Below are 288,358 nucleotides of genomic sequence, written 5' to 3' on the forward strand. Positions count from 1 at the left end.
GCGCTACTCCCCTCATCGGGGAGGAGTACAGAAATTGATTTAAAGAGACCTCTATGTCGAACTAAATAGCTTTGTTGTGTGGACAGGTGCAGGGTTAATTCGATTTAACGCTGCTAAATTCAACATAACCTCCTAGTGTAGACCAGGCCTAAGACTCATCAATAAGGTTGGAAGGTATTATGCTCCAAGTTGTCAAACAGTTTACATATCTTGGCAGCATGTTGAACAACAAAGCTACAATCAACTACAAAGTGGATGTGAGAATTAAGAAAGCGAGTGCTGCATATTGTCTCCTCCATCATTGAACTTAGAAGTAATGTGGAATCTATCTGCAGACAAAAATCAAAGTCTACAACACCGTTTTCCTCAGGACATTGCTCTGTGGGTGTGAAACATGGTGCTTTTGATAAAAGGACATTGAAAAGCTTGACAGTTTCCATTTGCCACACCTGCTACAATTGCTGGGCATGAAATGGCAGGACCAGGTTTCCAACACGGAAATCCTGGTGAAAGCGGGTTCGGTCAGCATCAAGGTTCATTTGATCTGTGCCCAAATGAGACAGACTGGCTATGTAATTCATATGCCTGAGACCCATTTTTCAAAATGAGTCTTATATTCTGAATTAAGATCCAGCAATCATAAGCATGGGGGTCAGATGAAACACTTCAAAGACATCCTAAAACAAACTGCAAAACAAATATTTCTGACTCAACTTTTGAGCAACTGGCACAGAAAGAACATGCAGTTCAATCAACACAACTATATAAATGACTCTGTGGCCAGTGCAATAAACTTTTTTCTTCCCGAGTTGGTCTATGGAGTCACACAAAGACCCATTAGTACAAACTATGATTGTCGATGTTGTCCTTGAAATCAAGGTGACTAGCATCACTCTGTGAGTTGCTGTGAAGGCTCCTTGGAAGCCTCAAGAAGTTACATAGTCACTGTCTGCATTTTAACCATGACGGTCTGGCAAAAAACATATTACATCCGTGCTCCACATACCATACTGCCTGCCAGGCAGGTTTCTGGTCAAATTCAAGATGCTATCTATATACAGAGCCCTTAAGTGGTCTGGCCCAGCTTCCACAGAGACTGTCTTCCCCTCTGACCCACCACGTGAAATGTATTCACACAAAATGCTTAGGATAATTCCCCCAAGAGGGAAAGACACAGGTGGACGAGGCAAGCAGGTTGCTTTTTCCTCTACAGTTAGCTCTGACTGGAAGTTCAGCTAAGCTACTGCATGGTCATATTCAGGAAAGTTTGTAAGAGGAAACTCTTTTCTCCACGCTTTCCAATAACCATCAGCTCTAGAAACCCTAACATCCAGCCTACCAGTAGGTTGATTCTTATTTGTGTTCTTTAAAGTTGCAGTGTCAGAGGGCAGTCACGGACCATTTGCTCACTATGCCTAGGAAATGTTTACTAGGGAACAAGTAAGGGGCCCAAAGCTATTAACATTAGTTCTCCTGTTTATCCTAAGGGCTGAGGTAACTTTACAGGGAAAGTCAATATTGGGACTTTGACACTTATAGTCCTAACTTATTTCAACACATTGCAATATAAGACTGAAATTCTAGTTGCTGTGAACAACGGCTTAGAGTTAAATTTCATGACTCCAAATACAGTTAAGTCCTTATATTGTAGAATTGATCATGTACTACTGTAATATACCTATTTATATTTCTACTTTGGTTTTCTGTGTTGCAATGAGCTATCCATCTGTGATGTCTCTTTGTACTTTGTAAATAATTTAAGAAACTCCACTAAAAAGTCCAAGTTTAAAGAGTGAAGTTTGTCCCCTAAGTTATCAGCCGATCAATTTCGTATTTTCTCTCTTTTTAAACACTAATAAAAAAGTACTGTTATCCTGATCTGTCAGCCCAAAATATTTCATCTTCTCACTGGAAAAAAGTCATATCTTAGCTCTGCTTATTTGCCTCTGGTGTTAGATTTTACAAAGATGGATACATGCAAAATGAGTATAAAAGAAAAAGATTTAGTAAGAGCCATTTTCTCAAACTAAAAATGAATTATTTCTTTGTGGTAATCACCATGAAGTATATTACACAAAAAATCCTGCTTAGTTTGGTGCTTCTTTGTACATGATCAACAACAACCATCTGTCCAGGAAAGACAGATGTTCTGTGGTGTAATTCCTCTTGTAAAGTAATACAAAAGTTTATGCAGCCCACTTTATGTGTACAAGATGGGAAATAACACCCTCAATGCATCACAAGTACATCAACTAGCATCCCTGACCCAAAGTGGTAGATAGCATCATACACACCAAGCTTTTCACTTCTGTGACATGAACCAATTGTTATGAAAATAACCTGATCTTGAAATCTATCTTCAGGTCCCAATGATCTCAATATGAATTTTACACAAATATGAACAGACCTCAAGAGGTCTCTCTTCAAGAGAAGAGAATTTAAGAAACATCTCTCCTTCATACATTTTAAAGTTATATAATAGAGAATAATCTCCGTGTGTAGTAGTTGGTGAACAAGGGTGTATTGATGGGATTAAGGGAGGGGAGAGGCAGAAGGGAGAAAAGGTAGGGCAAATGCTAGATTTGAGCGGGGGGAATAGAAGAAAAGAGTAAGAGGGACTAAAGGGATAATACAGTTTTCCCCCCATCATGCCCGTTTCCTGTAAGGTGTCATAGTTTTTCATTCTGAAAGGAGGAGGGGGTGGGAAAAGTACTTCTCACTTCTCCCATCCCTGTAACAGCCCTGACCATTAGATGCAGTTTTCATTTTGAAAAACATGATCATTCTGCAGAGTGTAAAAAGTGGACGAGAAGTTTGGGGAAGTTTATTCCTTAAGTCTCACCAGTTATTTTGAATACTAGCCACCACTGATATGGGACAGGCATGGTATAAAAAACCTGTGTAGACATCTGAGTTCATCAGGAATGCTGGAGCTACCAGTCACTCCTGAGGGCCAGAGCTATGGGCCCCCTCTTCCACCAGTGGTCAGAATGAGCATGGATTTCATTTTCAGAACTGCATGAGACCACCTAGAGCAGTGGTCCCCAAACAGTGGAGCGCGCTCCCCTATGGGGGGTGCAGAGGAAAGTCCAGGAGAGGGAGATGGAGCACCACCCACCCCCAGTTCCCCTCTGGCCCCAGCCCCAGCCACGGCCCCAGCCACCCGGACACTAAACGTCTGGTTATCCACAGTAACTGGCCTCCACCACTGGTGGGCAGAAAGAGCAGCAGCTGCTGCTGGATCCTGGAGGAGCACTCAGGGATGGCTCCGGCGAGAGAGATACTGGCAGCTCCCCTGTCCTGCCCCGAGCGCAGCTCCCCCTCCCCTGCCCTGTCCCAATCATCCCTCCACCCCTGATGGCTGGCTCCACCTCTCCCGTCCTGCCCCACTCATCCTCACTCCCACCCCAGCTCCCAGGGAGGGGGGGGGACACAGACTGGGTAAGGGGGCAAGGCAATTGAAAAAGTTTGGAGACCACTGACCTAGAGTGTCAGTTGTTCAGGGCAAGGGCCATCTGTGTTATGTCTTTGCACCATACCTAGCACAACTAGGTCCTGGCCTCTAGTCTACCATGATATAAATACCCTCTTCACCAGAACACAGATACCCTCTTCACATGATAAATAGCACACAAAAATATATTGAGATTTTGCTTGCATGGCAAAACTCTTTTAGGTGACCTGTCCATTCTTTTCTCCCCTACTAAATACCCGTGGTTTGGATTATTTTCCCCGTAGATGAGTTAATCATTTTTCTAAGATGAAGACCCATGTTTGTGATCAGAGAAAATGGGGGATGCGGTTTGATTTTTAACTTTAGATAGAAAAAATCAGTCAATCAATTTGGTCATTACCACTTATTCAAGTATGGAAATACTTCCTTCTGTTTTAGGTAAGTTTTAACATATTCTATAAATTGGTTCAGGTGCCTACAGCTTTGTTTTAAACTTGATAGGCCAGATACTCGGCTGGTGTAAATCAGCATAGCTCCCCTATTGCTTCTACGTTCATTCTCTCTTTTTGTTGTTGTTGCCAGATGGCATTCAGGATCTTCACACAAAGATAGATAACCAGCCCCTCCGCTTATGAGAAATAGCTTGCCTCTCCTCTGTCTCACTTCTGTTTCTTCAGCCCCATTACTCTCAGACTGCTTCACTGGTCTCTTTTGCTCACTGAGAGGTTTTATCCTCCTGAAAAAATGGCTTCGCAAGTCTGAAGAACTATTGCTCATGTCTTCATTTCCTGGGTTGTGCCACCCAGTCCCTTTTACGTCACTAGAATCCTGCAAGCTAGGACCTCCTCTTTTATGGATTAAGCAGGAGATAGAGAGGGAAAACCACCTTCTGTGCTTCTGTCTTGCTGTGCTTCGGTAATCAGGTAGGGTGATGCTGAGGCAATATTGTACCACCCTTCTTCCCGCATCTCAGCTTAATTGGTTGCTGAAGCACAAGCCAGAGGTCTGTCTTTTCAAAAAGCAGTACACAGAGTTAAACCTCAGGGCTATGATATGTAGAATCCTAATACGTAGGTGTTAATAGTTCCCAGTCAGCTTCAAAGAAAGGGTAACATACAGTTTTAGTAAAGAAACATTTACTGCACACAGAAGACAGTGTATATAGTATTAGGCATTACTATGAACAACTATTAAACAAAAGCTGCTAGGCAGTAGTCTACTGATGTTCCTCATACTGACACCCCTCCTCCCCTCCCCATTGCTGTTACGTATTTAAATTCAAATGTGAGATTTCAACATAACATTCACACTGCTATACTGTAGCACACATGTAAAACATTCCCCTCGGACCTTCTTTTAGAGATGATTTCTCACTCTTTGTAGTGTGACAATAATATGTAACATGTGCCACCTGGACTCTTCAGAGCTTGAGAAGAATGGGAGCATCTCAGCTCCTTTCCAAACACTTCGGAACCCTGTCAGCAAACAGAGAGTCTGGGCTTCCGATAGCCAGCAGCATTCCAGCTCTTGGGTTAACAGAGGACTGGTAGTCAGGTGGTGGTGAAATAAATCTGTAGCCTGTACTCCTCAGTGACACAGGTATTGGGACCCAGCCCACAGCCCTTGATCCTGCATGAATCAGCTGCTGAGTCTAAAGGGTTGTCTGTAACTCCTCTCTTTGTAACCTTCCCCTCCTCCACACCCAAGTTCCAATTGTCTCAGCTCTCAGAGGGTGACTGATTGTGGATTGTTAGCCCTGCGCGGGTACAAAATTTATATCCACGGATGTGGATGTCCACAGATATAAAGCGGAGATCCACGGAGCTGCAGGGCTCTACCAGGAACTGCAGCAGTGAAAGCAGCAGCATGTCGAGCTGCCATTCACAGGAGTCAGTGCCCAGCCCAGGCAGCTCCTCCGGTGTGACTGTACTGCCCCCAGCTCTGCACACTGGAGTGGACACCAAGCTCACTGGCAGCTGTCCCTGGTCATGTTAGTGTGTGCAGGTGGCTTGCACGTTCCCGGACAGGAGTCCCTTCCACGCAGCAGTGTGCATTCTCTCCTGGAGTGTGTGAGCCACTTGCACACAGGGATAGCTGCCAGTGAGCCTCGTGCCCACCCTAGTGCGCAGGGCTGGACGCTGGCTCCTGTGAGTGGCGGCCCGACATGCTGCTGCTTTCACCACTGCAGTTCCTGGTAGAGCCCTGCAGCTCCGTGGATTTCCGCTTTATACCCATGGATATCCACATCTGCGCCTATAAATTTTGTATCCACGCCAGGCTCTATGGATTGTCCACAATGAAACTTCCTTTACATGTATTAAGCATGGCCAGTAACTGCCATACCCTATTCTGGACATTTCTGGGGCTGTCTTCTAGCTGCGTTGCGTTGCCCTACCCTACCCTACCCTGTACATGTGTGCAGAGAGAGTATCCAAGTAAAATCCATGCCTCCTCTCCACTGCTTCTCTTCCTTTCTTTGAGCCAAACAAAGTCAAATGCTGCCGTATAAACATCTGGATTACACTTTTTTTCCAGGTATATTATTTTCTCTACTTTGAAACTGCTATTTTTAGGGCGTCTTAATATTGCAGGATAATTGATGGCTTAGCTTTCTCTTTGGTCTTACAGTGTTGCCACCCTCCAGCTCAAGATTCTTTTGAGTTTCTTGTTCCTGGGACCTCTCGTTACATTGCTAGAGTTCTATGTCAAAATATACCCGCTAGATAGTATTGCGTGTAATGGCACATCTGCTTTGGGAAACACAGATATACAGTAAGCAGGGACTAGTGGAATGGCCATTGTGTGTAGTACATTGGGTCTTCCAAGGATCATCCCTTTTGGGGGGTAACTGTCCTGGGAAATCTGTAAGGGTGCTCAGTACACACTGCCAGCTGTCCAGTTTTATGGGCTCAGGATGATCTCAGATGTCCTGGTTTTTTTTGCAACAGAGTTTTTTTTTGTACCTCAGAGGTGGCAACTATAGTATGTAGAATTTACTCTCTGCTCACAGAGAGCTATGTTCACAGCACCTTTCGCTAAAAGATGAGTACATGAGGCAGGTTATTAAAGTGCTGTATGACAGCATGGCTAGGTACTTCCTAACTAGTCATCATCTTAAGGAATAGCCTTTGTTTTCAACCCAGATTTAACCTCAAGCAACAAAAAGAGTCTCTCCCAGTTGTAAATAATTTACATGAAAAGTGCTAAAACATGAAGAGGGAGCTATGCTACTTTCTTGTATGCTGTTTAGCTCATTCTGCCAACTTTTAAGGTTCTGTCTGTATTAGTTAAACTGCAGAAATTTGGTGTCATTATCCCATGAGTTTTGTTGACAGGGTGAGATGCACTGTGTGGATTGGTGGCCTTTTGAATAGCTAACAAGATTTCAACTCCAACCCCATTTGCTCTATCATCTGGACTACTGTGTGCAGCACTGATCACCCCAACTTAAATAAAGGATACTGCAGAATTGGAGAGGAGTCAGAGAGGGGTCAGGAGAATGAACAGGGACATGAAAAAAAACTCCTGACAAGATTGTGATCATTTACCTTAGAAAGGAGATATCATGAAAGCATAGAATATAATGAATGGTACAGAAAAGGTAGAGAGGGATAACAAAAGCTAGGAGTCTCGACACAAAAACAAGAGGACATTCAATCAAATTAAAATTATGGCAAATTCAAGAGAAGAAAATACTTTTTCACACAACACTGAGTTAGACTTTGGAATTCCTTGACATGGGATGTCATTGTGGCCAAGAACCCAAGCAAGATGCAAAAAAGGATTGGACATTTATGTGGATGAGAATAACCAGAGCTATAGTAGTTCATGTAATACATTTTGGAAGGGAGATTAAACTGCATGCATCAGGGTTTAAGCCAGTCTCTCACTACTAGGGATTAGGTGGTTCTTCTGAAAGATCTGGTGATGGCCACAGTCAGACACAAGGTAATGGACTAGGTGGTCTGAACCAGTAGCAACTCCTATGTTTCTATCCACTTGAAGAGTAGGAAATTGCAGCTATTAGGCTTAAGCATGGAATATCTGACCTTTGCCTTCTTAGGTACAGAACCAGTCAAGCTAGAAAAGGATTCACTGTTTCAACACATTCTTATCTCTATTAGCTAGCCTACCATCAGTAGAGTCAGGAATTGCATTTTTCCACTTAAATTACTATATCATTTCGATCATAAAGAAATGCAGTAGTGACAAAATTAAATAATTCAAGGTCAAAAATAGATTTAGCGTGCTGAAAAAGATGCATCACTACACCTGCTGAAACTAAACCAATTTTTCTCTCCAATTTTATAACTATGTCAGAGTCGTAATATTGTACTTTCATTAGGAATCTGAGAATGTATATGGGAATTAAAAGGGGTCATAAATGCAGTGTTCTTAAAATTAGATCTGGTTGGCTTGAGCAAATCAACCATTTGTTATCCATATTAAGAGCTGGAGGGACATCTAGTGGACTCAGTGACAGGCAGGCTGGCCCTTTGCTATCATTTTAATGCACTGTTTCATATCAGTGAATTTTGTTAATGTTAGTCTTTCTACTAAATTATGAGCATATAAGGTGCTGGGTGTGATCAAATGCACCCCTGATTCTGACCCCACACACTACTGTAATAATCTTTGTACAAAATATGACTTGTGAGGTATCATTTGAAAAATAACTCACTGGTCAATAACATCATGGTGAAATGTGTGTAGCAACATTATATGTAAAGTTTTGGCCATAAACACACTTCAGTCATGATTTCAGCTTATCAGCAACTCTGAGGAGGGGGTAAACCTGTTTCTCAAAGAAAAAATACAAGCTAATGCCTCTAGCGAGGTGTCATCAAAGCTGATAAGGAATCACATATAAAGTGGCCATTTGTGGGCAAGGAAGGGGAGCAGGCACAAACAGATCTGCATCTTAGCAAACAACTGCAAGCCCTTAGCAAACCTTTTCACCACCGAATCCTTGTCTCTGTTCTCATTGTGGGAATGAACTTTATCTAGGGATAACCCTCAGGAAAATGCATTTCAAAGAGTGATTGAACCATAAAAGAGAGGGGCAAAAACACCATCAGTTCTCGCTCCCTATCCATCTCTCTCTCTTTCATCTAAGAAAAAAAAAAACAACCTTTGGGAGCAGATCCTGGCCTCAGATTTTGGTCAGCAATGTTACTGGAACTGCGACCAATGGGAGCTGAGGGGGCAGTGCCTGCAGGCGTGAGGGCAATGCGTGGAGCCTCCCTGGCTGCCCATATGCCTAGGGGCCACAGAGACACACACCCCAACCCCTGCCCCAGCCCTGAACCCCCCTCCTACACCCCAGACCACTCACCCTCAGCCCCACCCAAGAGCCCACACCCCCAGCCAGAGTCCTCACCCCCCCACACACACCTCAACCCTACCCCAGCCCTGAGCCCCCTCCTGTGCCCCAAACCCCTCATGCCCACACACTCACAAACTAGACCACGACAACCATACAAAGCTGTAACAGCAGTTTATCTGGTCTGGCATCAGGATGCATCCTCTGCCTCAGTTCCCCTCCCTGCTCTCAGACAGCTAGGTGATTGTAACACTTGGCTGCAGAGCCAAAGCACTAAATCACAGCAAAGCAAGAGCCCGCCTCTTCCGGTTCAATCAAAATCCAAAATAGATCTAGCATATCCTTAGTCCTCCAGGGGCCGCAACCTTCACCCCTCGGCACCCAGCTCCACAAATTGACCATGGTGCTCCACAACGTAGTTCAGTATTTCTTTCACCATAGTACAGGGCTCTCCAAGCATTTCACCCTCAGTCACAGGGGTTTTTGCACCACCTCTCTAGGTGGCACTGTTGGGGGGGTCTGTACCTTCCCTTTACCATAAGGTCCCAGGGTTCAGACCATAACCAGAAAGGGGGCTGTCTACCCTCCACCTAAAACCCACAGCTTCCCCATTTCCAAGGGTCACTTCCTATGTTACTTGTCTCCCATCCCACCCCACCCCCACACCTTCCCAGACTGCTTTAGTGCAGCTCTCCTGGACTCCTTCCTGGAGTTCTCATCACCTAGGCCACTTCTCTGGACTCAAAAACAAACCCCTTCCAGGCCTTTTGTCCAGAACAATTTCTGACAATTGCCACTACAATTCCCTCCCCAGTTCTCTTAATGGAGAGAACTGCACACCAACTGTTGACTCAACTCTAATCTCCCAGACTGAGCACAGAGTTGCCTTACATTGTCCTGCCATCATTTCCCAGCAGAGCTTTCTTTCAGCTTGCTGTTGCACTATCTTTCTGGGGAACTACAAGTCCCAGAATGCCTAAGCTTAAAGGGCCAGAACTTGGATCAGGAATGGGCTGGACACAGATCTGCCCCTAAAGGGACAGCCTATTCTGTGACAAAGACAAAACATGAAGAAGATAGGAGGGGAAATTTATCAGAATAAACCTAATTTTACTTTAAGGTAGTAAAAATGCATTTGAGACCACTATTAGAATAATTCTCTGTCCCACAGCCCACGCCCAGTTCTTAACATTGCCTAGAGAAAAAAACATGGGATTACAGAGATTTCTTTTTTAGGATTATTAAGCATAGCTTCTAGGTGATAACTAAGTAAAAACCATCCTGATTAAAAGTCAAAAGTGAGAATATAAGGTTCTCATTTGAAAATGTTAGGTTATTTCATACTAAATACATCTGTGGCACAATTACATTGGCATACAGTGAGAATACATGTATTATTCATAGGAGGGGGGAAAAAATCTAATGTCAAAAGAGATACCTGCCTTAAAGAAAATACCAGCTTCAGATTGTATCTGGAGTACCTGGAGAAAAATGCTCACTTCATTTTAGTCTGCCATGCGTGAATAATAGACGTCCATAACCCAAATGCAGTCTACTTCTCATCCTCTCATAACCACTCCCTTCAGCAGATTCAGTGTAACAGAATGTTAAACTGTATTATACTATTCAGCCACTAGGTGGCACAGTGTGTAACATATTTTATGTAAGCTGGAAAAGCCATTCCAAAGAGAACCTACTATTTTAAACAATCACTAATCAAAATGAAATTTCATTTCTTTGGAACTCAGTCCTGAAGTCCTCCAAATACTTAAAACATACAACTAAAATGAACTTTTAAAAGGTGTCATGAACCAAAAATAAAGAGCAGTTACTCAAGTGGTAATGAGCTATCAGTGATTTGGACCAACCTAAAGGAGACCATAACCAAGCCAACTTCCAATATCACTGTAGAAGGAGCAAGATTAATTAGTACCAGAACACAACACAGTTCACATCAGTTTTAATCTTTAACAGGAATAACCCTTCCAGGGCTTGAGTTCAGATTATCTGGCTGATAAATGAAAGCATCACAACCCTGAGCTACATTTACCAGGTATTTCTCAGATGTATTCCCAAGTCAAATCAATAACAAACAAAGATAAACAAAACTCGTATTTGTTCAGCCTTTAGGAGTCAGCCAGCCAGGGAAACCTTTTCTCCAGTTACACTCTTTTCTTTCTTTTCCTTTTTAGAGGAGGCCAATTCTCTTGATTTAACTCCTCCTTTCCCAGGCTGTGTTCTGGTAAATGCCAGCTATTTCCCATTATCCCATCATTAGAGCAGAGGAAGGAAGCTAGCAATCCCCAGCTACAGACTTTTGTTTTCTGATACCTATGTGAGTTTGGTTATTTTGGTTTGAGAAATGGGGGCTGGGTGCTACTGGCCCACAATAGTTCTTCTTATGCGCGCCAACAGGCCTGCATAGCCTTTTACAGTAGAAGTGTAATTCTTCTGCCAAGTAGTGTCAGAAGCAACAAGGGCCAGGTTCAATATCTAGGGGATCCTCTTAGCATTACAAAACAGAGCCAGCTCAAAGTCCCATTCAGAAACATGGGAAAACTAAAAACCACCGTGGTGCCTCAAAGAGGCAATACTTTCCCATCCACTAGCACTGAGTCTGTGTATAACAAAAGAAAACTTTTATTCAGAGGGGAAGGAAACACAGCATTAATTTGAGAAAACACCACAATAACTCATAAGTAAACAATAAGTAAACACTCACCCTATAGTACCTTGGCAATAGTTCTTTGCATCAGTTTACCACCTTGAAACTCTTAAGTCCAATGGACAAATGTCTCTTTAAAACACCACTCCCCTTTCCCTCCACTGCACCCCACTCACAGTCTGTTGTCCAAGGTCAGCGAAGTCCCAGAGTTCAGGGGTGTATTCAGGTGGATTCACCTTCCATCCCGGGCAAGTGCAGGGAGATCAAGTGATGCTTCCATTTCTGCTCATCAGCATTGCTACTGTGTTCTGAGATTCCTCCCCGTGACCCAGTACTTAGTAAGTTCAGCAGATAGTGGAGAACCTCACAGCTACTACCTCCTCTACATTGTTTTCACCACCACATCTAAAGCTTAACGCCCTAGACCAGCTTATCAGGGATTTTAGCTTTAATAATCACTGACCAGAAACAAGGACTCTAACCTTCCCTTGGATCTGGCATCATTTCCCCTGCTCGGTGAGTGACATTATAGATTCAGTGCTCCTCCCTTGATTAGGGTATATTAAGTATAGTTCTGATGATCTTTGGTCATCCATTAAGAATAATAACATTTCATTTCTCCTTCATCCAAGACTTAAGTGAATTTTAACCTAAAACAGCCAAACTTGATTACTTTGGCAAAGCAAGTATGTCTGTTGATCACGTAGGCAAAGTAGGTGTGTCTCTGCAAATACGGTCTGCTCATAAGGCCTTTTCCTCAAGTTCATCAGTAGATGGCAGGGAAGAGCTCATTCAGATCATTGGCTTACAGAAGTAAGTCTACATAGTGATTACTAAATACATACCATCAATATGACATTCAGAACGGAGGATCCATGCTTCCAAACATGACCTCTTACAGAAATGTCCTACCGTACAGAGTGCCAGGGCTGGCTCCAGGCACCAGCGAAGGAAGCTGGTGCCTGGGGTGGCCAATAGAAAGAGGCAGCACTCCGTCCATTGTTCCGGCGGTACGTCCAGGTCAGCGGCAGCGGCACTGGCACTTTGGCGGCAGCTCGATCAGCCCGCTCCAGTATTTGGCGGCAATTCGGTGGCGGGTCCTTCACTCCCTGTCTTCTTCCTCGGCAGCACTTCGGCGGCAGCTCAATCGGGTTTTTCTTTTTTTTTCTTTTTTCTTTTTTTTCGTTGCTTGGGGTGGCAAAAAAGCTGGAGTCGGCCCTGCAGAGTGCAATAGAGTACCGATGTCATTCTAAGTTAGAGAGGAAAGATAGTCTGGCGGTTAGTGAGTCAGCCTGGGCTATAGGAATCCTACAGGAATACCCTGAGCTACCACAGACTTCCTGTGTGACCTTGAACAAATCTTTCTCAGTGGGATCTACGTAGGGGCTTAGGTGTTGCAATACTGAGGGCTTGTCACACTTACTGGGGGATCGACGCACGACGATCAATGCATCGGTGGTCCATTTAGCAGGTCTAGTGAAGACCCACTAAATCGACCGCTGATTGCTCTCCTGTCGACTCCTGTACTCCACCTGAGTGAGAAGCACAAGCGGAGTCTCCCATCGACATAGCATAGTGTGGACCCCGTGGTAAGTAGAACTAAATACATCAATTTCAGCTACATTATTCACATATCTGAAGTTGTGTAACTTAGATCGATCTCCCCCCATAGTGTAGAAAAGGCCTGGGTGTCACTGTACCTAGACAATCGGAGGAGCAACAGAGCAGTCCATTAAGCTGAATGTGATGCTTAGGCTTCCTATACAATTAATGGGGAGAGAATGCAATCCACAAAAGCCATTAAGCTAGGCAGGGAGCTACCTAAGCTAGCCAATGGGAGATGCTGATGGGAGGGTTTGTCTAAGCCCCACCCAAGTGCCTAAATCTAGGCTACAGGGATATGCACCTTGTGATCCACAAGAGGAACCCACTGACTAGAGTTACACATCAAAGCTTGTGCTGACGGGAATGAAATAGGCACCTGCCTCACTCCACACAAAATAGCAGGAAGGGGAGGTGCCTACCTTAGAACCTTTCATCCAGTGATTAGATGACTTGCCTGTGATGTAAGAGACCCAGGTTCAATTCCCCGCTCTCTGCCAGAGGGGGAGAAATGGTTTGAACCAGGCTCTCCCACTTCTCAGTACTCTAATCACTGAGCTAAGAGGTAGTCTGATATGGGATTCTCTCAGTCTCTCCTGTTGAAGCTGTTCCAGTATAGCTAAATAATGAAAGAGTGATTGGAGCAAGAGAACTAGACCCAGGGTCTCCCACCGCCAGGTTGGTGCCCTGACCACTGGACTACAGAATCATTCTCTCTCTCTCTCAGGCTCAATGACTAGTTAAGTCCTTCTCCTCCACCCCCCAGCAGATTTTGGATAGGTCCTGATCTGATAGGCGTCCTCAGAGGCTGCCTACTGGATCAGACCACATATGCGACTTAGGCAGCCAGATGCCTGTCTTCCCTGGGCTGATGAATGAATCACTCTGGGCTTTAGACAGGAGATAGGTGTGTGGATGCCAAAAGTAGGGCAGCAGCGCACATGCTCCAAAGTCTAAAACGTAGGTGCCTAGGGAACTTTTATAGCAGAAAGTCAGGCACAGAGTGAATTTAGGCACCTGTTGGGTTAGGCAGCAGCATAAGGAGAGTTTTCATGGACCACAGTGATGCCATACAAAGAGACATAGATACCTAACTCTGGAGTTTCAGTGTCTAGATTGCTTTGTGGATTGCACCCTTTGTGCCTCAGTTTTGCATCTGCAAAATGGGATAACAGTGCTTCCCTATCTCACAGGGATGTTTGTGAGATAAATACATTAAAGATTGTGAGGTGCTTAGATACTGCAGTAATGGGGGCCATATAGTCCATCGATAGGATATAATTCTCTATTAAATGATATAAGTGGTTCAAAAATCTATAGGAAAGATATGATATTCCTGCTAAGAATTCTGTTGGATGGTCTATAACAGGAGTTCTCAAACTTTTTTTGGTGGGTCCCCTTTGAAAATATTTCAGGCTGTGATGACCTCTCCCACCCCCGCAAAATATTGGCGACCCCTCCATACCAGGCCACCCTTACTTGTATGATGCTGCTGGCAGTGGCACTGCCTTTAGAACTGGGCAGCTGGCCAGCAGCCGCCACTCTCCATTCATCCAGCTCTGAAGGCAGTGCAGGAATAGGGGTGGCAATACCACAACCCCCTCTACAATACCCGTGCAACCCCCTTTTGGGTCAGGATCCCCAGTTTGCGAAACACCAGTCTATAATATAATCTATCAAAGATAAAATGCTCCACTAAATTCTGTAGGATTTTATTCATATAAAACACTATTGGTTAAATTCCTGTTAAATTACATGGGACTTTTCTATAAAGGAAGCTGCAAGATCAGAAATTCCCCAGTACAGGCAGCTGCTTTGTGCCACACCCCTGGCAGAATTGCGCAGTAAAGCCAATGGAACCAGCCCAGGCAGGATCATCCCAGTGCAAAGCTAATCCTCTAGTGGTATACATCTGACAAAGCAATTCTTACACCACTCCCCTTCTCTGCCACTTGCATAGCATTGAATGGAGGCATGGCCAGAGATTACCCTTGCAGCATAGCAGGTCCTGGCTGCAGTTTTGACCCCTTGCTTGCAGCTGACACAAAATCAAGCATCCCTCATGGTTGGGTTCACTAGTTCTTTGTAACTGGAAGTGGGACTCATGGCCATATTGGAAAATACCATGTGACTTGCCTGTTGTGACTTTTCCCTGCAAAGATAATTCAAAGTCAAGATTCACCAATGAACAGCAGCCTCACAATATTGGTGAATGTTCAAATAGAGGGGGGAAATCACAGAGACATCTCAACAAGTAGCTCATGATCATGAAGAAAGTTGTAACAAATCCCTGCTGGTTTGCAGGTCAGATTCAAAGTAAGGCTATTTTTTTAACAATTTTGTAGTCTGAGTGAAACATTTCACACCGTTATACCTGAGATTTGTTCCTATTTCTTCATACGCTGAGTCCGATTGTTGTATAACAGATGGGTCTGAATTGCTATGTGCACATGCTAGGTGGAATTAGCTAGTTTGCTGGAAACCATTCTGAGGGGGTTGGGTTGGCTGACTCTGCTGTCTTCCGGAGATTGCTGTAGTTAAATCATTTTCATTACTAACATCACTTATTACTTAAATTCTATACACTTAGAACTGCTAGTCATAACCAGGTATAATGAGGCCTGATCCTGACTGAACCTTCTGTATGCCAGTCTAATATAAATATTAATATTAATTAATTAAATAATTAATGATTATTATATTCTGAATAGTTTTAAAGGCATTCTTCTGTCTAACCACTAGATGGCAGGGCAGTGTTACTATACTGCATATCCCTGAGCAAACTGAAATTTCACCCAAAGGATGAGCTACTGTGATTTTGAAAACTTGGCTTGTAATTTCCCTATAACATATGGAAACAGACTTCCATTAACTTTAATAGGCTTTAGATCAGGCTTTATGACATAAATATTTATACTAAGGATTGTTTAATTTTACCAAATTAGCATATGTAACATTTCATACCATTACACTGGTTATTTTAACTGCAGACATGTCATCCATCATTCTTCAACTATTTGAACATGTTAATAATAAGGGGGGACTGTTTGGTATATTTAAAGAGGTCGATGGAGGGGAAGGAACAGCAGGGCAATGGTGGTGCTGAATAATATCATTGGCCCATTCAGTCTGGCCTTCAGTCCCTATACCATGCTGCTTCTCAGGGCTTTCTATTTCACAAACAGTTTCCCAGTGGCACTAAAGATAACAGGAGTGGCATTTTTAGCATGTGAAGCAGTAGTATATGTCAAGCTGCTAAGCTTCACTTGAGAATATAGGCCCACTCATCTGAGGTGCTGAGACACTCCTAGGAAATGTTAAGAACCATCAAATACCATTGGGAGTTGAAAAGTTCAGTGCCTCCAAGGAGACAATCATCATGTCTCAGGGCCAGAACTAGATGGTCTGCAGAATTTGCAAATATAAGCCTGATAACAGTTACTCTCTCTTTTTGTGATTTTTCCCTTTAAATTATGTTCAACAGAACTATGTATTGGGGGTGAGACTGCAGCAAATCTTACCAGAGATAGAAGGCAGAAATGTGTGACAAGATTTGTTCTAATACTACATGAAACACTGGAATAAAACCCATTTTCAAATTCCCTGGAAGAGGTCAGAGCAATCCCATTTAAGATACACCTGAATCAGAAGAACCTTCTAAGATTTGAAGGAGAGGCTCTAGGGAATAGGAAGTCTGCTGCTACTTGGTCAAGTTGTGAAGTGGAGTTAATGCAAGGAAATGGTGAGAGCAGGGAAGTCTGCTGCTACTTGGTCAAGTTGTGAAGTGGAGTTAATGCAAGGAAATGGTGAGAGCAGGGATCAACATATCAGGCTTGCGAGGATGTCAGAGACGTATTAATGGGATTGGCAAAGAATTTTCTTTGTGCATTTGCTATTAACAGGTCCTCCAGGCAGGGCCGTCTCCAGGCACCAGCGAAGGAAGCTTATGCACAAAAAAGAAGGCACAGGGTCAGATTCTGCCCTCCAGTGCCTGTGCACAATGAAACAAGCTGCATGTATGGCCCAACAGTATATCTAAGCCCTCAACCTGCTCACTTTCGGTTGGTTGCCTGATGCTTTCTAATTAGACATCCAAAGTCGATTTATAAATCTTTCAAAAGAAGCTTTTCATAAATGATTTGATCTTGATTACTGGATTAATGCTGATTCAGAAAGGATTTTATATAACTTCTCTAATGCAGTGGAAATAGCTGCCACTGTGGTGGCCCAATTCATAGTAATAGCTCTCTCTTCCCAAAAAAGGAGTATCTAAAAGGAGAATAGAAACTAGAGGAAGTTAGCTGGCTTCCTAATCTCTTGTGTTGATTCTTTTGGTTCAGACTTACTGGCAAGAGCAGATGAAATCCTAGAAGGCGTATACCATTTTATATTGCTGCCAAATGGTACTGAGCAAGTCAATATGTGGTCATGAGTCATGACAGCTGAGGATTATCTTTAATGTAAAACTCTGCAGAGGTTTGTAGGTTTTGGTAAACAGCAAATTTGATTATTTTTCCCCCAGTGCAACAGACTATTCATAGTATGGATAATTAATGAAGAAGATTTTATATTTCTTTTTAAACCAGCCTTCCTAGCAAGGACCCATTTACCACTTACAAATGGCTGTTTCATCCCTAGATTTCAAAGCAAAGGGTGGACAAGCATCTGCAGATGAGAAAACAAAGTCATAAAGAGGTTAAGTGACTTGCTCAAGGTCAGAGACTGAGTCATCGAAAGAGCAGGGAACAGAATCCAGGTCTCCTAATTCTATTTTTGGCCTTTAACCATCAGGCTACATTTACTGTATAATTCTATAAAAATCACATACTTGCTCATCATGCAATACAATGTATTTTAGACATTTTAAATGGTTCATGTGTTTGGCACTGACATTTTTGCCATTCAGAAGGAGAACAGAAAACAAAGCCATCATCAGTTTGAGGTATAGAGAGGGGCTGAAATCCTAGTCCCATTGAAGTCAGTGGCAAAACTCCCATTAATTCAATGAGCCAGGATTTCACACTGGGGATACAAAACTAGGAAAGTCAGGGGCTGAATCCCTCATTCTGTGCATAGACAAAAGTCCCACTGAAATAAGAGACTGAAGGATTGTGCCCAGTTCATTCTTTGTGCCTTTAGTCCTAGATTAGCTACTTCCTTTAGAGCTGTCACACCCTTGATCATGATCACACTCTTTTGTAGTCCTAAAGGTCACTTGTGCAGAGGGGTGTAAATCCTTCCACTATACGTACAGAAAAAAATAAACACAGCCCCCGTCCAGCCTTCCCCGGGGCTTCACTTTCAGGGACCCCATAAAAAAAGGAAGTCAATCAACAAGGAAACCTCTCCGTGCCTTACGTCAAACACGTTTCCCTAACAGGGAATATGATACCTGTTTCCCTAATTTAAAGGGAAGACAATGCTGACCTAACCAGATCCTTTACAACAGGACATAATCATTCATTGTTCTTTGATGAAATAGCCCCATGTTGTAATGTCACTTCCTATTTTTGTATTTACCAGTTCCTCAGAATTGTCCCAGGACAAAAATTGCACGTAGGGCTTCAGTGTTGACTTCCAATGCAGCTTGAGAAATACCAATTTTTCTATTAAAACTAGGGTGACCAGACAGCAAGTGTGAAAAATCCGGACAGGGGGTGGGGAGTAATAGGAGCCTATATAAGAAAAAGACCCAAAAATCAAGACTCTCCCTATAAAATCGGGACATCTGATCACCCTAATTAAAACTCAAGTGCTTCCAGTTAGACGACACCATTCCCGCTGTCAGCACTGCAGCATCTCACTGCAGGGCACAACAAGTGAGGAAGAATTATATGCTTGGAGCTAGATTCTGCCCTCAGGCACATGGATGCCATTCCCATTTACTGCAATGTCAATTGCACCAGTATCCCTCAGAGAAAGTGACCCACTGAGTGCAGTATAGAAAAATGTTGGGTAGGATGAATACTGTGCTCACTGTACTGTGCCACTAGATAGGAACATCATTTTGTGATCAGGTCATGGAGTAGCAGCTGATGTCAGTATGTTTGTTAAGGCAGGACACATTACATTGAAATAGATTTAACATCAGCTGAAGACAGTCCAGGGGATCTGCAGTGACACAGATCAGAGCAGAGGCCCTAGTACTCTATATAGTGTATATGAAGTGTCAGTGGCCATTCTTACAGCCTGTAAGCTGGGTAGTACATCAGAAGGGATCACTTTGCAACCACATGGCCTGTCCCAGGCTATTCCATCCCCCAGATTCCACTTAACATCCTGCACAAAGCATAACTAGTCAGGGAAAGTGAATTCACACCAAATATATACATACCACAATACATATATTATATACATAATTATATATGCCCTCTGGCTGTGCATGGGCAATCCCAGGTGAAGACAATGCAGTTGCACAGGTTTAACTGCAAGTTAAATTTGCCCCCAAAATGTTTATAACTGGTGATATGCAAGCCAGAAGATCATAGAATGCCCTTCCAATTGCAGATGGAGGCCACATGCTTATCAGGTAGAAAAGTCATCTTCTTACTTGAAAACTGAGTGAGCTGGATTTGAAAATCAGTGAGACACACACACAGGACCTTGCATTGCCACCATTAAAGTCAGTCCTTCACCTTAACCTTGCACATGTAGCCTTCATGTTTGCATTTCCTGACATTGGGGAGCTTAACTCTGCATCTTTAGCATTGCAATAACAGTTTGGGGGTTTTCTGCATAAAACAATTATTTTAAACTGCATAGGAAAGATGCCAAAAGAAACAGGGTTAACAAAAAATACTAGAAGTTCTGATAAGGTCTCTTGTAACCTCTGCCCTTCTGCTTATCACAGGTAACTCCCAATGACAAACTCCTCTGAAAATGTGTCCTTCCACTCATTATTTCCCTTTTACAGGAATTACACTGCTATGTTTTGATCAATAATTGTCACATTCACATTACACATTAGCATGTGTTTAAGCTTTTCTATTTTCTGCAGAGGGCACAATAAACATCCCACTTGTTATTTCATTATGATTGTGTCAAGGTATCTACTACAAGTTTGATTAAACATCCCTTCTGTTGCAGTTATATAATTTCTTTCTTACTGATAGCATAGACATTGACAAAAAAATACTTCAGGCTGGTTCTTCCATTTTTTCATTAGGTTAGCTGAACTATCAGACACGTCTTTTTCAATATTTTCCCATTAACTCCCATTTGGAATAGACTAAAATATCCTGCCTGAGCAAGGCTTTGGAGCGTTGGGGGGAATTAGCCTTTGTCCACTCTAATTATTACTATTTAGCAGACCAGTTAATGACTGTTCATACTGTGAAAGTGAAATCCTTGTCATTTATTCTCAAACTCTGAATAAGAGATTTTCACTGAGATTTATGCTATATGTGCTAATATACCCATAATTTTAAAGGAACTTGAATGCCCTTCCCTTCCATTACTGAAAACCAAGCAAAAACATTATCCCTACACTGGTCAGATGGCATAACAACATTTGGAAACTTTTAGCCATAGAAAAATGACTAGCCAGAAAGATCATACATATGACAAGTTCAACACACTTAGCTACCCTTCATCACTTGTACTGAAAGAAGAAGTTGGATCAGGAAGCTGGCTTATCGGTCAAACTTCTCTTTTTCTTAAGCTATATTGCTTTAGTATGATTATTCTGATTCATTTTTTCTCCTTTTTGTATAAAAATGATTAAAATGTTCTTGGTTTAACCCATGTGACTTACTCTGTATCTTGGTACCTAAAGTACTTATAAATGAAAAGGGTTTCTATCACTCACTTGTGACCAGCTTAGGGGAAAAACATTCTGATCACTTCTCTGTCAACTTTTAAAACTTTGTGTTTAGCTTTCCATAAAGAAGACATGTTTCCCTTAATTTTGGGGCCATGGCTCCATTCTTTCAGATAAATCAACTGAAATATGATGGCTACTGTGATTAGCTAAAGCATTCCTCTGCATTCTGCTTCTTCTGGTTTGGACTCTTGTGCTAGTGTTCCTATGTCTACTATAGTGTGATTCTCACTTCATTTTATATGTTCAGTTTTGCTTCTTTTAATATAAATTTAAAAGCTACTGTCATCACCAGTCTGAGGCTGCAAGTCGGAAATGAGACGACATAGTCATTTATTTCAAATCCAAGTAGAAAAATCTCATCAATAAATGACATGCATGAGGTCTAACTAGTTTGCAATCCAGAATAGCACTGTGTTAGTCCTCCACTAGCACTGCTTGTTGTTGCTGTTGAGCATTCAGTGTGACTGTAGTGGGGTGGTTACCCCGCTCCTGCCCTGAAGGGCTTAAAACAGCCCTGGGGAAAGGTTGTGGCTGGGGGTTGCTAAGCTGGGCTGATTGGGAAGTGGCTGCAGCTGGGCCACACCCCAATCAGGCCTCAGCTGGCCCTATATAAGAGGTTGGGAGCCAGGGGGCTCAAGAGTCTCTCTTTGCATTTAGAGAGAGAAGGGCCTGGCTGCAGGGAGTTCGAGACAGAGTACCTGAGTGGAACAGGGCTGGGGAAAGGCAGAAGAGCTGGGGAGTTCCAGCCTGGAAAGTCCCAGGCTGTGGCCTAGCATTGGGCCAACAGGTACTGATGGTTGCAGAGGGCAGCCCAGGGATAGGCAAAGGCAGCAGGTCCAAACCCAACCTTGTCTGTGATGAGTGGCTGATACTGCCATCTGCCCCAGGGAGTGGGGCTAGATGGTGACTGGCAGTAGCCTTACACTGAGGCGAGGTGGGATTAGCTGGTGGGGGTTCCCCTGGGAGGGGAGACCCAGCATGTGTGGGTACTGCCAAGGGGCAGCACCCAGAGAACGGGGCACCAGGGTCCTGGGAGGGACATGAGGCCAGTGACAAGGTAGATCACTGGCCTGCAGAGGGTGCTCCAGGCTGGAAATCGAGCTAATTCCCTGAGAGACCAGCAGGAGGTGCTGCAGGGGTGAGTCCGCTCCTCTACAGTGACTCTCCACAAACATGCTTTTTCCCAGGTCCTCCTTCAAACCACTGCACAATAGGCTGGAAAGCAGCTACATTTGGCCATTTACTTATCTCTGCCTGCTTTGCTGCATATACATCTGTGGGCTTGTTTGGTTTAAGTTTAGTGTGGAAAACCCCTGTTCTACCACTACAGTGCTGCAGGACAAGAACAATAGCCTGTATGATCCAGGTGGGCTGATCTGTGGTGCAATCCCAGAAAAGAGAAAAATGTAATACACCTCTACCCCGATATAACGCTGTCCTCGGGAGCCAAAAAATCTAACCGCGTTATAGGTGAAACTGTGTTATATCGAACTTGCTTCGATCCGCCGGAGTGCACAGCCCCGCCTGCCCAGAGCACTGCTTTACCGTGTTATATCCGAATTCGTGTTATATCGGGTCGCGTTATATCGGGGTTGAGGTGTACGAAGCCACCTTTACAGCTTCTCAGTCTTGGGCTGGCAGGCACCAGCACCAGCAGCAACCCCTGGCACAAAAAAGAGCAGCCTAAAGCTTCTCTTTCTTATACTGGCTACCATTCCTGCATCCGGGGCCATTCCTGCATCCAAGGCACAGTTTCCCCTGACAATGCCTTACATTAGGGGTAGGAAGAGTGTAAGAATTGCTATGCTGCCCCTGCATCACCAGGATATTTCCCACTTTGAGAGAATCCCCAACTAGCCCTTTAAGCCAGGTTTAAATCTGCTTGGCTGTACAACGCGAATGGAACAGGACCACGGATCTGGCACAGTATTTCCACCATTAGGAATATGTCCCAAAAGGCAGGTGGCCTGGTGGTTAAAAGCTCTGTGAAACATGCATGTGCAGTGTCATTTGTGGACCTGATGGTATTTCAGGGACAACCACTAATGTAGGACATTCTCCCCTTCCTCCTCACTGAATATCTGTGCTTTGCTTAGCCCCTCCTTCTTCCACATCTTCCCTCTGAATGGCAGCTCACTGCTTTTGGTCTGCTCAGCTCCTTCTCCACTACCACACAGAGGCAGCTCAGTTCCCACTCATGCCCTACTGCCAACTAGCTGGGTAAGCCGCTATGCCTGACACTCAGCCTGCTCCCAGCTTCCCCTAGTGTCTTTTTCTGGCAGCTAAGACAGCTGACGCTTTGACTTGCTCAGATAGCATTTCTGCTTGCGCCAGGATTCTGGGCAATAGGATATTCCCAGCCATTATGTGACCCTAATTAAAATATTATGAAATGCTTAGTATATATAGATATAATATGGCTGATATTTTAGTTAAGTGCCTTTTGTTTTGTTAATCAGTCCTAGTAAAACATCTCAAAATCTATACATCAAGTCTCCACCTTTGCCTCAGTCAAGTCACTACTAAGAATCGTACTGCTGCAGCATTGCCTGCGCACACAGTGTGCAAACCCTTACAAAAATAAACCTCTCATGACTGAAATGAGCTGCCACATTATCGTTTACCCATGTCCTCCCTTTCCCACACTGTGTATGTAATTTCCTCACTGCGCCATCATGCCCACGAATGTGTGTTTTCTGTGAAATATTTGGAACACACGTTCTGCTACAAAATAGTAATTAACAACACTTTCACAAGTTAATGTCCTTCTAAAAGACACAGAGTCAGGTTCCATTAGGAGGTCACTTGTTCCAAACCCAGTTCAGCCGCATATTTCTTGGTTATAGCTTAACATCATACATATAGATTCATCAGCTAAGGTGGAAGATTGGACCAGTAGACTACGTGACTCCTCATGTAGTGTGTACTGACAGTATGGTTTACAACTAAATTGCCAGTTTTAGTACAATATATGCCACTTAAACAGGACAAACTGAGTTGGAAAATTCAATTAATTGGGACATCTCCCAGGAAAGTGATTTCTTCATGATACTTGATAGCAATAATTGCTGCTTAATAAGGACTTAGGCTGTGAGTGTGTCAATCTCATGGTGTTCTGTTTGTGCCTCTAACATCAGATAACAGTCCTGTGGTATCTATGACACATGCAGACAGTTTACAAAAAGCTGCACATTGCTTATTCCTGTCTATCAGCTTGCACCTTCCACACCAACTGCACATGAAGGACTTTCGTGCTTAGGGACTCGTACATTACCCTGCCACTGGAGGCAATTGGCTTAGTCTATCTCCACGTAAGTAGCATTCGTGATCAACTCTATGGGCCCATCCAATAACACAATTGCCTCTGGAGCAGCCTGGAAAGCAGATGTATTAAAGCATTTGGGGTCAGTTCAATAAACCAAAATGAAGCATTTCAGTTCCAAGAATGTTAAAATGTTTCATTTCGATCAAAAATGTCAAAACAAAATAATTTTGACATTTCCAAATAGAATTTTTTTAGAATTTGCATTCTGTGAAAATTTTCAAAATTTTCTACTTTTTGTCCTAAGAGTAAATGTTGAAATGTTCAAATTTCCCATGGGACAGAAATTCTAAATTTCAGTCAGCTCTGCTAATAATGCAGGTCTCAAAACTACCCACGAAGGCATCCCAAAAGAGGCATCTACTGTATTCAAATGACTTTGTAGCTTTTTCATTGTGAACTGGCACTAGAGAGTCATGGCATTAACTGCAGCAAAAGATTTTGTGCTAATTGAAATACATTTAGAGATTCCCCAGAGTTTGGAGGTTCAGATCAAATGGACAGCTGGCTTTAGTTTTATGAAACCAAACCTTACAAATGAGGATTTGCAAAGCCAAAACAAAGCCTCTTCAGCTCATCTCTGCTTTTATTACCACTGATTTAAGGGGACTCTGAACATACAATTTGTGCAAAAATTGATAACTTAAAACCTTCAATGCTGCATCAGAAGCCATGCAATTTTGCCTAGGTTTACTGCTTTAACCTTTGAAACAACACTGTTGCAAGGTAAAAGGGAGCATTTGCAGATGAAATGACACCATCATCTTTATTACAACAGTGCCTAGTAAAAAGCCACTATAATAAAGGATTTATTAGTGTCTGCTCTCAAAACTCCTTATCTGGACCATAAAATTAATCCTCAGGCGCAAGCTTCAAAACAGCATTGCCACCCAGAAGCACGATTTTATATTTTTGGCAGGAGTTAAGGGAGTATATTTAAATTAATATTGATTTAACATATTTGGGTTAGTCATTTTTAAGTTGAGAGTTTCCACATGCAATATAGAATTTTTAGTTTTAGATTTTAAAAAAGAGTATTCAGAAAGGTCAGTATGTCAGAAAGTGTTTTTCTTAATGAAAGTTTTCTGGATCAGCAATGTGTGATATGGACCAGTGCCTCATGTCCAAATAGAAAGCATGTCATTTCCATTGTCTTTGCAGCAACACTACTTACTGTAACCATCACCCTTTTCAGAAGCCCAGGGCACAACTGCTACAGGGTTAGTAGCAGCAGCATTAGCCAATTACACCAATCATCTACTGGGAAACACCCTGCAGATGTCCATTTAATATAAAGTTCTCACATCGAGAACATATCAGATATTAAACTGATAAAAACAGATACTACGCTTGATCTTAGCTCATAGAGGTCGCTCACACAGCCTTTTATATGCCTCTATCACAGCCTGACTGTGTGGGTGACCATCTGCAGAGAAATATACTGGACAGAGATAAGTGATAAACTAATTCATTGTGTGTGATCATTTTATTTACTGCCTGATGAAATAGCGAATATAATGGCTGCACAGATTAATGTTGTTGCAGAAGCATTGGGCTCATGATATAAACAATAACTAATTTGGCAGAGCTAATGCTCAGTTATTAAAATAAAGGCGAAGAAGGCCAGTTTCTAGGAAGGATTCATATTTCAAAGAGATTGGAATTCAAGTCATCAAAATGAGTTTGGAGGGTGGTCACGGCCCTACTCAAGAGCTAATTGAAACTGGACTTGAAAAGCCAGCCAGTAGGAAAGTAAAGGGAGGTAACTCACATGAACTGTCTCTCACAGAGACACAGACATGAGCTGAGTGAGACCAAAAAGGAAGAATGTGGCTGACCACAGGATGTAAGTTTTTCTACTTACGTTGTATTGGTAATCCCCTCCGCCTTCCCATCGCCCACGTACACAGAAAACCTTTCCACCACAGGCTCCAATCAAGATATCTTTTGGATGAACCTGTGTGATTTACTTTAATTATCACTGACTCCCTCTATTTTCCATTGTTATTATTTAAGCTAAATCATAGTTATTGACTAGAGCTGGTTCAGTTTTTCTCCAATTTCAAAGTTTTCAATATGGAAATAGTTTTTTTGTTTTTTAAAAATTGTCATGGTTTCTGAAAAACAAAAATTGTTGGTTTTTGGACGGGAAAGGAAGTGAAAATAGCATGTCAGCCATCTTGCCTGAACCCCAGTAGAGGAGAATGGAAGGATCTCAGGGAGAGGAGGAAAAGGAGGACATCATAACCATGGGAGAGGAGAAAGGGGAAGATTTTCCCATACATACTGCATGCATACACAGTCTTTTCAACAAATAGTCATTCATGAGCAATTGCCAGCTGCAGTATAGTTCCTTGCTATTACCAGCTCCAGATAGAGACATGAACATAGGAATGTAGCAATTGTTTACCTGAGGCTAACTCACAGAATGAGACACATGGTTAAGGGAAGCAAAAGAAAGTGTTCCTCAAGAATGATAGCTACTTGTGATGACTGAGCACCTCAGACATGCTATAGTTCTAGATATAACTGCACTTTACAGAGTTTTTCTCCAGACATTTCTCTTTCACTTTACAATGTCTTTACTGATGACTTTTCTGGAATAGGTACATCTTTCCTGGTTACATGTAGGCACAAGCACAATTAATTATACAAATGCACACTCTTATTACTACTTAACTCTTTAAATACTAGGTAAATAATTTAGATATTAGCTCTTTTCTCTTTTTTTCTTAGTAATAGGCTCAGTGAAGCTGAACCTGGTCTCTCCAGAGTTCAGTGGTCCAATTTCTTTACGAACTAGTAATTTCTTATATTTAATCTTTTCTACATAACCCTGGTTATCAAACACTTACATAGACTAGGTGCTTACATTGGTCATAGAATGTGTGTGTGTGAAAATATATATATATTCTCCTAATTTTATTTTTCCTTTTTAATGTCTTTCACATTTGTTGAGCCTATATTAAAAATGGGGGAGGGGAGGAATCAGGAAAGGTCAGTGAGGGGAAAAAAAGAAATTCTCATCTCTTTCACAACAGCGTAAACAAAAGTTTCCAATTACATAGGAATTACCAGACTAGATCAGAGCCAAATTCCATCTAATCCACTATCCTGTGTCTGACAGTGACCAGGATCAGATGCTTCAGAGGAAGGTGCAAGAACCCCATAGTAGGCAGGTGTGGCATAATCCCCCTCAAAATCCATGCAAACAAGGGAAAATTTAACTGGGGGGGAAAACATTTTTGCATATTTTCCTCCAAAATTTGAATTTTTGATGAAATTTGTATGCTGTTTTGATTCGCTTTATAGTGGTTCAAAACACAGAAAAAAGGTCAACAACTTCACCAATGTTTTTCATCTAAATTTGGAATTTTGTCAAAAACTTGACTTTTAGAAAATTTAGGACATGTTTAACAAATTCTGTAGACCCTACTGGCAATTATTTTTTTGCAAAAGACATCACACAAGAAAGTAGTTGACTCAATTAGTGGATACTCTTTTAAACCCTAGGATTATAAAATCTGTTCAGTGAATATGTGAAAGCTGAAATGTTCACTGGAAAGAGGAAGTTACATTTCTTATCACCTTTGCTTTGCTTGTGCTAATCATGCTTCTGTATTAACAAAGAGTTTGTGTTAAGTATTTTCATAACTCAAGTCAGCGTATCATCACTTAGTAACCTGACACAAACTAGACTGCTGGGGAGTATTAAATTAACCACTAAAACATATAGAGCATAGCCATTCTGTAGTGGATAAAATTAGCATGAAGCTCTCTCCTTTTAAAGGGCATAGCTACAGAGCAAGTTACTGCATGGCACATCAGGGTATGAATCTACAGCGCACCAGTTTGCCGCACAGTATCTGGCCATGTGGACTCTGCTACAGCACAGTGAAAGTCCTAATGTGGCTTTGCATACTATATTTTAAGATCATGATAGTGCTCTCTCTTTCTCTCCTTGTTTTTATTACTATGTCTCATTAAAAACAAAAAGGGCCAGTTCATCCCTGCCACCCTCACATGCAATAGATATGAAAAGCCATTCAATGTAGGGTGTAGAATGGGTGCAGGGTGACTGCTAGCTCTGCGGCCTGATCCCAGCTCTCCGGCACTCCCATGGAAGCTTCTCTGGAGCTCTGTGATAGCAGAGTGTTATGGCACTGTGGGGGTAGCATGTAGGCGCAGTGTCTCCCCATGCCCTTGCTGAACTCATGGATATCCATTTGGAAATCCAAGTAGGCAGCAATGATGGCTGGTTCCCCAGTAGGGCTGCTATTGCACAGCCCTGGGGGAAATCTGCCAATTGTTGCATGGCTCCTGCAGAAGGCAGGCTGCTGGAGGGAACAGACCCCAGCAAACAGAGACTAGACTAGGATAAACTTGAGGCCTGTTTCCCCAGAAATCCCAGGGATCCATGGAGTTGGGTTTGCTTTACCTTCGCTGCAGGTAACATGAAGGAAGTTCTGCAAAGTAAATCTTGCAGTTTGCAGTACCCCATGGGGCCCGTCTGTGGATGTATCCACGGGAGGAAATGGTGTAACTGTGTTTTTACAATGTAAAGTAATTATTTAAGAGGCTGGGAGCAGGATACTAATGACCATGAGCAGCAACGTGACAGGTTTGCCCATTTAATACAACCTCTAGTACTATAGGGCTCTTCCATAGCTACACCTCTACCCCGATATAACACGACCCAATATAACACGAATTCGGATATAATGCGGTAAAGCAGCGCTCTGGGGGGGGCGGGGCTGCGCACTCTGGCGGATCAAAGCAAGTTCGATATAACGCGGTTTCACCTATAACACAGTAAGATTTTTTGGCTCCCAAGGACAGCGTTATATCGGGATAGAGGTGTATATGACTTTTAAATTATAAAACAAATTGGTTGAAAACATTCAGATGTGCTGTTGTAGCCTCTTACACCCAAGAATAATGAGAACTCCCTCAGCAAGCATGGAATTATACTGCAATTTGTTCAATATTATCTGCAGAGACTCTAAGGGCCTTTCTCAGAATAATTCTCATGTGTCCCAGACAACCCAAGACCCACTTGGAAGAGGAAGTCACACTTCCTCACACACCCACGTAGAAAATGACTGACATCAATGACATTTGTCAGATGGTTTGTGCTTTTATTTTAGTCACACTACGTTGCGTTGTGGTTCTGTTTTAAGCTGGCAGGTGTTCCCAGAATTGGCTGGCCTGCTTTTATGATTCATATATTATGGGAAGCACTTTCTGATGGGGGACAGATTAATTTACAGTGCCTTTTAGAGGAAACATTGTTACCTTTATTGGTCTGATGATCATACTTGTGAAATGGCTTTTCTTAACTTTGAACCAATCATCCAGACTGTATTCTACTTCACGGCAAATGAAGGCATAGCAGGTTTCTATTAAGTTTTCTTAAAGAGAACTGGAAATTGGCTGTGCTTTTGTCATTACATTATTAGCAGTTTTACTTTATATGAGCCATCATCTTCTGCAATGAAGCAGTGGCGTAGCTAGGAGTAGAAATTTGGGTGGGCCCCGACTTTCAGCTGGACCAGCAAGGACAGACTGTGCTACCTCAGCTTCTCCCCCAATGCCACACCCTCTTCCTAGCCCTGGTGCCCCCAAACACAGGGCTTCACCTGCCGAGCTGGGTACGCCCAAGCCTCCCCTTAGGCAATCACTGCCAGCAGCTCCTTCTCCACCAGGCTCAGCCACCTCTCCTGGGGGGTGCCATGGCACCTCCTCCTCGCCCCCACACTCGCAGATGTGGTGCTGCATGTTGTTGAACCCGGCAGGGACCCAACGCAGCACCCCCATGTACCCGCGACCCCCCTCCAGCGGCGGGGGGGAGACATGGCAGCCACCCCTCACGGGTTTGATTTCCCAGCACAAACAGCCCACACTGTGTTCTGCATGGGGGAGGTCCCAGGCCATGCACTCTGTGCATAGGATGGTGGTTCCCATCACCTCCTTTCCAATCCTTCTCCTTGCCCCGCATGCGTTAGCAGCCCAATGGTACAGCCGGGCCGGGGGAGGGGAGGCAGGATAGCAGAACAGCTGGGGCACTAATGTGTCTCTTCAGCATTGTCCTTCACCACTTCATTGTGTGTGGCTGCTGCATACCCCTGCTCAGATTTGGGTGGGCCTAGATGCTAAGTGGATGGGCTACAGCCCACCCAGGCCCACTTGTGGCTACACCCCTGAAATGAAGTAGAATACAAGTCAAAACGTAATGCCAGTGTGAGGGTCAAGTATAATCAACTTTGAAACTGTATGCATAAAAAACCCCTATATAGGTTAGCAGCAATGTTTTTGACCTCAGGACCTTCAGCTCCATGACACAGACCCCTACCACTTGAGCTAAGGAAGTAACTCCATAGTTGTTAATAGTAGTATGCTATTATCCTTTAGTAGATCAGCCATAGCAGGGAACATGACAAAGACATTGCTAGTATGAATTACATAGAAAGTATTTGACACAACTCTCTTGCCCCAAATAAACTATTTTGGAAGAGAGTTTGAAACCTAACAGACCATACCAATCATCCTCCTTATACATTTAACTATTTGACTTGGATTTCAAGACTTTCCATAGCTAAAAACAAAATCTCAGTCTAAGCTACAATTAATATAAAAGATAATTTGTGAGTCCTAGATTTTAAAGTAGTCTGTGAACTTAGCCTGAAGCTAACACAGTTACAGATGGTAATTACAACTTTATGGGGAGTTTTTGGATTGTGATGTGTGTGTTGAAAAGCAAAAATATAAAATAAGTAAAAAAAATAATAATATAAAAAAGAACTGAAACAACTTTTAGGATTCCAGAAAATTTTGAAGGTGCAGGATTAAAGGAAAGAAAATACAACTGATCAGGAATTTTTCAACAAAATGGTTTCTCATTAGAAACTTTTCACAAGAACATGGCAGTTTCAACGAAACTTTCATTGGCAAATGGTCCAGGTCCAAGATGGAATTTCTGGTCAAAATGAGATAGACACATGCCCTACCCAAGAATCAGGTGATTAGGGCACTCAGTTGGGATGTGTTAAAACCATGTTCAACCTGTTCTGGAGTAGGGACTTGAGGTGGGTCTCCTACATTCCAGGTGAGTGCCATAACCAATAGGCTATTAGTCACCCTGGGATGGATGGCATCTTGTTGTTTGTTTGTTTGTTTAATTTAAATGTCTCAGTTTCATCTCAATGAGGAATGGGAATATTTTTCAAAATCTCAAAAATTTTCATGGCACTGGAAACCATTTTCCTCCCAGCTCTAAAAGTGAAACAAAGTTATGCTGGTAGCAGGTTCTGCAACTTGGTTTACATTTTCATATTCCTCTCTGATTACAAAAGAGTGTTGCAAGACGACTTTGGATGAAATGAAGTCCACATTAAAGGCAAATATTGATATCAACATGCCCCTTAGATACAGTGTCACGTTATATTGACCAGGTTTCAGAAAAATGGAATACAGAGGGTGGGGGAAGTGACTAAAACTAAAATGTGATGATTTCTAAGAAAATAATGCAATAGCTACTTAATAAATGTTTATATTGTGCCATGACTTTGGTGCTCTACAGAAAGTTCCTTAACAGCCAGTTCCCACCCCAAAGTGTATACAATGTAAATCTTGAAAACTCTCAGACAAAAGAAGTGAGGAAAGGGTCAAGAGTCAGGCCCTGTCTACACTACGAGAGTAGTTCGATTTTACTTGCATCGAATTTTTGTAATCGATATTGCAAAGTCGAACGTGTGTGTCCACACTAAGGACAGTAATTCGACTTTGTGCATCCACACTAACGGTGAAAGCGTCGACATTCGAAGCGGTGCACTGTGGTCAGCTATCCCACAGTTCCCGCAGTCCCCTCTGCCCATTGGAATTCTGGGTGTAGCCGGCAATGCCTTCTGGGTAACAAAATGAGTCGAGGGTGCTTTTGGGAAACTGTCGTCATCCGTCCATCACTCCCGCCCTCCCTCCCTGAAAGCGCCGGCGGGAAATCAGTTCGCGCGCTTTTCCAGTCATTGACAGCGCGGACGCCACTGTACTCCGAGCATGGAGCCCGCTGCGACCATCGCTGCAGTTGTGGCCGCTCTCAACGCCTCGCAGCTTATCATAAAGGTTTCCCTGAGGCAGATGCAGAAAAGTCAGGCGAGGAGGCTACGGCACCGCGGTGATGTCCTGAAGTCTGAGAGTAGCACAGACCTGTCAGAAAGCAGGGGACCCAGCGCCGAGGACATCACAGTGGCAATGGGTCATGTTGATGCCGTGGAACGGCGATTCTGGGCACGGGAAACAAGCACTGAGTGGTGGGACCGCATAGTGCTGCAGGTCTGGGATGAATCCCAGTGGCTGCGAAACTTTCGCATGCGGAAGGGAACTTTCCTGGAACTTTGTGAGTTGCTGTCCCCTGCCCTGAAGCGCAGTGACACCCGGTTGCGAGCTGCACTGAGTGTACAGAAGCGAGTGGGCATAGCCCTCTGGAAGCTTGCAACGCCAGACAGCTACCGGTCAGTCGCGAACCAGTTTGGGGTGGGCAAATCTACCGTGGGGGTTGTTGTGATGCAAGTAGCGAAGGCAATCGTTGATGTACTGCTGCCAAAGGTAGTGACCCTGGGAAACGTGGAGGCGATCATAGATGGCTTCGCAGCGATGGGATTCCTAAACTGCGGTGGGGCCATAGATGGAACTCACATCCCTATCCTGGCACCGGACCACCAGGCCACCCAGTACATTAACCGAAAGGGCTACTTTTCCATGGTGCTGCAAGCACTGGTGGACCACAGGGGACGTTTTACCAACATCTACGTGGGATGGCCGGGCAAGGTTCATGACGCTCGTGTTTTCAGGAACTCTGGTCTGTTTAGACGGCTGCAACAAGGTATTTACTTCCCGGACCACAAAATAACTGTTGGGGATGTGGAGATGCCTATAGTCATCCTCGGGGACCCAGCCTACCCGCTAATGCCCTGGCTCATGAAGCCCTATACTGGCGCCCTGGACACTGAAAAAGAACTCTTCAACTACCGGCTGAGCAAGTGCAGAATGGTGGTGGAGTGTGCTTTTGGCCGTCTCAAGGGGAGATGGAGAAGCTTACTGACTCGCTGTGATCTCAGCGAAACCAATATCCCCATTGTTATAGCAGCTTGCTGTGTGCTCCACAATCTCTGTGAGAGCAAGGGGGAGACCTTTATGGCGGGGTGGGAGGTTGAGGAAAATAGCCTGGCTGGTGATTACTCACAGCCAGACAGCCGGGCGATTAGAAGAGACCAGCGGGAAGCGCTGTGCATCCGGGAGGCTTTGAAAGCAAAGTTCCTGAGTGAGCAGGGTAACCTGTGACTTTATAGTTTGTGTACTGAGAAGCTAAACCTGCCCCCGTTTCTTTACCCAGTTAATGTTGACTATCCTCTCCAGTTACATACCCCCTTCACCCCCCATCCAACACACGTGTCGAAATAAAAATAGTTCTACTTTGTTAAAGCACACCGTTTTCTTTAATACTGTTTTCGCGGGAATTTTTTAAAACTGGGACGCAGACTGTGGTGCGGAGCGGGTGTAGTGTTGTGACGCGAATGCAGCTTCTAAACTCAAGGATTGACAGGCTCCGCTGCGGTGGGATGCTTGTTTCAACGGAGCCTGTCACCCCTCCTGATCGGGACTGTGTGTATGGGGGGTCTATGTGACTTTGTGGCAGGGGGAGGACGGTTACAGATCCCATGCTGTGTGGCTCTGTGATCCTGCCTAAGGACCGGCGCTTAAGATCTGTAACTGCCCTCCCCCGCCACAAAGTCACAGAGCAACCCCCCCCCCCAACATAACATGAAAACAACCTCCCAGACTAACCGGGGTAACTAGTCACTGCATCACTGCACTGTGTATGTGCCCTGCTGCTGTGCCTGCCCCCGACTATGTACCCTGCCAAAGGAGACTGTCCTGTCCAATTACCAACCCCCTTTCCCCTCCTCCTCCAAAAGAACATGATTGAAACAGTAGTTAACAGAAACGAATTTTTTATTATCAACTACACATGGCATTGGGAGGTGAAACTTGGACGTGGGCTTGTGTCAGGCGGGAAGGAAAGAACTTTTCAAATTTTGGGAAATGAGAGCCTTCTGCTACTAGAGCTCTCTGCAGGGGTGGAGTGAGACTTAGCAGGGACTCTGCCGCCTCTCCTTCTTTGCACTTTGGGTGAGGTGGGTATGGGACTTGGTGGCGGGGGAGGGCGGTTAGAGATGGACTGCAGCGGGGCTCTGTCCTCCTGCCTCCGTTCCTGCAGAACATCCACAAGGCGCCGGAGCGTGTCCGTTTGCTCCCTCAGTAGTCCAAGCAGCGTTTGAGTCGCCTGCTGGTCTTCCTGCCGCCACCTCTCCTCCCGATCCATGTTGGCTTGGTGCATTCGGGTCAAGTTCTCCCGCCACTGGGTCTGCTGTGCTGCCTGGGCTTGGGAACAGGCCATAAGCTCAGAGAACATGTCCTCCCGTGTCCTCTTCTTCCTACGCCTAATCCGCGCTAGCCTCTGGGAGTGTGATTCCAGGCTAGGTTGTGAGACAGTCGCAGACGGGGCTGTGGAAATGGGAAAAAGGGAGTGAATTCCTCAGAAAGATAAATGTAGTTGTGAACAAAGAACATAGTCTTTCTCTGTGAACAAGACCATGCACAGCACCTTTCACATGCGCACTCAGCACAAGGTCGAATTCTCGGCCTTCGCATTCAGTGCCTGGGGTCTTGAACAGCACATTTGAGAAGCGAGGCAGCACAACGGAATTTCTGTTGCAGGCAGACATGGTAAGCCGTACACTTGTGGCAGTTTAAAACTTTTATATTACCACTGGCCTCATTTCACATTTAAAGCAATGTCAGTCCCTGCTGCCAGCAATCCAGCAAGCGGGAACTCTGCCCCTGTCCCACCCCCTCGCGGCTGTCCCCGGGAACGATCCCTTTCGGCTGCCCCTCTCCCGCCTCCACCGCGTGGCTGCAAACCAGCGGTTACAGTTCTGTAAAGGAACGGGAAAGCAGTCCCAACACTAACATTCCCCTACCTAATTAAAAGCAGGTCACCATGGCCGACATCACCCTGATGAGGATCTCCGAGAGCGACAAAGAGAGAATGCTCCGGGAAAGCCTCCAAAGACCAGGGCCGTATGCCGCCCTGCTGTGCAGAGCAATGATCCCCGAGTACTTGATAATCTCGTGGCGCGGCAACGTGTCGTACTTCGGAGGACCCAATAAGGCCGCTCTCCCCAAGAACCTCATGCAACGGCTTTCAAATTACCTCCAGGAGAGCTTCATCGAGATGTCCCAGGAGGATTACTGCTCTATCCCCGGACATATAGACCGCATTTTACTGTAGCTGCAGTAGCAGGGAATAAACAGTAGAGCGGCTTGTGCAGGACAATCACTGAAAACCGGACATTGCTAGATTTCTTTTCAAAACTTGCACTGCCCATTACTAAACCGTTAAGCGCCTAGGGCACACTAATCATGAACAACCCATTCTTTTAATTGTTAATATTCCTGTTTTGTTAAAAATAAATGTTTAGATGTTTACAACACTTACTGGCTGATCCTTCACCAGATTCTGTGTCCGGGGTAACGGCTGGGGACGCTTCGTAGGGGATCTCTGTAAGGGTGATGAAGAGATCCTGGCTGTCGGGGAAATCAGCGTTGTGAGAGCTGCCGACTGCCTCGCCCTCCTCATCTCCTTCCTCATCTTCCCCGTCCCCTAACATGTCCGAGGAACCGGCCGTGGACAGTATCCCATCCTCAGAGTCCACGGTCACTGGTGGGGTAGTGGTGGCGGCCGCACCAAGGATGGAATGCAGTGCCTCGTAGAAACGGGATGTCTGGGGATGGGATCCGGAGCGTCCGTTTGCCTCTTTGGTCTTCTGGTAGCCTTGTCTCAGCTCCTTGATTTTCACGCGGCACTGCGTTGCATCCCGGCTGTATCCTCTCTCTGCCATGTCTTTAGAGATCTTCTCGTAGATCTTTGCATTCCTTCTTTTGGATCGCAGCTCGGAAAGCACGGACTCATCGCCCCACACAGCGATGAGATCTAAGACTTCACGATCAGTCCATGCTGGGGCTCTCTTTCTATTCACAGACTGCACGGCCATCACTGCTGGAGAGCTCTGCATCGTTGCCAGTGCTGCTGTGCTCGCCACGATGTCCAGACAGGAAATGAGATTCAAACTGGCCAGACAGGAAAAGGAATTCAAATTCAAATTTTCCCGGGGCTTTTCCTGTGTGGCTGGTCAGAGCATCCGAGCTCGCACTGCTGTCCAGAGCGTCAACAGAGTGGTGCACTGTGGGATAGCTCCCGGAGCTATTAGCATCGATTTCCATCCACACCTAGCCTAATTCGACATGGCCATGTCGAATTTAGCGCTACTCCCCTCGTCGGGGAGGAGTACAGAAGTCGAATTAAAGAGACCTCTATGTCGAACTAAATAGCATCGCAGTGTGGACGGGTGCAGGGTTAATTCGATGTAACGGCGCTAACTTCGACATAAACGCCTAGTGTAGACCAGGCCTTAGAACAAACAATAATAGAGAGCAATCCAATGTAAATAATTCCTCATAGTGTCCATATGGAGTGAGACAGGAGAAAAGGGGAAGAATAAGCAGCACAGGACTGAAGTCAGTAGTATTAAACAAGGTGGATTTTGAGAGGAGTGAAGATGCTTGCCATAGAGTGGGGAGGATATAATTCCACCTTAGCTTTACTAAGGGTTCGTCTACACTGGCAATTTACAGGGCTGCAACTTTCTTGCTCAGGGGGGTGAAAAAACACGCCCCAGAGCACAGCAAGTTTCAGCGCTCTAAAGTGCCAGTGTAGACAGTGCACCAGCACTGGGAGTCATGCTCCCAGAGCTGGTAGCTACGCCTCTCGTGGAGGTGTTTTTTTTAGAGCTCACAAGGCACGTTAAAGCACTGCCAAGGTAGGCTAGCCCTAACAGTAGCTCATACAATCTCCCAGTGTTGCGCCACGACAACATAAGGCACGTGAAAGTGCTGTCACAGCAGCGCTTAGCGTTGCCAGTGTAGACTAGCCCTAACAGTAACTCATACAAGCCCCATTTTGCAGATGAAGAAACTGAGGCAGTAAAGTCAAGTGACTCTCAGAGCCAGGATTGAAATTCACACATTTCTGGCTCCTCAGATCATACCACCATTCTTTGGTCCTTAGCAGAGAACGGCCTTCAAGCAGCTATCTATATCCTGAACACGACCTCATATGAAAAACTAAGTTATAATGACAATGTTTAAAAACCTAGACTCCTCTGTTACCAGATTTGCCCGTTACTTGGGGGTATGCTCATTTATTAGGGTTACTCTTCTGAGGGGGAGGGGGTGTTTCTGTAATTCTATCAATGTACTGCTTGTGTCACTTGTGTTCTTATACAGAGCTCTACTTCTCCTTTCTGCAAGTTCCCTCCCAATGGAGCTATCCTGCAGGACCTAGATTCCCCTGGGCTGGGTTCCTCCAGCCCCAGAATCAGACGAAAACACACACACATAAACAGAGCCCTTCTGAGAGGACCTGGTTAATTAGCACTCCCAAGCTGACCCTTTATATGTCCCTGAACTCAGTAGCATTTCCAAGCTGTCACCCTCATAGGCCCTTGGATTCAGCAGGCTGGGTCGAGCAGCACCTCCAAGCTGTCACCCTCATATGCTATGGGCACTGCACCGGAATAGAGTACACCTGAGAAGGCTGGGTCGAGCAGCACTTTCAATCTGCCACCCTTATATGCCCCTGGACTTAACAGACTGGGTCGAACAGCACTTCCAAGCTGCCATCCTCATATGTCCCAGGTTCAGCACTCCCCTATCCCCACTTTCACGTTACAATTATTATGATAGTAACCCCCTTGATGAGCAAACCCCACAGGATTTTTGGGTGCTCCATGAAGTTTGAATCGATCGGGGGTCCCAGGTGGTGGTGGTAGCTGAGGGTCTGGAGTGCTGGAGACAGGCAGAGCCCCCAGCATGATCAGTCAGGAGAAGTTGAAGTCCCAATGGAACTGATGCAGATTTTGGATCCAGGCATCAGAACACTTACTTGAGCGTGGGTAGGGGTTTTTGTAGGGAAACAACAATGGTTCAAGGGAGAACACTAGATTTGTTTATGGATAAACTGATGGCTCAAGGGAATATATCAAAATTGTTTTGTTCAGACTAGGCAATAGGAACTGATCATTCCTGGCTATAGGTGGTATTCCTTGGAGGGAGCTCACAATGCAATTAGGGAGCTTCACTATTTTGGATACCAATAAAGGATTTATTGCTAGAATTGGTCAGATAACTACTGAGCTGGGTGTGTGCAGGTGTGGGTTCATTAACATCTGGAGCAGAGATTCCCCATCATGCAGTGCTTCCCTGCTTTTCTGGTCCCAGAGTTCCGTGCAGTTCTTGCCTTGGAATCTCTGCTCTCCATTCTGTATGCTAATGGAGATGCCTCCTTGTCCCATCTTTAATGCAAATGAGGCCAGGGGAGTTTCCTTAATCCTGTCACCCTTATCCCAGGGGTTTAGGTGTGTCTCCCACGGCCTTTTCATTGCTTTTTGTAAGTCTTTCTTCTGATTGGTTTTGGTTCAAGCAGAGGCTGGGGGAGGGGAAGATCTTCCATGAGTCAAACAGGCTGGCCACTGTGCCCTGGTTCCCCAAGAATACAGAGCTGATAAGTAACACCTCCTTTATATCAGCTAGAGACTAACTACACCAAATTAAGCATAGTCTGCACCTTCCTCCTCTTTCCTTACACTCTCTCTCTTATCCCTTGTTTTAGTTTACATTCTTTAGTCTCCACTTGAAACTAGGTAGAATTGTGATTTCATAGCAAGATGGCTAGTAAATTTGCATGCACTATCTCAATCTCCTCTTTCTGAAGTGGATGGATTTCCCTTGCAGTCTGTGTTCCCTATTGCTGCATTAAAAACAAACATAGGTTCATAAGTAAACTAAGTTAAAAGTTAATTACAAATTAAACAGGCTAATAAGTGAAGCACACAGTAACACTGGAGATTTTAAAAAATCCCCTATTAGTCAAGTCATAAATCCAGGTCCTTGGAAAGATGCACGACCATGAGGTTCTTTCCTCTCTAAAATATAAAGCTGGAGTAACTCCACTGACGTCAGAAAACGTGCACTGGTGTAAGAGTAGCATCAGGGCCCACCGCTATTATAATAATAAAAAATATAAAATAAATAGAATATATAGAGATATACCTATCTCATAGAACTGGAAGGGACTCCAAAAGGTCATCGAGTCCAGCCCCCTGCTTTCTGGTAGGACCAAGTACTGATTTTGCCCCAGATCCCTAAGTGGCCCCCTCAAGGATTGAACTTACAACCCTGGGTTTCAGCAGGCCAATGCTCAGGCCAATACTCAAACCACTGAGCTATCCCTCCCCCAAACATTTATAGACAAAACCACCTCTGCTTTTTGTGAAGACATTAATTAATTATGGGCAATGCATCTAATGTGAATACCTGCTAGCTTTAGTTAATCAGCAGCTAGTTCCATTTATCAAACTCTCATCTGGGAGTAAGAGGAACCAAGGTGAAGTGCTCCACCTTGGCCTTCTCCCTGGAAATGCTTATATTAATTGCTGTTGCATGAATGCATGGTTATTTCATGAGGTGCATGTTGCAACAAGAAGGTAAGGCCCTTCATTTATACCACCACCGGGCCTTCTCCCACACAGAGCAGAATTATTTAGAAACATGCTCCTGGAACACCTGGGGTTTTCTCAGCAGCATGCCCCAGATTACCCCATGGCTGGATTTTAATGACACACAGCATGTGGTAAGAATCTTCCTCTCCTCACCTGATTTGTCATTCACTCACCTGTAGATACTATTCTGTCTTGACAAATATGAGCACACAGTCAACTGCTCAGCTTCTGGCTGAGAGCAGACTTCTTTCCTCTGTGCATGCTGGTGCCATGCAAACCACAGGCTTTTCAGTTCAGAAAGGTGCTCATGAACTGAACCCTGCAGATCCATTTGCAGGGGATTGGCCACAGTCCACCCGCTTCAGAGTGGCTTTGAGCCTCAAGGCCTTCCGGTCTCCAAAGGGAATTCACATTACCACTGGCCACTCCTCATCAAATCCTAAGACTCCTTGTTTACATTTGCCAGGAAATTGGAGACCTCCTTCCTTCTCCTGCTCTCTAGTGGGCCCTTGCAGTGCTGTGGTGGGCTGCTCTCTAATCTATACTTGGGGAAGGAGCATTAGACCAGGTCACTTTTTCCCCTACAAGAAAGTGTTGTTAGGAAGCACCTAGTAGGCCAGGAGTAGAGGAAATTCCTCCTCTTGCTGTGTTTGGGTCTATTCCTCAGGATGCAGCTATGGCCTAATACTATAGCTTGGTAACTGCATGCTACCAATAATGGGACTTCACTTTCTAGCATAGAAGCTTCTAGAAAAACTCCACCACTCAAGACCTTACAATATACTACCAACCCCCAGTTCATAGCTTCCAGCTCAGTTCAGTTCATAGCTTCCAAGGCCAGAAGGGACCATTGTCATCATCTAGTCTGCCCTCCTATTACAGCAGGAGAGAGAGGGTTTCCCTGACCCTTCCTCTTCCACCACCCTGTCAATGGAAGGGTGGGTCAGGCTGCTTATGAGAGCCCCCACAAGAGCCTTAAGATTATGAAGGACAATAGCCAACCAAGAGGGATGTCTGAGTGGCCTGTCAGTGCCTCATGAAGACTCAGCAGGCAGTGGGGAGGTGGTGAGCTATAGGACAGTCCAGAAGATGGAATAAATAAATAAGGAAATAAGGAGTGTCAGGTCTTGGCCAGAGAAGCTGGCTTGGCAGCTGTGGGGAAAAATCTTTGAATGGGGAAGCAAATTTCATCACAGGGTGTAATTCCTCCTCTAAGGACCTGAAATGCAGCAAACCTTGAACACAGACTCAGTGTGTTTTTTGTTGGCTACTTTCCAAACATCTCCCACAGCTCTAGCTGGGTCTGGTTGCAGTATTAAATGTTTCATGTTTAATCAAATAAATGTTAAGCTCCCGCAGCTGTCAGGAAACACTTGATAGAAACTGCAATTGAAAAGGTGAAGGGGAATGATTCATCCAAAGAAAACAGTACTTTGCATAATTTAAGGAAATAATTATTGAGTGATATAATAAAGAATTAATGTTACTGAACACTTCCCTTTGGAGCACACTGTGAATGAGTGGCTGATTGAATTCAGTGACATATTCCAGCTCTTAGCTTTATTTAATGTCACCGGTTGTATTATTCAGCAATACATAGGGAGACAAGAATAATTACAGGTGCAGTAAGGTGTGGACAGGAAGGGGACATGGAGTCCAAGAAAATAACAATTTTGGTAAAATGTTATAAAAATAGGTACATTGCATTGATACAAATAAAGGGCTAGATTGTGCCACGGTGGACAGCCTTGTGTGGAGAGGTATGGGGTGTGGAAGAGCTCTGTTGGCAGTAGGGAGGTACCAGTGGAATTCGGCCTTCTGTACCTGGCAACCTTCTGTGGATGATGGGGGGGGAGGGGGCATGTAGGCTATAACCCAGCCCCTTTCAGATGGCTAGTGCTTCCTGGGAAGACAGCAGAGAGCCCATAGGCTTATAAAGCCTTATCTAAATTCTAGCATGTGTCTGACCTTTACCGGAGAGGATCCTTGAGTCCTCTCCCCATCTTGCACGCCTATAAAGGCAGTAGCACAACCTGGCTAAAACTTGGTCCTTATGTTGCATAGCCAAGGGAATACATGGCATTATAATTACTAGGAATTTGTCCTTTCAGGAAATAATTTGTGGTACTGCACGCATTGTCAAGTAAATTAGCATAAAAACACATTTAATTGCAATTACTGTGAACTACTAATTACTACTAATGAATTGCTGAATAGATATATTATTTTCCTGAGCCTAATGAGGTCTGGCCTCCTTCATGACATAATTTAGGGGGTAATGGAATATTCTCTCTAGCAGGTACATGGGCGGTTGATTTCAAGTTGCAGCTGATGAGGCAATGTCTACAAGACAGAATGTGTTTTGCTGAAATTTTTCTTTCACTCATGCAAACATGATCCAGACCCTCCCCCCACTCCTTAACTGTTATAATACTGGGGTGTGACGTTATCTGATAAAATATGACCGTCTAGATCATTGTTGCTACAACTGTTATATAATTGCAACAAATATTGTACAAAGTATGTCATGTAAAGTGTCTATGGAAGGGTTATGATTTGCTGAATATAATTATGCTATTTGTATGAATGTATCATTTTTGTATTTGAAGTTATGAGTATTGGCTCTATATCTGTATTTCAAATATATTGGCTCCTGTGGTAATGCCCACAAGGTATTTAGCTTGCACATCTTGAAGGGACTATTCAAGTTAAATGGCTCATTGAGGAACCCTTAACTCACAATGGGCCATAGAATATGCCTATCTACACTTAATGGACTTTCCTTTGGTGGCCTTTGCTATGACTAAGCAAAATCATGCATGTACAGGTGACTCCAAGCATCATCTTGTTACCTGTTATTTTCCACAGTGAGAACAATGGGTTTCTCTTCACTTGGCAGAAGCTATAAAAGGCCCTGGAAACAGCTCCATTTTCCCTCTTTCCTGCTCAAACCTCTGGACTATGAATTTATACTAATGGGAGAATTCTAACCAAGGGACTGAGGACTTCCAATGATTTGGAAGCAATCAGAGACTTAACAAGCCAGCTGTTTATTCCATCACTGTTATAAGCCTGAATTTGCAATTAGTGTATGTATTTGATTCCTTTAACCAATTTTAATGCTCACCTTTCTTTCTTTCTTTCTTTCTTTTAATAGATAAACTTTTAGATTTTAGATACTAAAGAATTAGCAACAGCATGATTATTGGGTAAGATCTGAGTTGCATATTGACCTGGGTGTGTGGCTGGTCCTTTGGGATCAGAAGAACCTTCTGTTTGATAAAATTGGTTTTAAAGAACCACTCATCTTTAAGTTTAGTGCCTGGGTGTTGAATACAGGACTGAAATGCCTAAGGAGACTGCTTTTCTGGCTTCTTGTTAGCCAGTGTGGTGAAACAGAAGTTTACTTTTGATGCTGGTTTGGTATAGGAGAATAACCACCAATTGGGGGGGTGGGTGTCTGCCCTATTTCTCATCAGTTTGTCCTGAATTTGGTATCCTCAGTGGTGACCCACACAGGCACGGTGACCCACACAGGCACGGTGACATGGGAATAAGGGAGAAACCCTGTGCACAACATTTTAGGCCCTCTCCAATTTTTGCAGCATTTTTGTAAGAGCTATCAATTCTAAACTTTCATTTTAAAAAATATCTCTGCAGCTATTACAATGAATGCTGCTGCCTTTTTAAGCCAGCCTTACAGAACTCTGTCTCCAGGAAAGGACAGCAGGAACAATGGGAACTGTCACAAGCCCATCAGCCCATCATTTGCCTTTCTGAGCAGGGAGGTAACAGAAGAGTGTGGGTGGGTTTTGTGAAGGACAAGCAGGGCCACTTCCCATATACTCTTGAGGATCCCATCCATCAATTGAGAAGAGTTCTGTTACGTTAAGCATCCAGAAATGTAGACGCAGATTCAGTTTAACCAAAACTTAAGTCCTGCAAGTGGTTGACCCTCTCCTACTGCAGTTACTATATCTTCCCTGCAGTGGACACCAACCGCTGCTGAGCATGGCTGGTGCTTTAGGGTCACTCTAATAGCCTTTCCCCGCTCCGGTAGCAGCATGACTGGTGCAATCATTTCCCACCAGGCATTATGAGCTTGTCTACATGGCCCCACAGTGCGGACTACGGGGGTGTGTGAACTGCAGTGCACACTGAGTGTAGAGCTATAACTGCCCCATGTAGACCCTCCTAGCACAAACTAAACGGTACCTAGTTTGTATTAACATAGTCCCATTTACAGTTTGTTCTAGCAGGGTCTAACACGGGGCAGTTATAGCTCAACACTTCAGTGGGCATTGCAGCTCACACCCCTGTAGTGCACACTGCAGGGCCATGTAGATAAGCCCTATGTCTCTACCAAGCATCCAAGATCAGCTGATAACAGGCTACTCGCAAAGTAAAATGCCAAACATTTACTAACCAAGGAAAATAATTAAATGGCCAAGAGCTTCATAGTTCCCCACGGCTTGAGAGCACATATAACATGGACTTTTAAACTAATCTTCTCCCAGTCTCAGTTCTAGTTCCCTGATCAGGTTTTTATAGCAACTGGAACATATTATCTAAGCATCTTGGGAGCGCTTGCCTCTCCACAGGATTCCTTAGCTCCAGCTGGTCCTAATTGAAAATGCAGCCTCCTCAGGCACTTCAGGTCTTGGGATACAGAAAAGAGGGTCTAAATGAACTCGAATGAACCAAAGAAATAAAGACAAAAGAAAAGGGAAGCGTCTGACTGTGTGCTGGTGTGAACGGGCAACAGAGAGAAAAGGAGAGAGATTCATTCCCACCTCGTTCATAGCAGAACAGATTCCCAAAGCAGACAAGGGGCCCATCCCCAGGCTACTGAAAAGAGAAAGGACTAGACTCTTGTCCTTCCCCCTTCTTTCAGAGTATTCAAGAAAGGGTGGTCTAGTAGTTGGGAACGACTATTGGGCAACACAGGTTCAGGTCCCTGCTTTGCCTCAGACTTTATGGATGATGTTGGGCAAAACATCTAGGGTCAGATTTTCAAAAGTATTTAGGTATTGAAAGAAGCAGACAGGCACCTAGTGTGGTTTTTCAAATGTGCCTAAAATTCATACTTCAGTTAAATGCAACCTGAATAGTCACATCTCTTTAGGCTGACCTCCCTGTCATACAGTGGTGGAAGCAAAGTCTTTGTGGAATGGGAGCCACAGCTATTCTTCAGGAGAGATATGTGCAGAAAAAGAAAAGCTGAAAGCTCTTCCCCAGAAGTAGTGGAATCAGCTACTGTAGATTTTTCCTAAATCCAGGATTTCTTTCGGGCTGGCCCTTGAGATGAACCCTCAGCAGCATGATGTGCCTCTGGAAATCCCCAGACTGCAAGAAGTCTTTCCTTTCTCACTGAAGCTGCTAATCGCACGTGGACAAAAAGCTCATATGCTTTAGGCACATCACCACAATTGGTACTGTGGGGCCCAACTCACTAGGGCAGGGGTAGGCAACCTATGGCACGCGTGCCGAAGGCAGCACGCAAGCTGATTTTCAGTGGCACTCACACTGCCCAGGTCCTGGCCACTGGTCTGGAGGCTCTGCATTTTAATTTAATTTTAAATTAAGCTTCTTAAACATTTTAAAAACCTTATTTACTTTACATACAACAATAGTTTAGTTATATATTATAGACTTATAGAAAGAGACCTTCTAAAAACATTAAAATGTATTACTGGCATGCGAAACCTTAAATTAGAGTGAATAAATGAAGACTCGGCATACCACTTCGGAGAGGTTGCCAACCCCTGCACTAGGGAAACCCCAAAGTGACATCAAAGTTCAAAGAAGCAATAATGGGACTTAGCAGACAGACTGCTAAATTTCACTGGCAGATCGTCAAAGGTGGTTGAGAAAGGCTGTTGTGGGGATGAAGGAGACAGGACAAGATTATCCATTTAAATTAGTTCCAGAAAAGGGTGTAGTTTTGAGCCAGTTCTTATTTTGCTTAAGCCATTTTATTAGCCAGTAAGGAGCTGTGTAGTGTCATCTGTTTAAGTCTCCTAAACCAGCCGTAACTGGTAGCAGTAGTAGATGTGACGCTCTGTACCTCGGGGGAACACCCTACACCCCCTATGTTCATCTTTATAAAATGACTGTGTGGTATCCAATGCAAAGTTTGTCATGTTGGGTGTCTCCGGAAGGCTCATAATGCACTGAGCATAGTTGTTATAGTAATTGTTACAGTAATGTTATAGGTTATACTTTATGTATATAGTTATAAGGCTGAAAATGTATCCTCATGGCTTAAAGCAAACCCATGCAAAAACTCTCCAAGAACAGAGAGGCAGTTCACACCTCCCAGGACAAACCCAGCCCAGCCTCACAGGAACAAAGGACGCTGGCCTAGGCAGCAACAAAAGAATCTGTTAGACCCTTGAGGGAGTCACCCCCTTCTTTGGTCAGTTTGGGACTGCCATGAGGTAATGCTCCCCTGACTCTGAAGGGGGGGGCAAAGCCAAGAGGAAAGAAAGGACATGATAAAAGGGAGGGACATTTTGCCATCTCTCTCTCTTGCACCTACATCTACAGACACCATCAAGCGACTGAAACACTGATCAAAGGGGAGAGCCTGGCTGAAAAGTAACCAGCCAGCCTGTGGTGAGAAGCACCTAAGTTTTTAAGGACATTGAAAGTGTTAAGATCAGCTTAGAATGCGTTTTGCTTTTATTTCATTTGACCAAATCTGACTTGTTTTGCTTTGACTTATAATCACTTAAAATCTATCTTTATAGCTAATAAATCTGTTTGTTTATTCTACCTGAAGCAGTGCGTTTGGTTTGAAGTGTGTCAGAGACTCCCCTTGGGATAACAAGCCTGGTACATATCAATTTGTTTGTTAAATTGACAAACTTACATAAGCTTGCAGCGTCCAGTGGGCGTAAGTGGACACTGCAAGACAGAGGTTCCTAGGGTTGTTTCTGGGACCAGAGATATTGGCTAGTGTCATTTGGTTGCAAGTAGCTGGGAGCAGCTTACATGCCAGAGGCTATGTGTGAGCAGCCCAGGAGTGGGGGTTCTCACAGTACAGCAGGGTAAGGCTGGCTCCCAAAGTCAAGGATTGGAGTGGCCTAGCAGATCACTGGTCCAGATAACACCAGAGGGGAATGTCACAGTAGGCTGTTATCCTTTATGTGGACCAGTTATTAAAAGGGGGTGGGAACATAGTTTTCCAGTGGGTCTCACAGCTATTTCCTAACAGCAAAGGAATGCTGAGACTCAGGACTCCTGGGTCCTATTCCAGGTTCTGGAGGAGAGTGGTTATAGACCCTTCTGGTTCTGTGTCCCCAGCCTGCCTCTGTCCCCTTCTGTTTCTATCCCACCCCTCCAGCTCCTGCCTGAATCCCTCTCTGCTCCTGTTCAATACTCCCACCCTCTCTCCCACTTCCTCCTTTGCTGCTATCCCCTTTCTTTTCTGCTCTTTCCCGTCCTCTGACTTCTGCAACCTCCTCCCCCAAGCCCTCATTTCCCACTACTCTGCATTCCAGCATGGCCACTGCCACTTTTTCCTTCTCCTCCCTGCTCTCACTTCCAGTACTTGCTGACACAGCAGACCCTGACTGCTGGGAGAAGCAATTTCAGGGGAAGTACTGCTCAGCTTCTTCAAAGAATTTAGCTGCTAAACTCTAACATCTCTAGTGAGCATGTACCAAGTGGAATTTTCCAAAGGCTCATAGCTTGGCCAATTTTGTGCAGCTTTTCATACAGATAGCAAAAGGCACATCCCTGACAGTAGGGATGGTTAAAGTTTGAAAAAGTTATAGGCAACTGAAAACAGGGTCTTAAATTGGGAAGTGTCGGGCAGCCTTAACTAGAGGCATAACCGTCAACTCTCAATCTCAGAAACTAGTAACTGGAGGCTACATGTTCGGTAGTTACACGCATGTAAATCCAGCTTAATTCCAGTAAGTTCAGTGCAGTTTTGCACAAGCATAACTGAGAGCAAAGGGGCAAAATTCCACCACATTTACTCATATTGAGAAACCCCAATGCAATTTCAATTTGAGCAAGGGTGAAAGAAGATAACCTCCAATCTGACCCTAAGATTTTATTGCAACAAAGCACATTAGACTCAGTCCTTCTGTCCTAGTGAACTTTGGGTAGTGGTTCTCTGCTGGGGACAGATGAAGAGAATACTAACCCCATATCTCCAGATTGTGACACACCACTTAGAAGTGGGAGGAGCCAGGATTTGGTCCAATATGAGCAAAGAACTGTAAAATATCAAGAGGGTACTATCTCCACTGTTCTGCATTGATTGTGATAGAAGTACATATATGGTTATAGGGAAAAAGAGATATGTAAATTAACCAGTGCTTCAATTAGCAATCCATTTCATGGTGTAAAGCTCCACACTTTCAGATAACTGAAGGGTTTAGAGAGGCGATCTGTGCTCCCCTGCTCCTTGGGCTTCAGTCCTGCATAAGGCAGGCCTTCCCCACCCCCAACCCCGCTTCCATCTCAGTAAAATGCACATTCAGTGTAATAGACTTTAACATCAAAGGAGCCGAGCATTATTTTTCCTCCCTCAGGCCCCTAACGAACCATATGTTTCAGCTCTGCAAACATGTCTTCAATTGACACACTGCTTTCTTTTCTTTTTTTAAATTGCCCCCCGAGGATCCTAAAGCAAAAAGGCATGCAGATGGAAAATATATTTTATTGATCAACCTCTTGTTCCGCTCTCTCCTTCCCTCCCCTGCTCCCAACCTCCTATAATCAATCCCACGTGGGTTTCAGGCATCACCATTGTTTATGTCTCAGTTAACGTCACTGCCTTATTACACAAAAGGAATTAAGAATGTTTGACAGGAGTTTGGAGAGTTTTAAAAGAAATAAATGACAAACACTAAACATTTTGTATAGTGTGTGGTATTATTTTCAGTTGCAAGTATAAATATTGGCATTATAATACAAGACAAAAACACTTCAATTCATTATGTTGACAAAATACTTTTCTTAAGAACTATATTTCATGTAAGAGTTTTAAACAACCAAGAAACCAGAAGCCTGATCTGCTTCTCTTTGAAGTCAATGGGGGTTTTCCCATTAACTTAATGGGAGGAGGATCTAGTTCCTTAGAGAGGAAATGTACATTGTCATTTTAATTATTTAACAAAGCTATGAAGATGTTTCCATTTTTTCCAGAAAATAAAACAAAAGGAAAAATGCCTTTGGCTCAAAGAAATACAATATATAAAATACTGAATGCAGTTATTAGATAGACCTGAGAAGAATTTCAGGGATACAAGTCTGTCTATGGCAAGATTTGCCACAATGCTCTAACATTATCAGAAAGGCTTCAGAAAATAAAGAAAGCTATGGTTCAGTTCACTAGAGGTTTATATAAAATCTCTTCCATTCCATACCTCTTAGTAATTCAGGTTTGTGGTTTTAAAAGGAAGATTTAAAAGGAAGAATGTGTAAATCTTGAAGTACCCATACTACAGCAACTGGGGTGCGAAACCTGCCCACTTCTGGCATCTTAAATAAACCATTCATTTCACAGGAAAATGTGGGCCAGATTCTCTACCCACATGATCTAACCAACCTTTTCTGTTCTTGAGATATAGGCAAACAGACTATGTGATACTCCCTCATTTGAAGAAGTTAAAATGTTACACTCTGAGCTTGTAAAGCCTTTTACACTTGTGAATAATCCTACCAAAGTCTGTTTGCATGAGAACGGACTACTCGTGTGTACAAGGGTTTGCAAGTAACATGTAAAGTCAACCTGATATTGAGAAGGATGTTGAGGATCTTGAAAGAGTTCTGCTAAATTCACCAGCCACCATCATCAATGCAAGGAAGAGGTACTCTTCACTCTAGTGGAAAAACTAAACAGGACAGGAGATTGGCATTTCCCCCTCATTTGGAACAGAGTCTATTGCAACAGTATAGCATTAGGATTTACACAGTTCTAAGCCCTTCTCAGCAACTCAGGGACTTGATCGCTTGAGTCCAAGCAGTGCACAGGTGTCCAAAATAAAGAAATGATTACACTTCATACTAAGTGGCATCACTTTCCTTGTGGAAAGGCAGCGATTGGCGTGGTGTAAGGATGGGAGCACCCTGTTAGCTGAGCAGTGATCCCTCCATATCAAGGTTAAAGTATATGTTTTCCCTTCCCTGACTGTTTCCCTCTCTCCCCCTGCCCTCCTTTGCCTCCCTCTTTGGGTTGGGCCTTTTCAGTTTGAGAGCTTGAGGTGCGCTCTCTCTCTCTCTCTCTCTGTTCATCTCGCCTCTTCTGGGGGCTGCTCCAGAGCTTCCTTCTACTCTTATTATGGAGACGTCTACCTTTCCCTCTTTCTCTTCCTGTATTCATTTATTCTCTCCTTTCCCAGTAATGGTACCCAGTCAGTTCTGACACCATGCGGTGCAGGCAGGAACCCAAAGAGAAACACGTGTTTCCAGAAGGGGCATGAATTTTATCAATGACAGAGAAAGTCAGGACCACTTCCAGGTGTAATGGGATCTACAATACTAATTCCAGTACAGATATTACAAAGCCATTGCCTCTGCTCTGTGGACAGAGGGTTTTACCAAGGCTTCTTCAGGGTTGTCAATCCCTCATCTCTCACAAACATTAAAAAACTGACATGCTGTACATTGAAGAGAATTGTTGACTACCTCTGCCTTATGATCTGTGCTGGACTTCTGCCTTCATGCTTCTTTCTGTGAAAAACTGAGAAATAAATCATAATGTAAGATGCCATTTTATTTTTACTTTAATTCATACATTTATTTTAGCAGTAGCTGATTGGAAATATTCATATCTCTTAAATTACAGGGGGAGGGGGAAGAAAACAGCGATCAAATGGAAAAGAAGGTATAAATTAGAGAAGTCTTGTGTCTTAGCCAATGCTTTTAAAAATGAGGGTATGACTGCCCAGTTCCTTAAGCTCTGTTGCTTCAGAGGGAAAGTCATGCTGAACGCAAATTTCAGTGACAGATGAAAAAAATATAATGTATTAAATATGCCAGTTGGAAACCTTGCCTTGAATTTGGAAGTAGATTAATCTTCATGAGCATGAACTAATTTTACCTCTGATATAAGGGTTTTTTAGTCATTGGATGCTGAATTTCTGGCAGCAAAATACATTGGAAATAACGTTAAACCATTTTGAGAAGACTGATGCTGGACGATGTTTTTACAGATGTACATGATAATTTTATTGTAAAGACACATGTGACGTATCTGGCATATAACTATAAAGATGATCTTTTTTTCTCAATCCCATGCCAGAGCAAACCATGAAAAATCATTTACAAATATTTGCCCAGTGATCTGATCGGGAAAGGGTTTGATAGTCACGCTAGCAACATGAGTCACAAATGAAAAATAGCACTGCCACTGACTGTTACCAGCTGGACAGGCGCAGTGTTAATGGGGGAGTTTGCGGTATCTACCATGAGTAAAGTTATTTATTTCTTTGTACGGTTTTGCACCCCTTACATAGCTCCAACCGTACTTATACCAATCATTACAACAGACACCCTCTGTATGAAAACCACACAGTTACAATGTAGGACAAATCCTGCTCTTACCCAGTAAAAAAGTGAGATGAAGTGTGAATGCTGAGGGCCAGATTTTGATACCTAAACTCATGCTCAAAGTGTTTTCTACAGTTTTGACTACACTTTCTCTGCCCTGTATTGACCGGCTGTTTTCTCCAACCCCGTCCTGCTTTCTCCTAGTCTCGTCATCTCTGCCTCATTCCTCCCCTGCCCCTCACACCCTTTTCTTTCTCTCTCTCTCTCTCTCTCTCTCCTCATTGTCTTTCCTGCCCTGTCCCCCTCAGTCACCTCTTCCTTTCACTGTCCCCTCTCCCTTCCCTTGTGCTGTTTGGCTAACTCCCTTCAACTAAACCCCATCCCCCACCCGTGAGAGAGAGAGAAATATTGTGGAACTAGCAGGCCATCACACTGATTACTCTATGTGTATGGTATTTCCCTTTCCCCTACCCTTTGTCTGTCTTATCTAGTTAGGCCATGTCTACACTAGCACTTATGTTGGCAAAACTTTGTCACTCAGGGGCATGAAAAAACACACACACACCCCCGAGCAACATAAGTTTTGCTGGCATAAGCGCTCGTGTGCACAGCACTATGTCTGCAGGAGACGCTCTCCCACCACTTGTTGAGCTGGTTTTATTATGTTGATGGGAGAGCTCACTCCCGTCGGCATAGAGTGGCTGCACGAGCACTCTTACAGCAGCACAGCCATATCGGAATAGCTGTGACGCTGTAAGCTTTTAAGTGTAGACATTGCCTTAGGGTATGTCTACACTAAGAAATTAGTTCGATTTTATACAGTCAATTGTGTATGTCCCCACTAAGCGCATTAAGTCGGCGGAGTGCGTTCTCAATACCATGGCTAGCATCGACTCACGGAGCAGTGCACTGTGGGTAGCTTTCCCACAGTTCCCACAGTCTCCGCTGCTCATTGGAATTCTGGGTTAAGCTCCCAATGCCTGATGGGGCAAAAACATTGTAGCAGGTGGTTTTGGGTACATGTCGTCAGTCTTCCCTCCCTTCCTTTCTCCCTCCCTCCGTGAAAGCAACGGCAGAGAATCATTTTGCGCCTTTTTTCCTGGGTTACCCAAGCAGAGCCCATAGCACGGCAAGCATGGAGCCCACTCAGTTTACCACTGCTGTAGTGAGCATTAAACACCTCGCGCATTATCCTGCAGTATGTGCAGAACCTGGCTAAGAGATGCCAGCACGAGGACAATTGTGAAGAGGACATGGACACAGACATTCCTGAAAGCATGGGCTGTGGCAACTGGGACATCATGGCGGCAGTGGGGCTGGTTGATACAGTGGAACGCTGATTCTGGGCCCAGCAGACAAGCACAGACTACAAGTTCTTTAGGGCAGGGATTGTCTATTACACCATATTTGTACCGTGCCTAGCACAATGGAGCCTAATATTGGTTGTTCCCTAGGCACTACCATAATAAATAATAATAAAATGCTGATTAGCATCTTGCTTCACAAATAGTACCATTGAAATCAATGGGTCAACTCTTGGAGTAAGGCACTATTCAAGGTGATTAAGGATATCAGAATCTGGCTTGGAGTAAATGAAGTCTAATTGACTTGATGTTTTGCAGACATATACTTCTTGGTACATACTTGGGAGCAAGTTTTGTTTAAGCTAGCTGCTTGAGAGACTGCCTCCCTCCCTGTGCAATACCCTGGCACTCATGACCATTGTGGAGACTTCAGCTAGCAGTCCCCTTGTTTAAGAAGAAAGGGGTTAGCAAGAGGACATTGTCAATTGCAGGCCCTGAGCTTTGGCATTAACTTCCTCTCCCTTAGTTCACCAGAGCCCAGATCTAGAGACCCTCAGCAGATGCTGCAAAACATGCCTCTTCTCCCAGGGTTTTATCTGGGACAGGAGTCCAGAGTACAGTGTGAATGATCCGGTGAGGTGTCGGGGCATGGATAATGAGAAAAAGTTCATTGTGGATGCTAGGGAAGGATTTTTACTATCCTTCCACTATATACCATTACTGTCTATTAGTTTTTAAATCTATATTCCAGATTGTCAAGAAAATATGGACTGATTCTCCAATTAACATTCCCTTGATTATGTACCTGTTAAAATTTTATGTCCAAGGAGAGCCATCATTGTCACCAGGATTAAAATTATTGCTGTCAGCAACATGATCCTTATGGAGTTTTCATCATCTTCTTGACTCCGGGAAGATAATGCTGGGAAAATGTATTTATTGTTATGTAAAATGCACATCTGAGAATAAAGAATTTCTAAATAGTGACTCTATTCACTAAAAACATAACACTTGCTGCAGACCACAAAGTGCATTTCTTGAGGCTTCCAAACAAATAGCTGGAACTAGGAACTGCCATACTGTCCATCAAGTCCAGTATCTTGCCTCTGAAGTAGCCAGTGTCAATTGCTTCAGAGGAAGGTATGTGAACACTGCAGTAGGCAAATGTGGGATAATCTGCATGAAACATTAGATCTCATCTTGATCTCTAATAGATAGAGATTGGCTTAAAACCTAAGGTTAAGTGTTTGACTTTATGTGGTATTGTATTTTTCAAAGAAAATGAATTACCAAGTCCCATACAAGCACTCCCTCAGAGCTCTGCTGCCAGAATACAATTACAGGCCCCAACGTTTTTAGAGTCAGGCTTCTTAAAGTGAACTGTGAAGTGCTTTTATGGTATAAGCAAAAATGTGCACTAGGAATTATATATCTAAAGCTATGTTTTCAAAGGGTCTTATGAGCAGGTGATTTTCCCATCTGCTTTTAACACTCCATAGGCCGTGTATGGTCTCAACCCTCACCCCCTTCCTGTGATATGATTTTATTACAGCAACTGAACAATAAGATGACAAAGTATAATTGGAGCCTTCTTCCCAGCTTGACTGCACTTAGAGTTCTCAGTTCAGCGCGTCTCCTGTTGTGCCTTGTGCCTTAGATCCAAAATCCCAGTCTCAGGGCTATCCCTCCTGTGAGCCCTGATCTGAACTCACTACTGCTTATTGCTAGGTCTTAAAGTTACACACAGTTGAGCCCATCATTGTATCTGAGAACTTTTCAAACCATTAATGAATTTATCCTTGCAACACCTCCATGAGGTAGGGAAGTGCTATTATCCCCTTTGTACAAATGAGGAACTGAGTCACAGAGGGATTAAATGACTTGCCCAGAGTCACACAGAAAGTCTTTGGCAGTGCTGGGAATTTATCCTTGAAGGTTTACTGAACTCCAATTCCGTGTCTTAGTCACAACATCACCCTTCCTCTTACTTACTGGGTAACGAGAGCAGGATTTGACCCTGAAATCTGCAGCCCAGAAGGATGGGGATTGTTGTGTCAGTCCCAGGAGACCCTGATTCTGCTGCCAAACCCATCTCATCTATTTCAATCTTTCTTGTGACACATTATTAGTACTTACTGCATTGGATATCACAGATTTGTAGTGGAACAGAATAATCTACATCTGTCCTCCAGCCCTTTTAAAAGAAAGAAAAAATGGTTATTTCCCTCTCAACAATATGGTTAATGATCATTTGTTTTGACAAAATAAACATTGGCTTGTTAGTTTACTGAAATGAATGCAGATGTTTTTTTAAAAATCTGTTTAATAGTTTAGCTTATACACCTCTACCCCGATATAACGCAGTCCTCGGGAGCCAAAAAATCTTACCGCGTTATAGGTGAAACCGCATTATATCGAACTTGCTTTGATCTGCCGGAGTGCGCAACCCCAACGCCCCGGAGCGCTGCTTTACTGTGTTATATCCGAATTAGTGTTATATCGGGTCGCGTTATATAGGGGTAGAGGTCTACTTGTGTCACTCTTAGTCACTTTCAGGGTTATAGAAGATATAGCTACTAGGGAATTTTCTGTTGGGATGATTGTCTGATGGAAAATAAAGGTTCCCTGGCTCACTTTCTAGATGGCCCTTGTCACTTTCACTTTCTGACTAAAGGCAGAAAGTGACAATAGCCTTCCAGGCCAGCTGCCAGAGGCAGAGCACCAGAAGAACTTTCTACCTCCCCCCACCCCCCAGGTCCAGCTGATTCCGGATGTTTGTTTTTCCAAAAAGTTTTTTTTTTACAGTGTGTCTAGCATACTTTTGGGTGCTATACAATAAGAATAAAAATATTTCTTAAGTTTCTGGTTCAGATACTCACAAAAAACAAATTTAACACTCACTTTCCACGTGGAATTAAACCTTTGAGTTTCAAATTCATTTTCTATTAACATATCTGTTAGTAAAACTCAGTTGTACAGATACATGCTGGCATTTTCGTACATTATTTGCCCCGCTCTGTTTCAATAATAGTCATTTAAATGTGTATCGGTGCACGTCTGCTGTATGCTGTATGTCTCCTTGTTTACTATTGTATACATATGCCTGAATGCACTAAAATCCTTAGACTTGTTTTTTAGAAAATTTTAATACATTTATTTGTTACTTCCCTCCGCCCCTCTGACTGTAATCTTTCCATCATAACAGGTAATATAGATGGAGGGGTTAATTTAACAGCCCTTCTTAATATTCCACTGTTTGCCATCTACAAAAATAAGAGATCAAGAATGGTCCTCTACCTTAAATAATGAATACAAGCTCGGCAAGGGACAATAGCAGCACATTCAAACTATTAATAATGCTCTTTGTAACCTACAACTGGGTCACGGCCAGATTTGGCTGGGAGGAGGCAGCTGCAACACTGCCCTTAGTTTCTTATTTCCACACCAGCTTGTTTATTTAGCGCATAGTATGTCTACAAATCAGCAGACCTACCTGAATGCAAACTTGTGAGCCACATATTTCACCTGAAATATTGACAGATGTGGGATGAGAGTCACCCTGATGAAAACAAAGTGGAAAGCTGTTAACTTCATAGTTCTTGGGCAATCAAAATGCATTGTCTCCCTCCAGCTCTTTGGTTTTTTTGTCAGTAATGTTACGTATTTGACCACCTTAAAATTTATGGCAGATTGTTTTCATTATTGAAGGCTCTTTTATTTTTAAGGACTTCCCTCCTCCATGGGTATGGAATGCCCTGAGCACAGTGCAGCCAGTTTGGTTCTGCTGCGTAGAAGGTGCAGGATTTGGGGAACCCATGAAGAGGGCCCATATCCCAGCACATTATGGAGCACAGTACTGTGTCTAAGTGCATAAGGTGGATTTGAGGGTGCACCAGGAAGGGAGACTGGGTAATGATCCACTTTCCATTTCCCCCACACGCCCAGAAGGGGAGAATGCCAGTCATAGAGCCTGCTAAAGATGGGAGGCTATGGCAGGAGCCATCAAAGACTTCTACTTGTACTCCGTTGCCTAGCTGGGCCAGAGGGGAGAATCCCGTGTGCTCCAGATCTCCCCATCCCACAGCCAGCTACTCAGGCTGTGCTCTGAGAACAGGATTACCCTGAGGGTAAAGTTGCCCTAAAAAATTGTTCTGCTGCTTAAAATATTGTTATTTGTGGCTTGTGCACAAAAAAGAAAATGACTAGTTCTCTGGAACGATGGGCCCTGCACTGCTTTTCCTTTCTCAGCAATACTCCTGTTGAAGACAGGGATAATTTAGGTAAATGTTGCCTTAACCCAACATTATTGTGAAGACATTAATATTGAGGCTAGGAACAATTGTTTATGGGAACAATGGCTCAGTGTTAAGTCATCATGAGACCCTGATGGAAATTGCTCATAGTCTTGGAGCGGGAACCATGTGGAATCTACGTGAGTTCCCATTGTATCGTCACTAAAGAGAACAGATCAATCTGTACCACAGGACTTGGAAACAATGGATATTTCTGAACAGACTGGCACTCTGTGTGATATGTCCAGTTTCACAATAATATCTGGCTCAGATCCAATCCTACTTAATCATTCCTCTTACCCATGAATTTTCAGTCATCTAAACTCAGGAGGCCATTAAAACCAGTAAGTCTGAATCTTGCTGTCCTTATTCAGGCAAAAATCCCACTGAAGTCAAGTGGTCTCCTATATGTAGTGCTTATTTATTCTTCTGCTTTACAAATCCCAGACTTCTGTTTTCCCTTTACAGCTATTCTGTTTAGCTCAAATGCATATGTAGCTATATTAGAAACAGCAACAAAAATACGTTCAAAGAACGCTGTTTTGGTTGCAAAGTCAAACACCAGAAAATTAGAAAAAGCCAGCTTTATGTTTGTCCACACAACCTTAATTCTGCCCCCTGTGTTTCCCATCCTGGGCACTGAATGAGTAAGGGATCATGTCAAAAAAACAGTACATCAGGATGTAATTATAGACTGTGTCATAAAATGCTTACGCACAAGGGGAATAAATTAAAGTTACACGCAACTGCCAATCGGATATTTCCCAACTTTCAAGTGCTTGACTTGACACGTGCAATCTAAATAATATTCTCTTAATCCACAATTTTAAAATAGAATTTGTTTTTACCTTGCCTTATCCTTTAGGAAACCCTAAAATTACATTAACAGAAAGCTGTTATACCAGAGGAGGGAATAGATTGCTGAGTTATGTGGTTGGTTAGAGGGGAAGGGAGGAACTTGGGCCAGTTCTCTTTACACATGCACACACACCCTTGGGAGTTGGGGGAGTTTCACCCCATGTGGTGCCCCAGAGGTGAGATGGGCCACTGGGCCCAGATACTGGGTTCAGGGCCTGGTTGGGGGAACCTGGTCTCACTCTCTTCTTCTCTCTCCTCCATCCTCCTGAGGAGTTGGGGGAGCTCAAGCCCTATGTGGGTTGCCAAAGGGGCAAAGATGGGCCTCTGGGTCCCAGGCAAGTCCAGCCTGATTCCTGCCCCATGTGGTGCCCCCAGAGAGGGTGCCCAGACTAGACCAGCTCTCTCCTCTCCCCCAGCCAGAACATCTGCTCTATGAGCTCCCAGGACAGTGTCTGCTGCTGACGCTGTGCTGGCAGCAACATGAATCCAGCCATAGAATGTTTGTGTATAATTACTATTTTGATATGCTGCCAAAACCTTCCTGAGGAATGTAATGGAGAGAGGAGAAATGGCAATTTTTAATCTCAGCAAAAGCTGATCAGAATGCCATGGGACAGGAAGAGGCACTTTGCTAGCCAAGGGCATTCTCCCTGCAGAATAACAAAGGCCTGCTAGAAAGGAAGGCGATGAGAGCTTCTCAAAAATGGTCGCAAGAATCCTTTACAATGGAAATTTAAATATAGGGATCACTACCAGCTTCCCCATACCAATGCAGAAATGAATACATATATGGCCAAATGCATCCGGGATCAATGCTTAGCTACCAAGATAGTGCCTTAGTAATGTAATAATAAAATAATGGACTTTAGATAACAGAAAATTCACTGATAAAGAGAATATTTTCCTACTTGAATATAGCCAGATACTAATGTGAAACTAGGCATTCCATAGAGAGCAGGTTTAGAAACACTCATTGAGTGCTCTAGTCTGGTAGGAATATGAGCAAACTATGTGGAGTGCCTGTCACAAGACCACGAGCATTTTCCCTATATCTGCTGATAAATTAACCACAAGCTATTATTTCCATAACCATAAACAATGGCTTGCCGCCACAATAACTGAGTGTACCATGTTAACAAATAGAGCTAGCCAGGAATTTTCCAACAAAATGTTTTTTCCACTGGAAAATGCCGATTCTTCAAAACCGAAATGTTTCGCAGAAACATTCTGGTTTCAATGAACTTCCGCCAACACCTGCCTGGTTTTCTGGTGAGCTGCTGCGGAGCTGGGACCCTGGAAGTCCTGGGAACCCTGGCTCTAGCAGGGTAGAGCCAGCTGCAGTGTAAATATACCCTTGGGTCTAGTCCTCTGCTCAAGCTGGAGCGCTCATGGCTTCTAGAATCTGCATTCCAGGAGTGAGGGGCAGCCCAGGGAATCCCCAGGAGTCGGGGGCAGCCCAGGGAGTCAGGGGCAGCCAGTTGCTCAGTTTTGTTTCAGAACAACTGAATGTTGTTTCTCACTGAAATTGTTCAGAATTTCCTTCCTGCAAGAAATTTCAAAATGTCTCATTTTCATTCCAAATCAGAACAAAACCTTTTTTCAAAATGTCAGAATTTCCCACAGAACAGAAATTCTGAGTTACAACCAACTCTATACAAATATTGTTGGCTTGAGGACAATCCCACAGTTCTCTCTCACTGTACTTGTATAACATGCAGTGCATGACTCTCAGTGACACTAAGGCATCTTTACACCAAACTGGCAGAGAAAGGGGCCTTAGCTAGGGTGTGGGTAGAATATATGTCCATTTTAACTTTCCTTTACACTGTTTAAAGGGGTCTTAGAGTAAGTGAGAATCAGGCCACAGTGCTTGCTAATTCTTCTAGAAAATAAGGCTCAAAAAGTCCCATGGTATCCATTATCTTTAGCTAGATATATGTCCAAATTCACATAGGGCTTGCATTGGTGTCAAACAGGGCAAGAACTTCCCCTTCCCTGGGGGATCTATGACTGTCCAACACTTCCCAAAAAATAGCCAACAGTGTCCATAGAGTTCAAGGATAGACTGTACAGTGGTTCTGCATCCACAAGGCAGTCTATTCCCCCAGGTGTCCTACGAAAAGCCCAGCAGAGCATAAAGCTGCCCTCCCTACCAGAAACCTCAAGGGAGATCAGATGTGAGATCCACTGTATGTCCCTGTCTTGTGTGAACCGCCTGCAGCACAGCAAATCAAGCTGGCACAGGGAGGTATAGCTCTGGAACATCCCTGCACCAGTGGAAATGAATTGGGCCTATGAAGTGCACATATTTATAACTAGTACAACAACAAAAAACTACATTAAAGAACATTCAAATTGCAAAGTCCAGCACTCAAAAGTCACTTCCGCTGGTGTGTAATTTCAGTGGAGTTACTCCTGATCAGGGTGAGATCAGAACTAAGACTAAATGCTTTAATTGTGGATATTGTTCCAAAGTGTGTGTGCCTGGCTTTTTGCTAGTTTTGTCCAGAGCCATGGATGGCAATAAATTCAAATTAAACATGCCGAAGCTGCCTTATTGATAGCAACTTCTGATCAATAACGCATACCAACCGCTGAGACTGAGTGGCGTATCCCAACAGAGTCACATGAAGACAGCTGTGCCTTGTTACACACCAGCACTGAAAATTGTGCTTTGGTTTGTGACATGAAGGAGACTTGTATCTGTTCTGCCCCGGCAGCAATTCTCATTTTCCAAGCTGAAAGTGGGGAGAAAGGCTGTTATTTTTAAATGTAATCACTCACATAATGAATGACGTATGAGAGACTATGGCACTAGCTACCATGCTGTGCTAAAATAAAACCATTTTTATCAGCTTGAATACCGTCAACTGTTATATCAATAGCTATCTTGATTTTAACAGGTTATTATCTATCTTTACAAATACTTGATTTACTGTGGGAGTTTACAAATGGAAAACCTGCACTGTTAAATATTATTGATGCAATTCAGAGGATATAACAAGACCAAAAAGCTTTACTCGATGAGAGAGGTTGTAGTCTAGTGGTTAATTTAATTTAATATAATTATTAATTTGTCATTTTAATTTAATAAAATAAGTTATTTACCTGGGAAATTCCCACGAGCAAATGGGCATCTAACCCAAGAGCCTTGCTTGGTTGTAAACTGAAAATAAAGAAAGCTGTTAGAAGAGAATTTTGCAGTTTGACTGGCTTTAGCTGGATCTGTAGGCACAAGTTCACTGAATTCCAGAAAGCAGCAAAAGAATTATTCACAGCTTACCTCCCATGTTATGCTCCAAGCTCTGATACTCACAAAGGCCCTAATTCTGCAAACATTTATGCACGTGTTTAACTTTACATTGCTATGCAGTCCCACTGACAAAAAAATCAGTTGCTTAAAAGCATTTTAAAAATAATAATAATGAGCCAAAAACTTACTTTATTGGCTATTTTGCCTGAATAACAACAGCACGATTTGGTCCAGGGATGCATAACACAAATATTCAAAGAATTTACCATTACTCAAGTGCATAAAGATAAGCACATGCTTAAGTGCTTGCAGCATGAGGGCATAAAATGTTCTATTCTGCTTTTTTTGCATTGTCAGTTTAAAGCTGTGCAGTAACCACTGCTATCTCTTAGGGAACAGTAACTGTCCTGATTTCTTCCCCTTAATGAATATTGTTTTGTTTTTATCTTGAGTCATATTTCTTTTATTGGCTGTTAGTTTTATTATTCTGTTTTATGGCCTTGATACTATATTTTCAAGTCTTCTGCATAATCATGTGACTATCATTAAAGCTGCATATGGTAAATGTTCGTGATGATACCGGAAACACATCCAACCACACCTCATTTTAGATTTCACTGCAAACTCAAAAGTCAGACCAGGTCCACGATAAGGTCTGTAAACTTTTCCTGTGCAGATATAGAATCCAACAAAGCCATACTTGGGTGTGGACTCAGGTGAACACTAGGCAAATAGTCATGTGATTTAATGTAATTTGGTTCAGCTTTTCCTATGAAATTCTTATGCGGGTTGGAGAGACACTGAGTCTGAAGTTTTGGTATTTTGAGTGTCTCAAGGGCTATTTCTCTCATCTGCAGTTGAACACTTGGAATACTGGCTTTGAGGGCCTGATTCTGACCTCACTTCCATTACTTTGATATTGGTGTATCTCCACTGATTCCCACAGAGTTACTGCCAATTTGCACCAGCATGAATGAGATGAGTCTTGAATTCTGTATGCCTGATTTTCCACTGCCTTCCACCTTGCCTAGCGATTTACATCTGTGCAAAGTCTGTGTAAAATACTACCCAAACAAAAGCACAGAGCTGCACACCCACTTTGCCCAGGTGTCCATGACTACACAAGGCAATGGAGAATCAGGCCCTGAATTTTATTTTCAGTTTTGGTGGCAGGAATAGGTACTGAAGTCCTTCTCCTTAGCAGCAAGGAAAACAGAGCAAATGAATGGTAATATACATTGCTTTTTATCTATGTCTTCTCATTCTCAAATTTGCCATATTGTGAAAGCACATCTCTATTAGCCATGTTATGCCATCAGCTTTAAAGCCCATTAAAATAAAAAAATTGATGCCATAATATGGTCCCATATGAGCCATTTTTCATATCTGACATTTTTATTGACTTCCATAACACATCCTCCTATTCTAATATTTCTAATATTAGATTTTAAATATTTCTAAATATTTCTAATATTCTAATATTTCTTATTCCTTTGTCTTTTCATGGGTTATAAGGTAAAGAGTATCCTTTTAAAGATTATTAGTGATGCATCTTTTGTAGTTGATACCTGCACAATGAGGAGGAATGGTGTAAATGGTTAATCTACAAAAAAAAGCAATTTACCTTCATGCAAAGTCTTGGATGAGTGTCTACGCGGGAATATTTTACCTGCTTGAAAAGAGAGTGCACAGAATTAGTCAGGTTTACGAACCAGTATCAACAGAAAGAACAAACCACTTGTACATATGATGCATTAGAAAAGGACCCGAAGGTGTTTTCTTTTTTTAAAATGTGTCAATCAGTTAATCACATAAAGTAATTTAATAATTATAATGGGCCAATCACTACCTTCAATAGGAGTTTTCACTGAATAAAGGTACCAGGATTTAATCTGGTAATACCTAGCACATGGTTAGCACTTCTCATTTTCAAAACACATTACAAACAATTAATTAATTTTGAAGTGAAATGTAGTTAATTTTTTTATAGTATGTTTTATACTATGGTCATACTCTACCCTCATAATTAAACAGGACTCCCTATGATGTCAATGGGAGATTGGTGCAAACAACAGGAGAATATGACCAATTAAATCTAAACCTAACTGATTTGGTAATGACTTGCTTTCTTTAATTCAATAACAAACCGATTACACAGCTCTTGTTGTTTCAGGCCTTGATTCAGCAGGCCATCCCTATTCAGCAAAACACTTACGCACATGTTTAAATGCTCTTCTGTATGGACCCTGTGTTTAAGCCCATCCTCATTCAAGAAAGCACATAATCATCTGTTGAACTTCAAGCATGTGATGAAGTCCCACTGACTTCAATTAGGACTTCAGCACATGATTAAAGTTCAGCATGTGCTTAAGTGCCCTTCCAGAAAAGGGATACTTTTCTGAATCAGGGCCTCAGTTATTTTTCAAGGGCCACATCCTTCAAAGACTCATTCAAGTGAGTGAGTGATCCTTACTCATGTGAGTAATCCTATTGAAACCAATGGAAGTGCTCATGTAGTAAGGGTTTTGTGCCCAAGTAACATAATAATAATAATAATAATGGAGATATCCCATCTCCTAGAACTGGAAGGGACCTTAAAAGGTCATTGAGTCCAGCCCCCTGTCTTCACTAGCAGGACCAAGTACTGATTTTGCCCCAGACCCCCAAGTGGCTCCCTCAAGGATTGAGCTCACAATCCTGGGTTTAGCAGGCCAATGCTCAAACCACTGAGCTATCTCTCCCCCCTGGCTTGCAGTTTATGACCTAAGTTTGGTTTCTATGCTGTAGACAGTTCGAGGACAATGTGAAGAATGTCATTGGCTGCACTTCTATACTCAGACCATGTCCACAACTCAGCTCAAATCCCTTTATAAAGAAAAGAGAAAGGAAAAAAGGGGGAAAATGAACCCTGCATTTGAACATTAAAATTAGCCCAATAGCAACAATGGGAAAAGAGTTAAGTGAAAATACAAAATTCACAAGGGCATTTTTATTTTAGTATTCATCTTCTGGTGGCAAATCCATTGTCTGTTTGAATGCTGGGTAATTTTACATGACAATTATCAAGAATAGCAAACTTAGGCCTTGATTCTGCAAAGACTTATGCATGTACTTAGTTGTAAGCACACAAGAAGTCCCACTTGGACTACTGACATGTGTGACATTAAGCATGCATGTGTTTGTGGATCAGGGCTTTATTAAAAGCTTGATATCAGGACAATGGTAAAGGCTGAGTAGTCACTAACCACCTGGCCAGGAGTTCAAATCCTTTCAGCCTTCCAGTTTCAGTATTGCCAACTCCAAATATTAAAAAATCATGAATTGGTCCCCAAATAATCATACAATTGGCTTAACAATTAGGAGACTTTTAAAAATTAAGAATTTGCAGTTCTTTTTATTTGCCTTCTGGTGTTACAGTCTTTGGGTGTCACATTTTCAAGCTTTTCTCCACAACCATCAGAGATAGAACCTTACTTTTTTAAAAAAATGAGATTCTCATCTAACCATATGAATCCAGAATCTGGGGCTTTAGGAAAAGCACTCACGATCACAAGACTCACTTAAAGCACAAGAGTTGGCAACACCTGCTGTGTTATAAATTATCTCTTAGTTCGGAAAATAACTTTTCAGAAAGGCTGACGCGGCCCACAATTTCAATACCCACAAAAACCAATGAGCCTGATTCTTGTTTACACTAAGGTGCTTTACACCAGTCTGGGAGTGGAACGGGACCTTAAAGTGGGGACAAATGTAATTGCACTAATGCTAAGGTGCCATGACACTGCCAGTGTGGTGTAAAGGGGCTTTACTGTACATGAAAATCAAGCCACAGTTATTTTAGGAAACAAAAAACTTGTTCTTTTAGCAAAAAATTCTAGGTTCACAAGAATTTCTACCATGAACCATTTTATCAACAGCATGTATTCAGTTCTCTGAATAACTCATGCTGTTATTTTACAATAACAAGCTGTGTGGTGTATAAGAACCTGTGTAGATAGGATAGAACAAAAACAAGTATTTGCAACTGCCCTTATTCCATATCCTAGCTACTTATGTTACGCATTGGATTTAGGATATTACCCTTAGTCTTACAGTCCTAAAGATACTATATAAAGCTTACTTTCTCTGGAGCTGTAGTTGATGAGTTTTGTAGATCTACACATTGGTCATTCGACTTTGTTAACCTGCACAGGTTAACAGTGACGTGCACAGGACAGGCTGGTTCCCAGGCTAGTGTTTGTGTGGCTGGATTATATACAATGTTATCCCACAGTGCCTTTGTATCTATGCACAAACAGTAGAAACATTATTTGAGGTTAATGAAATTAATCTAATTGATACTGAAACCAAAGATTCATGCATCAGCACTTAAAATAAAACCTAAGGGCCAGATTCTCTATTCCCCGGCCTCTTGGGTAATCATTTCCATCCATGCAACCTTGGCTCAATCAGAATGGTAGCATTTTTCACTGACTTTGTAACTGTAAGAGACTATGCGAGAGGGCATGGTAGTGGCAAATTAAACTCACTATATAGAGAGAGCAAATAAACTCAAACTAGGAGGTGGAGTTCTAGGGTTCTGAATAATTATTAGAACTAAGTGAATAATTCCCACAAGTAAACCGATCTGCATAATTAGCTTCTTTTTCTCTTCCCCGAACATCACAAGCGGACTGCAATTTCACAGATTTATTCAACTTATTTTTTGGTTTTGAGGTTTTTTTCTGTATTTTATGGTTTGCAAACGGTGTACTGAATACTCACTGTTGAAAACTGGAGCTGTCTTAATTAATTGTGATTGGTTTTGTTCCCTGTTTGGATGAATGTGGAAGAATTTCCAGCATGTAGATTTAAAATTGTAATTCTGCAAATACTCATGCAAGCAATTTGGAAATTCGGATTTGTCTAATACCTAATAATAAAAGGAAATTACTTTTCTGCAGGTAAGGTGCACCAGTAAAACTAAGTCATTTGAATGTTCACAAAAAGGTGAACACAAGTACTACCCAGCATCACTGGAGATGTAGTTTGGTTGAGAAGCCCAGCCTATAGGGGAGAATGGGGGCATGTGGTACCCAAACTACAACTTCCCATGAGGTGCAGCAGTGGCTGAGGTGCACACAGTTTAATGCTGAATTGACTTAGAACAAAACATTTTGATATTTCCTAATCAAAACCTTTCAGAACTATTTGTTCTGCCAAGAGTTTGTGTATTCTGACTTTTTGTCCTGGTTTGAGATGTTGAAGTATGAGAATTTTCCTGCAGGACAGAAACCCTTCACCACACAAAACACTGAAAACCTATTTCACTTTCAGTTGTTACCACTCCCCCAAGCCAGATTGTGACTTCAATGGAACTACCTGTGTGAGTAACTGCTCACCCAAGGAAGAGGTTTGTAATCAGGCTCACAGTCTGCAAATAATCTTACATTTATTATCGGCTTCCTATTTATTAATGCACCAGATTCAAGCTCCTTACTCTAACCTTTAAACCTCTACACGCTTTCCTTCATGTCATCTCCTACTCCCACTAAGGTTTCCTCTGATCCTCCCTATTAACCACTCCCACACTCAGTTCTTCCCCTTCCTTTATCCACCCTTTTCCTTTGGCAACAGCCTCCTCCTTCTTGTCTGCCAGACCCCTGCCTTCAAATACTTCCTTAAAGTCTACTTTCTTCATGAACCCTTCCCAAAGCTGAGCTCCAAGCTGTTGTTTCATTCTGGTCTCCTTGTGCTTGAATTAAGAAACAAAAATTATACTAATAGGGCCAATTTCTGCTCCCATTTACACCATTTGATATCAATAGAGTTACCTAGCATTTATATTGGTGTAAACTGAGAGTACAATTTGGCCTATTAGAAAAAAATCTGATGAAAAATATACATAGTAATACCTCATTTTAAGAATTATTTTCTGTATTACAAATAAAAACGGTCACTTCTTAAAATGCAGCAATCCAAGCAGTGTCATTTTATATACAAGCACATTTAAGGAGATGGTACATGTCAGGAACTGACTAATAAATACTCAGCCACGCAATAGTTACAATCTACTTGCCATTTTTAAAAGGGCAAAGTTGTGTCCTCCTTGCATCTGGGATCGCCGACCAACCCTGCAACCCAAAGAATTGCCATTAGCTAGTCAATTATATTCTCAAATCTGCTATTTTTGAGGCAGTTCAACCCACATATTCAAAGTCAGAACACATCCAAACAATCCAGCCACAGAGATGTGTCACAACAGCTGTTGGATTATTCTGGTTTTCTTTCAGATTTTCCATAATCGAATGTTTATGTTTGATTTTCATTTCATTTACTTGACATTCCAATTTAAGTTTTATTAGTGGCAAACTCTTTTAAATTCCTGAAATGACACAATATCATTTCTAATATGTAACACTGTTGATTTATACATTTTGGGCCCCAAACCTACTCAAGTTGAAGTCAATGGGTGTTTGGCCATTGACTTCAATGAGTTTAGGATAGACCCTAGACCTTTTTGCTGGTAACCAATTGAACACTTATATCCTGATCCTGCAAACACATATGCATGTGAGTAGTCCCACTGGCTTCATTATTTAAGCATGTGTGCAAATTGAAACTATACAATTGCAGACTGGGAATAAGGCACATATTTTTAACATGAGGATAATTAACCACTGGCCAATTTACCAAGAGTAGTGACGGATTCTTCAGCACTTGCAATTAAGATCGGATGTTTCTTCTAAAATATCTGCTATAGGAGTTATTTGGGGAAAGTTTTCTGGCCTGTGTTATACAGGAGGTCAGATGAGATGATCTCAGTAGTCCTTTCTGGCCTTGGAATCTATTAATATAAGTGTCTGCAGGCTCAGAGACATAGACTCCAATAGCCACAGTTGCTAAGCACCCACAACTCTCATTGATTTGCTTATCATGGCTCAGAATCTGGCCATTCATACTACAGAATTTGCTGTAAAGAGATTGGCAGGAATGATGCACTTTTAGTGATCTCCTTTATTTAAGGCTGGGATAGATGCTGAAGGTTATCAAAATATTTTACCTCAATGCAGAGACAAGGCAGTAACTGGGAATATTGCAAGGAAGTTGACTTCAAAGACTCCTTCCCTTTTATCTGAAATTAAATAGAAAATGGTGAGTCCAGTAATTCTATCCAGTAGCTGGCTTTCAATGAAACTACATATAAAAATATTAGGCCAGATCGTACAAATACATACATATGAGCAACATTACTCATGTGAGTAGTCCCACTAAATTCAAGAAGAAAATAGCCCCAGCCTGTAATAAATTCTTACTCACCAAAGCAAATGACCCCACGTCTTCACAGGTAAACCATTTGTGACATAAACGAACATAATAGTCTTGGTCTTGAAGAAAGTCTGATACATTCACAGATATGGTTTTCCTCGCCCTGTCCACATTATAATCCAACTTCCCAGCTGAGATAAGAAAAAATAAACACATTAAGTTATTATACATCAGTTCCTAGTTACATTGTCAATCAACACTGATTTTTTGTATGAGTATTCCCCCTCATATTGATACATATTCATTCAATATATATTTAGGTCCACATAAATATCCTCTTCTTTTATGCTACTTAATGATTTTCATGAGATTGAAATTCAGAGCCATCCAGTTTAATTTTTTTAACTGACATTAACAGTTATCAGGCCAAGATAGCAGTTAACTGTACCTTAACAGCATTTCCATCTGTAAATTCTAGAACTTGAAGAATCTAGTCATGTGTTGTTCCCCCTGCCTATCTCTCCTGAAACTGATTATGTGGCTAGAAAATATTAATTTTAAAAAAGACGTGCAGCTTTCTCTTAGGCCAAAAACATGTTTGACTCTCGGAACAAAATCTTTTATTGCCAAACCTCCACAGGACAGGAGAGCTGGCTGTTGGGAAGATTAATTTCAGTCTAGCTGTGTGGTCCTCTATGGTGGTCTAACTAGAAATCTTCCCTGCCCTTGCAACTATGGTCCAAGAGGCACAGAAGTCTGTTTTTTTAATGTATATTTGCGAATATTAGCATATGAGTGGGAGCATAGTGAGCAGAGTGGTGGCACAATGAACTTTTTCCGGATACTCAGTCTAAAATTTTCTTTGACTAACTCCTAAGTATACCCCTTGTGGTCTTTGTCAAAGCTGCACATTCCATTGAGAAAAGAAATATTTGTTGTAGCAGTATCAGTCTGCTACATGGCTTGTGGGATGATGATTTTGCACAATGGCTCAGTTCTGGCACTAGAATGTGTTACAGACTGTACTATCATCTAAGGAACCAAACAATCAACTGAAATAGGGCTTAGATTCCTCTGTAGAACCTTTGCAGCCTGTAGTTGGCACTAGAGCAGGTTGGGAATTTTCCATTAGAAAAATTAGGTAACAGAAAAATGCAGTTTTCACAAAATCCAAATTTTCCCATGAGAAAATTTTAATTAAAAAAAATTGTCAGGAAAATATAAATGAAATATTTTTATTTGGGTCAGTTTGACCCAAATCAGAATATTTTGTTTTGTTGAACTGATCTGAAACATTTAGTTTCAAATCAGTTCAACAAAACATTGAACTACATTTCCCTATCAGCACACTGCCTTATGAGAGTTATATTTCTGATCGCTATCTCTCTGATGGGCTGGGCTCCCCGGAGGATTTCATCTCCCATAATGCAATGCAGATTTCCCTCTGACTGAGCTGCCTGGTACATCAGAGGAGTCACATGACTCTAGGTGATCATGGGAGGGATGGCCAGGGAGCCTAGCCTATAGGAAAGAATGGGGCACCAGGCTCCCAAACAACAACTGCCATAAGGCAATGCGCCACTATGTGCTTCTTCAGTTCAATAAACTAAAACAAAACATTTCAATTTGGGGAATGTCAAAAATGTTTTCTTTTGATCAAAAATGTCAGAATGAAACAGTTTTGATACTTTCACAATTTGATACAGATCACAATTTTTCAGAATTTCTGTTCTGCAAAAAATTTCAAAATTTCTACTTTTTGTCACAAAGACGAAACCAAATGTTGACATGTCAGGCTTTCTGGATGGACAGACATTCCAAATTTCGCTTAGCTATAGTCGGGGCATAGGGACTTCGCTGTTGCATCAGGAACCAGTTATATTGGAATTTAACAAGGACACCCTGCCTGCTGCTTTTCATTATTCATTGTGTTACATTGTTCAGCATAAAGTTGTAGCTTTAGTCTTCCAATCATTTGTGTCCATTCATTCATTTGAGGAATAGCATTGATAAACTCCACACTATCCACCACATATTCTACAAGACGCTGACCACCTATTGAAAATAGTGAGAAGGAAGGACATGCAGTTTTTGGTGGTGGTGGGTGGTGGAGGGCTACGGAGGTGGAAATGAATAGACACACTTCAAAGGATAAAAATTTAAAAGCAGGTCTACCCTCAATAGGGTGTTTTTTAAGCCTATCAGCCTTGACACTGCCCCTTTAAGCTCTCTCTCTATAAAGTTACACTTTGAAGCAAATGGGCATTGTTGGCACATGTGGTTTTCATTCAACTTTATTCACTGTGCACATATGACTAACTTTCCATTGCCCTTTAAGGAGCAAGCATATGCTAAACTCTTGCCCCCCTTTTCGCTGGTAATGGCATTATATGGTAAGTTCTTTGTTTACATGATCATATAGCACTTGACACAGGGTTATGCCATGGGGGAAATAATTATTTTATAAACATGCATTAACCACACTGAAAGTATAGAACAATTTAATATACTAACTGTGGTAGATAAACATGCTAGAGATCCCTCGCCATGTGGATCTACCATAAGACTTTACAGGGAGTTGCGGGTGCTCATTTTAAAAATGTCTTTCTTTCCCCTGTTGCTGTGTGAAAGATCCACCCCAATAACAGGAGAAATTGACTAATTGACAATATAGAGGAAATTGTGAACCTAGCTGTATACAAAGTTCTGTCAAATGTTCAAACTGAAAAATCACAGAAAATGCTGGGTTTTTTCCTAATCTCTTCCAGTTATAACCATCCTAAGTGTTACTTGTAACAATAACAGGTAGAAAAATATTAAGCATGTTTTTTTTTTAAATTGGCTATATCCCTTTAAGTAGAAAGGGACCTTTCCTGTAGTCCGTACACATGTGCGTACTCCAGCAATAGTCACTATAAATGTAACTGATGTCAGTAGGAATACTCCCATGCTGGTTAAAGGCTGCAGCAGAGGTCTCTGAGTGTATACCTGGAGGCCAAACCTGTGTGTGTGAGAATGACAGAGTGTGTAAGATTTAATATTAAACAAAGTGTTAACCCCACTTTTTTATCTATCTACGGTTTCCAAATCAATATTCCCAAACCCTTACATTTGGCAGAATACCCCATGCTCTACCAGTTCTATAACTTTTGTTGATAACAGTTGGAAATGCAGAAGATATTATAGATATACAAGTATAGAAATATAACAGGGAATGGTCCATTGGAATACTTGGCAGCAGTAAAATATTTATCCATCTTGCATTGCTTGACTGTATGCAACTGTACAAGCACAATGACAATGTGATGCATGTCCAATGATGCTCAGCTCACCAAAACAGACTGGAATATGTTTTCCCACATCATTGTTCCTGCAATCTGCAAAATATAGAACAAGAGTTTTCAGCAGTGCTGAGATAACTATACATCTACAAGAAGCCTCTCTATCTGGGTATTTTATGTCTTTCATCACCATAGTTCTGCGCACCTCCTAAAAGGAAATTGCTCTAATACACTTGAGGCTCATCCTTGTTCTGTTCGTTGGTTTGTTTGTTTTTGAAGGAAGAACGTGTATGTCCAGTACAAAGTCATAAAAGATAATGGCACACAGAAAGTGCTTCCTTCCTTCTCACCCACTGATCACTTCACACTAGTATTAAGGAAGTTATCTTGCCAGTTTTGGCCTTTTCTCACTACAAATGTTCATGAGAACCTTAAACAAATTTGCAGTCTGGGCTATTACACCACATTTTTTTATCCATTGTTACCTGCAATTAATGTAAGTCATTCCTCCCTTGAAAAAAACACCAATAGTTTCCCAACATAATTTGTCTAATGTAAATATTTGTGAACATTTTTCATGCTGATTTCCTCTTAGGCTTATTGTTATAAGAAATACATTATTTATTTCCTAGGTAGTTTGCCCGACATAAAGGTCAGTTTAGACCCTGGCAGATAATATGCGGTCAGAAATTAGAGTCTTAAGGATAGATTTAAACATGCACTTAGCTAGCTTTATACATCTCCAAGGTTGCTTCCTAGACTTAGCTTTTTTGGCTAAATCAAAACTGGAGAAGTCTTTTGCTTTCTTTTTCTCATACAATGCCAGGAGCAATTTTCCAGTGTATATCTTTGTTCCTTCTTCCATGTAATGTGGTATCAAATAGGGCTATCTAATAACTGTTTTTCATTTATGTTCACACACTATATTTCTCATGCAATAAAAAGTGAGGTAATGTAACATGAAATTGAAATGTTTGCTAAACATCCCAAGGTTTTATATATATGGTAGAGCTGTCAAGCGATTAAAAAAATTAATTGTGATTAATAGCACGATTAATCGCACTGATAAACCATAATAGAATACCATTTATTTAAATATTTTTGGATGTTTTCTACATTTTCAAATATATTGATTTCAATTACAACACAGAATACAAAGTGTACAATGCTCACTTTATATTTATTTTTATTACAAATATTTGTGTTGTAAAAAACAAAAGAAATAGTATTTTTCAATTCACCTCATGCAAGTACTGTAGCTATCTTTAGAAATCTCACATTGGTACCTTCTTTGCATTTTGTCAAATCTGCAGTGAAAGTGTTCTTAAAACGAACAACATGTGCTGGGTCATCATCCGAGACTGCTCTAATATAAAATACATGGCAGAATGCTGGTAAAACACAGAGCAGGAGACATACTATTCTCCCCCAAGGTGTTCAGTCAACGCATTGTTTTTTTAACACGTGTCATCAGCATAGAAGCATATCCTCTGGAATGGTAGCTGAAGGCATGAAGGGGCATACAAATGTGTAGCATATCTGGCACATAAATTCCTTGCAATGCTGGATACAAAAGTGCCATGTGAACACCTGTTCTCACTTTCAGGTGATATTGTAAGTAAGACGCCGCAGCATTATCTCCCGTAAATGTAAACTAACTTGTTTGTCTTAGCGATTGCCTGAATAAGAAGTAGGACTGAGTGGACCTGTAGGCTCTAAAGTTTTACATTGTTTTGTTTTTGAGTGCAGTTATGTAACAAAAAAAATCTAGATTTGTAAATTGCATGTTCAGATAAAGAGATTGCATTATGGTACATGTATGAGGTACTTCTACTTGAATTGAAAAATACTATGTTTTTTATCATTTTTACAGTGCAAATATTTGTAATAAAAATAATATAAAGTGAGCAGTGTACATTTTGTATTCTGTGTTGTAATTTAAATCCATATATTTGAAAATGTAGAAAAACATCCAAAATAGTTAATACATTTCAATTGGTATTCTTTTGTTTAAGAGTGCGATTAAAACTGCGATTAATCGTGATTAGTATTTTTAATAGCGATTAATTTTTTTGAGTTAATCGCATGAGTTAACTGCGATTAATTGACAGACCTAATTTATGGCAACACATAACAGGATATAATAAAATCTGTGAAATGTCATCTGACCAGTTTTATAGACAAGTAGCATGCACTGTGCTTTAAATAGTTTGGAACTATTACTATCATACCTGTATATACAGAAACAAGTAGTAGATCAGAACATTAATTGAAAACAAAAAGCTTCCCTAGAAAGCCCTGTGCATTTCTTCTGAATTTCTACGTACAATCTCCCAAAAGGGCTTATTCTAATCTTTGAATATATTTTTTAATAAACTGTTTACATCCAATGTTAAAAATTACTCTTTGAGCCAAACTTTCAAAAGGTACCAGAGCCCCAGGTCAAGGGGCAGAGCAGTTGTGTAACAGCCCCCTCAGGACTGAACATGAAATAGGGTAACTGCACATTCAGTAGGGTGACCAGACAGCAAGTGTGAAAAATCGGGACTGGGGTTGGGGGTAAGAGGAGCCTATATAAGAAAAAGCTCCAAAAATCAGGACTGTCCCTATAAAATCAGGACATCTGGTCACCCTAACATTCAAAGACAATTTAACTAGCACAACTGCAGTTCTTGCAGATACTTTTGTGGTTGCAGTTTTGCAAACACACTTTTGTGTGTGAACCTTGAGACTCCATTTTGTGCACACCTAACAAAATCATTAAAATATAGGGCTGAATGGATGCTCAGCTGGTGTAAATCATCCCAGGCACACTGACTCAGATGGGACTAGGCAGATTTATACCAGCAGAAGATCTGGTATAAGTTATATAAGTGTTATTTTCTGAAACGTCACTTTAAAGATCATTTCCTACCTTCAACATAGTACTCCTGACTCAACTTGACTTCACAGTAATTTGGTATTGTTTTCATGGTCACATAGATGTGTTGTGCTACATTGACTTCAAAGCAATTAAACTGCACATGCACCTGTTTAAAACATGCATTTAAAATCAAGTTTTTCCATAACTTCCAGAACATATATGATACACGATATCACAGGTCTAAGCAATGAGTCACTTTTGTTCAAACTGGCTTCTGTTTACAACAACACTATACGTTCTTAGAGATCATATGATTGAGAATAATGTAAAAAAAAACCCAGACATTATTTTCAGAAGAGATTTCCAAGAGTGTCATAATTTCTGATCCAAACTGAGCTAGATTTTGACATTGGATACATACATCTGGTTAAGTCATTGCTGGCAGAACAAATTGTAGTGTGAAATCTGACCTTTCCTTCAGAGGCCTCTAAAAGGTCATTAGTAGTTTCTCAGATTTCAGACTCTCTTACATGTGTATTAGAGGTAAAAAATTACAATAATTACATTAATTTCATCCAGGAGTTATTTATTTTCAGTCTGTGGCATGGAATTGAGGGAAGTAAGGATCAATTGAGGTCTCCAGTTCTATTTACTGGATGTAAGCCAAGAAAAGCTGTTGGGAAGTGACAGAAAATTTACCTCAATTTCAATGTTATAGGCAGTTCCTGGCCAACTGAATGCTGCACTAAGGCGTGTTTGATCAGTGGATAATATTACAGTGAGAGAAGCGAAACACTATTTTGATGAAAGAGACCTCATTTCACTTATCATGAGGCAATATGGTCCTTTCACAGCATATACACATGCACAAGAAAGAACATGTTTGTGATATTAATAAAAAGCTATAAGCTACCAGTCATTAAAATAAAAAAATCATCTTATTTTCCACATAGTAGGTCAGATTTTTCAAAGATACTACTTCTGGATTCAGTCTGGCCCTGCAATTTATTTTGCAGTTGAAATTGATACCACCTGACCATTTTAAGGTAAATAACTAATACACACATACTTAGATGTCTAAGTGACGTGTTCCATAAGCAATTGCAGGTTCAAAATGGCACGCACTGGCACAAAATGAAAGCTCGTGTTGAGGCTGGTTTGAAAACCAGCCTCTGTAAAGCACACTACCTCTTGCAAAATGATAAATGAAGCAATTATTAAAGGTGGTAAAGAAGGGAGTCTATATGTTATAAAAAGTGTTGCAATTTGAGTCATACTCTCCAGTCAGTAGTTTTTAAGGTAACGTCATAGAAGTATAATCATCATGTACACAGTTTGGCAAAGTCAATTGTGGGATGAAGAAAAGAGAGGCATTGAATGTATTCTTGTTTTTTTTTCCTCCAAAGGCTCACAATATTTTTATGCTAAGCAAATCAAAAAGAGGGAGCCTACCTTCCTTCCAAGAAGCTTGTTGCTTGTTTTTCTAGAAAATCTCACATTCACACACTGAGAGTGCTGCATCTCCGCTGAGAGAGAACAGATTTCCAGACCACGAATATTTTCTGAAATTAATTTTTAAATATGTTTTAAAAGGCTGATGCTTCAACATCTTACCAAAACAAAAACTAAACTACAAAACTTGCAGTGCATTCATAGGGTTTCCTTCCATTTGCAAGATACAGAGCTTTAGCTGAATGTCAAAATAAGGTCATACATATATATGTCCTTATTTTCATAGGGGGTAACAATTGCTAGGGATTAAAGCACTGATCCTGCAAACCTTTATGCACATGCTTAACCTTAAGCACATGAGTAGTCCCATTAACTTTAAGTTAATCACAAGATTTTTCAGGAGTCGTACCTAAATAAATGCATTAATAAAAGAGGAGGGGAATTAGATTAATGATACCTCAAAATAGCTATGATACTGAATTCCTTTTTTATACCTGCTTCACTAAGAAAAATAAAGAAAAGACATCTCAGCAACTATGAACTGAGGAAAAACTTATCAGAATAGCTAGTGATAAAGAATAGGTTAGGGAATACTAAAAAAAATAACATATATGAATCTGCCAGACTTGACAATATACAGCCTGGAATATTAAGAGAATTAGCAAATTAATACATCATTGACAATTATTTTAATAGTCGTAAAAATAGGGCAGTATTGTCTTGGAGGACTGGAGAAAGTAAATTTACTTCAAAAAAGTAAAGAAGAGTGATCCTGGCAATTACTATCCCATACGTTTAACTCCCATCCTTAGCACAGAAAGGCCTGGGCCACAGAATTCAAATCCAAGGTCTTGACTCTGGAAAGTTACAGAGGTGCTTAAATTTACACACTTGACTTTAATCAGGCGACTCACAGTTTGCAAAGTTAAGCATGTGAATAAGTCTTTGTAAGGTCAGGGTCCATATCTGGATCTGAATGCACACCACTCCAAAGCTCAGAGGGCTTGGACCAATGTTCTGGTTGGAATGCATCCTTATCCATGGGGAAATAAAGGAGCAAGTCATGAGAGAAAAAAATCATGAAACATATAGAAGGTCAGAGAATTGTCCACATGAACAGCAAGGGCTTACAAAGAATAGCTCATGCCAAAAAGCTTGATTACTCTTATTTTATTTTTAGACAGAATTACAACTTTAGGCCCTAATATTATAGCTGCAGGCCAATGGGGGCTGCGGGAAGCGGCGTGGGCCAAGGGATGTGCTGGCCGCCGCTTCCCACAGCCCCCATTGGCCTGGAACGGCAAACCACAGCCAGTGGCAGCTGCGATCAGCCGAACCTGCGGATGCTGCAGGTAAACAAACCATCCCGGCCCGCCAGCAGATTTCTCTGACGCGTAGGTTGCCAATCCCTGCTTTAGTGGAAGAAGGGAAAGCATTAATTGTAATATACTTTGGGTGCAATCCTTGTTCCAATGAAGTCAATGGCAAAATTACCATTGACTTCCATAGGGCCAAGATTTCACTTTTGGATTTTAGTAAAGCAGTAAATACGCTGTTTCATAAAATCTTACTGATATAGTTAATTCAACTCAGCTTGGATATGAACACTGCAATATGGAACAAAATCTGGCTGAAGGACCATAAACAAACAGCAAAACAAACCCAAAAATGTTTTAGTAACAAATCTGCAGGCCTACCATCAAGATTCAGGGTCGCTTTAATGCTTAAGTGAAGAGAGCATTGGCTTCCCTGTACACACTTCATCGCTGTTGAGAGTTTCATGTTTTTCAATACGGTAGAAGATAAAGAGGCAGGAGCATCACGGCAGAAACTGTTAAAAATACCAGCTGTGAATGTTAAAAATACATATATATATAAATCCAACTGGCCATGTGGCATTAAAGAAGATCACAAACATGGCCAAAAAAATCCAAAGGTGAAATCCTGGGCCTACTGAAGTCAATGGAAAATTTTGTGGAGACTTCAATGGAGCCTGGATTTCACCCCAATGTTTCTATAAGAAGAATCATGAGTGAGACAGAAGATCAAAGGCCTGAATAGCAAAACATTTTAATTGGTTGTACATTTGAGTGGTGTCGCAGCTTCGGAAGGAAATATCCACCAGTCACAGTTCAGTGACAAATTGCCCAACTCAGGAGAGGAAAAGGAGTTCCTAGCCACAGTTGTAGTCACCAATCATGACTGCACTGTCAGTGCTTTTAGGCTTTCTCACAACCATTAAGTGTATTATTTTGTGATTAGAGGCACTCTTGGGTTTAGTATTTACTTCCATGGGGGCTGGTGGACTGTCTGGGCGGCTGCTAAATGTCATTTTTACACAAGGGGGCACCATTGCTTTCCTATTCATGGGCAAACATTTCATACCTATAGGATTTTCTCTGCCCTTCGGACCACGAAGCTCACAATCAGTGATAAGTGTGGGGCATATTTATCACGGCTGAGGTTTTGTTCATGATGTAGATAGTGGTACATTTCTACATCCAAGACATATTGACTATTTCTTCCTTTATTTTCTTTCTCAGAGTTGTGCATCTCCTACACATCACTGCTTGGGTCTCCTGACAATCCTATGTGAGACTATCATGGAAAGCCAAGAGGGGTTGAGTGGTGGTCGTGTGGCCCCAAAATCCCATGCAACTTGCTGGGCTTCAGCAGCTCTTTCCCACCTCTCCAACCCCCCTAGCCTCCACCACATAGAGCATGATTAGTCAGGATTTGTGCAGGCAGAGTTGATTTCACCCCTCATGTATTTGTTATGCTTTTCTGTCTAAAGGATGTTGTCTTGCAATCATGGGTGAAGAATATCTGATTAATCAGGCTTTGATATAGATCTGCAATTACGTGAGTAGTGTTCTGAAGTGAGGAATTTTAACACATACCCGCCTAGAGGTTGTTTGAATGAGTTGCTGGGCTGTATTTGCTGAAATCTCCATTGCAATACATTGGCTTTGCCACATATGCTGCAGCACCACTTCATTTTCGCTGTGTTCGTACATAACAATGCAATCATTAGTAATATTAATCATTTCTGCAGCACTATAGGAGTGCATGGCACCGGCCATACAAATAAAAGACAAGGTGCCTTCCCCAAAAAGTTTACAATCTAAGGGCTAAAATTTGCCCTTTGGGTATGTGGCCAAGAATAGCTTCCACACATGGATGTTTATTTGCTCACATGGAAGGTGAATGAACCATGTCCATAACACTGACCCTACAGAGGGAGGTGAGGGGTGGAGGGAGAAAGACATGGGCACGTCATCTTCCCACCAATGATGCAGAGAATCACTGATCTATTAATACTCAGAGGCATTATTATCTCTTGAGCACAGTCCCCACGAATCTGTGGGGTTCTCCCTTTAAGCGGGAGTTTCAGCAGCTGCTGTTGGCAGGGGAAGCCCATCATCATGGATCTACAAGACATGTGATGCAAATGTGTGCATCTCTGTTGATTTCAGTGGAGTCATACCCATTTACATTGGGTCTGAATTTGACCCCAAATAGAAGAGGACTATATATCAAATGCAACCACAATACATAACACTATGGCCCTGATTCTCCACTCCTTTACTCTGATTTTATGCACTTGGAACTCCACTGAACTCAATGGAGATACACTAATGTAAAACCAGTGGAAAATTAGGCCCTTTTACCCTAGTTCACATAATTTCAGAGCTACCTAATATTTAACTATATGAATCCTAGATGGCATTCAGCTTTAGTTGCCAGCTCTTCAATTAGAAAAATTTGCTGCAAAATCCAGAGATCTTTTCTTGGACAGCATCATCTGACATGTGATTGTTCATAATCTGTCATGCCAGCACAGAGTAACCAGGCTGCACTCTTTTCATATGAGCAAATTATTAAACAATGACTCAAATAATTAATTTGTAGGTTCCTGGAGGGTTATAAGTAAGGCTACAGTGTTATCACAGAGGTTGTGGAAGTCATGTGACTTCAGCCCTGGCAGCTGGGAGCTACAGGGTCCCTCCGCCTCCCGCAGTGACAGGGAGCTGTGACGTACCCTCGCCGCCTAATGCAGCAGGCCCCCAAGCTCTCGGATGCCATGGGCAGTGGGGGTACCTGCAGCTCCCAGCTGCTGCAGGCAGGGGGGGTACCCCACAGCTCCTAGCCACTGCCAGGGAAAAGGGGATCCCGCAGGTCCCCACCAGTAGAGGTGGCAGAGGGACCCCCGCAGCTTCCCGGCCACCGCTGTGGGGCAGGAGGACACTGGCAGCTCCCAGCCACTGCCACAGGATAGGTGGACCCGGACAGCTCCCCACCACCACCACAGGGCAGGGGGGCCCTGCCACTCCCTGCAGCACCCCACTGCTGTGGTGGGGCAGGGGGATCCCCGCAGCTCCCCAGATGATGATGCAGGGCCGGGGGACCCTGACAACTCCCCGCCACTGTGACAGGGCAGGGTGACCTCCACAGCTCCCCACTGCCACGGCGGAGCTGAGGGACCCCCGCAGCTCCCCACCATGGTGGCAGCAGGGGGACACTGCCAGCTCCCCTCTGCTGCCGTGGGGTAGAGGGACCCCCACAGATCCCTGCGGCTGCAGCAGGGCAGGGGGAGTCCCGTAGGGCCCCGCTGTCGCAGGGGGTCAGGGGGAAACCTGCAGCTCCCTGCTGCCATGGCAGGGCATGGGGACCGCCCCCCATGACCTGTCCGTGATTTTTACTAAAAATATCCATGACAAAATCTTAGCCTTAGTTATAAGGAATATCACCATGGATTGTCAAGAACAAATCATGCCAAACGAACTTCATTTCCTTCTTTGATAGGATTACTGCCCTAGTGTATAAGGGGAAAGCAGTAGGATGTGATATAACTTGATTTTTGTAAGGCTTTTGACATGGCTCCACAAGACATCCTCCTAAGCAAACTAGGGAAATGTGGTCTAGATTAATTTATTATAAGGTAGATGCACAACTGATTGAAAGACCATACTCATAGAGTAGTTTTCAATGGTTTGCTCTCAAATTGGGAGGGCATATCTAGTGGGGTTCCTGATTGGGAGTCAGTCCTGAGACCAGTACTAGTCAATATTTTCATTAATGCATAATGGAGTAGAGTGTTTGCTTATAAAATCTGAAGATGATACCAAGCTGGGAGGGCTTGCAAGCATTCAAAATGATCTTGACAAATTGGAGAATTCATCTGAATTCAACAAAAAGAAATCCAATAAAGACAAGTGCAAATTACGTCACTGAGGAAGGAAAAATCAAATGCACAACAACAAAATGGGGAATAACTGTCTAGGTGGTAGTACTGCTGAAAAGGATTTGGGGGTTATAGTGAACCACAAACAATATGAGTCCTCAATTTGATGCAGCTGCAAAAAAGGCTAATATGATTCCGGGGTATATTAACAGGAGTGTTATATGTAAAGACACAGAAGATAATTGTCCTGCTTTATGTGGCACTGGTGAGGCCCCTGCTGGAGTATTGTGTCCAGTTCTGGGCACCACAATTTAGGAAAGATGTGGCCAAATTGGAAAGAGCCCAGAGGAGAGCAACAAAAATTATAAAAGGTTTAGAAAACCTCAGCTATGAGGAAATGTTGAAAAAAACTGGACATATTTATTCTTGAGAAAAGAAGATTGAGGGGCAACCTGATAATAGTCTCCCAATATGTTCAGGGCTGTTATAAAGAGGACGGTGATCAATTGTTCTCCATGTCCACTGAAGGTAGAACAAGAAGTAAAGGGAGATTTAGATTAGATGTTAGGAAAAACTTTCTAACTATAAGGATAGTTAAACTCTGGAATAGGCTTCCAAGGGAGGTCATGGAGTCCCCGTCTTTGAAAGTTTTAAAAACAAGTTGGACAAACACCCATCAAGGATAGACTAGGTTTACTTGGTCCTGCCAGAGAGCCAGGGACTGAACTTGATGACATCTCAAAGACCCTTCCAGCCCTACATTTCTATGATTCTATGATTCTATGAATATAAATGGCAACCAGAAGCAATAACATCTGTTTTAAGTCTCCAGGAAATGCTACATGCTTGCTGTCCCATGTACAATATTGCTTTTTCTCATATTTTATTATAGTTAATTTTAGGGAATATCTATGCATAGTATATTAAATGAAACAAACTCAGAAGAATCTTTATCTTGAAAATTCATATGTCTTACAAATATTCCCTTTGGGTGGATTCAACAATATCTCCTTCTGAGTTTAATTTAATTTGGCCTTTTGCTATACCATCTTGAGGTTTGATATTATTAGACCCCAGAATTTAGATCCCAGGGTTAAAGGCCTATTCCACAGCTGAATGGGAGAATTTCAAGCAATGCATAGCTGATATGCATTCTTCTCTTTGGCTCAGCATTTGACAATTGCCCAAGAGTGGTTTTAGGGATCAATATTGCTGAAGATGTTCCTTCAGATCAGATCTAAAACTAAGCTCTTGACCATTAGTAGTCATTAAAGAGTCATATTTTATGGCTGTAAGGGAGATAACTGTAGTGTAGAGGCCAAAATCCAACTTTATTTTACAGTAAATTACCCCCACGATTACTCTCAGATCCCACTCCATTACAGCTGTCCCTAATAATGGCTATTACATTTATCCCAAGAAGTGGTAGGAAAAGCAAAATGCTGTGTAAAGAGAAGTGATCCCTTCACGTTAGTTTTTTTCAGTTCTTTAAGGCATTTTGAGGATATCATAAAACTGTTTGTAAACAAATAAATAATAATTTTAAATACTTCATAGCATGGATTTTGCATGACTACATATATTTTGTTTCAGAATAAATGGTCAGTAGAGGGAAGAAATGACTGAAGAAAAGTCAAATTCCCTTCCTGTAAATGTTCTCAGACACTCCTGATATCAAAACTATGAGACTGCAAGTATCTGCCCTATTTATTTCTGACTAATTCTTCAACATCATAAGCGTTATCTTTATAATCTCTATTATTTTCCCCTCATTAGACCAGGGTTTCTCAAACAGGGGTCGCCGCTTGTGTAGGGAAAGCCCCTGGTGGGCCGGGCCGGTTTGTTTACCTGCCCTGTCTGCAGGTCCGGCCGATCGCGGCTCCCACTGGCCGCGGTTCGCTGCTCCGTGCCAATGGGAGCTGCTGGAAGCAGCGGCCAGTAAGTCCCTCAGGCCGCGCCACTTCCAGCAGCTCCCATTGGCCCGGAGCAGCAAACCGCGGCCAGTGGGAGCTGCGATCGGCCGGACCTGCAGACGGGGCAGGTAAACAAACCGGCCCGGCCCACCATGGGCTTTCCCTAGACAAGCGGCAACCCCTGTTTGAGAAACCCTGCATTAGACAGTTACCTTTAGGGAGCACACACACTTCTTTACATTCCTAATTAGTAATTTGACCTACACTACAGGACAGCTGTAAGATATACTTTTCTCCACAGTGCAGGTGCGACCTACATTTGGCCTGAATATGAAATATAACTATAATTATGGTTATAATCCCTCTATCCTAGTGTTTTGTTAATAGAAATATTGCTAATTATGGACACTGGTAATTTGGTGGTCTGTCAAACATCTGCAAGGGCTTGCTTTTCAGCATGAACATAATTTCCATGTGGTTTTGCCACCAGCCCAGCCACAGCTGATTCTTTGTTATATGATGATGTAGCAAGCAAACAAGAAATGTCTGATATCTGGCAGCTTGGAACAACTCAACCCTTTGTAAATTTGGACTGAAGAAACTATGGTTGTGAGGTGAATAAGGAATGGACATATTATTTCAATCATTTAAAGCCTGGGGCAAGAAGCTCAAATTAGACAATAACCTTAATCAAAGGACATACAAGGTAAATGAATCACAGATACAATCTGACATCCTAGCATAGTTCTAATTATTTTTAACCTGAAATTTTGCCCTTATAAGTGTTCTAAAGTATTTAGTATACTTGCAGTATATCTCCGAATATACCTAAAGGTATACTAAAATTGCTTCACAGGCATATGAACCCATAAACCCATTTTGCATAGCACTTGTAAATTTACCCCAACATCTTCTGGATCAATTTATTATGATGATTCAACACACTTCCAAATCAACTTGTTATACTCCCACATGAAGACAATTGAAGTTCAACTTGTGGTTAATGAATAGTAAAACATACTTGCTACATACACCAGTTCTGAAGTTAACTAGATTTTCAAGTTGACAATGTCTGTTTAAAATAGATATCACTGTGTAGTAAATTCTGAAAATTTTGCACTTATGTTTTCATGGATTCATAGATTCCAAGGTTAGAAGGGACCATTGTGATCATCTAATCTGACCTCCTGTATAACACAGGCCTTAGAACTTCCCCAAAATAATAGAACATAGCTTTTAGAAAAACTTCCAATCTTGATGTCAAAATTGCCAGTGATGGAGAATCCTCCACAACCTTTGGGAAACTGTTCCAATGGTAATTAACCTCACAGTTAAAAAATTATGCCTTGTTTCCAGTCTGAATGTGTCTAGCTTCAATTTCCAGCTGATGGATCATGTTATACTTTTGTCTTCTATGTTGAAGAACCCATTATCAAATATTTGTTCCCCATATAAGTACTTATAGACTGTGATCAAGTCACCCCTTAACTGTTTTTTTGTTAAGATAAACAGATTGAGCTCCTTAAGTGTATCACTATAAGGCATGTTTCCTAATCTTTTAATCATTTATGTGGCTCTTCTTTGAACCCTCTCCAATTTACCTTTCTGAGTTGTGGACACCAGAATTGGGCACAGTATTTCAGTAGCTGCTGCATAGTGCCAAATACAGACATAAAATAATCTCTCTCCTCCTCCTTGAGAGTCCTCTCTTTATGTGTCTAAGCATTGCATTAGCCTTTTGGTCACAGTATTTCACTGGGAGTTCATGTTCAGCTGATCATCCACCATGACTCCCAAATCTTTGTCTCACTGCTTCCCAGGACAGAGTCTCTCATCCAGTAAGTATGGCTTACATTCTTTGTTCCTAGATGCATATATTCAAATTTAGCCAAAAAATGCATATTGGTTGCTTGTGCCCAGCATACAAAGAGATCCAGATTGCTCGCTCTACGTGACTTGTCCTCTTCATTATTTATCATCCCCCCGCCAATGTTCATGTCATCTGCAAACTTTATCAGTGATTGTTTTATGTTTTCTTCCAAATCAATGAAAAAAATGGTAAATGGCGTAGGACCAAGATATCACACCATTTTGAACGTTCCGGAATATTGGATTACATAGTGATGCACAGATGCCTAACCCTTTTTCTGACAAAAATCCAATTTTATAAGCATTGTTATTGAATTGACATCATCAAGTTGAAATCTAATCAGTTTTTAAAAAATGAATTAAAAGTAATTTCATCCATTACACTTGTTCCTAAGTCCTCTTGAGCCCCAATTTTTATGGGGATTTTACTATCACATTTTCTTATTTATAAACTATATTTTCTCTCTCGAGCTGCTGACAAAAGACCCACCCCAAAAAAAGAGGAAACCAAGACCTCAATCTTGAGAACATTTACACGTCTGCTTAATTTTACTCATGTGAGAAGTCCCACTGAAGATAATAGGATCTCTCACATACTTATAATTAAGTGCATGGTTGATTTTTTGCAAAATTGGTGCTCAAGATTGCAACCTCAGTGAGACAGAGCTCATCTTTTGGTTATTTATGAGTACAGTGTGTTGTACCTTAGAGCTCTAATACCTGATTGGGACCATTTTAGGTGCTTTTACAATATAAATAATATATAATAATAATAACTGATTGACTAGACAGGGGAACAGTGGAAATGACAGTACATAAAGTGCTGTCAGATGCACAAATGAAATACAATGAGGACAAAGAGAAGTTATTTTCTAATCTCTTTCACTTCTAGCCATCCTTGTGTGTCTTATAATAATGATAGTGGGTACAAATTTTCAGACAAAAGTGTGATATAGGCCCTGATCCGGCTACTGGCTCTGCTTGGCTGGACCCTCACATCCAAATGGAATTCCTTGCAGAACTGGGCCTTCAGATCAGGGACAGTATCTACCTCTGTGTTTGTATAGTATCTAGCACAATCCAGACCCAATTCTAATTCTGGGAACAAACAAACTAAATAAATGTTACAAGTGTCCTTCCCTTTAAGGCCAAAACATCATGCTAAAGGGCTTCCTCAGCCTGCCCAAAGAAAGGATAATATGGCTTTCTTTAGCCAAGGCAGAGTTCAGGGTCAAACCCCCCATTTCTTCTATCAGCTCCTGCACTTCCTTTTGTGAGGGCTACAGAATTCATTCTTCAGGGAATCAAATACCTAATCCCATAGGTGTTAGAACTAGGGTTTCTGGGGGTGCTACTGCACCCCCGGCTTGAAGTGGCTTTAGGGAAAGATTCTGTAAAACTGGTTTTAAATACCATGTCAAATGATCACACTGCCCTGATGTGGCCTTGGAGGGGATTTATTACTTGTAGAGACCTTTTTTTTTTTTTTGGTCCATAATTTAAGAATAACACAAACTGGAATTGCTTATACTTACTGGAAGGTTTGCTTTTACAATGAAAGCCCTGCAAATAAAAATAAGGATGATTAAAAATACTGTTTTGAAGAAAAAAGATGCTTTAGAGTTAGTGTACACATAAATATAAACATAGTTTAACAAATAGTCCCATATTCGCTCATTAGGTAAATCATTTTTAAAATTGAAGCATGACTTACCTTCAACAACACAACAATAGAAACATGCACAATGCTAAGGCCTGAGTCAACCCCCGCAGAGTCAATGAGGCCTATTTGATCAATTTACAATCTTTGTATTAAAGTTCTTTACAAGAACTATATTATAACAATTCCACCAAACTATATCCCTTCACATAACACAAGAACTCTAGGCCACCCAATAAATTAATAGGCAGCAGATTTAATAACAAAGAAAACAAAGTACTTCTTCATGCAACACATAGTTAACCTGTGGATGCTGGAAGGCCAAAAGTATAACTGGGTTCAAAAAAGAATTAGATGCGTTCATGGAGGCTAGGTCCATTGTGGTGAGATGAAGCAGCCTCATACCAACACAGAGAGAGTTAACTCACTTTGTTGGGCTCCCCTAACCCCCCCTTTCCCCTCACAGAGAGTGGCGGCAGGGCAGGAACTATAAGAACAGAGCTCTGCAGCCCAGTTGGAGCCAGATATCTTTCCCAGGAAGTTTAATTGCCCATGGAGCTCACAACCAGCTTGGCGGGTGACGACTCTCCTGAGCTAGCCTGGAGACAAGGCCAGCCACTACCCCGGAAGACTGAGGAACCCAAAGACGAAGCAGAGAATGAGCCACTCATCAGGGTCACTGGGAACCAGGCCACAGTGGCCACAGAGCAACCCAACCAGATGCCAGTAGGAAGCAGCCCAAGGGAATCAGACATTGGTCCTGTTGTGTTGCCGGGAGGCGAGGCAGCAATCTAACATTTCCAAGCCAACCTAGCGACAGAATCACCCATCCCTTTAAGGTCCCTGGGCTGGGACATGGTGGAGCAGGGTGGGCCCAGGTCCCCATATCTTGGGCCCCACACTCAGTGCTGGATGAGCGCTAACCCCCACATCCAAGAGGCCTGAACTATTGCTCATTTAGTTGCCCCGCCGCAAGCCATGATGCTCACAGATCTGGTGTGGGTGCTGAGTTCCCAGCACTACCAAAGGAGGTGCTCTGACCCTGAGACGCAGGAATCTTACATCCATCAATGGCTATTAGCCAAGATGGTCGGGGGCACAACCCCATGCTCCGGGTGTCCCTAACTCTCCAAATGCCAGAAGCTGTGACTGTACGATAAGAGATGGATCATTTGAAATTGCCCTGTTCTGTTCATTCCCCCTGAAGCACCTGGCACTGGCCACTGTCAGAAGACAGGATACTGGGCTAGATGGACCATTGATCTGACCACGATGGTCGTTCTTATGTTCTTATACAACTATGAGTTGATAAGTTGGCAATGATATTTACTGTGTCCAAAAGTGTATTAGACTGTTTGCATTTCCAATACAAGCTGATTGTGCAGGGATCTAATCCTATTTGTGCTAGCTACCTTCCATACACTTTTGGAGCTGTAGATATAATAATTGATAATATTAATATTAGTCAAATAATTTTTAAAGAGGACTTATGTATATGACAAGACAAACATTCAAATCAGTCACCTCCAAGTCAATAAGACTTGCTTTTTTATTTAAGAGTATTCAGGCCCCAGTCCCACAAATGGGATTACTCAAGTGGGTAAGTGTTTGCAGGATTTGGGTATAGAACAGTAGGGAGAGGGGGCCTGATTTTCCACTGCCTTCCTCCAGGTATAGTCATCTACTTCTGGGGAAAGCCAGTACAAAGAAGGTGTTAAATGCTACCACTGGTGTGAACAGAGAATTCTGATCTGATAGAATTTTACACCCACTTCACAGAAAAAAGAAAAAGCTTGAAACTAAATACATGCAAAAGTGGGTGGAAGTGATTCCAGAATTGCAGGATGAGATTTCCGAGCTCTGCTTGTAAATTTATTTAATGTTTTTTTTTAAAATACATGGCAAAGATAATTGAACAAATCTTCAGTTGGGATTATGGCTCCTGTCCTGCAAATCTATATGCATGCTTAACTTTATGCAGATAGTAGTCCATTGACCCTACTGACAACATTCATGTATCTAATGTTAAGCTCATGCATAAAAGTGTTTGCAGGACTGAGACTAAGAAAATAGCAAGTTTAATGCTCTAAAACAAAACCATTTTTAGTTATCTGAGCACCACTGAGGAGCATCTGAGAAACCTCTTTACAAGAGAAAACCAATACCCCAAAACAGCTTAAAAGATTTGTATGAAATTTAGAAGAAATCATTTGAGGAAGTTATAAGCACCTAAAAATAGGAGATTTGAATGGGAAATAATGCGGTGAGCAGGGCAGAATCTCTGAGCAAATGGGGGAATAGGAGGGGGAGGGAGGTGAGCTACTGAGCCCTGGAGGGAGGGAGGGAGGCTCCAGGCTGGGGAACAGAATCCCAGTAATTCCTACTGCTGCTTCTATGGCAGTTACTCTGTGGCTGGAGCCCAGTGTCCCCACCTCCCGAGTGCTGGTGCCCTATCCCGTCCCTTCCTATACACCATCCTGGCAGCCGGCACATGAGCTCCTGCCCCTCCCTGGGCCAGGTGTCTCCGCTGGGACCCACAATGACTGTAGGGTGGGACTGGGCTAGGCGGGGGAGTCCCACCTGCTCTCTGATGGTAGGATTGCCAACATCGTATTTCAAAAATAAGGGACTGTTTTGAAATAAGGGACTGTCTTAGCACCCCCACCTCCTGCCTCGTCCCAATATTATCATTATTATATCATCATCATTATTAATAATAACTAATTAATAATGAGCAATATGCGCCTACATTCGCCAGTTGTATTTCTTGCTGCTTTTTGCAGCACGATCTTGTTGTACAAAGATGAAGAAATCTTTGCAGGATAACTGGAAGTTTATGCAAATTTGGAGTTAGCGTTTAATTAAACCTACAATGCATCTGTTTTGTACGTCAGACCATTTATTCCCCATTAATGAAAAAATCCTCTCTACAAATGCAGTTGATTATGGCACACTAAGTACAAACAACACAATTTTGAACAAGTTTCCTTTTCCACACTTCTGAAACACATACACCCATTTTTCACTGATCAATTTGGAAATGTCATTTCTTGATGTTTCGATCACATCTCGACTAGTGCAGAGTTCCTCATAGCACTGGTCCATGTTTACAATTTCCCTCATTTTGATTGCGCCTGTTACATCCTCAAGATCTGAGAAACTAAACTTCTCGAAGAGGCTAATGGGTTTCAGCTTCATCACTGCATTGTCAGTAGAGAAATCAAACCATTTATCACTGTACAAAAGCACAGAGTCATAAAACTTAATGAAGTCTTCTTTAACTTTGCGTTTTGTTGTGGGAGTAGCTTTTTCATCAGTTGTTTGGTTTGGAATCCAAAAAAACCCAATCCTGTTTCAGACTTAGCATCTTCAACTTAAATTGGCACATCTCTGCGTATGTCAGTAATGCATAACTTTGATTCCTCCAACTTTCTCACATATACATCAAAGACACAAGCCGCGTTGTGGGAAAAACACTTGTACCTTTCCATATTACAGGTATACTCGCCATCTTCTGTGAAAATGTTCTTTAATGCTACTGGATAAGACTCCCCTAGTGACTTGAAGTAGGCTGTAATTGCTGGCCAGTTTCTCAAAAAATCGATCGACTGCTGAGTTAAGGAATAGCTGTCTTGTACTCACATGTTGCAGTACTTCTTTCTATTCGATGTCAACAAACTCAAAAAAGCTTCAGAGTTCTTTTCTGTGTATTGCGGACATAGAAAAACGGTTGTAAATTTTCAACACAATTGTTTCTATGTCAACTGACAGCTGATCACTCGCATGTTTGCAAGTATTGTGGACTATGTGTGCGGGGCATTTCGCCTTCAAAATGCAGTCATTTTCAGTACATAACAACTTATACACCGAACTGTGTTTGCATAGTTCACATTTGCATTATCAGCAGAGTATGCAGTAAGACAATTAACATTAAGATGGTGTTTCTCTGGGCAGTTCGTTATAGCATGATGAATGCCTTTTGCGGATTCATCACTGTCTTCATAAAAATCAAGCAGCTTGCACTGAATGCCATCTGATATGGTGAAATATTGTAGGCACATTGGAAACATCTTCCTGTTCCCCTTATTTGAAGCATCAGTCACTACAGAGAAATACACATGCTGTTCTAGTGGCGATGGTAATAAATCCCATAAACAACCCCCCACAGACTTTGGGGCCAAAATATTGGTCACTAATAGCTCTGCTTTGGTTCTTCCACAACACAATTGGTTTGCAATATTTGAATCACAAAACTTGATTTGAATCACTGGCAAGCTTATTATCACAGTCCCCTTGCTGTTGTAACATAGGCTGTGTTTAACTGTGTGGTGCAGTAAACTGTTGCAATTTCCCATGCTGCAATTCGACTTTCAGTGTTTGAAGAGAGCAAAGAATTTGCTAATATTTGTCATACCTTTGGCCTGTGTGTTTTTCTTATGTTCATTGGCTACTGTGTGCTGCTTCAGGTCAGTTTCACCTCCATGCCCGAGAGTGAATTCACACCAGCACAAAGTACAAAAGGCCCAGTTGTATTTTTCTTCCCACTGACTTTTATATCTACACAGTCTCTTCATTTTTTCTCTTTAAGTCTAAGAGAACTGTCCGGTGTTCCCACTACTTCACTCATAATTGCATCGAATGATTTCCTGACCATGTAAAAATGTGCTGCGGCTAATGTTAGCCACTAATAACACTGGTCTACAATTTTTGAGAAGTCGTCTGCTTCAGAGATAAAATGTGCTATTTATTATGTATTTTGATGTGCTGAATTCAAATATGACAATTAAAACAACTGATTGGCTACTGTTTCTAAGATATTTAAGTTTTTACATTTTATGTCTATGTATATTGTGTAGATTTAATCATAAATTGTAAACCTAGGTCTTTTCATGTGTTTATGGTTGCTTTACATGATAATATTTCACCTGTCCTGTTTATGTAACACTTTAAAAATCAGCAAATAAATAAAATTTATTATGAAACAAAAGGCAAAAAATCCCTGACAAGGTCATTCAGTTCACCTTGTGTTATGAGGTGTGGTTCAGAGGAGGAGGATGGGAGAAAATGTGGGTCCTGTGACATTGATGGTTTAGGACCAGAAGTTTCAGCCTCTTCCTCTTCCTCATCTGACTCAAGTGAGAATGATTCTGGTGCATCAGGAACCGGCAGTCCTTCTCCGTGGGGTACTGGGCGTATAGCTGATGGAATGTTTGGATAATGCACAGTCCACTTTTTCTTCTTTGACACACCTTTCCCAACTGGAGGCACCATGCAGAAGTAACAATTGCTGGTATGATCTGTTGGCTCTCTCCAAATCATTGGCACTGCAAAAGGCATAGATTTCCTTTTCCTGTTCAACCACTGGCGAAGATTTGTTGCACAAGTGTTGCAGCATATGTGTGGGGCTCACCTCTTGTCCTGATCTCCAATTTTGCAGCCAAAATAAAGGTGATAGGCTTTCTTAACCTTAGTGGTTATACTGCGCTTTTGTGATGCAAAAGTCACTTCACCACAAACATTGCAGAAGTTATCTGCCCTGTTCACACAAGTACGAGGCATCTCTGCTCACTTTGGCTAAACAGAAATGTGTCCCTTTGCAAAATCAAACACTGACAAATAAGAGAGCATAACACTGTATGATTTCTAGAGCTGATATAGGGCAATTTGTTCAGCAGAGTGATGTAAGCTTCGTTATGATTGCATCATCCATGACTTCTAGGAATAACATGATGCAATTCATATCATGTATGACGCAATACCAGCTTCAGATTGCATCATTCATTGTTTTGCCCAAAAAGCAAGTACTGTCCAAACCCAGTCATAGATTTATTCATAGATCCAGTCAAAGATGTATTTTAGTCATTTCTGGTTTAAATTGAGATCCCTTCCCTTTATAACTCACTTATCCCCCGCCATTCCCAAGTCAAGGGTCATATATACTGACACAATAGCATATCTTGAAAACTAGAGCCAATCAACAATTTTAAGCATCATTTTCGTTCTCAGTGACCCAGAATTAGTAAAGTTTGACTACATTTATTTCAGAAGCATTTTGGCTGTAGAGCAGTGTAATATGATTTCCAAATATTAGTTCCGCTATAGCCAGAGGTTCCCAAACTATGGGTTGTGGCCCCTGAGGGGGGCATGATACCGTTATCAGGGAGGCACAAAGACCTGATGGGGCCATGCTGAAAGGCTGGAGGAGGCTCTGTCCAGCAGGGGAAGTGGACAGGTCTCTGAAGAGGTGGTCTCAGCTGCAAGGACCAGGCTCCCTGCCCACCTCATTCCCCAACTGCTGCAGCTGCAGCAGTCAGCCACCAACCAGCAGTTATGCTCCTCTGCTGGGGATGTTGGCAGAGACTCTGCGAGTGGGGAGGCTACACCCCAGAAGTACTGACCCCCTGCCAGACAGAGCCCCTTTCTGACCCTGGCCCTTCAGCACAGCTCCAGGGCACACAGCCCTGACCGTGTGAGATCTTATGTACAAAACCATGTCTGCTGCCAGTAAAATCAGTAAAATCATTTCTACTTAGAAAGCATTTTTGCATAAGGAAAATGCTTAAACAATATCATCCAATTTCCTTATTTGTATTTCCCAGCACAGTATAATCAGTAGAAAGGAAACAATTACTTTCTCCGAAATAATGCAATGCAATAGTAAACTTTAAAAAAGCAGAAATGAAACAAGTCATCCTATATAAAGTTCACTCTCTAATTTTAGCTGCTGTTACATATATCTATTTTTAATCCATTTCTTTACTGGACTCTGCAGCTCTATGTAGAAGGACAAGTTTCACTAATTGAAGTTCTGGATGTACTTGAAGAATTGCAACTGACTACCTGCAAAATTGACTCAAGCCCGATAGGTGTAAAAATTAAGTGGATCAGCTGGGATGTTGGCTTCCTTGCTCAGAGTTCTCAGCAAGATGTTTAAGGCAACTGCTGTTCAAGGGCTGAGCAACTGCTCACTGGGGAAGCAATCTCTCTTGCTGCTGACAATCTTGCAAATTACCACCCTGTTTCTAACCTCCCATTTTAGGGTCAGGCTATTGACAAGGCTGTGGTTAAGCAGCTCTGGAGACTTCCCTGACACCTGTCAATATTGCCCAAGAAACCATCACTAAAATAGTTAACTATTATCCATGATTTATGCTTCCTTTTTCCGTGGGGGGGGGGGCAGGGTGTAAGATTATTGAGAAGGTTATAGTGCAAAATCTCCCCGGTGAAATCCTGGCTCCACTGAAGTCGATAGCAAAAATCCCATAGACTTCAGTGGGGCCAGATTTTCATCCTCAGAGTGGTTAGATGCCTCAGATCCCCTATGAATGGTACCTAGATCACACAAACCATACAGTCATGATTATGTTATGGCCTTGAACCTTTGATGAGAACTATGCAGGCAGATCCTTTCACCTGCACAGAGAACCATTGACTTCAATAGGGTTCCCTGCAGATGCAGAGCTCCTCAGACATGGAGCTCTTGCAGAAAATCCTTAGCTAATGACACATATTTTCACAAATATCAGACAGTTACAGTGAGCACTTGGCTGCAATTTCTTGTTTTCATACATGATTTTTTTTTCATTATATGGGAGCTGGTTTTTTTCCCCTTCATACTCATTTTGCCAAAGAGTCATAGAGACCATTTGCCAAAGAAGAACTCACATACATTAACAAAGTTCATCTTCCACTTTCTATGTCTTTGTTTTCAGGAAATATCTAAACTGAAGCCAATAAAAAAAACACATTAATCCAGGAATCTGAATTCTACTTCCTCTTTCAAAAGCACTTTCTGAAAAAGGAAGTACCTGTGCATTATAGTGTTCTTTTATCTATAAAATCACTGATTCATATTGCCTTGGCAAAAAGCCTAAGCAGAATATACTTACGCAATACAGAAACAGTTAGGGGGTTTCCTGGTTCTCTAGGGTTTCCCCCATTCATGCAATTGCCCTATTGTAGCTAGAGGTTATCTAAACAGATACATCCAAATCCAGGCTCCTGAATAGAGGGTGTGGGGCCAATAGACTCCTTTTTAGCTAACACAGCAGGTTCTCAGAGAACTGAGGCTATGTTGACAAGTGAAACACCCTTTAGTTTTGTTTGGGGTAGGGAGGAAGCACAGCCAACAAAGCGGGATCAGGAGGAGAATGCTTGCAATTTTTGGTGGTTTATTTTTGAATGAAACTTGCAGAGAAAAGGAGAGGCAGAAATGTCCCCTATTTCCCTGAACGACCAGAGGAATTTGTATTATATGCATATAATACAGTGTTAATGAATACGTGTATTACTAATAAATGTGGCGTTTTGTCTTATTCCCCCTGAAAAGATCCTGTGCAGTACTTTAAGTACAACATTTTGGTGGAGAATGCGAAAGGGGGAGCAAGCATAGAATCCACAGTTATTATAAAACTGGTGTGCACACCGCCAGCTTTAGCAAGCCTGGCACTAGAGGAAAAAGAGCGTAAACTTTCAGTTAATTAACCAAACTCTGAAGGATATAGGAGTTTAGGTTTAAATTGTGTTCATGACTGAGCTAAAGAGGAGAACTTAGTGTTTCTCACTCTGATCCGGGGAAGGATTAACCAAACTCTGAAGGATATAGGAGTTTAGGTTTAAATTGTGTTGTAGAGGTACATACACCCTCAGCCGTAGCAAGGCGGAGCTAAAGAGGAGAACTTAGTGTTTCTCACTCTGATCCGGGGAAGGATCTAATCCGGGGAAGGATTTGTATAATTGGTGTATGAACCCTTGGTGGTAGCAGACCGAGTAATACAGAGGGAAGCTTAGCGTCTCTCCCTCTGGCCCAGAGTGGGTTAAAAACATAAGATACAGATCTTGTTCTGTTAAACCAAACTCTGAAGGATATAGGAGTTTGGGCAGTGTAGTGTGGTTTATGTTTGTTTGTTTGTTTGTTTTGTAAGTAATATTGTGGTAATTTCACAATTTTAAAGAAAATGTTTAAGAAACGGAAACAGGAAGGGTGGGGGCTAGTTGAAAAGCCCACCCTCCTTGCTAAATTGGTAGTGGAACAAGGCTTGTGCCCATGTAAAGGAACTGTTTATTGGAAAAAGCAGGATCAGGCCCAGGCAAGCAACAGATAAAGAAACTGAAAAACAGGTTGGGTACAGAGAGTTAAAACAGCACTCTCAAATCTTACAGCAGCAGTAACATCAGGAGAAGAAACATTTAAGACCCCAGAAGGGGGCAGACCTTTGGGACCCCTCTGGAGATTGGGAAGGGGGATATTTGGGATATTTGGGTAAATTCCTCTTCCCAGGGCCAAAATGCCATTGAAACAGTTAACAACAGTGCCTGCTTCTGCCTCATGGCAAAATGGCTGGAGATTTTAAAACAATTTTTTTTTTCTAGATGAAGTGTTAACGCCCTTTTACTGAGAGAAAGGAAGTATTTACACTCACAAAAAGATGCACCGCTTAATTAGCATTTGTGCAGCCCCAAGTACCAAACACACTGTGGCAGGGACTAAGCAGATTCTGCCATGGTAAAAGCACTGTGCTAATTTGTTTCCAAGCTTCTATCTTTCAGGCTCTAAACCAGAACATCAGGAGAGCTGGTACCAGCTGAAGAGTTATAAAATACCATGGTTATAGTGTCATGACAAAGTCTGTGTTCAGTGTTCTGTGTTGCATGTTCTGTGTCTGTCTCTGGTGGTGTCCTGTGTTAGCATTGGGTCCAGAAAAAGAGGGGATACTACACTAGACAGGGCAAATGTCTTTTCCTCTCTCTACTTCCCCCATCTCCATCCAACTTATCAATCACCCCTTGTGTCCAAAAAACTTTGGTCCCCAGGGCATCAGGTTTATTTTTTGTTAGGTTCTCTAATAGTCATTTTGTTGTTGGTTTTTTGTTCTTGATACATTTGTATTGTTAGTTACATTTGCTTGTATTATTATTCATTCCACACTTTCCTCTATGCACTCTAATTCTATTTCCCCAAGCCCTGAAGGGTAGTTCTTGGGCCCCCATCACCTGTAAGACCTTGGCCCATAATTGTATGGCCCCATCTTTCATGTCCCTAGAAACCTCTGAGAACAACTGTTAAAAATAGGGAATTCTAAAACATTTTAGCAACTGAATGTTAGTTTAAGTCCAAATCAGCTTAACCTTGCATAACAACTGTGGTACTCCTACAAAATCTTATTTGTTGTGTGTGCTTAAGAATGTCCTGACCTCAGTGACTTTTATTGTTTGATGGCTATTGCAGCATCAAACTTGGGCCTCATTTTGTTTGTCAATGTACCCAATTATTGTAATGGTAATGGTTTTGTTGTATTTCCAATTATTATAATTATAATTGTTTGCATTTGTGTTTATGTTATATCTGGTGTTTAGTCAATTGTAATGGTTTTAGTTATATTCACCTGGTTATAATTGTTTGGTTTGTTTGCAACAAATACAAAAAATTTATATGGTGACCACTCAAGAATTGTTCTTGAGAGGTCAAAGGGGGGGGCAATGTAGATCAATCTCTAATAATTTTCATATGACTTTACATTGTGCCTCTTCATATAACCTTGTGGTGGGTCTACCCACGTGTGACCTCTGTTTTCATGGGACTTTGTATCAAAGCCTCATTTAGAAACTTTGCATTGCCCTTGGTATAATATTATAGCCCCTAAGGATAGAATAAGATAGAAGAAAATTTTCTTTTTGCTAGCAGTAGAACAAGAGCTCTCCCCCCCCCCCCACTCTTAATCGATTGCCCTGTTGAATGAATGAGGTGTGGATGAGCAAGGCATGAAAGGCAGCACCTCCAGACAGCCTCAACTGTTGGAGAGGGGCTGGGAGCCAGACCCAAGAACAATAAAACGTGTCAAGTGGGCTCATTAAAGACAAGCAGACATACTGACGGCCTCGGGGGTTAGAAGCAAGCACCTTCTTTTGGAAACACCCTCTTTGCAGCATTGGGACAACACTCAAAAAAAAGCAGCACAAAGAACCAATGAACACAGACACAGAGTTTGAATCTGGTATAGATTAGCATAAAAGAAAAGCTGCTATAAAAGTGAGGTGTCTTGCAGAGGACCCCGGGTCTCGTCTTGTCAACATGGGAGCATCGATCCAGATCGGCAGAAGCCCGGCTCCACCCCCTCCCCCATCTAGCTCACCTGGCCAGTGAAGTTAGAAAAGATCCTGTGCAGTACTTTAAGTACAACAAATTGGGGGCAAGAGAAGAAGAGTTGAGGCAGTAGAATGCGCCCTCTGACATGTGACAATGGCAAAGAGTCAAAGTAAGACTCAGGCTCAGATCCTCAAAGGTATTTAGGCTCCTATCTTCTATTGAAATCAATAGATGTCAGGAGCCTAAACACCTCTGAGGAGCTGGCCCTCAGTTTCATGTAACTTTGACCAGCTTTCTTTTGCCAGCAGGTGTGTCCAGGTGAAGGTGGCATACTAGAATTCTTAGCGATTTCAGATCAGTGGGATAGTTGTGTGTGTGTCAGAAGCAGACTTCAAAAATAATCATTTTTAAAAGATAACGGGCTTGATCTTGGGCCATTCTCTGGTCACTTTACATTGATCCATTAGTGTGGTGGCTTTCAACCTGTGGTCCACTGACCCTTGGAGGTCCACAGACTATATCTAAGGGGTCCACAAAAGGTTGTCATTACCATAGAACAATGGTTTTCAGCCTGTGGTCTACAGACCCCTGGGAGTCAGGAACTATGTCTAAGATTTCCAAAGGGGTCTGCACCTCCATTTGAAAATTTTTAGGGGTCTGCAAATGAAAGAAGGTTGAAAACCTGCACTGCACTGGTGCAAACAGCCCTAAAGTCAGGTGGTCTGGACATAGAAGTTCTTTCCTATATTGGCAGATCTTTGGGTGGAATAGAGCCACCATAGCAGTTATCACACTACTACCCCAATGCAGACTGTCAGTCCAGAAGGTGTGTCCAGAAAAAAAGGCTTCCCTCCATTCTGGCAATATCCAATTCCTATGACAGCCCTTTGGAGCAGCTTTATACAACCTTTGGGCTATTCTAAGTCTGCACATTGGCCAAGTGCAGTGGTCCCAGAATGTGTGGAGCACAAAGGACACCTTTAAGTTTTTCCTTCCTCCCCAGAGCTGCACCAAAAGCTTCTCAGCTACAATTGATCTTGTTCTTTATATAGTAACTAGGTCTGTCGATTAATTAAAATTAATCGCGATTAATCACAGTTTTAATCGTGCTGTTAAGCAAGAGAATACCAATTGAAATTTATTTACTATTTTTGGATGTTTTTCTACATTCTCAAATATATTGATTTAAATTACAATATAGAATACAAACTGTACAGTGCTCAGTTTATATTTACTTTTGATTACAAATATTTGCACTGTAAAAATGACAAACAAAAGAACTAGTATTTTTCAATTCACCTCATACAAGTACTGTAGTGCAATCTCTTTATCGTGAAAGTTCAACTTACAAAGGTAGATTTTTTTTTGTTACATAACTGCACTCAAAAACAAAACAATGTAAAACTTTAGAGCCTACAAGTCCACTCAGTCCTACTTCTTATTTTGCCAATCGCTAAGACAAACAAGTTTGTTTACATTTGCAGGAGATAATGGTGCCCGCTTCTTGTTTACAATGTCACCTGAAAGTGAGAACAGGCATTCACATGGCACTTTTGTAGCTGGCAGTGCAAGGTATTTACGTGCCAGATATGCTAAACATTCGTATACCCTTCAAGCTTCAGCCATCATTCCAGAGGACATGCTTCCATGCTGATGACACGTGTTAAAAAAATAATGCGTTAATTAAATTTTGACTGAACTCCTTGAGGGAGAATACTATGTCTCCTGCTCTGTTTTGCCCACATTCTGCCATGTATTTCATATTAGAGCAATCTCGGATGATGACCCAGCACATGTTGATCGTTTCAAGAACACTTTCACTGCAGATTTGACAAAATGCAAAGAAGGTACCAATGTGAGATTTCTAAAGATAGCTACAACACTTGACCCAAGGTTTAAGAATCTGAAGTGCCTTCCAAAATCTGAGAGGGACGAGGTGTGGAGCATGCTTTCAGAAGTCTTAAAAGAGCAACACTCTGAGGCAGAAACTACAGAAACTGAACAATCAAAAAAGAAAATCAACCTTTTGCTGGTGGCATCTGACTCAGATGATGAAAGTGAACATGTGTCAGTCTGCACTGCTTTGGATCGTTATCGAGCAGAACCCATCATCAGCATGGACGCATGTCCTCTGGAAGGGTGGTTGAAGATAAAGGGGTATACGATGAGACCAGTGCACTTTAATACAGCATTACTGGCTATTTCACTTTGCCACTTTCCACTATGAGTGACTGAAATTGTCTGATATGGAAGATATCTAGTACTCTGATGTTACAACCGTCTCTGTACCACACAAATGGGCGCCAAGCACTACTATACAGTACAATTTGGCCTTTGTAAAAACCAAACATCATGTTGTTTTCACTCATGCTTCTATAGATGATTAAGTGTTGAATCCAAAGACCACTGACATCAGTGGAATTCTTTCTTTGGATCAGGCCCCAAATGCAGAACTAGCTTTTTGCCTCTGTGACTGTAACTGACCTGTGAGAACACTGTTACCAATGGCATTTCCAAGGCAAATTCTGTATGTGCATTTAGTATTGCACCAGCAGTGGCTGGTAGATTGTGACATATTATTCGTAAAATCAAAGTTTGCAATCAGTTGTAAACTGAGATTAAATCAGCTCCAGGCCTTTAGACTATAGCCCGGAATGGAAAGCAAACTTTAATACTTTCCCTATATTTTTGTTAACCAAAGAACCTAAAACCTGTATTAAGACAAATTATTATTAAGTCAATTAAACAGTGGATGACTTCAGAGAGAAGAACATAGTAAATTCAGGAAGTTAGAGATGGTGAAATGGATCAGTGCTCTAGGCATTTATGTTTGGAGACCTAACTTCAAACCCTATTTTCACCAGGGAAAATGAATTTGCTGATCTCATCCCAACTCTGCTGGTGCTTATCACAAAACCACACCTAAATTTGGCAATTTCTCGACATAAATACCAGGGATGCTGCATGTCAGGGCTGAGATACGTTGGCGGAGCTATGCAGGGAAATTTGCACAGTACATCCATACGCTATTCATGGTTCAATATTATAGGTCTTCTGAGCCCTCAAACAGGGAAAAATATCACCTAAATTATATAACCTTTGAACCATCACTTACTACTACAATTCTTTCTACTAGGAACTGCATTAAGTATTGGATTTGTTTTTCCCCTGAAGTGCTTTTACAAACTAAACACTATTCAAGATTATTAAGGACAAGGTTGCCACTTCCTTTTACGTTGCTGCACAGGGAAATAGAAAGGGGATGTAAGCACATGGCTTGCCAGGAGCACTGATCCAGAAGTGGGGTTACACAGTAGGCTGAGCAGGACTGCTACTCCCCACCATGTGCAAATGGACAGAGAAGGGGTGGAGCCAGCATGATGGGAGACGTAATCTACATTCTGTGAAGACCTACAGTAAATTACTTCCACCCAGCAACAGGGAAGGAGGTGCAACTTTTTGAAGCACAGCTCCTTCCTGGGGCTGTTCCTAGGATGTCATAACAAAGAGTTGTCCCTTACACAACACACGAAGTAAAATCTCAGACTAACCCTACGAGCAAGATTCTGCCTCTCTTACTCACGTTGAGTGGTAATTTACTCTGCATTTAATCCCATTGGTTCTACTTGTGACTGCACTTTAAATCTATTGGGAAGCTAATGTTTGTGCAGAAGGTGACAGCCAACTTGTTAAACAAATGTCCTGCTAATAGCTTATTCAAACAGTGTTTCCTGCTCTGAACTGACTGCCTGTGGGTTTCCAGGTGAAGTATGATTTTGATCTCTAAAAACGATCTACAGAGGCAATTTGAGCTAGACCCATCTCAGTATGACAGGGTTTCTGCAGAATATTCTCCATATTGGTCTCTTTTGTTAGGAATGTACTCTCTCCTTGATCCACAATAACCTGCATTTGTTGACCTTCATGGCACACAGCAAGGCACTCTCTCCAAGAAAGCTCTTAAAGAAGTGAATATCATTTGAGGGACCGGCAGAGAGAAAGTGGAGAATTTGTCTTATATTTGTTTCATGGTTACTTGTTGATTAGCATTTTGTTTGTGGGGCTGCTGGTTATTTTTCTTTTTGACACATTCATCTTTTGTATTTTAATTCAGTGTCATAGGTGCCTTGAGCATTAAGATTGGTGCCTCATTGTTATTTTAAACATCTAGATAAATACACAACAGGCAACTGCTCAACATAAGGGAGGCCCTAACTATCAAGGTTGGGTGAATGCCCCACTATTCAGTTTTAGTGTATATGTGGAACACTGGCTCTACCCAATGGATGATATTTAGGACTACCGGAAAGATCTGTTGTGAAAATAATTGAGCTAAAAGCTGAAGAGACATAAGTCACATGAATTGGAGTCTAAATCTACCTATTGATTAGCTGGAATGTTTTAGTGACAATTTAAAACCTTCCTCTGTCTCCTACCTCTGAACACAAAGCTTGTGGCAACATATGCTCTTTTGAATATGCACATTTTCCCAGTTACTATTCAGAAATATTTTACAAAATACAGGGCACCTACTGCTTGGGTAAAACAAGGAAGCAATGAATGCACAGTAGGATATAATGAGAAATACTAAAACAAAGGCTATAAAATGCATAAAAGTTTCAAAACAGAGATGTTAAAATTAAAAACTGTTGCAAATAATTAATTGAGTCTGGAGAAAGACGTAACTGCAATAACAAGAGGGAGAACAGCAGATCAGGGAGGGGAAGAAGCTGGGGAAAAAATCAAGGAAGTTTGCATGTTTAGGGATGAAAGGGGAAAACAAAATTGAAGAGAGTATAAAGTATTTAGTGAAATAAATTCTACTTCCTCAATGTTTTTCCAAGAAAAGACAATGAATGTACAGAAAGTGCTGTGTAATATTGCCTGTGTGATTCATACTTTCTGGAAAAGGGAAGGCAAGTAGCGGCAACTCCGAATAATCAGTTTTCCTCAACTAGTTGAAGTTTATCACAGAGAGTTCAAGGCAACTAGGCAGAAACCTTTTCCTTCAAATTAGACAATTGCAGATCATTTGCAGAGTATGAATTAAGCTCTAGATGATTAAGGGGACTGAGAGGATTTTTTGTTGTTTTTAGCCATGCATATCTTGAGTGAGTATGTCTCCTACACAGCTCAAAAGGTGAGTACTATTACCTATATGCTGAAAGGTCAGACTATAGTCAGCCAGATCCTCAGCCCTCTTATGCCTGCCTTGAAATGTTCCAGCAGCATGAAGCAGACTTAAATATGTCTTGAATGACCGTTTCATCATTCTACTCTAAGGATACGCCCAGATGATCCCTGAAGATGACTTTCCAGTCCCTTTTAAATCCCTCTTCAGAGATGACTAGAGAATTTGGCCCAATGGATTCACACTGGTGTAAATCCAAGGTCAGAACCATAATCTCAATGAAGTGGTTAAATGGAATGTTCCAACACATATTATTGTATCAGTTCAGTGATCGGTTTTAGCCACAAAGTTCCAACCCAGTTTGGAACTTCCTCAGCATTCCAGGGCATATGTTTTAGCCATAACTTTATGTAAGTGCAATGTACTCGATTATGGAGAGACTACAGGGTTTTTTTCATATTTAAAGCCTTGATTCTGCAATTAGATACACACAAGCAGACAGCTGAGTCCACCCAGCAAAACTGAAGTTTCCATCACTGAAGAGGATCAAGGGCAAAAACATACAAATTTTCCAACAAGACAGTTTTCCAACAGAAAATCACACACACACATCCATGTTCATAAAAAAATTGGGGTTTCGTCAAGAATCAAAACCCTAAAACATTTTAAATTTTTTGACAAAAGCTGGGTAAATGCTGAGAAAAAAACAAAAAATGTTTCATGAGCAACACAATAATTTTCCATCCAGTTCTAATACTAAAAGATATTATCTTTCTCAAAGCTGATGTATAAAATTGTGTGCAGGCTCTTTTGACATGGACAGCTCTATGTGTGATTGCGTACAAGCCCTTAATTACAGGTACCTGGTCCTGCACTGCCTGGACCCTAGTAGCATGGCATCCTGGGACTTGTAGTTCCCAGAGATCAAGTGACTTTCAATGAAGAGATATCCCCCCCTTTGACTTCCCTATTGACATCAGGGATTGAATTTTGTCTTGATCCATTGAGGGCTGCCAGCCTCAACATTTAAAACTCATGAGTCAGACTTCACAAAATCTTGAGATTGGTCCCAAAATCAAGAGAGGTGTTTTTTGGCCTGTCTTATGATTTTTGAAACTCACTGCCCACCTCCAATGTGCATGTATGAAAGCATTACAGAGTTACTAATGCTTACAAATGTATAGAATCAAGCTATTCTGACCCCCATTGCAGCAGCTCCAGCTAGAAGACACAACTGAGATCGAATTACACCAATGTGTATAATGCTCAGCATTGTCAACCTCAAGAGATCAAAAACCATGAGTCCGAACCCCCAAAATTATGAGATTGGTCCTAAAAATCATGAACTTTTTTTTAAAAAAAGCTCCATTGTGAGGGTTTTTTGATCTGTCTTAAGATTTTTGAACTCCCCCTGCCCATCTTCAGTGTGTGTGTGCAACAGTTAGTGTCACCCACTATCCCAAAAGTATTAGGTAAGGTGATTTTTGCCCCTGCTGCAGGAGCTCTCACCCCCACATCTGCCCATTCCCTGACCAGCAATTAATCCTGTCCCCCAGGTTCCCCTTCAATTCTGTCCCCACCCAGCCTCCTCATCAGTTCAGCCTCTCCTGCCCCCATCAGCCCCACCCCCTGTCAGTCCAGCCTCCACCAGCAGCTCTACTCACAAGTCCCCATCCCCATCAGCTCAGTCCCCACCAGGCCCCACCATCAGTTCAGCACTCTCCCTTCCCCCGCCCGCACTTCCTCAATTCAGCCTCCATTTCAGTTCAGCTCTTCACTAAGGTTGGCAACATTGTATTTCAAAAATACTGGACAAGCCTCAGATGTCCCCAGTCTTGACTTGAGCCTTTGGGTACAAGTCCCTTCTTTGCCCCATCTCCCCTAGGGATTCTTTCTCCCCAGGTCTGGGTGCTGTGCCTGGCAGCCGCTGCAGCTCCTGTTTATGTTCCACGCAGATGCCAGGAGGGGAAGCTGGGTCAAATTTGAGTGGCATCGCAACCCTGTGCACCAGGTCACAATGCCATTCAAATTTGGCATCAGCAATGCCACTCAAATTTTGTCCAGCTGCCTCTCCATCTGGCATGGAGGGGTGGCCAGGCCAAATTTGAGTGGTGTTGGGACCCTGTGCACCAGGTTGAAATACAGGATAAAAGGCACCCCATACTGATTTAGCAAGGGGCAGACACTTTTGTATTTAAATAAGGGACATCCCTTATACCAAGGGACTGTTGGCAACCTTCCCTCCCATCTCCATCAGCCACCAGCCCACTCAGTTTGGCGTCACCACTGCTCCTCTTGGAGTTCTCCATCCCCCTCTCCCAGGCCTGGGGGTGCTGCAGCACAGTCACCTCTTCCTCTTTCCCAAGCTGGGGAGAGCAGCTCCAGGAGCTCTTCACCACGCTCTGGCCAGGGCGGGATTTAGGGGCAGGTGACCCGGCCGACCACCTGGGATGCTGGGCTTGGGGGGCACCAGGCTCAGGGTGCTGTTTTTGTTGTTAGCAACACTTCCTTAAGTGTGGATAGCTCTGAGGATCCTGCTCGTGCTGCTGGTCACAGTCACGAGTGGTGAGTGCAGCTTTTCAAAGCTCAGGCTCATGAAAACATCGACGACGGCCAACAACAGACTGACATTTTCTTGCTATTTTATCGCTTGAAAATGCCATTGGCCAATCTTTGGATCTCTCTGACGCTGAGCTTCAGCTCGTGAGGGCAAAGGCAAGAAAAACGACCTTTTGAACTACAGGACTAGGGTTAACATTCTAAGGCTGTCACCTACTGTAACACTATTTAATACCGGTCCAGCCAATGTTGGTGCACAGTTCAATTTCTTGATGTTAGTACATTTCAGTTATTCTTAAAATTAAAAAGTTTCTATGAGCTTAGTGGAAACATTTATTTTATTTGCTTATATATAGCATGAATACAGATTTACAGATCCTAGTGTGCAAATTTATCATCTTATATGACAGGGATGAATCATGCATGCAAATCATGCAGAAAAGTCATGAAATGGGCTACAAATGCAATAAAAATAAGATATTAAAAAGTTTAATAAATGGAGGAGGAGCGCCAAAGATGCTCCTCGCCTGGGGCAGCAAGCAGAAGAGAGAGATTTTTGTCAGCTTCCAGCAGGGCTGAACTTCACTAGGGGGCTGAAGCTTATGTCATCACGAGATGGGCTGCAGAACCCTCTGAAATCCCACCACTCCCGAAAACATCATGAGTTGGCAATGCTGCATGTCACCTGATGGGGCACAACTTCCAGCTTCGCCCAAAACCAACAAACAATTAATTCTGCCCCAACCCTGAGATGCCCAGCCCCAAGTCCCACATGAACTCTGCCCACCCATGCCCAGACATACATCAATTCTGTGCCCAGCCCCACATCTCCCTCTTGCCCCCAGTGCACCTCCTGCAGCTGTTGAGATTCGTCACCTCCAAAGTCTTCCCAGCTTCCAGGAACAGCTGCGGGGACAGCTCTTCTCCTCCTTCTCAGGTCGGAGAGGTTGCAAGATAAAGGACGGGCAGGGGGAGAAGCAGGGAACAGCTGACTCATTTTTCACAAGAGGGGCAAGAGCAACTGAGCAGCCCTCAGCTTCTGGGCTCTTTCTGCTCCTTCCTCTCCCCTACTGCAAAAATGGTATCAGCTGCTCTGTCTCCCTCTCCCTGCCCAAATACCTCTCTCAATTCCTGGGGATTAGGGGAGAGCTCTGCCTGTCTTCTGCAGCAGCTGTGATTGACTGTTTTTCACCAGGCAGCGGGAAAATGGGGAAGACAAGAAATCAGCGCTGCTGAGAAAGGCTGGAAATGTTGTGAAGTTTAGAGCTTCTTGTGTTGTCATCACCAGACTGGCTGCAGCAAAGGCCAAACTCCTGCTACTCGTGATGAAATTGGGAGAGCTGACAACAGCGCCTGTGGAAGAGGCAGGGATGTGGCTAGCCACGCATATGGCCAGAACTCAGAATCGGGCCTTCTGTCTGCTCACTGGGTTTTCTTGCATTCTGGTGGCTGGACCCCTGGAAGGAGTAGAGGCCCAGGTCAGTGCACAATGAGGCTGATCTATGTGGTTCAGTTAGGACAAAGATTGTTTCACTGGACTATCTTGGACCCTGGAAGGGGTGGATTTTATGACATGGCTGGAGAACCAAGTCACCTAAACCCACTAAACTTCAAAACACTGAGCTTCCAGACAGAAATGATGAGTCACCACAAGAAAGGAAACCGAGGAAACTAACACAAACCACCGAGGTAAGGTGTGTTTAGTACAATGACACATTTTGACTGAGCACCATATATATGAGTCTTTGGTCAGTGAATACTTGAATAATACTCAACACTTACTTAGCGCTTTTCAGCTGTACATCTCAAAGCAAGGTGCGTCAGCCATAATATCCTTTTATTACAAATGTGGACACTCAGCCCCCAAGAGGCACGGTGATTTGCCCACAGCCGCATAAGTTAGTAGCAGTGCTGGGAACTGATCCCAGGCCTCCGCACTCCTAATCCACTGTCCCATCTCCTGGACCATGCTGCATCCTGGCAGGTTTCACCAGAGAAAGTATTTTAAGTGAAATGACTCCTCCAAATATCAGACTCTACACACAAAAAAGTATGCACTAAATAGTCCCCATATTCCTTTCATTTCATGCTGCCATAAGTCTCTCCTCATAAAACCATGCCTCTGATTTCTGGTCTACATTTTTAATGTCTAAGATTAATTTTCAAAAGTGTAGATTTTTGTCAGAGAACAACTGAACTCTCAGGGAATGTAATCCTTTATGTACGTTACCCTCGCTTCTCATTTCCATTCCTTTTAATGGTTAGGGGGTTTAAAGGCTTTTTATTAAATGTTGATTACTTACTGTAGCAAACAATGGAGTTATTCCAATTTATACCATCTGAAGATCTGGCTCGAGGGCTGTATTATGGTATTTGTACAACACTGATTTGATTAGAGGGGCTGATCCATGGTTTTTCCAGGAAGGCACACAGTGTTACTAAAGTGAACTTTGCATGAGGTTAACAAGTTGTAGCAGTATCAGATAAATAAATAACTCCTGATTCATTGGCTATCACTTAACCTTTATCATTTCAGGGAAATCCCAGAGTGGAATTTAAAGCTTCCTCCTTTATCCCTTCTCCCTGTGAAGTTTGGACACATCACTGCAATTCACTTAAGACAACACGAACATGATTTCAAAATTTTCAGTTTTTAGTATCTTTTTAATGTAACGTTCCTGATTCTTACTAGCCGTGGAGCAGAATTTGGCAAAAGTCTAATTCTCTGTGTGCAGTTTACAGGCGGTGTCCATTGCAAGATTACTGAGGCGTGGACACAATTACAATCATAGTCTGGGATTCCCCTATGACTTTCACAGTTGAAGCATATTAGATAACAATATGAGCAATTATCATACACATGCAGGGCAAGGCCATCGTGTTTATCCTTTAAGTGCCAGAAAGTCATGTGAACTGAGAAGCCAAACTATTTTAAACAAGGGAGAAAAAATGAATCATAATATACTACAAAAGCCTATTTGTTCCTTTGTCCAGCACGAAGCCCACAGCTGAACATTTTCATGATGTTTTTTAAGAGTTCATGTAACTATAATTACTCTGCCAGGAGTAGGATGCCAGGAGTGTGCCAGGTTTTCTATGTCTCAGAGGCAAGCACTGTAGGTGCTTCAGCAGCTAGGCCTTGTAGGCGCTAGCCCTGGTGGGTCCCAATAACCACTCAGACACATGGCTAAGGGGAAGGACTGGCAGGAAAGGGGAAAGGCATAGGTGCTGGAACTCTGGATGCGGGGGGGTGCTGCAGCACCCCCTGGCTTGAAGTGGTTTCCATTATATCCAAAGTTTTCAGTTTGGTTCAATGGCTCTCAGCATCCCCACTATAAAAATTGTTCCAGCACCCCTGGGGAAAGGTTACAGATATTCCAGGAACACGGGCTTTAACAGTTACAGTTCAAAGTGAGCAATCGCAGTTCCTGTTTGGGTCCCTGGGTCCCTGCCCAGCCACTGCAGTTCCACCATAAGTCCCATATAGCGCTGCACCCAGCTGTGATGTCCGGCACTCATAGCCTGTTCCACATGCAGCTCTGTCCACAGTTCCTGGGACTTCTCTGCAGCTCCCTGTTGTCATCTGGCTCCCACTCCCAAACAGAACCTAGCCACTTCCCGCACAGGGACCTTTTCCCTTCCCTGGACAGGGAAAGGGGATGTGCTGTGGTGAAGGGGCTGATGGGAAACATGGTCCCTGCTTAGCCCAGAGAAAGGGGCTGTGCAGTGGGAAGGAGAGTACTGGGAGTTATAATCCCCTGCTGTGCAGATCTATCACATCACATTTGAAGAATATGTAATGTCCTTTTACATATATATTTCTGGGATCCAGATGGCATACAGCATTTTTAATATAACACAGTAATTATGAAACATGGAATATATCCAACAATGGGTGGTGCCTTATATCTATTGTAAATTAATAGTGATTAATTAAATGGTAATAAAATCAAAATCCTAAACTGCCATTATAGTGTATTTTCAGCATCACTTACCTCAAAACAGATAAATTGTCATATCCCTCTTAATAAGTAAAAACAATACTTTGCTCTTTTGCCACATCTCCCAAAGGATCTCAGAACAACTTAGAAATATTTCAAAGACATAGTCACACTAAAATCTAGTCAACTTCCAAAACTACTGAAAAGTAGTTTCAGGTCTCTGAATCCCCCTGCCAATTTTTGTGGTTTTGCAATTGCATTTTCTTATTTTTAAAATGCTTTTCACTTCCCTGTTGCTTGTGAAAGATCCACACAAACATCAGGGGAAGAAACTATCCATCCCAGGGAAACAGTGAAACTAATCATAATAAGTGGTGTCAAATGCACATAAGAAAAAACAATATTTTTCTGTCATCTTAGTTCTAGTCATCTTGGCGAATTGGTCAGTATTCAACAGGATGAACTTCAATAAAGACAAGAGCAAAGTACTTCACTTAGGAAGGAAAAATCAAATGCACATCTACAAAATGGGGAATAACTGGTTAGGTAATAGTACTGCTGAAAAATATCTGGGTGTTGTAGTGGATCACAAATTGAATATGAGTCAACAATATGATGCAGCTGCAAAAAAAGCTAATATCGTTTTAGGGTATTTTAATAGGAGTTTGGTATGTGACACACCGGAAGTAATTGTCCTGCTCTATGTGGCATTGGTGAGGCCTCAGCTGGAGTACTGCCTCCAGTTATGAGCACCACACTTTAGGAAATGTGGACAAATTAGAGAGTGTCCAGAGAGCAGAAAACCTGAACTATGAGAAAAGGTTAAACAAGCTGGGCAGGTTTAGTCTTGAGAATAAAAAACTGAAGGGAGATCTGATAACAATCTTCAGATATGTTAAATGCTCTTATAAAGAAGGATGGTGATCAATTGTTCTCCATGTCCATTGAAGGTAGGACAAGAAGTAACAGGCTTAATCTGCAGCAAGGGAGAATTAGGTTAGATATGAGAAAAAACTTTCTGACTATAAGGGTAGTTAAGCTCTGGAATAGGCTTCCAAGGGATGTCATGGAATCCTCATCTTTGAAGGTTTTTAAGAACAGGTTGGACAAACACCTATCAGGGATATTCTAGGTTTCCTTGGTCCAGCCTCAGCCCCAGGGCTGGACTTAATGACTTCTCAAAGTCCCTTCCAGCCCTGTATTTCCATGATTTTATGGATGCTACTTCTAACAATAGCAGATTAAAAAATGTTCAGACTGAAATGTGGATTTTTAATTGATGGTGTCTAATTAGGGGCCTGATCCTGCAAATTGCTAGCCTCAAAGGCCAAGTTCCACTAGTTTGTGGAATAATTAGCAGCACGGGTAGCAGGTATAATAGGCCATGGAAGGCCTTGCCTTCCCTGGCGCTGCCGCCGACCCACTGCCGGACACCTGGGCTGCGGTGGTTGAGGCCCTTCCCGGAGACCCCCACCGCCTCCTCCATTCCACACCACACCACACTCCCACCCCGTCCCTGCTGCTTGCCACATCCCTCCTCCTCGGGACGGGGGAGTGAGGAGGGACGCGAAGAGCCAGCAGCTGGCAGACTGAGCAGGCTTGACTGGGTGCTGGGGCCGGTGGCTTGGCGAGGGGGTGGGGCCTTCAGGGGCAGGAGGAGCTGGCGCTAGGAGGACAGCGTTTTGGCCTGGCCCAACTCTGGCGGGGGTACGGCGGCTTGGCCTTGCCCGGCACTGGGGGGTCAGCGTCTCAGCCTGGTGCTTGGGGTGGGAGTGGCGGCAGCAGTTCAGCCTGATGTGGCTGGGGCCGGCGGGCTGAGGTTCCTCCGGTCGTGGGGGGGCCCTCAGAGTCAGGGCTTCTCGTTTTACATGGTGGGAAGGGGGTTTCAAGGCTCCGGTGTGTGTCGGGGGGGGCAGGACCTTGGGCAGAAAGCATGGGGTCACCCGCCACCCATGATTAGCAGCCATGGAGGGAGGAGCTGTGCTGAACCTTGGGCCTGCTCATAGATTCAAGGGTGTATTCTATCCCCTGGTAAATGTCCCATGTAAAGCCAGTTTACTCAGGTTTCCACAGGAGGGAACTTGCTCCCATTTAAGGCAATGCCAGTGAAAGTGTGTTTGGGGCAGAAAAAACATTCAAATGAAAAGAGCAAGAGGATTTGGTCTAACAAGATGCTCAGGAAACTTTCCAACATCAGTGTGCATCCTCCAACAAAAACTCCCTGCAGCAGGTTGAAAATGCTACATAAGCTTTACACTGTAGAGGAAAGCCTGGGCCAATTTGTCCTATAATTTGGATAATTATCTTTCACAGAAAGAAAACATCTTTCTGTTGAAATTAATTGATGAATTCAGGATTCTACTAAATACAGCAGAAAAATTACATGCAGAACATGTACGCAGTCATATTTTTTAAGCATTTCAAGTTACTTTACAGTTGGTTCTGTTATATCAGAGGAAGCTATTTTAGTATGCATAATGAACAAAAGTATACTGTGTATTTTAAAAATTATCCTAGCCTTCAGAATTAGAAAACTTTTGGATGATATTTTGAAGACGAAGTGCTATTATTATTCTACACACCATGGCTCTGATTCTCATTTACACTGGGGCAGGGTAAAAGTCTTAAAGTGAGTGCAAAATACCAGTGTAATTTATACCCACTTTAAGGTATGTTTATTCTGCCAGAGAAGTGTAAACAACCCTTAGTGTAAAGGAAAATCATATGATTTTTAAAATATTTTTATAGGCTTTAAATATATAAAACTTCATGAACAAATGGACAAAATATAGCAAGGGGTTTTCTCTTTCCAGAACAATAAAACACAATGGTAAAATAATATTTAAGCACATAGAGATCATATATGATCTGAATTCATGAACACAAACACACACAAATGTAAATACACCCTAAGGGCTTCACAATCCCATGACATTCTCAAGCAGAACTCTGTACATATAGCCAAACTGTCATTTCATACCATCAGCTCCACTTCTTAACAGCAGCTAAATATTTCATGTCAAGCTTGTCTTCTATTAAGATTGAAAAATCACAGCATCCTTATTTTTTAATCTTTTTTTAGTTTAAACTTTAAATAATAAATTATTCAGTGATTTGTTTTATTATTTCTATTATTAGTTTTCAGGAATCATTATAAATGAGGACATCTCTATACTGCCCCCATGTGGAAATATATGAAAACAATACAAAATTCAATTCCCTTAAAGAAATGACATGGTACATTCTCTCTTCTGTGCACACATGTAGCTCATTAAAATTAGGAGTTACATTTGCACCTCCTAGCAAAAAGGTTTTACTCTTCATCTTCAAGCTTTCCAATTCAGTACAAGTTAATGGGATTTGTGCTCCTAAGATATTTTGACACTTGAAAATCGCACCACCCTCAGTTCTTATAAAACTTACACAGTTATAGTAAGAATTTAATCCCCAAAATAATGGCCACAAATAAAATACTTTTTATTTCTGACCTCCAAATACATAAGAGATAAAAAAATACCACCCTGGAAGTTGCTTTAAGATAAAGTTTCTTTCTGATGTATTCTTATATACTGTCATCTTTGTCATATTGTATTGTTTTACTCATACCAAAACTACAACAGTATAAAAGTGATGTCTAAGGAAGGCTTGAACATTTTAATTCCTGTTTTGATGCTATGAATACTCAAAGACAAACCACACAAATACAAATGTCATTTATAAATATTGTAGTGGCATATAAGTATTACATTCATAGATAGCAGCTACAAACAAATTATAGTTTACCTGAGAACATGAGAGTCCACATTTTTCAATCCTGGGGATTATCTGGCAATCAGAAGTCCCCAAAATTATTACAAGAAGAATCTGAAGATCAACTGCTAGCATCTTAAATTAAAAAAAAAAACCACCCCCACTCTTCGATTTATCCTTTAGAAATAGACCTTCAACTCTGACAACTCTTTCTCGCATGCCAAAACTTAAATACTGTGATATGAATGAGTCCTACCCACAGTACCTCTGAGCTAAACTCCGCCTCCTCCTACAAGTCAACATTTCAAAGTATTTCTAATGTAGTGAAATGTGCTGGTTGTCTATGAAGTAAGCTTTACTCACTTTACTCATTAGAAACTTATGTTCTTTGGTGAAAGCTAGTGAAATACACTTTCAGATCTGGATAATCACAGCAAACACCTTCCTTCTGGATTTCAGTATCTTACATTTGAATGGGTCTTGGCACATTTGTTCCTTGTAGAAATGTGTGTGTAAGTAAATATGATATTCATGAAAATTAAGGACTAACATCAGCTACTGACAGACAGATGTGGGATGACACTGTGCAAGGTCACTGTTAATGCAATGTCATCCTGACCTGCTACACCCTTTGCTATTCTATTCTTGAGTTTTCGATGAGCAGAGACTTCCAATGTGTAGAAATCAGAGAAAACAGGGTAGTTAGGCAATCCCTCCAATAGTCTGATTCCTCAAGTGATGTAGCACAATGGAGCAATAGCATCACAAGACTGACTTTTGCTTCCCTTCATTGGGAAAGACAAGACTTTTTTTTCCACCAAAGAAATGTGAGCTTTGAATTTATTGTAAGTACTATTTGCCCTTAGTAGAAACCTTTTGTTCTATGGTCTGTGTTCAACATTTCAGGTTTTACACAAAATTAGGAGGTGCACCCACTTTCCCAACTCTGAAAGCAGATCTTAGGTGAGTCATGATGCATAAATACTGCTTCAGTTTAACAAAGGGTTCAGGAACACCTTTCTAGGCACTGCCCTGCAGTGAGGGTAAGAAGCACCACTCTAGTGGGAGCTCGAGGAAGAATTGTGCCAAGGATTGGTGCAATGCCTCACTTGCACTCCTTGGTGCACAGGGAGGACACATCTGCTACTACCTGTAGATGGAGTACCACGTGTACACCCTTCCACAGCTCGTCAGCTCCATGGCAGCAGAATGATGTCAGTCACATCACATTCATTGCACCTCAATCTTGGAGTTGGGCTTGCTGTGCAGGAGTGTCAGATCTGCCTGCAGATGTCTTCTCAAGCTTCATAGGGCTTCATAGGGAATGCCTCCAGAGACTCCCATAGTCTGACAAAAGGCTGGCTTGGGGTACTCGAATGAGAAATCCTCAAAACATAAACCTGAGTCTGCTTTGATATCTGAGCACCAGGACACTGTACCAGCACCACCTCTATCTGTGCAGAACCATCTTCCCTCTACACTAAGTCAGGTAGCTTCATCACTGAGGTATCCTGTATTGCTCCCCAGAGACTGAGGGGCTCTGCTAAGGGCCAAGTCCCAGGTATACTCTAGAGACTGGTGAGTGAAGTCAGTAATACTGTGGTCTGAGTAACCAGATCATGTACTGCCTCTACAAGAGATGCACACATTGGCAGGAGGCACTGAGAGAGTACCTGCTGCCTTCCAACTCACCAGTGATGAACCCCCCAGCTCCAGGCTTACCTAAAAGGGAGCTGCAGGGCAGAACAGGATTAGTTTCTGCAGGGAATCCAAGAGAGAGGACTGCAAGAGGTCAATATCTTGGACAGAGTGGCTGCTAGCACGGACCGGGGGACCTAGAGAGCGCTTCTGGTTGGCTGCTGGATTTGCAGGCTTGAGGCCCTGAGAAAAGGGCAAAGAAGGTGCTGGGGCCATGGGGAAGTGGGCCAGGAATGTAAGCAGCAGAGACAGAGGTTAAAGGGGCACAGCAGGAGGTTGTGATCCGCAGGGTCCCTGGGCTGGGACCTCGAGTAGTAGGCAGGCCTGCGTCCCCCCCATTCACCACTTGGGGAAGTGGCTAGACTATAGAACTGAGATATTCCACCCCCGGAAGGGGGAAAACACAGATGGTGGCACAGCCAGAAGGTTGAGTCATGAAAAGGATGCTGCAGTTGGACCAAGGTGGGTCTGCAGATGGGTTGCCAACCCTCCTGGTTTCACCGGGAGTCTTCTGGAATCAGGCCCTATCTCCTGGAGTCTACTGACACCAAACCAGGAGATTTTAAGGTGCTAAAAGTCTGATGACGCAGCGGGGCTAAGGCAGACTCCCTGCCTGCCCTGACCTCACACCGCTCCCAGAAGTGGGGGAGGGACCTCCACTCACTGCCCCCGCCTCGAGTACCGACTCTGCAGCTCACATTGGCCAAGAACCACAGCCAATGGGAGCTGCAGGGGTGGAGCCTGCAGGCAGGGGCAGTGCACTGAGACCCCTGACCTCCCTGGCTAGGAACCACTGCTAGAGGGATGTGCCGGTCACTTTCGGGAGCCACCCGAGGTAAGCGCTGCCCCCCTCACCTCTTCCTGCATCCCAACCCCCTGCCCCAGCCCAGAGCCTGCATTCCACACCCAAACTCCTTCAGAGAGCCTGCAACCCCTCCTGCACCCCAACACCCTGCCTCAGGCTCAGCCCAGAGCCCCCTCCCACACTTTGAACCCCTCAACTCCACCCCCCAAGCCCAGAGCCTGCACCCCTTCCCACATCTCAACCCCTTGCCCCAACCTGGTGAAAGTGAGTGAGGGTGGGGGGAGAGCAAGTAACAGAGGGAAGGGACTGGAGTGAGCGGGAGGTGGGGCCTCGGAGAAGGAGCGTGGTTGCTCTCATGGGGTCAGGGGCAGGGCCTTGGAGAAGAGGCGGGACAGGGGGCGGGGAAATGGTGTTTGGGTTTGTGCGATTAGACAGTTGGTAATCCTCTTTGCAGATGCTGACGATGACAGGTGACGCACCACCAGGAGAGGGAGCACTGGCTGAGCAAGCTAATCCCCAAGACAACCAACAGGAGGCGCCACACTGGTGAGAGAATCACATGACAAGGCTGCTCCCCACTGAGACCTCTGGGGCTCCCTCTCCATCCTGGTTCAGAACAGAGAGACTTATCCAGAGACCATTCATAGTGGTGTGTCCTAGTCAGCTCCAAGGGTGTGGTAATATCTTTGATAATAACCACAGACCCTTGCATCAAAATCTGTGAGAGCAACCACAGACCTTTCTGTGCCAAGAAAGATGCCTGCTCCCCAGCATTTGGCATTTATGTCATGAGTTACTGGTCTCAACACTGATACCCTGACACCCTCCTCCCCTGTGTAGAAAGCTTCAGCACAACTTGTCAATGTCTTTCAAAACAAAATTGACTCATCATGTTCCCTCATCTGCTCAATCAGCTGAATGAAAGCAGGGTGAAGATCAGGATGACAGTGGCACTATTTGGAAAACTTTTCTGATGCTAAGTGTATCTTCACTACAGGGGAGCAGCAGGACAGCAACACCACATGCAAAAGATTCAATTTCCCTACAAAGCTGACTAAACTGGCAGATCTGAAGTTAATACCTGCCCACGTATCTACAAGGACCACAGCTGAGATGCCCCTGGATAAGGAAGCCTGTTCAATAGGGTTTCCAAGTCCTTGCATCCTGTTTTGGGCCACTGGTTAAGGTGCATAACACCTCAGGTCCCCCCCCCCCCACTATTGAGAGCACATATATCCTTCCTTATTTTCCTACCATGTGCCCCAATAGGAGAGCTTAGTGGTTGAGACGGCTGACATCCACCAACATTCAGGCTGAGCTTTAGAGCTGGGATTCATTTTGTCAGATTTACTAGTGCTCAGCTACAGCCATTCATGCTGTACATTACCAGTCCTTCATACCCAAAGGGGAGGTCGAGCTTTGAGAGAAAAAGCCTCTGTTCTAGTAAGATACCTATCCCAGCTCAAAAATATAGGGCATGACCAGCACTGGGTGTGGGATGGCCTTTGGTGCAAGTGATAAATAGTGAGGGATGCTTCCTCAGAGGAAGAATGGTCCAGTGGCACTAGCCTGGGAATTGGGAGACCTGGATTCAATTCCCTGCTCTGCTACAGACGTCCTGTGTGACCTTGGGGAAGTCAATTAGTCTCTCTGTGCCTCAGTTACCTATTTCTGAAAAAAAGAGGACTAATAGTACTACCCTACCTGACAGGGCTGTTGTGAGGATATGCACATTAAAGATTGAAAATGCTCAGATACTATGGTGATGAGTGCCAACAAGTACTTAAGATAGACAAATGTTGTCACTTGCAGGTCTGGTAGGCTGCAGGACTCTAGGTTTGACCAAGAAAAGCTCAAGGACAATTCCCGACACTGGGAAACCTCTTTGAGAAAAAGACAGTTACCTTTTCCGTAACTGGTGTTCTTCAAGATGTGTTGCTCATGGCTATTCCACAGTAGGTGTGTGTGCTCGCCATGTGCCCTGGTGCTGGAAGTTTTTCCCCTAGCAGTTCCCATAGGGGAGTGCCCCTAGTGATCCCTGGAGTGGTGCCTCCATGGCGCGGTATAAGGGGAGCTACACCCTCAGTTCCTTCTTGCCAGACAACTCCGACAGAGGGGAAGGAGGGCGGGATGTGGAATAGACATGAGCAACACATCTCGAAGAACACCAGTTACGGAAAAGGTAACTGTGGGGTTCCATGCGGAGCAGATAAAGCACACGACCACTGTGGTTGCAGTCTGAATCCAATGCTGTTTATTACAAGCTTTCTTTTATAGTTTTTCTCAACATTACATAACACAATTAGGCTATAATCACACATCTACCGATTGGACAAGAAGGAGAATCATGTGTTTATCACATGTATAGCCCCACACCGATTGGTTCAACCGTTCCTTACATAAGGCCATGATTTGTTTATCTCATCTTATATAATACTAGACCACCAGGGGGCCTTACATAAGGCCATGATTTATTACCTTGTTTACCTCATATAATTCCTAGACCACCAGGGGGCCTTACATAAGGCCATGATTTGTTTACCTGGCAAGTGTCCCATCGTGACCCTTACCTCCTCATGGAACTTTTCATTAGGTTGGTGTAGGGATGATACATCCCCACATCTCCCCCCTTTTTCTTAAATAAGGCCTATAGGAGGGTCCAACTAACATTAGGACAATTACTAGCCACCTGACTACTTTTTTTTTTTAACCTATAAAACTGATGACAGGTGACATTTAACAACTGGGAAATATATGGAGAACTATTAAAAAACATAAGATTACATAAATACCCACGAAAACCATTGGGGTGTAAATAAGGATAGCCAATAAGACATGTTCTAAAGGGATCCGATGGGGTGGCCATGGACAAGCAAAAAGGGCTTCTTGGCCAGTCTGGTTTGCCCAGGTGATTCAAACATTTTGTCGTGGGTTAACAAAAGGTACAGAGTTTGGACATACAAAGACCCCTGCTCCTATAATAAGGAGTTTGAACAAACAGAAGTACAGCATTATCAGGTGTTTAGGCTGTGACAAACAACAAGTGCAGGTCCGGTATCACTACTGGATAAGCCTCGGGCGCAAATTCCCCCTCTATATGGGCTTCCCTAATAAGTCCGTGCCAACGCCTTACGGGGTCCGGGGGGCCCGAGCCGCCCGGGATATTGTCCGAAGCATGTCGCAGGGTGGAAACATCGGATGAGTATGCCGGAGGCTTTGGAGCAAACAGGTTGGCGACATCCAGTGGCCGGTGCGTGGACACGTTATTTCGTCCAGTGCACCCAATTGCGCAGCCCCACAAACCACAACGAGGACAGGGGGTAGCTACATCATCCGTCGGAGGGATCTTATCCGGTGGTTTTTTCCTATATGTCCTTTCAAAGTTAGATAAGCCTGACTCCGCCATTCTTTCCAACCTATTCCGCAACTGCTTACCCTGCCCCGGGAACTCCGCCCGGAACTTTGGGGTACAAACATTATTGGTGACAGGAAAGCCGGGCTGGTTTAGCGCTCGCAATGTGTGGGACTGCGGGGGATGGCTCTTACCGGCCAAATGGGACAACTGATTCAGCATGTCCTGTAGCTGAAGGCCCTGTTTGTACATTCCCGCGTTTCTGCCCCCATTTCAACAAACGGGACAACGCGTCAGAGGGAAGCTTTTCTCCCCGCTTTTTAGCGATGCGTAATAAAAAATCATGCACTGTCTCCTCCTCTGCAGACAAAGCAGAGCCCATTTTAATAAAAGCAGCAGCTCACCTGTGAGCTCACGAACGTCTCTCTCGGACGACCAGGAGCCGGTATCCTCCGGTACCTCCTGCCGCGGCTGCCACCTCCGCCTTTTCTCACCGAACGCTTCAGTCGGCTGTGAGCTCACGAACGTCTCTCTCGGACGACCAGGAGCCGGTATCCTCCGGTACCTCCTGCCGCGGCTGCCACCTCCGCCTTTTCTCAAACCATGTTCAGTTTTTGGTCGTGCTCCAGTTGACACTGAGCTTGGCAAACCATCTAAATTTTGGTAGCCTGCCCTCTTATTTCCACAGATTCCCTTTCTTTGATGATCTCTGTGAAGAAGGCCTGTTTTCACCTTAACAGGGCATGGCTGTTTGCGCTTTTTGGTAGAAGGAGTGCTGGAAGGAGAAGAGCCAGCACTGAGAGCCTTTTCAATATCTAAATTCAATTGTTCCAGTTTCTTACATAGAGTCTGACCACTCAGATCCTTTTTTTGGTTGGATCTGCTTTTTCTTTGCTCAGCTTCTGAGACAACACCTGTTGGGTCTACTGTCTGAGAACATTGATCCCTGCTCCACTGGCGGCTGTGTCTAGTATGATCTCTGCTAGTCGCTCTGGGCAAAGTCCTGGCTGCCTTGATGTCCAAGCCGAATCACGTCGGGGTCACCATTTGTGGCGTCCCATGCGGAGCAGATAAAGCACACGACCACTGTGGTTGCAGGCTGAATCCAATGCTGTTTATTACAAGCTTTCTTTTATAGTTTTTCTCAACATTACATAACACAATTAGGCTATAATCACACATCTACCGATTGGACAAGAAGGAGAATCATGTGTTTATCACATGTATAGCCCCACACCGATTGGTTCAACCGTTCCTTACATAAGGCCATGATTTGTTTACCTCATCTTATATAATACTAGACCACCAGGGGGCCTTACATAAGGCCATGATTTATTACCTTGTTTACCTCATCTTATATAATTCCTAGACCACCAGGGGGCCTTACATAAGGCCATGATTTGTTTACCTGGCAAGTGTCCCATCGTGACCCTTACCTCCTCATGGAACTTTTCATTAGGTTGGTGTAGGGATGATACATCCCCACAGGTAACTGTCTTTTCTTCTTCAAATGATTGCTCATGTGTATTCCACAATAGGTGATTCCAAGCTATATCTGTTGGAGGTGGGTAGGAGTTCACAAATTCTCAGGACAGAGCACCGCCCTGCTGAACCCGGCGTCCTCCCTTGTTTGGGAGATGATCGCATAATGTGAGGTGAAAATGTGAACTGAAGACCACGTGGTGGCCCTACAAATGTCCTGAATGGGGACATGGGCCAAAAAGGCAGCAGACGAGGCCTGCGCCCTCGTGCGTGTGCCCTCACAATTGACGACAGAGCGATTCCTGCCAGGTCATAACAGGTCCGGATGCATGAAGTGATCCAGTTAGAAAGCCGCTGAATGAAGATCGGCCGACCTTTCATGTGTTCAGCCAAGGCGATGAACAGCTGTGAGGACTTTCTGAACGGTTTAGTCCACTACAGGTAAAAGGCCAGAGCCCGTCTCACATACAGCGTGTGGAGGCGGCACTCCTCACTGGACTCATGGGTCTTGGGGCAGAGGACCAGCAGGAAAATGTTCTGACCCATGTGGTAGTCAGAGACCACCTTCAGGAGGAATAAAGGATGTGGGCGGAGCTGAACCTTATCCTTATGGAATACCTTATACAGGGGCTCAGAGGTCAGGGCCCTGAGTTCCGAGACCCGCCTAGCCGACATGATCGCCACCAGGAAGGCTACCTTCCACGAGAGGTGCGACCAGGAGCGCGTAGCTAGCGGCTCAAACGGGGGGCCCATGAGGCGGGCCAGCACTAGGTTCAGGTCCCACTATGGGACTGGGGACCTGATGTACGGGAAGAGACAATCCAATCCCTTAAGGAATCAGCCAGTCATAGCATGGGAGAATACCATGGGACCCTGCACCAGTGGGTGGAATGCTGATATGGCCGCCAAGTGCACCTTGACAGACGAGGGCGCCAGGCTCTGGGCTCTAAGGTGAAGGAGGTAGTCCAAAATGAGCTGGATCGCGGCAGCCATGGGGGGAAAACGCTCATCCGCCCATCGGGAAAACCACGACCACTTTGCTAAGTAGGCTCGGCGCGTGGAGGGTCGTCTGCTTTCCAAGAGGACGCGCTGAACCCCTTCTGAGCACATCCTCTCCTCCCGGCCTAACCATTGAGCAGCCACTCAGTGAGGTGGAGTGCTGCTAGGTTGGGGTGGAGGAGGCAGCCCTGGTCCTGGGAGAGCAGGTCCAAGCAGGACAGCAACGGCCACGGCGGGGTGACCGCCAGGCTTCTTAGGGTCCCATACCAATGCTGCCTGGGCCACGCCTGGGCAATCAGGAGGACCCGGGCCCTGTCCGTCTTTATCTTTTCCAGGACCTTGCCTATCAGTGGGAATGGGCGGAAGGCATAGAGAAACCGGCCCAACCAGGACAGGAGGAAGGCATCGGAGATAGCGCACACACCCCCAGCCTCTTCCCCCCCCCCCCCCCCAGAGCAGAACCAGGGACAGCGATGGTTCTGCTGGGTGGCAAACAGGTCCACCTGGGGAGTTCCCCACTCTTGGAAAAGTCTGTACACCACCCCTGGGTGAAGAGACCACTCGTGCTGAGAGGAGAAGTCCCTGCTCAAGCGATCTGCCCGTGAGTTCCGAGCACCCGGTAGGTGGCAGGCCTGTGGGCAAATGTTGTGGGCTATACAGAAGTCCCACAGCCTGAGGGCTTCCTGGCAGAGGATTGGGCCCTGCCTTGCCTGTTGATGTAAAACATCGAGGCCATGTTGTCCGTGAGAACCCTGACCACCCGGCTCTCCAGGTGCGAACAGAAGCCCATGCACACCACCCGCAGCGCCCTGAGCTCCTTGACGTTTATGTGGAGGGACAGATTGTGCACAGACCACAGACCTTGGGTCTGAACATCCCACACATGGGCTCCCCACCCCAGGTCCAATGCACTGGACACCAGTTCCATCGACAGGGGTCTGCTTCTGAACGGGAGCCTGTGGAGCATGTTCCTGGGGGAGGACCACCATCGTAGGGAGGCAATCACCGGTTCGGGCACAGTGAAGACTTTGTCCCTCTTGTCTCTGGCCTGGTTAAACACCGAGGCCAACCAGAGCTGGAGGGGCTTCATCCTGAGGCTGGCATGGCGGACCACATATGTGCACGCCGACATGTGACCCAAGAGCTGGAGGCACGCTCTGGCTGTTGTCACTGGAAACCTTGTGACCGTGTCGATGAGCCCTTTCAGGGTCTCGAACCTGTCCAGTGGGAGGGAGGCTCTGGCCGACGTGGCGTCCAGGACCGCCCCGATAAACTCTATGCGTTGTGCCGGGACAAACATGGACTTGGTGTCGTTTATCAACAGACCCAAAGTGGCACTCATGGCCTGAAGGAGCACCACGTGATCCCGCACCTGCTACGGGGAGCTGCCCTTAACCAGCCAGTCATCCAGATAGGGGAAGATCTGGACCCTACGCTACCTGAGGTAGGCAGCCACCACCAACATACACTTTGTAAATACCTTGGGGGCAGGGGACAGGCCAAACGGGAGGACTGTGAATTGGTAGTGTTCCTAACCAACCATGAAACGGAGGAAGCATTTGTGCCCCTCTAATATATGGATGTGGAAGTACTCATCCTGCAGATCGAGGGCGGCGTACCGGTCCCCGGGATCCAGGGAAGGAATGACGGAGGCCAGGGAGACCATGTGGAACTTAAGCTTTACCATGTACTGGTTCAGGCCTCACAGGTTCAGGATGGGCCTGAGCCCCTGTAGTGAGTCGGTGTGGCTCCCCTCCTGCCCAGAAGAGGGAGCCCACGTGCAGACCCCAGAGTGGGTGGGACCACCACCGCCTGTCCACGCCCCCCAGAAGTCAAGGGGCGGGACAGGAAGTATAAAGGCCGGCCGCCAGAGCTCAGTCGGCGGCCAGCCACCACAGGGAGCAGACGTGCGGCCGGGAGCTCCCGGCCAGGAGACCGTCGAAGACCGAGGCCTGGACCCTAGCTGGCCTGAGCTACCCCGGGCCCGCTACGAGGAGGAGCCGCCGGAGCCCGTTCACGCCCGACACTGGGAGAATCCCTGGGAACCCCATCCCACCAACCCGGAGGGCGAGACTGCACCCGAACCCCTTCGCCCCTGCTGTTACCCAGAGGAGCCGCCCGAGGACCGTTGGCCTGACTTCCCGGCAGAGCTACCGGACCTGCCACCGAGCCCTGGCCGAGAGGAGCCCATGCAGATGGACTGGCCTGAACCCGGCGCGACGAACGAGGTAGGCTCTGAGGGGGATCACGGAAGTGGCCCGGGGGTAGCCGACCCCGGTCCGGCTGCAACTGAATGTGAGCCAATGTCAGTGTGTTGCGGTCTGGATACCCCACTGACCAGCAGCGGCAGTAACCGCTGCTAGGGCCCCGGGCTGGAACGCAGTGGAGTGGGTGGGCTCATGGGTGGCAGGCATCCCCCTCACCCAACACTCGGCTACAGAAAGCCTAGGCGTGCCTTGCCTGGGCTCTGAACTAGTTGCTCGCTCAGCCCCTGCAAACAAGGGCCTGAGCTTACCTGTGTTTGCCCCGCCCTGATCCAGGGCCTGGGCTTTGAACTATTTGCTCGCTCAGCTCCCTGCAAACAAGGGCCTGAGCCTAACTGTGTTTGCCCCGCCCTGATCCAGGGCCTGGGCTTTGAACTATTTGCTCGCTCAGCCCCCTGCAAACAAGCCTGATCCAGGGTGTGACAATGCGGTTCTGGCGGAACCCAACTGAGAGTGCCAACTCAGGACAAATTGCTAAAATAGGGCAGTTACAGCCCAAGGCCGGGGTTTTTCCACCTCTAAGGCAAACCAAACCAGCCAGACTAAGACTTCGGTCTCACCCCACTGGCTAACCGCAAGTCTCACAAGCAATCTCCTTAGACACTCCAGTTTCCCAGTATTACCACCAGTGCCACACGTTATGGGGACAAATGGTTATAAAAACCAATACCCCAGTAAAAGAAAAAGGTTCTCCTGATCCCAAAGGACCAAGCCCCAGACCCAGGTCAATATACAAGTCAGACCTTACCCACAAATCACGCTACTGCCAATCCTTTAGAATCTAAAATCTAAAGGTTTATTCATAAAAGGAAAAAGATAGAGATGAGAGTTAGAATTGGTTAAATGGAATCAATTACATACAGTAATGGCAAAGTTCTTGGTTCAGGCTTGCAGCAGCGATGGAATAAACTGCAGGTTCAAATCAAGTCTCTGGAATACATCCCCAGCTGGGATGGGTCATTCAGTCCTTTGTTCAGAGCTTCAGTTTGTAGCAAAGTCCCTCCAGAGGTAAGAAGCAGGATTGAAGACCAGATGGAGATCAGGCATCAGCCTTATATAGTCTTTTCCAGGTGTAAGAACACCTCTTTGTTCTTACTGTGGAAAATTACAGCAAAATGGAGTCTGGAGTCACATGGGCCAGTCCCTGCATACTTTGCTGAGGTACAAGGCGTATCTGCCTTCTCTCAATGGGTCCATTGTATAGCTGATGGTCCTTAATGGGCCATCAAGCAGGCTAGGCAGAGCTAATCTCAGCTTGTCTGGGATGTCACCCAGAAGCATAGCATAAGTTTGCCATACAGACAGTATAGAGCCAATATTCATAACTTCGACTACAAAACTGATACACACATATAGACAGCATAATCATAACCAGTAAACCATAACCTTGTCCTAGACACCCCATTTGACCCCCTTTATACAAGATTTGGGTGCCACTACAGGACCTTGGTTGCAACAATGATCTATATGGTCCCAGTTTATGTCAATAACGTCACACAGGGTCTGGGCTTCTGAACTGCTTGCTGACTCAGCTCCCTGCAAACAAGGGCCTGAGCTTAACTGTGTTTGCCCCGCCCTGATCTAGGGCCTGGGCTCTGAACTGTTTGCTCGCTCAACCCCTACAGTCAAGGGCCTGAGCTTTACTGTGTTTGCTCCGCCCCTGCAGTCCAGGGCCTGAGCTTTCACTGTGGTCGCTCCGGCCCTGCACCAAAGAGCCGGAGCTTCGGGACTAACTGACTGCTTGTTCCCACAGTAGTGAGTCGGTGTGGCTCCCCTCCTGCCGGAAGGGTCGAGCCCCGGCTAGGACCTATTACAGCCCCCCTTTGGCCTTTGGGATAAGGAAATAGCGGGAGCAGTACCCCTTGCGTTTGAACTCCGCTGGCATCATTTTCACCGCTCCTAGACCAAGGAGTCGCCCCACCTCCTGCAGAGCCTCATGAGAAGGGTCTCCCAGGAGAGACGGGGGCAGAGGGTGGTTGGGCGGGGTAGAGGTAAACTGGAGGGCGTAACCCATGGTGTTGCAGACCCATCGGTCCGAGGTCAGCTGCGACCACTCCAAGAGAAAAGCACACAACTGGTTGGAGAAGGGAAGCTTTATTGTGGGTGGATCCCTGATGAGAACTAGTAGGGCGCCCCCGGGCGTCCCGTCAAAACCACCGTTTCCCTGTCTGTTTGCCCTTGGAAGACCCAGGCTGAGGGGCAGGCAGAGATTGCCTCTGTGGGCGCTTCTTATAATCCCGTGACTTTTTATAAGGGGGCTCATATTTAGAGTGGGTGGCCTGGGCGGGAGCCTGCTGCGGCTTCAACTTAGGTCTAGCTGGAGCCGGAACATAGAGGCCCAGAGTCTGAAGCTTTGTGCGGGAGTCTTTCAGGCCACGCAGTTTTATATCCATCTGTTCCGCAAACAGAGCTTTGCCATCAAACGGGAGGCCCTGCAAGGAGGTCTGCGCCTCACTGGACAGCCCGGAGAGCAGGAGCCATGACACTCTTCTCATGGACACCAGAGAGGCCATGGACCGCACGGCCATGTCTGCTGCATCCGATGCTGCCTGCAGGTTTGCCCTGGCAGCTGCTATACCCTCCTCCACCAGTGCTTTGAACTCCTTCCTGTCACACTCCTTGAAGAAGTCCTCGAACCTGGGCAAAGAGCCCCACAGATTGAACTCATACCGGCCCAGGAGAGCCTGATGGTTCGCCACCCGTAACTGGAAGCTCGAGGATGAATAAATTTTCCTTCCAAATGAATCCAGCCTCCTTGAATCTTTATTTTTCTGAGTAGGGACTGGTTGGCCCTCCCGCTCCCTATGGTTGACCGACTCGACCACCAGGGAGTTAGGGGCAGAGTGGGTGTATAGGTATTCATGCCCCTTGGTGAGCACAAAATACTTGCGTTCCGCTTTCTTAGAGATGGGAGCCAATGAGGCTGGGATTTGCCACAGGGCATTTGAAATTTTCGCCACCCCTTCATGGAGAGGCAAGACCACCCTGCCCAGTGCCAAGGCGGACAGGATGTTAAACAGGCAGTCCGAGGGCTCCTCCACCTCCTCTGTCTGAAGGTTGAGGCTTGATGCCACCCTTTTCAATAGTTCTTGGTGGGCTTTAGAGTCCTCCTGTGGGACCGAGGGAAGAGGGGCCGTAATCGCCTCATCAGGGGAGGGTGAGGAGGCAGGCGCAGTACTTTGCATGTCCACCGGCACCAGAGGATCCATCACCTGATCGGTCTCCAGACACAGCGCCAAGGATGTACGTCCCACCAACTCCTTCCTTGGAAGCCAGGAGAGGGAGGCCAACGGGTGTTCTGAGGCTTCGGTCACCGAGCGAGCCCCCACCGGGGGCTGCGTCAGGGGCCATGGTACCCACTGGTACCATTGTGCCGGCCACGGGGCTTGGAGCCACTGCACCTGCTGTGGAACCGGCGGAGCAGGCTGTTCGGCCTGGCTGGCCTGACCCATCGATGGACGGCTATGAAGGGAGGCCGGGCTGATGTATGACCTTCCGCTGTCCCTGGACCAGGAGGAGCGGTGCCAACCTCTAGTCTGCAACCTCAACATGGAGGACCAGTACCGTCGGTAACAGCTGCTTGGCCATCGGCTCCGGCAGGCTGATCCATGACGGCAAATCACGGCAATCGACACCAGGGGCTGCAGGAGCGGTGCCGTGGTGGGTCCTGGAGCGAGACAACGAACGAGAATGGCGTCAAAGTTCATGTTGCATCGCGACTGGCTACAATAGCCCCTCCAAGACAAGGACCTATGGCAACGTCTGCCTCGGTCCCATCAGTGTTCGCTCCTCGAGGCAGAGCGGTGCCTGGAGTCTCTGTCAGACGGAACCCAACCAGACAACCTGGTGGGAGTCGACGGCGACCCACGTGGACTACGCACAGAATGGTTGCTGAGTGACGAACGGCGTCGGGAACATTCCCTTGACCAAGACCGGTACCATGTCGGGGGCAACTGCGGAGTTCCTAGCAGCAGCTTGCCTCTGGACCACGGGGCCAACATTAGTGGCGCTCCTGGTATCGGCATGGACATAACATCCCAGGCTGCCTGAGGACCTCCGGCGTGCAGGGCATCCGGGGAAGCCTGCTCCAAATGTGCCGGGTTACTCCGCTCGACTTGAGTCAGAGGCCTAGAGGCCGATGGGGATCGAGGACTGCCCAACATGGGTCTAGCCTCTGCCCCCGTTTTACTCCGGTGCCGCAGCAGAGGTCTCTTCTTAGCCTTCTTGGCGTGCCCCATGGATGGGTAGTGGTGCCAACTAGTAATGACGCCAAGGGGTCGCCGCACACTGACACCGCGATGCCCGGTGCCAACTCAGAGCGGCGTGCCAGAGTCGGGGTCAACGCCGACTCCATCAGGATAGCCCAGAGCCTAATGCCTCTCTCTTGGTTCGAGGCTTAAACAACTTCCAAATCTTTCAGTGATCGCTGAGATGGGTTTCCCCCAAACAGTGTAAACAGTCCGCGTGCAGATCACTCACTGGCATAGGTCGCCTACAAGTGTTGCACGACTTAAAACCCAGGGCATGGGGCATGCCCCAGCCTGGGCACACTAGCTAATCTAAACTAAACTAATCAAGCTAACTAACTACAGGTACCATACACTGAACGAACAAGAGTTCTGGGAATGAGCTACAGCAAAGCTGGAGCAGAGCAGTTCCGAAGCACCTTGACTAGTGGAAAGAAGGAACTGAGGGTGGGGGGAAGCGCGTAGTGCTCCTTATACCATGCCATGGAGGCGCCACTCCAGGGGTCGCTAGGGCACTCACCTATGAGTACTGCTAGGGGGAAAACTTCCAGCACCGGTGCATGTGGCAGGCACACACACCTATTGTGGAATACACATGAGCAATCATTCGAAGAATAAAGGCCTCTCTTTAAAGAAGGCGATGGAGACAGAGGCCACTTTGTGTTCTCTCAGGGCTAGTCTACTCTAAAGCTGTAAGTCGACCTAAGTTACGCTACTTCAGTTACATAGGTTATGTAACTGAAGCTGACATAACTTGGGTTGACTTACAGCAGTGTCTACACCATGCTATGTCGATGGGCGATGCTCTCCCACCGACTTACCTTAGGTTTCCGGGGAGGTGGAGTACAGAAGTCAACAGGAGAGCGCTCTGCCATCAACTTAGCTTGTCTTCACCAGATCACTAAAATCGACACGGCTGCATCAATTGCAGCAGTACCGATTTAGCCATAAGTATAGACAAGCCCTTAGTTCCCTTCCATAAGAGAAGAAAGGGAAAACTTCTGCTTCAGCAGCCAGGTTTCTCAATGATGGTTGGCTTCAAGAGAGCTCAGTACCTCCCTTGCACAGGGCACTTGACCTCTACAACATCAACAGAGGCTGAGGAGTTTTATGGCCCCATTCAACAAGCACCAAAAACTGAACCATCCCAATGCATTTAGTCAGCTAGCCACTTTCTGTAGCCTGCCCAAGGCAAGATTTAATTTTCCCCTCTGTACATAGGAGCAATCATGTATTGGTGCCAATGTGGACTCATGGCTCCTTCAGGAATGGGACCCATGTCACAGATCCAGTCAGGCATCCCCTGCTGGCCACCCATCAGACAACTGCTGTGAGAGGAATCCAAGCCTCAGTATCCCTAGATCCCCCAGAGGAGTTTATAGCCTTTGCAGCCTGAACAAAGCCCAGCCACTGCCCCATTGTTGGGGTCTCAAGGTGCAGACCTGCCATCTAACACTGCTTTCTGAGAGCTAGAATCCACTGTGCTGCTGCCAAGCCCCTGGGTGCAGTGGTGTCCCTGTAGATTTGCTCGCACTCAAACACACCTCTCCCAGAGTTCCACCCTAAGATGTAAGCTTTGTGGTTTACTGTTTAGCTCTCTTGGGAGGGCTGTGGTAATTCTGAAGCATATAAAACACTCACACACACTTCACACAGATTCTAACAACCTAATGCTCCTTTACTTAATCAAATGAAGCACAAGAGAGTACAGATAATTTAGAAAACAAACATTTTTGATGTAATGCCCCTCACTACCTTATTCTTCCCTTGGGAGACCATGTGTGTTCAGGAAAGCAGGTAAGGTCTCCTGCCTCATGAAGCTGCTACATGCTGGATTGCTGCTTCATCATGGAGACTTTTTACCCATCCTCTGTGACTGTCCTCTCACCTGCCCAATGTGGCTCTCCTTATTTATACACCCTCACTTCCAATACCTGGCACCACTGGTCCTGTCTTTTGGTAATTTTCCACCACTCTCCTCTTCCCCCACCGGCTCTCTTCAGACAGAGGAGAACATATTTTTTCCCTTCAGATCAGTGGTTCTTACACATAACCATTGGGGTCAAAGCACAATCATTAAATATTAAGTCCCTTCTCATTGTCCTCTGTCTGGAGCATACCTGCTGCATGTCCTGTCAGCAACACTGGATCTACATACATACAGGCATTTCATAACACAGTAATTGTATGTTGTATTACATATCATTCAGAATTCATAAGTTGTACAGACAGGGCCGGCTCTGGCTTTTTTGCCGCCCCAGACAAAAAAGCCTCCCGCCGCCCCCGGCTCCCCCCCGGCGGGGAGCGCGGCAGGGGAGGGTGCCGAGCCCGGCCGCGGGCCGCTCTCCCCGACCGGCCGGAGTGCTGGGAGGAGGGCAGAGAGCCCGGCCGGGGCTCCGCTCTCCCTAGCGGCCAGAGCGCCGGGGGGAGGGTGGCGAGCCCGCCGCGGCTCCGCTCTCCCCGGCGGCCAGAGCACTGCTCTCCCTGGCGGCCAGAGCGCTGGTGCCTGGAGCCGGCCCTGTGTACAGAGCCCCCAACTTGTCACAGCCCACAATAAACACAAATCAGGACTTACATGTGATATACATGATGCTCTACTGGTATAATACTGGCAATGTGCGTTTACTGGAATCCTTATGATCTGGGCAGTGGATTTTCATTACTGAGCGTGGGGAAACTGTCAGAGAGATCTGTTTCTGAACCAATCTTATGGATATGATCTTTCTTCCCTTTGTCTTGCTAATAGGCTTATCCTTTTGCATTTCCAAGTCTTCATATTTCAAATTAGACAACAGCATGTCCATCAATAAAAACACCATTGCAGAGATGACAGTACACCCGAAATATTCTGGGTGCAATGTACGACTTGCAGTCCAGAGGCAGGGGGCGCAAAGGTGGTTTTCAGCCACCTTTGTGCCCTCCCAATCCTGGACTGTTTTGTGGGATGGAGACCCCCCAGCATAACTTAAATAGTTCTAGGAGCCTGTCTAAATTACAGCAGCACCCCAAGGCTGTCCTATGATCCATTGCACTGCCTGGAACCTCTGCAGCACCATGTGCTGTGGCCCACCCCTGGCCCCTAAGCAAGGGTTGGCAAGTCAGAAGGCAGCCTTACACAGAGCTTGGGCAGGGGGAATCCTCCCTGGCTGGATATGTGGCTTTTAGGATCTCTTATGCCACTCCAGCCCTTTTACACAGTGTAAAAGGGGCCTGAGTGGGAGGTGATCATCTAACCTCAAATAAAAACATTGCATGCTATACAGCAGGTGGTTTTGGTGCACATGTCAATCCTAGTCAGCTCACCATATCTTGTACCATTCTTGTTGATCATTTACTTATTACAGTGTAGCGAGGAGCAAGCTGGGCCCCTTTGGTTTCAGCCCCTGCTGCCCTCTCCAACCAGTCAGGAACGCCTCAACTTGATGCAACACCAGTGTTCTTTATTTACAGTTCTTTTCCCACCACCACTTTCCACCTATGTACAGGTGCAAGTGCAACTTTGCCAAGTACAGGCCTGGCCAGCAACAGACCAGAAGGCTCTCACCTCCCTCTGTGCGTGCGTGCGTGCGTGCGTGCGTGCCTGCCTGGCCTCTCCCACCTTTCCCCTGGCTTCCTCCCAGCCTTTATAGCTCTGGCTAATGAGGCTGGCAGGTGCTGCCCATTACGAGGCAGACACCGGGCTATCCAACCAGTCCCAATCCATTCCCCTTGATTGGAGCTGGAGTGGCAGGAGCTGATTAAGTGCTTCTCACTCAGCACCTTGTCACATACAGCAGTGGTTCTCAACGCCGGTCCACCGCTTGTTCAGGGAAAGCCCCTAATGGGCCGGGCTGGTTTGTTTACCTGCCGTGTCCGCAGGTTCAGCCGATTGTGGCTCCCACTGGCCGCGGTTCGCTGCTCCAGGCCAATGGGAGCTGCAGGAAGCGGCCCGGGCCAAGGGATGTGCTGGCCACCCTTCCTGCAGCCCCCATTGGCCTGGAGCGGCGAACCACGGCCAGTGGGAGCCGTGATCGGCCGAACCTGTGGACGCGGCAGGTAAACAAACCGGCCCGGCCTGCCAGGGGCTTTCCCTGAACAAGCGGTGGAGCGGCTTTGAGAACCACTGACATACAGGATACTCTGTTTACTGGTATTCAAGATTACCATTCTCATATTTATTAATGCAGTCTGTTTGCATGGGTCTTCTGATATCAGGTGACCTTAAAAGATGTCTGTACTTGGTATAATAAGGATCATTCACATAGGCTCAAATTATGGTTCCCTGATGATTTGCTTGGTCTTGGACATTTTTATAGCATGTCTTATGCATAGGCTCTCTTTTTCCTGCAGTCCCACCCACCATCTGCTGCTTTTATGGCAAATACAAGTTGTTTTAATGAAAGAATAGGATTTAATTTATCATCTCCTATGCACTCCTGCTTGCTTTTTTGCATGAAAAGGGTGTATCTGGCACCTTCAATAGTTTGGGTAGGAAAAAAAAAATCTCTAGAGGAGGTCAGTATTTCACAACCTGGAATGTGTAACCACAATCAGATTGCCGGCATTTTTCCAGGGCCTTGTGAGCCTACCCCCACATTCTCTGTTTCAGACAGTTAACTGAAATAGATTTATTCAGCCACTTGCAACTTGATCCTAACTGTATGAGCGGCCACTAGAGTCAGAACGTGCTAACTTTCTGTAATGCTGGGCTATGTCACGACTGAAGCCAGTTGTTAAAGATCAGTCACACTCAAGTGTGATGTACCCTTGTCACTCAAACAAGGTGCCAGAACTATCACAAAAACCACTGAGTCTATTCTTGGGAGTAGTGGTGAAACCAACCCCTCCTGACTTTTGAAATAGATTGAACAAAAAGAAAATGTACTGGAATAAAAAACCCTGCAGTAGAAGTAAGATGAATTGATTGGTATAACAGGCAGTTTCTATCACTAGTGTGTTTTACATTTTGATTCTATGAAACTCTTTGTTCCTCTTGAGCTTTGGAGATGTAGAGGCTAATTCTGATTTTAAGCCCCGGGTTGTGGAATAACTTATTAGGAATTCTGCACTGGCTATTCCTGGCAAAATGGGAACTGGATTCTGACAGGTATTGTAAAGAAACTCCAATAAGCACCCTGAGGAATCCCCAAGACGCTCTAAATTAGGGTGGGTTCTTTCCTGACTGACAAATAGAACAGGCGTCTGTCAGCTAGACATCTTTAAAGGGTCCACAGCCCACCGTTGGAAGATAGGCTATTCCATGGATCACAGATGAGGTCAATTCCTTGGTCAATTCAGGAAGAAAAGCTAAGAATATAGAATTACTTTGACACTACTATCCTCATATTAATGGCGGGGAAATAAATGGCTGGTTTAACTGGTTCACCTTGTCTGACTTAATTGACATGTGGACCATGGAAGAGCAGTAAAGGACCATAGCCCAAAGTACGGGGGGATATCCCAAGAAGATATTTTGTAAAAAGGTACTGATCATAAGCAATCTTCCTTTCTTCCCCAGGTGTCTCCAAGAAAAAGATATCACAATGTGTTTTTTTTACACTACACTATGTGCCAGTGGACAGGTTGGCAAGCCCTTCCACTCCCATTCACTGACACTCAAGAGTTTTTACAGTTGATGAAACTCTTGTTTACAAGATGGCCATCATACAGGGGATTGCAGATGCAAAAATGGAGGGAGTATTGCATGACATAAAAAGAGAGCTCACTGTATTTCTTTGAACTTTCCACACAGTTGGGTCCAGCATATTGGCCACAGAGCTGCTGTAATAGTAAACTTTGTTAATTGGCTTCAATATAATCAGTTAGTCTCCGACACAGCCATGGTTTACAAAAATATCCAACTCTTGCAGCCCAAGACCTTTAAATATTATCTTTGAGTTGCTCATGGTAAATAATTTTTCTTCAACATCGGTTTATGCAAGGCTTGTACAGTTCTATTTTTGTTTCAAAAAACGCCTTTAAAAGACTGGAGTACTCAGAATGGACTCATATGTTTTCAGGGAAGACATTGCTATGAACAATTATCTTGTTGCTGGTCACCTTCTTTTCGGGGGTAGAACAATCATTCATAGGTAAATATGAACTTCCTTGCAGTACTGTTGCACAAAAGGAGCTGCAGTGTTTACAAGTTTTCTCCAACTGGAAAGTGTCTCCACAAACTAAGCATGGAATTTTCTTGTTGCTGTTCTGCAAACCTTCAAAAAAATAAAGCAGTAATTAATTAACCCACATTTCAACTGAAATCCATATTTTAAAAGTCCTTATTATGCAAAATCATAATAAACTCTTCAAAAACTGTGTTCAGTTATACTATATAGCACTTTTTCAATAGTAAAACAGGACTACATGGAAACTGTGAGCCTTAGATATTAATGCAAAATCTGTTAATACATGAAAAGGACTGTGTAGATACCACAAGCAGACCATTCTGTAAGTGTTGGATGTGTGTGTAAGCCTGTAGACAAGAGTTCAACTGACAGTGAAATATGCCTATTCATCCAACTCTTGGCAAACTGAACACCACATACCACATCCTTATGCTATGTTTTTAAAACACACTTGGCAGTATCAGTAGGAAGAGGATCCCTTTTAATGAATTTAGAACTTATGAAATGTTAGGGCTTATAGGCCTTTAAACTGAAATCCTCTTCTTATCCACAGAACAGGTACAGATGACAGCAGCTGCAGTTCCTGTTGCCCTGATGATGTTTCAAAACTGACCTGGAGAACTACTGAAGTTCAGTATCCATATTTGCTTAGTCTTTGACCTCTCTGCCCATTAGGTTCCAGTTTCTGCTAAAAGATGGTGATTTTGTAATGTGAATATCAGTCCACTGGAACTAGTGCATAGTCCCCACATATCCGGCAGCCACGACCAGCACCCACAAATTATGGTCACTACTGACCTGGATTACATGTGAACTAGTGATACAGAGGTGAAAGTCTCTGTACTCCAGTACCAATCCCTTGAGCCATCCAGAGATAATAGGAAGTTGAAAGAGACTAGCCAGCTATCACTAGCAGAAATAATAAGGACTTGTGACCTCTGCACAGAAGAAAAATGAGTTGGGCATTATTGTGGATAGCTTAATAAAAACTTGTGCTCAATAGGCAGCGGCAGTCCAAAAAACAAACAAGATGTATGCTGTATAAAAAATGCAATAGAAAATAATCTTCAAAATATAGTATGCCATTATATTATATATACAAATGGTATGCCCTCACCCAGAATACCGTGTCCCATTCTGATCACTCTCTCAAAAACAATACAGCAGAAATACAGGGGATTCAGAGGCAAGCAGCAAAACTTATTAGAGGCATGGAGAGATTTCCAAAGGAGAGACTGAAAAGTTTGGGGCTATTTCTATTAGAGAGACAAATAACTAGAATACGATTCTAGTATACAAATAACTAGCTAAGCAATCCAAAAACTTATGCTGTATACCTAATTTCTACTTTCCCTCTAAAATGTATTTTTATGTAATTTATAGTGAAATAATGCTAAACAGCAGATATTACCTGATATTTTGGAAGGCTGAAGTAAAGGCCAGTCCAAGGGATTCATATTTTGAAAGGTAGAGGCGGTCTGATTTACTCTGTGAAAGCTTGAATCTGTTATTCCTTTTGCCTTGTTTATATACTGCACATGTTTCGTCTCTGTGATGCTTTGTGTAGGTTGTAAAACTAAGCTGGGAAAATCTATGTGCCCAGTGGATTTCACATGTGCATCCCTTACTTTACAACTTTTCCCTGGTGGCCTCTTGAGAGGCTTAGGTAAAGTGCAAAAAGTAGCTTTTTCAATTTTAATTTTGATGTTTTGCTTGTTATTTACAGTTCCTATTGATTCTCCTTGTTTTTCATGATTGGGTGAGGCACACTCAGTTGTTTGTGGTATTCTTGCTAATGTGTCAAGAAAATTCAAATTAGTGATGGGAGCAGCTTTCTGCCTTGATCTCTTAATACCAACTCCTTCCACAAAAAGGTCTGTAACACTGAACGGCGGCAGATCCAAAAGAGGCTTGAGAGACACAAAAAAGAAATTAAATTTCTCAACAGAATCATGTACTACTAAATTATAAATGAAGACACTACTGTTTCATGGGTTACATCTATTTATAAAATGGGATCATACAGCACTTTGTGTGACAAAGGATTCCACACCACTGTGACCAAAACTGCATAATTTAGAACTTACTAAAGCTACTAGTTTCTACATGCTGTCTATTTTTCCACTTTATATAATGGGCCTAACACATTGGCCAAGGAAAATGAACAAAATAATAATGGAAAACTACTGAGACTTCTGCTTTTATACTAAACTCTGATTTATGGTTACTTCAGCCTATCAAACCCGTCACTCTTGTTTGTCTGTATCACCCAACTGTTGCACCCTGTCTGACACCTACACTGTAAACTTGCTGGGTGAGAGTCCCTCTTCTTTGATACTTGTCTCTGCGGTGCCTAGCACAACAGGGCCCTGACCCTTGATTGGGGCTCCTTGGTGCTACGGTATTGGAAATAATATATTACCACAACAATCATGATCAATAAGGTGAAAGAAACTTTTCAACACAATTAAAATCCTCCCCATTCAACCCACTGTTCAGAAAAAAATGGGGTAAAAGCATAAGCCTTACAGCATGCCTTGTAGGTTGAAATTAAGAATGACAGACCATCTCCAGGACTGGCCCCTGAGAATGCCTGCTCCAAACACAGTAACCGACTCTAGGGATTGTTAGCTTGAACATCCCAGCTGATCTCTACTTTCTGGGTAAAACACAGTCTCTAAATAAATAAAATATATGGAGATATACCTATCTCATAGAACTGGAAGGGACCTTGAAGGTCACTTCACTAGCAGGACCAAGTACTGTCCCTGACAGTTTTTTCCGCCCCCCCAGATCCCTAAATAGCCCCCTCAAGGATTGAACTCACAGGCCAATGCTCAAACCACTGAGCTATCCCTCTAAGAAACAAAAAACTTACAAAAGCCACAAAAGGAGCTTAACAGCTCAAAATCAATATCTTGAACTGTACCCAGAAACAAAGCCAGCACAGGTGTAATATACTTCCTGGAAAATAATGCTAAGAAAGCAGGTATTTATTAGAGCTGGCCAAAAATTTTAAAATAAAAATATGAGGGGAAAGTCAGCATATTCAAAAGGGTTTTAATTGCATTGCTTTTGTAACAGTCCTTTCTTTGTTTTCTGAATTCTGCCAGAATGTTTCTTTTAAACTCAATTTTTGGTGATGAAATCAGAATTTTTCTAAATTTAGGTTTTTTTTCTATTTCATAAAACGTTACCTTGTGACTAAACTGACCAATTAAAATTGGCAATACCAAAAACTGGATTTATGTGAGGTGAACAGAGGATGGCCTAAGAAGCCAGGGAATTAACTGATTCTGTACGTCTGCTGCAGCCTCCACTGCAACCAGCATAGATCAAAGCCATGATCCTGTGAACACTTATGCACGTGATTAACTTTATACACATGGGATTGCTCATATGCATAAGTGTTTGCAGGATCAGAGCCTGAAGTCATACCTGACTGGTTCAAGTCCCAGAGACAGCACACAGTAAAACTGCCATCTGTTCTCCCTCAAGTATGTTCCCCTCTGGGGCACAGCAAGTCAGAACTTGCATCATAATGACTCTTGGTGCTGCAAGCATCTTATTTAATTTGTTTTAACTGAATAACTAATTTATTGTGCTCTGTTTTTCTTCACTTTAGATATATCAATCAGTATAAAAAAAGAACACTAAAATAATTTACTAATTAACATGAAGATTAACATTGGCCTCAGTCAGTTGCAATGACTCTAGAATACAGCATCCTGTTCCTTCCACTGTAAGAACTCTGAACCAGATTAGCACACTGTTTAGTTACCAACTAACCCATCAGTTTGAAGCAATAAAGTTATAGCCATTACTCATTAAAGGTGGCTAACATTGAGAAAAGGAAGTGTTTTGTTTAAATGACCTCAAACACACAAAGGCCAAAATTCAATGGTGAGATAAATGAGCCCTGCAAATATCCAACATTGAGACATAACTTAAGAATGCTATTGCACTCTTGTAGAATGAGCTCACACCCATAAAGGGGGCATAGCCGAAGCCACTTCATATGCAGTCTTGATGCAGGAAGTTATCCACTTATAGATCGTCTGTGAAGAGATTGCCTGTCCCTTCATATGGTCTGCATATGACACAAACAAACAAGAGGAAGCCTGAAAGGGTTTAGTCCTGTCCAGCCATCGTCTGACATCCAATGTGTGAAGATGATGCTCCTCTGGCAATGAATGCAGTTTAGGAAAAAACACAGGCAAATATGTCGCCTGGTTTAAATGAAACTGAAAGACCACTTTCGACAAAAATTTCGGGTGCAGTTGCAATGTCACTTTGTTTTTGGAGAACTGTGTGTACAGAGGCTCTGCCATCAAACACTCTCTTCGCAGATGTTATCGCCACGAGGAATGCAGTTTTTTGACATGAGAGGAAAGGAGCAGGATGCCAGAGGCTCAAACGAAGGTCCCATGAGAGCCACTCTGACTATGTTAAGGTGTCACAAAGAAGCCAGTTCATCATGGGCAGATGAAGACAAAGGATTTCTTTCAAGAACCTCGCCACCATCTTCCAAGAATGGGAGCATGAAAAGCTAAGATTGCCACCAGGCGCACCCTTAAAGAGCTAAGCATTAAGGTACGATGATTGAAGATGCAGCAAATACTCCAAGATGTCTTGGATACTAGCCAGCATTGGCTGAACTCCAAAGATGACTTGCAGAACACTGGGCTTCAGCGACCACTCATGGTTCAGGGAAAAATTCCTGCTGAGATGGTCTGCAAGATGATTCTAGATCCGTGACAGCAGTCCTGGTTGGTAAGGGCCAGATCAAGGAAATGCCTTGACATCATTCCCCTGAACCATCCACCACTGCAAGGAATCCAGGATTGACTGAGGGAGGAGCACTAACCTGTCCAGGGGTGAAGGGATGGAAGGAAAACAGTTCTGAGCCTGTATTGGCACAACCTTGTGAATTGAACCACCTGTATACATGCAGACATGTGGCCTAAGAGCTTCAGGCACATGTGAACTGTCATGGAAGGCTGGGACTGCAGACTGAGAGAAAGGCTACAAATTGTCTAGAAACGGTTGATGGGCAGGAATACCCTTGAACTCGTAGAGTCTATTAGGGCCCCAATGAAATTGATTTTCTGAGTGGGGACCATTGTTGACTTTCCTGTGTTTATGATGAGACCCAGGCAGTCGAGTAGGTGCAGTGTGATGCCCAGGGAAAGACTGTACTGAAAATGGTGGTTCACCACAACAAAGCAGAGAAATCTTCTGTGGCTCAGGAGAATCGCCACATGGATGTAAGTATCCTGAAGGTCCAGAGCAGCAAGCCAGTTGTTCTGAGTCAATGTGGGGAGGATAGTTGAAAGGGCAACCATATGGAACCTCAAGTATCTGATATATTTGTTGAGGTTGCAGAAGTCGAGAATAGGTTTTACTCCTCCCTTGGATTTGGAAACCAGGAGGTACCAGGAATAGAAGCTCTGACCCTGGTGTTCCAGAGGAACTTCCAGCAGCACTCCCATAGCCAGTAAAGAGAAGACTGCTTGAGGAGCAGTATCTCATAAGAGGGGGCCCTGAAGAGGGGTGGGAAGGGCAGATGGGGGTGGGGGAGGAGTGGAGAGGAACTGAATAGCTTAGCTCAATTTGATGATGCTAGGACCCATCTTGTAATCTAGCCCCAAACACCGTAAAAGCGAGCTAGCCTGTCCCCAAACAGAGGCAGAGTAAAGGGAGTAATGACTGGACCTCTGCTCTGCTCCAAGGAGTCAAAATGGGCGCTTGGGGAGTGCCAAGGGAGGGTGTGTTGACTGGTCGAAACCCAGACTCAAATGCCTCCTCCTCTGGGATCTATGCCCCTTTCTGGGGTAATCCAACTGTCTTGAGAGAAAAAAGGCTGCCAAAAGGTGCATTGTGAACAGTACTGTTGCTGTCTGCACTGATGGTGTATACACCCCCAAGGAACATAGGGTGGCCCTATAATCCTTGAAGGAGTGCAGGGACTTGTCCATGTTGTCTGAAAACAACACCCAGCACAGAAGGGCAAATCCTCTATAGTTTGCTGCACATCAGAAGCAATGCCCAAATTCTGCAGCCAGGACGCCCTTCTCATGGTCACCGGAGAGGACAAAACTCTGCCCAAAGTATTCACAATGTTCAATACAGACTGCAAACGACATCTTGGCCACTAAACAGCCTTCGCTGACAAACTCCCAAAATTGCTCTCTGAAGGTTTCAGGCAGCTGGCCCACTAACTTAGACATATCTGTCCAATTTACAAAGTCATACTTGGACAATGTCTGTTGGTTCGTGATCTGCATTTGCAGGGTGGAGATCTTCCTGCACCTTAAATCCATCTCTTTGGAGTCCTTGTCCTTAAGAGTGAACTTAAACCTGCTCTGCTGGGCTCTGTCATTCACTCCAGCTACGACTAGGGAGTTTGAGGCCACATGGGAGTACAAACCCTCAAATCCCTGCACCAGGATGAAACAGCATTTCACCGTGCACTTTGCAGTAGGCAGTATTGAAGCCAGTGTGCTCCATGGGACTTGTGTAAGCTCTAGGAATGCATCATTAGTAGGGAGGGCTACTCTCCCAGGAGCAGATGGCTGCAGGATATCCACTAACTTATGGGAGTTCTCCGCAGAAATCCTGTCCAAATGCCCAGGGAAGGAGCCACGCACCGCAAAAGGTCCTGAGAGGCCTTGAAATCCTCTGGTATTGGAGGAGAGGAAGAACCAGGCACTGATGAATCATCTGGGGACGAAGAAGAGGTGGTTAACTGCATCAAGGCTAGCTCCCATTCCTGGACTGGCAGAGCTGGAAGGGACAGCTCCATGGGCTCTGCACAGGAAAGACTCACTGGTGCCTGAACCTGCCACTGATTTGCCTGGCAACCTTGCCTTAGAGCAAGCTGAGGAGTGCAACCTCTGCAACTGAGGAGCATGCCATGGATTACATGGAAGCTACTGAAAAGGGTCGGGCATTAGTGGCCAGTAGAAGCCCCATACCAACCGCTCCATGAATGGTCCCCAATGTAGGTTGGGTGATGGAAACCGGGAGGAGGAAGATCCCGACCTCGATGCCAAGGAACCTTGGATTTCCAGGGATAAAGGAGGAGACAGTCTGAGGGAGCAAGTAACTGGTCTGACTCCTCCGTTGCCCAAAATAAGTCAGAGACCAGTGTGAATGATGGAAGAGGTATCACCAGCAGCGAGTACACTGGTGCCAGAAATGGTGTTGACCTTGAAGTCAGCAGCAGTACAAAACAGCTGACAGTGCCAAAGTGAAGGGCAGTGAAAGCTGCCACGGTAACATCCACGGTGCCAACTGCAATGGAGTTTCCTGGTGCTGAGGTCCCAGGTACCAAGCCCAGTATTGGCTCTGCTTCCACAGAGTGAGGAAGGGTGAACCCAAGGGTTCAGCAATCCCTCCAGCCAATGGGGCTATAAATGACGCAACACTGACCAAGTCCTGGGCCAAAGGAGAGGTCATGATGGAAAGTTGGAGGAGATCTGTATCCACATAGCATGCTGCCGATGTCAAAACAGTTGGTGCTGGGGTCACCCTCATTGGTACCGGACTCAACGAATGCCGTGGGGCCAGAATTGGAATTGATGGTACAGGGTCTATAGCCACCGTACTCGATACTGGGGAGTGGTTAGAGGCACCCGCGTCATCCTGCATACCGGCACTAACCCTATGCCGGTCCACGCTCTTCTTGAGAGAGATGGGAGAGTCCACATGAGACCAGGAGCAGTCTCGATTGGTCTTATGAGACCTTTTCCTCAGCACGCTACATGGGGAACAGCTCCTCAGTCTCTTTGGAGAGGTGCCTGCTCCAGAGTGCAAGGCAGAAGGATTCTTGGAACCTGAGGGTGACCCCTGACCAATGAGGACCTTGGTGCTGAAACAGGCCACATGGCTTGTTCAAGCAGGTGCTGTTTTAGGCAACGGTTGCTTGCAACTTGAGTCAATTTAATAAACGATCCACTGACTGAATACCATTTCTTGACATGAGCCTCATCCAAGCACAACAAGCACCACATGTGGGAATCGTGTAGGGATATTAAAGAAGGTACTAACAGTGATTCCCCCAAGAGACAGTGACCCCCTCATAATTTGGCCCCCACACTTTAAAAATCCAACAGTTTCACCAAGTACAAAAATCTCTTGGGTCTTCTGTTAAAACTTGTAAGCTACTGTCTGTAGAAACCATTGATTATATCTATCCTGTGACTACTATGTAAAACTTACAAACAAGTTAACTGACTTTGTTATACAATGTAAACAAACACTATAAGCTGTTAAGTGTCTTTCACTTCATTCAACTGCTCCTAGGACAGACCCCCACCCTCTGTGATTAAAGGGCCGGGAGTCTCAAATGAATTAGCACACACTCTGAAAGTGGTGGAGACAGTAAATTAAAATATGGTTAAGGGATGGAATGTATGCTGATGAATGCTTGATATACATGGATGGTTAGGGAGGTGCCAGCCTAGAAAAGGAGTATCCATCGGCCAAAGAATGTGTCGAGTGGATGACCAGAAACCCCCGGAGGGTAAACTGGGACCCACCCCATCACCTGGAAGGATGAGAAACACAAACTTTGGACAGTGTGGAGCCACCAGGAATGTGCCACTTTGGACAGGAATGTGCCATCTGCTGATTGAGTCAGCAACAGCAGGATGAAACAGCTCCCATAGACTAACATAGGAATTAATTCCTATAAGAAGGGACTCTAAAGACTGATGACTTTGAGTCTCTGGTTCTGCTGCCAACCTCCAGGAGCATCAGGTGCACCTGACACAGACTCGGCTCCATCCTCATGACCAAGATACCTGGCCAGTAACTTGGCATGAGCAACTTCTAGGCTGGTAACTATAACACCTATACAGAACTTGAATGAATGATTGTGTGAATGAATCTCTCTCTCTCTCTCTATATATATATATATATGTGTGCGTGTATATAAGGAATAAGTAGTGATAGGAATAAGTAGTCAAACAACGTTGTTTACTTTTATCTTTTGCTTTATCAGTATATTTACAATAAATGTGGCATCTTTGCCTTATCCCTCTTAATAAGATCCTGCTGGTTTTTATTCTATTGGTATAACATTTGCTCTTAGGGACTGTTCCCCCACATGACGGACAATGTTTAAACAATGGTGAGGGCATCACAGGAGAATACTTCACTAAACATAAGTAGCACTAAGGGTATTACAAAGTATACACAGCTAGAAAAAACACTAAACTAGTGACAGAATGTGAATTTAAGACCACACAGAGCTCTGACTCCCGCCATAGGCGGTAAGAAGGAACTGAGGGGGTTCGGGGTGGTGCTGCCTCATGTAGCCAAGGGAGGGGCTATGGCCACAAAGTGCAAGTGCCACTCCTCTACAGGTACTGCTAGGCAAAATTCTCCAGCTACTTCTCCACACACCTAAGTTAATTAGATTTTAAAACAATCACCAAACTAAATTCCATCTGATTAGTGAATGATGTAGAATTATTCGTACCTGCCTCCAGAGAAGTTCGAATTTTCCAGTGTCCCAGATTTTGTCACGTTTCTTCTCAGTAACTAACTTAATTGTGTCTTCTTGTACCTGCGCACACAGCTCTGCTGTGACGGGTGTAGAAGGGAACATTGTTGGGCTAGTATTGATTTCAATCAACCATGGTTTAAAGTCTTCTCCAAGAATAAAGTCTGCCCCATATAGCTCAAAACTGCTCTTCCGGGCTTCAACGCTCTCTTGAGCCATCCTCATTGTGTAGGTAATGGCTTTTTTCATGGACGGATAGATAACATTTCGCCACATATTGCCTCGACCTCTCTTTTGTAAGTACTCCTGAAATTTGGTGCTTGTCCACATATTGTGCCATGGCAATAGAGGATTCCGGTCTGCAGCATTTTTGTAATGTTTCTGGATTGAATTATTGCAAAGATGAATGGAGCTGTGAAGAGAGGACACCACAATTATAGCAGGCAGCTGAAAAAATGCAAGAAACATATTACATTAGAACAAATTATCTTCATATTAAAATCTCAGGGTTTTGATTATTAAACCTATTTTCAGTTTCCTTCATTAATTCCCCTCTAATGTAAGACAAAGGATGGTCTTGTGGTTAAAACACTGGCCTGGGCCTCAGGAAAACTGGGTTCAGGTCTCAGCTCTGTCACACTCTCTTTTCGTGTCTTGGGGGCAAGTCACTTAAGTTCTCCATGCCCCAGTTCCCTGTCTATAAAATGGGGATAATAATGCTACCCTATCTCAAAGGAGTGTTGTGAAGATACATTTGTTAATGGTCATTAGGCATTGTGATGGGTGCCATGTAAGTATTCTGATAGAGCATCTACAAGGGATTAATTTACCAGATATCCTGCCACTCCCAATCTCTGGTATGGCCCTTGCTAAAAATATGTCCCCATGGAGATATTTAACACTTGTTCAATTTTAATAAGTTGTATAGAATTTCCCCCAAAAACTCCCACAGTGTGCCTATCGCTTTTCTTGAATATTTGATAAACAGACTACAGCATACATAAAAGAACAAACATCCCCTAATATTCTAAAATGCTCTAAAATTATGTTTTCTATAATATTCATATGGATGAGGGCACAGTAAGAATCACTATTTTAAGTTATGACAACTGCTGACTGACACTAAGAGTCTAATTAAAGCATATCACCATGACCCCTGTTTACACACTGTAACTAAATGCAACTTCAGAAAATCATCAGAAAGTCAAAGCATTAGCATAGACTGGTTTTATGAAATTTTAACACTACCATAATTCCATGGTCAAAATTCAGGGACCTGACATACTGCAGAATTTTTCAGCCTGTTCATTCACTATTCTGTATAGCAAAATATTTGTTTATACTTCCTTGGTTACCTGTCTAGATTGTCTAAGGAGAAACGTTGTGTAGAAAATCTCAGATAGCTTTCTTTATAGAACCATATAGTCAGAGGGTTCCAGTCAGTGACAAGAAACCACTGTCTAATATCAAATTTAGTATCATAAATTAGCAATGGTGTCTCAATGTACTTCTGTACCACCCACTTGTGGTCCTTTACTGGAAATTGATCTGTTGCTTCTACTAGCTTCAGAATATCATCCAGTCTATTTTTGCACACTATTTCTGGAAGAGAAAAAAATTAAAATAATATGCATGTTAATGTCTAATAATAATGTATGTAGCTGACAGTGTACGAAAATGAGAGATTACACATGAAAGAGAATTTCCATTTATCCTACTTATGCATGCAGGAACAACAGTGGAGTATTGATAGATCATCAGGAAAAGACCTGTTATGGTAGAATTAAACAAAAACAAACAAATAAACCCCCCCCAGTTTGCCTGCATTAATTATGTTTTTTAAACCTTCATCGTTCAGACAAACAAAGATATATATTTTACCTGACCCCTGAAAGATTTACCTGTAACCTAGCGATTATGGGCCCAATCCAGCAAAGCATTTAAGCATGTTCTCAACTTTAAGCATGTGAGTAGTTCCACTGACCTTAACTGAAAGGACTTTCATTGAAGACAACAAGACTACTCACATGCTTGCACTTCAGCACATACTTAAAGTTCTTTGCAGGATTTGACAAGTTTCCCTTCTGCTATTCCTTCCCCAAGATACACAAAGTAATAGAGGTAAGATGTTAAAAACCATGTAAAAATGACTCTTGCATAGAAAATGGGAAAGGTTCTGATTGGAAATGTTTATGCAGTTATGAATGGCCTGGTGGAACAAACTGCAGATGTACACAGTACATTTACAAGTTGCCTCTCCAGATGATATCCTACAACTTTGGGTAATAATAAACACTTTAAATTAAAAAAAAACCAAAAGAAGCTCTTACCTCTGCCACGAGATTTTGCTCCTGGTTTAATAATCCAGATATTGTGGTTACCGTCTATGTCTTGCTGTGGGTTTGTAGACATGATTTTGCTCAGAATCTTTTGACATTGTGTAATGTAATTATGTGCACTACAAATGACAGCACCTTCACTACAAACAAACAAAATTTTAAAAGGTAATACTTTATGCATAACTATTTTAGAAGAAGCATTTTATGAACTTAGCTTATATAGTTGTCAATATTGTTTTTCTAAAGTACAGTATGAAGTGTTTCTTGCTACAGTGATAGAAATTATTAGATTATGGATTTACAGAAATAAGTCTCACAGGTTACTGAGCTCATTTATTTTGGGTATTGTCTCTTCTCCTCCTCCCACCCCCAGGCTATGAGAGCAATTGTGTGGAAGTCCGTATAACAAGATACAGATTTATTGTACAGTCAAATAGCAATATGACTACATCATACATTTCCTTTATTTATATTGTGCTATTATGTTGCTATTATGCTATTTCTATTGCTATTATGTTCTGAATATCAGCCTAAGATTACTTTCAAAGTCAATTAGAACCTTAGTGTCAGGAAAGTTCTGTTATTAAGGAAATAATCTGCTTATAAAAACTTGCAATAATGGGGTAACGTGAACTATGAAAAGCACAGGAGTGAGGTTAATTGCAGGCTGAAAGAAGGGGGAATTCTTTCTTTAAATAACATATAGAGGGGTTAGATCCAACATGTAGACAGCCCTGGACAGGCAGGACAGCATGAGAAGAGCTGGCACCCAGTATCTGAACACTGGGAAAGTCAAGGCTAGTCTCACCTTTCTTTTCTAGACCTTTTAATTGCATAGACAGCATAAAACAAAGGAATATAGGTCTTCACAAACTGTGTCTCGTCAAAATCATAGAATATGAACTCTTCGAGGCAGGGACCGTGTCTTTGTTGTGCATGTGTATGGTACCCAGCACACTTTTGGATGGTCAATGAATAAATAGTAATACTGTTGTTTATTATCGATATTGTGGTAGTGCTTTGGGAGCCCAATCATAAACCAAGAACCCTCTGTACTAGATATAAAGACAGAACAAAAAGAGTCCCTGAGAATGCAGTCTATGTAATCCTTGGCCCATGTGCATGTGCATTGAGTTATCTGAGCTCCTTCTCCCTGTAAAACTTCTGGTCCTGTATGCTCTTCTGATCCTGCCAGGTGCTGAGTGCCTTCTGAACGGTGCTCACTCCACTCAACTCATGCTTAAATCAAATGTGACTTGAGGAAGGGTGGATGCTTCTCGAGAGGTGTCAGCATCTTGCAGGATCAGAATCTACATTTATTAATTGCTTAGTTATCAAGATGATGGCATGGGTAAGATCATAGCTGCTGTATACAAACGTATAAAAACATCAAATCTTACAAATACAAGTAAGTTGTGGTTTCAGCCTCTTGAGAATATTAGCCTTCACATTCTGGGTGAGAGGAGGAAAAGGTGGTAAATAATCTTTATGTCTGGCAACCGGCTTTGTGCCACTCTGTGAACCTGTCATACCTCATCTACCTCAGCAGGGTCAGGCTCAATCAGTACTTAGATGGTAGGCCTTCAGACCCCTCGATACTGTTGGAAGAAGAGGTTGTACGGATACCCCTCCAAACCAGTACTAAAACAATGCACCCAATATGATTTAGGAAGTATTGTGTTGCTGGAAGTATCATCTAATAGATGAGATTTAAAATCAAGATGTCAGTCTCCTGGACAGTAATGATCACATCATCAAGGCAGTGGTCAGAGACCTTCCATTGTTCAGACAACAAGAAAGACCAATTATCCTGATCCGACCACGATGACTTATAGACTCCAATGAATTTTGAAGTCTGCTAAAAGACCCAACCCACAGAATGAGAAGTCAAGGACCTGGTGAATCATTACCATTCTATACTGGCTGCAGCCATTAATATGCTGCCCCCCAAACAGTCCCTTTCTCCCCATCAACACACAGTCCTCCTTGGTTTTCTGACACCCTGTGCTGGATGAAGACAAGAGTGGAAAACTGAGTGCCAATGGAAGAAAACAAAGGCTGATTCAGACAGGGTGACACATAATGAATTCCTCAAAGCCTATGCTGAGCTGTATTACAGACCAAGAGAACCTTCCTATCAGCCTCCACTGAGGCTGCCAAATCCCACCCCAAGGAGCTATCCAGGGTGATAAACTGCCACATCAATCCTGAATGCCTGCAACCTTTATCAGAGCCAAGTACCAAGCACTCTAAGAACTATCATCCTACTTCACTGAAAATATCACACCCATTCGAGAAGTCTTCTCAAACAGGATGGATCTGCTCTACTTCCACCAACCAAGAGCTCACTTGCGTTCCCAGCATTCAGGACATTCACTCAGCAGGAAGTTCTGGACACCCTAAAGGAGTCTTGACCCAAGACTTGTGAATCTGACCCATGCCCTTCATGGCTTGTGAAAGAGAGTCATGAACAACTGGTGCCACTCCAACTGAATGAACCAATGCCTCATTCAGAGAAGGAATCTTTCCTTCCTCCTTCAAACATGGAATAGTCCAATCTACACTGAAGAAACCCACCTCGCATAGTTTAGTTCTAGCCAACTACCACCCATCATCAATCCACCCATTCCTGAGCAGTTCATAAAGAAGCTACCAAAAGGCCCACAATGAGCTCCTTTAATTGAAGGTAACATTCTAGACCTGGATCAATCTGGATTCAGGCCAGGACACAGAACTGAACCCACTTTTGTGGCACTCATGGGTGAAATGTCAATGGATAGAGGACAGACATCTATTCTCATTCTCCTGGGCCTCTGTGCAGCATTCAACACTGCTGACCATGAGATTCCACTATCTTGCCTGAGACAGGTGGCAGGGATCCATGGTAATATGCTAAAATGGTTTGAGTCCTTCCTGAAAGTAGTGATGGGAAACTGCACCTCCACAACTAGACCCCTGACTTGTGGGGTTTCACGGGGATCAATTCTCTCTCTGATCTTTTTCAAAATCTATATGCAAGCACTAGGTGAACTGGTCAGATGACACAGACTCATGTGCCGGCAATATGTAGATGATATAGAGCTCTTCCGATGACTCACCACATCGCTACCACTAGAGCTTGATTGAGTTCAGCTCTTGGATGAAGCTGAACGTAAGACAGACAGAGGTGTTGCTGGTGGGCAGAGGAAAGCCTTTTAGAACATAAGACAAACATAATAACGGCCTTACTGAGTCAGACCAAAGTTCCATCTAGCCCAGTATCCTGTCTTCCAACAGCAGCCAATGCCAGGTGTCTCAGAGGGAATGAACAGAACAAGTAATCATCAAGTGATCCATCCCCTGTCACCCATTCCCAGCTTCTGGAAACAGAGGCTAGGAACTTCATCCCTGACCATCCTGGCTAATAGCCATTGATGGACGTATCCTCCATGAATTTATCTAGTTTTTCTTAACCCTATTATAGTCTTGGCCTCCACAACATCCTCTGGCAAAGAGTTCCACAGGTTGACTGTGCGTTGTGTGAAGAAATACTTCCTTTTGTTTGTTTTAAACCTGCTGCCTATTAATTTTATTTGGTGACCCCCTAGTTCTTGTGTTATGAGAAGGAGTAAATAACACTGACTTATTTACTTTCTCCAAACCATGATTTTATACACCTCTATCATATCCCCCCTTAGTTGTCTCTTTTCCAAGATGAAAAGTCCCAGTCTTATTAACCTCTCCTCATATGGAAGCTGTTCCATGCCCCTAATCATTTTGTTGCCCTTTTCTGAACCTTTTCCAATTCCAATGTATCTGTTTTGAATGGGGCGACCACATCTGCATGCAGTATTCAAGATGTGGGCGTACCATGGATTTATATAGCGGCAAGATGATATTTTCTGTCTTATTATCTATCCCTTTCTTAATGATTCCCAACATTCTGTTAGCTTTGAAGATCTTACAGCCACAGTGCAGTCCACATTGGTTGAAGATACACTCCCACAATTGGTCAATTCAGCCTGTACGCTTGGATGCCTTGCTGACCCAGAGCTCTCACGTAGCAGTATCCACTAGTAACACTTTCTACCATCTTTTGCTTGGCTAGGAAACACTGTCCCATCCTGGTGGGCAAAGACCTGCCTCAGTTATTCAGCCTTCATCATCTCTTGGCTGGATTACAGCAATGCAATATATCTGGGCACAAAGACATCAGTATTTAGGAAACTAGTACAGAATGCCACAGCATTTATCCTCAGCAACACAGGCTACTGGGAACATATCAAACCTGTCCTCCACTCCCTATACTGGCGTCCAATAATGAATCAGGTTCAAGGTCCTGGACCTTATTCCATGCCCAGGATATCTAAAAGACCATTTAAAACTTCAGGATGAATACTGTGGTCCACAACTACGCTCCTCTGGAACAATGGAATTCTCAACAGTAAAACTTGTCTGTGTGGGAGACAGAACTTTCCCTGGGGACTGTCCAAGAATGTGGTATGAACTCCCCCAGGCACTAAGATCTATCATAAACCTTTCCACTTTCTGCTCTAAATCAAATCAAAGGCACAGTTCATTGACCTTGCCTTCTCTAATATGAACACATAGCAACAGGCATATTTATTTAAAAAAAATAAAAAGACACACACTATCAAAACAAGGCACTCTGCTGTGCACACTTTTCCCTCTGGGAGTGGATGAGAGAACAAACATCACATGACAGATGTATAATCATCTAGTTTACTGGAAGGCACTCAGATACTATGGTATAAGCACCGCATAAAAACCTGAATAGAATAATCCCATTGCACTTTTTGTAAAAATAGGCATGATAAAACCCTACTATCCTGGCCAGAGTGCACCTCAGATAATTCCATGTTGCCTACATAAGTTCTCGCTGTAGTTTCAAATGTAAACAGTGTCCTGTCCTTCCATCCTGAACGGTTGTGTAGTACGGCTGTGCACTGCTAAGCCATGTGCTATGGTAGGCCTTCCACGTGCTAAGTTTAGTAATTCCATTAAAATCAGTATACACTGATTTACACCAGCTGATGATCTGACCCTATATATCTGTATAATGCTTGAGTTCCTTTGATGAATAGAACTAAAGATCAGAGGGGTAGCCATGTTAGTCTGTATCCACAAAAACAACGAGATGTCCCGTGGCACCTTAAATCCTGGCATAGATATACTGGCACACGAAAAGAAGGGAGTTACCTTACAAGTGGAGAACTAGTGTTGACAAGGCCAATTCAATGAGGGTGGATGTGGTCCACTCCCAATAATTGACGAGGAGGTGTCAATATCAAGAGAGGGAAAATTGCTTTTGTAGTGAGCCAGCCACTCATCTCAGGCATTGGCACTCTTACAGCAGGATTATCCGGCTATTTGGACTCTCTCCTCAGACCCTACGCTACCAGCACTCCTAGCTATCTTCGAGAACCACCGACTTCCTGAGGAAACTACAATGCATTTGTGATCTTCCTGAAAACACCATCCTGGCCACCATGGATGTAGAAGCTCTTTACACCAATATTCCACACAAGAATAGACTACAAACTGTCAGGAACAGTATCCCTGATGAGGCCATGGCACACCCGGTGGCTGAGCTTTGTGACTTTGTCCTCACCCACAACCATTTCAGATTTGGGGACAACTTATACCTTCAAGTCAGTGGCACTGCTATGGGTATCTGCATGGCCCCACAGTATGCCAACATTTCCATGGCTGACTTAGAACAATGCTTCCTCAGCTCTCGTCCCCTACCACCTCTCCTCTACTTGCTCTACATTCATGACATCTTCATCATATGGACCCATGTGAAGGAGGATTTTACAGCCAAGCCCTAAGATACAACCGCATTTGCTCCAATCCCTCAGACAGAGACAAACACCTACAAGATCTTTATCAAGCATTCTTAAAACTACAATACCCACCTGGCAAAGTGAGGAAACAGATTGACAGAGCGAGACGGGTACCCAGAAGTCACCTACTACAGGACAGGCCCAACAAAGAAAACAACAGAACACTACGGGCCATCACATACAGCCCCCAGCTAAAACCTCTCCAGCACATCATCAACCATCTACAAACTATCCTGGAACATGATCCCTCACTCTCACAGACCTTGGGAGGTAGGCCAGTACTCGCTTACAGACAGCCTCCCAACCTGAAGCAAATACTCACCAGCAACTACACACCACACCACAGAAACACTAACCCAGGAATCAATCCGTGTAACAAACCCCGTTGCCTACTCTGTCCCCACAGTCACACCATCAGGGGCTCATTCACCTGCACATCTACTAATGTGATATATGCCATCATGGGCCAGCAATGCCCCTCTGCTATGTACATTGGCCAAACCAGACAGTCTCTACGTAAAAGAAAAAATGGACACAAATCAGACATCAGCAATGGTAACATACAAAAGCCAGTAGGAGAACACTTCAATCTCCCTGGACATTCAATAACAGATTTAAAAGTAGTCATCCTTCAACAAAAAAACTTCAAAAACAGACTTCAAAGAGAAACTGCAGAGCTACAATTTATTTGCAAACTTAACACCATTAATTTGGGCTTGAACAGGGACTGGGAGTGGCTGGCTCACTACAAAGCAATTTTCCCTCTCTTGATATTGACACCTCCTCGTCAATTATTGGGAGTGGACCACATCCACCCTCACTGAATTGGCCTTGTTATCACTGTTTCTCCACTTGTAAGGTAATTCCCTCCTCTTCATGTGCCAGTACATCTATGCCTGTATCTGTAATTTTCACTCCATGCATCTGAAGAAGTGGGTTTTTACCCATGAAAGCTTATGCCCAAATAAATCGGTTAGTTTTTAAGGTGCCACCGGACTCCTTGTTGTTTTTGTGGATACAGACTAACACGGCTACCCCTCTGATACTTGACAACATATTGGGGGTTGGACGGGATGACCTCCTGAGGTCTCTTCCAACCCTAATCTTCTATGAGTCTATGATTATAGTATTTCTTATTGGAATTAAGGGTCTATTTCTAATCTGAATTTACATTTAGGGCCAAAATGTGATACATTTACTCACAATGAAGATTATCTTACACCCCTTACAATGGGGCTATTTGTGGGGTAAAGTACTACTCATTATGAGTAAGGGAATTATAACCTAACCCTTAATCAGGTCTTTAATTCAAAACAGTTGGAGTTGTGAAATCTTACTGAATGAGACAGTAGTACTGTTCAATTAAGTCTTTCCATTCCTCCTCACTAAGAACTGCAGAAGCATCCATTGCTGTGTCAATGTCCTCGTGTTCCATCTGCCCAAGGTAGGTTTCACAAACCTGGCAAGCCATGTCTATTAGTTTTCCAGGAAGTTGCTTGATTTCCTTTTCATCAGAATCTACAGGATCTAAAAAAAGCAGATGATTTAGGACATGTCAGTGAGGTAAGTACATTTCTGGAACATACGTACAATGAGAGAAGCAAGTCTTCCCCAACGTATGGGGAATCTCTCACATTTGATGGCTTTCTTCTGGCTGCAATAGATTTCTTTTTTCAGTTTGAGAGTTTTTATTGTTTTGTACAACAGAAACAAAATGAGAAAGGAAAAATGAATACGTTACAAAGGTGTTTGCAATGACTCCCTAGTTGAAGTTACATTGAGACTGCCACTTAAAGCAGGACTAAAAGCCCAGTGTGAGGGTGACAGGACCCCTGCCAAGAAGAGACAGTGGTGCTCTAGTCTAGTCCATCATGATTACTCCTGAGGGCATTCTGCACCAAAAAATTAAAAATTCTGTGGACAGTATTTTAAAATTCTGCAAGTTTTATTTGTCAATAAATAAATGCAGAGACTCTAGCATGGCAGTGGGGAGCACAGGCCACTGGCTGCACTAATGTAGGAGATCACCTTGCAGCCTCCCCATCCCCCACCCCGGGGACACGGAATCAGTGGTCAGGTTACACCCAACCCTGACACAGGACAAGGCCTGGGCCTGCCCCAGAAACACCCTGGGCCCTGCCCCTCTGTGTGAGGCACACCAGGTGTGGGGCAGGCAGACTCAACCAGGCAAGATCGAAGTGTGGAGGGGCATAGGGGATCCAGGTGTGGGATGAGAGGATTCTGTGTGGGACAATCTGGGTGCGGGCAGCTCAGTGGCAGGTCTAGGTGTGGGGGGATCTGGATGCACAGAGGCTCTTTGGGGGGGTTCCAGGTGCAGAGGCAATGGGACTCTGCAGGGGCTGCTAGGTGAAAGTGGTTGGGGCTCAATGGGGGGGTCTGGGTGCTGGGGGAGTGGGGCTTGGTGGGGTGGGAGTCTGGGTGCAGCTAATTGGGGGTCAGTGGTGTGGAGGTCTGGATGTGGGGGCCCAGGGTGGTACAGGGGGGTGGAGCTCATCAGGCTGGGGGTTTGACTGCAGGGAGCTCAGTGGGGGGGGGGGGTGATCTGGGTACAGGGGTGGGGGTCTGGAGGCAGGGGGCTCCAGATGCAGGGGTTGAGATTCAATGGGGTGGGGTTGGTATGGAGGGCTGGGCGGTTCTGGGTGTATGGAGTCAGGCTTGGTGGGGGTGTCTAGATATGGGAGGTCCAGATGCACGGGGTTGGTTGGATGGGGGAGCAGATCCCCATACAGTGATCCCTACCCCCACAGCTGAGGAGCAATGGGGGCAGGAAGCAGGGGAGGATGCTGAGCTTCCTGCAGCTGGGGGAGATTTCCGGGGGTGGGTCTGACACAGCCTCAGCCACTCCTTGCAGGGGAAGGGAAAGTCCTGTCCTCTCCTGCCTCCAGCCCAGCCAGTACTGGCAGCTGATCCTGGCTCAGGGTAGAAGCCACTGGCTGAGATGTCCCCAGCCCTGAGGTGATTTACTTCTCAGCCGACTGCTCCAGGTGTCTGAAAGGATGTACCAGCAAAGTTAAGGAACGGTGCGTGACTTCTCTTGCAGCTTTCCTTTACTTCCCTGTCAGAAAGTCATTTTTCTGTGGGGAAGCAAAGAAATCTGTGGGGGACATGAATTCTGCGCACACACAGTGGAGCACAATTCCCCTAGGAGTAATCATGCAAGAAAGTTACCCAGGAGATAGGGCAACTTGATATCACTCATAAGCTATATGTGCAAGGGCTGTATCTTATTGCACTGTTTTATTGCTAGCAACTTACAAATGTATCTCTCCCATCTGCTATTCCTGATGCCTCCACTCAATGACTGGCTCAATGACTATTAGTGGAGTGTATCAGATGTGCAACTTACTGAGTATTCATATTTTCAACTCCACAGGTGAAAGACAGCATTTACAGCTGTCAATCCTCTTTTCCATTTCCAGTGTAAGGCAGAAGCCTTGCAATATGAACAGGATGACATGGATGTTTAGCCTCATGACTAGGTCCCAAGCAGTCTGTTTGTGTGTACTTAATGTATGACAGGGCTGGGACTGTGTCTAGTTTTCTCATATTTTTCTTCTGTCTGTACTTCCTCCTTACACTTTTATTAGATAAACAGCACTTTAGATTTCCACACTTTTATCTGATTTCCCATAGATTTTTTTTTAACATGGCGATATACCTATCTCATAGAACTGGAAGGGACCTTGAAAGATCATCGAGTCCTGTCTCCTGCCTTCACAGCAGGACCAAGTACAGTCCCTGACAGATTTTTGCCCAGATCCCTAAATGGCCCCCTCAAGGATTGAACTCACAACCCTGGGTTTAGCAGGCCAATGCTCAAACCACTGTATGTATTTTTTGCAGTTTCCCACACTTAGCCTCTGCAGCACTGACCGGCACTAAGGAGCAACCCAGGCCAGTGTCCACCCACGCATAGCCTGGGATGGCTGACTTTTCAGCTCCAGCCCCACCATTGTGGAAATCTTTGTATGGCATTTAATTCCTAGCCTTTCCAAAAATGCTCCCAAATGTTTAACTTCCCCCAAAGTGCACAGCCACCTTACAGCAGGCTCAGCTGCCTTTATGAAAGTTCCATAGGCACACTTAGTAACCATGCACATCTGGTTAGATGCATAACTCCATAGTTACATGTCTATTCAACCCTGAAAGCCCAGCCATCACACCTGATCTAACTCACTGAAGTCAATGGCAAAAACCTCCCACTGACATCAGATGGACCAGGATCGAGCCCCAGACTATTCGTACAAAACCTTATTAATAACTTTGCTTAATTACAACCTATTTTCAGTGCATAGGCTTTGGAGGAAATTTAGCTATATATAAAAATTGAAGGGGAATTTACAAGCTACTTTTGAGGGACACAAAGAAGCATTAGGCAAAAATAAAATGTTCCTGCACTCTCAGATGCATAAAGTTTTAATATATGGCTCGATCCCAGTAGAGAACAAGTCCTTTTAAAACTGTCTTTTAACAGATCCTATCCATCACAGATCTACAGATGTCAGAAATTAATATGGTCTGTCAAATACCACTGGGATAACTATTGATAAAAATTGACTTTTTAAATGGTGGCCACTGTAGTTATTACAGGAAAAAGCTAATATTTGTCCTCTAAAAATATGCAGTTTAATTACAGATGAACAAGATATTCCTCGGCCCTTTTTCGACACCAATAATTGTAATGTTAACACTGATATTTAAGAAATACCTTTCTTCTGGCCTACATCTTCTTTATTAATTTTTCCTTTAGACTTCTGTGTTTTTTTATCACAGGCATTAAGACTGATGACCCATTTGAGTATGCTACACGCTGCTGTATTCCTGAAGTCCTCTAAAACACATAACATATTATTTTAGATTCTGATCCACTAAACAGAATGCCCACAAAGGGATAATCCTGTTAAAAGAATGTGGTTTTCATAAGAACTGTATGAAAAACATTACTAAGCATAAATACTATTTTCCACGCCACACATCAGTCTTTTATAAAAAGTAGAAAACCTAGCTCAGGGCCGGGGGTTGGGGCATAGGCTCTGGGAGAGAGTTTTGGTGCAGGAGGGGGCTCGGGGCAGGGGCACGGGAGGGGTTTTGGGGAGCTGAATCCGGGTGGCGCTCACCTTGGGCGGCTCCTCACAAGTGGCGACATGTCCCGGCTGCTCCTAGTCGGAGGCGCGGCACCTGACAGCTCTGTGTGCTGCCTCTGCCCGCAGGCGCTACCCCTGCAGCTCCCATTGGCCGCAGTTCCTGGGAGGCCAATGGTAGGCCAATGGGAGCTGCGGAGCCAGCACTCGGGGCGGGGGCAGTGCATGGAGCCCCCATAGCCATTCCTCCATCTAGGAGCAGCAGGGACATGTCGCCGCTTCTGGGGAGCCTCGCGGAGCCAGGTAGGGAGCCTGCCGGCCCTGCACCAACTAGACTTTTAATGGATATCAGAAATGCCAGTTTCTAGAGCTTTCCAGTTGGTAAAGTGCCAGATAACACAGCTTTTACTGTAATAAGGTGATAAGTAACAGTCAGCAAGGATTTGTCAAGAACAAATCACGTCAAACCAACCTGACAGCTTTCTTTGACAGGCAACAAGCCTTGTGGATAAGGGGAAGTGGTAGATGTGGTATATCTGGACTTAAGTAAAGCTTTTGATATTGTCTCACAGGACCTTCTCATAAACAAATAAGGAAAACACAACCTAGATGGAGCTACTATAAGGTGGATGCATAACTGGTTGGAAAACCGTTCCCAGAGAGTAGTTATCAGTGGTTCACAGTCAAGCTGAAAGGGCATAACAAGTGGGGTCCTGCAGGGATCAATTCTGGATCCAATTCTATTCAATATCTTCATCAATGATTTAGATAATGGCATAGAGAGTTCACTTATAAAGTTTGTAGACAATACCAAGCTGGGAGGAGTTGCAAGTGCTTTGGAGGATAGGATTAAAATTCAAAATGTTTGAGTCAAACTGGACAAATGGTCTGAAGTAAACAGGATGAAATTCAATAAGGACAAATGTGAAGTACTCCACTTAGGAAAGAACAATCAGTTGCACACAAACAAAATGGGAAATGACTGCCTAGGAAGGAGTACTGCGGAAAAGGATCTGGTGATCATAGTGGATCACTTGCTAAATATGAGTCGACAATGTAACCGTGCTGCAAAAAACAGCAAAGATCATTCTGGGATGTATAAGCAGGAGTGTTGTAAGCAAAACACGAGAAGTAATTCTTCCACTCTACCCCACGCTGATTAGGCCTCAACTGGAGTACTGTGCCCAGTTCTGTGCGCCACATTTCAGAAAAGAAGTGGACAAGTTGGAGAAAGTCCAGAGAAGAGCTACAAAAATGATTAAAGGTTTAGAAAACATGAACTATGCGGGAAGATTGAAAAAAATTAGGTTTGTTTAATCTGGAGAAGAGAAGACTGAGAGGAGACATGATCAGAGTTTTCAAGTACATAAAAGATTGTTCTAGTTTACCTCGGAGGATAGGAGAAAATGCAATGGATTTAAATTGCAACAAGGGCAGTTTAGGTTGGACATTAGAAAAAACTTCCTGTCAGGGTGATTAAGCACTGGAATAAATTGCTTATGGAGGCTGTGGAATCTCCATCATTGGAGATTTTTAAGAGCAGGTTGGACAAACACCTGTCAGGGATGGTCTAGATAAGACTTAGTCCTGCCATGAGTGCAGGGGACTGAGCTAGATGACCTCTTGAGGTCCTTTACAGTCCTATGATTCTATGATTCCAGCACATTTATCTGTGGCTTTCTGAGATGTGGATGTTGTGAAAGAATATTGATGCTGGTGCGACACTTCACCCCATATTCTTCATTGTGATATTATTATGATATTATTATAGCATAAGTATGATGTATTTTATGCAAGATAAGTCATGTGAGGTGTAATTGGAAAAGTTATGATTTGCTTAATATGATTATCACGTATCGTTTTTTGTATCTGAAGTTATAAATACTGACTTTTGTATCTGTACTTCAAATGTAGTTACACCTGGGTGACGCCCGCTAGACAAGATGCTTTCAGTCTAGATAGCTGGTTGGGAAGGACCTATTCAGGACAATGAGCCATTAGGAAAAACAACAGGCCTTAGAAGAAGCTTATCCCCCACCTGGTGAGCCTTCCTGAGAATGCTACAGCCAGCCTGTAAGTAATAGCTGCTATGTCTCTACAAGGACATATGACCAGGCCACATGATTCTGGACTCCATCTTGGGATGTCAGTATTTTTCCACAAACCAGTCTGGGAACCAAGTTTTGAAACCAAGGATTCCCGCCATATGCTAAAGCTATATAAGGCAGGGAGTGACATCATCTGTGGTGCTTCACTCCCAACACAAGAAGACTCCTGGAAACACCTGAGGAACAAACACTGAACTGGGGGAAGTGCTGGACCCAGGCTAAAGGGATTTCTAGCCTGTGTATGAAGACCTGAGAAACCCAAGCTGTAAAGCTAATGCAGCTTGTGCCTGAAGAATCTACAAGTCTGCCTGTACCATCAGTTTGGGTGAAAATCTGCTATTCATATCCAATCTGTCTAGTATATCAAGCTTAGGTTGCGTTTTTGTTTATTTGCTAGATAATCTGCTTTGATCTGTTTGCTATCACTTACAATCACTTAAAATCTATCTTTTGTAGTTAATAAGTTTATTTTATGTTTTACTCTAAACCAGTGAACTTTGACTGGAGTGGTTGCAGAAAATCTCTGCTTGATTATCATAAGTATGCATTGTTCTCTTCACATTGAGGAAGAGGCTGACTGGCCAGATTTGACCAAGGCAGAACAGTACTGCTCTGGGGTCCTAGGCTGGGAAGCTGGTAGTTTGAGAGCCTCTGTGTAACTGCAGCTGGGTGTGTCCCTACCTGTGTGAATGCTGGTGAAAATGCAGGCTGAAGGGCTTTGCAGTTTGTCACAACAGTACAGTGTGAGAGGGAGCCCAGGCTGGTGGGTCAGGAGGCTCAGTGGTACCCCCGTTCCAGGTGGCACCCTGGGAGGAACCCATCACAGCTGGATCCACAGTGTGCAATGTGCTATTTAGAAATCCTAATTCTGTCATTTATTGGACTATAAAGTGTCCCCATCACACAGCACTATAGAGTTGAAAGAGACAGCAACATGCAACCAGCAAAACATTTCTGGGTCCTACTTAAGAAAAATAGGATGCGTTTTGTCAAGCTGCCAGCCCACAGAAGATTGTCAATACCAGGAATTTGAGGGGGCAGCAGGCCACTTGGTCAGCCCTCAAACAGAGGATCTAGCAGGACATCTGACTGACCCTGATGAAATCCCAGGGAACAACAAAATAGCTGCATTGTCCCAGAATACCCCACAGCAGTGAAAGAACCAAGTTGCAGTCCCTTCAAAAACAAATAATGAGACTGGCTATTCCCCTTAATAAACCTGAAAGTAGTCTACTGCCTGTTTGCCATGTAAAGAGAAGACAGAGTAGAAGACTGTCAGACCTCTTCAACAAAGACAACCTATAACGAGGCAAAGGAAAGTCAGGACCAGTGGTTGGCTGGGGGCTGTGTGTCTACTGAAGAATGTGGTTTGTGTGGGCAGGGCTTGGAAAGTTCAGATAAATTTTCACCAACACCTAGATTTTGTGGATTTTATCTGAACTGAACCAAACCACACATTAAAATCTTATGAAGTTTGTCCATCGCAGTATCAACATTCGTCCATCTTAAATAGCTCATTAAAAGATGGTAGACTCATATTTTAAAATGCATCTTGAAAGTCTGAAAACTCACTAAAAAGCGTTCTTGATAATTTGTGGTTTTACATATTTCCATATACAAAATATATGCACAAATACATACATTTACTGTTCTTTCTACGGTGTATTGTATAATGTCATCTATTTTAAGAGGCTTGGCATTAAAAATTAACAGGGCAGGAAATTTGCCTTTGAAGTAATAAATTCAATGAAATGACTCATTACTCCAGACCGAAATTATTTTCTGTAAAAAGAACAGGTCATATGCACATCCTAACTCAGATTCTTCCCTGCACTGCGACCATTTTATACTGCACCACCAATGCAGGGCCAACTTCAATCCAAAATGTCTGCCCTTAGATCACCCCACCATATAGGAATCCTCTGGTGGTACACAGCTGTGGTTCGGTATGGCCAAGGATTTCATGAACACCAACTGTTTTACCAGTCACTTTGGGCAATTGGTAGCAAATATAATAAAGCAGCCTTCAGGCCAGGCACTTGACTGGCATCACAAAGTGGGGAGCACAAGAACCACCTTTAAACCCTTCCACTTCCTCCCAGCTGCACTGTACATTCCATAGTCATAGTCAACTATCGAGATCCCTTTTAGATCACTCTGTAATATACTACTACTTTAAATTTACTTTGTAGCATTAAATGAAAATACAATCTTTGTTACATCACTTATTTATGACGCTTGAAATATTTGGCTCTCAAGAGCAGTTTATAATGCCTGCAGGGTGTTTCTGACGCCTTGAAAATTTGTAGACACTTTGTTTTCAATTTGTATTGCAGTCATGCAACATAAAATTTTCAGTGGAGTGAAATAAGAATGATGAACCTTCACAAAACAGTAGATAGTTTCCTGTTTTCAAACAAACAGCTCATAAACTTGACCTGTCACTAACCCACACATCTCTAAAAGACTTTAAAAAAATTCTAGCAGTATTAGATTTAGGCAATAAATTAGTTTGAACTTCATTGACAGAAGCTCAATTTAAAACGCAACAAAGAAATTATTTAATTAATCCTCTTCTTTCATGCACCAGGAAGGTTTAAAAATTGCTTTCGGGCAGAACTCCTCAGCTATGAAAATTATGCCTTAATTGCTAGAATCTGACAGAAGAATGATTAATTGATCTACTTTAAGTTTCTGAGAAATTCAGAAAAAATAAAGATTTAGAAAATAAATGATCTACCTTAGGGTAAACAACCTTGCGTTCCTCCTATTATCGAATAATGCAGCTATACTGCATTTACACCAGTGTAACTGGGAGCAGAGTAGTTTTAGTTCATGCATATTTTCAAACAAAAGGCTTGTCTACACTGTGATTTAGTCTGCACTCCAAGGGTGTAAATCAGGGGTCGGCAACCTTTCAGAAGTGGTGTGCCGAGTCTTCATTTATTCACTCTAATTTAAGGTTTCGCGTGCCGGTAATACATTTTAATGTTTTTAGAAGGTCTCTCTCTATAAGTCTATAAACTATTGTTGTATGTAAAGTAAACAAGTTTTTTTAAATGTTTAAGAAGCTTCATTTAAAATTAAATTAAAATGCAGATCTTATCAGTTTAGTGCAGTGGTTCTTAACCTCGGGTGCACGCACCCCCTGGGGCAGGGCCAGTGCAAGGATATTTTGCACTTTAGGCGAAACTTCCACCTTGCGACCCCCCCCGTGCACATCGGTTCATTGAGGGGCAAATCCCAATGAGCCTTTATAGACCCCAGGGGCCAGCCTGCCCAGGGGCCAGCCATGCCCAGGGGCTACTCCCCAGACCAGGTTCCCTCCCCGCCCCCTGAACTCCCCTGGAGGGTGCACAGCCCCCCCGCAAGCAGGGCCGGCTCTGGCTTTTTTGCCGCCCCAGACAAGGGAGCGTGACAGGGGAGGGCGCCGAGCCCGGCTGTGGGTCCGCTCTCCCCGGCGGCCAGAGCACCGGGGGAAGGGCGGCGAGCCCAGTCGCAGCCCCGCTCTCGGGCTGGAGCGCCGCGCCGCCCCCCTCCAGGTGCTGCCCCAAGCACATGCTTGGTGGGCTGGTGCCTGGAGTCAGCCCTGCCCACAAGCCCTCCCCACCCCACCCTGGTGGCCCCCGTCCTGAGTCACTCACTGGCTTTGCCAGGCTTGGGCCACTGCAGCAGCTCGGCAGGAAGAAGCTGCCTTCCGGAGGCACCAGAGAACCAGAGCGTCCTGCTTACAGCGGCAGCGAGCCCCAGCCATGGAGGAGCCGGCGCAGTGCAGGGGGGCAGCAGCCCTGCAAAGGCGGCAGCACCGTTAGTGGGGATTAGCCGCGCCTCCCGCCCTTCCTGCCCAGGCTGCGGTCTGGCACCCCCCCGGGGGCTCCTGCAGGCTGCAGCGGATGCATGCGAGCACCAGCCCCCATGCGCCCCCCGCTCCCCCCTTGCCTAGGGTTACCATATTTCAACAATCAAAAAAGAGGACGGGGGGAAGAGCCCCGCCCTAGGCCTGCCCCATCCACTCCCTCCCACTTCCCACCCCCTGACTGTCCCCCTCACAAATCACAACACTCCCGCTCCTTGTCCCCTAACTGCCCCCTCCTGGGACCCCTGTCCCTAACTCTCCCCCAGAACCCCACCCCCTACCTAAGCCTCCCTGTTCCTTGTCCCAACTGCCCCCTCCTGAGACCCCCCCCACCCTAGCACCCTACCCCCTACCTGTCCGCTGACTGTCCCACCCCTTATCCACACCCCCGCCCTCAGACAGACCCCCGGGACTCCCACGCCCCATCCAACCACTCCCTGCCCCCTGACAGGACCCCCAGAACTACCGACCCATCCAATCCTCTCCCTGCTCCCTGACTGCCCCCCGGGACTCCCCTTACCATGCCCATGCCAGTCAGATGCAGGCTCCACGTGGAGGCAAAACATACTGCTGGGCTGCCGCGGGCACAGCCCCTCCCCCACAGAGTGCTGAGGCAGCGGGAGGGGGGAGCTCCGGGAGGGGCAGCTGCGGCGGCTCACACTTCCGGGAGCCGCAGAACCCGAGCGCGGTGAGGGGGGAGCCGGAGGGCGCGCCTGCTGCCGGTCTGGGGTCCCGGCCGTCGGCCCCGCTCAGCCTCCTGCTGGCCTGGGGTTCCGTTCACTCAGCCGGCAGCAGGCTGAGTGGGGCCGGTGGCCAGGACCCTGGCTGACAGCCGTGTGCCAGGCAAAATCGGCACGCGTGCCGTAGGTTGCCGACCCCTGGTGTAAATTCTAGTGCACACTAGGGTGCTGTACACTAACTCACCTGTGTGGCCACTGCTGAAGTGCACTAAAAGTTCCCTAGTGCGCATTTAGTGTAGTCCTTTCTCAAACAGTACCACCATTAATATACACTAAGGAACATGCCAGCAGGGTCCACATGGGCAAATTAGTGCATGACACTAGCCCTTAATTTGAAAACATGTATGAACTAAAACTATTCTGCAAAGATGTTTCACTCAGAGAAGCTGTGGGGCTCTTTGGGACCTGAGTGGGAGTAATCTGAGGGCAGAATTTGGCTCTGTATGGATGCCAGGTAGTGAGTATTCTAGCTCTGATCCAGCAAAACACAAGCACAAGTTTGAACTTGAAGCATGTGAGTTGTCCTAGTGACTTCAGCTGGACTCCTGACATGTTTAAAGTAGAGTGTGCTTAAGTGCTTTGCTGGATCCAGGCCACACTGCTTAGACCTTTGCTTTCAAGATCAAGTTATCAGTATAGAGAAATGCCTGCGATTGAACATAGAAGCTACTCAAATGACTTACCTATAAAATCATGTTTCTCATCATCCATGCAAATACCATAGCAGCGGGGGAAAAAGGTATTTGGATTTGCTGGAACGTACCATGGCAAATTTCTCAGATTCAAACAAAGTCCAATCTTAAAGAGAGTAAGGAAGAGATCAGATGATGGTTTGGCATTTTCCCTGGTACACTGATAAAGAGGACAAATAGCACTGTCTTGACCTCTATTGAAAATTGTGTATTTATTCCTTCTCTTTATAAAGGGACGTAATTCCTTAACAGGTGCCCATCCTGCATTGCAATTAACATTTGCAACCACACATCATTCTTCAACATAACAAATAATAGGTTGCTCACTCCATTACAGACAGGGGCGGCTCTAGCTTTTTTGCCGCCCCAAGCACGGCAGGCAGGCTGCCTTTGGCGGCATGCCTGTGGGAGGTCCCCGGTCCCGTGGATTCGGCGGCATGCCTGCGGGAGGTCTGCTGGTCCCGCAGATTCGGCATACCCGCCGCCGAAATGCCACCGAATCCGCGGGACTGGCGGACCTCCCGCAGGCAAGCCGCAGAAGGCTGCCTGACTGCCGCCCTCGCAGGGACTGAGCCCCTCCCTGAGGCCCAGCAAACCATTCCTAATCAGGAAAGCACTTAAGTGCTTGGTTAATGTTAAGCAAGCACTTATGTCCCATTGACTTTAATGGTATTTAAGCATCTGCTTAAAATTTAAGCACATACTTAAGTGCTTTCCTTAATGGAGGTGGACTTAAGCATGTGTTTAAGTATCTTGCTGAACTGGAGCCTAAATGCCTGGAAGGAAAAGCAAGCTTTCCTGCCTGACAGGAAGGTCAACAGATCTGAGCTCTGATAGACGAAGGAGGCAAGTTCCAGAGCTGAGGGACCTTTATGGAGGACATCTGCCCCCACCCCCCCGCCAACCTACCCTCAGAGAAAAAGGGAGCTCAAGCTCTAGCATCTTTGCTGGTTGTATGTGTAGCAGTATGGCACGGGGTGGGAAGATGTCTCTCAAGTAACCAAGTCCCAAGCCAGTTAGGACTTTTAAAAATTATAGCTAACCTCTGGATATCTCCCTCTCCCTATCTATCCTCTTTCTTCCCCTGCTATTGCCACATGAACAGCTCTTTGCTCTTTGTCAGGGTGCAACACAGGCAATGGTAAATTTGACCTTGAATTCTGAAACCAATTCTAAATAAAGACCTTAGACCTTGTTGCACATATTCAGTTCCTTTGTTTTTGTAAGACACAACAAAATTGGTGAGGGAAAAAATGGTTACTAACCTTCCATAACTGTTGTTCTTTGAGATGTGTTGCTCATGTCCATTCCATGTTAGGTGTGTGTGCGCCGCATGCACACTTGAGGAAGATTTTTCCCTCAGTGGTATCCGTTGGGCCCACTTTAGCGCTCTCTGGAATTGTCCATATATGCGCTAGTATACAGGGTGCTGCCAGCCCCGCACCCTCTGAGTTCCTTCTCGTAACTCCAACAGAGGGGTAGGAGGGTGGGTCATGGAATGGACATGAACAACACATCTCAAAGAAACAACAGTTACAAATGGTTAATAACTGTTTTTTCTACTTCGAGTGCTTGCTCATCTCCATTCCATGCTAGGTGACTCACAAGCAGTACTTTCGGAAGTGGGCTCGGAGTTCATGGGCGTGCTGACTGTAACACGGCTCTTCTGAAACCGGCATCATCTCGAGCCTGTTGGATGATGGCGTAGTGGGATGGGAAGGTATGCACCGACAACCAAGTTGCAGCCCTGCAGATGTCCTGAATCGGTAACTGCAAGGAATACTGCTGAGAAGTCTGGGCTCTTGTGGAATGAGTGGTCACAATGACCGGAGGCAGAACCTTCGCTGCTTGTAGCAAGCTCAGATACAGGTGGTTATCCAGGATAAGATTCTTTGGAATGATATCGGTAGCCTTTCATCCTTTTCGCTACTGCTACAAAGAGTTGCATGGACTTGCGGAAGGGCTTAGTTCTCTCAATATAAAAGGCGAGCGCCTGCCTAACATCCAACATATGAAGCCAACATTCCTCAGCATTCTTGTGAGGTTTTGGGAAGAAGACAGGTAGAAAAATATCCTGGTTGCTGTGGAATTGTGAACCACCTTTGGTAGAAAGGCCAGATGGGGGCACAGCTGGACCTTGTCCTTGAAGAACATTGTATAAAGGGTTCTGACATAAGGGCTTTGATCTGAGAGACCCTTCTGGCCAAGGTGATCACCACAAGGAAGGTGACCTTCCAAAAGAGAAGCAGTAAAGAACAAGATGCTAACTGCTCAAAGGGAGGCCCCATGAACTTTGACAGGACCAAGTTTAATTCCCGTCGGGGGACTAGTTCGCCAACCTGACGGTAGAGTCTTTTGAGAACATAAGAACATAAGAACGGTCATCAGACCATTTGGGTCAGACCAAAGGTCCATCAAGCCCAGTATCTTGTCCTCTGACAGTAGCCAATGGTAGGTGCCCCCAAAGGGAATGAACAGACAGGTTATCATCAAGTGATCCATGCCCTGTCACCCAATCCCAGCTTCTGGCAAACAGAGGCTAGGGACCATTCCTGCCCATCCTGCCTAATAGCCATTGATCTTCCATGAATCTATCTAGCTCCCTTTTGAACCCCGTTATAGTACTGGCCTTCACAACACCCTCTGGCAAGGAGTTCCAGAGGTTGACAGTGCATTCCGTAAAAAAATACTTTCTTGTGTTTGTTTTAAACCTGCTACCTATTAATTTCATATGGTGGCCCCTTGTTCTTGTATTATGAGAAGGAGTAAATAACACTTCCTTATTTACTTTCTCTATACCAGTCATAATTTTATAAACCTCTATCATATCCCCCCTTAGTCGCCTCTTTTCCAAGCTGAAAAATCCCAGTCTTATTAATCTCTCCTCATACGGAAGCCGTTCTATACCCCTAATCATTTTTGTTGCCCTTTTCTGAACCTTTTCCAATTCCAATATATCTTTTTTGAGATGGAGCGACCATATCTGCACACAGTATTCAAGGTGTGGGCGTACCATGGATTTATATAGAAGCAATATGATATTTTCTGTCTTATTATCTATCCCTTTCTTGATGATTCCCAACCCTAGAGACCCTTGAGAAACCTGACTGTCATCTAATGGGAGAACATTGATCTGCCCTGTACTGGAGCGTGGAAGACTAAGATGGGTGCCAAGTGAACCTTAATAGATGAGAAACCCAGACCCTGATGATTTAGGTGGAGCAGATAGTTCAAGACAGACTGCAGAGAAGATTCGAATGGAGACAGATTCCATTCAGAGGCCCAACATGTGAAATGTTTCCACTTGGCCAGGTAGGTTGCCCTGGTGGGAAGCTTTCTACTACCTAGCAAGACCTGTTGAACCTGACCGAGCAGGCTTGCTCTTCAGTATTCAGCTGTACAGCAACCATGCAGTCAGGTGCAGAGAGGTGAGGTTCAGGTGAAACAACTGGCCGTGGTCTTGTGAAATCAAGTCTGGGTGGAGTGGAAGCATGAGCGGAACAACCACTGAGAGGTCCAGAAATATGCCAAACCAATGCCGGCGTGGCCATGCTGGTACTATCAGGAAAACCCTCACCTTGTCCTGTTTGATTTTTAGGAGGATCTTGTCAACCAAGAGAATTGGTGGGAAGGCGTACAGTAGGTGGTCTGCTCACAAGAGCAGGAAGGCAATGGAGAGGGAGCCCATGCTGTGCCTGCGCAGCGAACAGAACTGATGGTATTTCCTGTTCTGTCTGGCGGTGAACAGGTCCCCAGGGGGAGATGACACTGACGACTGAGTAAAGAGACCACTTGTGGCGAGAGGAAAAGGATCTGCTGAGGCAATCTGCCAGTGCATTTCAGGCTCCCAGGAGATGACGCCTTGAGGTGAATGGTGTGTTTCATGCAGAAGTTCCACAGCTGGAGGTTCTCCTGGCACAGGGCTGTAGACTGAGCCTCTCCCTGCTTGCTGATGTAAAACAGGGGCGGGCAAACTTTTTGGCCTGAGGGCCGCATCGGGTTTCAGAATTGGAGGGCCGGTTAGGGGAGGCTGTGACTCCCCAAACAGGCAGGCGTGGCCCGGCCCCTGCCCCCATCCGACCTCCCCTGCTTCTCGCCCCTGATGGCCTCCTGCCCCATCCAACCCCCCCTGTTCCCTGACAGCCCCCCCACGGACCCCTGCCCCATCCACCCCCCCTGCTCCCTGTCCCCTGACCACCCCCGGACTCCCTGCCCGTAACTGCCCCCCGCCGCCCCATCCAACCCCCCTCCTTCCTGACTGCCCCCCCCAGGGACTCCTGCCCCATCCAACCACCCCTTCTCCCTGACTGCCCCCAGACCTGCCACCCCTAACTTCCCCCCACCCCTAACTGCCCACCACGCCCCATCCAACACCCCATCTCCTTCCTGACTGCCCCCCCACAGGACCCCTGCCCCATCCAACCATCCCTTCTCCTTGTCCCCTGACTGCCCCCGGAACCCCCGCCCCTGACAGCCCCCAGCCACCCCATCCAACCCCTCCTCTCATTCTTGACTGTCCCCCGGGACCCCTGCCCCATCCACCCCCCCTGCTCCCTGACCACCCCCGGAGCCCCCACCCCTTACTGCCTCCTGTTGTCCTATCCAACCCCTCTTCTCCTTCCTGACTGCCTCCTCCCCACCCCCTGGGACCTCTGCCCCATCCAACCACACCTTCTCCCTGACCACCCCCAGGACCCCTGCCCCTATTCAACCCCCCTGTTCCCTGCCCTCTGACCGCCCCGACCCCTATCCACACCCCTGGCCCCTGACCACCCCCGAACTCCCCTGCCTTCTATCCAACCCCCCTCCCCTGCTCCCTGCCCCCTTACCGCGCTGCCTGGAGCACCGGTGGCTGGCGGCACGGCTGCACCATGATAGGCAGCCATGCCGCCCGGCTGGAGCCACACGCACCGGGTCAGGCCGGGCTCTGCAGCTGCACTGCTCCAGGAGCTTGCCGCCCCACCACCCAGAGTATTGTGCCGGTGGCGCAGTGAGCTGAGGCTGCAGAAGAGGGGGAACAGCAGGGAAGGGGCTAGCAGCTAGCCTCCCGGGCCAGGAGCTCAGAGGCCAGGGAGAACGGTCCCACGGGCTGGATGTGGCCCGCAGGCCATAGTTTGCCCACCTCTGATGTAAAACATTGATGCATTATTGTCCATCAGGACCTGCACCACTTTGCTTAAGATCTGGGGAAGGAACACCTGGCAAGCCAAGCATACTGCCCTGAGTTCCCTGACATTTATATGCAGGGAGAGTTCTTCCTGGGACCAGAGGTCCTGGGTCCTGAGATTGCTGTGGTGGGCTCCCCACCCCAGGCCTGATGTGTCCGAGACTAGGGTTATCAATGGCTGAGGGTCAGCAAGGGGTATCCCTTCAATTATGGATTCTGGGTCTCTCCACCAGGTCAGCAAAGTGAGGACCAGAGGCAGAATCCTGAGTATTGAGTCCAGGTGGTGTCTGCTCGGGGAACAGACTGACGGCAGCCACATCTGGAGGGGCTTGAGGCACAGCCTTGTGTACTGCACCACGTAGGTACATGCCACCATGTGTCACAATAGTTTGAGGCAGATCCGAACAATCATTATTGGGTGGATCGTGACTTTCAAAATCAGGTCTGACATAGCTTGGAATCGGGCTTCTGGTAGGGAGGCTTTGGCCTGGGTCAAGTCAAGCACTGCCCCGATAAATAGTATTCTCTGAACCAGAACAAGGGTTGACTTCTGCTTGTTTATCAACAGACCCAGGACCTGGAAGGTGGCCCAGACTGTACTGATGCTGTGCTGCACCTAAGCCTGCAACTGACCCTTGATCAGCCAGTCGTCGAGGTATGGATAGACCTGTATGCTTTGATGCCTGAGGAAGGCTGCTACCACCACCGTGGAGTTCGTGAAGACCTGTGAGGCTGCCAACAGGGCGAAGGGAAGAGCGGTGAATTGGTAGTAGACCCACTATAAACCTGAGAAATCTTCTGTTCCCATGGAAGACAGAGATGTGGAAATAAGCGTTCTTTAAGTTGAGGGAGGCATACCAGTCTCCTGGATCCCGGGAGGGAATGATGGAGGCCAGGGAGGGCAGGTGGAACCTCTGTTTCTTGAGATATTTGTAGAGACGATGCAGGTCCAGGATGAGTGGTAGACTGCCCTTGGCCTTCAGAATTAAGCATTATTGTGAGTAAAACCCCTTCCCTCTCAAGTCTCGAGGAACTTCCTCTATGGCCCCACATGTAGGAGGGCTTGCACCTCCTGGACAAGAAGCTGCTTGTGAGTAAGGTCCCTGAAGAGAGATGAGGGTGGAGGGTTGGAGGGAGAGGTGGATGAAAATTGGATGGTGTAAGCAATTGTTACTGTACTCAGTACCCAATGGTCCGATATTATATTTAACCATCCTGGGCTGAAGGGTGACAGGTGGTCCAAAAACAAAGCGGGGGGATGGATCTGGTGTCGAGACTGGTATATTGCCCTTGGACATACCTTCAAAAGCCTGCCTGGCCGTTCCAAGATATCTGTGAGAGCCCAACTGGGAGGCTGAGGTAGGAGGGAAGGGTTGGCTTTGCTTAAAACCATTCTCTTTTCTTTTGTAGGGCTTCTGCATGGAAGGCGCCACGAACCTGGGGGGGCTGCTGAGGCCTAAAGTGCTTCCTGGAAGCTGGAACTATGTAAAGGCCCAAGGAGCGAAGAGTGGCCCTTGAGTCCTTGAAGCTTCAAGTCTGTCTGTTCCGAGTCCAGGGAGGTGCCCTCAAAGGCAGGGGGTCCTGGATGGATTGCTGAATTTCATGATGGAGGCCAGAGGAATGGAGCCACAAACAGCGCCTCATGATGACTGCCAATGCCATAGTCCTGGCTGCTGAGTCAGCTGCATCCAGAGCTGCCTGAAGGGAGGTCCTGGCCACAGTCTTGCCCTCCTCTAAGATGGCCATGAACTCCTGCCTTGACTATTGCAGTAGGGAATTCTTAAATTTGGACAATGAGTCCCACAGATTAAAATCGTACCTCCCCAGCAGTACCTGCTAGTTGGAGATGTGTAACTGGAGATTGCCCATTAAATAAACCTTATGTCCAAACAAGTCCTGTCTCTTGACCTCTTTATTTTTGGGGGTAGCATTCAATTGTCCATCTCTGTCCCGCTCATTCATCACTGACATTCCCAGAGACCCCCCACAATAGGGGTGTGAATAAAAGTACTCAAACCCACTGGCTGGGACATAGTATTTCTTCTCTGCCCTTTTTGATGTGCGGGGGCAGAGAAGAAGGAGTCTGCTACAGTGTTCTGCCGAGGCCCATCACCACTTCGTTAACAGGCAAGGCCACTCTGAAGGGAGTAGCTGCAGCCAAGATGTTAATTAGGCTGTGTGCTGACTCCTTAAACTCCTCAACTTCCAAGCCCAAGTTCGCAGCTACCCTTTTCAGAAGCTCTTGGTGGGCCCTGGAGTCATCCTGAGGGAGCGGGTTACTATGACTGCCTTGTCCGGGGATGACAAGGAGAAGGCCTGAGCCAGAGATGGGTCTCCCTCCTCCTCCTCTACTTCCACCAGGTCCTTTGGGCCATTTCCTGGATACGGGCACTGGGGTGAGTACCAGAGTCAGGGTCCGGTGCTGGATGGGAAGAGACAGTAGCTCGCCTTTCTGACACCACTGAGTATGAGCAATGGTAAGGGGGGGGGGGGCAGGTGATGGGGGAAACCCCCAAGGACACCAGTACTGCCACACATCGCCCTGGCGCTGGCAGAAGGGCCGGTGCCGTAGTCTGGTGTGTAGGCTGGTACCATTAGGTTTTCGATGGAGCAAAGGATTCCCCTTTTGATTCCGAACAGAATTCTTCCCCTGAAGACCATTGCGGTGCAGTATCTGCTTCTGCGATACCGGGGAACTGGGGACCAGTGGCGGGCTGGGGACCGCTGCACCGGGACCATGGAGGGCTTGCCCCTGGACGGCACTGCAGTGCTCGGTGCCATGGTGGAGCTCAGTGCACCTTGTTCCCTTCTGTTCCCAGTCACGTTGGCTGATGAGGGGACTTGAGGGATCAGTGGGATCAGGAGGGACAGCAGGTCTTTTGTCCCCTGGAAAGCCTCCGGGGTTCAAAGAGGCCAGCAGACACCTGACCCGATGGCTGCTCCGGGGAGTCAGTGGTGATTTCTGTATCGGACCCAGCTCTCTAGGCAGAGTCAGCAGTGCAATCAGAGGCTCAGGTGAGGATGAGTGGCCCGATATGGGTCTCACTGCGCTAGGCACTCTCTGCTTGTCCCTATTCTGTACCAGAGAATGCCCCCTCAGTGCACTGTTTCTTATGCCTTTTCATCAGCACCGAGAATGGAGAGTGGTGCTGGGAAGAACACAGTGCCAGGGGAGTACTCCGCACGGATTTCAAGGTGCTTGGCACCGATTTAGAGGGGCTGAACTCTGAGGCTGGTCTCAGGGCCTCCTCCACAGAATGGCCTTCAGCTGAATGTCCCTATCCTTTCTCGTACGAGGTCTGAAGGCCCTGCAGATCTGGCTCTTCCCTTTAATGTCAGACTTGCCCAGACACATTAGATGGCTAGAATGCAGGTCTCTCACTGGCATCGGCTTGCCTCACAGGGCACACAGCTTGAAACCCGGAGACTGGGGCATGCCTAGGCCCTGGGGCAAAAAGTCCCTCAACAACAGAGACAGCTACTAACACCACACTGACTCTAACTAAGAACTATATATACTAACTACAATAACTATACAAAATATGAACAGAGAAAGTCCAAACCATAGGGAACGAAGCCTTGCTACAGCAAGAAGGGTCATTCCAGCAACTGTCACAGAAGGAACTGAGAGGGCACAGGGCCAGGGGCACCCATTATACCAGTGCATATGTGTGTAACACCAGAGGGCGCTAGAATCGGCCCAATGGATACCACCAAGGGAAAAATCTCCAGCAACTGTGCATGTGGCGCACACACACCTAGCATGGAATGGACATGAGGAAGAACTCGAAAAAGAACAGTAAAGCCTTTCATTGGTGTTTCATTCATTAATTTAAACAGATTTGAGAATTACATTAATTATAGCACAACAATCTATTTAGATGCTAAAAATATTACTATAACAAATGGTACCATGCCTAGCTTAAAAGCCCTAGGTGCCTTTGACATAAGATCACAAAAACAAATAATAAATAGTAGCTAATAACTAGCTTTCCCTCAACCCTTCCCCACCACCACCTACAGAAATCAATCCGCAATTGAAACGCTCACTATCATACAATGTACTTAGCAAACAAACAAACCATACAGGTCACTCGGGCTCTGCAACAGAATCTACACAGACAGAGTCTTGTATGCCACATAGAACACCAATGATATCAACAGGGCTTCACATGGGTGCAAAGGTCTGCACATGTGGATCTGATTGCAGGGTTGGGGCCTCACACATTTAGAGCTGAGAACGTGGATATTGTTCCTTTAGAATTTCCAAAAATCCGCCATGCCGCTGTGGTTACATATCAATAGAAAACCAAATTCATCCTGCTGAATAACCTGGGATGAATTTGGTCCCATATATGGAAAGCCTTTAGCTTTGACTTCTTATAATCGGTTACTGTTGATCACATTTATATGAAAATAAATTTTAAAAAACCACTAACACTCACTAACCCTTCACCTTGTATAATCTGTTCGTGAAACCTAATACCAATAAAGTTCCCCACGTGCACTGTGGGAATAATACCAAAGGCCAAGTGATTTTAACTATCTACTTACTTTAGTTGTAAAGGAGCCAGTTTTCGCATAATGATTCAGCATCTGATCACAATGTAGGTTATGGTAATTAATTGCATCCTTTTTTATAGTCCAAAAAAAGGATGTCTCTTCATTTCTTACCAACCTAGACTGGCACAAAAAAGTACCTGCATTATGATCCACACATTTAAGACCCAGGAAACTTTTATTAACATATCCAATATCAACTGCTAATTTTCTGCAGTATATCAAAGTTATACCCATTATTCCATTTTGTGGGCCCAGGAAGCTGTGCACTGGCATAGCTGTGATAACTTAGTTGGGAGAATATGTATAGTCACAGAGCCTTTTAATTCTATCTGCTCCTTAGAGCATTTCCAAAGTGACTTCCTCTGAATAACAAATGAGGGCTTGTTGATGTGCATATGCACATACGCTGCACACATGTTCTGCCTGCAGGACAAATGAAATTGTAAGGCTCCAGGACATATGTATATATTTTTGAGAAACTCCCAGTCCCAAGGAAAATAGTAAAAATTACAGTTGCTTTGGAGGCCCTTGTGTCATCTGCTCAAGCCCCATTTTTTTAATTGGGTGACTGACTGGCTCATGGGGTGATTTTCTAGTCTGCTCATTTGTTCACGGGGTTGCGTCACTAATATCTTGAGCATCCATTCACATAGAGACATGTGTGAGCTGCTGTAGAGACAGTAATCCTTGTCTTCCAGAACTATATGATCAGTGAAAGTGCAACATAACAGATGGCCAAAATGACTTGGTAAAGCTTTGGTATGAGTAGGTAGTAATGGCCACGTAGACTGCCAGTGGCTTCACTTGGTATGCTATAGGATTAAGTACGTGCAATAAATTGTTGGCATGCGTGGTGTGTAAATACAAGTTAAATGATTAACTAATAAATCAGACAAGCAACTTCCTTGAATGGCAAGACTACAGATTTTGTTATCAATTACAGACACCCTCCGGATTACACAAACCTGACTTACGCAAAACTGCACTTACGGAAAAAGTTCTGTAAGCTAGAAATAGGAGGGTTTTCGGGGGGGGGGGGGTTTTGCGTAATTGTCGGGTATATGTTTCCGAATTACGCAAAATTCGAGTTACGCAAGGCATTCCGGAACGGAACGCTTGCGTAAGTTGGGGAGCATTTGTAATAGACTGGCCAGTGCATAGTTAATTTGATGTACAGTATAACACAGTATAAATTACTTCAGTAGGGGTTGCATATACATTTGATGGGCACTGCATACCAATTTGCTGGACCACAAAATACATCCCATGCTGATACTGGGCCAAATTCTTCCTACTGTAAATGCACTTTAGCTGGCATTTCCTTCCGCTATCCAGCAAGCAAATTTTTGCCTTGTGTAACTCCATTGAATCCAGGCAGAATTTGGCCCACTGTGGCTGGACAGTAAAAGGAAGTGAATTAAATGAGACAAAAAAATCAAAACTTAACCTACACATATTTTTAAAAATATACTTCAAGAAAAACAATAAGTTCATATGTAATCCTACCATTACATCATGAATGTCATCTGAACTGTCAAGGCCAGAAACTTCTTCACACAAGACATTTCTTTTGCCTTTAAAAAAATCATGTAACAATAATACAACATAGATAAATATATTGTTTTAAGGCCCACAAAAGTTTTGAGCAATAGGGAGTCACATCTACAGAGGGCTAGAAGTAGGCAAGAGCCCCCAGTCCCAGACAGATTTTGTGAGAGTAGCTATGTGTCCTGTAAAAGATGCTCTACATTTATTTTATCTCCCACCATCTGTAGGCTGAGAACATTAGCACCCATAAATTATTATTTTTTCTTTAATATGAATATTACACACACAAAATCATGTAAAAAGAACATTAAGGTTACAAAATCAAACACTAAAATTTAGGAAATGCCCGCATTAAGGCTGCCCATGCAATCCTAATTCTGCCCATTGTGCATATGCATTATGATGCAGTCTGTAATTACATGATAACATACTATTTTTTCCAGAGGATCAGGATAGATGGTGCTCACCAACTGAGCAGCTATTCAATATTTTGTTTTATCCTCATTGTTAAGTGACTCCATCCTTTCTGTACTGCATGCTACTCAAATCCTGCTCCGAAGAAAGAATTATAAATTTCCTTGTGGGCTTTTCTACAGTGCTCATCGCTATAGCATCTGACTGCTTCACAAACATTACTTTATTTTCACAACACTCCTGTGAGATGAGGGGCTATTATTAGAAGATTGCACTTGCACACTTTGTAGCTTTTGTGGGTGGAGTTTATTATACATGCTGGGGCTCTTGCATTCCTCTATTCCACCCCACAAGCTCCCTGTGTGCCACCCTTCTATCTCCCTCTATGTCAGGGACTCCCTGCCTCTCCCTGCAATCTCCACCCTAACATGGGTTCTGAGTGCTCCCCATTGTCCTCTCCACCCATACCAGGGTCGTCCCCAAACCTTGCCCCAGATACACTGGAAGACTTTAATGGGAGCGATCAACCAGTTGTTTGATCTCCAGACAACTGCAGAGCTGCTTGAAGCTGTGGTTGTGCTAACCAGATAGCAGGGGCTCCAGGTGTCCCCCATTTTCCCTCTTTCCATTTTCTAACTTTCCTCAAAATCAATAGGTTTCTGTCCACTGATGCTTGGAACACTCCCTGCAACTTTGGAATTGGAAGTGGCATTCACAAATTATCACATTTCAGACAAACACAAAAATGCCATCAAGTTGAGTGTAAGGCCTTCACAAGCTTGGCCATTTATTCCAATTTTATCAATAGGGAACTGAGGCACAGAGAAATTAAAGTCACAAGTATCCACTAACTTTGGATGCCCAATTTCAGACACCTGAGACCTGATTTTTCAGAGTATTTAGCATTATATAGCACAGCTCCCGCTGACTTCAGCTACAACCGAGTGCTCAGCACTTCTGCAAGTTAGACAACAGTGTATCAAGTTGGGCACTCAGAAATGAGGAACACACAATCAGTGACCATCTGTGAAAAGTTGAGTGTAGGTGACTTGCTCAGCATCACATGGGAACTCTGTGGTTGGGGCAAGAATAGAATCCAGTTCTCCAGTTCACCCTCAAATGGCCTTTACCATGAGATCATCCTATTTCTTCCTGCAGTTTCCTGCCTCATTCATTAGACAGCTTTCAATTTCTCCAAAAATTAGGTAGGGGCCTTACAGACAACAGCCTCATTCACTACAGAACCCACTGGCTCCCAGTGCCAATCTCCCTCCCTGGGCTCTTCATCCAATCTCAGTCTCCCGCTCCCTGGGGCTCCTTGTTCAAGCTTCTTTGTCCAGCCAGTTCAAATTCTCCCCCTGCACGTCAGCTCCCTATCGGATTTGCCTACCCTACTCCCACCACTGTTCCCCCCAGGTCCCAGTCTCCTTGACCAACTACTCCCAGTCTCCCCATCATTTCTAAGAAGTCTCTCCTGAGTATGTCAGAACTTCAATTTTTCAAAGGGTTAGAACTTGGCCATATATGGGCAGATTTTCATAGGGACAGCACCTTGCCAAAAGGCCACCATCTTGCCAAAATTCAAGTCTCTGTTCCAACCCATAGGGATGCTAGACCTTCTCAAAGAAAAAGTCACCAGAATAGTTTTTAAGATGGGCAAAACCATTTTTCCCCTAACCCTGTTCTCAGAAATGGCAGAATCATTTTAGATGAAACTCTCGCCCAAAAATGCAGCCTGAGGCAGACACCTGGCCTTATAATGGGAAGTGAAGGGTAGTCTGAATTATGAGCTGCAGGTAGTACCATCTACTCTCATTACAGTATCAGGCTTAGTCTGACCTGACATCCCATTAATCATATTGTATGACTCATCCCTTTTTCTGGTGCAAGTAGTTTGTACATTTGTAGCACCTTTTATCCAACAAACATTAAGCTATTTACAAATAATAATGTACTAAGCCTCAACACTGCTGGAGGCAGGTCAGCATAATTATTTAATAATAATTATTATACAGTTGGGGAAACTGAGTCACATAGCAGTTAAGTGACTTCACAAGGTAATAGGAACATAGAAATGATCAGACTAGATCAGGCCAGTGGTCCATTTAGCAAGGTAAGCTGTCTGTAACAGTTTTCATATCAGTTGCTTCAGAGGTAGGAGTAAAATACTTCATAATGGACAATTAGGCTATAATATGTCTATGGGGGGGAAGTTCATATATAAACCCAAGCAGTTAGTAATTGTAAATAGTAACATTGCAAGTCAGTGATAGAGCCAGGAACAGAACCCAGGAATCTGTCTTTTGCTCTGGCCAACAGATAGTACTTTCTCTACATTAATATCTCAAGTAGTCCAATCTCAAACAACCAATGAAGAGGCATGGTTCCTGGCACAGAATATTATAGGTAGCACCAGTAACAGCAGCAATAATTAAGACTGCCCTTCACTTCCCATTATAAGGGAACTTCAAAGAGATCTCACAAAACTAAGGGATTGGGCAACAAAATGTCAAATGAAATGGATAAATGTCAACTTATGCACTTTGGGAAAAAAATAACCCCAACTATACATACAATATGAGGGGGCTAATTTAGCTACAACTAATCAGGAAAGAGATCTTGGAGTCATCGTGGATAGTTCTCTGAAGACGTCCACACAGTGTGCAGTGGCAGTCAAAAAAGCAAACAGGATGTTAGGAATCATTAAAAAGGGACAGAGAATAAGATGGAGCATATCTTATTGCCCTTATATAAACCCATGGTATGCCCACATCTTGAATACTGCATACAGATATGGTCTCCTCATCTCAAAAAAGATATACTGGCATTAGAAAAGGTTTAGGGAAGGGCAACTAAAATGATTAGTATTAGAGGGGTAGCCGTGTTAGTCTGGATCTGTAAAAAGCAACAGAGAGTCCTGTGGCACCTTTAAGACTAACAGAAGTATTGGAGCATAAGCTTTCATGAGTGAATACCCACATGCGTCTGACGAAGTGGGTATTCACTCATGAAAGCTTATGCTCCAATACTTCTGTTAGTCTTAAAGGTGCCACAGGACTCTCTGTTGCTTTTTAAAATGATTAGGGGTTTGGAATGGGTCCCATATGAGGAGAGATTAAAGAGACTAGGACTTTTCAGCTTGGAAAAGAAGAGACTAAGGGGGGATATGATAGAGGTATATAAAATCATGAGTGGTGTGGAGAAAGTGAATAAGGAAAAGTTATTTACTTGTTCCCATAATATAAGAACTAGGGGCCACCAAATGAAATTAATGGGCAGCAGGTTTAAAACAAATAAAAGGAAGTTCTTCTTCACACAGTGCACAGTCAATGTGTGGAACTCCTTGCCTGAGGAGGTTGTGAAGGCTAGGACTATAACAGGGTTTAAAAGAGAACTAGATAAATTCACGGAGGTTAAGTCCATTAATGGCTATTAGCCAGGATGGGTAAGGAATGGTGGCCCTAGCCTCTGTTCGTCAGAGGGTGGAAATGGATGGCAGGAGAGAGATCACTTGATCATTACCTGTTAGGTTCACTCCCTCTGGGAAACCTGGCATTAGCCACTGTCGGCAGACAGGATACTGGGCTGGATGGACCTTTGATCTGACCCAGTATCGCTGTTCTTATGTTCTTAAGATCAACCACTATGAACTCGAAACGGTGAACAAGTTCATATATCTGAGGGCCACTATCGCAGCCAACCTCTCACCTGAAACAGAACTCAAAATCCACATCAGAAAAACTGCCGCAACACTATCTAGACTGAGCAAGAGGGCATGACAAAACAGCAAACTGACAGAACGACAAAATCGTGCATGTGTTATCAGTACACTTTTGTATGGGAGCGAGACATGGACACTATACGCTCATCAGGAAAAGAGGCTCAACAGCTTTCCTATGCGTTGCCTTCATTGAATCTTTGGACTCTCCGGGAGGGATAGAGCCACCAACACTGAGGTGCTCAAGCAGGCCAGCATGCAAACACTCCTCAGAGATGCCACTGCTAGTTTGGGCATGTGCCGAATAAATGATGGGCGCATCCCAAAGGACATCCTCTACGGCGAACTGACATCTGGAAAAAGACCCAAGGATGCCCAAAATTGCGTTTCAATGATGTGTGCAAGCGAGACCTCAAAGAAATGGACATGGATGTGGATTACTGAGAAGGTCACACTCAGTACAGCAGCCTTAGGAAAGAAAAGCTCTATAAAGGTCTCCAGAGTTACAAGAGGAAGCAGTCCAGCTTAGCAGAGAAAAGAGCTCGCAGAAGGCAGAGCCCAAAGGGACGAAACATCATCTTTAAATGTGACAGATGCAGCAGAGATTGTCTCTCTCGAGTGGGTCACTTCTGCCACAGTTGCCATAAAACGAATTAAGTACATTCTTTACCTCTCAGGGCACATACCCAGGGTCTCTCGAGATTGAAGGATGCCTACTACTACTATATGAATGCTTTTATAATAACTTTCTTGTATTAAAATTAATCCTCTGCTTACCAGTTATTTAACTACATAGGCATCTTTAGGTGTTACTAAACACTCTTCACAACTAGGCACTGGGAATCAGAATGAGTACAAGCATAATTGTAATTATCCATACAATGGCTTCATTGAAACAAATGAAGAGAGGAGTTCATCAGTAATACAAATTGGAGTGTGCAGGAAGGGATGCCATTTACATTACAGAAAATGTTCCTCAAGCTGAAAGAATGGGACCCCTCGTTTTCCTTGTGCTGGGGTTAGAATCACTAGCAAGGAGGTAGCACTTCCTTCCCTTTAGGACAAACACGGATCCATGTCATAGACGAGTCCATTCTCAGCTTTTCTGCTTTACTCTCTGGATTTCCTTCTGTCTGATCAAAAAATGGCATAGTAGGTTTGCATGTTTATTGTCCTTCAGAGACTCTAGATGACATGTTCAGGTTTCAGGAAAAAGAAGATTTATTTCCTAACAGCCAGATCTGCAAATTTAACCTACTTACCAGCAAGAGGCTCATCTGGCCCTCAGTACTACAGCCCCTGTAAACCCCTTTTCTTCTTTTCTCAAAATCAGAGACTAAAAGTGAAAATCTGCATGACTAGTTCTGATAATTTTGTGTTGATTATTGTTATGAGAAATGCAAAGATTAAAAACATGATAGGACATTGTATATAAAAAGTTATATCCACATCTATGTGAAAGCAGAAAGCTATTTAGGTACTCTACCATTCTTCCCACCATCTTCACAATCAGCATCACACTCGTCATCTTTATTGTCCTGTAAGTCACTTCTTATGGAAAGCTTTCTCTCCACCCATCCTTTTTTCCTTAAACTTCTACGAATTACTGGGTAGGGTCCACAGATGGTAAAAATTTTCTTTTCCTAAGATTGCAAGCAGATACTTTAAAATGAAAACACAGACACTGCAAAAATATTATGGTTTATCTTTTATAAGTAAGGTCTACATCAACAGTAGTGCAATGCCTTTGAAGCTGCAAGCACTACAATTTAAAACCGGAGGGGAAACACTGAAGATGTATTCATTGGATTTCAGTAGCACCTACAACATCTTAGGAGCTGTCCACACCCACCCACCCACCCACCAACACACACACACACACACACACACACACACACACACACACACACACAGGAACATAGTCTTTGTCCTGAAGGCAATCCTGCTGATTATTCCACAATAGTATTAAGCAATTTCCCTCCAGTAACAAGTGGCTGGTTACCACAGTGGGAATACATATCACCCTGTCACTTTGGGAGAGCCAAATTAATAAAGGTGAACTGCAATGTTACAAATGAAATTTGGCCATATCTATCTATCAATCAATAGATAGATAGATATGTATTTATAGCATGCAATCACCATCTTATCTAGGTGTTAAATGGATTTATATCTTTATCTATTCTCTGTCGTAGGGTTTGTTCCCCTCAGCCTGTAAACCCCTGCAGAATTCAGCAATAACAAATTCCAGTAAGAGAAGAGCAAATGTATTGTAGTTCAATGTGAGGAGGATAGGAGTACTTGTGGCACCTTAGAGACTAACAAATTTATTAGAGCATAAGCTTTCGTGGACTACAGCCCACTTCTTCGGATGCATATAGAATGGAACATATAATGAGGAGATATATATACACACATACAGAGAGCATAAACAGGTGGGAGTTGTCTTACCAACTCTGAGAGGCCAATTAATTAAGAGAAAAAAAACTTTTGAAGTGATAATCAAGCTAGCCGAGTACAGACAGTGTGATAAGAAGTGTGAGAGTACTTACAAGGGGAGATAGAGTCAATGTTTGTAATGGCTCAGCCATTCCCAGTCCTTATTCAAACCGGAGTTGATTGTGTCTAGTTTGCATATCAATTCTAGCTCTGCAGTCTCTCTTTGGAGTCTGTTTTTGAAGTTTTTCTGTTGTAATATAGCCACCCGCAGGTCTGTCACTGAATGACCAGACAGGTTAAAGTGTTCTCCCACTGGTTTTTGAGTATTTTGATTCCTGATGTCAGATTTGTGTCCATTAATTCTTTTGCGTAGAGACTGTCCGGTTTGGCCAATGTACATGGCAGAGGGGCATTGCTGGCACATGATGGCATATATCACATTGGTAGATGTGCAGGTGAACGAGCCCCTGATGGTATGGCTGATGTGATTAGGTCCTATGATGATGTCACTTGAATAGATATGTGGACAGAGTTGGCATCGGGGTTTGTTACAAGGATAGGTTCCTGGGTTAGTGGTTTTGTTCAGTGATGTGTGGTTGCTGGTGAGTATTTGCTTTAGGTTGGGGGGTTGTCTGTAAGCGAGGACAGGTCTGTCTCCCAAGATCTGTGAGAGTAAAGGATCATCTTTCAGGATAGGTTGTAGATCTCTGATGATGCGCTGGAGAGGTTTTAGTTGGGGGCTGAAGGTGACAGCTAGTGGTGTTCTGTTATTTTCTTTGTTGGGCCTGTCTTGTAGGAGGTGACTTCTGGGTACTCGTCTGGCTCTGTCAATCTGTTTTTTCACTTCAGCAGGTGGGTATTGTAGTTTTAAGAATGCTTGATAGAGATCTTGTAGGTGCTTGTCTCTATCCGAGGGATTGGAGCAAATGCGGTTATATCTTAGAGCTTGGCTGTAGACAATGGATCGTGTGGTGTGTCCTGGATGGAAGCTGGAGGCATGTAGGTAAGTGTAGCGGTCAGTAGGTTTCCGGTATAGGGTGGTATTGATGTGACCATCGCTTATTAGCACAGTAGTGTCCAGGAAATGGACCGCTTGTGTGGATTGATCTAGGCTGAGGCTGATGGTGGGATGGAAATTATTGAAATCATGGTGAAATTCCTCAAGGGCTTCTTTTCCATGGGTCCAGATGATGAAGATGTCATCAATGTAGCGCAAGTAGAGTAGGGGCGTTAGGGGACGAGAGCTAAGGAAGCGTTGTTCTAAGTCAGCCATAAAAATGTTGGCATATTGTGGGGCCATGCGGGTACCCATAGCAGTGCCGCTGACTTGAAGGTATATATTGTCCCCAAATGTGAAATAGTTGTGGGTGAGGACAAAATCGCAAAGTTCAGCCACCAGGTTAGCTGTGACATTATCAGGGATACTGTTCCTGATAGCTTGTAGTCCATCTTTGTGTGGAATATTGGTGTAGAGGGCTTCTACGTCCATAGTGGCCAGGATGGTGTTTTCTGGAAGATCACCGATGGATTGTAGTTTCCTCAGGAAGTCAGTGGTGTCTCGAAGATAGCTGGGAGTGCTATTTGTTAGCAAATTTGTTAGTCTCTAAGGTGCCACAAGTACTCCTGTTCTTCTTTTTGCGGATACAGACTAACACGGCTGCTACTCTGAAACTTGTGAGGAGGATGTGTACTGACAAAGCTCTGGCAGGGGGGTCGGGGGGGGGTGAGGGCAGTCTTTGTACAGTGCTATCTGCACTATAGCCCTGTCTAAACTAGGGAGAAGGTATTTTTTTAAAATACCAACACAGTTTTAAAAACCATTTAGCAGACAGGGTTTAACAACTTAAAAAAACCTATTAGCTCATTATGATCAACTCCCAGCTGGCCCCCAGGGAAAATATTGTTAGAAAACAGGTATCGTAAATGGAAAAACAAACCACTAAAATCTATTGTCAACACACATACCCTGATTGCCTTGTCAGCTAAAAATCTTGCCAGCTTATATTTGTCCAGTTTGGGAGAAAGAGGTGACTCTTCTGCAATTCTCTGGTTTATCTCTAAAAAAAGATTTAAAAAAAAAAGCTATCATGCAACAGGAACTGTAACCAATTAATACATAGAAATAGAGGACCATCTTTTGCAGTGCTCACTCATTTCTAGTCCCAGATCTACACCCTGAAATACTCAGCACCACGATGCCTAACTTCTAGAAAATCCCTCAAACAATATCATGATCCACAAAGCCTGAGTTAGGCTCCCGATGCAATGCAGGGGAGAGATAGCACCTAAGAATGTGATCTGCAAAAGTCAGCATGCTAAACAGTGAGCCACCTAAGCTAGCCAATGGGAGATGCTGAGGTGAAGGTGTGTGCAGGGCTGTCCTTAGGCTTACGCAGCATACGCAGCTGCACAGGGCACCATGAAATTGGGACCCCAAATTGCCCCAAATTTCATGGTGCCCTAGGCAGCTGCGTGCTGCATACGCGGCACCAGCCCCGGCGACCAGCCCTATCTCTCAGCCAGCCCCGCCCCCGCAAAGGGCAGGGCTGTCCCTAGGGGGGACGTGGGGCCCCGGACAACTCCCTCCGCCCTGCCTCGTACCCTTCCCCCCTGCTCTGCTCCCGGCCCGCCCCCATTCCACCTCTTCCCCCAGCGACCCCGCACTCACCAGCAGCGGCAGGAAGCAGAGCAACCCTGCCCCAGCCCGCTCTACTCTGCCAGCTTCCAGCCGCAGTGCTCCGCTTCCTGCTGTCGGTGAGTGCATGGAAAGGATCACCTCCCGCACTCACCAATGGCAGGAAGCAGAGAGATGCGCCCCAGCCCGCTCCACTTCCCTTGCCTCGGCCCCAGCCATGTCACTCACGTTGGGGAAAGGACCATCCCCGGCTCTTACCAGTGGCGGGAAGTGGAGCGCCACGGCTGGGAGCTGGCGGAGTAGAGCGGGCTGAGGCCGGGCTGCTCCGCTTCCCGCTGCTGCCGGTGAGTGGGCAGGGGGATCCCTTCCCCCATGTCCCCTCCCCTGAGCGACACAGCTGGGGCCAGGGCAAGGGAAGCGGAGTGGGCTGCTCCCAGCCCTCCGCTAATCCCCGGGGCCACTCTGGGCCTTTGGGGCCCCCAATTTGGCCCCCCACAGCTCCGGCCTCCCAGACCCTGGGTATGGGGAGGCCTGGGGCCCCACACAACCCCCCGTGGGGGAGCTGCGTAGGGCTAGGGACGGCCCTGGGTATGTGCTAATCCCCATCCCCTCATGAAATTCAGCACCTAAATCTGGGCTGCAGAAAGGGGACTATCTCTGCTAGCAATCCACAGCTGGGAACCCCTCTCCTAGAGACAAGTGGCTTAGGTGCCTAAGCTGTTTATTGTGAGAATGAGCTAAGATCCCACCTTACCCCACACAAAATGGACAGTGGTAAGGATCAGAGTCAATGGACCAGAGAGACTCGAACCTGCTGCTTATGGCACCCACCTGAGAAGTGGGAGACCCAGGGTCCAGTCCCCTTGGTCCAATAACTATTTAAGTATTTACCCAAAATGAAACAGCTTCAACAGGAGAGAGTGAGAGCTCCACATCAAAATATCCTATGGCTTAGTAGTTAGAGCACTGTCCTAAAAGGCAGGAGACTCCCCTCTTCAGATCCTCCCCCCCCCCCCTCAGGCAGAGTGGGGAACTGAACCCCCATCTCCCACATACCAGGTTAGTGGTCTAACCACTGAGCTAAAAGTTATAAAGGGATGGCGGCACCTCCACCACTGGCCAGATTTTGAGTGGCATGTGAGCATTCCTACCAGATCAGACCCTGCAGGCAAGATAAGTGCTCTTTCTCTGGTTTGTGGATCGCACTAGGGCTTACTCAGAACAGGTTTCTGGGCACCTAGAGTGAGGCAGCAGCATGCATGTCCAGAGGCAGAAACTTAGGAAACTTTTACCCTGAAAGCTTAGGCACTGCGTGAGTTTGGGTGCCTATGGGGTTAGGTGGCAGCCAACTGTGGGTTTTGTGGATCACAGTGGAGTCTAAAAATGTGACCTGGGCACCTAAACCCCAGAATTAGGCATCTAACTACTTCTGTAGATCTGATCACTTATCAAACATTTTCGGGTGGTAGGTAGACACTAATCCTTACCTATTTCCTAAATAAAGAACCAATCCAGCAAACACTTAGGCACATGTGTAACTTTAGTCATCTCAGTAAAGTTACATATGTGCTTCAGTGTACACAGGAACAGGGCTAACCTTTGTTTTCTAACTATTATAAATAAAGTGCCAACTATCTCCATTTGCCCCTCAACCTAGCCATCATTCATTGGCTATCTTTTTTTACAGCTATTGTGGCAGAAGTGAGACTTAACAAGAGATCTGAGGAAGGAGTGAGTAGTGGCCTTATGGATCAATTCAGGAAAGGAATTCCACATCTAAAGGGCTGCTTGGAAGAAGGTGCACAGACATTGTGCAAGAAGCTGACAGGTGGACAAAGCTGGCATTGTTGGCAGAGTGGGAGGATGGGGGGGGCAATTCAATCCAAAAAAGAGGAGTATGGAGGAGACAAGTTGCAAAGGGAACCTGAATTTGATACAATGAAATGGGGAAATCAATGAAGCTATTAAAAGAGGAGGATATAGTCAAAGAGTCGGGCAAGAAAGGTGGCCTTAGCAGCAGTATTTTGAAGGAGTGGCAGTGGTAATGGGATCATTAGCGAAGCCAAAGAGGAGGTGGTTATAATTGTTAGGGTAATAGATGATGAGGGCCTGAATGAGACTTTTAGCTTTCTGGACAGAAAGAAAAGGATGGGTTTTAGAAATATTTTACAGAAAGAAGCTTCAAGAGAGGCTGCTGTGGACAGGACATTCCTCTGCACAGAAAAATATTACTATGGAAAAAGTAAAGACTAATGAGCTTTCTGATTAGTCCGATGATTACACCTCAGCAAAGCTTCCTTTTTCCACCAGTTCCAGCAGAGAAGAGTAACTTCCTGTGAAAACTACTTTTCCACATGAAGTCTACGAAGAAAGAAAGTAAATTTAATATGAAATGACAAAACAGACCTCTCCATCCTTGTCAAGTATAATGGAAAGTATGGTTAGTCAAGGTCTGATCATGCAACCAGAACAGCATCAGTTGCACCATTTTCCCCATACGGAGCCCTTCTGGCTTCAGTGGGACTCTGCATGGTCCACCCACGTACATCCAAACACTGGCTTGAAACCTAATGGAAAGTTACCTCTGTTGAAACGTTGCCAAGATAGACTACATGAACTAAACAAGTTTCCACTGGATAAGATTCCATGATATCAGCAAATAGGGAATTTAGGAAATGCCTTGGCCTTTTTAAATAACTTTAAAAGCCTGGACATTAAGGCCAGATCCCAAACCCAATGATCTCTATGGGAGTCTTTTCACTGATTTCTATGGGCTTTGTATCAGGCTTTTAATGAGAAGAAAGTACTGCACTTTTATATATACCCATTTGTTTTAATGATCTTGTGCAAGTATTCAGTCAGGATATTACTTTGGGAAACCTTTAATGCTGTTTTGTAGTTATTTTGCTAAAAAATCTAGCATTTTCATTAATAAAACACAGCATAGTGTGAATTTAGTCACAGCTGAGAATCAGCTTGCTGTACAAATGTGTGTGAAAATGTTTAAATTAGGAAATACCAACATTAAGGTACTGACCAGCCAGAGACTTACCAGGAAGCAATCCCTGGTGGCAGCAAACTGTGGGAAAACATTTGTTCACACCAAGTTTTGGGCTTTTCTGGGGAGGGAGGTTGGTTCTTATCATTCCTAAGAAAGAGAAGAGACAGTTTCCAAAATACAGAACTAGAGAAGTTATCTGAAATTGATAAGACTAGATGTTATAAGTGAGTTAATAACAAAAATAGCCATAAAGAGTCAAGGAAGAAATAGTTAAAAGCTCCAATTATGATACAAGCTTTCTAATTAAAATGAAATGAAGCTGATACTAGAAACCTCTGGTGAAATCAATTTCTTCTATGATTCCAATTACCCATTTCCATCAATGGAAGGAACTGGTTAATTAATATATGTAAGTTTATTTCATGGTGGGAAAAAATAATTTTCTCTATAGATTAATAAACTCTTTTAATTTAGGTATATAAATTATCTCCATAAGACATCACTCAAAGGAGATGTATTAAAGACAGTTAGTTCTCAAGGACCTGATTCTGAAAAGTACTGAGAGCCAAATGCAGTTAATGCAAGATTAAGGGTAGCTAATCCTTTATATTCTACAAGAAATGAGCGAAAAACTATGTGAGTTAAGGAAGGAAGAAAAACTGGATCACCAGCATGTTCCCTTTTCTCCTAACCCTGCAGCAGTCTCTCCCTTAGGAATCCACATTAGCAGAGAGGGTGAGGTTGAAAGTAGACATAGGATGACTGGTGGCTCTCCACCAGATTTTCTGCACAAAAATCCCACAGGCTAAACTTAGTAAATTATTCCTTTGCACTATGGAATTCCTCACCTTTGTGGTATATTTCTGGACAGACAAAGTTGGAGGAGACTGTAACAACACAGCTCCTGCAGGAACCTAAATATGTTTTCCAGGGACTGCAACAAACCAGAGGTGCAAGGTGTGGATGGCTCTTGTGCCAAATGGATCCCTGAGCTCTGCATATGTCTTGGGAGATGTGAGAGTTTAAGGGTAAAATCTCCAGTCTCTTCCACTAAGGGACAAACTCTGCTACATCTCCACTGCTCTAACACCACCCCATCCTCCTCCTCAACCCCAAACTGGAAGAATTCCATGGACACTCCAACAGTTGAAGATTTCAGAGTTTCCACCTCCCTAGTCACAAATAACCAGAGCAGGGAAGAATGGGACCCTAAATGTATCATTTGACTGAAATCCCACTCTATGTCTGTTGCTCTGGGCTACTGCTGGTTTGAAATCTCTATATAAAGATGTCTTTGCATTAGGAATCATGTCTTACATATAATTTTGTAGATTTTATTTTAAAAACTCAGTAGACTTCATAACATACAGCAACGATCCAGTGAAACAAATCTGTAGTTTTAATTAGGCATTGAAATTAAATCATTACAATTCCAACTATACATTTTATCTCCTAAAAGGTATAGTATATAAATATTACATCCTGTTCATTAGAAATGACATAATCCCAACCTTCGACTTATCTTTTTTAAAGAATATAAGTTGTCCCATAAGTAGAAAGTCTAGATAGGCAATGGACATTGAAAAGACATTGTACGGGGTAATTCATCTCTGAACAAGTGCTAGCTAGGGACATGTCCTATTCTCAGACTAAGGGATCTTTTGTTAGAAAGAGATTATGAAAAAGATTAATTATATATTGATATTTTATAGCTGTCATCTGACTTAGCAAAAGTTTGATTAAAAATTCATTTGCAATACAAACTGTTTTCTTCTTCTTTTCTTTCTTCATCACTTAAACCCAATGGGAGCAGTCTTCTTTCTGCATGAATCTGATTCATCATGATATATTAAGGTGTGTCATTGTTACTTCATTCTTTGGCTATTTGCCCTGCAAATTTAGAGAGAGAAGATAATTCAATTTGTTGTCATATGCTTCCATGCTACATTTTCTCTATCTCTTATTATTTTTCAATATTAAAGGGACAACACCAACTTAAAAACACACACCCTTCTTTTTGGAGCTGCTTTCCCTACCATAGTATTGTTCACTGTATGTAAGTGATGGGAAATGGCTATAGAAATTATGCCAAACCAAAGTATGCAATCGATATGCAGTCCTCCTAAGTGGCATGGAAGAAAAATACTTTGGAGGTATAAAAAGGTCATAGTTTCTGTAACAACGTGGCAGTTTCAGCCGTGTTCTCCCAAATACACCTCCGCGACTAGACCTATACAGCCTGTGTCTGAACTGCACTGTCTGCCTGTGAAGACCAGGAGCTACTCGGGGCAGGGACTTGACTTTTGGCTGATCCTAAACGTGAAGAGTTGTAGAGCGGTCAGCGAGGGCAAGTCACCCTTACAGAGGGGGCTGAGGGAGTTCCCAGGCCAGGCTGAGCACACTAGGTGGCCTGTTTAACCAGCCTTTGGGGTTATCCCTGGCAGAGAGAACTGGATCGACTCAGGCTGTTCTAAGGGGCAACCTGAACACAGAAGTAACTTCCGTGGCCCCTAGGAACCTACTGAGCGGGGCCTGGCGAGCATCCACCTTACCCTCTGGGAGCAGCTTCTTTCCCCGGGGCTGCAGGCCCTTCCCCTCCGCTGGCTGCCAGCGCTGCACGCTCCGCGCGTGGCCATTGTGACCTTCACGGGCAGCCCGGGCGCTGTGAGTCACTCAGGATAAGGGCGGCGGAGGGGCGCCGCGGCCCCAGCGCCCGGGGGAGGGTCACAAAGGGTCGTTCCCCGGCTCAACCAGCGGCTTGGCTGTTACTGAGCATGCGTCAGCTACCTGGGCATGCCCACAGTAACATCGGCCGAAGCTGGTGCGCTCCGCTGTCTCGGGTGGCTGCTGCTCTGACTTGCGGTTGCAGAGCGACCGGGCTGCGCGGCTGGGCCGAGTGTGTTGCAAAGTGAATGCACGGAAGGACCACACACGTGGAGGCAGGGGAAGGAGGGAGGCGGATCAGCAAAAGCAGGAGTACTTCCCCCCCCCGGTCCCTCACACTTTGCTACCCCTGAACCCGTCACCAGAGGCGCGGAGAGGTGGCGTGGCAAGGCAGCAAAAGAGAATACTTGCTCCTGGCAGCAGAGCGTGCAGGGAGCGGTGTGGTAGCACCATGCTGCTCACGGTGTCACTGCCACAGCAAGCAGCTCCTGCTCCCACTGAGTTGGAAACCCCACTCCGCACACAGGGACAGGGGTCTTGGAGCTGCGGCTTGGAATCGCTAGCACCTAGAGGTGTCAGTGGGAAGGGAACCGGGACTCAGGTCAGCTTGGCAAGGAAAGATAAACGGTGACGTTGGGGATAGAAGAGGCATTTAGATTTACAGGAGTATATTCCCACCAGTACCGGGTTTGTGGGTAATAAAGGCAATCTGGCTGAGGCTGAGCTGCCTGGCCATGATTTCCGTATTAAAATACCTGATAGCTTAGCTCGATATTCTGGACTTCTTTAATGGAGTTGACCAAACTTCCAGAGCTGCAGCATTAATGGCCTCCATGCTGCTGGATTTACCAAGCGTGTGGGGTAAATGCAGGCAAACGGCTTGCCCTGGCGCACCTTTTAAGTTGAATGGCAAATCTGTACATCCAAGGAACATTGCTGCCTTCTCTGACTCCACGGGGGATGAGAGGATGGCAGGCAGGAAAGGAGGTAAACACCTTGGCTGAAAGAACAGGAGTACTTGTGGCACCTTAGAGACTAACAAATTTATTAGAGCATAAGCTTTCGTGGCTTATGCTCTAATAAATCTATTAGTCTCTAAGGTGCCACAAGTACTCCTGTTCTTTTTGCGGATACAGACTAACACGGCTGCTACTCTTTGTAGTATGCTGTTAACCAGCTGACAATTCTACCTCTAAGGCAGTTAAACTTCAGTGATGGGTGAAGTGGCCAGTGTTTTAAGTCCTTGGGGTCTCTGGTGATAGGTCCACTGGTGAAACACATGACATTATGCCATTGTCATATCATTGGCTTGTCCCCACCATTCCTGAAAATCAAAAGTTAACTTGCCTGCCGCAAAGTAAAGGACTAAATCAATGGATTCTCTACAGGGCTATTACTGTTTGGTGCAGAATACCTCAATTTTTCAAATTAATGCTGATGTCAATGGAAGTTGGGGGCTCTCAGCATCTAATTGGTTTGGGCTATATAAGAGAATTAAGCCCTCAAGAGGACATGATGGTCCCTTTTTTATTTCTTTTCCCTTCAAGCCCAGTGATAAAATAATAGTCTTTCTTCATGTCTGATGTGTTGAAAGGCCTTGGTCGATCATAAATTTGAGAAGGCAACTTCTTGGAGACAAGGATTTAGTTTTACAAATGGCAAGTATGTTACCATATAAAAGAAATAGAAAACAACCAGTTAAAATACACTCAAAATACTTCACATAAAACCTTCACCCGACCCTACCCACAAAATGGTACACGCAAACCAGTTAAACAAAATACCTAAACCCTGATAGGATGATGTTTTCAACCTCTCAGTTCTCATTCCATCCATGATGTTTAAAAGTTGTTCCAGTGGTTTTTGCTTTATTTTTGTAAAGACAACATTCCTTTCTGCCCCAGTGAACCCAAACTAAACCATTCTTGTTTCTATTTGAACATCAGTTGGGAGTGAACTTTTTCCACATATTGAAGATACAACATTATAGGAGAGATCAGGGTTTCCTGCTGCCTTTCTTGAAAGAGTTAGCACGCAAGTATACCTCCCGAGACATTGGAAGCTTTTGGTGTGGTGGGAAGACCATCTCAACAGCCCAACACTGTGGCATTTAATTTCAAAAGGGGGAACTATGCAAAAATGAGGGGGTTAGTTAAACAGAAGTTAAAAGGTACAGTGACTAAAGTGAAATCCCTGCAAGCTGCATGGGTGCTTTTTAAAGATACCATAATAGAGGCCCTTCAATGTATACCCCAAATTAAGAAACACAGTAAAAGAACTAAAAAAGAGACACTGTGGCTTAACAACCATGTAAAAGAAGCAGTGAGAGATAAAAAGACTTCCTTTAAAAAGTGGAAGTCAAATCCTAGTGAGGCAAATAGAAAGGAGCATAAACACTGCCAAAGTAAGTGCAAGAATGTAATAAGAAAAGCCAAAGAGGAGTTTGAAGAACGGCTAGCCAAAAACTCCAAAGGTAATAACAAAATGTTTTTTAAGTACATCAGAAGCAGGAAGCCTGTTAAACAACCAGTGGGGCCCCTTGATGATCGAGATACAAAAGGAGCGCTTAAAGACGATAAAGTCATTGCGGAGAAACTAAATGGATTCTTTGCTTCAGTCTTCACGGCTGAGGATGTTAGGGAGATTCCCAAACCTGAGCTGGCTTTTGTAGGTGACAAATCTGAGGAACTGTCACGGATTGAAGTGTCACAAGAGGAGGTTTTGGAATTAATTGATAAACTTAGCATTAACAAGTCACTGGGACCAGATGGCATTCATCCAAGAGTTCTGAAAGAACTCAAATGTGAAGTTGCGGAACTGTTAACTAAGGTTTGTAACCTGTCCTTTAAATCGGCTTCTGTACCCAATGACTGGAAGTTAGCTAATGTAACGCCAATATTTAAAAAGGGCTCTAGAGGTGATCCCGGCAATTACAGACCGGTAAGTCTAACGTCTGTACCGGGCAAATTAGTCGAAACAATAGTTAAGAATAAAATTGTCCGACACATAGAAAAACATAAACTGTTGAGCAATAGTCAACATGGTTTCTGTAAAGGGAAATCATGTCTTACTAATCTATTAGAATTCTTTGAAGGGGTCAACAAACATGTGGACAAGGGGGATCCAGTGGACATAGTGTACTTAGATTTCCAGAAAGCCTTTGACAAGGTCCCTCACCAAAGGCTCTTATGTAAATTAAGCTGCCATGGGATAAAAGGGAAGGTCCTTTCATGAATTGAGAACTGGTAAAAGACAGGGAACAAAGGGTAGGAATAAATGGTAAATTCTCAGAATGGAGAAGGGAAACTAGTGGTGTTCCCCAAGGGTCAGTCCTCAGACCGATCCTATTCAACTTATTCATAAATGATCTGGAGAAAGGGGTAAACAGTGAGGTGGCAAAGTTTGCAGATGATACTAAACTGCTAAAGATAGTTAAGTCCAAAGCAGACTGTGAAGAACTTCAAAAAGATCTCACAAAACTAAGTGATTGGGCAACAAAATGGCAAATGAAATTTAATGTGGATAAATGTAAAGTAATGCACATTGGAAAAAATAACCCCAACTATACATACAATATGATGGGGGCTAATTTAGCTACAACAAGTCAGGAAAAAGATCTTGGAGTCATCGTGGATAGTTCTCTGAAAAGGTCCACGCAGTGTGCAGAGGCAGTCAAAAAAGCAAACAGGATGTTAGGAATCATTAAAAAGGGGATAGAGAATAAGACTGAGAATATATTATTGCCCTTATATAAATCGATGGTACGCCCTCATCTCGAATACTGTGTACAGATGTGATCTCCTCATCTCAAAAAAGATATACTGGCACTAGAAAGGTTCAGAAAACGCAACTAAAATGATTAAGAGTTTGGAACGGGTCCCATATGAGGAGAGATTAAAGAGGCTAGGACTCTTCAGCTTGGAAAAGAGGAAACTAAGGGGGGATATGATAGAGGTATATAAAATCATGAGTGATGTGGAGAAAGTGGATAAGGAAAAGTTATTTACTTATTCCCATAATACAAGAACTAGGGGTCATCAAATGAAATTAATAGGCAGCAGGTTTAAAACAAATAAAAGGAAGTTCTTCTTCACGCAGCGCACAGTCAATTTGTGGAACTCCTTACCTGAGAAGGTTGTGAAGGCTAGGACTATAACAGAGTTTAAAAGAGAACTGGATAAATTCATGGTGGTTAAGTCCATTAATGGCTATTAGCCAGGACGGGTAAGGAATGGTGTCCCTAGCCTCTGTCTGTCAGAGGATGGAGATGGATGGCAGGAGAGAGATCACTTGATCATTGCCTGTTAGGTTCACTCCCTCTGGGGCACCTGGCATTGGCCACTGTCAGTAGACAGGATCCTGGGCTAGATGGACCTTTGATCTGACCCGGTACAGCCTTTCTTATGTTCTTATGAAGGATGGATATATCAAACTTTGAATGGTAACATCTATGACAGAAAGCATCAGCTTTCAATATGGGTCCAAAAGTCTCTGGCAACCTCTGGTGAAGGGTAGATTAGCTGGTCATAAACTGCTGCACCAAATACATCCATAATCTTAAGGGGATGGAGAGGGTATTTTTCCTTTTTTCCCAGTTGCATAAATGTTTTTAAAGTGGTTCTTGAAAACCGTAAGAGCCTTTGCCATGTATTAAAAATGCAAAAATAAATGAAGCTCCCCAAAAGCAGAAAAGAAAAAGTCCCAATGTAGCTGCAGATCTCCACCCTCGTTATATGTATCCTGGCCCTTGGCTTATTCCTTTCTCCTCAAAAGTCTGGGAAAAGAGAGATGGCTTGCAGTGTGCCCTTAACATCAACTAATTTGGATTATTTCGGACTAAAGGAGGGAATGAATTCCAAAGTCTAGGGCCCGTCATGGAAAATGCCCTGTCAGCAGGGAAAATGCCTCTCAAGCCAAAGGGTCTCCAGTTGTCATGGAAATGCTTGTGCTGTCACAAATCCATGTGACTTTGAGATAGATATATGAGAAAGTAGGAGGAATAGATAGGACTTTGAGGGATAAACACTTCATTTAAACATGATTTATTTTATAATTATCAAAGGTTGTTAGCAAAATAAAAATATGAAAAGGGGAAAAAATCACTTTTAGGAAGGATACATTTTCATATGTGAAAGAGCAAACAGATTCCAGTGAAACAAGGCATTCAGCCCAGCAGTCATCCCACATAATATTATTTGTTTTGTTTTTTCATTCTGATTAAGTTACAGGATGAGTCAAAAGATTTATAGATTTTGTGCCAAGCACTTAGAGTTTCGTGACTTTTCAAGGCTGATAACAACTAAGGGTTGTTTCTCCTTTTTCACAGTCCATAAATTTGTTACAGAAAAATATTTTAAAGAATTGTACGTTTTCGTCTATGCAAACTGGACTTCAATCCACATCTAGACTCCTTGTGATAAAGACCTTTATTTTATACAAAGTACTGAGATGCAAAACACCTTTACAACTCCTACAAAAGTGAAGTATAAGCAAAAATATCAATTATGACCTGTACTCATAACTTTACAAAAGCATTTATCAGTTATATTGACTGCATAATTGCAGTTATATTAGCCTTTTGCAAACAAATGAGACCTACTGTGTATTGCCATATTTATTTAAAAAATCATATCTCCATAACCCATAAGTAATTTATGACCTTGTTTCCAAAGGGATCTTTTAAAGCAACAGAACACTAAACATTTAGATACTATCAGCAACCTAACATCAAATAATATTCTTACACAAAAGATAAAGTTGCATTAAGAAATTTCACCTATATATTTCAAATTTATTAGAAAGGTACAGTATTTAGCTTGAAAATAAATTTTGTTATTCCTTGGTCCCTACAGCTGGAGCTATAGCACTGTCTACAAACTGCTACGGTTAAGAAGCTTTAAATCTAACAGTTGATTTATTGTATTCTATTCTACTTGCTGAATCCACCTTACTGAGCCATCTGTACCACAACAGCTTTCCAGGCTTTGTCTTTGTCAAAATCCTTTATGGTATTATTGGAAACCTAGAGGCAAACAGGTTTCAAACAGTGTTTTAGTTAATGATTAAAGCAAGTAAATATGCAGGAGAACACAGAAATAAGAATGTGGGCTGATTTATTAAAACTTATCATAAAAATGTTTTCTATTTTGCATTTAATTAGTGGCTTTCATCCTGAAGAATCCTAAAACACTTCAGAAATCATAACCATACAGCATCACTGAAGTGAAGCCACCCTAGGGTCAAGTGCATCAACTCACTGATGCACAACACATTGCCAAGAATGGCCAATATGGAAATTCTGGCTAAGGACACTGGGACAAATCCCTGTTTTTACAGAAGTGCCATAGGATCTTTAATATCCATGCACACAGATTCCAAAGCCAGAAGGATCCATTGTGATATTTAATCTGACCTCATATAACATAGGCCATAGAACTTCCCCAGAATAATTTCTTTTGAACTTGAGTATATATTTTTTAAAAAATCCAATTTTGATTTAAAAATTGCCAGTGATGGAAATCCACCACAACCCTTGGTAAATTGTTCCAATGGCTAATTACCCTCATTGTTAAATGTTTACATCTTATTTCCAGTCTGAATTTGTCTACCTTCAACTTTCGGCCATTGGATCCTGTTATACCTGTTATACCTTTGTCTTCTAGATTGAAGAGCCCCTATCAAATATCAAATATTGATCCCCATGTAGGTACTTACAGACTGTTGTCAAGTAGCTTTTTGTTAAGCTAATAGACTGAGCTATTTTAGTCTATCACTATAAGGCATGTTTGCTAATCCTTTAATCATTCTCATGGCTCTTCTTTGAACCCTCTCCAATTTATCAACATCCTTCCTGACTTTTGGATACCAGAACTGGACACAATATTCCAGCAGCGGTCACACCAGTGCTAAAAACAGAGGTAAAATAACCTCTCTACCTTTACTCAAGACTTCCCTGTTTATGATCATATTAGCCTTTTTGGCCACAGCATTGCACTGGGTGCTCATGTTTAGCTGATTATTAACCATGACCCCCAAATCTTTTTCAGAGTCACTGCTTCCTAGGATAGAGTCCCCCGTCCTGTAAGTATGGTCTACATTCTTTGTTCCTAGATGTATACGTTTACATTTAGCCGTATTAAAATACATATTGGTTGTATATGCCCAGTTTACCGAGCAATCCTGATTGCTCTGTATCAGTGACCTGACCTTTTCATTATTCACCGCTCCCCCCAATTTTTGTGTTATCTGCAAACTTTATCAGTGATGATTTTATGTTTTCTTCCAGGTCATTATTAAAAATGTTAAATAAAGTAGGGCCAGGAGTCGATCCACGAAGGAACCCACTAGAAACACCAGCTCAGTGTTGATTCCCTGTTTACAATTACATTGAGATATATGTTAACCAGTTTTCAATACATTTAATATGTGCCATAGTAATTTTTTATTATTTTAGTTTTTTAATCAAAATGTTATGTGGGTACCAAGTCAAATAATTTACAGAAGTCTAAGTATATTACATCAGCACTGTTACCTTTATCAACCAAACTTGTCATCTCATAAAAAAAAACATATCAAGTTAGTTTGACAGGATCTATTTGCCATAAACCTATGTTGATTGGCTTTAATTATACTACCATCCTTTAATTCATAAAGTAGGACTTTGGTTTTTAAGATTTCAGCTGAAAACCCTACACAAAGAAGTAAACACTTTGAAGCAGGGCTTGTTCTGTGTTTGTACAGCACCTAGCACAACGGGGCCCTGATCCACGACTGAGGCTCTTAGGTGCTATTGCAATACAAATAATAATAACTATAAAAGACAACTCAGTTTTACCTCATTTGAAAAGATGATGAAGCTTACTCAGCCTGGCTGGGATTCAAATGTATTGTTCCAGGGAATTTAGGAATATTAATTCATATATATATAATATGATTATATGCTGTATTTTGAAAGTTTTGCAATATATATATATGTAGTTATTTTTGCAATAGATAGATATAGATAGATACAACATTTTCAAAATAAAATCACTGAATAATCTGACATTTTAAAAATATCAATCAAAACAGGTTATAGGTATTATGAAAAGTTCTAAACATCTTCTGTCTTTAACATTTTTCTTAAAAAAAAATTTTTTTTTTCTAAAAAAGAATCAATAAGCACTTCAGTGCTGCCTCCTGCAGCTGATATGGGGAACAAATCACAGCTTCAAAGCTGCCACATGTACTAGGTAGGTAGACTGGGAAGTGGCAGTGTTCCACTGGACCAGAAGTGGGTGCTGCTGAGTGAAGTGTTAACAGCTATAAAAAAAAGAGCACAGTCCTTAGTGTTTGGAAGACCTGAATGGAGGTTGGACTTGGATAGAGACATTTTTAATTCCGATGGCTGTGCTTGTGTTTGTATCCAGGGAGGCTGCTCTCCAAGAGACCAAGCAGCAGTAACTTTAAATCAGTTCAGCCACGGTGAAACCTCTGTGTTGTTGACCACCTTAGAAGTTGCTTGTGAACTAGACATTCAGGGAGTACTGCATGTGCTGAACACATGCTCCAAAATATGGAGTAAGATATCCACTGTATTAATTACTTAAAGCACACACAGTGGAGCCCAAGTCCCGGTCACATCATACTGAGGAGGACAAGAACATTGTCAAGAATTTAGTAGACTTGCTGGCTGCAGCTGAATAGGAAGTGCTCCCCTGGCTTCAGGACATGACCAGCTGTTAGCCATTGTCGAGCCTATCTTTGGGTGAAGGTCAGCTCTGGCAGGGGAAGGTGTGTCACAAGGATGGCCCTTTAAGGGGAGTTAGATGCCCAGCCAACCTCAGCTGCAAGGAGGTGCTTTGGAGGTGGCAGTGCCCCTTCTACACTATCCTTCAGAGAATGCCACATTAGAGGCTTCAGTAGGAACCTGCAGCATGTAATTAATAATAAAACATCTTTATTAATGAAATAGCTATTACCTATTTTATGCATAATGGGTCAGATCTCATTTATTCAGGAAAATATACCTCACTGAGCCAACAAAGTTATCAGATGAGGAGTTCAGCAGACCTTAGACAAACTTCAGAGCTTGCAGAATCCAATGGGACTCATCATATTACACTCACCATACACATTTATTTGTTCTCCAAAAAGGCTTGTATGTATATAGTCCTTCTACACTAATTTTGTATTAGCACCAAATTCTCATAAATATATTGGCTCACTCTTAATTCTACTAAGTCCCGATATATTTCCATAATATTTTTTTCTGAATAGAAACAGCCAGCAAAAGAGGACATTTATCTGTTTCTTTTAAATTAGTTTAATTAATTTGCTTGTGAAAGGTGCCAAATGGACAAAATTGAAGATTACTGTACATTTCCCCAGAACTGATACAGGACTAGAAATGCAGTTCAAGATTCCTCACACTGTTTAATATCCTCAACCCTAACCTTGAGTGACCAGAGCGTAGATTTAGTCACAGCCTGATTTGATCCTTGGCTTCTTTGCTGATACTTCCAACAAGGGTCCCAGTAGGTGGGTTTTTGGTTGTTGGGTTTTTTTGTTTGGTTTGGGGTTCTTTTGGCTGGCACACTTGTCTGCTAGGAACCTACCAAGGGTAGCAGTGGATTCTCCATCACTGGCAATCTTAAAATCAAGGTTGGATGTTTTTCTAAAAGATATTCTCTAATTCAAACACAGCTATCGGACTTGAAGCAGGAATTAACTCAGAGAAGTCCTATGGCCTGTGTTATGCAGATCAGACTAGATGATCACAAAGGTCTTTTCTGGTCTTAAAATCTATGAAGGTCACACGGAAAATCTATGACCTAGGCAGGAATATATCCCAGATCTTGATCTTAGTAATGGGCTTCAATCTCAAGGCCTTTCTTCCTCTCAAGCAAACAGCTGGCCTTACCCACAGAAGAAATGTGCAGGACTGGTGGCTAGAAATAACAAGCATTTTACTTATAAACTGAACAGTTCATTCTGGAAGTAACTGAGAAACAATAAACCTGGAACCCAGCAAAAAAATTTTACAGTCACTCTTCATAAGTGTTACCACTCTTTAAGGGTTCCGTGTCCCATTACCAGTCTGTTATACACAGAATATCTCAAGTCAACTAAGAAAACTATTACTGTACTGAGTATCCTAATTTAACCAGGAAAATAAATCATTCAGGGTGAAATTCAGCCTTAGCATGAATAAATACATCCCTTACATTTTTAAAGGGCAATTTTTGGTGATAATTGGGAATAAATTGCTCAAATTTTACAGAAAATCATTCACAAACTATAGATATTATAAAATTATAGTCAGATATTAGACGCTTACCTCCATTGTTCTGTACTCCTGTTTATTAATCTGTGGCATTGCCCAAGATGAATCATGCAGCTTCATTTTTGTCTTGTAACTTACACACTGGATGACAGTGCCAATGGTAAGCATTGCCTGAATTAACAGCATCAGCATCAGAAGTAACAGAAGTATATCATAAGATTGCTAAAAATAAAAATGTATACAAGTTGTTAGGTATTTAACTATCATACCTGTCTTTTCTGCCTTCTCTCACTTCATATTTTCTGGAGTTCTCCCACAGTTTACATGTCTCAGTATGACACCTTATTTTTTCTCTAGCTGACTGATCAAACACTTCGTTGTTTTGGAAAACTAAACTGCATTGAAAAGTCTTGAACAGAGTTGGGTGAAATTTGTTAGTTTTAGTTTGGTGTAAATCATTCACTTTCTATTCACATATCTTTGAGTACCTGGGCATGAAGCCCTCAGGAAACTTGAGCTGGTGCAGAGTGTAGTAGTACATTTCCTCAGCAACACAGGCTACTGGGATCTACAAACTCTATTAATTTTTCCCCAAACCAAGCTTTGAATGAATCCAAGTGTTTACAGGTGAACATTTAGCACTCTATCCCACTGTGCCACTTACTGGTAGGCATCCTAGGAAATGAGTTGAAAGTTTAGAACTTTGAAGTTTGTTAGCCACAATTTTATGAACACTTGCTGAGCTGTTATGGAAAAGTTCTATGGAATTTAAATAAAAAATAATTACCTTCTTATAGGTTATTTTTAACCATTCTATAGAATTTGATGGAGAACTATAACCCTGTTATAGTCTTCTATAGGATGGTTCAAAATAACTATAGAAAGGATAGTTTTAGGATGTTATATAAGTTTTTAGAGTAATTTCCAGAACATTTTAGTCATTCTCCGTAATACAGCTCTCTATATTCTTATGATACATAACTCATAATACTCTTTATTTACTCCATCTGAATTGCTAATTGATGGATGCTAATTTTTCAAAAGAGTAAAATACGTACTTTAACTCCTGGTGGATAATTTTTAAAGATGTCAATAACTCGCATGATACTGAAGGATAAGTATCCAGAAGCAGTGAACAACAATGGAGAAGTGACACTGCTTATGGCAATCAGGACCTCAACCTAGTTAAAACAAGATATTAAACTTTAAATTAAGATGTTAAACTTGTGTTAAAGAAATAAAAATAAGAGCAAATAACATTGGTTCTTGATTCCACTTCTGTCTGCAGCAAGTGTAATGGGAGTGTGTGGTAAAAATATATAGAAAGGGCCCAATCTGCAAGCCACCCATGCTCAGATCTCTCCTCTAAGTATGTACAGAAGCAGGAATTCAAATAAATGAATATTCACTATGGAGGCTAAATGCTACTAGCTAAGAACTCTATTGCTTTGTAGTACATTTAAACTCATTTCCATTCAAAGTTCAAGAGGGTTGTTGTATTGTTTTGTTCTGTTTTGAATATGTCTTTCAAGTACAGGCAGAGGAAACAAAAATGGATTAGGAGGGCTAGCATGGAAGGGACACTATTATTTTTTTCATTTACATGAAACAGTGAGAATTACAGCCAAACATTATCACTGAGCTATCCCTCCCCCCCATGCGCGCTATACATGCTAAATAACTAAACCAACAGATTTTGGTGGTTTCAGGTAAGTTTCCTTATGATAATAATAGGCTGGTTTTCATTCAAAGATAATTCTGTAGGGTCAAATTCTGTTTCAATTACTGCCGTAGATCACTACCGTCTTAAGTGTGGCTGCATGGGTCTAACTGAGAACAGAATTTGGACTACTAGCTGTTTGGTGAGGCAGACCCATTTTGTGCCCCTGCTGACTCTCCTTACCATCTCTGTAGTAATGTCCACAACTTCCCCTGAAATATCCAGTACAAATAAATATTTTGTACATTTTAATCAATTAAAAATCTATTTTGTTTAATGGTATATCGCATGAGGAAAGCCAACTGAACTCTATTTTAGTACAATTAACTTTATAAGTACAGAGCCAAGCACTCCATTAGCCTCCTTTCTAACAGTATTAATTGAGTATTCCAAGGACCCCTGACATCTATTTTGTTATATTTAGTATATAACTTTTTATGGTCACTTTACCATGAACATATATTAGTTGTATGATTATCACCAAAGGACTTTATTCATAATATTCCATTATAGCACAATATCTGAACATTGCACATATACTTACCAGACATTTACTTGGATATTCAGCAGCTACATGACTTGCAATGGCACTTGGAAAGCACTGAAAAGAACACCAAGACATTAGAAAACATTAAGAATTAGCTCCTCAGCTGGTGTAAATTGGCATAGCTTCATTGACTGCAGTGGAGCTACATTGATTTACACTAGCTGAGAATTGGGTCCTCAGTTTGCTCCAAATAATGTGAAATTTTGTTATAAAGTTATAATTTTGTATAACACTGTATAGGCAATATTTATGGTACACCTCAACCCTGATATAACGCTGTCCTTGGGAGCCAAAAAATTTTACCGTGTTGTAGGTGAAACCGCATTATATCGAACTTGCTTTGATCTGCCAGAGTGTGCAGCCGCTCCCCCCCCCCCCCCCCGGAGCACTGCTTTACCGTGTTATATCCGAATTCATGTTATATCGGGTCGTGTTATATCAGGGTAGATGTGTACTAATTTAATGGGAAGAAAAATTACCTCAAAAACTTTATTGCCATTAATGGAGTGTTCTGTACTACTAAACTATACCTATCAAGATGAGACTATTACCCACGTAGCCTAAGTCAGTAGGTCTTCGATGTGCTAACATCCTACTGAGCTTGAATTTAGCACGCTAAAGGATTCTGGGTGAATTCACCCGGGGACTGGTGTCCCCCTCCATTTTGTGCTGAGGAGATTGCCAACCACCGGATCCATGTAAGCATGGACCCAGTGGCTTCTCCATTACCTGTCCCCTCAGTGGAATGGAGGCTTGCACAGTTACCCCCTTATGAATCTTCTTCTCCTATCTGCAGCTCTCATTATGTTGTTATCATCATGAAGGGTTTTACACGGAGATGAATGTTCACCACCAATTATTAGCAGGTTCAAGTATGTAATTGGGACAGCCATTTAATCAAGATGATAGGCTGACAATGGCATCCTAAGGATTTCATTGTAGTGAAATTCAACCCAGATCTTAATTTTGCAGACCGAAAGATGGTATTTTAAAAACATAGACCTGTTTAGTAAAAAATAACCCTTTAATAGCCTTATTTTATTGCTGATTTCAATGGGAATTTTACCTAAGTAAGGCACTTACATTCTAATACAGTGTTGTAAATCAAAAAGCAGGCATGTTAGATAATCTAGCACAATCGTTAAAAAGCATTAATTTTTTGTAAGGCAGTGATTGAAAATTAATTTGAGAGCCAAATAAACATCAGGCTTAGAGAGACAATGTATAAAAAGCTACATTTAATAGTGTAGTACTTACAGCCACTAAAATCCAAAAGAATGTTACTGAAAGGTATGGACCTGAGACTAACACATCCATATTCAAAGCAATTATTCCACCAAATACTGCAGAAATTCCAATAATCACTTCAATTACCTGAAAAAATTAGAGCACCAAAATAATTAGCAATGAATTTGACTACGTTTTTACAGTCATTTCAGTTGTGTAGGTAGGATGTCTCATAGATGTTAATGGATGCATTTATGACATGAGAAATGTTTGAGGCCAATACTACACTCATGAAAGACTACGGCAAAGCTTCCATTAGTTAAAATGGGAGTAGGACTGAACCCATTCTACATGTTTACAATTTTATTCAGTGTTTCCAATCAAAAATAAATTGTCATGTCTACAATTGTTTCTTATTTAATCATCAAGTAGACTTTTCCTTCCTGTTTAGGACAGTTGGAATTTATCTTGCAACATCCACGTGTATCTCATGTTCATGTTGCCATATTATAACAAGCCTGTTCCTGAAGCTATTACACACAGAACTCTCACAGGCTTTAAAGGAGTTCAGTACATGAAAAGATGAGAGAATAAATTCATATATCTCAAGAAAACAAAGCTTTTCTTACTGAATAGGATTTCAGAATTCGAGTAGGAAAGCTGACATCATTCAAAATGCTGGTACTGTCATATACGGTACTCTAAAGGTAAAAAAGAAACATAATCTGAAAGAAGTATGCAGTTTAATAAGGGCCAGGTTGTGGCTTGACTCTACACAGTATAAGGGGCAGTCAGACGTATCCCCCCAATCACTTGTGAAGTCTGCCTACAGCTTGACTATAAGGTTGTGGGGAAGAGCAGGTGTTGCATGCCCTGTTCCCAGGGAATGAGTAGAGCATTGGTTCCACCCCCTAACACACTGGCCACAGCAGATGATCAAAAGGGAAGTAAGGGTCAGCAGCAAATTTCCTCCCCCTGGGAGCAAGTGGGGAGCAGGGAAGGAATCATAGCTCTCTGAATCACAATTGCTTTCTATAGGATCTCAGGAGACCCAAAAAGCACAAACTAGTCCAATGTAAGCATTGTCAATACAACATATTAAGTTTTATATGTGGACACAAAGCATTTTTTTCTGAGAGGGAGAAATTTTCTATATCCTTCACTGAACCATAAATATTTCATATTTTCCCCTACTTTGTATTCTCATCTTTGAGGCTCATATATTTCCATCATTACTAATGAAGGCCCTAAATTGTAATGGAATCCACTCAGAAAACATGAGACCCCACTCCTTATCATATTAGGGCCAGAGTAAGCCACTCCTTCTCATGTAGTGCAGAACCTTCCTACACAAAGTAGTCCCAAAAGGTGGAAGAATCCAGCCCTTATACAGTTTCTGTTAAGTAATGGAAGACATTCATTCTCACTCATCCCATTTTCCCTCTGGGACTGAGTGTGCTGCCCTCACAGCAGTTTCAGCCTTTACTGGCATAGTTAGAGTGGAAATCAAGCCACAGTTTGCTACATAGCTTTGCATATCAAACAGCATTACCACTGGATTACAAAATGGCATAGATACAGGGCCAGTTTCCCACAGTGCAGCCCATTTGCACTACTACAGTGTTGCAAAAGGGCCATAAACTTGTCAGATTCCCCAGACAAGGATTCTACCAGTGTGGGATAGCTATCTCTTATGCCAGCACCTCACCCACCGCAGTTCATGGTACAGGAAGCATCTGTGGGTGTTTGCTTCATTCTGGGAAGAAGCATGTGCTATTGCAGAAATCATATAAGGTGGGATATTGAAAAGTGCCTATGTCACTTAGGAGCACAAGTGTCATTGACTTTCTAAGTCACTTAAGGTGGTTTTGAAAATCCCACCCACAGCCCCAAATCCTGCACCCAGCACTCAGCCCATGCTACCCATGTTAATACTGGGGAACTCTGCATAGGCAATGTGGGAAGGAATCTACCCTCTTCCTCACGCCTCGGAACAGCAGCAAAGCTTTGCACATATGCATGCCTGAAGGACAGGGAATAGCTCAGAGTATCTGCACAATTATGGTGTCTTTCAACCACCCTACCTGTCTACTGTCAAAAGTGTCCCAATGGAGTTACGCTCTACAAAAAGCAAGGAATATGGGTGCCCTGCATGAGCTCATGGTATCCTGACCATGGTGCACAGTACAGTTATATATCAGAGGGGTAGCCGTGTTAGTCTGAATCTGTAAAAAGCAACAGAGGGTCCTATGGCACCTTTAAGACTAACAGAAGTATTGGGAGCATAAGTGGGTAAGAACCTCACTTCTTCAGATGCAAGATGCAAGTACAGTTATAGTAGTCACACTTTGCACATGGCCCTCTGGCACCTTTGGAGATGGGAGAAAATTTGGGCATCATTATATTACAGTAGACGCTCATTAGTAGCAACATATTGGTGCCCTTTTGCTGTTGCTCCTAAGCTGTTAGGGGAGTGTCATCTGACCAAAAGTGTTTGAAGAGTTAAGAGTGTTTCAGAAGGGGTGTGGCAGCTATGTTTTGGAGATGGGGCAGGATTGGAGACCCCAAGTTTTGGGGGAATGGGCAGGAGCACCCTGTGTTTGGCCTGGGAGCCCCCAGTTTGCAAAATGTCTGAGTGAGCCTAGCTGCCGGGGAAAGGCTGAGGATGCTTCTTCTGGCAGCTTCATGCCCCACTCTGGCAAGGGCTGGCTGGCTGGCTGGGAGGAGTGTGGAGGTGGCTCCTAGCACAGACAGCGGAGACAGGAGCAGGGAAGCGGACAGGCCAGTGCCCTGGGGAGGGAGGTCCCCCGAACCCTCACTGCAAAACAGCACACCCACACCCTGCCACTGGCAACCAAGATGGAGGGGACATCTCAGTGCATGGGGGGGCTCCCCCATATGTCCCACTTCAAAACAGCAACCCCCTGCCGCTGCCTGTAAGCCAGATGCTGAAGACAGGAGGAGGAAACCTTTCAGCTGTGCCTCTGCTGCTCCCCTGACTCCAGCTTCCCCCCCCGAAAAATCCCTTCTCTTCCAGATCCTCTCCCCAACCTCCCACTATGTATGCTCTCCATGCAGGCTCTGTCAGGCAGGGCAAGTGGACGAGACTCTGTGCCCTGGAGCTGCACTGAAGGGTCAGGAGGGGAGTGGAATGATGCAGTTTGGGGCAGAGGGGGAACACCTTATCTGCCCCCCATCTCCACCCCTGGATGTGACATCACAACAGGGATGGTTTAGTTGGGAATTGGTCCTGCTTTGAGCAGGGGGTTGGACTGGATGACTTCCTGAGGTCCCTTCCAGCCCTGATATTCTATGATTCTATGAACGTCACAAATGTTGCTCTTATGTGGCGTCTATGTTACTGTTACCAAGTAGACAAGTCACAGTAGGGGAGTTCCCAGGGGAAATATTGCTTTTAAGCGGCGGTTGTTCTTGCAAGGTGTTGCTGCAAACAAGTGTCTCCTGTACCTTGATTTCTCTTATTTATTGTTCTGAATCAATTACACAATTAAATATAAAATTATTATATAAAGATGAAGTCACTAGAACTTAGTCAACATAATGAAAGAAGGGGAGAAGTGACCTGTTTAAACACACATGCTTAAGAAAACAAACAAAAATTAAATTAACAAATTGTAGTTCTTAAGGGAAAACCTACTTTCTTCCTCCTACAGCAGTCTTCATTAGACCTAGCTGAAATGATCACAGTAGTTGCCATGAAGATTTCCAGCAGAATTAGCAGAATCAAGTTGAAATTTATCTGCCAACAGAAACCCATATCAAACTGCATTAAATAAGTAATATTAAAAAACGTAACTGTGTCTATACAATTTTAGCAAACTGTTAATCCATGATTAATAAGTTCCTATGGTTCTTTCATGTCAGTCGTGCTTTCTAAATGATCAAAGTTATACCTTGTCTCGGACATATAGCTTGCATACCATGCTTCTTGAAGAAAATCAGAACAGGCAGATTTCAGAGGCCTTCTTTTGGGCACTGAAATTGATCTTCCTCACTGTGTCATGTTTAGGTCTAGGCATATTGTGATCCTTGACACATTTAGCTTCTAGAGAAAGTGGCAGCACAAAGAACAACAAAATAATAAAGATACTATTTGGCTGAAGTATCAACTTCATATTTTAAAAGAGATATTTCTAAACTTTAGAAGAAATCCTCACCGAAACTACCACCTGCCTCTGTAAATGCTACATCTGGCTACGGAGGGTTTCAAATCTTATAATGTTTTAGGAAAGGATTTTGGAACCACATGAATTCACTCCTCATGATCCTCCTCTGTGGCTGAGGAGCATGCAGTGCCACTTGGAGAAAGGGGGTAGGTAACAAACGTGACAAAGCCACCTTTGCAGTTGACAGATCCTGGGCCAGTTATCCACAAGACTGTTGTCCCAGGATAAATCAGAGCTGCCTGAAGGTGTGTCTAACTTGTATTGGCTGCCAATGGTCCAAAAAGACTGATATCGCACCCAGAGAGTGCCAGGATGCAGGGAGATCCCAGTCACATACCCTTTTTCTTGGCCACACTTCTTATGTTAACAGCTGAGGAAGAATGTGGTAGTGCAGGCAAATTCTTTAGATATGTTTACACAGTAAAGACAAACCTGTGGCTGGCCCGTGCCAGCTGACTCGGGCTCGTGGAGTTCGGGCTGCGGGGCTGTTTCGTTGCTATGAAAACTTCCAGGCTCAGGCTGGAACCTGAACTCTGGGATCCTCCAATCCCACAGGGTGCTAGACACCAGGCTCCATCCCAAGCCCAGAAATTTACACAGCAATGAAATAGTCCTGCAGCCTGAACACTGCGAGCCCAAGTCAGCTAGCACAGGCCAGCCATGGCTGTCTAGTTTCTGTGTAGACATGCCCTTTGTCACCAGAAGATTCCCATTCGCTGGGGTGATCCACAAATGGCTGGCTACGCTAACTCCAGGGCTATTTTGCACTGGGGAAGCACCACAAAGCAGCCACAGCACAGCCTGGGATTGGCCCACATACGGTATTTATTTTAACATTTACAACATTTTTTTAAAAGTTATCTGTGAAGATGAGTAACATTGCTGAAGAATAACAAAGGCCCTCCACAGATGGTGTTGCTTTAAGTCATAAAGTGCTTTGAATTAAACAGAGATTTAATATTTATGAGTCCAATATCCTCCAAATTATTAGCAATAAACCCATGTCAGACCTAATGACTAATAGTTCCCTGTGCGGTTTCCATGAGCCATATAATGAATCATCAGAGAGATATTATAATGGTTATGAAATGGGCAAGTAGAGAGGCTAGAATAAACTATTTGTCTCACGTACGGAAGTCTCTTTGCACTACATAGCCAGTGCAAAGCAGCCGTTAAGGTGGCATAGCTGGCCTTGAGAGGATCACTCCAGTGTAAGGAGATCCTCCAGTAGTATAGAATCACCCTAGCAACCATAGATCAGCCTGGTGCACAGCCAGTCCAGGATCAGAGAAGCACAAAAATCCACACCTACAGCTGAGGATCTGGGCCACAGAATCAATATGCAATTTATCTGTTTTCAGATGTCTTGGAAAAGTATGACAAATCAGCCAAAGATGTCTTGTGATTGTCTATAGAATTTGGCAAATAGGAAATTACATTTGTTTGGGTTATAAATTTACCTCTCTCTAACTTCTACATGTTTCTAAATTTCTAACACTATACCCAAATTCCACCTCCCCCCCCCTCACCATACACACACACACTGTGTTTTAATCTGCACTGAAGTCTCTGAGGTGGCAGTATGGTTGAGTGGATAGAGCACTAGCCTGAGGGATGTGGGCTCAATTCTGAGCTCTACCACTGGCCTGTTGGTTGACCGTGGATAATTCACTCCCCCTTTCTGTGCCTCAGTTTTCCCTTCTGTAAAATGGGGATTATGACACCTCCTTTGTAAAGTGCTTTTAGATATACTGATGAAAAGCACTATATAAGAGCTAAGTATTATTACTATGATCAAAATACTTTAATCTCACTACAGTTGGCAGTACATAATAGTATGGTAATGCAAATTACCATGCAACTTGAAAAAAAAATGGTTACGTACCTGTACAGTAACTTTTTCTTCTAAATGTTTTGTGCACATATAAATTCTACTGCAGGTGTATGTGCACCCAACGCACTCGAGTCAGAGACTTGCCAGCAGTACAACTAAATTGTGCATGTGCTTTTGTTCTCCTCATGCACTGAGTCTAGGGCATAAAAGGGGCTTGTCTACCACCTCCGTCTCCATTTTTTCTCACCGCTGTGTGTCTAGTGTCTGCAGTAGTGGGAAAGATGGGAGGGTCATGGAATGTATATGTGCACAACACATCTTGAAGAACAACAGTTACTGTACAAGCAAGTAACCTTTTCCCTCTTTGGAATGATTGGACACATATATTTTCCACTGCAGGTGACTCATCAGCAGTTCCCTTCCAGGTGGTGGGACTTTGGGTCATCTGCACAGAGACTCTAGCACGAACTTGACAAAGTTGGCATTGTCATGAGAGGCTTGAGCGATGGCGAAATGTCTGGAAAAGGTATGTACAGATGACCACGTTGCTGCTCTGCAGATATCTGTTATCAGAGTGTTGTTGAGGAAAACTGATGACGTGGACTAAGCCCTGGTGGAGTGAGACATAATGCTTGGTGGAGGAGAGACTTTAGAAAGATCATAACAGAGTTTAATGCAGTCATAAATCCAGTCGGAAATATGCTGAATTGACACTAGATGGCCTTTACTCCCTTCGCATACACTACAAAGAGCCAGGGAGATTCTCTAAAGCAGTGTTTCTCAAGCTTTTTGATAACAAAGACTGGCTTGCTGCCTTCTGAAACTGTCAGGGAGATCTCAGGGACTGGCACAAGTTCAAGGACTGGTCATTGAGAAACACTGCTCTAAACATAGTGTGATCTAGATAGAATGCCAAAGCTATGCAAATATCTAAGGTGTGGAGTCTTTCTTTGGCTTTGGAAGAGTGGTATAGGCACCGACTCCGTGTGTGCTCTGGAGCTCAGGAACCCACGGAAAAAAAATTGTGGGTGTTCAACACCCAGGAACCAGAGCTTGAGTGTCAAATGTGATGAATTCTGTGCTGCTAACAACTTCTGCCTTTGGAGCAGGGAGTTTGTTTATAAACAGAGGTAGGGTGATTAAGATACAAAAGGCTTGTCATTAAATTACATTAAGGATCATTAGATGATCCTGAAAGCATTCCCAGTCACTCCAGTTAAAAGATAGGAAATAAAGGGCAGGAATAAATGCTCCATTTTCAGAATGGAGAGAAGTAAATAGTGGTGTCCCCCGAGGGGCTTGTACTGGTCTGGGACCAGTGCTGTTCAACATATTCATAAATGATCTGCAAAAAGGTGGCAAAGTTTGCAGACCATACAAAATTACTCAAGATAGTTAAGTCCAGAACAGACTGCAAAGAGTTACAAAGAGATCTCACAAAACTGGGTGACTTGGCAACAAAATGGCAGATGAAATTCAATGTTAAATCCAAAGTAATGCACATGGCAATATATAATCCCAACTATACATAAAAAATGATGGTGCCTAAATTAGCTGTTACCCATCAAGAAAGAGATCTTGGAGATATTTGCAGTACTCTGGAAGCACTATGTTTCCAGAGTACTGCAAATTCATAAGGATCCATCTCACTGTGCCTTTATCATCCTGAACTCATTCTCCAGCTTCAGAAGACTTAAAAATTATCTCCAGTCATCAATGAGAGAGACGCAACTGAATAATGTAGCTGTCCTTAACGTGCATCAAGACAATACCAGGGAACTAGCAGTAAATAAGATTGCTGACAGTTTTATCCAGAAATCTACAGTGAGACATGATGTCTTTAAACTGGGACATTAGTGAAGACAGCTTGTAGGTGATTGGAATGATTTTAATATACTGTAATTCATGATAATGTAATTAAGTACTTCATAACAACTGAATCATTATTAAAATAGTAAAGATACCAATGATAGATACATTCATTAACTAGAATATGAAAGAAGTATATAAGTATACTGAAAATAGCCTCCTCCCAAAACTAGCAGAGTCCCCCCCCCCCCCCCCCGCAACACACGCTCCCCTTTAAAAGCACCCACCGGCAAAAACAAAAGTTAGCACCTATGAAGAGTGGGGTTTTGTGAAAAACAACAGATAGCGTAATTCAGGTGGAAAACTGATACTACATTTGGCATGAATTTAGGGTGTGGCCTAAGGGAAACCTTGTCTTCATGAAAGACTGAAAGGAGGGTCAGCTAGAAGAGCCTGAAGTTCTGAAACTCGCCTTGAAGAAGTGGTTACCACCAGAAATGCCATCTTCATAGACAATAAAGATAGTGAGGTTGTCACTAGAGGGTCCCAGAGGATTAAGGTCCCATGAAGGTACAGGGTCAGACACAAGCAGGTAGGCATTGACTAGACACTTGAGAAATCTTGAAACCAAAGGCCGAGAGAAAATAGAAAACCCATCAACTGGTGTGTGAACTGCAGATATGGAAGCCAGGTGGACCCTCATGGAACTAAATGAAAGGCAGATGATTTCAGGAGTAATGGGTAGTCAGTAGAAGTCTAACCTCTGTGATGGGGAGATAAACATTAAGATCGCACTGTGGCACTCTGCATCTCATAGCAGCTCCCTGGAACCTCCATATTCACTACTGTCATTTTGTATAAAGTATGCCTTGTGTGGTATCATTTTAAAAGTCTTGATCCGTTGAACATTAATATCCTGTGCTACCATTGTATGAGAAGTTATGAAGTTTTGCTATGTGTGTGTTACTGAAATATGTTGTGAGGTTGGGAAAACCCACAACCAGCCTTTCAGGTACAACTATGGAGTAGCCAGAAGGGCTGATGGCCCATTAAAGGAAATCCACTCCCGACGCCATCCCAGAAGACTTCTCAGAGACAACACACAGACAATGGAGACTGCTTGACCAATACAGACTGCCTGATCCCCGCATCAAAAGATCTTTCCAGCAAGCTGGAAGAAACTATAAAAGAGGGGAAGTGACATTATGACTTGGCCTCACTCACCCCACACTCAACATCTGGAAACACATCTGGAGAACAAAGACTTTGAACTGGGGAGGCTGGTCTCAAGCTAGAAAAGCATCCCAGCCTGTGTATTGAGGAACCATACCATCCTTCAAGATGAGACACTGTTTGATTCAAATCATGTTTAGTGTGTAGAACTCAGACTGCGAATTTATTTTTGTTTCTTAAGTAACCAACTTTGATCTCTATGCTTGCTACTTATAATCACTTAAAATCTATCTTTCCGTAGTTAATAAATCTGTTTTATATTTTACCTAAAACAATGTGTTTTGGTTGAAGTGCTTGGGAAATCTCAGCTCAGTTTACAAAGGCTAGTGTGTGTCCTCTCCACACTGAGGAAGGGGCGGACTGGGTAATGAACTTACACTGGTCAGGCTTCTGACGAGGGCAAGACAGTACAGTTCTGGAGTGCTAGGCTGGGGAGCTGGGAGGAATTGGCTGGAGCCTCTCTATTGTTGGTTCATGAGTGGCTGGGGAAAGCATTCATGTAACTCAGTTGGGTGTAGCCCTGCCTGTGGATGTCTGTGTAAGTACAGTACCTGCCAAAGGTTTGTGGATTAACAACAGCATCACAGCATGAGATGGATACCCTAGGTTGGTTAGACAGAGGGCTCAAGAGTCCAACAGTCCAGGTTTCACCCCAGGTTTCATCACATGCACCCAGACTGAAAATCTCTTTCACTTTTCTGTAGTGGCTCTACTGGAAATCTTTTCTGCTGCTCACTAAAATAGCTTGGACATCTCAGAAGCACAATCTCTCATGAGTATGCAACCAGTGATTAGCTATACCATGAGGTGAAGAGACTGCAAGTTGGAATTCCATGACTTGCTGTGGTTCTGAGACAGGAGATTTTGAATAGGGATAGAGTTATCAGAGACTGGACAGAAAGTCGATGTAGGTCTGTGAAATACTACTGCCTTGGCCAAGTTGGGGCCACTAGGATTAATGTTGCCGTGTCTCTTTTCTGTTTCCTGAATACCCTTGGAATGACAGGTACTGGAGAAAATGTATATAGTATGTGACTGGACCATGAGATAAGAAAGGCATCCATCAGGGATTCTTAGCCCACCCTTGAGCAAATTGTTTTGCATTTATTGTTCAGGTGATCACAAACAAATCTAGTACTGGGTATCCCCTTTGACGGATGATCTGGAGAAGGATGTCCTTCTTCATTGTGGTCTATGAAATCCTTACTGAAGGAGTCTGCAGTAGTGATCCTCACTCCCAGAAGGTGGAAAGCTTGCAGGGAAATTTTGTTTCTTTTGCATAGGTTCCAAGCTGGATAGCCTCTTGGCATAGCTGAATTGACCTTGCACCTCCCTGCCTGGTGACATGAAACATAGCAGAGGTATTGTCTTTGTGGACTTGCACCACTTGGTTTTTGACAGTGAACATAAATGTCTTGCAGACCTGACAAATAGCCTGGGGCTCTAAAGGTTTATGTGCAGAGACTTCCTGAGGTGACCAAAGAGCTTGCACCCAAAGTGGACCAAGATGGGCTCTACAGCCTATCATAGATGCATCTGTTTCTAAGGTCAGTTCTGGAGACAGAAAGGGAACTCCTTTGCACACATTCCCCATATTCAAGCATCTGTCCAGAGACTGAAGCACTCACACAGGGATGCAAATCTGTATGTCCAGAGAGTGCCTCGTTGGCCAAAATACCAAATGGAGCAAGGCCTGCAGACAGCGAAGGTGAAGTCTGACATGCAAAGTTATATATGTGCAAGAGACCACGAGCTGCAGGCAGGAATGCACTCTTGTCATGGGGTTGGACTTGAGGCTTTTGGATGGAGAGGCTACAGACTGAAATCTTTCTGTCTGAAGGAAAGCCATTGCAGTAGTGGCATCAAGGTCTGCTCCTATGAAGGTTATGTATTGTGCTGGTTGCAACTTTGATTTGTCTAAGTTTAGTTTCAGATCCAGTTGAGAGAATATCTGTTTGATGATGAGGATTCTGTTTTGGATCTGGATGCCTGTTTTTCCATGAAAAAGCCAATAGCCTAGGTAAGGAAAACTCTGAACACCTAAACTGTACAGATGGGCCGCTACCACAACATGCAGTTGCCCTGATGACAGCCCATAGGGGAGCACTGTGTACTAGTTGTTGCCTGCTGTGAATGAAAGATACTTCCTGTGGCCAGGATGTATTGCTACTTGTAAGTACGCATCCTACAAATCAAGGTCAGCATGCCAATCTCCAGGGAAGGGATAATGGAAGTGAGTGTAACATCCTGACCTTGATTTTCTTGATGAAACTGTTCAGCTTTCTTAGATCTAGAATGGGACGAAGGCCACCAAACTTCTCTGGGATCAGGGAGTACCAGGAATAGAAACCTTTCCCTCTGTGGTGGTAAGGGACTTCTTCTGTAGTTCCCAGTTCCAGAAGAGAGCATATCTCTTGAAATAGAATGGCTTTGTGAGACGAGTCCCTGAAAAGGGATGGGGAAGGTAGGTTGGGGAAAGGAAGAGAAGTAAATTGGATGACATATCTCTCCTTTACAATCCTAAGCACCCATTTGTCCATTGTAATCCACTCCCAAGCACTGTAACAGGGAGATAGATGCTTCCCAAAGGAAGGGAGAGTGATATGGGCAATATGTAGCCCTCCATAGAATAGTCAAAACATCTGTTTAGAAATCGAAGATGTCTGGTTGAGAAGGACCTGTAGACAATGCCAACCGGTGATGTTTGGGAAGCTGAGACCTCTTTTTGGCAGTGCCTTGTGACCTCTGCTGAAAGGAGATTCCATAGTATGGTTGAAACCTAAAATGCTTTCTCTGTGTTGTTGAAGTGTATGCTCCCAGAGCATGGAGTATTGCCAAAGAGTCTTTTTAAGTTGTGCATGGCATCAGCTGTTTTCTGAGAAAACCATTTAGTCCCTTTGAAGGGCAAATCCTCTATTGTGTTTTGTAGCTCCCACGGGGCTAGCCAAGAGGAACATCTCATGGAGATGACAGTAGCTATAGAGGGTGAGTCCATGTCAGTGCTGCTTGGAGCGATGTCTGAGCAGTGAGGTGACCTTCAGTAATGATGGCTAAAAACTGCTCGCTGCACTCCTCTGTCAATTTGCCAGCGAATCTGGAAATTGTTGACCAATAAACAAACATTTATTGGATAACAATGCCTGGAAATTAGACACCATCATCTGAAGGCTAGTAGTGGAGTAAACCTTCCTGCGACACATATCAAGTTTCTTGCATTCTTTATGCTTGGAGGTAGCCTTAGGTTGTGACTTCCTAGAACATTCACTGGCAGCCATAACCACCAGGTTGGGTAAAGAAATAGTCAAAATCCTTGTGAGGAACCTGGTAGTGTCTATCCACCCACTTTAAATGTTGGGAGGATGGAAGCTGGAATCTGCCAAAGGGTTTTGGCCAGTTCCAGCAAGGCTTCATTAATAGGCAGGACAATTCTTCCTAGGACAGATGATAGTAATATGTCCAAGAGCTTACAGGGGTTGTCTTGCACAACCTCTGATTACACCCCCAGGGATGTGGCCACCCTCTTTATAAAGTCCTGGAAGACCTTGAAATTCTCCAGAAGGGGGAATGTTGATTCTGGGGTGGCAGTCTCAGCCAGAGAAGAGGATATGTGGGAGTGTGGAACACATCTAGGGGTTCCTCCATTATCTCTCCTTCCTCCCCAGGCACTAGAGGAGGCTATGGTATTGTAAAAGGGGCTTCTCTGGAGGACTCCTGTAAAGGAGAAGGGGACCTCCTCCTGGATCACAGCTCCGATGGAGGTCTGGATTCTCTAGAACATCCCAGGACCAGTAAGGTCATGGAGGGTAATACATCCTTTGCTAGTCCTAATGTGGGGTCCTAATGTCTCTAAAACAAGGTATATAGGGTGACTGAAACCTCAGTAGGGATACCAGCCTTTCATGGTCCAAATCAGAGGAAGAGATGTAACTCTTCACAGTAAATGGAGAAGCAGTCCCTGTTGGTGTATGCGGGGGTCTAGATAATGGGCACACCTACTGGTGATCCTATGGCATCAAGGGAGCAAGTGAACGAAACAGGCTGGAACACTGATGATGGAATCAGAGCTGGAAGTGCCAATGGTATTGATGGAGCCAGCGATGCCGACATGGAAGGGTGAGAAGACGAAGACATCAATGCTGCAGAGATTATGCCAACAATGCCAATGGCAGTGCTGGGCATTGCAACAGTGGAATGCACTATAGGTCCTCTGCCACTAGAAAGCCTGCAAAATCAAAGGTAAGTGCTCAGTGACAGTGCCACCAGTGCCCAGTTTGTTGGATGTGGAAAAGACAGATATGATAAAGATGAAGACACCAGTCTTGATGGCCCTGGGGAAGCCAGAGTCAATACTTCTGCATCAAACAGCACCGGGGAAGGCCTATGCTTGTATTTAAGCTCTGAATCCTCAACCAGAGGACTTAATTGAGTACTTCTTGCGAGGCAAGGACTGGGACTTTGACTGTCTATCAAAGTCGGAATGCCTGGAGCACTTCAGTGAGGCTGGCATGGAGAACAAGGATGGTGTTATCCCTGGATTTATGATTTGGAACTGGAGGGGCATTCCTCGTCAATGTGGAATCTGATCTCTAGTAGTCAAGGTCTGGTTCTGACACAGGACAGATTGACTCCTTCATCAGATGCACTTTGAGGTGAAAATCTCTCTGTTTTTTTCGTTCTGGTGGGGAACGAGTTACACACAGGGTATTTGTCCCTCAAAGGCACTTCACCAAGGCAGATAAAGCAGCTTTTTGTGTCCATCCTAACAGGGTAATGACCCTGCAAGTGGCACACTGCTTGAAGCCTGGGGATTCCTTCATAATAAATCCACCAGGGCCCTAGTCTATAACTCCACTAATTACACTATAAACAACTAATAAATTAACTGTATACATTATAAAGGAGTAATTTCTCAAAAGCTGACAAACCTAAGCAAAAGCTACAGGGAGTTGCAACTCTTGCCATGCGGGGTGAGAAGGAACTGAGAGGCAGTCTGTGGACATTCCCCTTTTACACCCTAGGCTCTGTGAACAATGGCGCATGTACCGCCTTGTGGTACTGCTGTCAACAGTCTCCGACTAGAGTGCTCCGGGCGCACATACACCTGCAGTGGAATGTATAGGTACACAATCACTCAAAAGGAACTAGAGCTAAAGGTCAAAATTTTCAAACGTAGGTGTCTAAATTTAGGCACATATATAAAAGTGATCTGATTTTCAAAAGTTCTAAAGTAAATATTCAGAGCTACTGTACTATTAACTTGAAAGCTCTGTACCTCTGAAAATCAGACCAGTTATTTAGGTGCCTCAGTATGGATTTTAGCCACCATCTAATGGTGCAGATGACAGAATAGTTAAAGGTCTGCCAATATTTTTTCTACACTAGTGTTTCTGCTCTTCCTAATCTGATGTAACTGTACTGGGGCTAGCAACAGTCGGAATGTTTTTGGAAAAAGCCTTATATAATACTAATAACAACTAACTTTTATAAAGTGTTCTTTGTGTACAGATCTCAAAGTAACTTACAATACTATGTTAAACACATTCAGAGATACACTCTCTGGGTGCTAACAGGCAAGGACAGAACATTCATTTCCAAATTATTTATTTATATATTGGTGGCTTTCTGTTATACTTTTTAAATGTCTAGCAGATGGCCAAAGAGGTAAGATATAATGGTCACCATTAAAAATAAAGAAATAAAATTTAGCAACATTACCTCATATTGATATCTGAGATACCATATGTATTTTCTTTTCTAGGTATAGGGAATATTGTGTGAATTCGACACCACTATATGTTAGCTGTTTTGTATGTTGACTTTTTAATGGTGATTGCTGAATGTAAGAACAATTCTAATGTGGATGAATTCTTCTTTGGTTGACTGTTGTCAACTTCATTGACTGGATGCCAGTTAACCAGTGAAGAACTCCAAAATAAATGTTAGTCATAAAAGGCTTTTTGTAGGTTTGTTCCTGAGGTCACCTATCAGTCAAAGAAGAAAAAGGAAAAGATCAGACTTAGCCTGAAGATGCAATCCACTAAAATACCAAGGTTTGGGACCTCTCCTCACTTCTTATATTCCAGCATCATTAAAAAAAAATTAAAGCTTGGCTAATCTAAAGATGTCCACCAAGTCAGCTTTTCCTTTCTCTTCTGATCTTACTCTCTCCAATGGCTCTTTCTGAGCATTATTCCAGGCAAGATCTAGAGAAACTTCCATTTAATCAATTTGAAGGCACATGTGAAGGTCTAATTCAAGAATCTGGGTATATGGACCACTATAGGAAGACAACTGGGGAAATGATTTGCATATGTTTTTTTCTTCCAAGTTAGTTGTACAGCTTTCACCCATATAATTTTTATAACCTTCCATAATAAGCCAGCCTTTCCTCTGAATAGGAAGCCTTCTACAGAGACAAAAGCCATGATCCAAAGAGATCCTACACATTGGCGGTGTGTAATGGAGCCTGGGGAAAGCTAAGCCTCCTCAAACCTCACACCTCTGGGGGGGAAGTGGCAGATTACCACATGGCCCACGGAGCCCTGGCCAATTTGAGTCCCCAGAAAAATCTCCCCCCACTACGCCCCGGGGCTAGAGAAGCTTTTCTGGTCTTGAGGCCTCAATGGAGGGGGAGGAAAAAAGTGAGCAGGGGGTGGGGCTTCAGGGGAAAGAGACAGAGTGGGGGCAGAACAGGGGTAGGGCTCTGGGCTCAGAGCTCCGGCCAAGGCCAAGAGCTCCGCCACAGGCCTGGCCAGGGCCAAGCTCTCACCCCCCACCCGTGGCCAGACTGAGCTCTCAGCACCACCCCCCACCTGGGGCCATGGGGAGGGAGGAGCAGAGCTCTCAGCCCTGCCCCGGGCCATGGGAGGGCTGAGAGCAACAAGAGGGGGTGGGGCCTTGGGCTTCACCCACTGCCCATGATCCTACATCTGGCAGACACTCCCCTCCTCCCATGTAGAAAGATCATTGAGTGGTGCCAAGTCGAAACAGTGACTCTTATACCTTCCATTTATCTCAGCTGTCAGAATAGGGAGTGTGGGTAGGTTCTCCTATCATTCCTGGCTAGCAAATGCTCATTGACCTCAGCTGAGGATCTGGCCCAAGTTATATACTCTTTCTGCCTTTTGTGACTCAGAATACTACAGAAAATTTCTGCTGAATAATTCCTTCTGATACATTCCATAATATGTAGGTTTATGGGGCCAAATTAATCCCTGTTATAACTGCATTGACTGAAATAAAATTACACTATTGATGAACTTAGTCAGCAATGTGTTATGTAAAGACAGAGGAGAGGTCAGGAATGAATTTTCCCACAGGTTAGATTGGCAGAGACCCTGGGGTTTTTCACCTGCAGCATGGGACATGAGTCATTTGCAGGTTTAAAGTAGAGTAAATGGTGACTTTGTAACTTGTAACTTGTAACTTGAAGTCTTTAAATCATGATTTAAGGACTTCAGTTACTCAGCCAGAAGTTATGAATCTATTATAGGAGTAGGTAGGCAAGGTTCTGTGACCTGCAATGTGCAGGAGGTCAGATTAGCTCAGGGGTTCCCAAACTTGGTTCACAGCTTGTTTGGAGTAAGCCCCTGGTGGGCTGCAAGATGCTTTGTTTACCTGAGCATCCGCAGGTACGGCCCCTCGCAGCTCCCAGTGGCCACGGTTCACCGTTCCCAGCCAATGGGAGCTGCGGGAAGCGGTGGCCCGGCCCGCGTCACTTCCCGCAGCTCCCATTGGCCGGGAACGGTGAACCGCGGCCACTGAGAGCTGAGAGCAGGCGTACCTGCGGACGCTCAGGTAAACAAAGCGTCTCGTGGCCTGCCAGGGGCTTACCCTGACCAAGCCGCTAACCAAAGTTTGGGAACCCCTGGAATAGATGATCTTAATGGTCCCTTCTGGCTTTAAAGTCTCTAAGTCTATGAGAAAGACAAATACATAGATGGCTGATAATTTTTTCATAACTCACATTTATTGCCGATGGATTAAGAACAAGTTTGCATCCAAACCAAATTAAACACGTTGTTGTTACAGCAAATGTAGAAACAAATAGAATCTGGAAATTGGGTATCTGTAAAACAATTGCAAAAAGAATTTTTTTCAGCTAACCAAAGAATAAAAGATTAATAATCATATAACCTCCAAGCACTTACCACATTAACTTTGTTTCTTGCTATAGCAAAACTCACAACTGCTGAAGGAATACACTAGAAAAAATAAATGAAGCAAAAGATTAATAGAATTGCTTACAAAAAAACCCATAAATGTATGTTAATAAGAATAGTATACATGTTTCTTAGAGGATCTGGTACATATTGTAATAATTTTCCTTTATCCATTTTGCATTAGAAAGTGAATGAATAATATGAGGGAAAAAGGAGAAATAAATAAATCATAAACATATATTCAAATAATATGAAGGGTCAAACAAGCAAACAAAAGCTTGGAGATTCAGATCAAAGGCTGCCACACTTGTCTCAAACGCAACAAGTATGGGTTGTATTTTAATATTCCAGGGGATTCAGAGCAGTAATGAACTACAGTGTCTCTCACTGTTAAGTGTATGCTGCAATAGCTAGGCTTTCAATGAAAGAACAGCGGTCTTTCTGGAGAAATGTCATGCCTTTGTTAGTTTAAATTAATTCCAGCAAGCCTAAAGTTCTAAAGCAGACAAAAGAAACCCTGGACCCTTCGTGTTATTTTAAAGAGACAAAGCCAAAGTTGTTAGACCTAAAAATTGACCAGCTTTCACGATAGTTCAATTTTGAAGATCCTTGTAAAACTAATTTGTGGGATTATATTATGTCTTCAGAACTGTACTTGTGACCCCCGTGACTTCACTGGAAGCTGTTTATATGTGAGGGCAGAATGTGGCCTATAGCGAGTTGTACTGGGAAAAAATAGTCTACATTCCATAAAGGAAAACTTTCCTGAAGAGACCTTATTATCTCACAAGTGTTCACCCTTATGAGGTTTGTATCTCATTGCAGGCTCCATTCCATTCCACACATTTAGGATGTTACTGCAGTGTTAGAAGATATTTATAAGTGAAACAGAAAACTATGAAAATAAAGCTATAGAAAATGGTTTTTAGCCAAAAAAATTAATTCCACATCATCTGTGCTTCCTTCACTAATCATTAGAGCTAGGCAATTTTTTTCAGTAAATAGCAAATTTGCTGAAAAATGCATTGTGGAGGGCACAGACATATTTGTGAATTCAGGTCAAAAATAACCCTGGGAAAAAAATATCTTGGACATGTCAAAATGTTTCATTTCAACATTTGCAAAACAACCCATTTCTACCCTGTTTGGAAAACATCCATTTTAATCAACATTTCATTTAGAAAACATCATTTCAAATTAACATTTCATTTCATAATGTCCTTTTGAATCACCATTTGAAACACGGTGGTCAATGTGAATAATATTTTTTTGTTTTTATTGTTTCAGTGAGAAAAAAAAATTCAATTTGGGTCGAAACTAAACAAATGTTTTTTTCCAGATTTTTTAGCTCAGCCACTGAACCAAAAAAACAATTATTTTTTTCAGCTCTATTAATCATCTTCTGTGTCCAAGGGATATTTTGGGTCAAATCCCAGCCCCACTGAAGTCAATGGGAGTTTTACCATTGACTTCACTGGGGCCAGGGTTCACCCTTTGAGTCCCACATTTGTACAGTGTCAATTTGCCAGTGAGAACCAGTATAACAGCAGATTAGCATTTAGCTAACATGCTCGATAGTGTCTCTCCAGCACTTAATTTACAATTTTTAACGTTAGCAAAAAAGGAGGGAACATTTTTAAAGGAAGAAAAATGATTAAATGAGTGAAAGCAACAATCCCTTCCCCTCCCCCATGTTAACATTAACACAGGGCCTAATCCTGCTCCCACTGAAGTTAATGGGAGTTTTGCCATTGATTTCCCAATTTGTAATATGTTGGTAAAGACTTTATACTCTCTTTTTGACCCATGAGTCTGACCAAGTTGCACTTGATGCAAGACACAAAGAGAAGAGGCAAAGTGAACCTTAGAATACTTTTGTTTTTCTCCTGTTGCACTCTCTGAATCACAATCTCTTCCCTGAGCTGCTTCTGTGGTCATACAGCTACACTGCCCTTTACTCAGAATAAAGTATCAGTCTTGCCCTAAATTAGAAACAAGATTGCTACATATATATATATATATCACCAAAATAACAATGACACAGTAGAGTATTTCAGTATACAAAGGAATCTGAGCTAACTTCATCATACCCATCGAGATCTAAAATGGAGATGATAAATGCCATAGGAAAAATTGACCATGGTTGTGTATAGCTTAACCTGATCTGTTCTACCAACCTTATTCTTTAACTCTCAAACTGGTGTCTGTTGCAAAATTTTGATAGATGAAAAAAATTACCACAGCAGTGGAACAATATCATAAAATCCTATCTTTGTTGTTCAATGGTTAGAGTGTCAAATTATTACAGATTTTACTAATAAAGTAATAATATTTATAGAACACCTTTCATTCTGTTAACATTTAGATACCTTGGTAACGTACACCTTATAAAACCCAAGAGAGAGAGAGAGAGAATGAAACCCATCTATCATAATAGCATCTATCCACCAGATACAATATACGGTGAGGGACCACAAGGGAATCTTAACTGCAATTTCCTCCCTAGAGGTTTCTCTGCAGCAGGAGACAATTTATAATATAAAAAATATACATGGGCATCACTGCATCCCATCCCACATCTCACTTTTGGTGAGAAACCAGGCAGCTGTTTAACAAGCACAATATTACTAACAATTCTTTGTGAAAACCCTTTAGCTTTAATGTACAGCGAAAACCTACATAAGGAACATTTATTGTGTGGGTGGGAGAGGAGGTATAATGTTGGATAAAATGATGACGTGGGTGGAGAAAGTTTGAGCATGAAGAAGAGAGACAGATTAAAAGGAAATTAAGTTCATAAAATTATTTATTATAGTGTGCATTCTCAGACAGCCACAGCAATTAATTAAGAATGCTTACTGAACCTGCAGCACAACGTAAATAATCCATTTCAGATGGAAAAATATTTCCCAGATAAAGTGAAAATCCAGAAGTAACAAGAAGGCAAGTCTGCAAAGCAACAATATGGTATAAATTAATGTCAAAAATGTATAAAAAGAGCAAATGGACAGATGAAAACCAGTAATCCTTTCAAAATAAAGTACTTTTGAACTTTTAATAACACAGTCTTTGTACAATTGATAATGAAGCAAAACATCAAAAGCTGTACAGGTCAAAAGAACATGCTTTGCTGGCTCTTAAAACAATATTGGATTGTACAAGCACATCTGAGCTAAGTATTGTCTAATGACTTGGCAAATATATAAAGAAATACTTAGAAGGTAGTCATATCATAATTGAATTTTGAAATAGCTTGATTATAAAAATGAACCTTTTAGGACCAAAATATCAAAGGGCTCTCAACTGAACCTCTAAATTTATGCTCACAAAATTGTACATGAATGCTTTTTGGCATATAGTTTTGAACAATCAGGTTTTTACATTGTTCCAAACCTTGTATATGCAATTCAAGAATTCCGTGTGCTGAGGTTTGGATTATGAAAAAACCTTACCTGTACAAAGCTGACCAATCATAAATGTAGAGTCTGGTTTTCAATTTTGGCTTTTCCTGTTATATTTATACTAAGGCCCTCACAAATACATAATTGATTTAGAAATGTATGAATTATTATAACCCCTTTTGGAGAATTACAGTCTCACCATTTATTCAATTTTACAGGGCAGAATACAGAATACTACTTATATGCACACATGCAAGTATTAATTGTTATACCCAATCTGGCCCATGCTCTACATGCAGAATTAAAATCAGTATGAGTTTTTGTATACACTGATGAAAGGACTGGTTTCTTACCTTTCTCCACCATACTGCTGTGCAGGGGCGGCTCCAGGCACCAGCGCACCAAGCGCATGCTGGGGACGGCCTGCCGGTCCTGTGGGGGCAGAAGTCAGGGAGCCTTCAGCGGCATGCCTGCAGGAGGTCCGCCGGTCCCGCGGCTTTGGCGTACCCGCCGCTGAAGCCGCTGAAGCCGCGGGACCGGCGGACCTCCTGCAGGCACGCCGCCGAAAGCCGCCTGACTGCCGTGCTTGGGGCAGCAAAATACATAGAGCCACCCCTGCTGCTGTGTTTTTCTTGTTTGCAGTTTGCCCTGTGAATCTCAGTGACCCTCACCTAAATACCCTTTTAAATCATCTGGGGTTTTTTTGTTTTGTTTTTAAGAAATAGATATTTATTTTGAGTATTACCCTTGTTTGTTTTACTGAATTCACAGATTGTGGATCTAATCCAGGTCCACTTGAAGTTAACAGTAAAATAATCATTTTTATTTAGGTGGGAATGAACTCAGACCTTAGAAGATTAATGGGCCTAATTGGTTCAGAACATAGGAAAAACAATACATTCATGTCCCATTATTGCCTTCTTGAGTTATTTCCATGTAGGAGAGTGCAAATTCTATGGCTTCCACTCCCTAAAACTGCAGATACACCAAGATCCAAGCAAATAATGCAGATATTATCATGCTTCTACTGTTTTAAACCACTATACCACCCAATTATTCTTATATTTTATGTATACTATATCTTGGAGGTGCTTTCAGTGCTGCACTTTATATCTTCCCACTCTGAGCAGAGAGCCAGTTTGTCAGATGGCCAATGAAAGTGTGCCCTGGGAAGTGAATTGGCCCATTCCATGAAGAACAGGTGAGACTGAGGGTATGTCTACACTACCTGCCAAATCGGCGGGCAGCGATCGATCCAGCAGGGGTCGATTTATCGTGTCTAGTCTAGACGCAATAAATCGACCCCTGAGCGCTCTCCCGTCGACTCCTGTACTCCACCGCTGCAAGAGGCGCAGGCAGAGTCAACGGGAGAGCGGCAGCAGTTGACTCACCACATTAAGAGACAAGCATCCGCATCTCATTCCCTTGTTGGCCCACTTTGGGTTTCATCATGAGTATGGTAGTCTGAGCCATTATCTGCTGAAGTACACCCTTAAAAGAAATGGCATAATGGATGCAGGTAGAAATGATGGTTGATTGAAGATGATGATGGAGGGAAGGCAAGAGGAGGCTGAAGGAAAAAGTCAAGACTTGCCAATGTAAGCTGGACTGGAGAACTGTGGGTGAGGAAAGTGGCCGTGGAAACATGTGACTGTGAGAACCAAGCAGAGGAAAAGACTGGCGAGTGAAGGAGAAATAGAGCTCAAGAACAAATATGCTGAGTTGTAAAATGAAGGAGGAGCACAGAAGGCAGTAACTAACTAGGTGGGAGGGCAAAGAAGAAGAGAAGAGTGGCTACTCCTACAAGAAGAGGGGAAGAGTTTAGAGCCACGGAGGACAGAGGATGACTTGCAGAAGATTGCAAGGGAGAACAAAAGACAAGGGGACTTGCAGCAAGAAAGAACAGAAGTCAGACCAGACAATCACACTAACACCAGGAAGAGGCAGGTCTATGTGACTGGTGACTCTCTACTAAGAAGAACTAACAGGCCTGTCACCACAGCTGATCTAGAGAACAGAAGGGTGTGCTCTCTGCGGGAAGCTAAGATACAGGATGTGAACCTGAGGGTGAAGAGTATCCTAGTTGGAGCAGGAAAGAATCCATGATTGTCCTTCATGTGGGAACAAATGATGCTGCTAGATTCTCACTGGAATCTGGTGGAATTGTAGTCATGACTGGAGTACAGATATTGAAGAGTATGTGCTGTTCGGGAAAGACAGAAATAAAGGAAAGGTGGTGGAGTAGCATTGTATATTAATTTTGAGGTAGACTCTAAAGCAGGGGTCGGCAACGTTCAGCACGCGGCTCGCCAGGCTAAGCACTCTGGTGGGCCGGGCCAGTTTGTTTACCTGCTGACGCGGCAGGTTCGGCTGATCAAGGCCCCCACTGGCTGCGGTTCGCTGTCACCCAATGGGGGTGGCAGGAAGTGGCGTGGGCGAGCGATGTGCTGGCCGCGGCTTCTCGCCGCCCCCATTGGCCCGGGACAGCGAACCGTGGCCAGTGGGGGCCGTGATCGGCCGAACCTGCCGCGTCAGCAGGTAAATAAAACTGGCCCGGCCCACCAGAGTGCTTAGCCTGGCGAGCCGCATGCCGAACGTTGCCGACCCCTGCTCTAAAGCAATTAGAAGTGATGGAATGGATAAAAGAGAATCTGTATGAGTCAAAATCACTTTCAGAAAGAAAGCTGCCAGAGGGTCCCCTGGGATAGTGCTTGGGGTGTGCTATAGACTCCCAGGATCCAATGTGGATAGAGACCTTTTTAATGTTTTAATGAAATAAATACTACTGGGAATTGTGTGATTATGGGAGACTTTAATTTCTCAGCTATAGATTGGAGGACAGGTGCTACTAATAATAGTAAGGTCCAGATTTTCCTGGATGTGATAGCTGACAGATTTCTTCACCAAATAGTCACCAAACCAATAAGAGGTGATGCCATTTTAGATCTAGTATTGATGAATAGTGAGGACCACATAGAAGAACGGGTAGGGGACAGCCTTGGTTTGAGTGATCATGAGCTAATTCAGTTTAAACTAAATGGAAGGATAAACAAAACTAAATCTGTAACTTGGTCCTCAATTTCAAAAGGGCAAACTTTAAAAAAAACAAGGGAATTAGTTAGGGAAGTGGACTGAACTGAAGAACTCAAGGATCTGAAGGTGAACGAGGCTTGGAATTACTGTAAGTCAAAGTAATGGCAGGAAACAGAACAATTTCCATTTTAGCAAACACAAGTGAAGGAAGAAAGAGAATGGAGCCTCTTTCACCACCAGACTCCATGTCACCCTCCTCACTGTCTGGATAAACTTTGGTTTGAGGGGTAACCTTCAGAAGAATCCTCTTCAAAGGTTCACTAGACTATGAAAGAAAGGGGCAGAAAACCTTTCCAAGTTGTCCCTTTCACTTAAGAAGACAAAGGCACCAGCATCTTTGGACCCCTGGGAGAGATCCTGACCAAGAAAAGGATCAGTCACCATCTTGCTGGGAGACTGTGTCCTGATATTTGCCACTAACAGATTTATGTTCTCAGATTGTGATGTTTGGACACTACAGGTCAAATTCAGCCTTGGTATAAAACCACTGCCTTGAACAGATTTACAAAAGTGATGTATTTAGCTAGAAAATGTATTTATAGTTGCTAAATATGTTTCTGTTTGAACATAGAATTTTAATATTTATACATTTTCATCTCCTGAACATCATCAGTGAAGAGATTAATTTCATTAACTTTCCCAAAAGGAACAACTTCACAGTTATCAAGACTTTCCTTGCAGTATGAAATGCAATAGTATGTTTAAAATACTTACCCCCATCAACAAAGAAAAGATCCATGTTCTATAACTAAAACAAGGATGAAACCTCGTTGATATCTGAAGGTCACTAGATTTGATATCTGGTACATAATTTCCATTCTCTTGCTTTCCACGCTCCAAAGTTGGCATCCTGTCATAATTAAATTCTTCTCTGTAACCTTCTTCCCTGGTCATAACACTTTATAGAGGTAAATTTTTTAAAAACCATGAAAATGCAAACTAAAAGCAGATACCAAAAAGTGTGGTCTTGTTTTTGTACATCTTTAGACACATGAGCACTAAAACTGCTCTTCATCCAGTTAGAATTTAATAAATTAAATAATAAACTAATAATAATAATAATAATTAGTGCTTAGCAGTTTACATCTTCAAAGTACTGTACAAACATTAACTAATTAAGCTCTATACAAGAAGAGAATTTCCTATATCCATAGTCAACAATACTATACTGTAGTGTAAATAAAAGTGTTTATGTCTAAAACACTTTTTTGTTTACACTGTAGTTAATTTCATAAAATTGGATTTAAGAAAGATCTTTAGAAGAAGATTGAGAGCAAAAGAAAATTAGCATTTAGTGATTTAAGTGTAAACTTTGTAGATATATCTAAAACTAAAGTTTTTTTTTCTTTTAAACATTATTAAGAGACTGTGAAGTTTTTCTAAACATGTTTATATCCTAATTTTCATTTGGCTTTAAGCATCATCCTCAAAGATCTAAAAATTATATTTAGACTTTAAAATGATTCAGATGGACTCATTTATTCAGAATACTTCAGTTATAACATATTTTATTGCTTTTTTAAAATGGTATCTAGTAACAATCATTAGGTTTGTAAATTTAGCTAATTTTTTGTTCACTTCTCTCTTTTCCAACCCATTCTGATGCCTTCAATAATAGGTAGATTATTATAATTTATTGTACAGTTTTCAACAGTTAAAAACCTGCATGCTTACCTTAAATTGAAAAGTTAGTTGTCAGTTTAAAATAGTTTTGTGAGTAGAATTGTCTGTACACTTTGTGATATTCTCACTGCTCAGTGATTCATTCTGCCGTTGAAAAGTTTGCTCTTCCACTTTGGCTTTCAACAACATCTATTCATACGGAACAAAAGCACAGCAAAAACTGCAGTTAAGCCAGGGAACAGAGTAATGCCTCCTGAATTTTAATGAAGAGAATACACTGGAAGATGACTGTACTATATTCTCATAAGCCTGATTCCAAATCAAACCCATAGGTACGCAAACATTTAAACTTTATGTTTTTCCAAATGAGTGTGCTACATTATAACAGACATTTAAATAAAATATATATAATAAATTTAACAAAGTTATATATGTTACCATATCCAATAATAATGTTTTACATAGAATTATTTCCAAATAATTTAGTTCTTATTTCACAGGAGAGAGAACACTTGAAAGTATAGTGTTTTCTTAAATAAAGTTTATAAGAGAAAAAGTTTATGCACTTCAGGGTGTTTAACAAATATATATTATTTCAGAAACTCTGTGTCTACCAAGAAGAATGCTTTGCCTCTTTCCAATGAATTTTTTGTGAATATATTTTGATGACTAAATCTTGGTTTTCTCAGAATGTTCAGATAAACTTTGCACATTTGACTCATATTGGCACTGAGCCTTACAGAACATAGTTTTAGTCAAACAATACAATTAACATTCTAGTAGGCAACAGTAACATGCAATAGTCATGGTCCAACTGAATCCCTTCTTTCTGCTTATTAGGAAATGAAAAAATACAGGAATGCATCTACCCTCAAGATATTGGCATCATGACAGCTACAGCAATTAGAGGGTCTTTTGTACACACTTAAAACTGCACTGTAACCAATAAACAGTTCAAACTGCAGTATATTGAAAAAACAGCACCTTTCAGAGTATGCTTCAAAAACTTCAGAAAAGCCATCATTTTTCAATATGTACTAATATTAAACATTAAATTCTTCAACAAAAAAGGTGAATATCAGCCACTATTACAAAAAAAATCAAATAATTAAAATTTGACAATTGTTTTGAACAGACTAAAGACTTAGCAATTCATCATGTATCATAGATGACTGTAGTTTATGTTGAAGATACACTATGTAGCTTAGCACAGATTGGCCCTAAATAATTAATCCTATGTTCCTTTTTGTTCATGGAAGAACACTATGCAAATATTTCTACCATCTGTGTCTTTCTCCAATGATAAAATAGATAATAATTGCATAGTGTGATCCTCAATAAAATATTATGGGACTGGCAGGTTGCTTCCGTTAGTAAGAGAAACTCATAATGACATTTTTCAGAGTAGCAGCCATGTTAGTCTGTATCCGCAAAAAGAACAGGAGTACTTGTGGCACCTTAGAGACTAACAAATTTATTTGAGCATAAGCTTTCGTGGGCTATAGCCCACTTCATCGGATGCATGGAGTGGAAAATACAGTAGGAAGATATATATATATACACAGAGAACATGAAACAATGGGTGTTACCATACACACTATAAGGAGAGTGATCAGTTAAGGTGAGCTATTATCAGTGGGAGAGAAAAAGGACTGTTTGTAGTGGTAATGAAAATGACCCATTTCCAGCAACTGACAAGGAGATGTGAGGAACTGTAGGGGGGGAGGGGAAAGACACAGAGTTTCTGAAATAATATATATTTGTTAAACACCCTGAAGTGCATAAACTTTTTTAAGAAAACTATTTCCCCATGCTTATTCTCCCTCCCCCCCCCCCCCCAGTTCCTCACATCTCCTTGTCAATTGTGTATGGTAACACCCATTGTTTCATGTTCTCTGTGTATATATATATCTTCCTACTGTATTTTCCACTAAATGCATTTGATGAAGTGGGCTGTAGCCCACAAAAGCTTATGCTCAAATAAATTTGTTAGTCTCTAAGGTACCACAAGTACTCCTGTTCTTTTTGATAATGACATTGGGTATTTCTTTGATGTAATCCTGCTTATTTATAAAGACTGTACAAAGTCCTCTTTCCCTGAACAAATTAGAAATCAAACAACAGGAGACTGGTTTCATTCCTCACAGTTCCAAGTTTCTTTCAGTCAGCACTTTACCCAAAAGTTCTCTCTCTTAGCTTTTATCAAAGGGTTATGTTACCAGGGCTTCTCTGGCTCTCCATGAGGCTGCTTTTCTCCATCTCTATGTCCTTCTGAGTGTTTTTACCTCATCTCTCTCAGACACGGACACGCGCTACTCTTCCAAACCAATGCCCCAGCGTAAGAAATATTTGAAGAACGCTACTCAATCTCAGTTAAAAAAGGAAGACTGGGGAAAATGCATAATTGAAACTTAAGATACTGAACTAGCAGATTCACTAAAATTACATTTCCCCTGGAGTCATTGATTGAAAGAAAAATAATGAAGGAAAAATACATATTTTTTCCTCCTAAATCAGATTAAGAATATTTGGTGTAAAATGTAATTATGCCAAGTTTCAAAACAAGCAAAAGCAATAATTCTGATAAAATCCTGTAAAATTTAGATGACATGAGAATAAATAATCTATATAAGAATCTATATAATAACATGCTACATTTGTATGTCTGACTATCTTCCCTCAAGGTGTTTATGTACCACTTCTAGTGGCTGTAATGACAGACATGCTCAAATGAGCAGGTACGTACATCACCCTTGAAAGCATGAACTGGCAGATAAGGGTGCAAACATCCTAGACACAATATAGGGTTGCCAGGCATCCGGTTTTCTACTGGAACACCCCGTCGAAAAGGACCCTGTTGGCTCCAGTCAGCACCACTGACCAGGCCGCTGAAAGTCCAGTCGTTGGCGCAGTGGGGCTAAGGCAGGCTCCCTGCCTGCACTGGTTTTGCGTGGCTCCTGGAAGTGGCTGGCATGTCCAGCTCATCTGGCTCCTAGGCGCAGGGGCGGCCAGGGGGGCTCCGCACGCTGCCCCTGCCCCAAGCACCAGCTATGTAGCACCCCAAACCCCTCGTCCCCATCCCAAAGCCCACAATCCCAGTCGGAGCCCTCACCCCCTCTTACACCCAAACCCCTTGCCCCCAACCTGAGCCTCCTTCTGCACCCAAACTCCCTCCCAGAACCCACATCCTGCATGCCCTCCCGCACCCCAACCCCAGCCCAGAGCCCCCTTCTGCACCCTGAACCCCTCATTTCTGGCCCCACCCCAGAGCCCACACCCTCAGCTAGAGACCCTCCCACACGCCAACCCCAACTCCATACCCCAGCCCGGTGAAGGTGAAAGTGAGTGACAGTGGGTAGGGTTACCATATTTCAGCAAGCAAAAAAGAGGACGGGAGGAGCCCCGCCCTAGCCCCGCCCCTACCCCTCCCACTTCCCGCCCCCCGAGAACCCCCAACCCTCCCCCCCGTTCCTTGTCCCCTGACTGCCCCCTCCTGGGACCCCTGCTCCTAACTGCCCTCCAGAACCCCACCCCCTACCTAAGACTCCCTGTTCCTTGTCCCCTAACTGCCCCCTCCTAAGATCCCCCCCAACTGCCCCCCAGGACCCTACCCCCTACGTGTACCCTGACTGCCCTAAACTTTCTCCACTCCCCCCAAAAAGCCCCCCCCCGAACTCCCGACCCCCCCGTCTCTTGACTGCCCCCTCCAGAACCTCCCTGCCCCTTCTCCTGCCCCCTGGCCCCCTTACCCTGCTGCTCAGAACATGGTGTTGGGCTCTGTGCGAGCCGGACACGTGGCTGCGCTCACCAGCGCAACACACAACCCGGTCGCTGCCCCTGCACAGTGCTGCGGGAGCGGGGCGCTGGGCTGCAGGGGAGGAGGAGCTGCCGGCTCAGAATGCAGGGAGGGAGGGGGGAGGAGGAGCTCTACAGCTGCTCCGGAGTCCAGCCCGTGACTTTCCTGCAGCCCTCCCAGCCGCTCGCTCTGCTCTGCCTGGGGGGGAAAATCCCTGACATTTTGAGTGATTTACAAATCCCCCCCCCGGATGCTATTTTTAGCACAAAAAGGAGGACATGTCCGGGTAAATCCGGACGCATGGTAACCCTACAGTGGGGGACAGCAAACGACAGAGGGAGGGTGAATGGAGTGAGGGGGGCCTCGGAGAAGGGGCAGAACTTCAGGGAATGGGCTGGACAGGGGACTGGGCAAGGGTGTTTGGTTTTGTGCGATTAGAAAGTTGGCAACCCTAGCACAGTACAGAATTATGGAAAGACAGTTATAGGAGCACACCAATAGGAGGGTACAAGGGTATCTTTGGCTCTGTGGTATCTCCAAAATAAATCCACGTCTGATGTCAGGAAACAGGGTTTGGGTTCATCTCCAATGACCGAAGCACTGGATTTAGTGCTACTCTGCATCCCTCCACAGCATTCCCCTGACAGCTAGCCAGACCAGCACCTTGTAAATTGTGGCCTCCCCTTCCAGGTGCATCATGGGCCCTGCACCAGCCAAGGTTCCTGCGACTAGGGCTTGTTATCATTAGAAACTCGAGTTCCTGGCTCATGCCTGCGAATAGCAACAGTCCTTATGGGTCAAGAGCACAGAGATGCTGCCTGGTAACACCCACAGGTTTCCTGCCCCTGCTGTGCATCACCCCATGGCTTGGCCTCCTACTGTGGGTACACCCCCCCACCCCAGGCAGGTCAGGCCCCCCTGGCATGTAGAAGTGGGGCACCCCGGGGAAGAGGCCACAATGGCTTGTTCAGAGGTGGTGGGCTCCCTAGGGCATGTGAAGGAGTCTGGCCCCGAGGGGGAAGGATCCATCCCCGACCTTCAGAGCAGGGGGGCGGAGCTTGGATGCTCAACACAGCAGGGAACAACCCTCCTGCCCAGCGCTCTGTGTGCGAGGGGCGGGGCTGCTCTGCATGTGACCTCGGGACCCGCACCGCTGCCGCTTCTACCAGGGCCTCGGGCTGCGACAGAGAACAGCTGTTAGAGCCCCGCGCGCAGAGCCCACTACTGCGCCTGCGCAAGGTTAGGCTCTCAGCCCCCTTCGCCCCCCGCGACGAACCGCCGCCGCGCCCACGTGGGGGGAGGGAGGCGTGCCGTCACGTGACTCCGGGGAGCGGCGACTGAAGCCGGGAGTAGAGCGGGTGTGGGGCGTGAAGCTTCCATCGAAGTTCCCAGGCTCCTGCCTAGCGTCTGGAGGCCGCAGGTGGCGCGGGCGGGCCCCAGCGCTCGCGCCCCACTCAGGGCTGGGGATGCTCCAGCTGCTGTCCAGAGCCCTGGCCTACTTCTGGCGACGGGCAGACGGGGAGGGACTCGGAGAGAAGCGGCCGGCGGCCACAGGTATCGCTCCCTGACTCGCCGCAGCCCCGCGGGCAGCCCTGTAGGCCAGCGGGCCCTAGGGCAGGCCTGTGAGGCCAGCTCCTCTCCCCGCGATGCTCCAGCCTGAGCTGCCTGCGTCACGCGCCGCCCTGTGGGAGCAGTAGTCCCTGTGGCTGGTCAGAGTTGAGGGTGGCTCCAGCCTGTGCCATTGATGCCAGCTGTGCTTTGTGGTGCGGGCAGGGAGATCCTGTCCCTAGCTCTGAGCTGGACAGGCCCCCAGCCTGGAGAGATCTCTGGGGGGCAGAGAGACGGGGACCTGTTCTTAACCAAGTAACTTGTCTGGTTTATTTCAAAATACCGGTCAACAAACATTTGGCCTGTCTGCCGGAAATCAGCTCCCTGTGGCAGCGGCAGCACAAAGGCGCCTTCTTTGCTGTGTCACTTGTCTAGTGTTAGGAGGTAGCACCTAATGGTCTGAGCACAGGATAGGGAGTTGAGAAACAAGGATCTTGTTCCAGAGCTCCAGGACTGCCATTGACTTGTGTGATTATGGGCTCCCACATCTTTTATCGTTGGTGCCTCAGCTTCCCCATCTGGAAATTGGGATAAAAATGTGTAGCACCTACATTACACGGGTATTCTGAAGCTTCCTTTCTGTTTTCAAAGTACTAGATAAAAGATATTGTTGGAATGTACAGAGTTGGAATGTTGGTTTACCTCTGTTCAGAATAACCCAGTAGTTTATTTCTCCAATTAGAAGTTCATGTGAAGAAATGTAATGTATGTGGGTTTTGTCTTGTTCTTTGTATAGCGGGGCGGGCAAACTTTTTTGGCCTGAGAGCCGTATCAGGTTTTCTAAATTGTATGGAGGGCTGGTTAGGAGAGGGGGTCATGGCCCGGCCCCCACCTCCTATCTGCCCTCCAGCCCCCTCCTCCCCCCGGGACTCTGGCTCCATCCAACCCTCCCTGTTCCCTGACGGCCCCTCTGGGACCATGGCCTCATCCACACACCCCCACTCCCTGTCCCCTGACTGCCCCCGGACTCCCGCCGCCCCATCCAACCCCTCCTCTTATTCCTGACGGCCCCCCCTGGGACCTCTGCCCCTATCCAACCACCCCTTCTCCCTGTCCCCTGACTGCCACCGGAATCGCTGCCCCTGACAGCCCCCTGCTGCCCCATCCAACCCCCCCTCCTTCCTGACTGCCCCCCAGGTCCCCGTCCCCATTCAACCCCTTGTTCTTCCCCCGACTACCTTGACCCCTGCTGTGACAATGCGGTTCTGGCAGAACCCAACTGAGAGTGCCAACTCAGGACAAATTGCTCAAATAGGGCAGTTACAGCCCAAGGCTGGGGTTTTTTCCACCTCTAAGGCAAACCAAACCAGCCAGACTAGGAGAACTTCGGTCTCACCCCCTGGCTAACCGCAAGTCTCACAAGCAATCTCCTTAGACACTCCAGTTTCCCAGTATTACCACCAGTGCCACTCGTTATGGGGACAAATGGTTATGAAAACCAATACCCCAGTAAAAGAAAAAGGTTCTCCTGATCCCAAAGGACCAAGCCCCAGACCCAGGTCAATATACAAATCGGATCTTACCCACAAATCACGCTGTTGCCAATCCTTTAGAATCTAAAATCTAAAGGTTTATTCATAAAAGGAAAAAGATAGAGATGAGAGTTAGAATTGGTTAAATGGAATCAATTACATACAGTAATGGCACAGTTCTTGGTTCAGGCTTGCAGCAGCGATGGAATAAACTGCAGGTTCAAATCAAGTCTCTGGAATACATCCCCCGCTGGGATGGGTCCTCAGTCCTTTGTTCAAAGCTTCAGCTTGTAGCAAAATTCCTCCAGAGGTACGAAGCAGGATTGAAGACCAGATGGAGATGAGGCATCAGCCTTATATAGTCTTTTCCAGGTGTAAGAACACCTCTTTGTTCTTACTGTGGAAAATTACAGCAAAATGGAGTCTGGAGTCACATGGGCCAGTCCCTGCATACTTTGCTGAGTTACAAGGCGTATCTGCCTTCTCTCAATGGGTCCATTGTATAGCTGATGGTCCTTAATGGGCCATCAAGCAGGCTAGGCAGAGCTAATCTCAGCTTGTCTGGGATGTCACCCAGCAGCATAGCATAAATTTGCTATACAGACAGTATAGAGCCAATATTCATAACTTCGACTACAAAACTGATACACACATATAGATAGCATAATCATAACCAGTAAACCATAACCTTGTCCTAGACACCCCATTTGACCCCCTTTATACAAGATTTGCATGCCACTACAGGACCTTGGTTGCAACAATGATCTATACGGTCCCAGTTTATGTCAATAACGTCACACCTGCCCACCCCCCCCCCCCCCGAACTCCCCTGCCCTCTCTCCAACCCCCCCTTACCCCCTTACTGCGCTGCCTGGAGCACCGGTGGCTGGCGGCGCTACAGTCACCACGCAGCACAGAGCACCGGGTCAGGCCGAGCTCTGCAGCTGCGCTGCTCCAGGAGCTCACAGCCCCACCGCCCAGAGCATTGCGCCGGCGGTGGAGCGAGCGAGCTGAGGCTGCAGGGGAGGGGGGACAGCAGGGGAAGGGCTGTGGGCTAGTCTCCCGGACCAGGAGCTCAGAGGCCAGGTAGGACGGTCCCGTGGGCTGAATGTGGCCCGTGAGCCGTAGTTTGCTCACCCCTGTTGTATTGGGTTCTAAAGAGACTTACTAAGAGAACATTTTCTCACAGTTTAGGTTATTTATGCTCCACTCTGGGTAGAATTCCTGGCTGTTGCATAATTGTGTTGAAGTTTCCAATTCCAACTGTACAATTCACTTCTATCAGAGGACCTTTATGCTTGTCTATTTTCAAATAGTGTGTTCTGTGGTTATTGTTGCATAAGATACCACAGGAATGCTAGTTTACAAGGCATCTTCTCTGTAGATTGGGGCATCAGAAAATTTATTTGTGTGGGACTATTCTTCTTTCTTCAAACGAGAGAGTTTAAATTCTATAGAGAGAGTCAGTTTGAGAAATTATGGGTGGCATTCTCCCAGCCATCTCTCCAAGCCCCTCTGTGCTGCTCCATCCCTGTACAGGAGCTATAAACAGCCTGCTAGGTATTGGAGGAGAATTTCTTCAATGGGGCTGCTGGAGGCATCCCTTCACTGGATCCCAACACCATATTCCCTGGCCTGGAATGTACCTGCGTAGGTGGGGTTTGGGGCTATAGCAATTCTGATGTGCAGCAGAAGCATAGGCAGCCCTGGGGAGCCTGTATTGACTTAGAGCTGCTCCTCAGGCTTCCTAAATAACAATTGGGCCATATGGGTCTCCAGATAAGCACCGAATAGGGTGGGCACGAAGGTGGCTTACTAAAACATGCAGCACTAAGAAATTTGTTTTCAGTGTCTAAAATTAGTGTAATGCAGAAAGCAAGCAAAAACCATAGATACGTAACTTGGGATTCTTAAAATACTGTAGCTTTAATAATTTAAGGTGTTGTTAGTAACAGGTTATCAAATTTGTTTGAGACATGAATTGAGATTTATTGCTCTTGGCCAGTGAAAATGGCCAAGAGCAATTGACCATCAATTTAACTTTTATTTCTAGTCAGTTTCACTTTCTAAGTCTCAAACAGTAGCACAATGCAGTTGAGTAAACTCACAAGGATGGTGACAGCCAAAAAAGTGCAATTTTTCCTTTCCCTCCCTTCCCCCCCCTCCCACCTCCCTGTTGGTTTTCAAAATGTAAAACCACTAGGACTGTTTGTATTTCCAGAGGTGTAGCACAAAATCTCAGCCCTTATCTTAAACAAATTTGCTGACCTACAGCAGTACCTTAGATCAGTGGTTCTCAACCAGGGGTACGTGTGTACACAGAGGTATTCTAGGAGGTACATCAACTCATCTAGATATTTGCCTAGTTTTACAATAAGCTACATAAAAAGCGCTAGAAAAATCATTACAAAATAAAATTTCATACAGACAGTGATTTGTATATAGAGTAGTATAAACTATAGACTGAAATCTAAGTACAATATTTATATTTCAATTAATTTATTTTATAATTTATGGTAAAATTGATAAAGTAAGCAATTTTTTCATAATAGTGTGCCGTGGCACTTTTATATTTTTATGTCTGATTTTGTAAGCAAGTAATTTTTAAGTGAGGTGAAACTTGGGGGTATGCAAGACAAATCAGACTCCTGAATGGGGAACAGTAAACTGGAAAGGTTGAGAGCTACTGTCTTAAATTATTAGAACTATTTTTCAGAATCCAGTTTTATATATCATTTATGCTGATTGCTTACTGTTCACATTCCTCGCAACTTAAACTTTGAAAATAAATTTCTCAGGTTCAGTGTGGCAATATTTTGGTTGCAAACACAGTTGAGAATTGTTTCCATTACATGGCATTTATGATAACTACCACAGTTATACATTTTCATGGAAAAAATAGTTTTGTTTTTATATAAGCATCTAAACATATTTTCCCCCTTTCAGATGATAAAGAGTTAAAAACCGTACAAGGAGTAGTGACAAGATTTTGCCATGATTATGGGATGATTGATGACTTGATTTGCTTCACAAGTGATGCTGTGATGAGTGGTGTGCCACTGAACGTTGGCCAGAAAGTCATCGCTATTGTTGAAGAGGATAAAACATCTAATGGATTGAAGGCGATCAGGGTAAGACATGAATGAGTAGTGCAATTGGTCTAGCATTTTGTATTATGAACTGCCTTTGTAAGGAAACTTCTCTAAAGATTTTTCTGTCTGGATGATTTCTGAAGTAGTTGTTTGTATTACTATGGTCAGGTTTACTTGTCACAGTGCATTTAATTATTGGGGTCCCACACTACCAAACTTGCATCCAAATTATTCATTTAACCCTTTTTCCCATTGAAGGGATGGGCGGGGTAGGGAATGCCCAAAATGTCAGGGAGAAGAGAAAAGGATACATTTCGTTGAAATGATAGCTGGACAATATGTAGAACACTAAGCCTCATAATTTTTTTTTAATTTCAGTGCCTTGGACACCCCAAATGAATTCCCTGTTTCTGATAGGGCCTTACCAAATTCACAGCTATGAAAAACGCATCATGGCCTGTGAAATATGGTCTTCCCCCCCCCCCCCCCTGTGAAATATGGTCTTTTGTGAGCTTTTATCGTATGCTATACAGATTTCATGGGTGAGACCAGCGTTTCTCAAATGGGGGGGGGGGGGGGGGTCCTGACCCAAAAAAGGGAGTTGGGGGTCACGAGGTTATTTTAGGGGCGTTTCAGTATTGCCACCCTTACTTCTTCACTGCCTTCAGAGCTGGGCAGCTAGAGAGGGTGGCTGTTAGCTGGGCATCCAGCTCTGAAGGCAGCGTTGCCTCCAGCAGCAGCGTAAAAGTAAGGGTAGCAGTACCACAACTCCCCCTACAATAACCTTGTGACCCCCCCCCCAACTCCTTTTTGGGTCAGGACCCCTACAATTACACTGTAAAATTTCAGATTTAAATAGCTGAAATAATGATATTTATGATTTTTTAAAATTCTATGACCGTGAAATTGACCAAAAGGGACTGTGAATTTGGTAGGGCCCTACTGATATAGAAGATTAGGACCTGATCCTGCAATCATTATTTATGTGAGAAATTCTAAGAAGCGTTTTTGTGTTTGCAGGATTGGGTCCTTGATTTCCATGTGCTGTAGGATAATACATATATAGATGGCCCTGATTTTGCAAATGGGCATGGGATTTATGGATTTTGATGTGGGATTCTAATTTAGAAATATAGCAACTGTATAGGAATCATCTTACTGATAGGAAAATGTTACTTTTACTTGCTATTGGTTTATTTTTAATATCTTATTGTCTTGTCCCATTACACTGTTTATCAGAGTAACTAAAATGTAAGTAAAATAAGATAATTAAAGATTATTGAGATTTTAGAAATTATAGATGACAAAACAGTTTAAGTATAAGTTTCCCCATGGAGCAGAATAGGAACATGTATCTTCCCTTTATCTTATGAGAGTTGGATCAGTATTCCATTTCTTTTCAAATTGTATTGTTCCTCACCTTCTCCAAAAATGAGTGACACAAACTGAAATAAGGTGAAAGCAAATTGGATTAGGAACTAATCCCAATTGATATAAAATAAACCCTGAGGCACTCATACCTTATTCAGACCTGGGTATTGTTAATAATTTAAATTACCTAATGTTTCTTTAAGGTTGAAAAGTGTATTGGTACTTGTCAATTCATATAACTGTAAATGTATTCATAAGAATATCTTTACCTTCCTATATAAAAATGTGTAAGAAGAAAACTTAAATATCACTGGTCTACAATTTTTGAGAAGTCGTCTGCTTCAGAGATAAAATGTGCTATTTATTATATATTTTGATGTGCTGAATTCAAATATGACAATTAAAACAACTGATTGGCTACTGTTTCTAAGATATTTAAGTTTTTACATTTTATGTCTGTCTATTGTGTAGATAGTAGAGTTTTAATCATAAATTGTAAACCTAGGTCTTTTCATGTGTTTATGGTTGCTTTACATGATAATATTTCACCTGTCCTGTTTATGTAACACTTTAAAAATCAGCAAAAGGGTTCTATAAATAAAATTTATTATGAAACAAAAGGCAAAAAACTATTATGTACGAAGTTTAGTCCTATTCGGTGTCTACTCAGCGCTTCTTGGTTTGTCTCTTGTATTCATTAAATGGAGCATCTCTTGTCACTGTCCAGCAATAGTCTGCAAGCATTGATGGGCTCCATTTGCCCTGATAGTGTTTCTCCATTGTTACAATGTCCTGGTGAAATCGCTCGCCGTGCTCATCGCTCACTGCTCTGCAGTTCGATGGAAAAAAATCTAGATGAGAGTGCAAAAAATGTATCTTTAGTGACATGTTGCAACCAAGGTTTTTGTATGCCTTGAGGAGGTTTTCCACCAACAACCTGTAGTTGTCTGCCTTGTTGTTTCCGAGAAAATTTATTACCACTAACTGGAAGGCTTTCCATGCCGTCTTTTCCTTGCCATGCAGTGCATGGTCAAATGCATCATGTCGAAGAAGTTCACGAATCTGAGGACCAACAAAGACACCTTCCTTTATCTTAGCTTCACTTAACCTTGGAAATTTTCCACGGAGGTACTTGAAAGCTGCTTGTGTTTTGTCAATGGCCTTGACAAAGTTCTTCATCAGACCCAGCTTGATGTGTAAAGGTGGTAACAAAATCTTCCTTGATTCAACAAGTGGTGGATGCCGAACACTTTTCCTCCCAGGCTCCAATGACTGTCGGAGTGGCCAATCTTTCTTGATGTAGTGGGAATCTCTTGCACGACTATCCCATTCGCAGAGAAAACAGCAGTACTTTGTGTATCCAGTCTGCAGACCAAGCAAGAGAGCAACAACCTTCAAATCGTCACAAAGCTGCCACTGATGTTGGTCATAGTTTATGCACCTCAAAAGTTGTTTCATGTTGTCATAGGTTTCCTTCATATGGACTGCATGACCAACTAGAATTGATGGCAAAACATTGCCATTATGCAGTAAAACAGCTTTAAGACTCGTCTTCGATGAATCAATGAACAGTCTCCACTCATCTGGATTGTGAACGATGTTGAGGGCTGCCATCACACTATCGATGTTGTTGCAGGCTACAAGATCACCTTCCATGAAGAAGAATGGGACAAGATCCTTTTGACGGTCACGGAACATGGAAACCCTAACATTACCTGCCAGGAGATTCCACTGCTGTAGTCTGGAGCCCAACAGCTCTGCCTTACTCTTGAGTAGTTCCAAATCCCTGACAAGGTCATTCAGTTCACCTTGTGTTATGAGGTGTGGTTCAGAGGAGGAGGATGGGAGAAAATGTGGGTCCTGTGACATTGATGGTTCAGGACCAGAAGTTTCATCCTCTTCCTCTTCCTCATCTGACTCAAGTGAGAATGATTCTGGTGCATCAGGAACCGGCAGTCCTTCTCCGTGGGGTACTGGGAGTATAGCTGATGGAATGTTTGGATAATGCACAGTCCACTTTTTTTTCTTTGACACACCTTTCCCAACTGGAGGCACCATGCAGAAGTAACAATTGCTGGTATGATCTGTTGGCTCTCTCCAAATCATTGGCACTGCAAAAGGCATAGATTTCCTTTTCCTGTTCAACCACTGGCGAAGATTTGTTACACAAGTGTTGCAGCATATGTGTGGGGCCCACCTCTTGTCCTGATCTCCAATTTTGTAGCCAAAATAAAGGTGATAGGCTTTCTTAACCTTAGTGGTTATACTGCGCTTTTGTGATGCAAAAGTCACTTCACCACAAACATAGCAGAAGTTATCTGCCCTATTCACACAAGTACGAGGCATCTCTGCTCACTTTGGCTAAACAGAAATGTGTCCCTTTGCAAAATCAAACACTGACAAATAAGGGAGCACGACACTGTATGATTTCTAGAGCTGATATAGGGCAATTTGTTCAGCAGAGTGATGTAAACTTTGTTATGATTGCATCATCCATGACTTCTAGGAATAACATGATGCAATTCATATCATGTATGACGCAATACCAGCTTCAGATTGCATCATTCATTGTTTTGCCTAAAAAGCAAGTACTGTCCAAACCCGGTCATAGATATAGTCATAGATCCAGTCAAAGATGTATTTTAGTCATTTCTGGTTTAATTGAGATCCCTTCCCTTTATAACTCACTTATCCTTCGCCATTCCCAAGTCAAAGTCGTATATACTGACCCAATAGCATATCTTGAAAACTAGAGCCAATCAACAATTTTAAGCATCATTTTCTTTCTCAGTGACCCAGAATTAGTAAAGTTTGACTACATTTATTTCAGAAGCATTTTGGCTGTAGAGCAGTGTATTGTGCAATAGCTACTGCACAGTGGTATCTGATATATATCCATGTACTCTTATGGCCTACCATACCTTAGCATCTGAATGCTTGTAATGGTTATGGATGTAGTTGCACCTTTGACTCCTCTCTGAGGGTGCCTCTCCCCAAGGTGTTAGGCTTCTTTCATTCACCTGTCCTAGGATGGAATCCCCTGATTTTCCCCATTCTTAGACTGAGTCTTGGGCTACAGCCCCTTGTATATCAACCCTGATTACTCTACATGTGTGACTGGGCTTAGCACCCATAGCTTCCCTTCTGGAGCTATGACCAGTGACCAGAAAGCTTTCTTAAAATGCTGTTTAATCTCAACAGGAGGCACACAGCACAACATAAGAGAGCGGATTAAAACAATAAAATCGTCTATACCGGTGGTTCTCAAACTATGCATCGGGACCCCAAAGTGGGTCAGGACCCTGTTTTAATGGGGTTGCCAGGGCTGGCATTAGATTTGCAGCGTCCAAGACCAAAGCCCAAGCCCAACCACCTGGGGTCAAAGCCTGGGGCAGTAGCCTTTGGGCTTCAGTTTTGGCCCCACCAGGCTTTGGAACCCTCGCTGCCCCCCCCCCACGCCCAGGGCAATGGGGTTCAGTCCTGGGGTCATATAGTAATTTTTATTGTCAGAAGGGGGTCGTGGTGCAATGAAGTTTAAGAACCCCTTGTCTATACTCATATCTATCTTCCCTAAGACTTACTATTCCCTAAAGCAGAGTTCTCAACAGGGGGCCCATGAGCCCTTTCAGGGGGGCTGTGGGCCTCCATGGCTGAAACCCAGAGCCCAAGCCCCAGCGCCCCCCATGGGGCTGAAGCTGGAAGGTGTGGGGCTGAAGCCCCGATCCTCGGTGCACACTGCAGGGCTGAAGCCGGGAGGCGTGGGACCGAAGCCCCAAGCCTTGGTGCTCCCTGTGGGGCAGAAGCTCTGAGCCCATGCGCACATGGAGGGCTTTTCCTCTCCTCCCCAAACTGCAGAGCAAGAGCATGGCAGTCCCGGGGGCAGTTCCACACCTCTCCCTTCTCTCCCTCACCCCCCCCCCCATTTTCTCTCCTTGCCCCCTGGCCAGGTCGGAGGCAGTGCAGGGCAGCTGCTGCTCTGGCTGGTGCCATGGAGCAAGGAACAGCAGCATTCCCTCGTATCCTGCTGGTGCCCCGGGTTGAAGCTGTTCTTCAGCTCCCAGCCCCCTTTGCTCCCCCAGAGGCAGCTGGTAAGAGCTGCCTGGCTCCATGGCTGGCAGACCCCTCCAGGAACAGGGACTGCAGGGGAGTCCTCCCAGCACACAGCCCCTCTCCCTAGACCCTGAGGTTACACCCTCTCTGCACCCTGAGCTACCCCCTGCCCACACACAGCCCCAGCTACCCACTTCCTGTACCCTGAGCTACCCCCTGGCCACACACAGCCCTAGCCACCCTCTGTGTGCAAACAGCCCCAGCTACCCCCTCCCTGTACCTTGAGCTACCCCTTGTCTGCACACAGCCCCTAGCTACTCCCTCCCTGCTCCCTAAGCTGTGTTCAAACTTTTTGAGCTAAGCCCCCCACGCCTTTGAGTTTTTAATTTTTGGTTGCACCCTATCCCAACCCAGATAGGCTGGGTGGCCTGCTGAGGTGAGTCAGGGGCTGGAGGTGGCACTCCCTCCTGGACCCCCGCCATGCAGAGGTGGCTCGAGCCCTGCTGGCCCCTGCCCCCCACCCCCCAAATCGAAGTCAAACTATGTCTGTGTCAAAGGCCTGAGCCCCCCTTCCCCCCTTGGAGTTTTTATAGCATTTCGAGGGGGGATTCAGAGAGAAAAAGGTTGAGAACCCCTGCCCTAGAGCTTTGTAAGGCCTGACTGCTTCAGGCCTCCTTCATCGGGCCTGCCTGGGTCTTTCCGTGCCAACCTGTTTTGTTCTTCTGTGAACAGCTCACTGACACCACTCCCACCCTCTAAAAGTACTTTTTTTTTTTTTTTTAACTGTTTAGTATCCTTTTAATCTGTTCCAAAGCTTGGTTTAAAAAAAAAATCTTGTAACTCAGCTGGCACCTGTAAGTAGTGCCTTCTCAGCTTAATATTTCACACATTGTTTCTTAGCCCCCTTGAGATGTTCACCAGGTTACTTATCCAGGGCCGCTGTGTTGCCTTCCTCCTAATTTCTTAACAGCCTTGCTATTAAATTAAACACATATGTACACACAGTAAACATTCCAGTGACCAGTTACTGAGTACCTATAGCAGGGGTAGGCAACCTATGGCACGCGTTCCGAAGGCGGCATGCGAGCTGATTTTCAGTGGCACTCACACTGCCGGTTCCTGGCCACCGGTCCGGGGGACTCTGCATTTTAATTTAATTTTAAATGAAGCTTCTTAAACATTTTAAAAACCTTATTTACTTTACATACAACAATAGTTTAGTTATATATTATAGACTTATGGAAAGAGACCTTCTAAAAACATTCAAATGTATGACTGGCACGCGAAACCTTAAATTAGAGTGAATAAAGGAAGACTCTGCACACCACTTCTGAAAGGTTGCTGACCCCTGACCTATAGTATCTCAAGAAGAACAGAAGTACTTATGGCACCTTAGAGACTAACACATTTATTTGAGCATAAGCTTTCATGGGCTACAGCCCACTTCTTCAGATGCATAGAATGGTACATATAGTAAGGATATATATATATATATATATATATATATATAGGGTTACCATCCGTCCGTATTTCCCCGGACATGTCCGGCTTTTGCATCTCTAAATAGCCGTCCGGGAGGAATTGGTAACAAGGTTAAAATGTCCAGGGTTTTTTTTCTCCCTCGCCTCCCTCCCTCCCTCCCTTCCATACAGAGTGCGGCTGCTGATTGGGCGGCTGGGCTGATTGAGCCGCTCCCATTGGCCTCCAGCAGTCAGAGCCCTCCCCTGCTCCCCCCCTCCCTCTGTCTGCAGCCCTGTGTAACACACAAACCGACCCACCGGGCAGCGTGTTTTGCCTACATGTGGAGCCAGAACGGTAAGGGAAGTCTGGGGGGGGGCAGTCAGGGAGCGGGGGAGGGTTGGATGGGTCCCCGGCCTCCACCTGCCACCACCCCTGCGCGTCCCCCTCTCCCTGACTGCCTCTCCCTTGCCTGCTTGTACTGCCAGAGCCAGCAGCAACTGCTGTCTGCTGCCCCCGGGTCCTAGCGTCCCCATCCACTAATGGGAAGACTGGCTGCCCTTACCCTGCCCTTCCATCCTAGCCCTGAGCCTCTCCAATGCCCCAAACACCTCAGCCCCAGCCCTCATCCCCCCCCGCACCCTAATCCTCTGCCCCAGCCCTGAGCCTCCTCCTGCATCATGAACCCCTCATCCTCAGACCCACAGCCCTCACCCCTGCATCCCCTCCTATTCCCAAACTCCCTCCCAAACCCCCTCCCCCCTTCCCACACACCCCCTCCTGCCCTCAAACTCCCTGCCAAAGTCTGCACCCCCTCCCTTTGCACCGCGTCCCCCCCCCCAAACTCCATCCCAGAGCCTGCACCCCTCGCCCCCTCCTGCATACCCACCCCCTGCCCCAGCCCGGAGCCTGCACCCAGCACCCTAATCCCCAGCCCAGGACCTGCACCCCAGACCACCTCCCCCCCACCCAACCCCCCTCCCAGAGCCTTAGGTGCGGGGGGGTTCTGGGCACCACCAAAACTTCTACAACCCTGCCATCCATACGAGTGGATAAGGGTTGGGGCAGTCAGGGGACAGATAGGGTCCTAGGGGGGCAGTTAGGGTGAGGGGTTCTCAGCAGGGGGCAGTCAGGGGACAAGAAGCAGGGGGGTTGGGGTTCTGAGGGGGGCAGTCAGGGTGGCAAGTGGGAGGGAGTGGCTGGGGGCGGGGCTAGGGCAGGGCTCCCCCCCCCCGTGCTCTCTTTTTTTGATTGTGGAAATATGGTAACTCTAATATATACATACAGAACATGAAAAGGTGATTCATACAAGGTACCTGCCTCTAAATGCCTTTCTTTCATATGTAAACCCACCCTACTCTGCAACACTAGCAGGAAATTTTGATCAGTTGCCAGCAGTAACTTAGGATGGATTTCCAGTCATAGTTGTTTTGTGGAGGGTGTATTGCACTGTGGTAGTGAATCCCCACCCTTGAAGCTTGGGACGAGCCTTTTCTGTGACTCTTATGGACCTTCTGAACTACCATTTGATTGCAGCATATGTTCTGAGATCATACCACTTAACATTCTTTAACCCTCATTGTATGTTCAGACTCACTTTCTAATTCCCAAATTATTTTTCATAGTGGGTATGCCATCTTAATACGAGGTGGTGTTCCATGAGAGAAATACTCTTTATGATTGTATAGAATCCCTATAGAAACTACAGCAGTTGCTTGCCTGAAAATGTCATATTTGGTATGTGTTTAGGATGATATTTTGAAAAGTACATGGCGTTGGCCAGACTCTTCTCCCATTTAAGTCAATGGCCATTAATTCCAGTGGTAGAGTTGACTAACACTAATTGCTTTTGAAAATACCTCCTTTTCTGTATTTTTTAGCTCTCAGTGCAATAAATACTATCTTACCGCCTTAGTACAGTAACTCCTCGCTTAACGTTGTAGTTATGTTCCTGAAAAATGCGACTTTAAGCGAAACGATGTTAAGTGAATCCAATTTCCTCATAAGAATTAATGTAAATGGGGGGGGGGGCTAGGTTCCAGGGAAATTTTTCACCAGACAAAAAACTATATATTATATAGATATACACACAGTATACGTTTTAAACAAACAGTTTAATACTGTTCACAGCTATGATGATTGTGAAGCTTGGTTGAGGTGGTGAAGTTAGCGGATGGAAGAGGGAGGGATATTTCCCAGGGAATGCCTTGCTGCTAAATGATGAACTAGCACTCAGCTGAGCCCTCAAGGGTTAACACATTGTTGTTAATGTAGCCTCTCACACAAGGCAACACGAACACAAGGGAGGGGAGACAGCATAGCAGATAGAGACAGACACACATCTTGTTTGTGGGAGAGAGATGCACACTGCCCCTTTAAGTAAGCTGACCCACTCTGAAGTGCATTGTCTTTTAAGTGGATCAGGAAGTTGAGACAGCAGCTGATGCCCCAAGCTCTCCCTGTCTCTCTCCGTCCGTGTCTCCTCCCTGCTCTATATGGAGAAGGGATAAGCGGGGTGCAGGAGCGGGGGGAGGGGACACCCTGACATTAGCGCCCCACCCTTCCCCCCCTGCACAGCAAGCAAGAGTCTCTGGGAGCAGCTGCAAGGCAGAGGGCAGGAGCAGCACATGGCAGTGCGGGGAGGGACAGCTGAACTGCCAGCAATTGATAGCCTGCTGGGAACTTAGGGGAGTGGGGGGCTGCCAGTCCACCCTGGTTACAAGCCCCCACCAGCTAGCTGCAATGGACAGCTTTTCCTGCAAGCAGTGTATAAGGCAGGCAGCTGCCAAACGACGTTAGAAGGGAACATTGCACAACTTTAAACAAGCATGTTCCCTAATTGATCAGCAACGAAACAATGTTAACTGGGATGACTTTAAGTGAGGAGCAACAGAGTCCTGTGAGACTAACCAGTTAGTCTTAAAGGTGCCACAGGACTCTCTGTTGCTTTTTACAGTTCCAGACTAACATGGCTACCCCTCTGATACTTTAAGTGAGGAGTTACTGTATTAGTTTGACTAAATGGATTTCTCTAAGTGAAAACTAAAGGAAAGTCCTGCAAATGTTCATCCAATAAAATAATGCTGCTGACTAAGGGCTTCTCAGATGCATATTGGCATACATACTTACAAAAAGTGTAATAAGTAAGGGTTTGAGGTCTGCCAATCTCCTAATAATAATAAAAAATAAATAAATAATCATAAATAATAAATAAATAAATTCCTAACTCCATTTTGCACCAGCCTGACAACTCTGAATGTTTGCTGGGATACTGCAATTCATACCGGGGCTGTAAAGGCCCTGCAACAAATCAGAGAAGAATTTCCCTGGCACAGACATGGCATAGGGCTACCATAAACAGGCCTGTATTGGATGCATCACAAGCCCCAGTGCTGGCTGCCTCCAAGAGGAGATGGGGAGATGGAACCATCCATAGGCTGCCAGGGATGGTTAAAGTATCTCCCTGGACTGCCTAAATTATTCTGGGGCCATGAAGCAGCCTGGAACCAAGAAAATGTCTTAAAGACACCTTTGCCTTTTCTTCCCCAGGACTACAAGTTCTGTGCTTTGTCTCTTGGAGGTGCAGCACAGAATCTCCCCCTCAGAGTTTAACCTATATAAAACTAATATTTGTCAGAAATGTGGATATGGAAACATAGCTTAAACCCATATCTACACACACATACCGATATGGTACAAGTTCTGCTATTGTAGGGCATGGCAGTATCCCCCCACCCCCCTTTTTTTTCCTTTCTTCAAGTTATGCATTTTTCTTTCCCTTTCTCTTCAAAAACACTTATTATCCTAATGTGGAATTAACTGTGGAAACACTACCAAAATCAAATTTCTTCTTGTCTTACACTTTATTTTCTGCTTGTTTTGTTTCCACAACAGTCTAGATTATTCCTTTTCTACTTCTCACAGTTTTGGTTTTGATTTGGGAGAGAGAAATTAGTGACTGTAAGAGTGATAGTGAGTTTATGAGCTTAAATTTTTGATGATCTCTAGTGAATGCGATGCTTTTGAAAGATGTTGGTTTAACAAAGATGAAATCCTCTGCCTTACCACTGAACAAATACAGTACTGACTGCGATGGTAGCAAGAGTCTAATTTTCCTCTCATTTATACTGCTTGTTTGTAGTTTGACAAGAGGTTGGCCTTAAAGATTTCCTCCAATATTTTATCTCCTTTTTAAATCCTTTTGGACAGACTTTGGATTGCAGCACTATCTTCTTTTTTCCCTTCTGTGAGAGGATTCAAGAGGCTCCTACGACCTGTCAAAGCCTGTCCTTTGACTAATTTCTGTGATGCACTAAACTCTTCTGCTGGGTCTTTGAGCTTGTTGTCTCTGCACGCTTCACCTCCTGGGATGTGCAGTTGCTGAAAATTTAAGGCCTCTTTGGTGCTCCCACTAAGCCACGATCAGCCTTTTAAAGGGACACTGTCAAGTCATATAATTTTTATGTAAATAGCTTTTTAGATGGTTATGATCCTGTAACCCTTCAGAAAATGAAAACTGATTTTTTTGTCTTGAAACCTGCATGCTTTCTCCAGTGTTCCAACCCTCCTCTACATGCTCATTTCTAAGTAAAACAATAAAGTTTGTTTACAGATCCTGTTAGTTCCTGTGCCCCAAATTGGTGATAACCCAGCAGTGCCTGAACATGATCAAAGTCTACCTGCATTCCCTTTTATTCACTTTAAAAGAAAACTGTGTGATGGGATATTTATTACATATGTGAGTTTTTATTATATCACTGTTTAATAATAAAATATATTTAATTTTGCTTTCCTTAAAGTAATCCCATATCTCTTTACTTCCACAATACCTGCTTGAGTATTTTCCCCCATCTAGTCCTTTTGCTTGCTCTGACCAATTTCTCCTACACTGTGCAGTTTCCTCATATATACCCAGACACAGTTTATTGTGAGAGTCTAGCACCAACTGCTGCTTGGAGGTGTAAGGGGCTTTTGGACAGTGACCTCAGTAACTATTACTCTTGAGGTGAGAAGGGGGCTTATGAGTGCTGGAGGCCTCCTTGAAGAGAGGGGGGAATTCTTGTGGGATGAAGGAACTCTCCTGATATATCAGTGAGTTGTGTGGTGGGGACTTTGGTCTAGTGACAACAGTGACTCCTTGGAAGCAAGAGCATTGTTCTTAAAGCTGCTGCTGCTGCTGCTTAGCCCTTGTAGGGAGAATTTCTCTCAGGCCAGCGATTCCTAACTCTGCCCTAAGCTTCCCAAATAATTAAGGAATCATTACTGCTTCCATGGGTCAGGCAGCTAAGGAGCCTATGGTATCTGCTCCTTTCTTCTAGCACATCAGGAAACTGGTTGTATTTACATGACCCTTCTCAGGCTGACATTTTGCAAACACCAGCCTGGAGCTGTTTCCCTGCCTAATAAAACGAAAGAGTACATTTTAAAAGAATGGGGGTAAAAAACTCCATGAATTTAAAATTACCAATTGTCACTTGAAAGTCCTTTACATTTTTTTTTTATAGTGTATAAAGTGATGACAAATGGTAAGAATTCTTGAGTTTGCTAATTCGCAGAATGGGAAACGCTTTAGCTTCAGTCATTTTTTGCACAAAATTAGTAAATGTTTGAAAACAAATTCTCTCCCAACCTGCCAGGAGACCCTGTAAGATACTGCCTTGATTTTAAAGTGAGATGGGCAAGCAGATTAAAGAGTTGATAGATTAATGAACAATAATAATAAATATCCGCACTGGTGCAACTAGTTGAAACAAAAGTTTGTGACAGTGAAGTTCCTTACCACCTTTATATCATTGTTACTGCTAGTGATTCCTTTTGTTTTTATAGTATTTTTAATCTTTTGTGGTGGGGGGAGGCATGAGTTTTTTGACAACTAAAACGGGTATATAATCCTGTAAATAGTGGTTTTGGTTGGCTATAAAATGTAGTTTAAAATACTTGAAATCTGGTACATCACATGGGGCATCTTGAGTGTATTTTTAACTTTGCTGCCAACCTAATCATTTGTGAAGTAGAAATATCAGCTATGGGAATATTGTATTTTTGCACACTTTAGGTAGAAGCTGTCTCAGACAAATGGGAAAACTATAGCAGTCCTACTTACGACTCTTCTGAATTAAAAACTAAAATGTTAACTGGCAATATTACATCTCTTACTGAAGATGGTGGCTATATTAATAGGACAACTTCTTTCTCCATGGACCGGGTTTGTGAAGGTATGACTTGGAAAAAAAATCTTGATAGCCATTTTAATGGTCTCGAAAGTCTTGTGTGTTAAGTGTCTAGTGCACGTTACAAGAATTTATATTTCAAATAGCAGATAATCCGTATTAGAGTAAAAGTAATAACTGGGATGAAGACAGCTATTTTTTTTCATATTTGTGAGTGTTGTAAACTGAGCTCTAAATCACTTTAATTGAAAGTAGGCTTTCTTTATGTGAGAGGTAATTTCTTCTCACAGTAGGTATAGCCCACCCTTTCTCATTTTAAATATAGAGAAATTAGTGAAATTTAATACGTCTTTGAAAATAAACATGTTAGTATATAAAAAGGATTGACTCCTAACTCTGGTACAGAGTGTCCCACACATTTCATTTTAAAACCCTATTTTCAGGCAGGGTTTTACACTTATCCAAAAAAAAAAAATGTTGCTACAGGCTGAAACTTGCTGTAAAAGGCCCCTTCCTGAGGGAATGCAGCTGTGTGATTTCATAATTATTGCATTCAATGTAGAATCTACACCTCTACCCTGATATAACGCTGTCCTCGGGAGCCAAAAAATCTTACCGTGTTATAGGTGAAACCGCGTTACGTCGAACTTGCTTTGATCCGCCAGAGCGCGCAGCCCCGCCCCCCTGGAGCGCTGCTTTACCGCGTTATATCCGAATTCATGTTATATTGGGTCACGTTATATCGGGGTAGAGATGTATCTCTTTCAGGTGCTATTTTGCACTCCTGTAACTTAAACTTTTAAAATAATGTATATCTAATAATTAGGATTATTTTATTTTTTTAATTTGTGGCTAAAATTTAGCCAGATTTACAATACATAAGTTGTAGTCCAAAGTCTGTTCATCTTTGTTTTATCACTGTGTGACTCCTGAAGTTTACTGTTGACTAGTAGTAAAGCTGTAACACAAGTAAAAGTATTAAGTATGTGAAGCTATGGCTACACGACAGCTTAAGTCGACATAAATTATGTCATTTAGGGGTGTGAAATAGCCACCCCCCTGAACGACATAATTTATGTTGACTTAACGTTGTCCATACTGATGCTTATGTCAGTGGGAGAGCTTCTCTTGCCAACATAGCTACCGCTGCTTGCAGGGGCGGGTGTGTGTGTGTGTGCAGGGGCTGGATTAATTAAACTGACAGGAGAGCGCACCTCCGTTGTTTTAGAGCAGCTACACTAGACAGCATACAGGGGCACAGCTGCAAGCTCTCTAGTGTAGCCATAGCCTGAGGTTGATGATGCTTTGGCCTTTAAACAACTCCCCTATCAGTGATTAGCAAATGTTGTGACTTTCTTTGGATCACAGTTTGTTCAGAGATCTTTTCATTGTTGCTAGCCATCTGAAAGCTTTTAAATTGTAAAATTAAATTACATTTTAATTAATCTTCATTGCTTACTGCGATGAACATTTAAAAAAAATCTTATTTCAGACACCTAGTAAAATTCAGTAGCTATTTTTTTTTTAAAACAAGCTTTAAAATCCTCTGTGTGGACAGCTCTGCATAGGCTTCATGCTGCTGGCTGACATGACAGCTTGAACAGTGAATGTTTCTCCACAAAGTAGGGTGGGCTATCCAAAGCCACCTGTGTAGACACTTGGCGCCTCCATGTAGCTGTACTGACTTCAGTGGAGTTCTGTACAGATGTAGGTGGCTTCCTGTGCAGAACTTGTTGCCAGATTAGGGCCAACATTTGTGTCTTTAGAATGGTACTCCTCAATCTGTGTTAAGTATTAAAGACAAAGGTTGATCCCTAGCAAGTGTAGCTTATGAATTAAATTCCCCCCTCCCCTGTCAAAAAGTTGGTGCACTCCCAGTGAAGTCTCAGCCTGTTGCAACAGTCCATCAGGCAACAGGGTGGGAGCTCAAGGGCCTGATTTTTGGTAGACACAAAAAATAAAACAAAGTTAAAATTAAGTGCTGAAGTTCTCTGTATCTCCTGTTACGTGTAGCACTCAATATATAGTGCTGTAATAAGTATACTTTTAACACATTTTAGCAGGTAACTTTAAAGTTCCTTAAATTATGTCAAATCAAAATGCCCTCTTATAGCAAAAACACTACACACTTCCACAAAGTTACACAACTGTCTTTTTATGACAACTTAACTTGCAAAAATGTCACTGTTTTTGTAGGCTTCGAACCTTGTAAAGGTGACTGGGTGCAAGCTGAATATTTTATTAACCCAACAACATGGAGCAGTGAAGCAGTTTCTGTAAAGCCACTGAGATATAAGCGAGTGGACAAAGTATGTATTTTGCATATTGCTCTTGGCATTTGGCAGAGGAACATTCACGCTGTACTGTGGGAGGAAAAATGTCTGCTTATCTTAGTAGGTCTACTATAGTATTGATAGTGCCCTTTGTTTTCAGTTTTTATTGTATTTATTTTTTCCCGGGAATTTATCGGTGTTTATTACTACAACAAAAACCACTGAAAATCGGTGCAAAAAACTATTCATTTTTCTAGGTAAATATCGGGATTTATTTTGGTGGATGTAAGGATGGGGGGGAAGTATTCAGTAGATTAATGCTTTGAACGGAATTCAGTGTGGTTTGCTGCAGAACTAAAACAGAACTCAAAACACAATGCCACCTTTGAGTTTAAGAAAACAATACATCTCTAATCCCTAAATAAAACTTTGAATAATGTTGAAACCATTATCTGCTAACAGCTTGAAATGTGTACACGGTAGGCGTAAGATTTATCATTATGTTCAGATGTGCATGCACTTCAGAGCTTGCGTGGGTGCCTGTTTGTTTATTGTGTGTATCTTCCATACTAATACAGAACCTTACTTCAACAGGCAGCTTTGCATATACACACAGACTAATGTATTATCGTAATACATATATCTCATGCAATGTATTGTATTTTCCTAGTAAAACAAGTTATTTTTTATATTTTTGAATGATACAAAAGTAGGGTGAAAATCAGGGGAACAAATAATAATTTTTGTAAAACACAGGTTTGGGGGGGGGGGTTTGGTTTAAACTGAAAATGAAGAGGCTTAAGTATTTGACAAGTATTCAGCTAAAAGATAAAAGAAAATTAAATTCATTCTAATGCTCATGAGTTGATATGGGATTATTTCTAAAACAAAGTTGGGGGAGAGGTGAATCTTAAATGTGTTGTGGGGAATTTTGTTGATTTTATTGGTTGGCTTTTGTGGTTTTAGCTACCAACCACTTGTTGAGAAATACCCAAAGCATCCTGTCATACACAGACTTGCTCATAATTCAAACATCTATACTTACACTTACACTTGATCCAGAACTAATGAATATCATTATTCAAATGCTGTGCTTATTATTATGTTTGCTTTAAAAGTCTTCCAAGCGCTCTGGGTTATAAAAGGACGCTTGTCTTTTTTGGTGAGTGAAAATGTTACTATTCCTTCTTGAGTCACCACATATCCAGTATATCCACAAATAAGTCTTTACAGGTGTTAAGTCAGTTGAGTGTCCAATTAAAAGATAAAACTGTCAGCTTACCAAACTGGTGAAAAGTTTTAGGTTTTACTGTTCTCTCATTTCCATTACTTCCATGGAAGGGTGAGGGAACTCTTCGATGGGTATGGTATCTTGAAGCTCAATAGCCAGCCATAAATGTATTATAGCATACGGTTAAAGCATGATTTTTACCCTGCACATGTAATTGCTTGTGTTTGGGTACTTTTAAATTTAAGGAAACACTGTAGTGATTACTACCTTACCCTCTTTCATAGAAATATTGCCTACTAAATCTGTAGACGTTCTGTGAAATGCCTAGGATTCAGTTTTCTTCAATTATAAACATATTTGATACATATACTATTCTGTGATGATTGTTTTAAAACAGGGATTCTCAAACTGGGGGTCGGGACCCCTCAGGGGTTATGAGGTTATTACATGGGGGGTCGTGAGCTGTCAGCCTCCACCCCAAACCCCGCTTTGCATCCAGCACTTATAATGGTGCTAAATATATTTTAAAAGTGTTTTTAATTTAAAAGGGGTGTCGCACTCAGAGGCTTGCTATGTGAAAGGGGTCACCAGTACAAAAGTTTGAGAACTACTGTTTTAAAAGTTACTACCTAAGCCAATTAAGCATGTGACATGCAATAAGACTTGTGTAAATGTTACAGGTTCGTATTTCCAGTGTTTGTGGAAGAATTGGCGTAGTAGATGACAGTATATTTTTCATTCTGGATTCTCTGAGACTTCCTGATGGTTATTCACCTCGTAGACATGACCTGGTCAATGTGGTGGTTGTGGAGAGTAACCAGTCATGTTACATTTGGAGAGCACTCTGCATGGCTCCCTCAGACAAGAATGGGTAACTTCTCATGTTTGAAGTTAAACATAACTCTTTTTTTAGAAGGGAAAGGAAATAACATGATTTATCCTCCCACAACTTTTTAAACCTGTTTTTAAAAACCCTCATTGAGCCCTAGTAGGAGGTTCATTCTGATGACCATGGTTCAGTTTAAATTGGTTTATAGGGACATGCTGCAGAACTGTGTTCATCACCTTGAAATGCTTCCCGTAGCACTATGTCCTACTAACGGTCACTTGTGACAGCAACACTATACAGCTGTTTTGGTGTCCCTAAAACTCCTGCTTATATTCTTGATATTCTGTACTACCATGCAATTCATTTGTATTCTTCCTTATTTTGTTTTCTAAATTTGTCATTTCTTTTATTTCTGGATGAAGTCCATAGTACTAAACTACTGCTTTAATTATCTGTTTTTAAAAATAGAGCTTATGGGTTGTCTTCTACTTGCCAATTTTAGCATATTCCCCAGTATCGTAAAGGGTAGGGATGAATATCTGTCCACTGTCACAGCAGTGGGAGACATCTAGTGGGGGTTGAGTGCAATTTAAAAAACAAAAACTTTTTTATTAAAGAAAAGCTGCACTGATTTTTTTTCTTCAGTTGCCTTAGATAACTACAGAAAATTCATTTCAATCAGAATATGTAATTTCAGGTATTTTTCATTACTGCTTTGAAATTTCCCTCAATATGAGTTGAACATCTTTGTAATACTGAGGGTGGAAACTGTAATTTTTACTGATAATTTAGACATAGCCAGATAATTTAGACATAGCCAGAGTTGCAGTCACTGATACTGATGGGGAAACTGCAGGTGGGGGTATTTTTGATTTTGGTGTGGGTTGCATGTTACTTTTTTTTTTTTTTTTTTAAGTTTAGGCTGACCTCAGCAGTCACCTTTAAAATGTTGTAGACATACATAAAGGGACTCCCATGAAGCCAGCAGCAGAAGAAGGAAACTTATGAGAATTGTCCCAACCCAGTCATTTCACTTTGTACCCGATTCTAAAGCTGCTCCTGGCAATGCACCATAAGAAGTTGCTCATGGAAAAACTGCTCTGTTTGCTGATTTTGGGGCCTGGTTTAACTCCCAGTGAAGTCAATAGGTGTCATCCCATATACTTTAGTGGGAGTTGGACCAGGCCTTTGAGGGTGGGTAGGTTGGTTCCAAGCCATTACAGGCTACATCCAAGATTTTTGACCTCTCTAAAGAAAGGCTGTGTGGGTGTAATACATACATATTTTTTAAAATCATTGCTTCCCCTAGTAAATGTAACTGGATAGCTCGGGGGTCATGGTAGATGGCTGAGAAAGCATTTTGGGACTTCTATACTCAAACACTGAGGAAAATACTTAAGTTTTTTGGATCTTTAAATGTAATATTTATTTTTATATTTTCCTGAGTCTACCCACATAACTTTGATTCAACACAGTGTCATTATGACTTTTACAGACTATCTGCCACTAGTGAAATGAACTTGGATGAGTCATATGAAAATTTAATGAGAGACAAAGGAGGACTGGAGGTGTCAAGAATGACTAACTTTGGAACGCTTAAGCTAGGGGAGAGTAAAAACATGGTCATTTGGATAGAGTAAGCTCTCTAAATTATTCTCTTAACGGTTTCCCTTTTGACTGTGCTATTTCTTCTTCTTCTTCCATTCCTGACACTCTAAATTTCAGACCTTGAACATATCTAACGTTCCCTTTTTTAAAGAGGGAGAGACAGTATCAAAGTTGAGTCGCATCCATGTTGCTCACCTTAATGGTCACCATTAAACAGTCAACCTTTACCAATAGCTGGCACGTCATGGACTCTGTTCCAACAGTTATTTCCTAGTCTAAATACAGAGGAATATTGTATAACCTCTGTTGATCTGCTATGCTGTACTAGAACCTAATCCCTGGGTCCTACTTGCATTAGCTTATATTAAAACTTCACAGATAACTTAATCCTCTGGTATCCTTTTATTTTATTTTATTATTTATTTATTTATATTTGTCTTACTTTAGTTATCCTGAAAATTCTTCTCAATGGAGTTGATATGCATGCCACACTTCAGTGAGGGTGGATGTATTGGAGTGTAACTGAATTTGATTCTGTCTTGATTTGTGTGTTCTGTGTTGCAAGTAACCTCTTTTTCTCAGAAATGTTATTTACAGATAACTGTTTAATTACTTCTAGGAATAAGGGAAATGTACCACATTCCTTAATCAGCTGCAGACTAGCTGGCTGGGAAAAAGAGAAGCAGTTTAGCTTTCAGTTGCCTGAAAAAGGCCAGAAGACTCCAACAGCATTTTTGTCACCATCTGTTCCTGTGAAACAAGAGAATTTGTCAAAAGGGAGCATCAATTCACTCAATAACAGTAGAGAACCTATGTGCCAGCCATTGAATAACGCATTTGTTATGAATAATGGAACCCTACCGGGTATGTGTGAGATAATCATACACATATGTAATGTCTAACTCTTTAAAGGCCTGTATGTTCCTTCAGTAGGACCTTGCATGCCCCACTTGTCAGTAAATAAGAACGTAAGAATGGCCATATTGGGTCAGACTAATAGTCCATTTAGCCCGGTATCCTGTCTTCCAACACTGGCCAGTGCCAGATGCTTCAAAGGGAATGAATAGAACAGGGCAGTTATCAAGGATCCCTCCTCTGTTGTCCAGTCCCAGCATCTGGCAGCCAAGGCTTAGGGACACCCAGCACAGGGGTTGCATCCCTTACCATCTTGGCTAATAGCCATTGATAGAACTATCCTCCATAAATATATCTAATTCTCTTTTGAATCCACTTAGTTTTCACTTGAACTTGTTGCCAGGGGAAGTTGTTGAACAGGTTAACTGTGCATTGTGTGAAAAAGTACTTCCTTTTGTTTGTTTTAAACTTGCTGCCTATTATTTAATTGGGTGGCCCCTGGTTCTTGTGTTTATGTGAAGGGGTAAATAACACTTTCACTTTCTCCACACCATTCATAATTTTATAAACCTCTGTCATACAGTAATTAAAGCTTACTGTGATCTGTCTGTTTACTACAGAAGGAATTAATCCTAAGGATCCAGATTTAGCAAAAGAGAATGAAGATCTTGGTAACAGAGAAGATGAAAATCTGTACAGTGGAGAAAATGGACAAAATGTGGAAGAACAGCCAACAGTTGAGACAGAAGCTAGTGGGGAAATCTTTATACCGCCTAATGGAAAGACTTCCATTGTGATCATATGCACCGCAGTGTATGTGTGGTTTTGTTCTTTTTAAGCTGCTCTGCTGAAGGAAGCTTAAGGATGAGATATTACCTAGGCACTTCCCATTGCAGTCAGTTGGAGAAGTGCATGTGTATATGTGAAGGCAGAATTGGTCCAATCCTTTTTGAACTTACAAGGCAGCAACATAATACTTTAATTTTTAGGTCAGTCTGCCTTTTAAACATCTAGTTCTTCTTCGAGTGCTTGCTCATATCCATTCCCATGTAGGTGTGTGAATACCGCGTGTACAGTCGCCAAAAGATTTTTCCCTCAGTGGTATCCGTCAGGTCGGCTCCAGCAACCCCTCAAGTTGCATCCTCATGGTGCTGAATATAGGGGCCTGCTGACCCGTTGCCCCCTCGGTTCCTTCTTTCTGCCTTTGATGGTTGCTGGAACTGCTCATTCCTGCTCTGCAAGTCCTCCCCAGTGGACTTTTCTTGTGCTTCTTGTACTTTTTCCTGTAAAAAGTTATAGAAAAGTTTAGTAGTTAATGTTACAGTTAGTAATAGTTGTTAGTGTAGTGAAGGACCCCACTTAACTGGGTTCTTTCCCACCCAGGCACCGGGGCATGCCTTGGTTTCCGGGGTGTAAGCCGTGTGAGCTTGCCATAAATTTATGCCTTTCGGTCACCCCCACTCTAGTTGTCTCAGATTTTTGGGTGAATCTCGCCTGTGTGATTGGGGCAGGATCTGTAGAGGTTTTAAGCCCTGGACTCAAGGAAAGGGAGCAGAGGCTAAAATTCCTCTTAATGGAGGTGGCTCTTCATCCTTCTTGGAGCCAGGTCACTCCGACTCGGCACCACAAGGTGCATGCTGGCTTCCATGGGGGACAGGCACTGCATCCCGGCCTCCCCGGCACTGAGGCAAGATTCCTCGTTGGTATGGCATGACTCCACAATTTGCTGGTATAGAGGAGGTTGGTACAGGAGAGTGCACGGGCATCACTCCCACTCCCTGGTCCCGTGCAAGAAGAAGCGGAAAACTGATAGGGGCACTCCCCTACCCCGAAGCCCACCGGCCATAAAGACTCCAGCAGAGTGACACCCATGCAGGGTCACTTGGGCTCAACAAGTGTTGCTGCAGCACCATTGACTCCTGCCACAGAAAGGGAACCATCAATTCTGGTGCTATAGGAACACGGGAATGGCACTCCTGTCCACACTACAGGCATTCTGGGCAGCACGGGTCTGATGTCCCTCTTGGTGTTACCGTCGCCACCTAGATGTGAGCCAGCACCAGAGACAAGAGCAGTTGTGACACTGAGGCAAGTACTGTCAAAAGCAGTGGTTCTCAGACTTTTGTGTGCTGGTGACCTCTTTCACACAGCAAGTCTCTGAGAACGACCCTCCCCTCCCCCCCCCCCCCAAATTAAAAACACTTTTTTTATATTTAACACTATTATGAATGTTGGAGGTGAAGCGGGGTTTGTGGTGGAGGCTGACAGCTCACGACCCCTCACGTAATAATCTAGTGACCCCCTGAGGGGTCCTGACCCCCAGTTTGAGAACCCGTGGTCAAAAGGGAAGCCGGTGATGATGCAGCATCCCCATCCCGGCATTGCTCACCGTCCGGCATCGCACCCCCCATAGTGTCCAAGGAGTGAATCCTCAGCATCTGACTCAGAACCTGAGTCCTATGTCTCAAGAAAGAGCCAGCACGGATTGCACTAATGGTACTGGATGGACGAGATGAGCCAGGGACTCCCACTCGTGGGCTGGCCAGTGCAATGGCAGGTGCCGATACAATGGCCCTTCTGGACTCATTGGGCATTTCATCAGGCTCAAGGTCCTCAGTCAAGGAGATCATACTCGGTAGCTTTGGAGTGTTGAGCCCCGCTACCACCACCACCTCTAACAGTCCAGGCACAGGATCAAGGCACCGAGCTTGGTGCCGTGCTCCAGGGACCAGTACCATGGGCCCCATCAGGACTGGATGGACAGGAACAAGAGCTAGTCCCGATCTTAGGATCCTCCTCTTTCTCACCAGACAAGGCAGTTTCAGGAACCTTGACACCCACACAAGACAACCCCAAGGCGCATCAGGAACTGCTAAAGAGGGTCGCTCAAAACCTGGAGATCCAGTTGGAGGAACTCTGAGACACCATCAGAGCTGTCAAGGGTAGCCCTGTCACAAAACAGTGCCATTTTAGAGCCAGTTAAGACTCTGTGGCAAACTCCAACCTCTCTGCAAACTATGGCTGGAGAGAAAATAGTTTGCCCCAGCAAAGGGGTTTGAATATCACTACACACTTCCCTCTCTGGGATCCCTAGTAGTAGATCAGCATGAGAGACAAAGGCAGCTGGATCCTACCCCAAAGGTTAAGAACGCAGAGAAGCTGGACCTCTTTGGCAGGAAGATCTATGCCACGGGGCTCCAGCTTCTCACTGCTAATTAACAGGTGCTCCATAGTTGTTATGATTTTAATAACTGGGGAGCAATGACAAAATTCAAAGAACTATTTACCCTAAGAGTCCAGAGCAGAATTCTTAACCTTGGTTGAGGAGGTCAGGGCCATGGCACAGGCGTCCTTGCAGGCAGCTCTGGACGCAGCCAACTCAGCTGCAAGGACCATGGCATCGGCGGTGGTGATGCAGAGATCCTCCTGGTTGCAGGCCTCGGGCCTCCCTCACGAGGTGCAGCAGACTATTCAACACTTGCCTTTCAAAGGCACAGCGCTGTTTTTCGAGCAAACAGACACTAAACTGCACAGCTTGAAAGACTTCAAGGTCATGCTGAAATCTTTGGATCTGCACACCCTGACCCCACCGATAAAACATTTCAAGCCACAATCATTATCTCCATTCTAGCAATCGCAACTAAGACAGGACTATGGTAGAAGGAGGGACAGGAATTACAAGAACAGACCTGCTCCCCAGCCTTCCTCGACCCAGGGATCTGGGCCCACCAGGCAATCATCGGGTGCCAAATAGGTGTTTTGAGGATGTGCCCGAGGACAGTGTAACAGAGCTTCACCTGGATCCAACCTCTCCTATTCTATGAACCGGCTATCCCACTTCTATCAGGTATGGGCCCATATCACCTCAGATCATTGGGTGCTATGCATGATAGGACTGGGATACATTCTAGAATAGAGTTATTCCCCTCCTTCCCACCCTTCCTCCCTGTCCCTCTTCAGGGACCCTTCTCATGAGCAACTCCTACTCTGAGAGCTGTGAACACTTCTGCAACTGCGAATGGTAGAGGAAGTTCTTCTGGAGTTAAGGGGCAGGGGATTTTAGTCCTGATATTTCCTAATCCCCAAGGCTAAGGGCAGTCTCAGACCTATTCTAGACCTGGAAAACCTCAACAAATTCACGAAGAAGCTGAAGTTCCACATAGGCTCCCTGGCCTCCATTATCCCCTCTCTGGATCCAGGAGACTGGTATGCTGCCCTCGACTTGAAGGAGGCATATTTTCACATCTCTATAGTCCTGGACTACAAACGATTATTGCTGTTCATGGTGGGACAGGTGCACTACCAGCTCACCGTATTGCCATTCAGCCTTTCAGAGGTCCCTTGGGTCTTCACAAAGTGCATGGCAGTAGTTGCGACCTTCCTGAGAAAACAAAGAATACAGGTATATCCTTACCTCGACAGCTGGCTGGTCAGAGACCGGTCCAGAACCCAGGTGAAAGAGCACATCCAGTTAATGCTGTCATAATACTTCTAGATGGTAGGCCTGTTGCTGAATACACAAAAGTCAACCCTTGTCCCTTTTGGATAGAGTTTATAGGGGTTGTTCTTGACTCAGTCCAGGTCAAGGTCTCCCTCCCAGAAGCCAGATTCCAGGTGCTGACTTCTATCATAGACCGTCTCAGAAAACATTCCACCACCTCTGCGAGGACCTGCCTGAAGCTCCTGGGGCACATGGCATCGTTTACATATGTGGTAAAGCACACAAAGCTGCGACTCAGACCGCTGCAGGCCTGGCAAGCAACAGTTTACTGGCCAGGCTGCAACCTCCTGGACAAAGTTTTCACGCTTCTCCTTCGGTGATCAACTCCCTCTTATGGGGCTGGATCCAGGGGTGGTTTGTGCAGGCATTCCATTCAGGAAACTGCAGCTATCGATGCTTCAGAGTTGGAATGGGGAGCTCACCTGGGGGACCGCAGAACTCAAGGTCTCTGGTCCCAGGAGGAGATCCTGCTACATATCTATGTGAAAGAACTCTGAGCAGTGCGTCTTGCTTGCCAAACATTCCAGCCCCGTCTAGAGGGCAGATGTGTGTCGGTGCTTATAGATAACATGACAGCAATATGCTATATAAACAGATAGAGTGGAGCGCGCTCTTCTCACCTATGCCAGGAAGCTCTCCACTTATGGGAGTTCTGCATAACCCACTCAATACACTTCGAGGCTTCTTACCTTCTGGGAGCTCAGAACAAGTTAACAAGGATCTGCAGATCCTTCTCCAATCACGAGGGGTCCATTTGCCCGGATGTCATAGGGAATGTTTTCCAGAGGTGGGGAACTCTCCATGTAGACCTGTTTGCAATAAGATACAACAGGAAGTGTCTGCAGCTCTTTCCAGAATCACAGTCCAGGCTCGCTCACAGATGCGTTCCTTCTTCCCTAGAAGGACCATTTTCTCTATGTATTCCCACCTATTCCGCTTATAGACAAGTTTCTGCTGAAGGTCAAAGGGGACAAAGCGAGCCTGATCCTGGCAGCGCTGGCATGGCCGCGCCAGCATCGGTTCACCACCCTCCTGCAGCTCTCGGTCAAAGAACCGATCACCCTACCACTGTTTCCAGACTTGATCTCCCAGGATCACAGACATCTCCTTCATCTGGGTCTTTGATCCCTCCACCTGACAACTTGGAAGCTCCATGGCTGAACCCTTTGGAGTTAGTATGCTTGGGACCGGTTCTGAAGGTCCTGTTAGGGAGCAGAAAGCCATCCATCAGGGCTACCTATCTGGTGAAATGGAAAAGGTTCTCTATCTGGGCTGGACAGAAGGGGATCTTGCCCACTCAAACTACAAAACCGTGCATCCTGGACTAATTGTTACATCTAAAACAAGAGACTATCTGTGTCTTTGATCAGGGTGCATCTGGCAGCTATCTTGGCCTTCCACCCAGGGTGAGTGGCAGGTCCACCTTCACTATCGTGTTCTGTAGCTGTTTTCTTAAAGGACTGGACAGACTCTACCTGCAGGTAAAATAGACGATCCCCCCTTGGGATCTTAACTTGGTCCTCTTCAAGACTGACGGGGGCACCATTCGAGCCTTTGGCAACATGATCTTTGCTCTACTTATCATAGAAGGTGGCCTTCCTCATAGCCATCATATTGGGCAGGAAGGTCTCAGAAATCAGGGCCCTCGCTTCAGAACTGCCCTACATAGTTTTCATCAAGGACAAGGTTTAGTTCCGCCCCCACCTGGCCTTCCTCCCAAAGATGGTATTGCAATTCCACAATAACCAGGACGTTTTCCTCCCTGTGTTCTTCCTGAAGCCACCTGCAAATAGTCAGGTAGGCGCTGGCTTTTTACCTAGATCGGATCAGATAGTTTAGGAAGATTACTCAGCTCTTTGTAGCAGTGGTTGATAGGCTGAAGGGCCTCCCAGTCTCAGCCTAAAGAATTTCTTCATGGATTACCTTGTGTATTCGCATGTGCTATGACTTGGCAAAGGTCCCTTCTCTGGCACTGACAGCACGCTCCACAAGGGCGCAAGCATCTTCACTGGCATTTGTGGCACAGGTTCGCATCCAGGATATCTGTAGAGCAGCCACATGGTCTTCAGTCCACACCTTTGCAACCCATTATGCCATCACGCAGCAGGCCAGAGATGATGCTGGATTTGGCAAAGCAGTGCTACAGTCTGCTTGTTGTTGAACTCTGAACCCACTTCCTCTAACTGATTGGGAATCCTCTACATAGGAATGGACATGAGCAAGTCCACAAAGAAGAAAAAACTATTACTAATCTTTCCGTAACTGTTGTTCTTCGAGATGTGTTGCTCATGTCATTCCCAAGCCCACCCACCTACCCCTCTGTCAGAGTTGCTGGCAAGAAGGAACTGAAGGGGTGGCAGGCCCCTCTATGGCACTATGAGATGAGACTCCAGGGGGTGCTGGGACTGACCCGACAGATACTACTGAGGGAAAAATCTTCCTGTGTCTGTGCACGCAGCACGCACACACCTACATGGGAATGGACTTGAGCAATGCATCTCAAAGAAAACAGTAACAGAAAGGTTAGTGATATTTTTTTTTTTTAGGGTAAAGAAGTAAATGGACAAACAAAGCAGAATGAGTGAGTACCTCTTTTAATAACACTAGTAAGACATGGTCTTACTTTGAGCAAAAAAATACCCAAAGTGCATATTTTTATGGATAGTCTTGTTTAAGTCCTGAGCTTTATGAATGCTCTGTCCTGGGATATTCAAAATTGAGCTGTTCTGGAAACTTAACTTTTTTTGTTTGCCTACATATTGGATTTCTGTAGTTTAACTCCATAGAGCACACAGGTTCTGCTTCACAAGAAGAATGACGTTAGCTGATTAAAGAAAACTCTTCCGTTTAATAACAGAGGCACATGCCATGCAAAATATTTTATTTTTGTGAAGCCGTGTTATAAATGTGCATCGCACTTGTGTGATTCTAATTTTAAACATGGAAAAACAGGATAAAATTGTGCTATCTCCATTGCTGCACTGTCACTAAATCAATGGTGCAGCAACTTAATTTCCAATTTTTATGAGAGCTGTTTTAGATAGAGTAGCCCTAATAGAAATTGGAGAAAAACCTTCTTTTAGGGTAGGATCTGTTTGTGAAATCCACCTCTGAAGGAGAAGAAATACAGATTGTTTTCTGTGTGTTCCCCTTCCATTGCTGAACTATCGTGGAAAGTGTGACCAGAGCTTGGGACCCTACTATATGTGGATTGGATAACTCTGTACATATCTTCTTGAGAAAGAACAGTAAGAGGATTCTGAACCTTTAGGGAGGAAACAGGTGTGGGATAAGTGGAGGGCTTGGAGATCACTTGGTAGTTGTTTTGTATAAGGCTGAGCACCTTTATAGGCACGCAAGCCCAGATCCTCAAAGGTATTTAGGCTCCTAATTTCAGTGAAAGTAAGGATCCCACACACCTTTGTTGATCTGGGACTTAATGTTTGTTGTAAGTTTCAGTGACAGCTAGTTAAGAGTCAGACAGCTGGTGGGCGGGGGGGGGGGGGGTTGGGGTAGAGGATCAGAACTAAGTTCTATGTGTTGGAGAGGTGAGGAGAAAATTTGGTACTGGGCCCAATGCTGGGACAGAACCTGGAAAGGGATTAAATGAATGGGTTTTGTGTGGGATAAGAGCTCTGATAGTCTGGAGCATAAGCTCCTCAAACTCTCTTTTGCAGGAATTTGCACTCCCCTTGTTGCCACTTTCTCTGCTGACAGGAAATGCATGTCTTTGAGGGGTCAGGCTGGGACCTCCCTCTTCCTCATTAGCTCTGTCAGCTGCTGGAGGTCCATGCAGAGGAACACAGACCTCCAATAGAGCAGAGTTTTTGCTGCTGTGTAATGAGATGCATCCTGGATGAGGGCCTTTCAGCAGTGGAGTGACTGTACACAGGAAATTTTCAGACTGATACTTCTCTTCTAAAGTACAGTTGCCCTTTAAACTTTTTTCAAGTTCAGGCTCGTTAATATTTGGATTTTTTTAGTGCTTAGATTTTTTTTTAAACTTTACTTTTAGGAAATGGTAGCTGGACTCAACTAAAACTCTTTCAAATTTTGTGAATATGAAGAATTCTTCTAAATCAGCCATTACTTGATTTTTAGGGAGGTCCCTCAAAACCTGATCAGTCTCTTTCAACATTGTGATCGCTGAACTGATAAGTAAAATCTGTGGTTTTGAAGAACCTAACTTATTTTTGCTTGTTTACTTGAAGAAACCCTGGCCGCTGCAAAGAACTTCTGTTGCTTTGTTTTTCTGATTTTATTATTGGACATTACATTGAAGTAACTGTAATAAATGAAGAGGAATCTCTAATAGCAGCCACTGAACCATTCTCAGTAAGAAAGTATAAAGTTATTCCAGAGTTACAGCACATGAAGACCACAGTGCCTGTAACAGAACACAAAAGGTACTATCAAATAATCCACATTCAGCTGTGTCTAATATGAAGGATATGGAAAGGCATACCTTTATATAATGCTGATTGAAGTAAATGTGTAACTTTAGTTCCAGGGCAGTTTATCGTACTGAACTAGCTTATCTCCTGTTGTAACTACTATTCATTCAGTAAACTGGAAAAAGATAAATAAAAACTGGGGGGTTTTCTTCAAAGTTCCATTGGCTGAAATAGTTTTTCCTTGTTTAGCAAACTATTTTAACTTTCTTTATAGATGTTTTTCTTATGATTCACAAACTGTCCTGCTGCTGCATGTTATACACTTATGAATGAGTTAGAGGCTAATTAGTATTAAAGGTGTTGCCAGAGCGCACCCACTAGTAGGATTGGTGCAATCTAATTGTGTTTTAGACAGCAAGACAGAAACCCGGGAAGTCCCTTGACTGAATTACTGATATGTGAGATTTTGATCAAGTCATTTGATGTAGCTGGGTCTTGACAATACAAACCCTAGAAAAATCTTGAATGAAAAACAGGAAGCGGTCCTTAGATAAGTAAATTTTAACAACAGACAAAATATACTTAACAGATACTCTAAAACTATAACTAACATTAAATTGTTCACCACAACACCTTCGTTAGTGAGGAAAAAGTTGGTCAGAACGTTTGAAAGTAAAATATGCTTCTATAACAACATTCTCTTCCCCACACCCCACCGCAATGTAGCAAACTTCTGTTCCAGGTTTTTGTTTGAACCTAAACTGACAAAAGTTTCATTTACTGTACTTGTGTTTTGGTATTGCTGTCTTTGTAGCCTTGAGGCTGGTGTTTGCTAACTTGTGGTCCTTCATGTGAAGCTCTTTTATTTTTTTAAAACTGATGCTTATTTTAGTAACTACAGAATCTTGATTTTTTTTTTTTGTTCTTACTCTTTAGTAAAGAAATCCACACTAACCAGCTAAATTCAGTTTGTAAGAACTACTTTGTGCAACCTAAATATACTGACTTGAAGTAACTTTGAATTCTTATTTTAGAAGTTGTAGAAGACATCTTCCAAGTTTCCTACCACACTATCCCATACCAGATAAATTAAGAAAATGTGTGGAGCAGAAATTGGACATACTGAGTTTTCAACCTCTCCTTGCAGAGGTATGTGTGCACATATATATGCAAGTGTAAAATCTCTCTTTGCATCTTTATAAATGCCAACCTGAACACACACCCACATACTCCTGCGTAGCTGCTGTGTTTATATATAATGGTTAAGGCTGCGTGTCTGTGTCAGATTCCGTGACTTCTGCAACGGCCGATGCTGGCTCAGGTGCTGCCTGCAGCAGCAGTTTGGGTGTGTGGGAGGGGGCTATGGGCAGGGGGTTGGGGTGCGGGGCAGCACTTACCTTGGGGTGGGGGGCTCCCCAGCTCCCACTGGCACGTCCCTGCAGCTACTAGCCGGAAGGGCCAGGGGGGGGTCTGCAGCTCCCGCCCCCACAGCTCCCATTGTTGGGGTTCTCGGTCAATGGAGCTACAGAGCTGGCACTTGTGGTGGGAGCAGCACGCGGAGAGCCGCTCATTGCCCCTCCCCCTAGGAGCTGCAGGGACATGCAGAGCCAGGTAGGGAGCCTGCCAGCCTCACCAATCCTCCCCCTACAGTACCACCAGGGGTCCTGGGCTGCTGTCTGCCCTGCTTCTCCCTCCCCAGCACTAGCATGGGTCCCGGGCCATGCGCCCCCTTCCCCCCATCACCAGCAGGGGTCGGGGGTCACGTGCCCCCACCTGGCAAACCCCCCCAGCACTAGTGGGGTCTCGGCCACCCCACCTGCCCCAGCACCTGTGTTGCCCCTGCACCGCCTCCCCAGAGCACCCGTGGCCCCCTGCCCAAGTTTTAGTTAAGGTTATATAGTAAAAAAGTCATGGACAGGCCACAGGTCGTGAATTTTTGTTTACTGTCCGTGATCTGTCCATGACTTTTTACTAAAAATACCTGTGACTAGATTGATAGATTCTAGGACTGGAAGGAACCTCGAGAGGTCATAGAGTCGAGTCCAGTCCCCTGCCCTCATGGGTATCATGTAGTTCTACAAAATCTAATTACAAAATAAGAGTCTGATGCTGGTAGATGCTCTCTTGACTTTTGTGGGAGTCAGCATGTTGCAGGCCCTGAACCAGAGAAGAAATTAGAAGGCCTAGGCAAGTGAGAGTTTGAAAATGGATGGGGAGTATATTAGAGTGCCGTATGGAAAAGGTCACCTCAGATGCCAGAGCTGCAAGAGAATATGTTTCTTGAACTAACAGTGTATGATTGTGGGAAGGAACAGAGAGGAAGTAGGCACAGGATTAACAGGAATAGGTAGGAGGAGAAGGACAGGGTTTGTGAAGTAGGCTGGAGCAACTCTAGAGAGTTTATTACTATACTGCTTTCTGGATAATGAAGTGTCACAACTCATCAGTGTCCCAGCTCTTCCCCAAAATTCCCTGTGTCAGGACCTGAGTCTGAATGATTGGAGAGAGAGTTCACAGAAGATTTGAGGGGTTTTTTGCAGGCGGGGGGTGGGAGAATCTTCTCTCTGGTTTCTGGATTATTTTAAAGGACTGCTGTTCAAACAACATAACGTAAACCAGCGAATTCTCTGGTCACATTCCCTTCATGCAGATTGATAATTTTTATAATCTCCAAATAAAAAATATAAAACCAAACAGCCATAAACATGGTAGCTCTTTGGCTACAGAGCTCAAAGTCCTGGCTTCTGGTCAGCATTTCCTTGTGTTTCTTTCAGAATCATGTAGCTACCTTTTTACGGTCTAAGCGTAACTGCTTCAGCTCAGAGAGGGACTCACCTAGGACTCTGAAATCCCGATTGTGACTTAACCAAAAACCTGTTGTCTGAAGTGGCCTCTGAAGGGTACAACTGAGGCATTGCAATAAGATAGCAAGGCCATGAGACTGCTTCCAAGAAACGCCATATGACTTGTATGTTCTGACACATGCCAGTCTTTCACAAGCCAAGAACGATCTCTGTATGTTAGCCTTGTGATAAGCCAGGGGTTCTCAAACTTCATTGCACCACGACCTTCTTCTGACAACAAAAATTACTGCATGACCCCGGGAGTGGGCACCAAAGCCCTGAGCCCCACCGCCCTGAGGTGGGGCCTGTAACCTGATCTTCGTCGCCCAGGGCTGAAGCTGAAGCCTGAGCCCCACCACCCAGGGATGAAGCTCTCAGGCTTTGGTTTCAGCCCCGGTGGTGGGACTTGGGCTTTTGCTTCAGCCCTGAGCCCCAGCAAGTCTAACGCCAGTCCTGGCAACTCCATTAAAACAGGATCACGACCCACTTTGGGGTCCCAACCCACAGTTTGAGAACCCCTGTGATAAGCTAAATCTGCTACTAAACGTGGCACAGAATACAGTGACAGTATTTGTTAAAAATCCACTAGTGCCGCTTCTTCTGCATTCAATAGACAATGCTCATTTCTGTTTGTGATTTGGGAAAAAGGTGAGAATCACACTGTAATCTGAATTTGAATCCCTCCTGCACTGTCAGAAATAGTTTAGGGCACAAACAAGATTCTACCATCTCTATCCATCCTGAGCTGCACGCTGCACATCCTCTGTTGTTAAGTCTCATAAGTGATCCCTCTTGGAGTAATGTTTGACAGGGAGATTCTTTCAGTCAGTCCCGTCTTGAGTGTTCCTCCAGCTGTGCAATGACATGCCTGCCTTGGCAGTGTAAATGTGAGTAATGTTGGCCAGTTGAAAAATAAGTGGTCTAAAATTAGTCCCACACACTTTTCCCCTAGGAAGTTACAAGGAACTAGGGTAGCCTGAATGCTTTTTGTTGTTGCTGTTGTTTTTAAAAGAGCCTTTTGAACTGCATAAATCAGTAACATTTTTTACCTTATCCATTTCCTGTGAACCAGTAGCTTCCCTGATACCAAGAACTACAATTATTTTGTCTACTTTTTAGTGCCAGTACTGGATCTTGCTTTCTTCTTTTGAAAGTAAGGAATTAAATACAAATAAAAACCACAATATTTTCCTTTTTATTAGTTCTTCTCATTAAAATTATTTTATAATTAAGACAAAGACACCTTCTGACTCTTCCAATAGTTCATTCTCTCATTTTTTTCCCTAGAAGCTCAGCATGTTGTTTTAGGGTGTGGGGGTGGGTTGGCTGGTATTTGGTGTTAGAAAAATGCTTTCTGAGAACCTTATGCTTACTTAAAGGTCAAATAAATCTTAGATATTTTTGGAACTACTCGTTTTCGTTACAAAATTTGTAGTGTGATCTAAATAAAATACAGCTAAAACCAGGGTACTTCTGTATTTACCCTGTAAGCTGATTTTTTTTAGAGACATCTCTCAGATTATAATGCAAAAAGTGTAGAAGTACTGTGGCTTGGATTTACCAAAGGGAATTCTTGAACTTCGATGGATTTGGGTGCCTAACCAGCTTAGACTTTTCTGAAAATCCCTGTTCATGTACATGAAAATGGTAAATTAAGCCTGATGCTCTTCCCAAATCCCCATTATCACTTGATACATTTAATTAGAAAGGTACCATGGTCTAGTGGATAAGGCACTGAACTGGGAGACTTGAGTTATGTTTCCAGCTCTACCACTAACTTCTGTGTGATTTTGGGCAAGTCATGTCATTCTGTGCCTCTGTACTCCCCTACTTTTGTCTGTTATTGTCTACTTAGGTTGTACACCTTTTGAGGCAGGGACTGTGTCTTCATATATATGTTGTATGGTGCCTAACACAAGGGACTCAGATTTTTGTTGTGGCTTCTAGACACTATTGCAATACACATGATGTACTTTTTTTAAAATTTCAGCGACTGAATCTGTCTAACTATAAAGCAAACCTTTCTACCCTGCTCTGGCTTGAGGAGATCCATGCTGAAATGGAGATCAAAGAATTTAGCATGAGTGGAATCATTTTGAAAAAGAATGGAAACTTCTTGGTGCTGGAAGTGCCAGGGTTGGCAGAGGGAAGACCTTCCTTATATGCAGGTGATGGTTTACACTTAATTAAATTGTAAAAGCTGAATAGCAAGATGAGCAATATTCTCAATCTACACAATAGAAACGGATGTATTTTATCTTTTCCATGTTTTCTATTAAAAAACATTTGGAGAGACAGCTATTAACCCTGGCACCTAGATAAATGGAACATTATGCCAATATATTTTATTACAGTGCCTCAGAATGTTTGATTTCTGGAGATGTTATGCTTTGAAGAAGCAATATGTGTGTGTCTGCTTTCATGGCTTGTCCTGGTATATTCCGGATTCTGATGTACAGTAGTAACTGAGTTTTCCATAGAAAATATACTGTCTAGTATTATACTAAACTAGAGAACATGTGAGAGGCTAAATGAAAAACCAGGTTAAAGGAGTTAACTTTTTGAGGTCAGAATTTTTGAAATTCATTGCAATGTGTAGGATGTTATCCAATAAATAGTGCTGAAACTGTGTTAGTAGCATACCTCAATAGGTGCCTTAGAAGTCTCTCTCTCTCTCACTCACACTCTCTCTCTCTCTCTCTCTCTCTCTCTCTCACACACACACACACACACACACACACACACACACACACACACACACACACACACACACACACACACACACACACACACACAATACCAGTTTTAAGAACGTAAGACTAAATTGAGCCGAGGTGTGCACAAGTGCATCATCTTCAGTGATGTCACTTCATTGGTGAATTTGCAGGATCCTTGAAACTCATTAAGTTTCACTGTATTGCCCCTCCCACCAGTGGCTAGTATTGCAGTGAGAATTTTCCAATATCTTGTAACAGTATTTTTATACTAAACATTGTATTTAATTTTTTTAAAAAACTAGGTGACAAAGTGATACTAAAAAGTCAAGACTACTCTGAGCATATAATAGAGTACATTGCCTATGTTACTGAGGTGAGTGAGTTAGCTTTTCTGCTAAGAAATATTGTAGTCCACACAACTAAGGGGAAACTGAGAGTTAAAGGATAATTATTTAGCTTTTGTGAAACTGGATTCATTTCAGTTACTCTCTCCCAAATTATTGATTCTACTTTATTTCATACTGTGTACTTGGAAGACAGAAGCTTTTGCTTCTTCTCAACACTACACATTTCACCCATTAAAAGCAAACTCTGTAAAACTCTTATGTAGAAATATGAAATTATGTGGTAGATGTTATCCATTTTTTGTTTTTACCTAGTATGAGCAAATGTTTCAGGAGATTTTTCAAACATAACAAACATAAGGGATCTGATCCTATGGAGTGCTGAATGCCCTCAAATCTTACATGACTAATAAACTCTCTCTCTCTCTCTCTCTCTCTCAGATTCACAATGAAGATGCTACTCTGAGACTTAACCCAGAGTTTGAACAGGTTTACAACTCTGAACCCATGGATGTAGAATTTGCATTCAATAGGTATTTTTGTAGACTTTTAAAAAGCTGTATTTCACTGTCCTTTATTATGTTAGTCTTATTACATGACCATTTGCTTAGTTCTGAGAAGTTCACATGAAGGTGAAGGACAAACAAAATCTCAGAACCGGATAGTCCGCTGCCTGGCATCTTCTGTACTCATTTATATCTGTGCAAAATGCTATCAAATCAGAAAGGGGGTGATTTACATTTTTACACCCATTCTTTTACATGTAAATGACTACTCTAGGTGCTAGGCAATGGAAAATCAGACTCTGTAATTGAAATAACTTTATGGCATCAGAGCAGGACAAGAATGGCTGATATTGACCTCACTATATTTTTTTTCGTATGCTGCCAACATCAAAACTTTTTTAGAAAGCATTATTTTCAGTAAAAAATCATCACTTCGTCTTCCTTAATAAAACAAGTTGGGGGTTTTTTACGTTTGTTTTTTAAGGAAAAATATCTTCCTATTCTGCTTATCTCTGAAATTCAAGGAAACTTTTGTCCTTTAATGAGAAACACTTTTTTCATATTTTATCAATTTTTCTATTTTAAAGTTTAGTGAAATATGCCTGTAAAGGAAACTGGACCAAGTAATCCTTCAGCTAAGTACCACATGAAAATAGGACTTGAGGGAAGAAGTATATGATGTTATAAAAAGAAGAACAGGAGTACTTGTGGCACCTTAGAGACTAACAAATTTATTAGAGCATAAGCTTTCGTGGACTACAGCCCACTTCTTCGGATGCATATAGAATGGAACATATATTGAGGAGATATATATATACACACATACAGAGAGCATAAACAGGTGGGAGTTGTCTTACCAACTCTGAGAGGCCAATTAATTAAGAGAAAAAAAACTTTTGAAGTGTTATCAAACTGTCTGTACTGGGCTATCTTTATTATCACTTCAAAAGTTTTTTTTCTCTTAATTAATTGGCCTCTCAGAGTTGGTAAGACAACTCCCACCTGTTTATGCTCTCTGTATGTGTGTATATATATATCTCCTCAATATATGTTCCATTCTATATGCATCCGAAGAAGTGGGCTGTAGTCCACGAAAGCTTATGCTCTAATAAATTTGTTAGTCTCTAAGGTGCCACAAGTACTCCTGTTCTTCTTTTTGCGGATACAGACTAACACGGCTGCTACTCTGAAACCTGTTATGATGTTATAGAGGCTTCATGTTTCATTTAAGTCTTTGATATATAGCATTGACTCAGAGAGGAAGTGAGTATTGCTGTATTCTATGGAAACTTTCGTTTTTAGTTTAATCCACACTATTGCTATTCTGTTGACAGGACTACCAGCAGGCGATGCCAGTTTGCAGTTGAACAAGGCATCTATCTGGGTGAAAAAGGTAACCTTCCAATGGGCTATGGCATTTTTCCTCCCCTTCAGTAAACACTGATGTGAAGTTAATGTACTGTACTCTTCTGGTCAGATTTAAAAACGCAGTGTTTCTCTGGGGCTTCTATCCATTCAGCTAAATTACCCCATATCTTTGTCCAGAAAGTAGCAATCCTTTGTCACAGAGCAACCACTATGAAATCTGATTTCCTCTCTGTGGTGTCTATACATGAGGAAAGCAGTTTGACTCCAATTAAAACTAACAAATCTAATCAATTTCTAACTACTGGTGCCACTATGTTTCGCACAATGTGAAAGAGTTCTGTAGGACTTCCCAGTTTGGGTAAATTGGGAAAAATGCAGGAGGAATATAGGGAAGATGCAGAATTCCTGCTTTCAACTTTTAACTTTTTATGTAATCCTCCTCTGTTAGAGTTGGCTAAATATAATGGCCTCTTTATTGAAAAGAGTTGCACATTTCTGATGAGCTCTACAGCCTACAGAAATGTGAATATGGACTTCAATTTTACCTTCCAATTCCTACCTCACCATACCTACGGTTTTTACATCAAATTCTCATAAATTGGACACATCTAATTCAAGTGCAAGGAAAGAAACTGATGTTTCAGTTATAATTAAACATTGACAGCAAGTATCTTAATGTAGCTATATTGATAGAGCCATGTAAAATGCATTTTCAGAACTTTGCTCTTTTTCTCTTTCCCCTTCCTTAAACCCAAAGTGTTATTTCCAGATACTCTGGTTTTACAATCCCCACAAGTTGTCAAGACTTGGAATAATATGGGATGTCGTACTGTTGCTGATGATCATGAACAGTATACCAAGAAGAAAGACATGGTAAATCTACTATAAATGTATTTCTTATAATCTTTTACACTTAAATGGCAACAGTTAGCTACTGCAGATATAGTCTTAGAGAGGACCACAGCACAACAGTGAATGCATTATGATGTCTGGTGTATTTATGATGTTTTCCTTCTGGTGGTGAAGATCTTGTTTCACAGTTCAGTACTTTGAGTGGGTCAACCTATGGTCCGTGATTTTGATTTCTGAAAGGGAAACTGCTTATGAAACTATGAGTTTGGGTGGCCAGATTTGCTTTAGACTGGTTTTCATAAGCTCCTTTTTAAAAAAAAAAAAAAATAGATACTGGGCAGCAAATCATACTGACTATAGGAGCAAACGAGAATCCTTATTGTGAGGCATAATTATGCTTCCTGATGCGATTGATCCACTCTTGATGTGACTCCTGATTAAACGCATCATAAAAAGAGGTGGATATTCCTTTAAAATAGCCAAAAATGTACATACTGGCAGTTCTCATAGGGGAAAAAAACAAACCAATGCTAACTTTTGAAACCTCATCCAAATCTGCAGAATATCTGTGCAATTAGCAACAGTGTTTTAAGATGAAGGTGTCACGAGTAACTTTTTTTTTTCTTTTGTTCAAGTAGGATGTGAGGGTATTTGTCTAGGTTTTTTTCTTCCCTCTTTGTCCGTCTCCCTCTCCCCCCCTTTCCCTTCCCCCCCCCACTTTTTCAGTTGATATGCAGTTAAATGGGAGGAAATGCTAAACATTTCTAACTGTCTTAAAAGCATTTCCAAGAGAGAATAGTTACTGTACGGTTATAGCCGTGCTTACCCTTGATTTGTGTGTGTGTGTGTGTCTGTCTGTCTGTCTGTCTGTCTGTCTTCTGTAGTGCTCTTTTCAGAAAAAGAAAATGCAAAATGAGCAAACAAAATGCATGGTGCCAAAGGAGAGAAACATAGTGGCTGTGCCTCGAATGGTGACTGTTGCTACACAGACAAGTAAACTGAGTATGTTTTAATATTTTCTTTCCATCTTGTACTGATGTTTTGGATTTGACAGTTGCACTGGTAAACTGGTTTGGAGGATGGAGTGTGTGTGTGTGTGTGTGTGTGTGTGTGTGTGTGTGTGTGTGTGTGTGTATGTGGTTTTTAAACAAACAACCAAAAAAACCACCCAGATCTTGGTATGTTGAGGAAGTTCCAGAGGACTGGAAAAAAGCTAATATTTAAAAAGGGTTGTTTGGCCTAACATCTGTCCCAGGCAAAATCATGGAAAAGCTGTTACGGGACACAGTCAGTAAATAATTAAATAATTGTCATGTAATTAATGCCAATCAATATGGGTTTTTTAAATAGAAAATAGGTCTCATCAAACAAACTTGATATAATTTTAGATGAGATTACAAGGTTGGTTGATAAAGGTAACTGTTCATGTGAGATACTTGTACTTCTCTAGGGCCTTTGCCATAGTCTCACAGGCCATTCTGATTTTTTTTAAATGAGCACTATACAAAATCTATGTAGCCCTTATTAAATGAATTAAAAACTGGTTAACAAAAGATTGCAAATGAGAATAATTATCCATTGGGGGTATTTTTAGTGGGATCCTGCAGAGATCTGTTCTTGGCCCAATGCTAAGCTTTCTCAATATTCTATCAATGTGGGGAAAAAAAGATAAAATTTAAATATTAGCTTTTTTACAGTCCTCTAGAACTTCCTCAATGTACCAAGATCTGGGTGGGGGGTTTTTTTGGTTTGTTTGTTTAAAAAATTTTTTTTAGTTAATCGCGTGAGTTAATTGTGATTTAATCAATAGCCCTAGTAAATAGTGATGGGGACAGGTCAATTATCCAGAATGATCCAGATGTTACCAATCATTTGGTAAGGTTGGAACATTTGAACTATATGTTTTAATACAGTCAAGTGCAAAGTCATACTTCTATCTAGAAGAAAAGACTGTAGGTCATACTTACAAGATGGTTGACTGAATCATGGAATGGAGTGACACTGAAAAGGACTTAAGGGTCTTGGTAGATAGTTAACTGAACGTGAGTTCACAATGTGATGATATAGCTCAGAGGTGAACGTGATCCTTGGATGCATAAGTAGGGAAAAAATAAGTTAGAAGTAGAGAAGAAGCATTACCTCGTTATACAGCATTACTAGAATACTGTGTCCAGTTTTCGTGCTCACGCTTCAAAAAGGATGTTGAAAAGTTTCAGAAAAGAAGAGCTGCAAGAATGATTGGAGGTCTGGAATACATACCTTAGAGTGAAAGATTTAAGAACCTCAAATTAATTAATTTATCTGAGAGAAAGCTAAGAGGTTACTTGATCATAGTCTACAAGTATCTATGTGAGGAAGTAATTTCTTATAGATGACTCTTTAGTGGGGGGGAAAAAGCATAATGAGATCCAACAGTGGGAAGCTGAAGCCAGACAAATTCTCACCAGAAGTAAGGCACACATTTTAATGTTGAGGATAATTAATCATTGGAACAGCTTACTTAGGAATATGGCAGAATCTTCGTCATGTGAAGTCTTTAAATCAAGACTTGGATGTCCTTCTTGAAGATATGCTCTAAAGGTCAAACTGAAGTTATGTATGGGCTTGATGTAGAGTTCACTGGAGTGAGGTTCTTTGGCCTGTGTTATGTAGGAGGTAAGACTAGATTATTATTGTGGTCCTTTCTGGCCTTAAAAATCTATGAATGGCTCCTTGCACCTTTAAAACTGAAGGCCCTGTTTTACTATTTTAATTGTTATTACTTGAGATTGGGAATTTAAAGAGTTGTCAGATAAATTTTTAGCTATCGCTATCTTTTTAAAATATTTATAATATAAGTATAGATCACATTAAATCAAAATCTGTTTAACTGAAATACTAATTAAAAAAAAAACCCTCTCCTTGTGTATTTGTACTGCTCATCTGTTTTGAGATAGTCAATGGAATCATGACACCTGAACAGAGAGACTGTGAATTTTTCAATCCTGTGCTGAATGAGCATCAGAAATTAGCAGTGAAGAGGATACTTAGTGGTGAATGCCGTCCAACTCCTTATATTCTCTTCGGACCACCGGGAACTGGAAAAACTGTAACAATAATAGAAGCTATCTTACAGGTAATAGTGAACAAACAAGCAAAACAATAATCATCTGGAATTGCCTCAAATACTTATAATCAAAACTAAAAATAGCTTGTAAAAAAACATGCTAACACTTAGAGGGTATTTCAGTTCAACTCTCTCCTTGTGAAAATAAATCCAAGAGAAGACTTCTGTACAAGCTTGTGTTCATAAACAACATATAGTCAGTTTTTTAATTCAGTATTTTTGTTTAAAGCCCCAGTGAACAGTATTTAACCACCGCTTTAAAAGCGCATACCCTGCATTCATGGTGTGTATGTTTCAATCTGATGATGATGAATGAATATCCAGTCTAGGCAAAGATGTTTCCTTGAGATTTGACTGAACTGCAACATGACAAATGTAGAAACATTTGTAATTGTATTCTAAATAATTCTGAATTATATTAAATATTTGAAGTATGTGCTTGCTTTATTTGTGATGAATATAGTTTTTCCAAATGAAATGTTTTTAAAAGCTGCACTTTTTTTAAAATGCAGGTACATTATACTTTACCAGACAGTCGAATTTTGGTCTGTGCACCATCCAACAGTGCAACGGATTTAGTTTGCTTACGACTGCATGATAGTAACCTCCTAAAACCAGGAGCTATGGTCAGAGTTAATGCTAGCTGCAGGTGTGAAGAGGTAAATTTTGTAAAAACTTTTAAATTAAAATACTAAAAAAGGATGCATATTTTTAATCTTAAAATGTTACTCTTAGGACTTTCCTCTGTTTATTAGACTCACTGAGGAAAATACTATTTATATTTTTAGGGTTAAAAATAATTCACTAGATAAACAATTGGGGAAAATACATCAATTGTGGTAAACGAGTTGCTAGAATTTGAGCCTATACTTAAACTCATTGTGTAATGCTTTTTTTCTGCAAGTAGGCCATTTATGTCAACAGGACTACTTCAAACAGTAAGATACTACTCAGTGTTAAAAAGGGTGATAGAATCTGCTCCATAATGCATTGAGTTTTATGTATGTAACTGAGACAGCGTTCCCGGGGTGCAACCTGGACCGTGGGACCGCTGAGCCCTCTGTCCCACCAGCCTAGGTATCCCTGTCACCCTGTGATGCTGTTGTTAAGCCACAAACCTCTGACCAGTTTTGCATTTACACAGACATCCACAGGCAGGGACACACCCAACTGAGTTACATGGATGCTTTGCCAGCCGCTGATGAATCAACAATAGAGAGGCTCCCCCCAGCTCCTTCCCAGTCTTGCTGCACCTCAGAACTGTCCCATCTTGCCCTGGTCAAAAGCCTGATCAGTGTAAGTTCATTACCCAGTCCATATCTCCCTCGATGTGGAGAGGACACACACTAGCCTTTGTAGGCTGAGCTGAGATTTCCCAAGCACTTAAAGGGGAAAAACAGCACATTGTTTTAGGTAAAATATAAAACAGATTTATTAACTACAGAAATAAATTTTAAATGAATATAAATAGCAACCATAGAGATCAAAGTTGGACATTTAAGAAACAAAAATAAATTTTAAATCTGACTTCTACACATTTAAACAGGATTTGAATCAAGCAGTCTCTCACCCTGACAGATGGTGCAAGCAGGTTACAGATCCTCAACATGTAGGCTGGGACTCTTTTCCAGCCTGGGGCTAGCCTCCTTAGTTCAAAGTCTTTATCCAACAGGCATTTCTTCCAGGTATTGAGTTGCGGGGAAGAGAGGTCCAGTAACGATGTCACTTCCCCTTCTTTTATAGTTTCTTCCAGCTTGCTGCAAAGATCTATGTTTGTGATGTAAGGGTCTGCCCCTATTGGTCGAGCAGTCTCCATTGTCTGTGTGTTCTCTCTGAGAAGTCTCCATTGTATACAGTTTCTGGGATAATGGATTCTTTCCTTGATGGGTGTTGATGAGCCATTAACCGCTGTCTGGCTGAGCCATTAACCGCTGTCTGGCTAATCCATAGTTGTACCTGAAAGGCTGTTTGTGGGTGTTCCCATCTTCAGAACATATTTTAGTAACACATACATAGCAAAACTTCGTAACTTCACATACAGTGATAGCCCATACAATCCAACAGGATATTAATGATCAACAGATCAAGAGTTTTAAAATGATACCTCAGAAAGCATATTTTGTATGAAACGTATCCTAATTATATGACAATGGTGAATATGGGAGTTTCAGGGTGGCACTCTGAGGTACAGTGTGTCCGGTGGCGGGGGGAGGTGCCTCTTCCCCAGCCAAGGACCTGCCACGGCGGAGGTAGGCGCCTCTCCCTACCAGCCCCAGATCAGCTGGGGCAGAGGCATCCCAACCCAGCCCCGGACCTGCCGTGGCTGGGGGAGAGGCGCCCCTCCCCGATCCCAGCCCGACCCAGACCTGCTGCGACTGGGAGAGAGGCACCTCTCCCCCCCAGCCCAGGTGCTGCTGCGGGGGGTGAAAGCTGGGGGGAATCTTCTCTCCCCACCATAGCCCTGGGGCAGCCTGCACCCCAAACACCTCATCCCCGGCCCCACCCCAGAGCCTGCACCCCAAGCCAGATCCAGCACCTCCCCGTACGCCAAACCTCTGACCCAGCCCTGAGCCCCTCATTCCCAGAACTCATCCCCAGAACCTGCACTCCCATCCCACCTCCACCTTTTGACCCAGCTCTGAACTCCCTCCCACACTCCAAACCCTTAGCTCTACCCCCTCCACATGAATTTTGTTATGTGCACCAATATGGAGGTGATGGGTCATTCTGCACCTGCGTGGGAAAAACTAGAGGGAACACTGCCCCCCAGGGTCCCTCCGCCCTGCTCCTCTTCCCCTTGAGGCCCTGGGCAGGCCGGAAGACGGAGCCTGGGGTAGGGTGAGCATATACCCCTCCGTCCCCCATCCCACACAGAGTTGGTCCAAGCCTTTCTCCTGCCTCCTGAGCTGGTCCAAGCCAGTAGCCCAAGTCCCCCTCTTGCACCGTGCAGGGCTGGCCTGAGCCCCATTGCTCACCACCTCCCCGACCCCCTTTTTGGCAAAACTGGTTGGCAAGCGCAAATGGGACAAATGCCCAGTTTTGCCAAAAGAGTCGGGACATCTGGGGCCAAAATGGGACGTATGGTCACCTTAGGCTGGGGTCCCCAAGCTTTTTCAGTCATGCCTCCACCCCCCCCCCCCAACCTCCCTCTCCCCTTGCAGGAACTGGGGGCCAGAGGTGTGGCTGGGCAGTGGTCTCTTCTCTCCCCCCCCCCCCCCCCCCCGGAGCTGATTTGGGCCCTGCCATGCCCCCCATATGTTCCTCTCTGCCCCCCTGAGGGGGTGTGCCCCACAGTTTGGGGACCACTGCCCTAGGCTGGTAAGAGCCACCCAGAAAACTGTGGGGAGCCCCGGGCCTTCCACTTGGGCGGGGGGTGAGAACAGCCCCTAGGCCACATCCCTGCCACCCAGGGTGTGCCACCCAGGGCAGGTGGAGGGTCCAGGGTTCCCCACAGTGGCCCGGGTACCTTGGGCAGCTCTTACCATGGCCCAGCTTCCAGTAAATCTTAATTTGCTTCCTGAGAGTGTCACAGTAACATACACATTTATTTACTTATTTTAATCATCTCTTCGGTTACGTTCATAACACCAGAACGTCCGTACCAGAACAGACTAATGATCTATCTGCAGTAGTGGGTATCCTGGTTTGAGTTGTGACTTATATTGGATGCCTAAAATCCTGCACCTCGCCATGCCCTGAAACAGAAGTAATGACAACCCTTGTCATTTTGTCCTAAATAGTGATGCTGCTGATGGGTTTTTTCTTTATGAATTCTTCTTTTTAATTTTACTAAGTTTATTTGGTCAAATAATATGCAGCAGGAATTTTCCAATGGTCAATTATTCATTGCATTTAAAAAAAAATATTTTTTGTTGGCACTGTTTGTGTGATTTTCATTTTGTCTTATTAAGTTGGCTTTACATGTTTTTTTCATCCTTTAATGTTGTGTTCTTGTGTTGTGTCACAGAGCAATTGATCTTTTCTTTGACGGTCATTGTTTTATGTACATCTCCTCTTAGGGCTTGTCCTTACATGGAGGGGCAATATGCCCTTTGAGGGTATTATTTCTGAAGGGCACTAACATATTGAGCATTAATTGGTCCATGTAGACCCTGCTGGTATGCATAAAAGATTCCCTAGTGTGCTTTAATGTAGTGTTCACTAGGGAACCTTTAGTGCATATCAGCAGGGTCTACACAGACTAATTAATGCACTACATATTAGTGCACTTTAGAAATCACACCCCCAAAGAACACATTACACCATCATGTAGACAAGCCCTTATTTTTTTCCAAACTAATGAAGTCTAAATTTATTTACAAAGGGAGATATGGACTATCTTCACAGCCCTTTTTGACAGTTTCTATTTCTGCTGTGTCCTGGTTGTACATATGTTCAAATTTGATCTTACAAAACTAAGAATAAAGAAAATAGTCTTATTTTTTGTAGTAAAAATAAAGCGGTTTATTTTGCATTCCTCCTCCTTGTTTGGGCAAACTCAGGAAAAACTTACCTCAAAGTGCATTGCTGGGTCCAAGAAATACTTAAAGCTTCTAAAATAAAATCTTATTAAAATAATTTTGTGCATAAAATCTTTAGTGGTTTTGAACTTCAAGCTAGCCTCTAGAACTTACACATCATGAGCTTGGTGTGTGGAGGTTTTATAAAAAATACCTGTAGTAAATAAGTGTCTTGTGTTTTCAGACAATCAGTGATACAGTAAAACTTTACTGCAAAGATGGTGACGATATTTGGAATGCATCACGGTTCAGGATAATAATTACCACATGTAGCAGTGCAGGAATGTTTTATCAAATAGGAGTAAGGTACTGTGGATGCATGTCATTAATAGATTTGGACACTTGGGGCTATGAAATCAATATTGGGGGGTACTCTGCAAAGTAGTTTAATCTGTTTAAACAGGGCAACTGTTAACAAGTAGTAGTAAAATATTGCATTCCCAGCTTAAGCTTACAGCCATATTAAATTTTAGTTAACCCTTTCAGCATAGTTGAACTACAAAATTATCTCAAATGACATTATTTTCAAAATACGTAATTTAAAGATCAAAATCCCATCAAAGTGAGGAGACTGTTTGGCACAATTGTGATTCCCTGGCAGTTATGTGTATTGCCAAGGACCAACTGTAATTGAAAGCATTTTTGGAGTTAACACTGTAGGGCATGCTGCACTTGGAAGCAAGAACACAAAAACATAAGAACAGCCACATTGAGTCAGACCAAAGGTCCATCTAGCCCAGTATCCTGTCTACCAACAGTGGTCAATGCTAGGTACCCGAGAGGGAATGAACAGAACAGTTAATCATCAAGTGATCCATTTCCTGTCGCTCATTCCCAGCTTCTGGCAAACAGAAGCTAGGGACACCATCCCTGCCCTTGCTGGCTAATAGCCATTGATGGACCTATCTTCCATTAATTTATCTAGTTCTTTTATTAACCCTGTTATAGTCTTGGCCTTCACAATATCATCACAAGTAATGCTGACTAAGTCATTTTTTGGTTATTGCTGCTAAAGCACTTAGCTCCCTTGAAACCATGTGTGTCTCTCTTCTTTTTGCTGCTACCTGCACAACACAACGCAACACATGCAACCCTAGCATTGCTGTGCTGGAACACAACACAGAGAATGTCAGCTCTAAACTAATGGCATTCTCCAGCTTATATGGGGCGGGGAGGGGGGGCAAAGGGAGAGTGAGGAAAAGTGTGATTTCTATGTCAACTTAAATTGTCTATTCTGACCAAGTTAAAGAAAAAGATAGGAAATGTTTCTGATATATATCTTTCAAAATATGTGACATGTCACAAATGAGGGCTAAGTTTACTAGGTTTTTGCTTTGTCCCCGGCAATATTTTAAAGCTGTCATGTGTTGAAATACCTTTCATGTTGAAGATGTGACTGTATATAGCACACAGACTTGATCCTTGTAATTTTTTTTCAGAATTATTTTGCCAGGTCAACCACAGGGTGGCAGAATATACTAACCCTAAAACAGCTGTCTGAAGTGATTTTATTTAACTCTAGGCTTGGGCATTTCACACATGTATTTGTGGATGAAGCAGGACAGGCAAGTGAACCAGAATGCTTGATTCCACTTGGGTTGATTTCAGAAGTTAATGGACAGGTATGTATCTTAGTGTATGTATGTTTTTTAAAAAGGGTTTTAGGCTTGCTTTTTTCAATAACAACCTCGTATTTCTAATGTGATCACTTCATGGCTCGTGATAGGATAAGTTGCTATTTCCAGGAAATGATCGTGCAGTTCTGGGAACTTGTATTAGAGCTTGTTAATAGTGTATTGTATTGTATTGTATTATGTTGTAAATACATGTTGCCACTTAATTTGAAGTTCTTAAGTTTTAAACATATGCTCTAATTTTCAGCATTTTCTACTCTTAAGTAATAGTTTTGAGTACTTTTCATAATAAATACTATCTTGCTAAAACATATTTGTTCTTAGAGTGCTTGCTCATGGTGATTCCATTCTAAGTATGCGCGTGCCCACGTGCGTGGTCGTCAGAGATTTTGCCTTAGCAGTATCCATATGGCCAGCTCTGGTGCCCCCTTGAGTGCCACGCTCATGCATCGGTATTTCAGGCACCGCTGGTCCTATGCCCTCTCAGTTCCTTCTTACCGTCCATGGTGGTTAGTCGGAGCACCTTTCCTCGCACAGCAAGGGCTAGCAGTTTCATCTCTTCTGACTGAGCTTTAGGGCCTTGTAAATAGTTTGTTATAGAAGTTAGTGTTAAGTAGTTGTTAGAAGTTAGAGTCCCAGTGGGGACTTCGCCCCAGGCAGGGCACGCCCTGGTCTCCGGGGTTTAAGCCCTGCGCGGACTGTAACAGGCCTATCCTTGTAAGTGACCTCCACAGCAGCTGCCTCAAGTGCTTGGGGGAATCACATGTGAAGGACAAGTGTCATATTTGTAAAAAATTTTGACACAGGACTCAGAAAAAGCGGGATACTCATTTGGAGCTCTCCTCATGGAGGCTGCCCTTTGCCCAGCTTCTGAGCCGTCCCGCCAAGACTCACCTCGTACCTCGCCCTCGGTGCGCAGCGTACCCCCAGCACTGAACTTACCCCTTAAAGGATCCATCACCCACTCCTGGGAGTGGTAGGGGACCCAAACTCGTGGCAGCATCAACATCTTCCCAACCTCCCCTGCCATTGAGATAGCAAATGCCTCCACCATCACCGCAGGAAATGGCAAAGGCTCCCCACGAGGGCAAGCCATCCGCTAAGACCCTTCAGGGGGCAATGGAGCACCACCAATCCCCTGAGACAAGGCAGTGCTCTCCTCCATGTCACAGATCTCCGGAGTCGCAGCTCAGATCCTCTGGGGTTCGCCCTCTGTCTCCGGCACCACAATCGCGATCCCCGCCATCTCAACGTGGATTGCCTAAGGGGAGGCACTGGTCTCCGTATTGCCGGCACCGTTCGTCTTCCCGCCAGTCGTCCTCTTGGCGCAGATCTCAGTCGCCAGCCCCATGGGAGTGCTCCCTGTCACAACTCCGGTCCCCTCGATACCGACACCAATACTCTCACTTCAGGCACTGGTCTCCAGCGATAGTCAGCAGGCACGCAGACGTAGATGGCCCACAGTGGTCACCAGAAGGGGACTCCTCCGGCACAGAAGGGCAGTTCAACCAGAATCCACCAGCGCGATTGGGCTCCTGAGGCTGTCTCAACATCGACGGCGCCACCTTGGCAGCACAGCCAGTGGCCAGCGCAATAGCCTTATTGGAGTGCGTGGGGCATGCCAGTCATTACGATGCCCCCTTTGCACCAGTCATCTGCCACTGCCTCAGAGCAACAGTTGGCAGTACCGACAGCACTGGAGTCAGTGCATGAGTCGTACTCAGAGGTTGGGGTAGAGGAGGCTGCACCCATCCCTAAATCTCCCCTAGTGGTACAGTTGTCATCTTATCTCTGGACCAGGCGGTCGCGGGATACTTGAGGACCCGCCTGACAACTTTAAAGAACTCCAGGCCCTGCTTCGACGGATGGCTGAGAACTTAGGCCTAGAGGTGGAAGAGATGGCTGAGCAGGCAGACACCTTGTTCAACATCTTCTCAGCCTCTACCCTGGCCCATATTGCACTATCAGGGCATGATGGAGGTCCTCAAAATTGCCATGGCCCTCTGGCAAACCCCATCTTCCATCCCTCCCACCTCCAAAAGGGCCAAAAAGAAGTACTTTGTCTTGGCCAGAGTGTTTGAGTATCTTTATACTCACCCACCTCCGGGCTCACTGGTTGGCTCTGCAGCCAACAAAAAAGACAAGCAAGGGGACAACAGCTCAACTCCCAAAAATAAAGAGGCCAAAAGACGACCTTTTGGGGAGAAAAACTTATTCCACTGCAAGCCTTCAGTTCCGGGTGGCGAACCATCAGGTCCTCTTGGGTAGATACAATTTTACTTTATGGGACTCCCTCCATGAGTTCAAAGAGTCCCTCTTGCAGAGTTTGGCTAAGAATTCGGCAC

At 43.6% G+C, this 288,358-nt stretch overlaps 4 protein-coding genes and 1 non-coding gene across 35 annotated transcripts in view; 1 reads left to right on the forward strand and 4 right to left on the reverse strand.

Annotated features, from left to right (window-relative positions):
* Positions 1-25,365: 25,365 nt before the first annotated feature.
* On the reverse strand, positions 25,366-25,559 carry LOC112060343 (U2 spliceosomal RNA). Its single transcript, XR_002889660.2, has one exon. It is a non-coding gene; the product is annotated as a U2 spliceosomal RNA (small nuclear RNA).
* A 23,176-nt stretch (positions 25,560-48,735) lies between these two features.
* Positions 48,736-113,287, reverse strand: IL17REL (interleukin 17 receptor E like). Of its 4 annotated transcripts, none has more exons than XM_024109334.3 (18): positions 113,052-113,287; positions 86,427-86,454; positions 77,622-77,771; positions 75,925-76,034; positions 74,524-74,638; positions 71,661-71,705; positions 68,380-68,519; positions 68,123-68,194; positions 67,139-67,193; positions 65,201-65,364; positions 62,705-62,752; positions 60,936-60,993; positions 60,420-60,565; positions 56,171-56,236; positions 54,814-54,871; positions 53,483-53,599; positions 50,510-50,564; positions 48,736-49,716 (listed from the first exon to the last, which is right to left on the reverse strand). In XM_024109334.3, the coding sequence occupies exons 1-18, from the start codon at positions 113,151-113,153 to the stop codon at positions 49,677-49,679; spliced, it is 1,569 nt and encodes a 522-aa protein (XP_023965102.1). In that variant the 5' UTR covers positions 113,154-113,287; the 3' UTR covers positions 48,736-49,676. The 4 variants fall into 4 exon arrangements, with proteins under 4 accessions (XP_023965102.1, XP_023965105.1, XP_065411052.1 ...); XM_024109337.3 differs by having other exon boundaries at positions 62,705-62,749; positions 113,052-113,260; XM_065554980.1 differs by having other exon boundaries at positions 62,705-62,749; positions 77,622-77,755; positions 113,052-113,222.
* Positions 113,288-133,554: 20,267 nt separating this feature from the next.
* TTLL8 (tubulin tyrosine ligase like 8) lies at positions 133,555-190,587 on the reverse strand. Of its 15 annotated transcripts, none has more exons than XM_024109309.3 (15): positions 190,204-190,587; positions 189,416-189,541; positions 187,703-187,798; positions 183,981-184,072; positions 181,063-181,219; positions 175,403-175,470; positions 173,888-174,016; positions 164,158-164,272; positions 156,398-156,520; positions 153,006-153,195; positions 145,814-145,962; positions 145,007-145,085; positions 143,460-143,895; positions 135,384-135,882; positions 133,555-134,059 (listed from the first exon to the last, which is right to left on the reverse strand). In XM_024109309.3, the coding sequence occupies exons 2-15, from the start codon at positions 189,492-189,494 to the stop codon at positions 133,851-133,853; spliced, it is 2,421 nt and encodes an 806-aa protein (XP_023965077.2). In that variant the 5' UTR covers positions 189,495-189,541; positions 190,204-190,587; the 3' UTR covers positions 133,555-133,850. The 15 variants fall into 15 exon arrangements, with proteins under 15 accessions (XP_023965077.2, XP_023965075.2, XP_023965066.2 ...); XM_024109307.3 differs by having other exon boundaries at positions 144,992-145,085; XM_024109298.3 differs by having other exon boundaries at positions 144,839-145,085.
* A 4,754-nt stretch (positions 190,588-195,341) lies between these two features.
* MLC1 (modulator of VRAC current 1) lies at positions 195,342-234,407 on the reverse strand. Of its 5 annotated transcripts, none has more exons than XM_065555094.1 (13): positions 234,248-234,407; positions 229,467-229,604; positions 228,507-228,642; positions 224,158-224,247; positions 221,287-221,340; positions 221,103-221,204; positions 207,732-207,833; positions 204,703-204,774; positions 204,104-204,220; positions 202,844-202,900; positions 201,638-201,760; positions 200,634-200,801; positions 195,342-196,337 (listed from the first exon to the last, which is right to left on the reverse strand). In XM_065555094.1, the coding sequence occupies exons 3-13, from the start codon at positions 228,639-228,641 to the stop codon at positions 196,263-196,265; spliced, it is 1,095 nt and encodes a 364-aa protein (XP_065411166.1). In that variant the 5' UTR covers position 228,642; positions 229,467-229,604; positions 234,248-234,407; the 3' UTR covers positions 195,342-196,262. The 5 variants fall into 5 exon arrangements, with proteins under 5 accessions (XP_065411166.1, XP_042700203.1, XP_042700189.1 ...); XM_042844269.2 differs by lacking the exon at positions 234,248-234,407 and adding an exon at positions 225,053-225,131 and having other exon boundaries at positions 228,507-228,690; positions 229,467-229,606; XM_042844255.2 differs by lacking the exon at positions 234,248-234,407 and having other exon boundaries at positions 228,507-228,690; positions 229,467-229,606.
* The window catches only part of MOV10L1 (Mov10 like RNA helicase 1), a 75,184-nt gene continuing 21,143 nt past the window's right edge, over positions 234,318-288,358 (forward strand). For 2 of the 10 annotated variants that reach the window (XM_065555063.1, XM_065555074.1), the window contains exons 1-20: positions 234,503-234,765; positions 239,238-239,422; positions 250,875-251,000; positions 252,318-252,477; positions 254,629-254,741; positions 256,617-256,807; positions 258,261-258,401; positions 258,993-259,237; positions 259,849-260,041; positions 269,158-269,272; positions 272,957-273,134; positions 273,986-274,056; positions 274,469-274,560; positions 275,868-275,926; positions 276,659-276,774; positions 277,638-277,755; positions 279,690-279,868; positions 280,372-280,518; positions 284,564-284,685; positions 285,902-286,001. In XM_065555063.1, coding sequence (XP_065411135.1) covers positions 234,678-234,765; positions 239,238-239,422; positions 250,875-251,000; positions 252,318-252,477; positions 254,629-254,741; positions 256,617-256,807; positions 258,261-258,401; positions 258,993-259,237; positions 259,849-260,041; positions 269,158-269,272; positions 272,957-273,134; positions 273,986-274,056; positions 274,469-274,560; positions 275,868-275,926; positions 276,659-276,774; positions 277,638-277,755; positions 279,690-279,868; positions 280,372-280,518; positions 284,564-284,685; positions 285,902-286,001 — 2,739 coding nt within the window. In that variant the 5' untranslated portion in view covers positions 234,503-234,677. The other 8 variants (XM_065555048.1, XM_065555077.1, XM_065555053.1 and 5 more) reach the window with 8 other exon arrangements.

Source organism: Chrysemys picta, chromosome 1, assembly GCF_011386835.1.
Source record: "Chrysemys picta bellii isolate R12L10 chromosome 1, ASM1138683v2, whole genome shotgun sequence".
Taxonomy (NCBI): Eukaryota; Metazoa; Chordata; order Testudines; family Emydidae; genus Chrysemys; species Chrysemys picta.

Coding starts and splice junctions, on each gene's coding strand:
- TTLL8 (XM_024109298.3), bottom strand. CDS start 189,494: ATGATGAATCAGATTCATGCAGAAAGAAGACTGCTCCCATTGGGTTTA. Junction 156,521..164,157: donor TGAGAAACATGATTTTATAG/GTAAGTCATTTG, acceptor TATGTGTTTTAG/AGGACTTCAGGAATACAGCA. Junction 145,086..145,813: donor AGCAAAATCTCGTGGCAGAG/GTAAGAGCTTCT, acceptor TTTCTCTTCCAG/AAATAGTGTGCAAAAATAGA.
- IL17REL (XM_024109334.3), bottom strand. CDS start 113,153: ATGCTAGCAGTTGATCTTCAGATTCTTCTTGTAATAATTTTGGGGACT. Junction 76,035..77,621: donor AGCGACCCTGAATCTTGATG/GTAGGCCTGCAG, acceptor AATTAATTTCAG/AAAATATTCGTGGTCTGGAA. Junction 68,195..68,379: donor ACGTGGGGTCATTTGCTTTG/GTGAGTAAGAAT, acceptor ATTTAATTTCAG/ATAAAAGGGAAGGAGTCTTT.
- MLC1 (XM_042844255.2), bottom strand. CDS start 228,686: ATGACCAGGGAAGAAGGTTACAGAGAAGAATTTAATTATGACAGGATG. Junction 202,901..204,103: donor TCTTTTGGATTTTAGTGGCT/GTAAGTACTACA, acceptor TGTTCTTTTCAG/TGCTTTCCAAGTGCCATTGC. Junction 201,761..202,843: donor AATATCCAAGTAAATGTCTG/GTAAGTATATGT, acceptor TGTTTTAACTAG/GTTGAGGTCCTGATTGCCAT.